Source organism: Chiloscyllium plagiosum, unplaced genomic scaffold, assembly GCF_037043375.1.
Source record: "Chiloscyllium plagiosum isolate Xiang-an unplaced genomic scaffold, Cpla_swu_hap1 HiC_scaffold_45, whole genome shotgun sequence".
NCBI classification, from domain to species: domain Eukaryota; kingdom Metazoa; phylum Chordata; class Chondrichthyes; order Orectolobiformes; family Hemiscylliidae; genus Chiloscyllium; species Chiloscyllium plagiosum.
In genome coordinates, this window is record NW_028270183.1 from 41,203,838 (window position 1) to 41,492,195 (window position 288,358).

Here is a 288,358-nt window from a genome sequence, read left to right on the forward strand (position 1 = left end):
AAATCGACTACATTGTTAAATTAATTCCATTTCATATTATGGCGTATTCAACCTTTTCATTTATCAGCCACTTGCCCCGTAATTGGTCGCCAAGTCGCAGGTACTTTAATTGCTTTATCCCGTTCTAATACGGCACTTTAAACTACTCCCTAACGCTATACTGACTCTCGCCGACACAGAGCACTCTGTGCCAGACAGAAATGTCTAGCTTTGAATATAATGCATTGTAACAATCAGAAATCTTTGTCCAGACAGAGTCTTGATGAATTTTTGAACGTTAAGCTTGCCAAGGCAAACGGTGTTGGCAAAGAATGCAGTAATATCATTGATGAAGCTTGTCTTATATTGATTGATTCGATAGAACGAGTTCGTATCAATTAGATTAAAATTAACTGTGAATGAATGATGTGACAAAACCTATATACTTGTCAAACTCATAAATGCGTTGCACGTACCATGTTTTAATTTAAATACTGATAGAAAACTCATACAATAATAGAGTCAGTGAGTCATAGAGTCCGACAACACATAGACAAGAACTTAAGCCCAAACTGATCTAAGCCAAACAAAATGTCCATCTACGGTAACTTCTAAACCTTTCCCATCCATATATTTCTTCAAAAATATTCGAAATATTATTAACATACCTGCCTTAAGCACATCTGCTGGCAGGTGACTCCGTACGCTTACCACCCTCTGTGTTAAAAGTTGTCCGTCAGGTTCTTTTATTTTTACAGAATCCCGACAGTGTGGAAACAGGATCTTCGGTCCAACAAGTCCACACCAACCCTCCAAATAGCAAACCACCCAGACCCATTCCCACACCATATTAATTTACATCTACCCAACCAACCCTGAAAAAACAAGGCCAATTGACCTAACCTGAACATGTTTAGATTGTGGAAGAAAACCCCCGCAGACAGGGGGAGAATGTGCACACTACACAGAGACAGTCGACAGAGGTTAGAATCGAATGCGGGTCCCTGGCGTTGTGAGGCAGCAATGCTAACCACTGGGGCACTGTGCTGCACCTTCTGCATTATACAGTTACCCTCAAATTCTCAATTCCCGTCCCTGGGAACAGGACGGAGTGCATTCACCTTCTGCATGCCACTCATGACCTTATACACTTCTATAAGATCCGCACTCAGGCTCCGACTGTCTGCAGACAAAGTTCCTAGCTTGTCCAATCTGTCCCAACAAATCAAATCCTTTAGACCCAGCCGCATTCTTGCAAATTTCGCCTGAATTTGTTCCAGTTTAAAAATATCTTTGCTATTGTTAAGTTGCCAAAACTGAATGCTTTATTCCAAGTGTGTCCTCACCCATGTCCTGTTTAACTGCAACATAACTTCCCAATTTGTATATTGAGTACGCTGGCTGATGAAGACCAGTGTGCAAAAGGGTTCTTCATTGCTCTGTCCAGCAGTACTTCCACTTCCAGAGAATCATGCATTTGAACCCCAACGTCCCTTTGTTGTACTCCACTCCTTAAGGACCATTCGCCTTTAAATTTCAAATTGATTTCAGTTTCCAAAATGCGAGACATTACACTTATTGTATTAAATACCATTTCACAGTCCATTTCTTCAGCAGATTGAGGTCTTGCTGCAAGTTTTGAATACTTTCGTCACTCTCTACGATACTGTCGATTGGAATATTATCTGCAAACTTATTAATCGTACCTTGTATATTTTCATCCAAATCACTGATATAGATAACAAATATCAAGCCGCCCAGCACAGAACGGTAAGCATCAAAATTACTGTAAGCAATTTTATTTGCTGTATCTAAGGAAGTATATACTGTCATTGGATGGAGCCCCAAGAGGTTTTACCTGTTTGATTACGGGTACAGAGGGAATTTCTAATGAAGAAATGATGAATAGTTTTGGGTATCCTTGTTACAAAATAGAACAGTGACATGAGGCAGTTTTAAATTTGTAGAAATCTTAGGGGACTTGATTGGACAGATACAGAAATATTGTTTACTTTCTGGAAGTATGTAAGGCAACACGGCATAAGTTTAGAGTAAGAGTGCATCCATTTATGATGTAGATGAGGGAGATTTTTGTTTTCTTTCGAAGTGTAGTTGATCTGCAAAGTTCTGTACGATAGAAACGTAGAGACAGATTGTTAATCATCAAGGGAATCAAAACTTACGGGGAAAAGGCATGAAAAACTAATTCGGCTTTATCAGATCAGCTATGACTCCATTGAATGGCTGAGTAAATTTGATGAGATGATAACTGATTTTGCAAATTAAGATCCCATAGTTCAATCTCAATATTCTTTTTTGTGAAAACTTTTGTGGCATCGGAAATGGATTGAGCTCATATTTTCTTCAGTTGTCTGAATGACACTGATGTAATAAGATTCCTTTCAGAATTCTGGGCCTTAGTTCTATGATCACCCGTTCTCCAGGTGATTTACACAAGGGAGCATCATCTTTTTCATGGCAATTTAATACCAGAAATGAAGTTAGTTCAGTGTAAGTTGCAATGCAACAATTAACTGGGAATTGAACTTCAATAAATGTACCAGCTCGAAATAAATTGAACTCTTCAAATAGACATGGAGATTCATAATACCTGCCTTGAACATGATGACCGTGAGCCTGACACGACACCACCTTAACTGCAAGATGGTATGAGACCTTCACAACACCAGAAAATTATTATCACATTTTCTTTTTTGTCAATGAGATTCTGTGGATAATTAAGCACTTTCTTTTTGCACTACTTTTCAGCCTCCAGATGAATTAACTGGTTGGTGCTAGAATTTAAAAACTGATGCATAATTCCAAGGTAGTCCCACATGAAATGTTGTTACTTTGAAGTTGACAATTAACTGTCTCGCACGATTTTGACAGGAAAGTTTTCAGTAAATAAATTGTTAAAAAAGTGAAACTGCCCAAGGTATTAAAGAAAATCAATAGGAAGGATTTTCTCTGGTTTTCCTTTTCTAGACCACCATGATTCTCGCTCATTCTCTGCCTCTCGAGGCTCCCGCATACTTTACTGGCCATTCGAATGAGTATGACAGTCAGAACATTGAATAGTAAAATGAAAATCAGTGAAAACATTTTGGGAATGCTCAGATAGTCAGGCCGTTTGTTCACCATGGAGATCTGTCTGAAAAAGTATAGTCAGATTTCATTATTCAGCGGTTCATACGCAAAATGCAGATAGGAAAATACAAAACAGCAGACGTTACAGATCCCTACAACATTTTGCACCGTTAATTTAACAGTTTTGCTCAGTTTCTGAAAAGAAATGGCTGTAAATCTATCAAACATAAAAGAAGCTATAAACTGCACAGATCTAGAGAATGATGCAAAATTGAGCACAATACAGACACTATAAAATAGTGTAAGGTTTGAAATAAACATCAGCAATCCAGTTCAATATTAGGCAAGTAATAATTACCAGAACATCTGTGAATGCCTCAGAGAAAAGATACTGACTGATGTATCTAGGAAGTCAACATGCTTCTCGGCTCAGAAGTACAATGATCACCAAGTTTGTCATAAAGCAACGGAGGTCAGGGCATCATTGAAAAATTGAAACTAAGTTTTGGATCTGGATTACGGGAATAGAAATGTTGCAGATATGCTGTTGAATGGATTTAATCATTCTGCAGGATTTGAACAGGCACTTTCAGCTTTATATGCCATCCCAAGTATGCATATCTTTCATATTCCCTTTTATTTGCTGTGTTTAACGTATTATTAAATGTAAGCTGCATCAATGACATCAGTACATAAGATAATAAAATAAATTGGAATGTGATACCAAATATCAGACATTAGTTGTCCCAAAAGAATTAAAATATTTTGCTACATTTTAAAAATCTCAGTAATTAACAAAAGTGATGTCGCTCATTGAAATATTTTAGAATTATACAATCCCTGTAAATACAGCGATGATCGAAAATCAAGTTGACAGCAAACATTTGCTGATTTCTCAAGAAAATAGTCGCTGATAACAAAACCTTCCTATTTTCGCACGTGTTGAGTCGCCTGGCATATTCAGCAACGATCGTAATCACAGGAAATGACAGATAATGATGTCTGAAATTTACTTTGACCTCAGTTCTGTCGTCCATTATCATTAATCACCTTAAACAGATACAAATGTAAAAAATAAAAATTAATCCGTTCATGTGCAGGAGCTGGCAACATGGCTGTGACCTCAGATGATGTAGACCTGACTGAAGGCAAGAAGTGACGCAAACCTTTCCAGGGTGAGGAACAAAAGAAAAATCTGACCATTGCATGATCGCTGTGATGAATACAGCGAGAGTGGAGTTCAAACAAAATGACTGTGTCTGTGATGTTGAGTATTTTTCTCAATCATTTTCCATGTTGCTGATATTTCATCTCATCATTCGACATTGATTGATTTCTCTTCAATAATCGTACTCTTCAAAGCTATTTGAAATCTCTTAATATCTATAAGGTTTTAGTTAGTGTGAATTAATCTTTGCCAAGCAAATGAGAAGGTGAAACTTCTCTTTCCTTTTATTAAAATTCCCTTGTCATAAGTGAGGCGCAATATTATTGTCAATACCGTATAATATGTACGTCAAGACAGAGTTAGTAATGTGATCACTCCCCCTAAAAGTAACCCCTCCGCTATCCCATATATTCAAATCCAGTAAGACAATGCAACTATATTGTATTTCACTAACGAATGATAATTCACCTTCAGTGATAGTTATAATAACATATTAGAATTATATTTCCGTTTTAATAACAGGGTGAAACATCAGCAATAACAGTACTATCAGTAAGACACCACAAATATTTTTTGTTTCATGATAGTCACAAATAAATCCAATACGAAATTTGGACGGACCATGTTTTGCAACAGAACGCACAACTCGTTTGGTCCATTGATAAGAATTCCAGCTGCTAACTTCTCTTGCATAGCTGTATCACTGTAAAATTCGAGTAAATCTTCTCTGTACACTCACTAAGTTATTCACATTCTAAAGTGTGCCGCCTTTAATTGTGCACAATACTCCAGTTGATTTCAAATCATTGGTTTGTAAAGATTAATATGATGTCCCAGTTCTTGTACTCAGTTCAACTATTTATATGCCATAACATTTTTCAAAATGCCTTAACAACTAATCGTTCTCCCTTCCCAGATTTGTGAACTCCTTTCTGGTTTCGTATGCTTTCTTAACATTGTCCCGTTTATATTTTCTTTCTATGTTGTTCATCTCAATATATGTTACTCCTTATTTTTCCATACAAATTGCATCAGCAGTGGTCTGCCTATTTCACCTGACCCTCTATGTTCTCTTGATGACTGGTGTAATTCTACTCTGTATTTCTGATGTTCGTAAGTTTAGTATCATCTACACTCTATTAAATCTTGGTTCTTACAGCAAGTCCTGGTATTTATAGCGAGAAAACCAATTCCGCAAAGGGAACGAACTGCATTGTTATCATGAAGAAGAAAGGAATGGAGGAATGAGCGGATAGAGTTGCAACATAGAGAGTAAGATGAAACCCGTTTAGAGACATTGCGTGGGCCAAATGGGGCAATGGGCCTGTATCTATACTGTCAGTTCTATCTGATTTCAAGATAATTAGAATGATTAAAACGTGTAAGTGGCTTGTTTCCGTATCCTGATATCCCTGTTATAAAAGTTTAGTACTTAGAATATTTCAGTTTTCACTTACATCACTTCACAATAAAAGAAATAAAGCAAATAATCTTGGAACATGGCTATTTTAAATAAGTTGTAATAAACTCCATGGCCAAATACTAAGTTTACACTTGCATGTCGAAATTAATTTTATATATCTCAACAGACAACTTGTGCAGTGTGGTGAGGCTCATGCAATTCGAAAACCTGAGGTTGCCTGAATATAATTCTGGATGGTATAATACTAGTCTAAACATTGCATTACTTCCACAGCTACAGAATACAGCCTGGCTTTCATTCGCATTGTAAATATTGAATTATGGAGGTTTTTGATCATTAATTTTTACAAAAGAGGATTTTCACTTTCTGTATCATCGAGCATGTGGAGTTCTTCCAGCAGGAAAAAAATGAAGTCTCATCAGATGTCACTTGCTTAAACATACTCGTGTAGCAAATTAAACCTATCCGTTCTGACTTGTACAAAATAACTTTTTCCCGACGCCTTGCACAAGGAAGCATTACTGCCTCAGAGCGCCAGGGACACGCAGGTTCCACTGCACCGTCAGATGACTTATCTGTGTGAAGATTGCACATTCTCCTTCTGTCTACATGGGTTTCCTCCGGCTGCTCCAGTTTCTGCCCACAGTCCAAAGATGTGCAGGCCAGGTATATTGGTTATGTTAAATTGTTCATGGTCTAAGGTGAATTATTCAGAAGGAAATGGGTTGGTGTGAACTGGTTGGGCCGAAAGATCTGTTTACACATTGTAGGCAATCTAATCTTAACTCGAGAAATTAAGACATTTATGAGAAGAATTTAATTCTGAACATTGAAAGCATATCTGCTTGAAAATAAAAGGAAAATGGAGATACGTGCACAATAGAAATAAAGCAGCAAAATATTGAGGTTAGAAAGTATAAATTATCTCTTGGTTGGCGAGAAAAGGCGATTGGTACATCTGGTAGTGATGCAAGAAAATTATTATTCTATCAATAAGTAACTCACTACTGTACTTTGAATGGAAAGCTTATAGCCACAAGGGTGGACTGGTCAATGTTTTTTTAAAAAATTGCACGTATATCACAAGCTTTAAGGCAGTTCTGCACAACTTGGTAAGACTGCGGTATTTAAATCGGTTGTCAGACTCAAAGTCTTTAATTAACAGGTTAGTGCGTTTTTAACAGGGAATGAATTCATTCAAACGGACAGAATAATGAAAATGTCAGGTTCATTTTTTCCGCTCTGACTTTACTCGCAATTTTTGAAGAGATTTCACCATTCTCTGAAACAAAGTATCCTAGGTGCACTGTACTTTCATTTCGGTTTCCCACAAGTTACTTTGAAGTTGGAACCGAGATTAAAATGACTGAAGTGAGTTTTGTACATTATTAGAATCGCAATCCTGAAGTGTGGGTGCAATGCAAGAAAGAAAAACTGTCTCATATACGAAGGGTGGACTGGGTTCCTGTTGTCCTGTGATAGTTATTGTTTCGAGGTTCAGATTGTCTGCGACATTTTACGTCTATCTGTGTGATTCAATTTCCAGAGAACAAGATTTTGAAATGCAGCTTTGGTACAGTTTATTATGCGAGGCAGATTTTTATGTGATCGCTCATGCAGCACTGTGTTTCTGCAGTTTCACTGTCGCTTTGTGTTTGAACAACTTCTGCTTTGAAGCAGAATTGAAATATTTTACGAATTAAGTAAATTCAATCAGTAGGATTGATAAATATCAGCAATACACTTTATTTTAGGTGCATTTGATTGCCACCTTCGCTCTTCACATCCATAGGTCTCTCACAATTCATCTCGTCTCACACTCTTCCACTTATCTCTGTTTCAAGCTCCCCGGTCAGAAAATTCTTTGCAATCCTGTGTAATCCAACTGCTTGATATTCATTTGGAGAAGATAATTAACGACTCCTTCTGTACTCCCTCCGTTAATAACAGACGCGGAATGAACCCACAAATCACAGTCTCTTCCTCAGTTCACATGGAATAAGACAGAACAAGCAGCGGAATTTGACCGCGCTCTCTCCAATCCCCTGCTGCTAGTAGAACCTTGGCACTGCAGGCTCGATCAGAGGCATTATGCCCAGCCTTGGGATTCAATGTCGTCTGATCCCAAAGAAAAACTCTCAAACCACTGAGCACAGGCGCAAGGAAACGCAGGGAAATTTCACTCTGCTCAACAAACACAAAATAACATTGACACAATTCTCGAATAAGTGAAAATTTCTCTTAACCTCAAGACCAGAATGGATTATATCAGCTAAATTACAGAAAATAAATGTTTCCCCACGTTGGCTTTCACCGTTCTGTACAAAAGTTTCCCTCAAGCTCGAAGAGTTCACTGTTGGTGCCTAAATAGAAACATATCCACACGGATATAAAATCCTGTCTTAAGCGTCACAAACTGATCAAATTTAAATATTATGAATATCCATGAGGGTTAATGTTGGCCACTGAATCTGTCGAACACTTCAGTCTTCAAAAACGTCTTCGTTTTTGTGCAAGTCAGAGATTTCCACTTAGTTGACTTTATCACATGGTTATTCTTCAGCGATTTTAATTTAACATAAGATACGTTGTTCATTCAGCTTTGTGCAATTTTATCATCCCCATTCAGAGATTAATTCTCCAGCCAAAACACATTGGAAAACAGCAGCAGCCAACACAAAAAACAAAATCTGATTTCTGTTTCTTTCTCAAGACAAAGACTCATGCGTGAAAAAACTCTTACTTCGATACATGGAAGAGAAAAAGTTTATCTTGTTTCTTCATGGTCAAGTACGAGCTCTGTGGAAATCCTTTCCTATTTTTGGGTAGACTGCATTTACTGACAGTAAAAATATTTAAAAGATTACCGATACTTGAGAGAATACGTCGAATAAAAGTAATACACCAGCGTGCTTTGAAGTGATGAAGGGAAATTGATTCTGCTGAACATTCAAGTAATCAAGCTTTCATCACTATTTACAAGCTTAACTTTTTTTTCAGGCACTAAGTTCAATCAAAAAACCGCTTTCATGCATGTTATTGTGCCTGCCATCTGACAAGCAATTTTTAACATATGGTGACATCTATTATTTAAAGAAACTGTATAGGCGTCACTGGTGAGGTGAACATTTATTGCCAAACCTTTATTGTCTACAGGGCAGTTAAGACTCAATCATATTGATGGAGGCCTTGAATCAGTATTAGGACACAATATGTAGTTAAGACAGTTAACTTCACGACAGAATGTCAATCAATCAGTCCGTGTCTGCCTGGAAAATCAGCGAAACTTCCACAAGCATCGTTAAATTCTTCACTTCAGAAATTTATTCAATTCAAATTTCAGCACTTGTCATGACGGAAAACAGATACCCAGAATCTCACTGAGATTTCCAGATTAACAATCTAATGACCATACCTCTAGACCATCATGTCTCATGATAATTAATTTTACAATTGCTGCTGGAATTCCATTCATGTTCAGTCAAGACAATGCTTCCTCTCGAGATTCTATTTGAGGATGGAGACGTAAACCGCGGCTCACCTTCAACATACTGTCGACCTGGAAATTGGTGCCTCGTTCCAAAAAGGCACCAATGCCCAGTGCGACAGTGTGTTGAATGAACGACAGATATAGAACAACATTCTCCCAATGCTGGTTCAGAATAGCTAAAATAATTCATGCTAATCTAACATTTACTATTAGCAACCTGAAGAAAAGGACAGAAGCATAGTGGCTCTGGATATGGCACAATACTGAGAGACAGCAAAGCTTACGATCATAGATCTGGGTCACTCCATAATCACAGCTCCTGCATGTGAATCTCCTCTTCTCGCGCAGTCAGGAATCTATCTACATCTGTTAAGAAACCACTTCGAACTCACTTTTTTAACTATTGTATTTCTGTGAACATCTTGAATTTATATTTGTACAGAATAATTGACAGTGAATTAGGAATGTCACTAACTATTGAACAATTCAATTCCTATCACGCACCCGAAGATCAGTGTCCAATTTGAATTTATTTCTCGTTCAGAAGTTTATCCAAGATTAACCCAGATGTATACACAGGTGATACTGCCAAATCGTTTAAGTGCTTCACTCTTTGTGTGTTATAATATTCTTCCATGGCCTCCATGGTGCAATGTCACATCACACAATGTGAATCACGTTTGGATAAATGAAAGGACAATGCCTCTGACTGCTTTACAAAGATTACTTTGTCATCACCATGGCCAAGGCTGCTTATATACACTGGAGTCTGTCACGGATTAAACAACATTGTCAATATGATGCAAACTTTATTCACAGTATTCAGACTCCCTAGTCACTCTTCCAGAATAAACCTCGAAGCCATGAGCCACTGACCCCGTGCCAGACTTGCTGCAGTTTACCAGTGACTGACAACACTGCTCCATCAACTTGTTACCCTTACACAGTGAAAAAGCACAACCGCATCTGACAGGACCAATCATGGACTTCATCACCTTGCCGAACAATGTAACAAATTGAAGAACATCACTCCATTTTTTTCTTTAAAAGATCAAAAACTGGAGTTGGGTTCTGCTGGCACAGCCATTATTCAAATATACCCTAAATGCAATTGACAAGGAGTGGGATTTTGTCTTCTTGCTCCTATGTCGGCTCCGGCGCATCAGGACACAGATAAAGCTGTTGGGAGTGGTGTTCTATCAATTTACCATAGTGACAGACAATTTTGAAGAATTTCTTAGTCAGGTTGGTTTCAACTCATGGGGAAATTTAAGATGGCGTTATACTCATGAGTCTGATGCACGTATGGACATTTCGAAGGTGCCAATGGTTACGATGAGGAGAATTAATGCATTGAATCATACAGACTGCACACACAGCTGTACCTAAAAATCGGAGGCAAATAGAGTACATGCTGAAGTTGGTTGCCAATAATGAATTGTAACGGCCTGCTTTATCCTTCATAGTGTCAAAGTTCTTCAGTATTGGAATTCCAGTCGTTCACTTAAGTGGTAATCATTCCATTACCTATCTATCTGTGGCGTGTAGTTTTTGGGGGACATTGTTAAAATAGGATACAATTTTATTGTGGAAGATTTCTTAGCCTGTGGTTTGCACAGTCAGTGCATAATTCTGTTATACTTGCTACTTCTCGGGTCCGAGTCGGGAACCTGACTTCTCCCATCAGCTTCAGATTTCAAAACTGTTGCCTTCTCCCTCCAGCAAAGTGGATCAATGCTTCATGTCTTGAATTCCCGAATGAACCATTTATTTATTCTGGATCTCGGAGCTACTGTACAGATGAGGTATTTAATGCAATTAAGTATACATTGGGTCCATTTGTTAAACAATGTAAAATTTGAAAATACGAAATTCGACCTTTATATTCCCAAAACTTGTCTTTGCGTTCATATCACATTACGCTTTGCCACATGCGTTTAATTTAAGTCTTGCATTTTCATGTCACATTACACACAGCCGAAATTGCTGATGAACGATGAATGCTCGATTTCCAATATAAATTACAATTCGTGAGAGATACAAATTGGTGAAAATAGAAATATACATGGAGTGACAGGAAAGTGTGTTGGTGAAAATAATAAGGATTGCTTATGACAGGTTAAAAAGAAAACTCATGAGGGGTAAAGAGAAGTTAGAATGCTCAGATGTTTTCACTGAAATAATATGGGCCACATGAAATCAAAGCAGGGGGAAAAAAGGACATGGAAGACCGCTCTACAAAAACAGGAGAAACCAGTGAATTTTGTTAAAGTGTTCAAGGAAAGCACAGTGGCAATTCTAAAGCTGCACCACATTGGTACTGCCTGATCAAAGGTTGGTTCAGAAGGAAGGGCCAAATCTTCTGAAAAAAAAAAAATTTCGAAGCTATGGCTTACTCGCAGAAGCCAAGACCATCATGTAAAGAAGATACAACATTAACAGATACGGTATCATGTCAGTATTTGAATATGAGAGATGAGGATAAATGTAACGCAGAAGGACTACTACCAGAAAAAAAACAATGCAGGTTGGTAAAATCCATAGTGAGACCACAAGTGCTCCAATATGGAGAGTGATATTGCAGTATCTGGTGATCAGTGGAGTAGTGGTGGTAGAAGAAACTATCTGCTCCAGGAATACAAGTGACATTTATAACAATATATCTGAATCAAAGGGAGCAGTGCTGCGTACTATGCTTGAATATTCAGTGGAAAAGTAGGGCAACTGAGTTATTATACGAAACACACCCTGCGAGGTACTTTGATAACAAATTTACCAAAATCAATCGAAACATAAGGAGATTTCAAAGAGTACAGGTAAGGGGTTGATGCAAAATTATCAGAGATCACATTTGATCGGAATTTGAGACAATACAAGAACAGATGGAGGAGAAAGTGGATATATTTAGTACAGTGAAATTAATTGAGGTACTGCAGAAAGATGCATTTTGAACAACTGAAGGACATGTACTAAAACGCGTAAACAGATGAGAAATCTGAGTGCATTCTGCAATGTTGATATTTTTAAAATAATGTCGTGTTGAGGAAATTAGCACCACCAGATATTCCAGACAATGAGAAATGGGCAGAAGTTCATGCAGGTGTCTACTAGAAAAGAAGTCTGAGGGTTCACGTGAATTAGCACCATGAATTCACATCGCGGTAATACATCTCTAGAAAAACGCAATTTTTTTATTGAACTGGACTGTATAAGGATGCTATTGAATCTTACCAGACATGCCATACATGTCAGGCAATGGGAATTTTACATCGAAGCAATTCAGGGAAGTAACTGATTGCATAGGATTAAAACAATTCAAATTAACTTCATACCATGGACAATCACAGCGACCGTCAGAAAGGTGGATCAAACTTTGAAAAAAAAAACATGATGATGGTGTATTGTCATGAATATCCAGACTACTCGGAGAAAGGGATTCCAGTCGTACCTTTTGCCATAAGGGGCTCATCAAATTAATCGAACTTCACTCCATTTGAATGTGTTTTGTGCATGTGGTGAGAGTACCACAGAAATTAATTACGGATAAATTAGTGAGTAAGAATTTAAAGACCACATATTTGGACTATATAGCCAATTTTACAGAAAGATGATAGAGAATCGGGGAGTTGGGTTTAAAATATTTTTTAAAACCATTGCTTCAGAGGAAATAGGGGCTGCACGGTGGCTCAGTGGTTAGCACTGCTGCCTCACAGCACCAAAGACCCGAGTTCAATTCCGGCCTTCCCCCTGTGACTGCGTGGGTTTCCTCCCATAATCCAAAGATGTGCAAGTTCGGTAAATTGGCCATAGACTTAGGTGTAGGGGAATGGGTCTGGGTGGATTGCTCGTCGGTGTGGACTTGTTGGGCCGAAAGGTAGGTGATATAAGCTAACTGAATCAGGAAACAGACAAAAAAATCAGAACCTCGGAATTTTGCGAACGGAGATAAAATGTCAAATTTACTTCCAGCGATAAGTAGCCATTAAAACAAGTTTTACTGGACTTCAGCAAGCCGAAAGGAGAGTGAGTTGAATTAAATGATGAGGACTCCCGATTAAAAGAAATTTTACAGCGTGTCAAGTGAATGGCTCAACCGAAATTTTAACATGGACTGAAACAAAAAAGAGAATGTGTGACTGATTACAACCCAGAGTGGAGAAGCAAGTTCAGAGAATTCTAAATTGGACATTCCTCAAATTTAATTGAAAAATGAGGAAGATTTCAAAAACCGAAATTAGTAATTGAGTTAACTTCCAGAGGAAAATCGAACTGACCAGAAAGAGTTATTACTATCTTTCGGGGAGATATATGGGAACACGCGGAGCAATACTAATGTTGTTCCAATTATGTTACATCCTTAACCTTGTACAGTTGCCACAGTTTCAAAAGAGTTTGAATGCGTCTTCGAATACAATATCGTCGAAGTTGATTGCAGCGACTGGACCTCACCCTTGGAAATAGTAAAAAAAAGTACCCTTCGGTTATGTGGACACTATCGCAAAGTCGATGCAGTTACAAAGTTTGATTCAAATCTGATTCCTTATTGGAAAGTCAGTCATACCATCAAAGAAGAGAACTGTATGACAATTTCTGAAATTGAGTGGGGTTATCAAAATCATACCGAATTTTGGCAGTGTGGTTGATTAACTGCACTACTCATTGAAGAAGCGCAGAACATTTCAGTAAATGGCACTCAGTCAGAAGACATTTGACAGCCTGAAAGGTATGTTAACAACCACTCCAGTGATAGATAATTATGCAAAGTAATCAAGTTGTCTATCAGTGCAAGTGATGTGGTTGTCGGTGCTGCACTCTTGCAAGATGACAGAGAGAACATTGGAAGATTTATTGGATGTTTTTACAGGAAGTGTAATATTCTTAAACAGAAATATTCACCGATGAGAACAAGTCCTCGAGATTGGTGTTGGCGCTAAATTTCAAAATTTTTATTCCCAGCAATATAACTGAGACAATTGACGTACTCATCATGACCAACTAAAATCGTTTTCAGTCATTCTACTTCAAAATGTCTTGCCTGCTTCCAAGGAATTTGCCACTGTGGTTATTAATTTCCCACTGATACACATGTCAGGATGAGAACATTTCATTTGTCAAAGTGTTATGGAGGCACGGATGAAGAAAAATAAAGGTGCTTATTGCTTGAAGTCAACAGATTGCAGTATAATATTTTGGCAATTGTTTTCATGCTTGTAATCATGTAATGGTAGTACACAAATAGAGTAAGCCTAAAGGTTTTGAAATGAAGCCATTTTTTAACTGTTGAAGTTTCTTATTTTTAAGGGGGAAGGTGTGAAGATGGTGTCACTTCAAAAAGGTTATTTTGTTCTTGCTTTTTAAGGGACGTTGCAAGGGGAGATGTGTCAAAGAATCTCGGGTGTTTACCAGTTTCACAATGAAAGAGGAGTAACCATTCTTCACAGTCCAGGGTTTTTAGTTTTATTTTCGCAGTAGCCGTTATAAGACGTTTGAGTGGTGGAAATTCAATAAAGGATTCCACTGACTTTCTCTGAAATGGATGTTGTTCCTCCCTACTGAAACACTGTGTGATTGAGTTTACCTTTTTGCCAAAGGGTGGGGGTGGGGCGTGGGTTGTTTCTGAGATATTACTGCATTGGAACAGTTAATTAGTAATACTTACTGCATCGATTCGGTTATGTTTTCCAATTGTTAAGCTATTTAAATATTGCTTTCTTTTGCTTGCGTTTCAAATATAGTGCTTAAATAAATTTTCTTTTGCTTTAAGCAGAGTGCTTTGAACAGTTGTGTTACACCTGAAGTACCCACGTCAATATGCCTTTAATATAATAAAATGTTTGGCTCCAGGCTACTTTCTTGTGATACTTTGTGAGACGTCTCTCCTGTTCCTTAACAGATTGGGATGATTCTATAATTCCAATTTGGATTTTGCGTTGTTGGACTCAAAGTCGTAGATGTTAGTATATTTTGTTTCAGGTGTTGAATTTGGTTAATTTAACCAGTGCTTTGCGTAGTAATACCTCATTCAGTCACTTACTGCGTTTGGAAGCTGTTACTTCGGGCTTTTAAAAGAAGTAATTAAGGAAACGCTGTTGCAATTGGCAGGTGACCTGGAGTTGAGGTTGCGCTTATCTATGAAACAAAGCCTGGGATTTGCAGAAATAAGTCGACGTTTGTTTTTTTTCTGAAAATGCCAATAGAATCTTTACAAATGGCTGGAATTCAACTGCAAACATGAAAATGTCGGACTACGCAAACTTCTTAACATATTTTGAGTGATCTGGCATGATCGATAACATACTCTTACTAACTATTTTTATCCAATAGGAGACGGTCGTTTTCATTAGTAAGACTAAAACTCAAACACTTTCACAGATCAGATAACATGTCTGATCTCTTACATGTTTAGGTGCCATAATCACACCCTTATTATCATTTTTACTGATCGAATAAGTCTGATCAATTCAGTTTGCAATTGGACAATGGTGAACAGGTACCAGAGTGTGTAAGGGATTTGAAGATTTGAAGTTAATGGCCTTAAAATGCAATAAGGCCATTTTGGAGACACGGTTTCTCAAGAGATCAAATCTGGGAACTGAAAATGTCAAAGCATGTGACCTTTCAAATAGAAAGCTTTTAAGTGAGGGTTACTGCAAAAGCTTAGTACATAAAAGTTGGAAAAAGTATTAGAACAATATCCAATATTGGATTGAATGATTTCGAAGGAATCTTGGTGAAGGAAGGAAAGAATAACGGGAGAAGACGCTTAGAGAGGCGCGCCTTTGGACCTAACAGTAGTTGTCCTTTCGAACTGAGATTAAATATCATTAAATATTAATGCGTGACAAAGGACGTTCATGAACTGTGGGGTTTTAGTATTCATTTAGATTGTGGAATCAAATTAGAAAATGATAGCTAAAATGAACACTTGCCAGACCGTAGCCTGCTAGAATGGGTGTCATTCAAGTAAGATAGACAGATTTTTAATCAATCGGAGAATCAAGTGTAAAGTGTATTAGGCAGATGATTGAATTTGAGGAAAAGCTAACCGCCACAATTTTATTGAGTACTGCATCAGACTAGGTGGGCTGCGTCTCTTAACTGCTCTACACCTTCGTGTCTTGTGAACTGATTGAACTGTGCTGATGTTTACAGAACAGCAAATTATCCCTAATGCTACCGACTTTCACCAAAATTGTCAGCAACTGGCACAAATTCGACGAGATTAATAAAACAGAAGAAAGCAACATCAATACCTTGCATTTGAAATCAAACTCCTGTTTTGAAATTTCATTTACCAGTTGCCTGCACTCATTTTTAAGTTTTCTTTCTGTCTATGATTTCCACACAACAAGTAACATTTCCCAAAATAAAAGTGGAAAGAACTACGAATGTGAATCAGAAACAAAAACGGAAATTGATGCAAAAGCTCAGCAGGTCGGAGTGAGTGTCAGCGGACCTGTAATATTATCTTTGATTTGTCTTCAGATGCTGCAAGACCTGCTGAGCTTTTCCAGCAAAGTCTGTTTTTGTTAGTGAATAAAATTTAACTACATCCGTTCCCTTTACAGTAGAAGGCAAAATTCTCATTAATTTCCAAATCCCCTGATCGATCTATAACCTTTTGATATTCTTGCACCAGAATGCATAGTTAGTTCCCTACCACGTTTTCATAAAGAATAGTTATATACATTAATCCCAACACCTCCCCCGTCATTAAAGTTAACAAATGCACATTGTCTGAAGTTACACTGCACATGAAAATATTGTGCCCGTTCAACTGATCTACCGTTGGTAATTTGCAGACTCTCTGAATCTTATTCATAATTTAGAAATTCCATTGTCTTATTAATGTGATCTATAAAATTAGTTGACATACCATTGGCTTCAGAGCCGGTTCAAGTATTTAAGTGACCGAACTCTCATCGTTGTAGCAACTCACTGTTGAAAGGTTGCCAACATGAAAAAGAATGATTTATCTCTCATTTCTGCATCTTCTCTGCTCGTCAATCACCAGGCATGAAGACGTCGTTCTTTGAACTTTTCTGTTATAAACCACAGCTTTTATGAGACCTTGAGCTTCATGTCTATAAACAGTCTTTGATTGTGACGATGAGAAGAAGTTAACTTGTTCGTAACTGCTTTCTCAATTTTCAAAATCGTTGGCAATTATCTAATGATAAGCTAATCCGTCCTCGGAATGGTTTACTGAATAGTATTATTCCGAGAAATGCATATAAACAAACGCATTTCAAGTAATAATTCAAGCCAACAGTTTAGTACAGTTCTTTGCGGCATGTTTGACCACTGTAAGATTTCTTCCAATATCGAGAATACGTAGATTTGAATTCTTTGCCAAAAGCATTTAAGGTGCACCATAGCTGTTGACAATCACTAAATCTCCAAAATTGAAAACATTTCTCGAATTCCTATGAACAAATTACTTGTTCAAGTCTGACTCGAGAGTTTTGGTAACTATGCTCATTCTTCGAAGAAATTAATGGATGGAAAACGTATTTCAACATAATAAATGTTATGAACCTTAACATTGAACACACAATTGAACATTAGTCACAAGGAACGCAAAGACGGAAACGCTGGCAGTTGAGTTAACCGGTTAACCGAGCATTTTACGAACGTTTCTTGAGTCATAGTTTCCTGGAGCTGTGTGCCATAGGGCTAATAAGGAAGCAGGCAATCTTGATCCGATAATTTGCAATGAGGCACGTTTAACAAATGACGTTGGAGTAAAATATCATGAAGTAGTCTTCATCATAACATGATAGAATTCAATTAGAAAGAGAGTGAGTAGCTCGAGCTGAAAACAACTGGTTTTTAATTTAAAAAACTTTAATGAAGGGAATTACAATCAAATGATGACAATTTACCGAAAGTGAAATGGGGAAATAGATTGGGAGGAACTACACTAAACAAGCTGTAACAATCATTTAAAAAGTTAATCAGATAAAATATATTTCGGTAAGGTGAGCAATTTTAAGAGAGAAATAAATTAACAATTTTTGGCCAAGTACGTTAGGAGAGTATTTTGGTGAAAAGGAAAGCAGAGAAGGAGGCCTTATGACAAGTACTGAGAAGATTGGAATTAATTAAAAATCAGCAAAGTAGCACTAAAAACAAAACAAAAGACAGACAAAATAAGCTGCACGGGTAAAGTGATGAGGAAGATAAGAACTGATAATAAGATCTTTTTAAAGACATGAGCAAGTGAAGCGAGGTATTAAAATTAACGTAGCCACCCACCAACGCCTGAACTGAATCTGGAAGATTGTTTTCAGCAACAGTGGAAGAGAAGCTGAACAGACATTTTTCATCAGTCATTAAGGTGGAATATTCTTCAAACAAGCCATTAATGCTTAAGAATTTGTGGGAGGAATTAAGGATCATTAATAAAGAAGTGCTACGAGAAAAACTAATATGGTTAAGGACAAAACTTTCTCGTGGCACTGAGAGTGACTCGGATAGAGGAAAGCTTGCCAAACTACGAAGTCGCAGAGCAGACGTTTTGTACTTATTATCCTGAAATAAATGAATGACGATTAAGATGGGAGAAATTGGTTTCAATGGATAATTCTGCTGGTATGCTGAACACACTTTTTCATGTGGAATGTTAATAGATTAAAATTGCGTAGGGATCAAATGTACTTTCCAAAACATATTATTTTGTGTTTCCCACAGATCAGTTCTGCCTCCGAATGAAGAATGGTCGGAATAAATCTTTCTTGCTCAATAGTCTTTCTCTCTCAAACGACATAATCAATAACCAGTGAGATACTGAGTTTGTGCAACTAATGTCAGAGGAGATATAACAGTTTTCCGATATCTGACACCAAACAAATTCTAGCAAAACAACTTCCACTGATGTTGATTGAATCTTCTTTTGTCCATGGTGGAATCAGTGGAGCAAATAACCTCCTAAAAGAGGAAAGTCTAAATAGACTCAAGGTCAATAAAGTACTTTATCTATATTTGCTACAATACACAACGGTAAGGAGAAAAGCTTCTCCGAGAGTGATAAATGAACAATGGATAACCAAGGAAGTTAAGGAGACAACAAATTCATAGCAGGTGTTCTTTGCTTGAGGAGCTCCAGCTCAGATTGATGACTTGGAGTCTAAGCAACAAACAGTGCCACACATCAGGGTGGGGAAGATTTAGATGTTTCAAGAGGCAGTCAGATCCCTTAGATTTGTTATCTAAAACTCAGGCAGTGATCAGGGACAGGAGAGTGTGACTAAGAGAGAGGCAGGTACAGGGAACTGGGCGAAGCACTAAATGACGCTCAGCTCTTTAGCTTGGTGAACAGGTTTGAGATTCTTGTTCTTTGCGTGGATGAGCAAGCTGACCACTGCATTTTAATAGAGGCAGTAATTTAAGAGGGAAAGAAAAGATAAATGCAGGTGTAATCTGTAAATGTGAAGTCAGGAAAATAGAGCTCTTCGCTGTTGCCAGAATGGAGTGTCCAGGATACTGTGTTGCTTGCCTCGAGCCCAGCTTTAGAATACAGATGAACTTGGAGTGGGAGAGGAACAATCCAGTTGTTGTTAAATGTAGAAAGAGGAAAGAGGAAAGCTAAATTGAATGAATTTAGCTTGCGGCTAAATAAGAAAACAGAATCAAAAAGGGAATAATCCCTATATTACTACCTGGTCCATACGCATATTGGCACAAGGTCAGCAAGATTAACGAGTGAAAAGTTCGCCATAAATACTAGTATTGAAGAAATCAGTTCTACTTCATGGGATACTGGGGTCAAAACGTGAGGAGGATGGAATTGTTGCAATAAAATAAGATCCACCTGAATACTGTTGGAACTGAAATGCTAGAGAATCTGACGACCGTGGTCTGTAGGTACTGATTTCAACTAGATCGCGGGGGTTGGTTTCTAATGCAGTGAAAATCATGGACAAAGTTAAAGTATCGGAGGGCTCCGAAAAGATTCAAGTTTGCACAATATGTAACAGGACAGAAAGTATGTAAAAGCTCATGAGACTACTTCAGTCACAGCAGATAAAGAGGGCAGTCACCGCAGGACTGAGGGTGTTGTACCTAAATATATGCAGTCTACGAAACAAGTTAAATTAGCTTGTAGGACAGATGTCAATTGGCAGGTACGTTATTGTGTGTATCACAGAGCCGTGCCTGCAAGGAGATCAGGGCTGGGAACTAAATATACAAGGATACACGGTCTTCAAAAAGACAGGCAGATGTGCAAAGAGTGCGGGGTTGGCTTGATAGAGAAAAAATAACAAGGAATTGACAGCAACAAGCGTATTGATTCGGAAGATTTAGAAGCACTGTGGTTAGAGTAAATTCTTAGTTTCGCAAAGTGTAATGAGGCAGACTTGATTAAGATGTGTATGGTGAAGAAACAACGAGAAGGCAGAAGGCCATAATATAAGACAGGTCACCCTGCAGTTTGAGAGGGAGATGAATGCACAGATGTGACGGGATTAAAATAGAGTAACGTTTGACGACTAAGGCATGTGGATGGAGCTGGTTGGAGTTGAGTAGACGTGGGAACCTGGAAGGGAAGACAATAGAGCAGCAATGGCAAGAGTTTTCATGGTTAATTCAGGAGATACTGCAGAAATTTAGCACAAAGAATATGAAGTATACTAAAAGAAGGATGATGCAGGCATGGTTGACAAGGAAAGTCAGGAAGATAACAAAAGCAAAAGAAGAAGCCGAGCATGTGGTGAAGTTCAATGGAAGCCAGAAGATTGGGAGGTTTATATAAACAGCACTGGATAAAATTAGAACAGGAGAAAAGGCTGGGGAAGCTGAATGTGGCTATATCACCAGGATCGGATAGACGATGTAACATATTTCTGAAGGAGATGCCCAGGCAATTGTTAATGCATTGCTCCTTCATAAATCACTGGTGACAGATGGCAGGGAAATGGATGACGTGATAGTCCTGCTATAAAATGGAGAAAGGTAAAAACAGAAAATTATAGAGCGATTCACCGAACCTACATTGTGGGTATGTTCTCGGCATTCCTTGTGAAAGTGGAGATTTCTGAACAGCTGGAAGTACATGGTCAAGTAGGACAGAATCAGGACAGCTCGATAAGGTGGCGGGGGGGGGGGGGGGGGGGGCGGGGGGGCGACGGTGGTTATGCCTGATAAATCTGTTATATTCCCTTGAAGAGGTAACAATTAAGTGATACAATGTAGAGCCAGTGGGTGCGATGTATTTGGATTTCTGGAAAGCCTGTAATATGATAAGTAGGCTGCTAAATAAGATAAGAACATTGTATTCCAGGCACAGTAGAGGATTGGCTGTCTGGCCGAAGGCAGAGTGTCACGATAAAACGGTACTTTACAGAATGTCAGGTGGTGACTCCTGGAATTCCACAGTGGCCAGCATTAGGACCATAAAATTGACACCATGCTTTAACTATTTGGACAAAAGAACTGAGAGTATTATTGCCTCCTTTGCAGATGGCACAAAAGTAAGTGGAGTGACAGGTGGGGCTGAGGAAGTGGGGAGGGTGCAGAAGCACTTGTACAGGCTGGGAGAGTGGACAAAGAAGTGACAGATGGAATACAATGTCGGAAAATGTGCAGTTAAGCACTTTGGTAGAAAGAATCACGACGTAGATTATATTCATAGAGACAAACAAAAATGCAGATGCTGGAATCAAAACTACAGGCATTTGGCTCGAAGAGCATGGCAGGCCAGGCAGCATCAGAAGGCGTAGAGTTCGACATTTCAGGATTAATCCATACTGAGGTCTGGCTGCATGTGTGGGAGTCGCTGCAGACAAAATGAGTGATGGGGGCAGGGTAGTGATGTGGGGATAGGTGAAGACAGGTAGAGTATACGATGTGGTTGATCAGTGGGAAGAATGATTCTGGTTGATGGTAGGGAGAAATGGAAGGAATGGGGAGCGGCTGGGGAAGGAGTCGAGGTAAGGGAGGGGAGGTTATTTGAAACTGTATAACTCAACGTTGAGTCCTCCCTGTTGTCGATTTCCCAGATGGAATATGGAAATGCTTCTGAAGGGCAAAATGCCTTAGAGAGTCGTAGTTCAAGAATGCTATTCAGGTTAACATGCAGGTTCAGTTGGAAATACAGAAGACAAATGCCTTTTTTTTCAGGGGGCCTATAGCAGAAGAGTAGTAGTGTACTGCTGAGGCTGTACCAGCTCAGAACAGACTGCATTCAGAATATTGTGAGCATTTTCAGAGCTTGTATCTTTTCTTTTCACTTTTTCATAACGAGGTTTGTTTTGCATTTGGAATGAACTGTCAGCACAAGTGGTAGATTCATCTATTGTTGCAACATTTGAAAGACATTTGGACAGCTACATGAACTGGAGGGGTTTAGAGGAAGACACACGAAATCAAGCAGGATGGAGAAGTTCAGTTTGGAACGTCAGGTTGGCAAGGATATGATGGACTGAGAATGCTGTAGACCTCATGGAAATAAATACTGATGTTTTGAAAACAGCTCACATTACAGGAGAAGAAGTCTTGGAGCACTTAAAAAATATAAAAAGTTGGTAATCTCCAGATCGTGAACTGTTGAATCCCAGGGCATTCTGGGAAGTAAGCGGAGAAATCGAAGTGCCCCATGAAAAAATAATGTGTGATGTTTAGAATGTCCCGACCGTGAATAATGCTCTGCCTTTGTTGAAGAATGGATGTAGGGACAAAACCGGGAACGACAGACTTGGAAGTCTGAATTTGATATTGTGCAGGTTGTTGGACATGATTCTGAAGAATAACATTTGAAGAGGAAAGGAAGGATTAAGGTTCGACAGCATGGTTTTGTGAGATGGAAGCCGTGCCTCACAAATATAGTTGAGTTTTTTGATCAAGAAACCAAGTTTCTTGATGAGGCAAGAGTAATATTCATGCTTCCTTGGGCTTTAGTAAAGCCTTTGACAATGTTCTGCATAGTAGACTAATGAATAAAGTTAGATTACTAGTGTTCATTGTCAGCTTGCCAGCTGTTTACAAATTGCACTTAACAACTGGGGAAAGTGTGTGATGGTGGAGGGTTTTTTTTCGGGCTGCAGGCCTGTGACAAGCGTTGTTCCACAAGCACCAGTATTTGCTCTCTTGTTTGTCATTCATATAACTGATTTAGATGAGAAGATAGAAGGGAGGGCTGGTCAGTCAGACGATGGTACTCAAATTGGTGGTACACATATGGAATGCTATGTCAGCGGAAGACGTTTAGGTGTAGACATAAATAATATTTACAAGGCATTTGGACACTTACATGGACAGAAAGAGATTCGTAAAACATCTGCTAAGTTCAGGAAAATGCAGTTATTGAGTACAGGCATTGAAGTCGGAATGAATCAGTTTCGGCCAAAGTGCGTGTCTCTGTGCTGTTCGACTCTGTGACACGACATGTTCGTGCAGTAGATGGCGAAGACGATTACTGAAGAGTAAAAGAGAGATTGATCATTTGGAACTGTGGGCTGAGGAGTGGCAGATCGAGTTCAACCTGGACAAAGTTTGGGAGCCCTAAATGAGTTTTATTGCTTCGTTTTTCACGATTTTCAATGTGAATGAGAATTTTGAGGAGCTGGTTTACAGGCTTGAATACATCAAGATTGACGACGCTCTTTTGGTGGAAATTTGGGCAAACATTAAGATTGATAACCGATGGGTTAGTAAATTTGCAGATGATATCAAGGTTGGAGCTGCCGTTGATAGTATCGAAAGTTATTGCAGGCTGCAGTGCGACATATACAGGGTGCTGAGCTGGGCTTAAAAATGGCAGATGAAGTTCAACCTGGATAAATGTGAAGCGATGCATTTGGGAAGGTCGAACTCGAATGTTGAATATAGGTTTAAAGACAGGATTCTTGACAGTGTGGAAGAAAAGGGGGCACAGTGGCTAGCACTGTTGCCTCACAGCGCCTGAGACCCGGGTTCAATTCCCGCCTCAGGCGACTGACTGTGTGGAGTTTGCACGTTCTCCCTGTGTCTAAGTGGGTTTCCTCCGGGTGCTCCGGTTTCCTCCCACAGTCCAAAGATGTGCAGGTCAGGTGAATTGGCCATGCTAAATTGCCCGTAGTGTTAGGTAAGGGGTAAATGTAGGGGCATGGATGGGTTGCGCTTCGGCGGGTCGGTGTGGACTTGTTGGGCCGATGGGCCTGTTTCCACGTGGTAATGTAATCTAATCTAATCTAAAAAAAAGAGGGATCTTGGTTTTCAAGTACATAGATCCCTCAAAGTTGCTACGCAAGTAGATAGGGTTGTTAAGAAAGTATATGCTGTTTTGGCTTTCATTAACAGGGGGATCGAGTTTAAGAACCGCGAGGTTTTGCTACCGCTCTACAAGTCCCACGTGAGAACACACTTGGATTATTGTGTCCGATTTTATTCACCCTACTATAGGAAACATACGGAGGCTTTGGAGAGTATGCAAAGAAAGTGTACTAGGATGCTGCCTGGACTGGAGGGTTTGCCTTATGAAGAAAGGTTGACTCACCTCGGACTTTTCTCTCCACAGGGAACGGGGAAGAGAGGTGATCTGATTGAGCGACGCAAGTAATGAGAGACATGAATAGAGTCAATAGCCAGAGACTGTTCCCCAGAGCAGGATTGACTGGCACGAGGGGTTTTGTTTTACAATATTCGGAGAAAGATATAGAGGAAACATCAGAGGAAGGTTCTTTATGCAGAGAGTTGTGAATGCATGGAATGCGTTGCCAGCGGTGCTGGTGGAAGCAGAGTCATTAGGGACATTTAAGCGTCTGCTAGACATGTACAAAAACAGCAGTGAACTGAGGGTTGCGTCGGTTAAGTTACTTTATTTTACATTAGGATTATTTCTCGGTACAGCATTGTTGGTCAAAGGGCTTGTTCTGTGTTGTACCTTTCTTTGTTCTATGTTCTGGAACGTTTGTGTTGCATTTTGGACGTCATGTTGAGTCTATACAGGATGTTGGCGTGGCATCGTCAGGAGTAATTTGTCCATTTCTAGTTTTTTTTTTAGATTAGATTATATTACAGTGTGGAAACAGGCCCTTCGGCCCAACAAGTCCACACCGACCCGCCGAAGCGAAACCCACCCATACCCCTACATTTACCCCTTATCTAACACTACGGGCAATTTAGTTTGGCCAATTCACCTGACCCTGCACATCTTTGTGACTGTGGGAGGAAACCGGAGCACCCGGAGGACACCCACGCAGACACGGGGAGAACGTGCAAACTCCACATAGTTCCCTATTATCTGACGATTGTTATTAAGCTGGAGACGGTTCACCAATAATTATCGGGATTTTGCAAGGAATGGAGGACTTTAAAAGCAGAGACAGGATTGGCTGGAACTTTTTTTCACAGCAACGTGGGAGGTTAAAGTTCACCCCATCCGGGATTATAAAATCGTGAGGGGTATCGATTAGGTCAACTGCAAATATCCTTTCCCTCGGGTTGTGGATTTCAAGACCAAGGATATATCTTTAAAGTGAGTGGAGGAAGATTTAAGAAATACATGAGAGGCATTTTTTTTTCTTCTTTCCACAGAGTAAGCGTGTGGAAAGGAATTCCAGAGGAAGTAATGAATGGGGAAACAGTTGCAAAGTTTAAAACTTCTGCGTAAGTGCATGAAGCGGAAAGCTTTGGCGGAACATAGGGCAAGTACAGGCAAGTGGAACTCCTTTGGGTTTGGAACATGGCCAGCATCGACAGCTTGGAACACGCAGTCTATTTCCGTGTTGTCTGACTCAATACCTCAATGACATTGAAAAACACACAATACTGAGAGGCGTGTATGGAGTGAACATGGAGAAGACGTTCCGAATACTATGAGATATTAGAATCGAAGGGCACAGCCTCAGGCGGAAAGGACAACCCTATTGAACGAGATGAAGCGCAATTCTTCAGCCAGATGGTGGTGAGTCTTTGGAGCTCATTGCTGTAGAGGGTTGTGAACTCCACGACAGTGAGTATATTTATAACAGAAATGAAGAGGTTCTTGATTGGAGAGTGCATCAATATTTACAGGGGAAGATAGAATGCAGGAGAATGGGGTCGAAGAACGTATCAGTCATGAACGAATGATGAAAGCGACGCGATCAAATCAAATCAGTACTAATACAAAGGACATTCCTTAAGTGTTGATGAGATGTCTTTTAAATCGGTACACTAAGGACCCAAATGGAGGAAGGCCAATGGAGACTGCATATAATGCAATGGCCGGGAGAGTGTTAAGTTAGTGGTGTGGACGACCGATTTGTGACGCAGAGTGACACCAACAGCATGGTCTCGGTCCGTATACCGGCTGAGTTCAACATGAAGGTGCCACCTATCAACCTCGCCCTAACCTGAGGCACAGTGACCCACATGTGAAAGCACCATCAGTCATCTCTCTCTCATGAGACAGCAGTCCTATGATCTTCTGGAACTATGGCAACTTTAATTTCGAAATTACTATATGTTATGAGTAGGGAATTTATGGCAATCTAACTCTGTGATGCCACTTATGGGAGAGTGAAGACATCTGAATGATGGTGAGAGGCAGAGTTGATGCTGAGGCTGGGGTTCAGTATCTAAATGTACAAAATTATGATGGCATGAGACACAAGCACGCTCCAATGATTTGGGGATCATCAGTTGAAGGGATAACAAGCATTTAAGCAGCATTTGCAGGACCCTGCGACTTTTGCTCGTTCCTGACACTAAATAAGACCGGAAGGGAGGCCCTGCTATGGCTCACAACGGATATTGTGGATAGAAATCCATCCAAGGAAGCTGAATAGCAAATCACTTAAATAAGCAGCAGAATGGAAGACTGGGAGCAGTTCAAGATTCACCAAAAGCGGTCTAATGGATTAATTAAGAGGGAAAATTAAAATCTAAGGGTAACTTTCAGAGGAACATACAAACTTAATGTAAAAGCTACTAAAGGCATATAAAGAGAGAGAAAAAATGGAAACAGATCCCTCATTGTCAAACAGGAAAAGATATAACGTGGAATAAGGAAATGTCACACCAATTAATTATATTTCTTGGTTCGATCATCCCAAATGATGACACAAATGATACCCCTAAAATCTTATGGAAAACCTGACAGGGGGAACGGAAGGAAATCGGTAAAGCAGGGAAATGGAGTTGATGAAACTACTGGGATTAAAATCCAAAACGTTAATACTCCTCAATGAGCACAACATTGATTTCATCAAAAACCTGTTTTTAGCCCCATTTATATTAAAATAAGATAAATAAATAGTAATGTCATAATGTAAAAGAATAAAAAAAAGGAAACAAGAATAGTGACCGTTGATCGGTGCCTTTTTCTGTTAAGAAGCCTGACGCTGCATGCATGTGAATTCGGGGCCGTGGGCCCCCATGTTTCGGGGCTAGAGCCCCATACTGACCAACGATGAAACCTTATTAACGTTGTTAATCTTTCATTTACATAGTTCTTAGTCACTCGAATGATTACAGATTACTGATGGGATACATCTTCTCGGTGTTGCTGGTTTTAAATCAAGCAGGACAGGTTACCCCGTGTTGTAATAGATTGGCGGGCTCGGGTCCGTGATCTGAACTGGTTGAGACAGATTTGAAGAGATCTGGGGATTCGAAAAATCCCAGCAGATTTAAACTTGTAGGTTAGTGTCCAAGGTCTGTAAATAAAATGCAGGTGAGAAAATTTGCTGAATTTTGGTGACTTGTCGTTGAATAAATTAAAAGTGAGCGATAGATCTCTGAAATTTACTATGCAGTTTCTGGGACATAAAGATCATTCTAGAAATTTCCATGAAAGTTTAGAAAGGAACAAAAAGGCCATACTTCTGTAATTAGCAAACAAGTCAAATTAGGGTTTAACCAAGGCCAAAAGCAAATTTTAATTTGGAAAGGGGTGACTCAAAAACTTGCGTGTGACAGAGAAACAGGCAAGTGCATACAAGTTAGAAAATCTTAAATTACAATTAGAAAAATAGAGCCAGATAAATAAAAATGGATAAAAAGGAAAAGAGAGTAAAAGAAAGAGAAAGGGAGATATGAGAGAGAGAAGAGAGAGAGAAAAAAGAGAGAGGAGGTTTTGGTTGAGCAAAGAGAGAGAGAAGAAAGGGAGAGAGGAAGAGAGAAAATTTGCACTTAAGAAGTAGCAACTTAATCAGCAAATCAAGTTAACCGGATGGAGATTTAAAGAGAAGGCATACACACACACACACACACACACACATATATATATATATATATATATGTATGTATGTGTGTGTGCATATGTGTGTGTGTATATACACACACCATATTTTCAGGAGAAAGACGATGAAGCATTCTTGATTTCATTCATTTTAGCAAAGTACATGAAGTTGTCCGAGGATTTATGGGTAATGCTAGTCCAGACTGGATTGGTAGGCAGAGCTAGTGAGGTATTTGCCACACTGTCAGATGAGGTTTCACGAGATTATGAAACGGTTAAGCAGGCTATTTTAAGTGCTTATGAATTGGGACCAGAAGCATATAGATAACTGTTCAGCAACACAAGGAGGAACCAGGTCAAGCTAATGTTGAATTTGAAAGAATTAAACATAGTCACTTTGATCGATGGGTACGTGCTTTGAAACTAGGTAGGACATCTGACGCTGTCAGAGATCATTCTGCTTGTCGAGTTTAAACGCTCACTTCAAGAGATGGTAAGATATCACGTCGAGGAACTAAATGTTAACGAAGGGAGAATGGCAGCAGAATTTCCAGACGAGTACACACTGATTGATAAAACAAGCTTCCGGCCAGAATTATTTCTGGTGAGGGATAGAAGTTTGGAGAAGGGGACAAAAAGACCAAGCGGAGAGAGCACTGGCCAGAATTTACAACAGAATGAAAATAAAAAGAAGCCCAAGAAGGTGAACAGGACGTGGAAGGTCTCATGTGTTTTCACTGTAATGGAGCGGGATACAGAAAATTACAGTGCTCGTGGTTTCAAAACGGAACTGGGAAAAGGTGTTTACACTGCCAGAATGTGGGACCCGCAAAGAAGGTACTGTGAGAAAAGATGTGGTGCAAGAAGCTGAGCCAGTGGCATTGGTGAAGTTAGTAAAGGAGACACTAGAAAGAGCTGAAGATGTGCAGGAGAGTGCACAGCTTACGCAGGGTTTGCTTATGGAGTTAGTATCTGATCTCGACAAAGAATCCACCTCTGTCCATATCGTTTACTCAGAAAGAACAGGGGGAAAAACGCAAGAATTGTAAATTTAAGAGATACAGGATCTAACCAGCCGGTGATAGTAAGGGAGGAGCTAAAATGCACTCCTTCTGATCTGTAACCCGAGAGTATCATAATTTGTCGGATAGATGGACAGAAATGTAACGTTTTCCTATGTAATATCAGGTTGGAGTACACTGGGGAAATTACAGTAGGAGTAACTGACAGAATGTCAGTTCCAGGAATTCACTTTGTTGTTGGGAATGATTTCGGAGGATGCAAATTGGGAGTGACAATACTTGTTGTGGAAAAATCCAAGGAACTACAAGAAACTAAGGAATTGAACCAGCAATATCCAGATTTGGAGATGCCGGTATTGGATTGGTTGTACAAAGTAAAAAATAACACAACACCAGGTTTAGTCCAGCAGGTTTAATTGGAAGCCAGTGTGCTTCCAATTAAACCTGTTGGACTATAACCTGGTGTTGTGTGACGTTTAACAGAAATATCCTGGTATTTTCCCACACTGTATGGCAACCAGATCCCACTATCAGAAATCACAACATCAAGCGGAAATTAAAGATAAAGATAATGGAGTTGAGTTTCAATTAGCAGATACCCTGTTTGATGTCATAGTGCAGGAGACACCTGAACACGCACAGGATCAGACATAAATGTTTAGTCCTAAAAGGCAAAGAAACGTGAACAGTAAGACAAGATGATAAAAGATATGTGAGTGGATGCGTTCTCTGAAGAGGAGGCAAAGAATACATTGGAGTGTTGTTACCTGAAAGATAGAATCATGAGACGGAATTGGAGACCACGGCAGGTTAGTGCAGAGGAAATATAGGACGAAGTGCACCAGATTCTGTTGTCAGTAGCATACAGACAGCAAGTGCGATGGGTCCACGTGAACTACCTATAGGAGGTCAGCTTGGGGTAAGAGATACTCAGGCTAAGGTACAAAAAATATTTTAATGACATAGCGGCCAAAGCAAGGATGTGGTTAGATTTTGCTGTACGTGTCACACATGCCAAATGGTCGGTAAACCACAGGTGGTAATAAAACCAGCACCTTTGTTGTCAATTCCTGCATCGGAAGAACCTTTTACACATGTCATCATTGATTGTGTAGGTCCCCTCCCGAGAACTAAACGTGCGAATCATTATATTATTGTCATTTACCACAAATGACGTTCCTACCAGATTTCTGGAGGCAATTCCATCAAGGAGTATCAAGGCAAAAAAGGTGATAGAGGAGTTAGTTGTTTTTTTGACGTGGTATGGGCAATCAAAAGAGATTCAGTCGGACCAACACTGCTATGTTGTTTAAGGTGTTTATGGATTGGCTTGTTATACAGCACTTTACATCCAGTGCGTACAATCGTGAATTCCAGGGAGTTATCGAAAGATGATATCAGACCTTGAAGACCATGCTGACGGAAGAGTGTCTGGATTACCCGAATGATTGGATAAAGGTAACCCATTCGCATTGTTTACCGTCATAAATGCCCCAAAGGAATCTACTCAGTTCACACCATTTGCGTCACTATTTGTTCATGATGTGAGAGGCATTTGAAATTAATTAAAGAAAAATTGAAAGGACCAATATCAGAAATCTCACAACTCGATTATTCATTGGAGGTGACGGAGAGATTAAACCATACTAGTGAGTTAGTTAAACAGAACCTGAAGAGGGCATTGTGTAGAATAAAGCAGCTGGCAGATAAAAACTCTGAGATTCCGACGTTTTTTCCAGGGGATGTTACCAATGATAGAAGACTCGGATCAAAGCCAGGTTTAGTGGTCCCCATCAAATCGAGGAAAATTTGAGTCAGGTGAACTAATTAGTAATGTTGCCAGTTAGAAAAAAAAGTATCGGGCATGTCATGTGAACACGTTGAATCCAAGAGAGAAAGAATGGAGAAACAGAGGTTCGTTATTGTCACGCAGAGTGAGGAATGAAATAAAAATGATATGGATTTTGAGGCACCCAAATAAGTGAAGACGTCGTTGAGGAGTTGGATAAGTTAGGAAGCTATCTATCTCAAGAGCATAGAACGAAGTTGGAAGATTTGTTACTAGAGTATAAGGATGTACATAAGAATCAGATAGGGAGGTCTAACGCTATCTTATACGTCGTAAACGTAGGGAATATTGCTCCGAAAAAAAAGAATCACACCTCTGTCGGCTTAATTCTCTCAAAGCCGGACAGATCCAGGTTGAGGTGGAGGCCAAGATCATCATCGAGCCAAGCCAGAGTGAGTGGACTTTGTTGATCATCTTCGTTCCCAAACCGAATGGGACTCAATGATTCTGCGTGGGTTAAAGGAATGTCAACACTTTGACATAATCGGGCTCACGTCCACTTCCTCGATTGGAGGACTGGATCGAGAAATTCGGACAAGACAGTCACGTCACCAACTTCGACTTAATGCGTGGTTACTGACAGCTATCTTTGTGAGAGATGTCGAAAAACATTCTGTGTTTGTAACCCCAAATGGGCTATATTAGTTCAACATGGTACCATTTGGAATGAAGAACGCGCCCGCCACATTCCAAAGACTCATGAACAAAATTGTGGCTGGGTAAACAAACTGTGCAGTCTACTTGGACGCTTTAGTCACCTTTAGTAAATAAGATCATAAGACCATAAGGCATAGGAATGGAAGCAAGGCCATTCGGCCCATCGAGTCCACTCCGCCATTCAATCATGGCTGATCGGCATTTCAACTCCACTTACCCGCATTCTCCCCGTAGCCCTTATTTCCTTGTGACATCAAGAATTTATCAATCTCTGCCATGAAGACATTTAGCGTCGCGGCCTCCACTGCACTTTGCGGCAATGAATTCCACAGGCCCATCTGGCTGAAGAAATGCCTCCGCATTTCTGTTCTGAATTTACCCCCTCTAAGTCTATGGCTGTGTCCACGGGTCCTAGTATCCTCGCCTAACGAAATCAATTTCCTACCGTCCACCGTTTCCAAGCCATGTATTACCTTGTAAGTTTCTATTATATCTCCCCTTAATCTTCTGAACTCCAATGAATACAATCCCAGGATCCTCAGCCGTTCCTCATATGTTAGACCTTACCATCCCAGGGATCATCCGTGTGAATCTCTGATGGACACGCTCCAGTGCCAGTATGTCCCTCCTGAGGTGTGGGGACCAAAACTGGACACAGTACTCCAAATGGGGCCTAACCAGAGCTTTATAAAGTCTCAGTAGTACAACGGTGCTTTTATATTCCAACCCTCTTGAGATAAATGACAACATTGCATTCGCTTTCTTAATCACGGACTCAACCTGCATGTTCACCTTCAGAGAATTCTCGACTAGCACTCCCAGATCCTTTTGTACTTTGGCTTTATGAATTTTCTCACCGTTTAGAAAGTAGTCCATGCTTGTATTCTTTTTTTCCAAAGTGCAAGACCTCACCTTTGCTCACATTGAATTCCATCAGCCATTTCCTGGACCACTCTCCCAAGCTGTCTAGATCCTTATGCAGCCTCCCACTTCCTCAGTACTACCTGCCTATCCACCTAACTTCGTATCATTGGCAAACTTCGCTAGAATGCCCCGAGTCCCTTCATCCAGATCATTATTATATAACGTGAACAGCTGCGGCCCCAACACTGAATCCTGCGGGACACTGCTTGTCACCGGCTGCCATTCCAATAAAGAATCTTTTATCCCAATTTCTCTGCCTTCTGTTAGGCAGCCAATCCTCAATCCATACCAGTAGCTCACCTCGAACACTATGGGCCCTCACCTTACTCAGCAGCCTCCCGCGTGGAATCTTATCAAAGGCCTTTTGGAAGTCTAGATGGACCACATCCACTGTGTTTCCGTGGTCGAATACTGGAAAGATCATATGGTACAGGTGGCTGAGGTCTTTGAACGACGATGAGAGGCAAACCTGGTGATAAAATTAAATCGAATGGAATTCACGAAAGCAGAGGTGACCTCCTTGGGTCAGAACATCAGTCATTGAAGGTTTACCCCAAGGAGCGCGAAGACGAACGCTGTTGAGGAATTTCCATGACCAACATCAAAGAAAGAAGTGTTCGATTCTTTCGACTCAGTGGATTCTATTGGAAGAATGTTTCAAACTTCAGCAGTATAGTGGCACCTTTAACCGAATTGCTGAAGAAGAACACAACATGTATTAAAAGTCAAGGAGGCATTCTACCATTTGAAATGGATATTAACCAACAAAACAGTTTTAGCTGCACGTAGTTTATCAAGACCTTTTCATGTCGTCATCGATGCTAGTGACATTGGAGTTCGAGTTATACTCCGACAGGAAAATTAAGATAGGATTCAAATACCAAATTGTTACTTTCTGAAGACTGTGTTGCTGGAAAAGCGCAGCAGGTCCACACCGCCCCGCCGAAGTGCAACCCACCCACAAAATTGCAATCCAGTCTGAATTGAGTATATTGACAATTTTAAAAGATAATGTTACAATCAGATGCTCCGGGGTACAATAAGGGGAAAATTGAACAGTTGAGAGCAGAACTGCCAAGTCCAAACATGCAATACACTACATTTAAAAAACTCTCTTCAAAGTACGTTTTCGATCAGTAACCTGAGACGCAGATATTCCTAACAAGCAAGAAAGAAGACACGAGAATATCCGAAGACAAGAATTGACAGTTGCCGGGTTTTGAGATGTTGTTTTGTAAATCTTAATGGGAAGGTTATCGGACTAGTAGTCATGAAGGGAAGGTAAAAGATGGATGAGAGAAATAAATTGTAAATAGCGATTAGTTAAATATTCTCTGATATACTTTAAGAAGCAAAGTTATTTATTTTTAATTTACATAGTTGTTGGCCACTCGACGTTTTACAGATTACGGCATGGGTAAATCTTTTCTATGTTACTGATTTTAAATTAAGCTTGAGAAGTTACCTCATATTGTAACACTTCAAATTGGATTGTTGTAGCAGGTTCTCTCTAATCACTTTGATTCCATCGCTTTCTGTGAGTTCTGTTCACTACAACGATTTCAATATGCCCCGTGTTATCGAGCGACCGTCGAATATTATATTGTCGGCACAGTGTTCTGCCAGGTTTGCATTCATAACGTGTCACCGCGAATCAGACACAATCAAACCACACCTTCTCTGCCTCAGCAATTCGGGCAGCTGGCTTGCTGACCGTTTTGACATTCTCGTCAGCCTTTATGAATTGGACCTGATAAGGCTATAGATCAAATCAGTCAGATCTGGATGATGACTGGCTGCGATATAGAGATCATATCTAATAGCAGGAACCCTTCATCATGGAACGAGTACAGATTGCAGTAGATGACGTGCTTGACAAAGCAAGAACTCCCCCCAAAGATAATGTGCACTTACCAGAATACCTGAAAACAAAATGCTCACGGAACACTGGTCATTAACTCAGTTTCTCTCCCTCTCGCCGCAGGTCTGTCAGACCTGCTGAATTTCTCCACTGTTTTTTTTTCATACTGCTGTTTTTGCACTGCTTTGAATTGGCGAAGGAGTGTTTGTGCATTTCAAGAAATAAGGACGCTCGGCCTAGGTCAGTTGTCCTACAAGGGCGGTGGGAATGATTGAAGGAAGAGCTTTTGAACAGTCTCCAATCAGACAGAATAGCGAACGTGCGGAAACTGTGTTGCTGGAAAAGCGCAGCAGGTCAGACAGCATCCAAGGAGCAGGAGAATTGACGTTTTGGCCATGAGCCCTTCTTCAGGAATAGCGAACGTGACAACTACAAAGCGGACAGATCAATGGAATCTCCAAAGAATCATAAAGGGTTTCTGAATATTTCATCTTCTCCTGCCATGTTTCAAAAACTTGCATTGAATGCGTACTAATATGTGCTTGACAACCCGGTCCCTCTGGTCTAGCCCAAATGCCCCCATGCATGGAAATGCCAACAAAATGCCCAATTGTTCGGCGAGGTTGATTGGAATTCCACCATGGCACTCCACTGGAAATGTCGTCTGGCACGTCACACTCTCATTCCCCCAAACCAGTGGATGACTGCCCTTGGCAAAATCGTCATCATTTCAATGACGACTGATTGAGATTGCCGTTCTTTCTCCACATATTGAAGGATCGGATAACCTTTCTCCCACAAAAAGACACAGTCATCCAACACAGCCACTTTCCAATTTAAAAATAGAAACGATAGTTCTGAGAAGAGTGACTGGATCCTAAATGTTGACTCTGCCTCTCTCGCGCGCGCACAAGTCTTTCTTTCTCTCTCCACAGACATAGATAGAACATAGAACATAGAAGAATACAGCGCAGTACAGGCCCTTGGGCCCTCGATGTTGCGCCGATCCAAGCCCACCTAAACTACACTAACCCACTATCCTCCATATACCTATCCAATGCCCTCTTAAATGCCCATAAAGAGGGAGAGTCCACCACTGTTACTGGCAGGGCATTCCATGAACTAACGACTCGCTGAGTGAAGAACCTACCCCTAACATCAGTCCTATATCTACCCCCCCTTAATTTAAAGCTATGCCCCCTTGTAATACCCGACTCAATACGCGGGAAAAGGTTCATACTGTCGACCCTATCTAACCCCCTAATCATCTTGTACACCTCAATCAAGTCACCCCTAAACCTTCTTTTCTCTAGTGAAAACAGCCCCAAGTGCCTCAGTCTTTCCTCATACGATTTTCCTTCCATACCAGGCAACATCCTGGTAAACCTCCTCTGCACCCGTTCCAATGCCTCCACATCCTTCCTATAGTATGGCGACCAAAACTGCACACAATATTCCAGATGCGGCCGTACCAGAGTCTTATACAACTGCATCATGACCTCAGGACTCCGGAACTCAATTCCTCTACCAATAAAAGCCAGTACGCCATATGCCTTCCTCACCGCACTATTTACCTGGGTGGCAACTTTCAGAGATCTGTGTACATGGACACCAAGATCCCTCTGCTCATCCACACTACCAAGTATCCGACCATTAGCCCAGTACCCCATCTTTTTGTTATTCTTCCCAAAGTGAATCACCTCGCACTTAGCTACATTGAATTCCATCTGCCACCTTTCTGCCCAGCTCTGCAGCTTCTCTATATCCTGCTGTAACCTGCCACATGCTTCCTCACTGTCAACAACTCCTCCGACTTTCGTGTCATCCGCAAACTTGCTCACCCAACCTTCTAACCCCTCTTCCAGGTCATTTATAAAAATGACAAACAGCAATGGTCCCAAAACAGATCCTTGCGGAACACCGCTAGTGACGGCACTCCATGAAGAAACTTTGCCATCAACTACTACCCTCTGTCTTCTTCCATCCAGCCAATTCCTAATCCAAACCTCCAACTCACCCTCAATGCCATATCTCCGTATTTTCTGCAGTAGCCTACCATGGGGAACCTTATCAAACGCCTTACTAAAATCCATATATACCACATCTACCGCTTTCCCCTCATCAACCTCCTTCGTCACCTTTTCAAAGAATTCAATAAGGTTTGTGAGGCACGACTTGCCCTTCACAAAACCATGCTGACTATCCTTGATCACATTATTCCTATCTAGATGTGCATAAATCCTATCCCTTACAATTCTCTCTAAGACTTTGCCCACAACAGAAGTGAGACTCACCGGCCTATAGTTACTAGGGCTATCCCTACTCCCCTTTTTGAACAAGGGAACCACATTTGCTATCCTCCAGTCTTCTGGGACTACTCCTGTAGACAAAGAGGACATAAAAATCAAGGCCAATGGCTCTGCAATCTCCTCCCTTGCTTCCCAGAGAATCCTAGGATAAATGCCATCAGGCCCAGGGGACTTATCTATTTTCACCTTTTCCAGGATTTCCAACACCTCTTCTCTACATACCTCAAAGCCATCCATTCTACTTATTTGTGCCTCAGTATTCTCATCGACAACAATGCCCTGTTCCTGAGTGAATACTGAAGAAAAGTATTCATTCAGTGTCTCCCCAATCTCTTCCGCCTCCACACGCAACTTCCCCCTACTATCCTTGACTGGACCTATTCCTACCCTAGTCATTCTTTTATTCCTAACATACCTATAGAAAGCCTTAGGGTTTTCCCTAATCCTATCTACTAAGGACCTTTCATGTCCCCTCCTTGCTGCTTTTAGCTCTCTCTTCAGGACCTTCCTGGCTACCCTATAACTCTCAATCGCCCCAATTGAACCTTCACGTCTCATCTTGAGATAGGCCGCCCTCTTCCATTTAACAAGGGATTCCAATTCCTTATTAAACCACGGCTCCCTCGCACGACCCTTTCCTACCTGCCTGACAGGCACATAATTATCAAGGACACTCAATAGTTGCCCCTTGAACAAGTTCCACATATCATTTACACTCTTGCCTTGGAGTCTACTTTTCCAAGCCACACATCCTAAGTCATGCCTCACCGCATCATAATTTCCCTGACCCCAGCTATAATTCTTGCCCTGTAGTACACACTTATCCCTCTCCATCACGAGTGTAAAAATCACCGAATTATGGTCACTATCCCCAAAGTGCTCACCTACCTCTAATTCTAACACCTGGCCTGGTTCGTTACCCAGAACCAAATCCAGTATGGCCTCACCTCTTGTTGGCCTGTCTACATATTGTGTCAGGAAACTCTCCTGCACACATTGAACAAACACTGACCCATCTAACGAACTTGAGCTATAGCTTTCCCAATCAATATCAGGAAAGTTAAAGTCCCCCATAACCACCACCCTATTACTGTCACTCATCTCCTGAATCACCTTCCCAATCCTTTCTTCAATGATTCTAGGACTATTAGGAGGCCTGTAAAAGACTCCTAACAGGGTGACCTCACCTTTCCTATTCCTAACCTCAGCCCAAACTACCTCAGATGGCAAGTCCTCATCCATCGTCCTTTCCACCGCTGTAATACTATCTTTGACAAGCAATGTTGCTGAATGTTCTCAGACGTGCTGAATGTTCTCAGCCGTTTCAGATTTCCAGCATCCAGCCTTCCCATTTTCTATCCAATCACCTCCTGGCTCACTCAAAATTACAGACTGGGCCCCTTCCCCATCTGCCTGGGGACGGGCTGCCTCAGAAATTGGATACCTGTATTCCTCTCAGTTGTTGGATGCAGTAAGCAAAGAACAATGTCGACAAAGGGCAGAGGAACAGGTATTCACGGCCAAGTGAAAGAGATAGAGGTTGGGGTGGGGAAAGCTTTGGTGCTGAGTGGACTCCCAGTGTAACTGAGATTTTTATTTCCAAGAGCCGATTGCCATGACCAGCGCTGACTCCTTCCTGCTGCCATCTTCATTTTGGTTGTACAACACATGATATCGGGGAGCCATACAAACGACCACCTCATGCATTATTGAGGAGAAGCTGCGGATGGAGAACAGATGGAGAACAGAACAACTTGCTGTGGATCCAAGACCCCAGCCCCAACCCGGAAATCTCAAGGCAGGAACCCAGGGTCAAAGCGGGGAAGCATTCAAGTATTCAGCTCTGACCTCAACCTATTACGTCATTCAGTCAGATTGTTATCTATCACCCTTCAGCATCCTGAACCTCAGGGTTAATTTCTGGATACTTTTTCGGTGGCACTCAAAGGGAGACAGTTTTGCAAACAGGCGCCCTCCCCCACAACCCTCTCGTGCTTCCTGCAGAACGACTGAAATCCAGTTTTCTGCCCCAACATTTATTACTTGAATCAATTTGGGTAAATCGATGGGGGTGGGAGGATGGGAGGATGGTGGAAAGGTCAGTCAAAGTTTCCACGACACGGGATCAAATCCAAACGCAGCCCTCAGAATGGAATGTGAAACTAGTTAAGACATCTGGAAAACGAACTGAATCTGAGTAATGATTGTTAAACTGATCATCAATTGGTGTAAAAACCGAATCGGAGTCACTCACGTATTCTGAGGAAAGAAAATCTGCTGTCTTTACCTGGTCGGGCCGATATGTGACTCCAGACGTACGATTCTGGGTGGAGGGGTGATGTTTCTCTTAATCCAGCGATACGTGTCTGTAGAATACCTTTCCCCAGACAGGGCTAAGGAAGTGTACCAAATGAAGATAAACAACTCGGCAAACATTGTGATCGAGATCCATAATCACAAAAAAAGACTGGACGGCCCATCAATTCTGTGCCAACCACCTCGCTCTTCTAATACACATTTCCCCAACCATTGGCCCACAGCCTAGGTATGGCGAGTGCCTATGTCAATCAACCTTCAATTTGGTAAGGGCTGCTGTACATGCACACCAGTCCATGCCACCCTGACTCTCTCACACTGACTAATACATTTCACTCTGACGCCCGCAAACTCACTCTGTCAGCATAATCCCATAACACTCACTCCGTCACCATCACATTGACCACGTCACACTCAAAGTTGTCCTGAACCCTTCACTCGCATACCATCACTATTAACCTGACAACCACACACGGACTCCGTCACTGTCAATCTGACTCTCTCAGCTACATCCCGTCACCATGACCATTCACACTCACTCCATCGAAATCAGCGGAATCGCCTTGCACTCATTGCATCAGCATTATCCTGATCTCACACACTCACTCGATCACTGTCAACCTGCCCCAACTCATGCTCACTTTTGACACCCACACACTCATACCATCACTCTGATCCCCACACACTCACTCCTTCAAAGGGAACCTGACCCACTCACGCACACCACGTTACTTTCACCCTCACTCTCTGACATTCACGTTATCACCGGTCTCCTGCACGCTCTGCTCTCAATCCTCCACCATCACAGTCACTGACTCGACCATTTCCCAAACTGCGCAGTCACCTATGAACCCCTCCACAGCGAATCCCCTATAAATAGTCTTTGACTCCATTCCCAATCGATTCCCCAAGTAACAGACATTGGGTCTCACCCAATCCATTCCTCGTGTAATAGATTGTTATCCCACCCCCGCTCTTCAGCCCTTCGCAGGGATTAAAATGTTCCCTTCCCCACATTTGCCCTCTCGTAACTGTCAGTTTTATCACATACCACACCGTGTCCCGTAGCAATGGCAATTGAGCCAAGCACCGTAATGCTACCTTACCAATGCCTGAAGCTTCACACCACAGTCTGCTCCCTTCGCAATGGTAGGTGAGAGATGAATTGAGGTGTAAATGGTTGGATAGAGGGAAATTCGAAGGTACGGAGTGCAAGATAGCGATAGAGTGAAAGGGGATGGGGAATGGAGGGACGGTGAAATCGAGACTGTAAATGGGAAGAGGAGAGAGGGAGAGCTACATGGTGAAAATGAGAGAGCGATGAGAAGGGAAAGGGAAGAAGGGAGAGAGATGAATTGTATCGAGGCTGAGTCAGAGTGGGTGACCCAGAAGTAAAAGCAAGGACAGCCGACTTACACCATAAGCCTGTGCTCACGCCCAGTCGCCTCCCCTTCCCTGAGGACCAAGACTTGGGGCTGAGTCTGTCTCTCTCCAGGTCAGCTTGTTCAACACAAAAACAAACAACAAGATAGTTCACACTGCTGCTTGGTACTTTAATTAACATTTTTATTGTTTCCAAATTGAAGATACAGATACAGTCAGTGGTATTGTACCTTTTATCACTGGTCTCTGAGTTTGGAGAAACACTGAAATGTGCCCCATAACCCACTGTTGCATTCGGTTGGACAACTCAGTATCTGTTTCAATAGCGGCTGACTGGTTCATTGCTGAGACTTTGAACTGAAAAAAAACTGAGTAAAATGATTAATGAGTGAATTTGATTGATTGATGAATTTGGATAAAGGGATGTTTCAGCACATTCTTCAGCTGCTGTCTGAACTTAGTCTGGGTCATGACATAAATCGCGGTGTTTGTGCAGCAACCAAGGAGCTGTAGCATGAAGCCCAATCCCTGCACAAACTTCGGTAGATGCAAAGGTGTATCCACAATATACATCATCCGTCTCCATATGGAATACACCATTAATGTTCACCATAAAAGGATGAAATTGGCTGAGATCATAAATAGCAAAATAATGGATTTTTTTCGATTTCTCATTTCTGTGTCACACTGAGCGTCCCCATTGTTGTGGGACCTGAGTCTCCTGCGGGCTCTGCTCGTCACTAAAATGTGTCTGACAGTGAAAACGTTAAGCAGCAGAATCAGGAGTAATGGGATACCCAGTGTTAAAATGTGCTGGATGAACTCGATTGCAACCCAGACACGGGATGATCGAACATCGAATGTTACCTGACAAAACCAGGGATCGTTCAACCACCAATAACGAGTAGTGAGCATAAAATGCCAGGAAATGTTCTTTAAGCAGCTCAACACAGTCACTGTTCCCAAAACCACAGCCGCCATTTTCATACTGCAGTATTTACTTTTCATCTTTCTGGCAACAAATGGCCACAAATCGATCAAAAGTGAAAGTGACAGTGAATCAGACAGTATAGTCAGTGGCTGTATAAAGCAGAATGGCATGGATATTACACGCGGGAATAGACTCCAGGAAAGAAAACTGTTACTGATAAACAATGGGCATGTGTCTCAATATCAGGTCGTGGATAATGACCAGGAGATCCGTCACTGCCATGGCCCCCAGGTAACGACCAACACATGGAGACAATCCACAATCTTTATGAAGCAGGATGTAGATCGTCACTACGTTCACTGTCAGGAAGGAAAACAAACAAATTATACATCAGTCTGGAGGCAAAGTTACCAGTTTGATTGAGGACCAAGTGAGATTTTTAAATGTGACACGTGATTCAGAGATTTATTTACATAATTGGAGATGCAATAACAAATGGCAAGATGTGAATTACTGTTAAAATTGTGACATAAAACACAAGAAACCCTCCTTCCCCAAACACTCAGACAGACAGCCATAACGCCAGATGGTTTCTGCAATGCTCACACACAGTCGATCACTATAGGGCAGACACCAATCACATCTTTCCAGTTGAGAATACGGGAGGGAGAAAGTTTTGCTGTGCAAAAGGAAACCTTCCCATTTCCTTTAAGATAAACGGAGAAGAATTATTTTTGTCTTCTGTTCTAAATTGCAATCAATCCTCTGTCGTAAAGCAATGTAAATGCAGAGAAAATACATTTAAACATTTTGCTGCCTGAGGGGACTTCAAAACAGTGTATGCTTCGCCCTGGAAAACCGACCTTCCCTCTGGGTGTATTTCCTTGTTCAGTTCACTGACTTATGGACGTTTATATATAATGTCAGGGATAGTATGTTCCAGGAAATTGGTTGAGAATGTTTTGTTCAATGTCTGTACGCAGTTTTCCGTGGACTGTCGGGTACAAATGCTCCCGAGAATGTCGGGCATAGACTGTTCTGGGGAATATCAGGGATAGAATATTCCCTGGAATGTCGGATATAGAATGCTCCAGGGAATGTTGGGTATACAGTGATATCGAGAATGTCAGGTACAAAATGTTCTGCAGAATGTCGTGTAACAAACGACTCTGGGACAGTCACGTATGGCTTTTTGCAGAGAATATTTGTTTCAGAATATGCTGGCACTGGTCAGCGATAGAATTTTCGCGGAAGATCGGGTGTAACACGTTCTGGGTACAGAACCTTCGGGGAATGTCGTGTACAGAATGTTCCAAGGGTATCAGCTACAGAATGTTCTGTGGAACGTCGGGTATAGAACGTTGCAGCAAATGTCGCTTTTCTAATAGTTGGGGTAGAGGCACGTGTCTGCGAAATACCAGCTATCGAGCATTCCAGGGAATGTTTTGGATGCAATGTTACGGAGAATATGGGTATTAGAAAGTTCTGACGAGTGTAGGATATTGAATGTTTCAAGGAATGTTGGGTACAGAATGTCCCAGTGAATGTTAGGCATGGCCAATTGCAGACAAAGTCACTTTTAGAACATTACGTGGGAGTCAATTGTAGAATGTTCTAAGCAATGTCGTGTATCGATTGTTCTGGTGATTGTTAGGCATAGAAGGTTCCGCGTAACATCAGTTACAACAGGTTCCAGAGAAAGTCGGGAATTGAATGTTCCAGGGATCATCGGCCTTAGAATGTTCCAGGGAAAGTCGGGTTCAGAATGTTCGGTGGAATGTAAGTTATACAATGCTCCCGAGAATGTTAGTTACAGACTATTCCAGGAATTGACGGTTACACAGTGTTTCAGAAAATGTTATGTGTAGAATGTTCTGGGCTACATCATGTGAAAGGTACTGGGGTGTGTTGGTTGCGGAGTGTGTCGGGGAATGTCAGGTGCACACGGTTGTGGGGAATGTCGCCGAGTGAATAGTACAGACAATGTCAGTTTTACAATGTTCCAGGTAGCGTCAGGTACAGAAAGGTCTGGGAAGTATCGAATATAGAATATTCCATGGAATGTCAGTTGCAGATTGTTCTGAAGAAGGTCTGGTATAAATTGTTGCGATTAATTTCAGGTACAGAATGTTCTGGGGAATCACGAGCATAGAAATTTCTGAGTAATGTTGGGTGAAGAATTTTCTGTAGAATATCAGGCACAGAATGTTATTGGGAATGCAGGGAATGTAAGATTGCATGGAATGTCGGTAACACAATGTTCCAGGAATGTCAGTCACGAGCGTCCTGGAAATGTCGGTATATCATGTTCTGTAGAATGTTGTTTATAGAATACTCTAGGGATGTCGGATAAATGATATTCTTGGAAATGCTCGTTTCAGAATATTCCGAGAAATGATGGGTTTCGATGTTTCCGTGGAATATCAGTTGCATTATGTTACGAAGAATGTTGTGTATAGAATGTTTTGGGTGAATGTCGAGCATACATTTTTCCAGGGAATGTTGTACATCGAATGTTCTGGGGATTGTCGGTTGTCGAATGCTGCAGGGAATGTCGATTTGAGAATGTTCAGGCTCGTGCCAGGTATCAAGTGTTTGGGGAATGTCAACTATAGAATGTCCAGGGAATGTCAAGAATAAAATGTTGAGGGAATGTTGGGTACAGAATGTTCCAAGGAATTTCATTCAGAAAATGTTCTGGGTAATGTCATGTCTCGAACATCATAGGAATGTCAGTTACAGGAAGTCATGGGGTGTGCCGGATGTAGCATGTTGCACAAAATGTTAGTTTACGAAGGTTCCTTTGAGAGACATATACAGCATGTTCTAGTTAAAGTCGGGTATCGAATACTCTGCAGAATATGGATTGTAGTACAGAATGATGCAGGCTATGTCAGTTAAACAATGTTCCAGGGAATATCAGGTAGAGAACATTCAGAATGCCGGGTTTAGAATGTTCCTGGGAATGTCGGGTGCTGAATCTTCTCGGGAATGCGTATTAAAGCATATTCTGTAGAATGTCCCGAAGAATGGCGGGTACTGAATGTTCCGAGGACAGTCTTGCAAACGATGTTCTGAGGAGTGTTTAAGATTGCATGTTCCTGGGGAAGTTGGGTGCAGATTGTTGCAGAGATGATAGGACATAGAATGTCTTGCGGAATGTCTGGTATGGAATGTTCCAAGGAATGTCATTTTTACAATCTTCTGTGAAATGTTGGGAGGAGAATAATCTGGGGAATGTTGGGTATGGAATGTTGCAGAGATTGCTAGTTTTAGAATCTTTTGGAGAGAATCAGATATGGAATGTTCCTGGGATTGTCTGTTCTAGAATGGTCTCGATAATTTCTGTATTAAAAGTTCCACAGTCCAAAAATGTGCAGGTTAGGTGAATTGACCATGCATAATTGCCCGCAGTGTTAGGTGCAGTGGTAAATGTAGGGGAATGGGTCTGGGTGGGTTGCTGTTCGGCGGGTCGATGTGGACCTATTGGGCCGAAGGGCCTGTTTCCACGCTGAAAGTAATTTTAAAAAATCGGGGATAGAAGATTTCAGGGAAGGTCCACTGCAGCATGTTCTGGGAAATGCCAGTTATAAAATATTATTGGTAATTTCCAGTGAAGAATGTTCTGGGGAATGTCTTTCTGGAGAGGTTCTGGAGAAAGTTGGGTATTGAAGGTCCCAATGAACATCGGTTATCGTACTTTCCAGGGAATATGGATACTAGAATGTTCTGGAGTATGTTGGGTAGAGAATATTCTGTGGAATGTTGGACACTGAATGGCCCGGCAAAGGTCAGTTCCAGCATATTGCAGAGAATGTCTGTTTCGAAGGTTGCATGCAGAGTCAAGTACACAGCGTTCCGGGGAATGTCGGCTGTACAATGTTCTCGGGAAAGTTCGTTGTATAATGTTCTGGAAAATGCCACGAATACGATGTTTCATGGCGTGGGGTGTACAGAATATTCCGTGGAATGTTAGGTACAGAAATATCATATGAATTTTCCCGGGGAGCGCCTCGTATAGAATGTTCCAAGGAACGTTTGTTAATGAATATTCTGGGGATTGTCAGTTTGTAGCATGGTTCGGGAAATATCAGGTTTAGATTGCGCCAGAGAATAGCGAGTACACAAAGTTCCACGAAATTTCATATGCATAATGTTCTGGGGAATTGTGGATATAGAATATTTTTAGGGACTTTCGGTTACAAAAGGTTGCAGGAAAGATCAAACATGCACTGTTCATCTGAAGATATTTCCACACCACCAGGGATATATTTCGCTCAATACCCATATCCGCTTTCCGCAAAGACCGTTCCCTCCGTGATTACCTGGTCAGGTACACGCCCCCAACCTCCCTTAATGACGTCCCCCCCCGCCACCAGCAGGAATTGAAAAACCTGCGCCCACATCTCCTCCCACACCTCTATCGAAAACGGCAAAGGAGCCTTCCACATCCATCAATGTTTTACCTGCACATCCACCAATACCATTTATTATATCCGTTGCTCCCGATGCGGTCTCCTCTACATTGGGGAGACTGGACGCCTCCTAGCAGAGCGCTTTAGGGAACATCTCCGGGGCACCCGCACCAATCAACCCCACCGCTCTGTGGCCCAACATTTCAACTCCCCCTCCCACTCTGCCGAGGTCCTGGGCCTCCTCTACCACCGCTCTCTCACCTCCTGAGTCCTGGAGGAAGAACGTGTCATCTTCCGCCCCAGAACAGTTCAACCCCATGGCATCAATATGGATTTCAACAGCTTCCTTATTTCCCCTTTCCCCACCTCACCCCAGTTCCAACCTTCCAGCTCAGCACCGCCCTCATGACCTGTACTATCTGTCTATCTTCCCTTCCCCCTATTCACTCCACACTCCTCTCTAACATATCACCTCCAACCCCAAACCCCATTCGCCTATTGTACTCTATGCTACTTTCTCCCCACACCCATCCCTCTCTCATTTATCTCTCCACTCTGCAGGCACCTTGCCTCTATTACCGATGAAGGGCTTTTGCCCTAAACGTCGATTTTCCTGTTCCTTCGATGCTGCCTGACCTGCTGCGCTTTTCCAGCACCACTCTAATCTATACACTGTTTTTTGTTAATGCTTGGTATAGAATGTTAAGGGGAGTGTAGTGCATAGAATGCTGAATGTAATGTCATATATACAAGGTTCTGTGAATGTGAGGTTTCGAATGTTCTTTGGAATATTGGTTATAGCATATTACTGAGCATGTTGGTTACAAAATACTTTAGATAAGGTCAGATATGGAGGTTTCTGGGGAATTTTGTGACACAATGTTCTGGAAAACTTGGTTGCAGAATGTTCCGGGGACTATCATGTATAGAAGCCTCCAGTGAATGTCAGATGTCAAGTGTTCCAGTGAGTGTCAGTGTAAGCAAGTTCTGGGGATTGTCGAGAACACAGTGTTTCAGATAATGGCAGATTTAGAATGTTCTGTCAAGTGTCAGGTCCAGAATGTTCTGAGGAATTGTCGGATGCAGAATATTGGAGGGAATATCAAATGCCAAATATATTTGGAAATTTCGCATACACAGGAAACGCGCAAACATGGGCACAGAATATTTTGGATTGTGTGGAGAATAGAATGTTCCACTGAATGTCGGTAATACAATGTTGTAGGGAAGGTTGCGTAAGAACATTCTGAAGAATATCGGGGGTCAAATATTCCGAAGAATGTTGATTATGTATTATACTGGGGAACGTCGTACAAGGAATGTTCTGGGGAATGTTGACATAGAATGTTCCAGGAAATGGTCTGTGCAGAATCTTCCATGAAATGACTGGTTAGAATACTGGCAGAGAAAGCCAGTTTTGGGATGATCCCGCGATTGCCAAGGGGAGGGTCCGTACTGAATGTTCTGTGGATAGTCTCTGACGGAAAGTTCTGGGGAATAATTGGTATAAAATATTCGAAGGAGGGTTGATTACAGAATGTTTCAAGGAATGTTGGGTGCAGAAGGTTCTGGTGCATATTGGGTTTAGAATTTTGAGCAGAATGAAGTGTGTAGAATGTGCAGGAAAATGCAGTTAACCAATGATCCGTGGAATTCACAGATTGCAATATTCTGGGGAGCGATGCATATAGAACGTTCTGAGGATTGCCGTATATAAATTTACCCAATATACTCAGGGAGTATTGGGTACAGAATCCTCAGGAAAATGTACGGTACTGAAACAACTAGTGAATATCGTGTGCAGTCTTTTCTGTGGAATATCAACTACAGAGTATTCTCGGTAATGTCAGGTATAGAAGTTCCGGAGACTATCCGGGATAGAATATTCCGGGAAATGTCCGGTGTGCCATGATATGGAGAATGTCGTTTATAGAATTTTCTGTTGAATGTCGTGTAGAGAATGTTCTCGGGAAGGTCGGTAGAAAACGTGCCAGGGAGTGTTGAGAAAGAATTTTCTGGACAATATTGGATAGAGAAGGTTTTGGAGAATATCAGGTATAGAATGTTCTGTGAAATGTCAGGTCTACAGTGTTCCAGTGACGCTCAGCTACAGATTATTTCAGGGAGTAACTGGCATGACATTTTCATACCTCATGAAGGTATTAAATGCTCTGTGAATGTTGATTAGAGCATTTTCCAAAAAGATTGGGAATGGAACGTTCTGGGGAATGTTGGGTTTAGAATGATGAATAGAGGCTGCTTTACAGATAATAAGTCATGCAATATTCTAGGAATGTTGAGAATAGAATATTCTGAGGAATATTAGGTACAAACCTTTCTCAGTCACGTCGGATGCAGAATGCTCCAGAGAACATCGAATCCAGAATGTTCTGACGAAAGTTTGGTGGAGAATTTCTGGGCACATGCCGTGTGCAGAACGTGGAAACGTCTCTTGGGAATGACGGTTGCAGAATATTCCAGAGAAAGTAGGCAGTGGAATGTTTTAGACAAGTATGGTTCGATAATATTCTGGGGAATGTCTGTTCCAGAATGTTCCATGAAATGTTAGTTACAGAATGTGCCAGGGACTTTTGAGCACGGCATATACAGGGGAATGCTGCAATTAGCACGTTCGAGGGAATGTCAGTTACAGAATACTCTGAGTTATGCCGTGTAAAGAAGGTTCTAGGAATGTCGGTTACAAAATGTTGACAGGAAGTTCTATTATCAAATGTTGAAGTAAATATCAGTTTCAGAATGTTCAGTGAGAGACAGATAAGCAATGTTCTATGGAACGGGTGAGTTGTCGGGTATCGAATATTCGAGAGAACAAGGGTAATAGAATGTTCTGTAGAGAGTTTCACATGTACTTCAGCAAATGTTGGTTATGGAATTAATGGAGAATGTCGGTTTAGAATGATCCACGAGGTTTAGGGAATCGAATGTTCTGGGGATTTTTTTTAGGATGTTCCATGTATGTCATTCCAAGAATCTTTAAAGGAATATCATATAGAATGTTCTGGGAAATGTTGGGTACAGCATGTTACGTGCAGTATTGGTAAAAAAAATCGCAGGCAAGGTTGGTTACAGAATGTTCCAGGGAATGTCTGTACAGAATATTCAAGCGAATAATGTTCCTGGGAATATCAGGTATGGAATGTCCCAGGCAATGACGACTCTAGATCTTTCTGGAGAGTCCTGGTATTAGATTCTCTTGGGAATGTCGTTTACAGAATGTTCCAGGGAGTGTCAGGTGTAAAATGTTCCGTGAATGACGGTTGAACAGTGTTCGGGGAATGTCAGGTGTAGAATGTTTAGGAGACTGTCGGTTAATGAATGTTCCAGGAAATGTCAGGTGTAGAATGTTCCCTGGAATCGCGGGTACTGAATGTTGTGGGGAACGTCGTGTCGAGAATATATTGGGTACAGCAAATTATCCATCATGTCGATTGTACAATGTCACAGGGAATGTCAGTTATAGAATGTTCTGGTGAGTTCCTTATTTTGAAGGTTCTTGGGAATGGCGGTTACAGAATGTTCTGGGGAATGTTGGTTAGTGAATATTATTGGTAATGTAGAGTGTAGAAATTTCCAGTGAATGTCGATTACGAAATGTTCCAGAAAATGTTTGGTATAGAAAGTTTCAAGGAATGTTGGGTATAGAATGCGATGCGAAATTCCGTTAGCAGATTCTTTCGTAGTATGACAGGCACAGAATGCTTTGGGGAATGTCTAGTGTGGAATGATCCAGGGAATGTTGGCATGAGTATCTGTGGGCAAGGTCGGGTAAAGAAAATTCCAGAGAACACGGGTTCACAATGTTCCAGAGAAGGTCACATATAGAATAGTCGAGGGAATGTTAGGATAAAATGTTCTACGGAATGTCGGCTTTAGAATGTTCCACTCAGTGTCAGGTGGTGAGAGTCCTGGGGAGTGTTGAGGATAGAATGTTCAGAAGAATTTTGGCATAGAATGTTTTGGTGAATACTGCATGCACTATTTTCGTGTTAGGGATAGAATGTTCAGGGAAATGTTTTAGTGAATGGCGGGTGGAGAATGTTGTGGGGCTGTCGTGTCTAGGCCGCACTGGAGAATGTTCTGTAATGTTTCGGGAATGCAATGTTCCGTGATGAGTGACGTATACATTTACGCACAGTGTCAGCTATATATGTACTGGGCAATGTCGGCCACAGAATGTTCCAGGTAATGTCAGGTGTGGAATTTTCGAGGAAATATTAGCAATTAATGCATTGGGGAATGCCAGGGATGGGATCTTCTGGTGAATGTCAGGTATAGCATGTTCCAGAGAATCTTGCAGACAGAATGGGAATGTTGTGTACACAATGTTCTGGGTAACGGATCTTCCAGTGAATGTCGAGTAGAGAATGTTCCAGGGAATGCCGTTTTTGGGAATATTCGAGGATACAGTGTTCCAGTGAATATCAAATGCAGACCGTTCCAGAGACTATCGCCTCCCGATTATTCCGGGAAGTCTTGTGATGAGAATGTTCAGGAAAATTCCGTTTAGAAAGTTCAAGGGAGTGTCAGGTCTAAACTATTCTGGAGAATGTCGAATTTAGAATGTTTCTGGGGATTATCACGTGTAGAATATTTCGTAGAGGGAACATTTGATGTATAATATTCAGTGACATGTCGGGTACAGATTGTTCTGCAGAACATTGGACGGAGAATCATCTAGAGAATGTTGGGGATAGAATATTCCGGGGGATGGCAGGAAAGGAAATTTCAGTGAAGTTCGAGTATAGCATGGTCTGGAGAATGATGGCATGTTCTGGGAAAAGTCGGGGATAGAATAGTCTGAAGAATGTCATTCCCACAATGCTTCCAGGATATATCACCGAAAGCACTTTCGGAGAATGAGAGGTGTAGAATGTCATGGGGAATGTTGTGTCCACAATGTATCGGCGAATATCGGGAATAAAATGTTCTGGCAAATGTCGAATATCAAATGTTCAGGAGAATGTCGGGTATGGAATGCTCCATGCAATTTCGAGTAAAGTATGTTTCGAGAAATGTTAGATACAGCAAGTTACCCACAGTGTCGATGGCAGAATGTTGCAGGAAATGTCCAGTGGAGAATATTCCAGAGCCTGCCGGGAATGATAGATCCTGGTCGGTTCAGGTTTTGTTGGGGCTGGAATATTCCGTGGAATTCTATTTATAGAATGTTCCAGGCAATGTCAGGTGTAAAATGTTCTGGGCAGTGTGGACTATAGAATATGCTGCGGAATGTCATGTGTGGAAAGTTTCGGATAGTATCGGTTAATGTGTGTTTCAGGCAATATTGGAAGATAGAATGTTCCATAGAATATCGGGTACAGAATATTCGCGGGACCGTTGTAGACAAAATGATCCGTGGACTGTCGGGAACAGAATGTTCTGGGGTGCGTCACATCGAGAATATTTCGGCTGGTCGTTATGCGATATTCGGGGAAAATGTGAGCTAGAATGTTCCAGAGACTGCTGAGTATAGAATGTTCTGGGGGATTTATGTTAGAATATGTTCTTGGGAACGTCGTGTGTAGAATGCAAGGGAGAATTTCATGTGCAGAATGTTACGGGAATTTCGGAAACAGAATGTTCTTAGGTGTGTCACGATTAAAGTTTTCCAGGGAGTATCAGATCTGTCATATTCTGGGCATTGTCTGCTACAGAATGTTCCTGGAACTGACGTGCACAGCATATTCCGGGGTGTGTCAGCTTTGGAATGTTCCGGGGGATTGTCAAGTATGTCATGCTCTGACCAATGTTGTCTTGAAAAGAATCCAGGGAATCTCAGCTACAGAAGGTTCTGGAGAATGCTAGATGATGTAGAATGATCCGAGGAACAATAGGAATGGAATGGCCCAAAAGCTGATGTGGATAGAACATTCTGGAGAATAACTGGTACAGAATGTCTTAGAGAATGTCGGATAAAGCATGTTCCAGGGACTGTCGGCCATCGAACGCTCCAACACTACTGGGTTTGGAATGGTTCCAGGTAATGTGGTGTATTAAATGCTCCCTAAACTGTCGGATACAGAAAGGTATCTGAAGTGTCGGTTATAGAATGCGCCAGGGAATGCCTGGTATGGAATGTTTCAGGCAATGTATATTCAGCGTCATACCACAGACAGAATGTTGCAGCAAATGTCCGATATAGTGCATTCCGGGAATGTCGCTTGTTGGAAAATTCCGGTTAATGTAAGGTATAGAAAGTTCTGGAGAAATTCTTTTTTAGAAGGTTCCAGAAAATCTTGAGTGTAGACCCTTCCTGGTAATATCATGTAGAGGTTTACAGTGAATGCCGGGCATCGAGTTTTCTGGGGAATTTCGAGTACTGAATGTTCTGGGGGACGTCGGTATTGGAATGTTCTGGGGCATTCAGTGTTTCGAAATTGAAAATGCTGTTTAGAATGTGTTCCAACAATGCCAATTGCAGGACGTTCTGGAGAATGTTAGGTACCGAATGGTAGGTGGAAAGTCATGTAAAGAATGTTCTGGGAAATTTCTAGTTTGGAGTGTTCCAGGGACTGTCAGTGATACATTGTTTCCGTTAATGTCTTATACATAAACTTTCAGGGAATGACGGGGATAAATCATTTCCGGGAGTGTTAAGATCAGAACATTCAGGGGACTGTCGTTTGAAGAAAGTTGCAGAAAGTCTCAGGTGTAGAATGTAGGTTACAGTATGGCCTGGAGAATGATGAGTATAGAACTTTCCAGAGATTGTGCGGGACAACATTTTATCTGTAGTACCAATGTTCTGATGACAGTCGACTGCAGAATGTTTTGAGGATTGTCGGATCTAGAATATTTCCGACAATATTGGTTGAAGAATGTTCCAATGAATATCTGTTTCAGAACGTAGCGGGAAATTATGGTTATACCATGTTCTGGGGAACGGCCAATATAGCATGTTCCTGAAAATGCCAGGTACAGAATGTTCTGGAGAACGGCGAGTGTAAAATGTTCCGGACAATTTTGAGTATGGAAGTATCGTGGAATGTCCTGTATTGTAGGTTTCAGGCAGTGTCGAGTACCGAATGCTCGGCAGAATATTCGTGATAGAATGTTCTGGGAAATGTCTGGCATAGACACTTGCAGGGAAAGCCACTTCTGGAATGTTCTGGGAATGTCAGTTATTGAAGTTTCTGGGAATGTCAGTTGTAGAAAGTTCCTGCGAATTTTGGGTATAGATTATTAGGGGAAATCGAGTATAGAAGATTCGAGGGATTGTCGTATATAGAATGTTCTGGCGCATGCGGAGTACCGATTTTTTTCAGACAATTTTTCAGACTCGATTGGGAACTGCCAGGTATAGAATGTTTGGGGAATGTCGGGTGCAGAATTTTCCTGGCAACTTCTGGTATAAAATTTTCAGGGGAATGTCACGGAAAGGATGGATTGGGGGTATATTAATCTAGAATATTCAGGGAAACATCGGACATAGATTGCTCTGATGAACGTCTGGAACAGAATGTTACGTGGAGTGTCAGGGAGAGAATGCTGTTGGCTGCGGCAGATAAAGAATGTTTCAGTTAATGTCGTGTACACAATTTGTGCCCGAATGTTGATCATTACATGTTCCAGAGAAATTCAGGAACAGAAATTTTCGGGGAATATCGGCCATAAAGTATCTCCGGAAATGTCGGGAGTAGAACATTTCTGGGAATGTTGGGACAGAATGTTAAAGAAAATATCGATTTTAGTATGCGCAAGCACTGTAGGTATAGAATGCTCCACGTACTGCTGGATGTAGAATCTTCTGGGGAATGTCGGACACAGAATGTTCTGGTGAGTGTCAGGTACACAATATTCCTGCTATACACAGGTACAGAATTCTCCGGGAACGTCGAGTATAAATAGTCCGGGGAGTATTGGTGATACAATATTACGGTGAATGGTTGGTACAGAATGCACCGGAAATGGTTGGTTATTGAAAGTTCCGGCGAATGTTGGGTCCAGCGATCCTGAAGAATGTTGGGTAAGTAATATTCCAAAGGAACGTCGGGCTTCGAACTTGCTGTGGAACGGTGAGTAGCGACTGTTCCAGGTAATGTCGGGGATACAATATTTAGTAGAGTGTTGGGATTAATCTGTTCAAGGGTTTGTCAATTTCAGAATGTTCCAGGGAATGTCAGGTGTAGAATGTTCTTTGGCGTGTTGGTGACAGAATGTTCCAGCGAATGAAGTGTACAGAATGTTCCAAAGTATGTCTCCTTCAAAACGTTGCAGGAAGTGTTGGAACTGAACTATCTGTGGAATATCGGGTATTTTCTGGGTCTGCAGATTGGAAGAAACAAAAACAGCCCCTAGTAGAATGTTATGCTCTTTCTGTCGGATGTGGGAATTTAGCGAGAGTTTGCATGTTACTGCTGAGTATATCTGCAATAAATGCCATTGGTTGCTAATCCCATCAGATCCAATGGAACGACTGAGCGACAATTAGAGAAAATGAGGAATTTCCAGGAGCAAGGGAGTGTCATGGATAGCAGTTATTGTAAGGGAGAAAAGTCGCAAATGCAGTCACATAGATGGGATAAGTCTAGGAAAGTTAGGAGAGGTTGGCAGGTAGTGTAGATTTTTTCAGCAGCTAATCCGATTTCAAACAAGTTTACTGTTCTGGAAAAGGTTGGGGTGATGGATGCTCGGGGAATGCAGCATGAACAGCCACGTTTCGGGTATTGAAACTGTTTCTATTGCAATGAGGGGTAAGTCGGTTTGCAAGTGATCAATTATGATATGGGACACTCTAGTCCGAGGCTCTGCCAGACGTTTCTGTGGCTAGCAGCGAAAAATCAGAATTGTGTATTCCTTTCCTGGTGTCAGGATCAAGGATGCCACAGAGAGAAGTCGGAATGCTCTCAAGGGCGAGAGGGACCAGCAGGATGTCACTGTACACATTGGAACCAGCAACATAGGAAGCGAAAAGTTCGAGATTCTGATGGTAGCATACAGATAGTTAGTTAGGCACTTAAAAATGAGTGGAGTAATATCTGGATTCCTGCCGGTGCCACGAATATTGAGGGTAGGAATATGAGAATAGAATAGATAAATGAATGGTTGAGGATCTGGTGTACGGGAGAAGGATTCACATTTTTGGATCTTTGGAAACTCGTCTGGAGTACACAAGAAGAACGGTTTGCAACTGAATTCGAAGGGGACGGATATACTGGCAGGGGGATTTGTTAGATCTGTTCGGCTGGATTTAAACTAGTAAGATTGGGGGGGGGGGATGGTGTGTGAGTTGGGTGGGACCCAATGAGAGATGATGAAAGAGTTCAATCTGAGACCAGTACAGTTGAGAAAAAAGTGAGCGAAACAGACAAGACAGGCAGGCACAAAGCAGACACCACGTCGGTCTGAAAACGTAAACTGCATTTATTTCAATGCAGAGAAGGCAGATGAACTCAAGGCAGGGTAAAGAACTTGGGACTGGGACATTATAGCAATTACAGAAAAATGGCTCAGGGATGGACAGGGTTGGCAGCTTAATGTTCTAGGATACAAATAGAACATAGAAGAATACAGCGCAGTACAGGCCCTTTGGCCCTCGATGTTGCGCCGATCCAAGCCCACCTAACCTATACTAACCCACTATCCTCCATATACCTATTCAATGCCCGCTTAAAGGCCCATAAAGAGGGAGAGTCCACCACTGCTACTGGCAGGGCATTCCATGAACTTACGACTCGCTGAGTGAAGAACCTACCCCTAACTTCAGTCCTATATCTACCCCCCTTAATTTAAAGCTATGCCCCCTTGTAATACCCGACTCCATACGCGGGAAAAGGTTCACACTGTCAACCCTATCTAACCCCCTAATCATCTTGTACACCTCAATCAAGTCACCCCTAAACCTTCTTTTCTCTAATGAAAACAGCCCCAAGTGTCTCAGTCTTTCCTCATACGATCTTCCTTCCATACCAGGCAACATCCTGGTAAACCTCCTCTGCACCCGTTCCAGTGCCTCCACATCCTTCCTATAGTATGGCGACCAAAACTGCACACAATATTCCAGATGCGGCCGCACCAGAGTCTTATACAACTGCATCATGACCTCAGGACTCCGGAACTCAATTCCTCTACCAATAAAAGCCAGTACGCCATATGCCTTCCTCACCGCACTATTTACCTGGGTGGCAACTTTCAGAGATCTGTGTACATGGACACCAAGATCCCTCTGCTCATCCACACTACCAAGTATCCGACCATTAGCCCAGTACCCCATCTTTTTGTTATTCTTCCCAAAGTGAATCACCTCACACTTAGCTATATTGAATTCCATTTGCCACCTTTCTGCCCAGCTCTGCAGCTTCTCTATATCCTGCTGTAACCTGCCACATCCTTCCTCACTGTCAACAACTCCTCCTCCAAATGCGACAGGAAGGACAGAAAGAGAGGCAAGGAAGAAAAGGGAGTGTTGATAAGGGATAGCATCACAGCTGTACTGAGGCAGGATATTCCTGAAAATACATCCCGGGAAGCTATTTGCTTGGAATAGAGAAATACGAAATGGATGATCACATTTCTCGGACTGAGTACTCGAAACCCGAATAGTCAGAGGAAATTTGAGAAACCAATTGTCAGGCGATCTCAGTTTTTTGTAAGAATAATGGGGTGATTATGGTAGGGGACATTAACTTTCCGATCAAAGACTGGAACTGTCATGATGTTAATGGATGAGATGGAGAGGAATTTGTTAAACATGTGCAAGAAAATTTTCTGATTCAATGTGTGCATCAACCTACATACGAAGGTGCAAAATATGAACTACTCTTGGGAAATAAGACAGGGCAGGTGACTGAGGTGTCAGTGGAGAGCATTTTGGGGACAGCCACCATCATTCTATTAGTTTTGAAATAGAGGTGGAGAAAAATAGACCAGATCTAAAAGTTGAAGTTCTAAACTGGAGAAAAGCCAATTTTGACAATATTAGGCAGAACTTTCAAAACCTGATTGGGAGCAGATATTCTCAGGCAAAGGATCTACTGGAAAATGGGAAGCAGTCAGAAATGATATAACAAGAGTGCAGAGGCAGTATATTCCTGTCAGGGAGAAATAAAAGGTTGGTAGCTAAAGAGGATGCTGAATGGCGAAAGAAATTGAGGGTTTGGTTAAGAAAAAGAAGGAAGCAAATGTCAGGTATAGACAGATAGATCCATTGAATTCTGAGAAGAGCATGCATGCATTAGGTGTATACTTAGGAGGGAAATAAGGGTGTCAAAAAGTGGCATGCGATAGCTTAAGCAAATACAGCTAAGGAGAATCCAAATGACTTTTACAAATACGTTAAGGACAATAGGGTAAAGAGGAAGAGAATAGGGCCCCTCAAAGAGCAGTAAGGCAAACTTTGTGTGGAGCCGCAGCAAATGGGGGAGATGTGGAAAGAGTATTTTGCATCAGTGGAAATAAGACGTAGAAGATATAGCATGTGAGGAAATAGATGGTGACATCTTGAAAAATGTCCATATTACAGAGGAGGAAGTCCTGGATGTCTTGAAATGCGTAAAATTCGATAAATTCCCAGGATCTGATCAGATGTACCCTAGAGCTCTGTGGGGCGCGAGGGAAGTGTTTGCTGGACCTCTTGCTGAGATAATTGAATCATCGATAGTCACGGGTAAGTTGCTGGAAAACTGGTGCCATTATTTCAGAAAAATTATAAGGACAAGTAACGGAACTATAGACTATTGAGCCTGAAGTCAGAGTGGGAAAATTGTTGGAGGAAATCCTGAGGGACAGGATATACGTGTATTTTGAAAGGTAGGGTCTGATTAGAGAATGCCAACATGGCTTTTTGCGCTGTAAATCATGTCTTTATTTGCAGAAGTGACCAAGATGATTGGTGAGGCAGATCGTCAGACGGGATCTATATGGACTTCAGTAAGGCAACCCACAAGGTTCCCCGTAGGAGACTAGTTAACAAAGCTAGATCACATGGAATACAGGGAGAACTAGCCATTTTGGCAAATAACTGGCTCGAAGGTAGAAGACAGAGGGTGGTGGTGGATGGTTGCTTTTCAGACGGGAGGCCAGTTACAATTGTAGTGCCACAAAGCTGTGTCCACTACTTTTCGTCATTTATTATTTGGATTTATATGTGAGCATAAGAGGCATAATTTATAAGTTTGCAGATGACACCAAAATTGGAGGTTCAGTGAACAGGGAAGAAGGTGATCTCGGATTACAAAGGATCTTGATTAGCTAAACAAATTGGATGAGGCATGGCCGATGGAATTTAATTTAAATAAATGTGAGGTTCTGCATTTTGGGAAAGCAAATATTAGCAGGACTTGGGAGTGTTACTGAACAAAGACACCTTGCAGTGCAGGTTCATAGCTCATTGAAAGTAGTCTCGCAGTTAGATAGGATAGCGAAAGTGGAGTTTGGTATGCTTTCCTTTATTATTCAGAGTATTGAGTACAGGAGTTGGGAGGTCATGTTGCGGTGGCATAGTGCATTGGTTGGGTCACTTTTGGATATTGCGTGCAATTCTGCTCTCCTTCCTATCGAAAAGATGTTGTGATACTTGAAACGGTTCAGGAAAGATTGACCAGGATGTGGCCAGGGTTGGAGGGTTTTAGCTACTGGGTGAATTTGAATTGGCTCGGTGTGTTTTCCCTGGAACGTCGGGGGCTGAGGGGTGAACTTATGGAGGGTTATAAAATCACGAAGGTCAAGGACAGGGTAATAGCTATGTCTTTTCCTGGGTGGGGGAGACCAGAACTTGAGTACATAGGCTTAGGATCAGATGGTCAAGATATAACAGAGACCTAAGGGGTAATCTTTTTATGCCGAAGGTGGTGCGTGTCTGGAAGATCCTGTTTGACGAAGTAATGGAGGCAAGTATAATTGCAACATTTTAAAGGCGTCTGGGTGGGTATAAGAATATGAATGGTTTGGAGCCATATGGGCTGGGTGCTGGCAGGTGGGAATACATTGGCTTGGGACTTCTTGTTGGCATGAACGAGTTGGAACGAAGGTTCTGTTTCCATGCTGTACATGTCTCTGACTCTATGACTCTAAGTGTCAGGTATAAAATGTTTTGGAAAAGGCGAGTAGAGTACATTTTGGGTAATGTCGATGACAGAATATTCCAGCAGCATAAATGGTTCTTGAAAGGTCAATTGGAAGATGTGTGAGGTATTGCCGAGTATAGAATGTTCAGGGGAATGTCCTTTATAGATTGTGCCAGACACTGCTGAATATAAAATAAGTAAATAATATTAGAACATAGAACATAGGGCAATACAGCACAGAACAGGCCCTTCGGCCCACGATGTTGTGCCGATCATTTGTCCTAGCTTAAGCACACATCCATGTACTTATCCAATTGCCGCTTAAAGGTCACCAATGATTCTGACGCTGCCACTCTCACAGGCAGCGGATTCCATGCCCCCACCACTCTCTGGGTAAAGAACCTACCCCTGACATCCCCCCGATACCTTCCACCCTTCACCTTAAATTTATGTCCCCTTGTAACACCCTGTTGTACCCGGGGAAAAAGTTTCTGACTGTCTACTCTATCTATTCCTCTGATCATCTTATAAACCTCTATCAAGTCACCCCTCATCCTTCGCCGTTCCAATGAGAAAAGGCCTAGCACTCTCAACCTATCCTCGTACGACCTATTCTCCATTCCAGGCAACATCCTGGTAAATCTTTTCTGCACCCTCTCCAAATCTTCCACATCTTTCCTAAAATGAGGCGACCAGAACTGCACACATTACTCCAAATGTGGCCTAACCAAGGTCCTGTACAGCTGCAACATCACTTCACGACTCTTGAATTCAATCCCTCTGCTAATGAACGCTAATACGCCATAGGCCTTCTTACAAGCTCTATCCACCTGAGTGGCAACTTTCAAAGATCTATGAAGATAGACCCCAAGATCCCTCTGCTTCTCCACCTTTCTAAGAACCCTACCGTTAACTCTGTATTCCGTATTCTTATTTGTCCTTCCAAAATGGACAACCTCACACTTGACAGGATTGAACTCCATCTGCCACTCCTCAGTCCAGCTCCATATCGAAGTCCCTTTGCAGCCGACAACAGCCCTTCTCACTATCCACTACTCCACCAATCTTCGTATCATCTGCAAATTTACTGACCCACCCTTCGACTCCCTCTTCCAAGTCATTAATAAAAATTACAAACAGCAGAGGACCCAGAACTGATCCCTGCGGAACTCCACTTGTAACTGGGCTCCAGGCTGAATATTTACCATCTACCACCACTCTCTGACTTCGACAAGTTAGCCAGTTTTCTATCTAACTGGCCAAATTTCCCTCTATCACAGAATGTTCTTGAACAATTTGGTTAATGAGTGTTCTGGTGAATGTCGGTACAGAATGTTCCTGGGATTGCAGGTTAAAGAATATTCCGAAGACTGTTGCTGATATACTGAGCCGAGGAATAGTGTGGAGAAAATCGGGAAAGACATTTCCAACAATGTCCGATACAAAATGTTTCCCGGATGATCGGGAGCACATTATCCTGCGGCATGTCGAGGTACAGAATATGCTGGAATCTAATATATAGAATGATCTAGTGAATGTCGGGTACACAGTGTGCCGGGAAAGTAGGTTATGGAATTTTCTGTCAATGTTGGGTATATAATGTTCCATGTCGTGTCAAGTATAAAATGTTCTACAGAATGACGGGTACAGAATGTTCCGGGAAATGTTAGGGACAGAATGTTCCAGGGAATGTCAGGTACACAAAGTACTGATGGAATGTCGGTCGAGCATATTCTCGGGAATGTTGGGTATAGAATGCTCCAGGGAATACCACGCACTGAATATTCCATGGAATATCGTGTGTGGAATTTTCCAGGGAAAGTCTTTCATAGAATATTCCAGTGAATTTCAGCTATTGAAAATTCCAGTATATGTCGGTGATAACATGTTCTGGGAATGTCGGTTATAGAAAGCTCTGGGGAATGTCAGTTACAGAATGGTCCAGAAAATGTAGGGAATATAATGTTCTATGTAATGTCGTGCAGAAAAGATTTTCGGGAACGTACACTATAGTGACTTCTCGGGTACATATGACTCTAAATTATGTGGTGAATGTAAGGTTACAATGTCGCATTGAACGTCGTTTATGCAAAGTTTCTGCAGAATATCGGTTATAGAATGTTCTGGCAATATTGGGAAAGCCGAGCATTGAGGTCTGGGTGGAATGTACGCTATAAAATGTTCTGACAATGTCAGTTGCAGAATGTTCCAGGGAACGTCAGGTAAAGAATGTTCAGGGGAATGTCATTTGTAGAAAGTTCTGGGCAATGTCTGGTATAGAATGTTCTGGAGAATGTCGGGTATAGAACGTTTTGTGGATTGTTGGGATAATACGGTTCAGGGGAATGTTGCAAATAAAATGTTCCAGGGAGCATCAGTGCAGAATGTTCTGGGGAATGTCAGGTAAAGAACGTTCCATGCAACGTGTCTTACAGAGTGTTGCAGTGAATGTCACCGGAGTATTTTGGTTCTGGAATGTTCTGTGCAATTTCGTGCATCGAATGTTCCAGAGAAGATAGAGTGTAAAATATTTCGAGGAATGTCGGCTCCACAGTGTCTGGGGATTGTTGGCTTCAGAATGTTCCTTGGAGTGTCAGGAACAGAATGTTCCGGGATGTACCAGGTATAGAACGCTCTGGAAAATGTCGGCGTAGAATATTCTGGCATAGTCCGTTCCAGAATTTTCCCGCAAATGTCTGTTGAAGAATGCTCCGTTAAATTTTGTGCACAGACTTGTCTGCAGAAGGTCAGGTACAGAACTTTTCAGGAATGTCCGGTCCAGAATGTTTCTTGGCATGTCGATTACAGAATGTTATGGGAAATGTTGGGTAGCGAAAGTTTCGGGTTGTATCAATTACAGAATGTTCCCAGGAGTTTTGGGTGCATACATTTCAGGGAATGTCGTCCAAAGAATGTTCCGTTGAATATCGGAGTGGTATGGAAAACACCGGGTGTAGAAAATGCCAGAACTCTTCCGTGCAGAATGTCCCGGGGAATGTCGAATGTAGAATATTTCTGGAATGTCACGAGTAGAATGATCCAAAGAAATTCCGGTTCAGAATGCGACGGGAAATGTAATGTGTAGAATACTTGTGGGAATGTTGTGTAAATGAATATCGGGAAATGTCAGTGATTGCATGCTCTGCCGAATGTCGGGTATGAAATGTTCTGGAGAATGTCCAGTTTAGAATGTCTGGGAGAAGGTTGGGTCCGAAATGTTCTGGGGATTGTCAGGTACAAAATGTCCCAAGGAATGTGGAATATGGTATTGTACAGAGAATGTCGAGCAAAGAATGTTCTGGGACATGACAGTTCGCAAACCCTCCAGGTTGGGTCAGTTTAGAGGTTTCTCGGGTGTGTTGGGTACAGAAAGGTACAGGTAATGTCGGTGAAAGTATGCTTTGGCGTATGTTGTGTATAAAGTTGCCTGGGGAACGTCGGGTACAGAAATTCCCAGGAATGTCCGCAACATAAATCTTCGAGGCATGACACCAATAGAAGGTTCCGTGGAATGTTGGGTGTAGAAATTTTGATAATGAAACAGGCAATGTAGGGTATGGAATGGTCCGGGAAATGTCAGGGATAGCATGTTCCCGGCAATGCAGGGTATGTAGTGTTTCAGGGAATGTCAGGCGTTGAACGTTCTGGGGAATTTCTGATATCGAATGTTCTGGAAGATATCTGGTACGGAATATGCCCGAGAACGTCACTTACAGAATGCTGCAGCGAATGTCATGGATAGAATGTTCCTGAGTACGTTTGGGTATATAATGTTCCGGGAAATTTCGGGTATACGAGTTCTGGCGAAGATAGGGTGCAAAATGTTCTGGGATGTGTGACCAGAATCTTCTAGAGTATGTCGGGTACTGATGTCGCGGTGAATGTCAGCTATATTACGTTCTGGGGAATGTCAAGTGTAGAAGATTTGGGTAATTTTTTAAGTAAAATGTTCCAGAGAAGATAGGGTACAGAATGTGGGAGATTTTAATATGCAGAATTTTCCATCACATGTAGAGTACAGAAAGTTCCAGGATGTGCCAAGGATGCAGTGTTATTGAGAGTATCGTTTGTTGAATATTCTGTGGAAATTCAGATACAGAATGCTCCAGGAAATGTTGTTTACGTTGGGTTCCAGCTAATGCTGGGTACGGAATGTTCAAGGGAGTGTCAGTTAAAAAATGCTCTATTGAATGTCCAGATTTCGTACTGACTTGAGAATTTGAGGACGGGTAGCACCAATGGATTGGGTCCGGGATATCTATGAAGGTTGTGCCCCGCTAGCACCGAGAGCTGTCCATGTTATCAAAGTGGTTGAGCAATGTTTCACTGTGGGATGTGCTTCCTTTTGGGAAGGGAGCGATGTCATGTGGTCATACGATTTTGAGCCTTAGATGTCGGGTAACACTGTTGGAATGGGTCCACGGAGATGCAAACAGTGTGCCCAGCTAAACTTAAGGGCCGTCCGTGCTGTCACCCAGTATCAGTGATTTTCTGTGCCATTTTGGCAGGGAAATGTTTCAGCGATTTCACAGCGACTTTGCGAATTTGAGGTCAGAGGGCGCCACCAAATTCAGTGCGGGGTATCTGGAAAACATGCGCCGTACTGGCACCGAGTGCGGGCCATGTTGTCAGGGAGTTTTAATGACTTTCCACTGTGAGAACTGCTACATTTTGGCAAGCGAATCGGGGCTTCGTACCGACTTAGATAATTTATAGCTCGTCAGCGGAGTGGAATTAGGTCACGGGCCTCTTCAAAGGATGTACCCCACTAGCACCGAATGAGGACCGTGTTATGACCGGGTCTCAGCGATTATTCACGGTGGGAAGTCGTCTATTTTCACAAGGAAGCGAGTCTGGAATTGCACACAGACTTTGTTAATTCCAGGCATTTTAGCGTTGCTGCATTCAGTCCATGTGGTGTGAAAGGAGGGTGATACACTCGACTCGGGTGTGGACCATGTTTTAATCTGGTGTCAGGGATTTCCCACGATGGGAAAACTTCAATTTTTTCATTGGCACATTGCGAATCCGCCACCTTGCAGGGCATCAGTGAATTCCAGGCCGGATAGTTTCGCCAGATTCGGTTAGAGTGACCTGCAACTGATATGAACGGTTTGTGCTAAAGGTCAGCCGTATTCAGAGGTTATGCGCGGTGGAAAATGCACCTCATTCGGAAAGGATTGAATCTGGAACCTCATGCCGAGATTGTGACTTCCAGGCGAGGAAGCATTGTGGTATAGTCGCTGTGTTCTGTAACCGGTGGCTACTTCAGGGCTGAGCTGCGCTCCATGCTCTGACCGATTTCCCACAGTGGGATGTGCTCCACCTTTACAAGGCAGCAAATCCGGTACCTTACACTGCCTGGGAGAATTCCAGGCGAGCGAGCAGCCCCATATACCGTCCAGTCGGGAGTAAAATGGTGTGCGCAGCCAGCACTGAGTGCGGACCATGATTGACTGACTTTCAGCAATTTTCCACGGTGAGAGTTGGTCCGGTTCTGCAAGGTAATAAAAGTCTTAAGGTACGAAGTGATTAACCTGCAAAGCTAGGAAAGTGCCCAAAAGTGTTTAAACTTGTTAAACCGGTAACCAGAAAACTTAGAAAAGTATGTCAAAAAGCCAAATCTGTAGCCTGAAATACTTGAAAAAATGCCCGAGAAACGTTAGAAGTGTGAAATAAGTAACCAGAAAACATTAGGAATTTGTGCGAAAATGCCAAATGAGTAACCTGATAAACTTAGAAAAATGCCTGAAAACATTGAAACACGTCAAATCAATAATCTGAAAAACATCGAAAACTGTACAAACGTGCCACATATGTAACCACAGACACTGAGCAAAATGCCAGGAAATGTTTAAAATTGTCACATCAGTAACCAGAAATTCTTAGAAAAGTGTCAGAAAGTGCCAAATGAGTCACCAGAAACACTTAGAAAAATGCGCGAAAATGTTTTAAATGTGCCAAATCAATAACCAGAAAAAAAATTAGAAGATCGTCTGAAAATTTTCTGGTAGTGTCATGTATGGAAGGTTTTGGGAAATATCCGATACAGAAGGTTCCCGGGAATGTTGTGTTCTGAATTTTCTCCGAGTGTCGGGTTATGCAAGTATCTGGTGAAACTGAGTGTAGAAATTTGCGGGCAATTTAAGATATTAAAATGTTCTGGCAATGCCGGTTTCTGAATGTGTAGTTGCATTTCGGGTGCAGAATGTTCAGAGGAATTTCAGGTACGGAATATTTCGGAGAATATCATTCACATAATGCTCTGTTTAATATCTGTTATATAATATTCTGCGCAGAATCTGGAAGAGAATGTTTTGGGTAATGTCGTGCACAGACTATTTTGAGGAATGTCAGGTAATGATTGATCTGGCACGTCGGATATCGCACTGTCAGGAGAATGTTGTTTATGGAATTTTCAAGGTTATGTCTGCGTACAGGTGGTTGTCATGAACAGAAGGTTTTGATGGATGCCCAGTGTAGAATGTTCCCGGTTAACGTCGTGTTCAGAACTTTTTGGGGAATTTCGACTATGGAATGTTGTAGTGAAAGCCTAGTGTCGAAGATTGCAGGAATTTCGTTAACTGAATGTTCGGGCAGAAAGTAATTTTAATGCAGAAATGGGTTAATTGACTTACTTTGGAAGGAACAACAGGAATGCAGACTGCTGGATTAATGTTAATATTCTTGGCAGTGTAGCTGTGCAGAGGGGTTTCGATGTCCATGTGAATAATTCCTTCAAAATTGCCGCAAAAGTTCATCGGCTTGTTAATAAGGCCTATGGTGTGTTAGGTTTTCTTATTAGAAGGATGAAGTTTCAGAACCATGAGGACATGCTGCAGCTGTACAAAATACTGGTGCGGTCTCACTTGGAATATTGTGTCCAGTTCTGGTCACCGCATTTTACAAAGGATGTGGAAATTTTGGAAATGGTCAGAGGAGATTTACTACAATCGTGCCTGGTCTGGAGGGCAGTTATGAGAAGGAAAGTCTGAGGGCCTTGAGGCTGTTTTCCGTGGTGAGAAGAAGGTTGAGAGGTGACTCAAGTTAAACACCACAGATAATCAAAGACATGAATAGAGTGGAGAGTGAGAACACTTTCCCTCAGTTGGTGATATACAGCACGAGCCGGCATAGCTTTAAATCGAGGTATGATACATATAGAACAAATGTCGGAGGTAGTTTCTTTACACTGAGAGTAGTAGGGAAGTGGAATACGCTGCCTGCAACAGTAGCAGACTCGCTAATATTTTGTAAGGCCATTTAAGTGGTGTTTGGAATAAGTAAATGGAATTGTGTAGTTTAGATAGATTTCAGGTATGCAGACAGGTCAGCGCAACATCGAGGGCAGAAGGGCCTGTACTGCGTTCTATGTCGTGCACAGAATATTTGGGAGATTGTCATGGAAATAATATCCTGGGGAATTTAGGTTACAGAATGATCCGTGGAATGTCAGGAAGAAAAGGATGTGAAAATTGTCGGGTATACAATATGTGGGGACCGTCGGTTAGAGAATTTTGGAGGCAATGTCAGGTATATAATGTTCTGGGGAATGATGTGTGTAGTGTAATCCGGAGAATGTCGGGTATCAAATGCGCTGGAGAATGTTGGCACAGATTTCTCCAGGGAATGTCGGGTACAGAATGTTCTGGGCAATGCTGTGTACACAGTATTCTGGGAAATGTCGAGTTTAGATTGTTCCTGGCAATATCAGGAGTAAAATGTCCTTGGCAATGACGCACATTGAATGTTCTGAGAAATGTCATGTCCAGCATCTTCCAGAGATTATCTGGTATAGAATGCATCAAGAGTGGCAGGATTAGAATGATCCCGGGGAGTATCGAATATACAATGTTCTGGGGAATGTCGGTAATAGGATTTTTCAGTTAAAAATCACACAACACCAGGTTATAATCCAACAGGTTTAATTGGAAGCACACTAGCTTTCGGAGCGACGCTCCTTCATCAGGTGATTGTGGAGGGCTCGATCGTAACACAGAATTTATAGCAAAAATTTGCAGTGTGACGTAACTGAAATTATACATTGAAGAATTGATTGTCTGTTCAGCCTTTCATCCGAATCAGGATTTTTCAGGTGTGCTTAAGTACAAAACGTTCAATAGAATTTTGGACACGGAATGTTTTGTTGTGTGTGAGCATGGAATATTATAGGAAATGCTGTTACAGATTGTGCCAAGGTATGTCGGTTAAAGAATATTGACAAAACTGTCGGGTATGGATTGATCCAGGGAAAGTCGGTACTCGCGGTTTCTGGGAAATGTCACGTTTAAAATGTTCTGGAGAACGTCGAGTACAGAATGTTGCGAGTCATGTCAGAATGTTCCCAGCAGTGTCTGGGGAATTTCAGTTGCAGAATATTCCAGGCAGTGACGGTTCCTGAATATTCGAATCAATGTTGGGTATAGATTGTTTTGGGGCAATTTCAGGCGTAGAATATACCAGAGACTGCCAAGGAAAGAATGTCTGGGGGATTGTCGGTTACAGAATGATTCGTGGAATGGTAGGAACAGACCGTTCAGGAGAATGTTGGTTATGGAATATGCCAGGGAATGACGGTTAGAGAACTTTGCAGGGAATGTCAGGTAAGCATTGTCCTGGGTAATGTTGGGTATCGCATGTTCCGGTGAATGTCAGTTGTCAAATGTTCTGGGGCAGGTTGGGTATACAAAGTTGTGGGCAGTGTCTGTCAAATCCTCCAGGGAAATTCACCTACAGAATGTTCGGGGAAATGTCAGGTGCACAATTTTCCAGTAAGTGACAGGTATAGCAAACTGTAGAGAATGTTGGGTACAGAATGTTTTGGGAAATGTTGGGTACGAAATGTTCCAAATAATGTCATGTCCACATTGTCTTGGGGAAGGACGGGTATAGCATCTTCCGGAAAATGTTGCATATCGAATTGTCTGTAGAATATCGTGTACAGAATGTGTCATGTAATGTTGGGTTTGGATTTTTGGGGAACGAAGAAGTACAGAAAGTTCCCGGGCGTGTCAGGTATAGATTGTTTCATGTAAAGTCGGATGAAAATATTACGGGTAAAGTCACTGATAGAATAATCTTTGGAATGTCAGATATTGCATTTTACAGTGCACATCAGGTGTAGCATGTTCCGGGAAAAATCGTTTCTGGAATATACTGGGTAATGTCGAGTATGGAAAGGTCTGGGCAACATCGGTTACAGAACGTTCTAAAAATATTTGGTATAGATATTTCCTGGTATTGTCGTGTGGAGACGATTTTGGGAAATGTCCAGTATGGCAGGTTCGCAGCAATGCTGTGTTCAGAATTTTCTAGGGAATTTCAGCAATGAAATGGTCTGGTGAACGTCTGTCTCAAAAGTGTCCAGTGAATGAGCGCGATAGAAAATAATGGGGTGGTCGGTTTCCAAGTATCCAGGTATTGTCGGTATCGCAGCTACCAGAGAAAGTAGGTTATGAAATAACCTGGGGAATCCTGGGTCGAGAATATGCTTGGCAATGTCACGTTGAGAAGATTCCGGGAAATGTAATGTGCAGAATGTTCTGGCAATGTCAGTTTCACAGTATTCTCGTAATGTCAGATATAGCAGATTGGAGAGAATACCAATTTTGGTATGTTCCAAGCACTGGCAGGTATGCAATGTTTGGGGAACGTCGGTCATAGAATGTTGTGGGGAATTTTGGTTACAGGCTGGTCCAGGGAGTACTTGGGTATAGAATATTCCTGTGACTGTCGGATATAGAATGCTGCCTTGAATGTCGGATATACAATGTTACACATAATGTTAGGTACAGACTGTTCTGGAGAAAGTGACCTATAGAAGATTCTGAGAAATGTCGGATATAGAATTTATTGGGAAATGTCAGGTACACAATGTCCAGGGGAGATTTGGTTGTAGCCTGTTCCAGAGAATGTCTAGAATAGAATTTTCTAGGGCATGTTAGGTGCAACATGTTGTGGGGAATGTCGTTATAGATGTTTCTGGAGAACATTGACTATAGAATGCTCGAGGAATGTCTAGTAAAGAATATACTGGGAAATGTCTGGTACATGTTTGCGAATGTTGTTGAAAAATATTGCAGAGAATATCCGTTTCAGAATATTCCAGAGCGGGTCAGTTATGGAAAATTCTATGGCATGCTGTATCTACTACTTTCCATGAAATGTCAGGTATACAATTTTCGAGGGAATGTCGGGTATAGAATTTTCTGGGGAATGTCGTGTATTGAATGTTCCAGGAATGCCGGTTATAGGAGTTTGCGTGGATAGTTCCTACTGAATATTCCGGCAAACGTCAGTTTTAGAATGTACCGGGAAATGTACGGGATAAAATCTATGTGGGAATATGCAGCATGGAATTTTCAGAATATAATCAGAGGTAGGCTGGGTGTGTCGGATATAGAATGTTCCAGGAAGAATGCTGTCTGGAATGCAGGATACACAATGTTCTGATGTATGTTGGTCGCAGAATGTTCACAGGAAGCTCCGATGGGCCAGTAGGATAAGGAGTGGCAGATGAAGTTTAAATCAGATAAATATGAGGTGATGCATTTTGGTAAAGCAAATAAGAACAGAACTTATACACATAATGGCAGGGTTCGAGGGAGTGTTGCTAAACAAAGACACCTTGGGGTGCATGCTCATAGTTATTTGGAATCGAGACGGAAATAGTTAGTATAGTTAAGAAGGCATTTGTTATGCTTTCCTTTATTCTTCAGAGCATTGAGTATAGCAGTGGGAGGTCATATTGGGGCTCTACAGAACATTGTTTAGGTCACTTTTTGAACATTTTATAAATGTAGTCTCGTTCCAATCGGAAGGACATTGTGAAACTTGAAAGGGGTCAGAAACGATTTGCAGCCATGTTGCTAGGATCGCAGGATTTGATTTATACACAGAGATGAAGAGTGTTGGATTTATTTCCCTGGAGCGTTGGAGGTTGAGGGCTGACTTTATAGAGGTTTACAGAATCATGAGGGGCATTGATAGGAAAAGCAGACAACGTATTTTCACGAGGGTGGAGGAGTCTTGAAGTCGAGGCAGATGTTCAGGTTGAGAAAGTGCAAGACATAAAAGGGACATAATTGGTAACTTTATCTTTCAGAGGGTACTGAGCATATGGAATAAGGTAACTGAACAAGTGATAGAGGTGGGTAGAATTACATCATTGAAAAGGCATTTGGATGAGAATATGGATCGAAATGGTGTCGTTGGATACAGGCAAATGAGACTGGATTACGTCAGGGTATCTTGTTGCATGGGCAAGTTGGACTAACGGTTCTGTTTCCGTCCTGTACATTTCTCTGTCTGTACGAATCTACATCGCTTATAGAACGTTCTGGCGGATTTCAGGTATGGAAGTATCCAGGAAAGTTTGGGTGTAGAGAATACCGATTTTAGAATGTTCCATTCAGTGCAATGTACAAAATATTCAAGGTACAGAATCTTCCAGGGAATGGTTACTGCAGAATGTTGCATAGAATGTTGGGTAAAGAATATTCTGGGCAATGTCGGGCATGGGGATGGACTGTTCAGGGGAGCATCGCTTACAGAATGTATCGGGGACTATTGGGTATCGAGTCTTCTGGGGAATGTGTGGTATAGTATGTTCTGATGAAAATCAGTTACAAAATATTCTGGGCAACATCGCGTATAGAAGGTTTTGGGGAATGTCAGTAACAGAATGCTCCAGAAATGCTGGACATAGAATGTTCTAGTGGATGACATTCATCGAAGGTGCCAGGGAATATCTGGCACGCATTGCTCCTCGGAGTGCCCAGGACACAATGTTCTGAGAAATGTCTGGTATGCTGTGGTCCTGTTCGCCGAGCTGGAAGTTTTTGTTGCAAACGTTTCATCCCCTGTCTAGGTGACTTGGGAGTCTCATGTGAAGCGCTTCTGTGGTGTTTCCTCCGGCATTTATAGTGGCCTGTCCCTGCTGCTTCCAGTTGTCAGTTTCAGCTGTCCGTTGTAGTGGCCGGTATATTGGGTCCAGGTCTATGTGTTTGTTGATGGAGTTTGTGGATGAGTGCCAAGCTTCTAGGAATTCCCTGGCTGTTCTTTGTTTCGCTTGCCCTATAATGGTAGTGTTGTTCCAGTCAAATTCATGTTGCTTGTCGGCTGCGTGTGTGGCTACTAGGGATAGCTGGTCGTGTCGTTTCGTGGCTAGTTGATGTTCGTGAATGCGGATTGTTAGCTGTCTTCCTGTTTGTCCTATATAGTGTTTTGTGCTATATGTGCTATAGTGTTTTGCACCATGGTCTCATTCGACGTAACAGTACTGTTCACATCTATTGACAAAGCCCTAGCCAGAGAAACAATAGCCAACCTGCTGATCAGACATAACAGACAACAGGACGTTGAACCCATCAACAAAGACGGCATACTTAAACTACTGGACTTGTGCCTCACAACACACTTCACATTCAACAACCAGATATAAGAACAAATCAACGGAACACCCATTGGCTCACCGATCTCGGGACTCATAGCAGAAGCAGTAATGGAAAGGTTAGAACAAACAGTCTTACCCAAACTCTGGGTCAGATACGTTGATGACACCTTGGTAATCATTAAAAACACGGAAATAGAGAATACACACCGGATCATCAACTCCACACTCACAGGAATCCGATTCACGAGAGAGGAAGAAAAGGACAACCAACTCCCATTCTTAGACGTGAGCGTACAGAGAACACCAAACGGAGAATTCACCACTACGGTACACAGGAAAGCCAACATACAGACCAAGTCCTGAACTATGAAAGCAACCACCCCAATACACACAAACGAAGTTGCATCAAGATACTGTTCAAAAGGGCCACAACACACTGCAGCACACCAGAACTGCAAAAAGAGGAAGAGGAACACCTATACAAGGTATTCGCCATAAATGGATATCCCCGCAATTTCATCAACAGATGCCTAAGGGAGAGACAACAGAACGAGGACATGCCACAACCCAAAGGACTAGCCACACTACCATACATCAAGAACATCTCTGAAAACATCCTCCTGCGACCACTAGGACTTATAACAGCACACAAACCAACAGCCACTCTCAGACAACAACTCACCAAAACGAAGGACCCGATACCCAGCATGAGCAAAACTAACGTAGTGTACAAAATCCCATGCAAGGACTGCACAAAACACTATATAGGACAAACAGGGAGACAGCTAACGATCCGCATCCACGAACATCAACTAGCCACGAAACGACACGACCCAGTAGCCACACACGCAGACGACAAGCAACATGAACTTGACTGGGACAACACTACCATTATAGGGGAAGCGAAACAAAGAACAGCCAGGGAATTCCTAGAAGCTTGGCACTCATCCACAAGCTCCATCAACAAACATATAGACCTGGACCCAATATACCGGCCACTACAGCGGACATCTGAAACTGACAACCGGAAGCGGCAGGGACAGGCCACTATAAATGTCGGAGGAAACACCACAGAAGCGCTTCACAGGAGGCTCTCAAGCACTGAGGATGTCTCCTAGACAGGGGACGAAACGTTTGCAACAAAAACCTCCAGCTCGGCGAACAGAACCACAGCAACGAGCACCCGAGCTACAAATCTTCTCACAAACTTTGAAAATGTCTGGTATACAATGGTACCGAGAATGTGGTGTATCGAACGTTCCTGGAAATGTCGGGAACAGAATGTTTGGGGAAATGTTTTGTTTAGAACATATTGGGGTATGTAATGTAGAAGCTGTTCTGGCCAATGTCGACTATAAAATGATCTGAGGATTGTCAGGTTTGGAATGTTCCGGGAAATGTCGGGTAGTTTATGTTCCGGCAATTGCCAAGTCAATTAAATCTGCACAATTAAAGAAATCTGTTCGACCTGATCTGAATGTCTTGTGAAACGTCAGCTATAGCATTTTACTGGGAATGTTGGTTACAGAATGTTTCCAGGAATGTCGTGAATAGAATTTCCTGTGGAACATTAGGGATAGAATATTTCATAGAACGTTGTTTTTCGAAGTTTCGGCTGAGTGTCGGAAACAGAAGGTTCCCGGGGTTTTGCCGAATATATGCTTGTCTTACTCACGGAATTTACCTCACAAGAAAACAAAAAAAAATAATGAAATTCTGCACAATTAAAGAAACATGATCGACCTGATCTGAATTCAAAAGCAGCTTTAATGAGTCTTTGTCTTTATCCAAATTCTCTGATCTTTCTGGAAAACTATGGAACAACCACAAGTTGTTTTTTTTTTCCCATGGTTTGTTATAAAAACACATTTTGACGTTGTGGTTATAACTCTGAAAAAGTGAGACTTTATGGCCACAAGAATGCTGACATTATTTTTCATCTTGGAAATACCATAGAAACGTAGAAACAAAGATCAGAAGAAAGTGATTGGACAACTTGAACCAATTCCTCCAAGCGACAAAACCAGGACGATCTGACTGTGGCCCTAAAAACACTATAACCATCTTTCAACTAGGATGCTCTCTTGTTTTGCAGTCCATGCACTCGTGTAAATCTCTCGTGCAATTTGAAATATTGTTTCAGCAATCGACTTGAACAGACTGCACAGAATATTGAGGTTTAAACTCGGTAATTTGCCTGAACCCCAGCAGATCCAGGTTCAGTCTGGAAAAGATTTCCTCCTGAGAGAAACGTGTCTCACAGTAATTAGCTGAGTGAATCTTCTCTGGTCTGCTTTTCACGTCACTACGCCACAGCTCTCTCGATGTGATCTCAGCATTACGCCTTAAATCTGTGGAAATTGTTTCCTGATAAAACTTCGTCATGGTCATTGGACTGGACGTTCAGATCGTCTTTTTCACTTCTACCTACTGGTCTTTTTTCTGACCTGCCGCTTTGCTTCCTACCTGACTGATATATTAGTTTAAATCCACCTACCTTGCACTAGAAAACAACCCACAATGATAAGGTTGTTTCTGTAGTTAAGACTCCAACTGTCCTCTTTCCACAGGTACCACCTATTCACGAAGAAATCCGAATTGGAAAAAATATGTGAAACACTCAACCTTGATCTCGCTCTTTTACCACATATTAATGTATGCTACCTCCCTTATCCTGACTTCTTTTCCACGTGGCGCCGGGAGTAATCCAGGGATTACAAACAACTGTTTTTTCTCTCTCTCACTGCCCTCCCTCCCTCTTTTTCTCACATACACACACACACAGAAAGAAAGAGAGAGAGCAGGAGAGAGAGAGAAAGTGATACCACATTACTTTGTCGAAGTATACTAATAACCTTTTAAGTCCGGAGGATTTAGTTAAAGGAAGGATGCTACAAATTGTGCTTACTTTTTCCAGAAGCTGAAAAGACAAATATGTGAACTTATTGTGGTGTACAACATGATGTCAAAAAATGCAGGATAAAACACGAATGATCTGTTTCCATTAATTGCCATTACAGCATCTACGAGTCAGCAAAACCACTAGAAGAGACATGAGGAACAACGTCTTTGTTGAGCGAATTGTTAGGATTTGGAAAGGTCTGCCGAGGAGAGTTGTGGATGAATATTCAAAAGACAACTGGATATATATTTGAAAGATATGAATTTAATAGTCTTCAGAGATAGGTCTGGCAAATGACCCAATGACATCCTTCTATATGGTAAAGTATTACGAAGTTCAGTTCGTGTAATATACATCAAGATAGAAATTGTGGTGATCTGTCATGTGGCTGACGAGCAGTCTCAGAGTATACTGGAGAGTTGAAAGATTGAATGCTCGGCTCTGAAATAAGGACCGAGGTTTTTGTAGCCGTTTTCACAAAATTTCAAATTTAACCAATCAATTCAAGTTATTCACCAGGAGCTAAAACCTCATCGAATTCGAAATTATTGTTCTTGGTCGCCTCGAACCAATGAGATGATGCAAAGTTAGAGATATAAAGAAACAGACACTTTTTAAGTAAGTCAGTGAGATCAAGTGCCATCGCGAGAATCACAGACTGTGATACATTCTGTATCAATGGTACCACTCCATATAAAACATCATTGCAGCAAAAGACTGAATATGACCCAGGGACATATTCCCCTGAAAGGAGGACATCATAGGCGACAACCGCTATGTGGTTTTGAACGTATGTTGATGTAATTTTAATATAACATTTTATGGAAACAGTATAATTTATTCAGTGTGAGGCAGTCAATAATAATTTTTTTTAAAAAAAGAGGCTTAGAATTGAAAATAGTTGGTGTTTAATGTTCACTTTTAGAGTTAAAGAATACTTTTTTTAAAACAGTGGTATTTGGAGTTCTTTATCACTCATACTTTAACAGATTACGAGTTGAGATGAGCTTTTCTTGGTGGTTGGTTTAATTATCAGAAGTGCTCACTGCCGTGTTGTACCAGTTTGCGCGCTCGGGTCAAGGATTTGGACGCGTTTAGACAGATCCGGTCTGACGTATGCACAGATTTGAAGAGATTTGTGTATGAAAGATTCCAGAAAATTCAAACATTTGCATATGAAAGTCCTAGATCTGTAAATAAAATGTAGGCAAGACAATGTGCTTAATTTCGGTTGCTTGTGGTTGGTTAAATTAGAAATGAGAGAAATGGCTCTTAAATTTGGGAACGAAGTTCTGCGATTTGAAGTTGATTCTCAACTTTTCGAAGAAGGTTTGGAATGACAGAATACGCCCATGCTTTTAGAATAGCAAAGTGTATAGAATTGGATTCAAACGGGGACCAAAGTAAGATTGAACTTATCGAGGAGGTGTTCAAACACTTAAATATGTCAGAGAAACAGACACGTACAGGAGAGAAAGAAAAACTTAAATTGCCTTTGAGGAAAATTGAGTTAAACGATAAAGAAAGAAAGAGAGGCGGTATAACAAAGAGAGAAAGGAAAAAGGAGAGGAAAAACACAAAGAGAGCGAGAGAAGAAAGAGAGGGAAAGGATAAAAGACAGATAGAGAGAGAAAAGAAAGAGAGAGAAGATTGTGCAACGAGAGAGGGAGAAGAATGTGAGAGAAATGTGGGAGAAAAAGGAAAAGTAGAGGGAATCTCAAGTTCAGTCGTTCCGAATTTATTTAGGAAAGTCAAGTAACACGAAGAAAATGATGAGAGAAGGTCGTGATATATACAAATATGTTAAAACACTGACACATTTTGATGACAAAGATGTCGAAGCCTCCTTTATTTCATTCGAAACATTGGCAAGGCACATGTTATTTAAAAATGTGGTAATAGAAAAGTACAGCCAGTCAGGCAGCATCGAAAGACCATTTATCCTATTCATTCCTGATTAATAGCTAATGCTCAAACCGGTGACTCTTCTGCTCCATGGATGCTGCCTGACTGACTGTACTTTTACAGCATCAAAGTTTTTGACTCTGATTTCCAGCAACGGTTTTCCTAACTTTCTACTTAGTACATGGAATGGCCGGCGGATAATGGGGATAATGCTATTTTAGACTATACTGGAAGACAAAGTTAGTGATACATATGCAGCGCTATCAGTTGCGGGGTCAGGAGATTATAGAGAGGTCAACAAGACCATTTTCAGTTATTTTGAATTGGTAACTGAAGTGTAAGACAATGGTTAAAAAAACATAAATAAGGAACCAGGTCAGATTGATGTTGAGTTTGAAAGAATTAAACATAGTAATTTTGATGGATGGGTGGGGGACATAAAAGGAGAGAAGATTGATGTGTCTTTAAGAGAGATGATTCTGCTGGAGAAGTTTAAAAACTCACTTACTGAGATGATAGGAATTTATGTGGATGAATCAAATTTCAAGAGGTGGTACATATATATACATTGATTCATATTGCAAAGTGTAACTATCGGCAGGATTTTTTTTCCTGTGCGGGATAGAAACTGGAAGACTGGGAAATATTAAATACAATATAAAGGCAAGAGAACACGGTCATTCTTTACCACAGGTTCAAACGAAGCCCAAGAGGATTAAAATGACGCGAAAAATCTGAGGTGTTTCCACTATGGTAAAGTTGGACACGTATAATCTCAATGCTGATCGTTAAAGAACGGCACTAGGAAAATGCCTGGTAAAAAGTCTAAGGCAGTGGCATTAGTGAAATTAGTCAAGGAAGCCACGAGAATAGTCGAGGAGCTGCAGAACAGTGCAGAGCCAAAGCAGGGTCTGGGTATGGAATTCGTTTCTGATCTCTACAATGAAATCACCTCTACGGGTAAAGTTTATTCAGAAAGGACAGGGGGAGAAGGGAAAGAAGTTACAGTTTTTAGACTGACAGGATCCTAATAGTTCCTAATAGTAATAGATGATCATATTTGCACTCTATCTCACCTGTTACCCGAGAGAGTGTTAATTGTGGAATAGATGGACAGCAATTTCGCTTTCCCCTCAGTCAGGTTGGTGTGGCAACTCCAGTTTGGCGAAGGAACAGTGGGAGTGATTGACGGATTGTTAGTTCTAGGAATGCAGTTTCTTCCTGAGAACGATTTGACAGGATCCAAGGTGGGAGCGATATCCCTTGTTGTGGAGAAGCCAAACGAAGACTGGGGAACTGAGTAGTTAAATGCAAAATAAATGGAATTTTCCCAAACGGTTTAGAGTCAATATCCCACCATCATATGTCACAGCACGAAGAAGAAAACTAACGAGAAAGTGAAAGGAGTTTACGTTCACTTAGCAGACGCCCTGTTTGACAAAATGATGCAGGGAAAATTTGAAGGCAGAGGATTAGGCAAAAGTATTTCATCTATAAGAGAATGGACTTACAATAGAAAGTCGAAGCAATAACAGATGCATATGTTGATGCATATTCAGAGAAGAAGTCGGAGAATATTCCTGACGATATTTATCTCTAGCATAAAATTGTAAAACGGAAATCGGGCCCACAGCAGGTGAGAGCAGTGTAGTCATGGGACGAAGTGCACTAAATGGCGTCGCCTGCAGCATACAGGCAGCAGGTAACATATGAATAACCAGTACAGGTCACCTTGGTGTACGGAATACTTAGGCTAGGGTACAAAAAATATTTCTATTGGCCTGGAATGCACAAGGACGTCATTACGTTTTGCCGTACATAGCATACATACCAAACAGTAGGTAAGCCACAGGCAGTAATACAACCAACACGTCTGTTGACAATTAGTGCATTTGAAGTACGTTACATGCGGGTTCAGATTGACTGTGCAGCTCCCCTCATGATAACTAAAGGTGGAAACCAGCATTTGCTAACCATAATGGATGCGTCAGCCAGATTTCTGGAAAAATTCCATTCCAGTGATTTACGGAGAAAAGGGTGTTCGGGGCTTTACTGGCTTTCTTCACACAGTATGGGCTAGTTGGAGGGGTTCAATCGGATAAACGGCTTAGCTTTACTGCTCAGTGGTTTAAGGAAGTCTTGGATAGCTTAGGCATCAATCAAGTGTTCATTCTAAATCTCACGGAGCTTTGGAAAGGGTGCATCAAACATTCAAGACCATGTTAAGAATGTAAAGTCATGAATTACCCTAATGCTTGAGAAAAATGTATTCCACTCGTATTGTTTGGCATTAAATCCACCCAGTTTACTCCATTTGAATGAGTATTCGGATAAGAAGTGAGAGGCTCCTTCGGGTATAATTAAAGAGAGAAAAAAATAATTACAGGACCGAAGTCAGAGATCTCAAACTTGGATTATCTATCAGAGGTGACGGTGAGATGAAATTGGGTAGGTGAGTTAGCTGAATAGCAACTCAGGAGGGCACACCTGAAGAAAATGAAGCAGATGTCAGATAAAATCTCTGAAATTCCGACGTATTCCCATGGGGATGACGTATTAGTATAGTTACCAGTTGTAGGAGTTCGGTTTTGTGGTCCCTATGAAATTTAGAAAAAAGTTGATTCAGGTAAAAAAAACTGGTAAAGATGCTGGATAGAAAAAAGTACTCTGTCGGGTACGTCACGTGATCATGTTGTAACTTTCTTATAGTGGAGGGAGGGAACTGGCGAAACAGGTTTGCTTTATTGCTCTGCAGATTGAGGAATCAAATCCAGATGTCGAGAACTTTAATGTAACTCAAAATACGTTCAATAATGAGAATATCCTTGAAGAATGGGATAGGATAGTGAAGTATCCGTCTCAGGAGCTTATAGCTCTATTGTAAGTTTGATGCAGAAGCGTGAGGACGTATGCTGGAATATGATGGGGAGGACGAGTTCTGTTATAAATGATGTAGAAGTTGGAAATGCTGTTCCAATAAAGCAACACCCGTACAAGCTTAATCCGTTGAAAGCCAAATAGGTACAGAAGGAAGTGGATGCAATGCTCAACAAGGACATCATTGAACTGCGTCAGAGCGATTGGATTTCGCGAAATGCGTTGTTTCCCAAACCTGACGGGACTCATCGATTTTGTGTGGGCCAACGGAACGTCAATGCTGCATACCAAGTTTGGAGTTCTGTACAGAAAACGTTAGACAAGCCAGTTACAGTACAAACTTGTACTTACTGTGTGGTTATTGGCGGGTAAATTACCAGAGGATGCAAATGTGATTCTGCGTTTGTAACCCCAAATGGGCTGATTCAGTTCAAGATGATGTATTTTATGATTAAGAGCGCACTAGCCACATTACATAGACTTATGAACAGAATTGTGGCTGGTTCATCAAACTGTGCAGTCTAATTTGTTGATGTAGTGATCTTTAGTGAGACATGGAAAGATCACATGTTACAGTTGGGAGAGCGCTTTTATGATTAAGAGTAATTTAAAACAAACTTAAAGAAAACAGAATTCGCGAAAACATTGGTACATAGAAAGTAAGTTGACCCAAGAAATGCAAAGTCGAATGCCATTCAGGAAATCCAGCTGTCAACCTCGAAGGAAGAGGTGCTGGCTTTTTGGGAAAACTGATTCTACCGGAAGTTTATTCCCAATTGCAGCATTGTCGTCACACAGCCAACAGATTTATTGAAGAAGAATAAAATTCCGGTGCACAGTTCAATGTCAAGAGGCATTTGACATTTTAAAATCAGTATGAACAATTTCGCCAGTTTGAGCTGCACCATTTTTTTTAAGAATCTTTCAAAGTTGCAATCGATGCTAGCGACATAAGAGTTGGAAACATACTGCCACAGGAAGATAATGATGGAATTGAAAGGTCAGTTGGTTCTTTTCAACGAAACTCAACACCTACGAGAAAAAAATATTCTTCCAACGAGTAGAAATTATTGGCTTTGGTACTGGCATTAAAGCATTTTAATGCTAATGTGACGAACAATGCATTGGATACGCTTGTGTGCACGGATGACAATCCTCTGACACTGTTGAAACAACATAAAGACAAGAATATTTAGCTATTTCATTGCAGCTTTTAGTTACAGTCTTTTGATTTACAATTTAGACATATTGCGGGTCGTAAGAATGTGATAGCAGATGCGTTATCGCCAAATTAACGGATAACATATGGATAAGAGTGAACATATACAAACGTTATTTGTATGTGTGTTTGTGTGCGCCTTTGCATGCATGCAAAAATGATTATAAATATAGATTCATGTCTTATGAATTTCATTGTAATGGGTTTCGAAATTAGGAAGAAATGAAGTTCTTTACATTTTTATGCTTCAGTTTTTCTTGAGGGGGGTATGTTATGGAGTTGAAGGCGTGTGTTTTGACTTTAAGGTACAGTGAAAGCTGTTTTTCACTGAGGGTTTTCAGGTACCTGTCATATGACCGACTAGCAGACTCAGAATGTCCTGGAAAAATGAAAATCTATAGGAAATGGCTGTGAAACAAAGACCTGAGTTTTGATTGTTGTTTTGGCAACGGTTCGAATTTAACAAAAAAGTTCAGTTCTACCCCAGGAAACTTATACCCAATCAAATTTGAATTTCTTGTTTTTTTTCCCAACCTCGAACAAATGAGACAATCTGTTGTTAGGGGTATAAACAAACAGATATTTTAAAGTTAGTCAGTAAGCTCAAATCTCATTGCATAGTAATTGCCAAAAAAACACTCTGTTTCAAATGTACGTTTTTCATTTGAAACATCTTCGAAACTAAAGGCCGAAAAATGATCCAGGCAGACACCGTAGATGGCAACCACTGTTTGGTTTTGAACTTAAGTTGATGAAAGTTCAATGTAGACTTTTATGGAACAGCACAATGTTGTGAGAAGGAGGCACATAAAAAGCAATGTGGTTTCGAGTTGTAAACACTTCTTGTTTAATTTACACTTTTAGAGTTAAATAATAAATTAATATTTTTCTCCATAAATAGTGAAATGTGGAAGTTCTCTATCATTCATATCTTACCCGATCACGAGGTGAGGTGAGCTTTTCTCAGTGTTTGGTTTAATTAGCAGAAGGGTTCACCGCCATGTCATAACAAAAGATTTACTCTATCTTGTGAAGAAGCTAATAAAACCCAGCATCCAATTATATTTGGTCATATTTTCTACAACATAACCATTTGAAAAACAAATGTTGCACGATCAGCCTCATTATGATTACTCGGAAAATGAATATTTCAAATGTTGTGCCCCAATTACTAAAGCATATATTTGATTGCTTTGGCACAAAACTCTTCGAACAGGTCTGACTCTTCACTCACATGAGTTTATGTTCATCGTTTTTTTGTATTCTCATTCACCACATTTCACATTAAATATCAATATTTCTACAAAGCACAAGTTTCTGAATTATTTTTCACTGCAACTTAATAACACAACCGTTTATTGATATTAATATTTTAGCGCATGTTGAATTATTGTCATTTAGACATTGTCAGGAAATTACAGATTACAGATTACAGATTACATTACAGTGTGGAAACAGGCCCTTCGGCCCAACAAGTCCACACCGACCCGCCGAAGCGAACCCACCCATACCCCTACATTTACCCCTTACCGAACACTACGGGCAATTTAGTATGGCCAATTCACCTGACCCTGCACATCTTTGGACTGTGGGAGGAAACCGGAGCACCCGGAAGAAACCCACGCAGACACGGGGAGAACGTGCAAATTGTTGAAGCTCGTGCATTTCAGCGAGAAATTTAACTGATAAATTATAATTAAATACACAAGAGCACAAATTACAATTGTTTGTTCAATCGTTTGCACAGTTTGAATACATAATCTCTCAGAGGCCAACCACTTTCCAGATGTGACTCCGAAGATATATTCATTTGGATCCTGAAACTGAATATGTAATTGGGAACACCGCAATCGTCAGAACGTATGTACTTTGTTCAATGTAGAAAAAAAGTATTTTTTTTTTGTTCTATAAAATGTGGACGGAATTTCTATTTTCGTTCCATAAATATTCAATCAAGGTAATTGTTTTCAGAAATGATAGAGTTAACGTTCAGTTGACTAATCATATTTCACATCTTATTTTTAGCCAACTTATGAGACAACAAATATTAAAATATTGTTCGGGTCAATAAATTCATCACATTGCAATCATGACCCACGTTGAAAATATATGATGAAGATCTGACGAAAGGCACAAGGTACTAAACCTCACAGCTGCCTGTTATGAGCTACGATGATCTATAAATCACTCGGTCCCACGATCGGTAATTAGCAAACGTGTAAACGACTCTTTGTCCAACATGCAAACAATCATTTATTGTATGCTACAGTACTGGGTTGGCAGCATCTGATTCGCACAGATGTATGAAACGTTCTTGGCAATCAAAAGGATCCAACAACCTTACAGAGTTGGTATTAGGTTTATATTCATTTATCATCATCACACATGGAGCATGATCGCAAAGTTAGAAGCAATGAATAATTATAATTACTTCATGGGTAGTAATTTGAACCAATGATATTGATAAAGTTGTAATGGTTTATGTAACGTTTTCACTGCTTGCAAAATGTGGTTTAGTATTTCCTCATCTCGCAGCTTGCGAGCGTGGTTAGCTTCAAGGACTAACTGTAGAATTTCAACGGAGGGAACTATTCTGCCCTACCTCCGTTGTTATTTTTGTTTTTATTAATCTGAATGATATCAGTCTGCGGTTTCTTATTTCTGACTGGTTCAGAACTAATTTTAATTTTGTAATGCAGAAGTTCTTTTGTGCACTTTTATGAACCATTTTGTCCTACCTTCCAGAAGCCAATATCCTGCCATTTTGTGCTAACGCTCAGAGGCCCATATCCTCATATGGGATCACTAAAAGAGAAGGTTAATCCAAACGAATGTCTTTCAAGGGATCCCAAGGTTAATCCAAACGAATGTCTTTCAAGGGATTCCAAACGTCAACACCCTCTTTGCTGTTCACCTGGTCACATTTATCATCGTTATAAACACATGGGGGTGAGCCTTCAGATCGCAAAAGGAGGATGTTCTGGGGCGAGCCTACATCATGAAGGGACCTCATATGTTTAGTAATTTAACACACTTAACAATAGTAATGCCTGCAAACAGACAGAGGAGAATGATTCCGATATATATAGCAAAATTGATAAGCCAATTGTACCATGAGCACTATCCACAGTTTCCCCAAATGGTCCCTTCCGTCATCTCATCAAGGAAGACATGGATCTCGTTTTGTGTCTTGGTAATATTATCAGTTCGGTCGGGAACGCCCATAATGCATTTGTCTTGGACAATTGTGCAGAACCCACCTTCTTGTGATGCTACATAGTCTAAGGCGTACCGATTCTGCACAGAGTAAAGATGCAGGTCTGATCATCCCAGTGTAATTTGTTCCAGAGCCTTATTGGTCTTATTTCCTAGAATGGTCAGGCTGCAGGTGAGGTAGTTGCAGTTCTTTTGACTTGATTCCCCTGCCAATCCTCCCAAACTCAAGGCACCCAGGATTCCCCAGCCTATCAAGTGCTCTGAATTGATCCCAAGTCCCCTGGGATACTTCCACTGAGACCGACCACTGCGTCCTACTTAGATGAAGGTTCCATCAACTTGTCCACTGGCCAGGTCAAGGTACTGTTATGGGAACAAGGGTTCCAAAAGCAACCTAATGGGTAACATCTTCGCCATCAAAGACAAGAAAATTGGTAGGTTTACCTTGCCTCAAGAAATAATAGCCCGTTTTTATGCAAACGAGAGAGGGTTTGTTACTATAGTTATTGAAAGGTTTCAGCAGGGGTTCTGGTCAGGCCTTCAGGAGTAAAAGACCGATATTTTGCAAGATGCATCGTTTGAGCACCAGAAGAAATATGCCAAGTGATTGTTGAGTGCTCGCACTGTTTGATGGGCAATGGTTTGAGCTCCAGGGAACAGACACAAACATTCAACCAATAAAAACAATATTAATTCAAAAAACAAACAAACATAAGTTAAATCTTCTACAGGCTGGAGGGAAACAAACTACTCTCTCTCTCTTAGAACGACACACACCCACGCATATTCGACAACAATCTCCTCCTTCATCATTCTACTGTGGACAAGTTTTTAATGCCATATTACTAGTTTTCAACGCAGGAATATATACACATATATATATCCTCGCAACCCACAACTTCCACATTATAGTCCTATTTGTCCAAGTAACTCAGTCCCTACAAATGTTTCTCTCATCAATCTGCTTTAATAAACAAAATTCACAACTTCTTAATAATTTCATTTTTTTTGGCTGATTGATCAGAGTCAGTGTCCCATCAGAATTCCGTTTCAGAATCTAAACTACTGAGTGGTGGCCCATCGGAGTTTATTTTGGAAACCGAACCACCTTTGTCTCTTCTCTCAATTTTCCATTTTTTAACCTGAACCACCTTTCGTATAATACTTTTTGTATAATCTCTCAGTTTATCATACCATTACGATATATCGTGATATTTCTTGACATCTGTCTTCTCAGGGTCAGTGGCCCATCAGCATTCCGTTCTGGAATCTAAACAACTCACTGGTGTCCCATTGGACGTCCGTTTTTGAAATCCGACACACATTTCAATCATGTCTCAATTTATCACTGAGACAGTGTCCCATCAGCATTTCGCTTTGGAATCTAAACCACTGACCGCTGGCCCATCAAACTTCCGTTTTGGAACCCGAACCACCTTTTTGTCTTCTCTCAATGTCGACACTATTTATGAGTCAGTTTCCCATCAGCATTCCGTTTCGGAATTTAACAATTGACCGGTGTCCCATCAGATTTCCGTTTTGGAATCCGAACCGCCTTTTTCTCTTCTCTCAATTTAGTCGCTATGCGTACTTCCAAAACTTATCATCTTTAAAGACTTTTTTCTTAAACATTTGCCTCAACTAAATCGCAAATTTATGTATATAATTCTAAAACCAGTATTCAATGTCAAAACTTCTTAAAATGTAAATTTCTGTGACCACTACTTTGTTGGGTTGTATCAGGACCAAAGTCAGTGAAGGGTCGCGCTCACCCTAAAATAAGTGAGAGGAAAACTAAACGGAGGAGGAAATACTCACGTCTGGGTGGCCAATTCCACTTCACCTAATCGTGGTCGACTCAAGGCACTTACGTCGCTGCCGATGGTCTGTCCATAACGATTTGAGTCAAGAGACCAAATGATGATCTGTGATGATATATATAAATCTCTTCGGTTCCACGATCGGTCAATTAACTCAGCTGTAAACGACTCTCCATCCAACATGCAGACAATTGTTTATTGTATGTTACAGCACTGGGTTGGCAGCATCTGATTCGCACAGAAGTATGAAATGTTCTTGGCAATCAAAAGAATCCAACAAACTTACAGTGTTTGCATAAGGTTTATATACATTTGTCATCATCAGATATGGAGCATGATCGTACAGTTAGAACCAATGAATAATTATAATTCCTTCATGGGTAGGAATTTGAACCAATGATATTGATGAAGGTGTAATTGTTTATATCACCTTTTCAAAGCTTGCAAAATGTGGTTTAGTATTTCCTCATCTTGCAGCTTGCAAATGTGGTTATTTATTTACACAGCTTTAAGGACTAATTGTAGGATTTCCATATAGGTAACCATTCTGTCCTACCTCCGTTGCTATTTCTGTTTTATTTGTCAGAATTATATTAGATTACGGTTTCTTGTTTCTGACTGGTTCAGAGCAATTTCAATTTAGCAATGCAGAAGTTCTTTTGTGCACTTTGCAGATGCCATTTTGTCCTACCTCCCAAAGGCCATGCCCTGCCATTTTGTGCAACCTCCCAGATGCCCATATCTTCATCTGTGATGGGGCTTCCATTCTGGTTCAGGGAAGAAATTCAGTCATTTTTTGACAATAAATAATTTGTAATTCACCTTAGGCAGGGTGGAGTCTTTCCAACAGGTTATCACTATCGTCTGTGTAGGTAGAAGTGCCTTCCAAATTGGGTGGCAATGAATGACCAGCAACCCTGTCTTACGCATTCATCGTCAGTCTATGTCTAGTCCAGGAATCAGATATTTCGACATAGAGTGCCAGAATCACAACGCACAAGTTACTTATGTTGATGACATCTGTTATGCTACCCAAAATCCTCAACCTGCATGCTGGACCAGGCACTGACTGAAGTCGTTGACATTTGGACAGTCTTCTGCAGCACCTTGCGTCTCACAGTGAACCATCTGAAATCATATCTAATAACTGTCACCATCACATTCGCCAATATCAACATGAAGTTTCACATTGTGTAGATGTCCACAGATTAATACATGTGTTACCAACGAAATAGATCAGAAGAACACCGGAGCAAAACTCAAGCAATGAATCACTTTCACAACTGAACGTGTTGGAAAGTATCTGGTGTAGGTCAGCACATACATATTGGACGGACACTCAGTTGAATGTAACAATATGCAACACAACTGGAAGTGTTTTTCTAACTCATCTCCCCAGCGTCCTGATATTACACACCTCACTCACTCACACGTTCACCACTTGATGTGAATCTGCAAGCTGTGTGAAAAAGTCTATGCTTCACGTCAACTTGTTTACTCTATAACGCTTATTCAACGAAATGATTGACTTTCAGTGTTAAAAACGGTGGTGCCTTCTTGAATAAATGCCGGTTGGAATATCCTGTGAATCAAGGAATGGAAAACATGGGAAGGCACCAGTGCATTCCTCATGAAGGTCTTACGCCTGAAATGTTGGTTCTCTTGATGCTCGGATGATGCCTGACCTGCTGTGCATTTTCAGCGCCACACGTTTCGATTTTGACTCTGCAGCATCTGCAGCCTTCACCTTCTCCATTACTGAGGGCTGTCCCCTCTGCTCAATGTGCAGGGAATTAATCATGAGAAACTCCTTGTACGGGAATTGTCTGCTCAGTTTTGGAAAGTTGCTTTTGATAAATACTTGCTTTTTCATAGAACTTACAATTAAACAAATATTCATTCAGTCCCAGAGTTGCATTATTGTTTCATTGATTGGGCAGCCTGATAACAAAAAGTGCATGATTGAAAAGTCGAGGTACAAAGTATTACGGTTGTTACATTCCAGGCTGAATGTGATTTACCTTCATTCTGGGAATATTATCGGACAGACATGTGGAAGTGTGAGGTTTTTGTCAACATACTGACTTAAAAGAGGGAGGTCGGAACTGGTGACTCAATATTTTGTAGTACATTAACTATAAGCAGGACAGGACAGGAGTAAAAGAGGCGGTGGCGTTGCATTATTAATTATGGAGTGAGTTATTGCAGTAAGGACGGATGATATCTTGGGAAGGTCTTTACATGTGTCTTTGTGAGTGAAGGTTAAGATCAAAACAATGAAAGACAGACCATTTGGGATACATTATAGAGCAGGCGAAAGTGAGGACTGCAGATGCTGGAGATCAGAGCTGAAAAATGTGTTGCTGGAAAAGCGCAGCAGGTCAGGAAGCATCCAAGGACCTGGAGAATCGACGTTTCGGGCATAAGCCCTGAAGAAGGCCTTATGCCCGAAACGTCGATTCTCCTGCTCCTTGGATACTGCCTGAACTACTGCGCTTTTCCAGCAACACATTTTTCAGCTCATATATTATAGAGCCCCAGGTAAAACAAAATACAGGAACAGATAGATAACCAAGTCACTGTTCTCATTACAAAAACAATAATGGATAATTATTTTCACGGATTTCACTTCCCAGCCTTTATTGGGGCCGGAAGAGTTTTTATTAAGAGAGGACAGATGTACCGAAATTTATTCCAGACAGCTTCTTATATTAACACTTGGAAGATGCAACAATTTAGTCAGGTTTTCTCGGCAGGATTGGGAGAGCATTCCCAGACCAGTGAGCATAACGTCATATATTTTACATTTGTTCAGTGAGAGAAAAAAAAATCTGAAATTAAAGTTTTCTGGGATGCGGGCCATCGTCGATTCAAAGTAAGGCAGGATCTGAACAAAATGCAGTTACTTGTGTGTAAAACAGCAGCAGAACAGAATCGGGGTGTGGGGTGGAGTTGGGAGAAGAGGGAGGCCCCAGGCACAAAACTGAATTGATGAAAGTGTCGACTCAACATGTTACAATGCACATGAAATTTAGGGAAACAAGCCAATAGAACCTTGGTTGTCTATTAATATTCAGAACGGTTCGAAACCGGAAAGAGAACATTAAACCAGATACAAAATGAGCATTCCAATGTAATTACTCAAATAGTAAAGAAGTTGCCGTGCTAAACTTAAGAAAGTTAGATGAAGAGCAAAGAGACGGCATGATAAACCATTAGCGGGTGAGGTTAGCAAAAATCGCAAGATGTTCCATCAGTTTTTAAGAGGAAGACAATAATAAGGAAAAAATGATGGGCATTAGGGACTAAGGAGGCAACCTGAACATGGAGCAGGAGAACTTGTTAAAAGAGGACTTCATATCGGTCTTAATATTGGAGAAGAAGTCACTAGAATCAGGGACAGGGATCATTTGAAACTAAGCAGTTTTATACCGAGGACAAGGAAGACCTGGATCTTTAGGAAGAATAAACAAATTCTCATATCTAGATCAGTTTTATCTTAGGCTTATGTGGGTGGTGAGGAGATTACATTCTATGAACAGTTTTATTTTCTATTTATTTTGCATCTTGCCAGAGAGCAGGTGTTAGAGTTCTGCATAGCATCAAACACAGGTTCAACTTTCACACAGAGTACCATAAGTAAGCCACGGAATTATGGACCACCAGGTCTTACATCAGTGGGAGGGAAACAATTTTAGAATATGTTGAAGTTTGTTGATTCTGGATCATTAAATAAGTTCAAGTCTGAGGCAGATATCTATTTCAATCAAGAGTTACGGAGTAAATGCAGGTAAGTGGAATGGAGAATTATTAGAACAAATTGAATGGCAAGGCGGATAGAATAATGTTGCTCCCCAGTCTTAAGGTATTCGTTTCTCTAATACCATTGTATTCATGGGAGTATCAACCTCTGCCCGGCTGGAGTAAGTCATGCTTTGGAATACAATCAACGGATTTAAGGAATACATGAACGCAATACTAATCAGTCGGAAGGACCAGCAGAGGAGTGCTTCAACACTGATTGGCTCTCCGGTGAAGATTTGCATCAACACAGTCGCGACTACCCGAAGGAAAACCTCAGCAAAACTCACTTCCAGTCCAAGTAGTTACTTGCATTGAAGAGCAGGTCCTCGTGAACCTGGTTTCAGAAAGAGCTGAGCACCCAAATGTTACATCACTGTCGTGTCTTTCTCCTTTCGTTACCAAAGCAAAAAGCGAGATGTGCTGATGCAAAATTTGTTGGTCGCAGTGTCATCAAGAAGGGTCTGACCAGAGAGGCTTTGGAGAGCACCAGCACAGCGATTAGTACATGGAAGCATACGTAAAGTCGTTTTAAATTGTCTCTTTAATCTTCTCCCTGTTGACATGTCAGTTAGGGCAACAGCATATTTTTCCTGCAGGTTGTGGGAGCTCAGGGTAAAGTCCATCATCCTTGATGACGACACATGTGGGATGTGGACACAGATTCAGCCGATAGAAGACCGAGTTAGGGAATTGCTTCTGGATCTGGATGCACTCAAAATCACTCGAGATGCTGAGCACTTCATAGATTTGAGATTGAGTGAGGTGGCCACACCTAAGTACCTACCTTAGCCATGTTTCTGTAACAACTAAAATATCGTCGGCCCACGGAACAGTACACGGCCTGAGATTATTGACCTTACCTGTTCACCTCTTGCACTGAAATACATGTAATTTAATCCAAAAAACATTGATAGAGTCATAGAGATGTGCAGCATGGAAACAGACCCTTCAGTCCAACCCGTCCATACCGACCTGATATCCTAATCCAATCTTGTCCCACCAGCCAGCACCAGGCCATTTCTGGCCAAACCCTTGCTATTCATATACCCATCCAAATGCCTCATAAATATTGCAATTGAATCTGCCTCTACCACTTTCTCTGGCAGCTTATTCCATATACGTACTACTCTCTGTGTGAAAAAAATTCCCCTTCAGTCCCATGTAAATCTTTCCATTCTCACCATAAATCTATGCACTCTAGTTCTGTACTACACGAACCTAGGGACAAGACTTTGTCGATTTTATCCGACCAATGCCCCTCATGATTTTATAAAGCTCCATAAGGTCACCCCTCAACCTCCGACCCTCCAGGGAAACCGGCCCCAGCCTGTTCACTGTCTCGCTATAGCTCATATCCTTCAACTCTTTCAACGTCCTTGTAAATATTTTGTGAACCTTTTCAAGTTGTACAACATCTTTCCGATAGGGAGGAGACTGGAATTGCACACGATATTCCAACAGTGGTCTAACCAATGTCCTGTACAGCCGCAACATGTCCTCCCAACTCTGGCACTCAATACTCTGACCAATAAAAGAAAGCATACAAAACGCCTTCTTCACTACCCTATAAAGGAGCTATGAACCTGCACTGTTCAGCAACATTCCCCAGGACTTTAACATTAAGCGTATAAGTCCTTGCTGCCTGACGCATTCCAGGCATATGGTAGCTGGGTTACCAGCACGAAAGGCAAAACGAGTAGGCAGAGAGTGCCCGAATCCCCTGTGTCCGTTCCCCTGCAAAGCAAATATACCATATTTGGTAATGTGGGCGGGGCGGGGCTAACAGAGTATTAGCATTCCAAAGAAAGCAGCAGGAGCTGTGTTGATGGCACTGCTACTTTTTCTGGGGCACAGCGAGACGTGGTAGTGTTTAAGAGAGCCTTAGAAGTTGGAGACTCGATACTTAAGGGGGCACGAAGGAAATTATGTGGCCACAAACGGGAATCCAGGGTGATGCTTTTCTACGAAATGATATGAGAGAGTGAAGAAAAATATCAAAAAACAGGACCTTGACGGAGGTAACCTTCGGACTACTCCCAGTGTCATGTGCTAGTGAATCTAAGAACAGGAGAATGTCGCTGCGGAATGCACAGCTGAAGATTTGGTGCATGGGCAGGCATTGTGATGTTTCAATCATTAGGATCGTTGTGGGGCAGATTAGATTACTTACAGTGTGGAAACAGGCACTTCAGCCCCAAAAACTCCACACCGACCCGCCACCCACCCATACATTTACCCCTTTTAACCTAACACTACGGGCAATTTAGCATGGCTAATTCACCTAACCTGCCCATCTTTGTGATTGTGGGAGGAAACCGGAGCACCCGGAGAAAACCCACGCAGACATGGGGAGAATGTGCAAACTCCACACAGTCAGTCGCCTGAGTCCAGAATTGAACCCGGGTCTCTGGCGATGTGAGGCAGCAGTGCTAACCATTGTGCCACCGTGCCGCCCCCAAGGATCGAGGTTGTGGGGTTGTGGGGTTGTGGGATCCTCAACAGTCGGGAGACATGTGCGAATCTGGAATGAGATGCAGTATTCAGAAATAGTCAGTTGGAGAGACAGGCCAGTTGGAACAGGAAGAGAAAAAGAAATGTCTGTTCCATTAAATTGCATGTATTTAAATACAAAAGGAGTGGCAGGTAATGCCATTGAACTCAGGGCAAGGGTAGGGACTTGGGACTGCGATATCATGGTTAATACAGAAATATACGTTTGGGAGGGACACAACTGGCACCTAAATGTGCAAAAGTGCAGGTAGTTTAGGTGGGACAGCGGTGGTGGAAGGGAAGAGGAAGTTATATTTTTGATTAAGGTGTGTATCAGAACAGTAATCCGAGATGAAATAACTGAAAAATCATTGAGTCAAGCTTTGTGGGTGGAGCTAAAAATAAGAAAGGGACTGACATGTTATTGGGTTGTACTATGTACCCCAAATAGCCAACAGAAATTAGTGGAATGAATATGCAATGAAATAGGAGAAACTTGGAGGAACAATAGTGTTGCCATAGCAGGAGATTTTAATTTTCTTAACATAAACTGGGATTGTAAGAACGTTAAACACTGAGATGGGATGGGATATGTTAAGTCATTGAGGGAAGATTCATCAAACAGGAAGCGGAAAAAACTCGACTTTCGCTTGGGAAATTGGGCAGGACATGTGATGGATGTGACAGCGGAGGAGTGCTTTGGAACCAGTGACCACAGTTCTAGTAATTGCAAAGTATTTATGGGAAGGAACAAAACACAGGTTCAAGTTCTAAATTTGTGAAAGACGATTTTGTATGGAAATAAACAGGAGCTTGCATGGTTTAATTAGAGTGGCTTGTTTGCAGGCAAGTGGATGTCCTTTAAAGATGAGACAGCTAGAGTTCAAATTCTGAGTGTTCCTGTGAGGGTGAAGGGCAGGTTTGGCAGGGATAAGGAACGCTGGATTACAGCAGTATTAAGTTTTTGGCCGGCAAAGGAAGAGGCGTGGCTCCGGTAAAGGAGGCCGGGATGCAGGTAGTGACTGGAGTAATATAGGAATAGAGAAATTTATTGAAGAAAGAAAGCAGGAGGGAGAAAAGATGGCAGGAAATGGCTAAGGAAATTAGGTTGAATCCAAAGAGGTGTTTTACTTTTATTAAAGGGAGCAATATAATAACTCGAGAGAGAATAGGGCTCCCACATGCCCAAAATGGACATGTATGTGCTGAACCAAAAGAGTTGGACGACGACTTCAGTGAATAGGTAGGAAGAGAGATGGGGACTTGAGGCAGAAATTCAGGGAGCTAGGGTGGAAGGTTAGAGCTAGGACAAACAGAGTTGTTTTCTCTGGTTTGCTACCCGTGTCACGTGCTACTGAGGTGAGGAATAGGGAGAGAAAAGGAGTTGAACACGTGGCTACAGGGATGGTGCAGGAGGGAGGGTTTCGGGTTTTTGGATAATTGGAGCACTTTCTGGGGTAGGTGGGACCTCTACAAGCAGGATGGTCGTCTTCATCTAAACCAGAGCGGTACCAATATCCTGGGTGGGAAATTCACGAAAGCTATTAAGGTGAATTTAAATTAATGCGGCAGGGGGAGGGGGACCAAAATTGTAGGACAGGTACAGAAGAGGATGAGAGTATGGAGTTCCCAAATCAAGTGCCTGACACTGGCAAACGAGAACCTGGTTTGAAGTGTGTGTGCTTCAACGCGAGGGGAATCCGAAATAAAGTGGGTGCACTGGCAGAGTGGGTTGGTACCTGGGCTTCGATGTTGTGGCCATTACGGAGACGTGGATAGAGAAGGGACAGGAATGGCTGTTGCAGGTTCCGGGATTCAGATGTTTCAGTAAGAACAGAGAAGATAGCAAAAGAGGGTGTGGAATTGTGGATCAGGGAAAATATTGCAATTGCAGAAAGGATGTTTGGGGACTCGTTAACTGAGGTAGTATGGGCTGAGGTTAGAAACAGGAAAGGAGAAGTCACCATGCTGGGAGTTTTCTCCAGGCCTCCGAATAGTCCCAGAGATGTTGATTCTCGATAGGAGCGAGAGAGGCAGGGTAGTTGTCATGGGGGACTTCAACTATCCAAATATTGACTGAGATCACTACAGTACGGGTACTATAGATGGGTTACTGTTTGTCCAGTGTGTGCAGGAGGGCTTCCTGACACAGTATGTAGACAGGTCTACATGGGGTGAAGTCACTTTAGATTTAGTACTGGGTAACGAGCCTGCCCAGGTTTTATATTTGGAAGAAGTTGAGCACTTTGGAGACAGCGATCACAATTCTGTCAGGTTTACTTTAGTGACAGAAATGGATAGGTGTACTCCACAGAGCAAGAGTTATAGCTGGGGTAAGGGAAATTACGATGCAATTAGGAAAGATTTAGGAAGCGTAGAATGGGGAAGGAAACTGCAGGGGATGAGCACATTAAAAATGTGGAGCTTATCAAGGAAAAGCTCCTGTGTCTCTTAGATTAGATTAGATTACTTACAGTGTGGAAACAGGCACTTCGGACGAACAAGTCCACACCGACCCGCCGAAGCGCAATCCACCCAGAACCATTACCCCCAAAATGATGGACAATTTAGCCTTGCCCATTCATCTAACCGGCACATTTTTGGATTGTGGAACGAAACCGGAGCATACCCACGCAGACACGGGGAGAATGTCCAAACTCCACACATAGAATCGCCTGAGGCAGGAATTGAACCAATGTTTCTAGCACTGCGAAGCAGCTGCGCTAACCACTGTGCCACCAGGCCTCCCACGAACGCCTAACTGCCGTCCCAGATAAGTATGTACGTGTCAGACAGGGAGGAAGAGAGAGAACGCGTGAGCTGTGGTTTACTAAGGGAGTGGAATCCCTGGTCAAGAAGAAGAAGAAGACTGATGTTAGCACAAAATGTGAAAACTCAGTGAGGGCGCTTGAGGGTGACAAGGAAGTGAAGAAAGACCTACAAAGAGTGTTCAGAAAAAAAGTTGTTGGAGGATAGGATCAGGGTTAACCCTAAGGCTTTCCGTAGCTATGTCAGGAATGACAGAATGACGAGAGTTAAATTAGGGCCAATTAAGGATAATAGTGGGAAGTTGTGTGTGGAGTCAGAGGAGAAAGGGGAAGCACTAAATAAATATTTTTCGACAGTATTCACTATAGAAAATGAAAATGTTGGAGAGGAAGATACAGAGATACTTGCATCTAGACTAGAAGAGATTGAAGTTCACAACGAAGAGGTATTAGAAATACTGCAGAGTTTGAAAATAGACAAGTCCCCTGGGCCGGATGGAATCTATCCTAGGAACCTTTGGGAAGCAAGGGAATAGATTGCCGAGCCTTTGACATTGATCTTCAAATCATCATTGTCTACAGGAATAGTGCCTGAGGACTGGACAATACAAATGTGTTCCCTTGATCAAAAAGGGTAGTAGAGACAAACCTGTTAATTACCGACCAGTGAGTCTCTATTCAGTTGTTGGTAAAGTGTTGGAAAAGGTTATGAGAGATAGGATTTATAAGCATCTAGAAAAGAATAATCTGATCAGGGACAGTCAGCACAGTTTTGTGAAGGGTACGTCGTGCCTAACCAATCTTATTGAGTTTTTTTGACAAAGTAACCAAACAGGTAGATGAGAGTAAACTGGTTGATGTAATGTATGTGGATTTGAACAAGGCTTTCGATAAGGTTCCCCACAATAGGCTATTATACAAAAGTGGAGGAATGGGATTGTGGGAGACAGAGCAGTTTGGGTCAGTAATTGGCTTGCTGAAAGAAAACACAGGGTCGCAGTTGATGTAACATGTTCATCTTGGTGTCCAGTTAGTAGCGGCATACCGCAAGGGTCGGTGTTGGGTCCACTGCTGTTCCTCATTTGTGTAAATGACCTGGATGAGGGCTTAGAAGGGTGGGTTAGTAAATTTGCGGATGACCACTAAAGTCGGTGGAGTTTTGGACAGTGACGAAGGATGTAGTAGGTTGCAGAGAGACATAGATGGGATGCAGAGCTGGGTTGAGAGGTGGCAAATGGAGTTTAATGTAGACAAGTGAAAGGTGATACACTTTGGCCGGAGTAATCGGAAAGCAAAGTACTGAGCAAATGGTAGGATTCTTGGGAGTGCAGCTGAGCAGATAGATCTCGTGTCCATGTACACAGATCCCTGAAAGTTGCCACCCAGATTGACAGGGTTGTTAAGAAGGCATACAGTGTTTTGGCCTTTATTAATAGAAGGGTTGTGGTCCGGAACCAGGAGGCTATGTTGCAGCTGTGCAAAGCTCAGGTACGGCCACACTGGGAGTATTGTGTACAGTTCTGTTCACCACATTATAAGAAGGACGTGGAAGCTTTGGAAAGGGTGCCTTGTTTTTACTCGGATGTTGCCTGGTATGGAAGGAATGTCTTACGTGGAAAGGCTGGCGGCCTTGAGGCTGTTCTCGTTAGAAAGAAGAATGTTGAGTGGTGACTTAATAGAGACATACGTGATAATCTGAGGGTTAGATAGGGTAGACAGAGAGAGCCTTTTTCCAAGTATTGGAAGGGCAAACACGAGGGGACACAACTTTAAAATGAGGGGGGATAGGTATAAGACAGATGTCAGTGGTAGTTTCTTTACTCAGAGAGTAGTAAGGGTATGGAATGCTTTGCCTGCATCGAAAGTAGATTCGCCAAATTTAAATGCATTTCAGTCGTCATTGGACAGGCAAATGGACGTACGTGGAATAGTGTATTTGGGATGGGCTTCAGATTAGTATGAAAATGTGTTGCTGGAAAAGCGCAGCAGGTCAGGCAGCATCCAGGGAACAGGAGAATCGACGTTTCGGGCAACCCGACAACTGATGTGGATGATTTCATACTTAAGTATTATGGTCACTTAGTATTTCTGAGAAATTTTCGGGATCTTCCTCCATGAAGGCAGATACGTAGTAACTATTTACTTTCCCCGTAATTTGTCTATTCTCTACAATAAATTATGATTTCGCCCATTCACTGCTCTAAATTTGATATTGATTGTAACTTCCTTTCAGATATTGTTGCCAGCTTCCGTCAGAATTTATGATTCTTGTTAGTTTGCATGCATGATCTTTTTTTTTATTCCCTTATCAAGGCCTTGGTCCTCTTTTGTGCATTAACAAATTGCACTGAATTCATGACTTACCACAACACTGGCATTTTGAAAAGTGTGCCCTTTGATCTCATGCAATATCTAACTTGCTTTCTTCAGACTTGTCGAATCACGTCTTCCTTTTGCTGTTTCCATCGTGAGGGACACAAATCCATCTCAGATTGATTCTATAATTAACACATATTGCCTGTCCTCCATTAAATTTTAATACGTTTTTACAAGCCGCTGAGATCATCTTCCTGCATCTTATTCATTCTTCTCAAGCGTTATTTTGAAAGTTTAACCAGATCTACTGGTGCAGATGAGAATGACAAAGATTTTTCAACAACGATGTACATTCCTACAGACAGCTGGCGCTGCCTGAACCTGGGTGGCAACCTTCCAGCAGGCTCGCGAAGTATTGCTGAAGCTGTACAGGATCTTCGTGCAATCAAATCTGGAGTCGAATTTACCGATGTGGTCTCCCACTGAAGAATGGTTATTCTTTCATTCGAAGCAGATCAGAGATGGTTCCCTGAAGCATCTCTAGTTGAGGGATAGTGCAGGATAGATCGGCTTCAGATTGATTCAACAGGTGGGCGCAATATCGAGGGCTAAAGGGCCTCTACTGCACTGTGATATTTTCTGTTCCATGTTTTAACTGATTCCTCATTAATGATGTTCACGTATAAGGAATGGATGGTCAGGTTGCTCCAATATATATTGGAGTTTACAAGAATGAAAGATGATCTTATCATTATACAGAACACGAGGGAGTCAGGAACGGAAGCCAAGTACACAGAAAATGGAGGAAACCATTCCATCTCTCCAACCTGTCACACAGGCACAGCAGAAGTATATTTAGGTTTCCACCCTGTTACACCAGAACAGGACGAGGCTATTCAGCCTTTGCAGTACGATACACATTTACATTAGGAGAAAATCAACCCGCGAGCCTCTCACACTGGACGCAGAGTAGGCCATGCAGCACCAGTATCCTGTTACACAGCGACTGAATCAGTTGCTTCCGCCTCCTCACGTCTGTAAAATAGGAAATGGAGAGGCCACAATGTATTTCGAGTTGTTACACTTGAAGAAGAGTAGCAGAATTCGCAATCGAACTTGCTTCACGAGAATTGGAGAAGGACACAAAACGATTTCAGACTTTGATGTGGAAAGAAGGAGGTAAATCAATCACAAAAGACCAATCACTCCCTCAATCCCATTTCAGGGATGCAAGAGGACACGAGTCGGCGTATCGAGCCCATTATGTAATAAAATGTGGAAAGGCTTCAGCCCCTCACACAGTTCCACTGAAACACAAAGCATCCCTAAGCCCTCAAACGTTTTACACGTCAACAGGAGGAGGACAATCAGACCATGAGCTACTTACTCAGGAGCAAGTGCAGGACATTTCTGTCAATGAAACGACAATTTCGGTAAACGGGGAGAACATTCAGCCAATCGAGTTTGCATAACAGTAAGAGAAAGAGTCCATTCAACCATTTATGCCATTTGCAAAGCAGTCAGAGCTGATCACTTCTTATGCCCATTGCACAGGAATTACAAATGAACGTAAAGGTTATAGAAAGGGAAGGACGTCGAATAATCATCGTCACTAGGGAATAAAAAACAGCGAGCAAGCTGTTGGGATATAAGGAAAATTACAGTTTTTATTGTTTGAATCCTTAAAATTGCATTATAACACGTCAAAGTGATCTTCTGCGGAATCATAACGATTTAATGAAGGAATAATCGTATTTGGATAATTTGTTTGAGTGTTTTAAATATGATAACGGCAATCCAAGCGATATAATATTTCTGGATTTCGAGAATGCACATAATAATGTGCTGAATGTAAGGTTAACCCGTGCAACAAGAGCACGTGGGGTTAAGATTAAATCATTTCATTGCAGACCGGATTGGTTATCCAAAATAAAAAATGCATATGATGGATAGATGCACTGCTTTTCCCATTCGCAACATTGGGTGCCATAGAGTACAGTTCTCAGGGTCCAACAATATTTCAGTTTTTATGTGCGATTACAATGACTGGATCGATTGTAAAACTGAGGAACATCTCAGTTATGAAGATGGTCATTTCCTCCACCATCTCAAAGGCTTGTGTCATTCCGGAACTCTCGTCCCCAAGAGAGATGGAAGAAAATACATTGTATATTCCTAAGGCAGAGGTAGGCAGATTCTTGACTGACGTTGTAAGCGCAAAAGAGGAACGCGTGATTGAAGCCACAGTCAGATCATCCACGATTTTGTCGCATGATGGAGCTGTTTGGAACACTTACAAGTGGTCCTCGTTTCTGCATTTCGGATGTCTTTACACACTGTTGCGACGCGGGTAAAACCCTCCTGCACAACCTAACCTAACAGCACAGAAATTATTTATGCCTTGCAGTGACCGGTGAAACTTTACGAGGCCAATAACTTGTTAAAGTAAATCTTAACAACTTTATTTCTTACAGTTTAACAGCGAACAATTAACTAACAGTTATTTACAACTCCTTCCTCGAACCTATCTTTTCCCTTCCCTTTCTACAATACTAGTAAGATAAAAACACCAATTAAGATGTACAAAACAAAACTTCTTGTCTCAAATCCAGGGAGCTTTTTATTCTTCACTGTATTCTTGTATTTTCTCCCCTTTTTTGGAGATTCTGCTTCAGTGTTTACTGATGGATAAATGTACCTTCGAGAAAGTTATTGACTGGGCAGGTTGCGATGACGTTGGCTTGCCAGTTCTCCTCCGAACTGTTCATTTTTTACCCCGGTCTAATACTCTCACAGCATTGGACTGGGTCCATGGCTTTGAGCATTGCCAATACACTGAATGAAAATTGGATTAGTGTTTGTTTTTTTTTGGTTATAATTCAAACCGATTGGCGTAATTCGAATCTCTTTTTGTCTCCAGGCAAGGAGCTATCTTTAGCTGGACCAAATGTTACATTATATCTTATCGAAGACACTTGGTGCTGTCAATGCTAGATTTTTACTGCCTTAAAGATACAGTACACCCAAATCTTCAGATCACGTCCCTCTTCAGAAAATATGGACCAACATAATGAAAATATGGCTTCATAGTTTACATTATTTTAAAACACATCATGTGAGCATAAAGATAAGTTTAATATAAGTTTACCTGAACTGCTTCTCATATATATATATAACATTAAATAAATACAAATCTCATCTAAACTCTCAGTTAAGTCCGCGATAATACATTTGCGATTACATTCTTACGACCCACAACATGTACTCTTTTTAAATTAAAAGTCTGTAACATAAGACTTCAACGAAATACTCACTTGCCCTTGTCGTTTAACTGTAAGGACATTGTGTAACGTGTGCACAATCGTGTCCAACACATTGTTTATAAAATACACATGAAAATGTTTTAAGGTCAGTACCAAACGCAATCATTCTTTTTCGACCTTGGGGTAATTCCTTTGGTGAATGCTAACCTTCTTCGAAAAATAACTGACTGGAATTTCAATCACATACTCATCTTCCTGTAGGAGTACACCTCCAACTCCTCTGTCACTAGCATTGATGGCTAATTTAAAAGGTTTTGAAACATTTTGAGTAGCTAAGACTGCTTTGGTGGTTAAGATGGCTTTTAAATAGTCGATTACCTCCTGGCATGGTTCTGTCCACCGAAACGTATTATTCTTCTGCAGCAAATCAGTAAACGTTGCCTCTATATTGCTGACGTTTGGAACAAACTTCCGATAAAGTCTTCCAGACCAACGAATCGAGGTCCCTCTTTCTGCGAGGTTGGTCGTGGAAATTCCTCGATGGCCATCGTCTTTGCATTCCATGTGGTCAACATGACCGATATTCTGTCCAAGAACTTCACCTCTGCTTTTGCGAATTCAATTATTTACGCTTATCACCAGAATTGCTTCTCGTAGTCGTTCAAAGAGTTCTGTCAACTGTACCATTTGATCTTTCCAGCACTTAATAAAGATCACTACATTGTCCAAATAGACTGTATAGTTTGCGAACACAGCCATAATCTATTCTTGAGTCCTTGGAATGTGCCAGCGGCGTTCTTCATTCCAAAGGGCATCATAACTTTAAATTGATATAGTCCCTGTGAGGATACGAACGCAATCATTCATTTTTTCATCTCAGATAAAGGTTCCTGCAAGTCACCATGCATTCAGTCCACCTTGGTGAAGTAATTGGCTTATCCGACTTCCTCCAGACAGTCCTTCAGTCTAGGAATGGGATTTTTCATAGCATTGATGTTCTGATCATTCAAGCAGAATTGTTGAGCTCCATTCGGTTTGGGAACTCAGACGACCAGCGAACTCCACATGCTCTGGTTTGGTTCAATGATGTCCTCGTCGAGCATGTCCTCTTACTCCATCTGGACTTACCTGGCTTTGAAAGGATTAAGCTGATAGAGGTGATGTTTTACCGGACCAGTATTCATTGCATCTACTTTGTGTACAACAGCATTTGTCCTCCGCATCTGATTCTTAAATATGTCCTCATACTGCAGTGAGACATCTCTCAACTGAGTTCTATGTTCCTCAGACAGATAGCTGAATAACCTATCCCACTCACTTACGATTTCTTCAATTTTAATCTATTTTTAGGAACATCAAAATTCACATCATCTGGATTTGATTTGTCACCATGCTGGGGCAGTAAGTAACATCTGTTTCTCCAGTTCTTTCTCTCTAGCATAATAGTGTCATGACATGTTGACATGGCATACTGGATACATATTTTTCTATCTTGCATTTTTACTGGATAGCTCACCTGAATGAACCTTTTCACAAATTGACAGGGGCTAATAATCCTAACTTTGAAGTGATCTCCTACCGCTGGTGACAGTACTAACACGGTGTCCCCTTGGGAAATCGTCCGAGATCCTGATCTTTTATCTGACACCCGCTTAATCCTACACTGTGCACTCTTTAAGTGCCGTTTAGCTAACTCACCATACTACTGAATCTCTCTCTCACTTTCCATACATAATCGGAGTGTGAGAGTTCTGACTTTTGTCTTGTCACTTTTTCTTTAATTAAATTCAAAACGGCCTCTCATTTCATGACCGAATATTATCTCAAAGGGAGTTAACTGAGTAGATTCGTTTGTTGCACCTCTAATTGCAAACAATACGAATGGGATAGCTTTATCCAATCATTCGGGTAGTTCCTAACAATATCTTGCAATTCGGATGCCACCTTTCAATGCTCCCTGGTATTCAGAATGATATGCACTGGATTTAATGTCCTGTAAAGCTAAGCTATCCATAACCTCCTTAAACAGATTAGCAGTATTATTTGACTTGGTTCAACTGAGTCTTTCTGCGTAGCTCAAACCGATGAAAAAAACTACTAAATTCCTCAGCAAAATGTTTGCCTTGACGCTCTATAAAGGAATTGCCTCTGGAAATCTGATAGTTTCATCCATTATGGTTAACAAGTACTGATTTCGCGGCAGCGTACTACACAATCAATGTTCGCCTGCGAGCAATGTTGTTCAGATGTGGAAATTGGCAACAAAGTTGCTGGTTCATCCGCATGTGGCTTACCTATCATTTGGCATGTATGACAGATACAGCAAAAGTTAACCACATCCATTTGCATTTCAGGTCAATTTCCACCTTAGTCTGTGTCTTTCGTATCCCAAGGTGACCTCTGACAGCTGGTTCATGTGCTAACCTTACACCTCCTGTCTGTATGCTACAGGCAAAAAACACCTGGTGCATCTCGGCCATTTCTCGTCTGAATTAACCTGCCGCGGTTTTCATTTTCGCCTTATGTTTTAGATAATGACCATTTGGAATACTCTATGCCACCTTTTCAGAGATCTCATCCACATAAGTATTTTTATTGTCATGTCTTGCTATTGTACGTCCCTTCACCTGTCAGGACAAAATCCTCTGTCTAACTCTCTGCCTGTTCAGGTTTTTCCTCCACCATTGCGTCAAACAGGGTATCCACGAAGTGAACCTCAACTCCTTCATTTTTCTCTTTACTTTTCGCTTCGTGCTGTGACTTATGATAGTGCGATCTGGTTAACACACAGTCTGGATCTTTCTGTTTTAACTCCTCAGTTTCTTGGTCGCCCTTGGGTTTATCCACAAAGAGGGGTGTCACCGTCACCTTGGATCCAGCACATTCATTCCCAACAACAAACTGAATTCCTGAAACTAACACTCTGTCAACTACTCCCACTGTAACTTCACCAGTCTTACGTTGGCACTCCAACCTTATCTGACGTTGAGGCAATGTACATTTTGGCCGATCGCTCCCACAAGTTGCCAGGCTGCCGGGTAGCAGATCAGAAATAGTGCATATTCGCTCATCTCTTACTATTAACGACTGAAGAGATCCTGTGTCTCCCAAAATTATAATTCCTTGTCCGTCTCCTTCCGTTTCTTTCTGAGTAAACTTTACCTAGAGAGGCGAATTGTTTGTAGAGATCAGGTGCTTATTCCATTAAACAACCTGGCCAGGCTATGCACTTGCCTGCAGGTCCTCAGCTCTTCTTGGGGGCTACTTTATTCCGTTCACTAATACCACCGGGTTAACTTCTTTAAACACATCTTATCCCATAAAACCTTTCTTTACCAAACAGCACTGTGAATTTACGCGCCGACCTGGGGCAGTGAAAACAACTTTTCCCAGTAAACTTCTGAAATCACTGTCACTGTAATTTCCTGCGTCCCACTCCATTACAGAGAAAGACCTGGGGTTTTCATCTCCTGTCTAAACTCTTGGGATTCTTTTGTTATCCTAAATTCTTAAAAGTGCTCTCTTCTCATGGTTTAGGAGTGTAGGATCTCCCCTTCTTTCAACTTCTATCCCTGACAGGACGAAATTCTGGCCGGAATTATAAGCGCACACATTAGCCTATTTAACGTCTTCATCACCTCTTGACACCTCACCTGACAGTGCAGCGAATTCCCCACTAGCTCTGCTTACCGTTTTAGTCTGAACTAGTTTAACTCACAAATCATCGGACCACTCTATCTGCCTAGCCTGGCAACTTGTGGGAGCGATCTACCTCTTTCTCATGACTACATCATCTTTTAAACTCCATCCTGTTAACTTGTCTTCGTGGAATGAGTCGCAACTTCTCAAGTTCAAATTCTCTCTCTTTTTGTTCAGCTAAGAACTTTATTTCTCTATTTTTCCTCTCTCTCTCTCTCTCTCTCTATCTCTCTCTCTCTCTCTCTCTCTCTCTGTCTTCTCTCTTCTCTTCTTCTCTCTCTTCCATTGGTTTCCCAACAACTCATCTTTCTCATGTCTAACTGACGTTTTTGTTTTACATCTACTGCACTTGTCTGTTTCTCTGATACACCAAAGTGTTTGAATACCTCCCTTACAATTTCAACCTTTCTTTTGTGGTTTTTTTCAACGCAATGCTAACTCACTTGCTAATTAGAAAAGTATGGCTTTTTTCTATCTTTGCACACTTCCTTGGCAAATTTGGGAATCATATTCAAATCCCAGAACCTCTCTTGCAATTTTAAGAGCCATATCTCTCACCTTTAAATTAATCAACATAAGTCACTGACATTAAACACATTGCCTCATCTACGTTTTATTTCAAGATCTAGGACACTAACCAGCAAATGTTTATATCTGCAGGATTTTTCGTACCCCCCAAATCTATTCTACTTTGTCTGAAGCAGTTTGAATCCAGATGACGAGCACTTACGCTGTTCCTAAACGGAATAAACCATCTGGCACAATTTGACCCATCTGCACAAAGAAGATTTACTTTGTGCAGTAATCAGTAGATATTTGATAGGCCAAGAACTAGTCAAAGTAAAAATTAGCATCTTTATTTCTTAACGTATAACAGAGAATAATTAACTGCGACTATTTACAAGTCCTTCCTCCAATCTATCTTTGACTTTCCCTTTCAACAATACTCGTCCAATAAAACCGCCAATTAACATTTGAAAACAAAACTTGCTACCTGAAAAGAAGACAGCTTTCTACTCTTCGCTGTTTTACTGCCGTGTTTTCTTCTTCTTAAAGGATCTACTTCACAGGTTACTAATCGATAAAGATACCTTCAAATCTCTGGGCAGTTTGCAGATATCGTTAGCTTGGCAGTTCTCCTCCCAACTGTTCAGTTTTTCACGGTCTCAAAAGTCATTGGCTTTTAAGATTGTCAATCTACTAAATTCAAAATGGATTGCAGATTTGTATTTTAGGGGATATAATTTAAACTGATTGTCCTTAGTCGAATTTGGTTTTGTCTCCAGTCAAGCAGCTACCCTGGCTACTCCAGTAGCTGGACCAGATGTTGCATTGTCTCTTATTGAGAAGACATGGTGCTGTCAGTGCCAGCTTTTAACTCTCTTAAAGATACATTGCACACACATCCTAGTGACATTATTGAACAATTTCAAGACCATTCTGACGAACATGCAGACGTTTCCTGTCAGGTTGATGGGCATAACTTTCCAAATGTCACTTTTACACAGTTCTGGGAAATCATTTGGGAAAGTTTTATGGTTTTGCTGAAAGATCAGGCGAATAGAACAAAGTGAAAGTCTCCCTTGAAACTGCTTCAGATATCAGCTCGTGCCACATAGACATCTTTAACTGGGCAGCTTCATTTCTGTTGTTCTTGTGAGGTGAGTTTCTTTAGCAAGGGCAGCATCCTGTTGGATATATTAATTTCAATTCAGAATTTGGTCGTGAACACCAATGATCCTCGTTGTGCAAGGTCACTTTAACATGTATGTTTCAAACAGAGTTACGCGATTCTGAACAGGCAACAATGAAGTGACAATGGCATAGATTAATGTTCGGATGCAATGTGCGCTTGGAAATTGCAGTCCTTATCATTTCATGCTCACAAGGTATAGAAATGGTGAGATTACATTTTCAGTTTTCAAAAGAATAAGTGATAGAGTTATACAGCATACAATCAGGCCCTTCAGCTCAACATGTCCATGCCAGCCAGAAAACACCAAACTACATTAATATCTGTTGCCTCAATAATCATAGCCTATTATGGCCTGGTATTTTTTGTATTCATCCAGCTACTGCTTAAGTACTGTGTTATCGTGTGTTATCCATCACTTGAGTTGTCAGTTGGTTTTTTATTACAATGTCTGTATGACATGGTATCTGCAATTGGATCGCACAGCTTCAGAAACAGCGACGATCTCATCAAATCAGTTAAAATATCTACATTGTTTAATGATGAATAGAAAATCGGAATTTCTTTTTAATTGATTTAGGATTTCAACGGACCTAGACCAGTTTTAATTGTCCTTGAGAAGTTCCAGTGCAGTTCATGTTGGACCATCAAAGTGCTGTGGGAGGGAGTGCCAGCCGTGCATGTCATATTATGGTTTGACTGACAGTAAATGTTACTGGTGTTGACTGGAGTATTAAACAAGGTTGTGATGAGAAGTTGGCAGGAAAATACAGGAAAGTTGACTCTTTGTTAAAGCGAATGTATGGGAAGGAAATTATTATTCTTCAGACAAATAACAACATTACAGCGAGACGTCTTGTAATAATCAAGGAAATTGTGTTTATATATTGTTGATGATTTTAAAATAATTTTGTCAACAGCTGGAAAAAATGTTCGTGCTGTTATTGGTGGATACTTGAACTGAGCATGTGAATTATCCAGGATATTTTGGATATGGCTGACCTGTCCAAGGTCCTGATGCTCCATGGGATGATACTTATTTGTGATCTCGCCAATTACTGAGCCCAGTTCGACTGAACAAATCAAGAAGTACAATTGGCTGGTGTTTCAGAACTTTTCAGAGCTTTCCTGGTTGGCAACACATTCAATCATGTATCAAAGAAGATACCAAGCAAACCTGCGCAATCAAGCGCTGACACAAGTGTTTTGTCAAGTTTGTAGGGTTAACTTCCTCAACCAACCTCCCAGGCAATACGTTCTAGACACATACTACCATCTGGATTCAAAACATATTCCATAAATCTTCTCTCAATCCCTTGGCATTCACTTGAAGCTGGTGGCCACATGTTTTTGACTCTGACAGCTGCTGTCTGCTCACTTTGCCCAACCTCAACGGTCTTTGCTCCACAAGCAAATCGACCCTATCTTCGTGGTTTGTGTACTCTCTTGTGTAGTTACTCCCTCCGAAGACATTCACCTCACATACTTCAGTGTTAAATTTTATCGTTCAGTTGATCTGGACGTCTGAACAATCTGTCTATTCTCTCCTGTAATCTAACACTTTCCTCCTCACCGTTAACCACCGGTTAATCATTGAGTCATAGAGTCATAGAATCATAGAGACGAACAGCAAGGAAACAGACCATTCGGTACAACCCCGCCATGTCGACCACATACCCAACCCAAACTAGTACCACCGGCCAGCAACCGGCCCATATCCCTCCAAATGCTTCCTATTCATACATCTATCCAAAAGTCTTTTAATTGTACCAGCATCCACCACTTCCTCTGGCACCACTTTCCATGCATGTACTACACTCTGTGTGAAAACGTTGCCCCTGAAATCTCTTTTACAGCTTTCCCACTCACCCTTACCTATGCCCTCTGGTTCTGGACTCCCTGACACGTTCAAAAGTCTTTGTCTATTTATCCTATGCATGCCCCTCATGATTTTGTAAACCTCTATAAGGTCACCCCTCTGACTCTGACGCTTCAGGGAAAACAGCCATAGCCTGTTCAGCCTCTCCCCAAAGCTCAAATCCTCCAATATTTCAACATCCTTGTAAATCTTTTCAGAACCGATTCAACGTTTGCAAAATCTTTCCGAAAAGAAGAAGACCAGAATTGCACGCAATATTCCAACAGTGGCCAAACCAATGTCCTGTACAGCCGCAACATGATCTCTGCAACATGCCTGTACTCAGTATTTTGACCAATAAAATAAAGCATACCAAACGCCTTCCTCGCTATCCTATCTGCCTGCGACTTCACTTTCAAAAAGCGATGCACCTGCACTTCAAGGTCTCTTTGCTCAGCAATACTCCCGAGGACCTTAGCATTAAGTGTATAAGTCATACTAAGATTTGATTTCCCAAAATGCAGCGCGTCGCAATTATCTGAATCAAAGTCCATCTACCACATCTCAACCCAAGTAGTCAAGATCCTGTTGAAATCTGAAGTAACCTTTTTCGCTGTCTACTACACCTCCAATCTTGGTGTCATCTGCAAACTTACTAACTGTACCTCTTGTGCTTGCATAAAAATAATTTATGTAAATGACTAAAAGTCGAGGATCCAGCACAGATCCTTGTGGCACGCCACTGGTCACAGGCCTCCAGTCTGAAAAATAACCCTCCACCATCATCCTCTGTCTTCTACCTTTGAGCCGGTTCTGTATCCAAACGGTTGTTCTCCTGTATACTGTGTCATTCAGAATATTATTTATTATTTTCCAACGCCCATCCCCCAATGCATCTTCCACAATTTTACCATCAAGATTTATGAAAAAAATCACTTGATTTTCTTTCTATTCTACAGTTGTTGTTGCAGAAGAAGAATTCAGAATCCCAGCATCTTGATTTTTCTTATTTTTGTGAAATTACAGAGTGATGCCGTTCAGGTCATTCATGAGGGACCCACACATAATATTTTGGACATAGAGCTGAATTCTGCTTTTACAAGTTACCTCTCTGCTTGTATTATTCATAAGGCTTGTACGTCATTAATTTTGGACTCGGTTTTGATGTTTTGCAAAGCAACGATTCCATTTGATGTGGGTTTGCAGCATATTCATTATAATATTCACTGCAATAATTAGAGCTGAATGATCTATTTCATCTAAAGGGTGGACACAGACTCATTTATTAAGTTCAAAGTTTGTGAGAAGATTTGTAGCTCGGGTGCTCGTTGCTGTGGTTCTGTTCGCCGAGCTGGAAGTTTTTGTTGCAAACGTTTCGTCCCCTGTCTAGGTGACATCCTCAATGCTTGGGATGTTCTAGAAGGTTAGAACAAACAGTCTTACCACAAATTCAACCCGAATTCTGGGTCAGATACATTGATGACACCTTTGTAATAATTAAAAACACGGAAATAGAGAATACACACCGGATCATCAACTCCACACTCACAGGAATCCGATTCACGAGAGAGGAAGAAAAGGACAACCAACTCCCATTCCTAGACGTGATGGTACAGAGAACACCAAACGGAGTATTCACCACTAAGGTACACAGGAAAGCCACACACACAGACCAAGTCCTGAACTATGAAAGCAACCACTCCATCACACACAAACGAAGTTGCATCAAGACACTGTTCAAAAGGGCCACAACACACTGCAGCACACCAGAACTGCAAAAAGAGGAAGAGGAACACCTATACAAGGTATTCGCAAAAAACGGATATCCTCGCAATTTCATCAACAGATACCTAATGGAAAGACAACAGAACGAGGACATGCCGCAACCCAAAGGACCAGCCACACTACCATACGTCAAGAACATCTCTGAAATGACAGCCAGACTACTGCGACCACTGGGACTTATAACAGCACACAAACCAACAGCCACTCTCAGACAACAATTCACCAAAACGAAGGACCCGATACCCAGCATGAGCAAAACTAACGTAGTGTACAAAATCCCATGCAAGGACTGCATAAACAGGAAGACAGCTAACGATCCGCATCCACGAACATCAACTAGCCACGAAACGACACGACCAGCTATCCCTAGTAGCCACACACACAGACGACAAGCAACATGAATTTGACTGGGACAACACTACAATTATAGGGCAAGCGAAACAAAGAACAGCCAGGGAATTCCTAGAAGCTTGGCACTCATCCACAAACTCCATCAACAAACACATAGACCTGGACCCAATATACCGGCCACTACAGCGGACAGCTGAAACTGACAACCGGAAGCGGCAGGGACAGGCCACTATAAATGCCGGAGGAAACACCACAGAAGCGCTTCACAGGAGGCTCCCAAGCACTGAGGATGTCACCTAGACAGTGGATGAAACGTTTGCAACAAAAACTTCCAGCTCGGCGAACAGAATCATTTATTAAGTTTGTTGGAAAGAGTTAGAATGATGAGGATGATGATTCGATTAAATTCTGCTTTGTAAACACACGGATCAATTAGCATTCTCATGCCGACGTTGAATTGGAAACAAGTTAATAGAACAAACATCCACTCTTCTAAATGTTTTTTTGAAAAAGTGACTTAATAGTGAAACATTCATTAGGGGAGAAAATAAGATGTCTACAGAAGATGGAGATATGGAATGCAGAGTGATTGAACAATATAAACAAGAATCAAGTGTTCATTAATAAAATACATTATTCTTTACTTTCAACAAAAACTGGATCCCAATTTTCCTGAATAGTGAGTTTGATTGTCAGTCAATCTGTTCAAATGCATGATTTTCCCTGCGATCGTTTGTCCTACTGCCACACTTCATCCTCCCCCTTCTCTGAAAGAAATTCTAGCTTATCTTCTTGGTTTGTGTACTCGCTTGTCTACTTTTTCAAACTCTTTCCTTTTCACTCTTACTTCGCTTGCATTGCCCCTTCTGCTGCTATCTACCCTTCCACAGACCAGCTCCCTTCAGCCTTCTCACACTGTATGCCGCAATTTCCCCTGTTACTCCGACTTTCCGTGACCATCAGGATCCCTTTTTGCTCTGCAACTAGACGCTGGAAGCTTCTGGTTTTTGTGCTTCTACTGGTCATCACTGAATGATGAGATTGGAATAATCAATATCCAATAGCAGCAGTCAATAGTACAATTGTCACTTTTCGATGCACTATGAACAAAATGGTTTTGTTCACTATGGCACGGACTGGAGATTCTTCCTGTCCCTCTGTCACAGCGCATAACCAAACGGCCTCATCACCAATAGGACAAACATTTTTTGCCAGAATCGGAAGTCCATGTATCAATTTTCTTCTAAATATTGTGAGGACATTGCTCAAACAAACAGTCTTCTTTTTATTGTATTTGTATTTTGCTCTTTTTTATTACATGATCTTCCAAAGTAATTTGGGGTGGGATCAGACTGACTTCCCTTTCAATCGAAGATGTACTTGACTGAGTGCGGCATCAAGGACCCTGAGCAAAACCCGGATTAATGTGAATCTGAGAGGATATTGCATTGATAAAGGGAACAACGGAGAAAAATAAATCTCCGTAAGTTATCTTCCAAGTTACATATCACCCTGACTAGGTACTAATTTGCTGTTGCTTCACTATGACTTGCTAAAAATATTGCAATTCTCATTCAAACCGCTCCGTATATATCTGCATCGCTTTGATAGAAGAGGTTCAAGTAGGCTCATCTCTGTCCCCTTCTTCAGAGTGACTGGTTTTGACAAACTCTGCCCATGCCGGTGCCTTCGAAAACCCATGGATGTCCTGTTTTAAGATAAAATATATTTTATGATTCCACGGCTTTATCAAAAGTTTCGCAAAGGGAAGATCTTGCTGGACGTGCATGAACCCAGTGAAATTACGACCATGATATGACATTGAGGTAACGATAGGATCGTTACTTCAATCGGTTACTTTCACAGGATTGATTGTGTGATGACATTGCCACTGTTTAGAAAATTCAATGGCGAAGTTTGACAGTGAAACACGTTATCGATATTGAGCAATATGTCAAAGACTAAGTTTTTAATTTGTCATTCAACGACTACAACTAAATACTTGAGAGGCAACTGAAAAGGCAGCTTCACTGTCCCCTTTCAGATCAGATGTATATCCACTGTCCAAAAGAAAAAGAACGTTTAAAGCGCGGGAAAACGTTCGCCCGTCTGGCAGCATCTGAGCAGAGAGATGTTTTAAGTCCAATATGACTTTTACAGAACAGGGTTATATCAGACTCAATATGCTAACTCTGTTTCACTCTCCAGATCCTGATTCAACTGTTGTGTTTCGCCATCAAATTGCGTTTGCATTTCAGATTTCCTTGTTCCCTCGTATTCCCTGGCACAGTGACACAATGGGAAGGGGGTCACGGTGGCTCCGTGGTTAGCACTGCTTGCTCACAGCGACAGGAACCAGGGTTCAATTCCATTCCTGGGCCACTGCCTGTACTGAGCTTCTGAGTTCTTCACGTGTCTGCAAGTGTTTCCTCCATGTGCCCGTGATTCCTCCTCCAGTCCAAACATATAATGTATGAGTGCATTAACCATGCTCAACTGCTTGGGATAGCTATGGGATATACAGGGAGTCAGGTCAACTATGGGAAATAACCGTGATAGGATCGGAGGCAGTTTCACTAAGACAGATGCAGTCATAAGGTAGGAAGCAAGTTAGCAATGGGAGTTAAAGGGATCGGGTAGGAAGGAGGTTAGCTTTCCCTTACAGGATAGTGTACGAGTCAGGTTAGCTTTGGGAGATACAGGATTAGGGTAGGAGGCGGGTCTTGGTGCAATACACTTCAGATGGTCATGTAAGCTCTATGGGCCGAATAGTTTACTTTAACCCTGTGCGATTCTGTGTAGTTAATACAACAAAGGTGGTGGTTACTGAGAGGATACTCTCTCAGCTATGAATGAGATATTTCCACTTTTGTTGCCCTGGGCTCTGCCCCGGCCCTGCGTATTGTGTTATCTGTGTCGCCGTTTTTAATTCTGAAAATCCTGTAAATATGTGCACAATCATATCGAACTGTATATGCTGTGATTAAAATGTAGATACAAAATAATATTCTCTCCGTTTTAATTTATCCTGCTCTGTTCACATTGTCCATTTCCATTCCATATTTTACATTGCCCTGTATTGCATTTCTTTCCGTCTGTCAGAAAGAGTGATCGTGACTTTGGGAATGTTGTTGTATTCCCCTGAAATCTGCACAAACACTGCTCCCATTTCTTTCTGTGCCCTAGCTAATGTTGCATTTATTCTGTCACTGACTCATTAATGCATGGGTTTTAATGAACAAGGTATCTGTGCATGCAATGCATGGCTTTGGACTGAAGACAAAAATATAAATGTTACTGTTTAAAGTGAATAAATTAGCAATAAGATATTTGTCTTTTTTTAATCCTGAAGCACATAATGCATTGACATTACAACGTTGTCTTCTGAGAGAAGTGAGAGGAAAGTCCAGACAAATTCATGTTCGTCTTTAAAGCCAGGGAACCTCTGCCCAGTAACAATCTATTATGTGACAGTTGTTCTAGCGGAGGGGAGAACAAAACTTACTTGTGTGGCTTTTTGGGGAGGTATGCGTTACAACATTGTACATGGGCACAAGGCAGAATCAACCAGCCTGCGAAAAGAAAATATCCATTACCCCCCCCCCCCCCCATCACCACTGACTTCGCTCGCGCAATTAATGATGGGAGATGAGGCCAATAGTTAGAAATGCTGACATCCATTCTCGTCCAGTTTTTGATATGAGGCTGGAAGAGTGAAAGGGGTTAACTGGAACTGTTTGTTCAGTGACTGTGGTGGATGACAGTTTCCATGGAGGCTTGCAGTGTCGCGAGAGTGTTTCCCTCCCATATTAGCAAGGGACGTATTTCAAAGAATTATCCCATTGTAGCACCAGATGCATCGCCTCTATAACTAACAGAAATGCGCAGCGACAGACAGAGAAAGAGGAGAGATCAGAATCTGAGAACAATAGACTGGATTTTTCAGACAATGGTTCAGAATCTGAGAACATTTGACTGGAATGTTCCAACAATGGACCAGAATCTGAGAACAATGGACTGGATTGTTCCAACGCTGCACAGAGATTTAACCGATGGTCTTTTATGATTTTTCTGGTCTTGGTCAACATTAGCAAGGCATACATATGGAGCATTGATTATTATTCAGACAGGTTATTATCCCCTCCTCGCTATTGTTGGTGTTCCTGGTTTGATAGATTAGATTCTCTACAGTATGGAAACAGGCTCTTCGGCTCAACAGGTCCACAACAACCGTCTGAAGAGTAACTCACCCAGAACCATTCCCGTTCCCTATATTTGCCCCTGACTAATGCACCGAACACTATGGAAATTTAGCATTGCCAATTCACCTGACCTGGACATCTTTTGGATTGTGGGAGGAAACCGGAGCACCCAGAGAAAACCCACGCAGACACGGGGAGAATGTGCATTCCGCCACTGATGGCCCAGTTCAGCTCCTGGTCAATGGTAACCCCAAGATATTGACAGTTGAGGATTTAGCAACAATAACCACATTGAATATCAAAAGACAACGGTTTGAATCTCTATTTTTAGAGATGATCATTGTCTGGCATTTTTGCATGAGAATGCTATTTGTCAATTGTCTCCCATGCCTGGATATTAGCTAACATCCCCATGTCTGACCACGTGATGAGGTAAAGTCCATTGAATAAACTACTGAAGATGCTTGTGTCGAAGACACTCACTTGAGGAACTCCTCCAGTGATTTCCTGCGTCTATGATGACTGACCTCTCATCAACCACAAATTCCTTTCTGTCTCCAACAAGCGGAGAGTTCCTCTCGATTTACATTGGCTCTAGTTGCACAGCTCCTTAATTACCACTCTAGGTCAATTACAGCCTAAACGATAAGAACAGTCAGACTCTCTCCACTTCTAGAATTCATCTCTCTTTGGTCCACACTCGAACCAAAACTGTGATGAGGTCAGTGGCTGAGTGGCCTTGCCAGAACCCAGACTGGGCCACACTGAGCAGGTTGTTGTTAAGCAGGTGCTGTTTCATAGCACTATTGATGAAACGGTCCTTTCCATTTTCATGATCAATACCATATTACTCGGTGGTAATTCACCAGCTTGGCTTTGTCCAGCAATCTGATACACAGCACATACCTGGGCAGATGTCCACTCTCTCAAGTAGAAGCCAGTTTTGTAACTCAGCAGGCACAGCTTGACTTAGTGTGCGGCATGTTCTGGAGCACATGTCATCTGTCCCATTATTGGAATGTTGTCAGGGCACCAGCCTTTACTTGCCAGAGGAGGCAACGATGGACCAACCCCTCAGCATTTGCTGTTTGGAAACTGGATTTAGCCTTAACTTTGCCCTGATACATTGGGCTCGCCCATTGTTGATAATAGTACAGTAATGTGGCACCTCCTCCTGCAAATAGGTGTTTAATTGGTCACTGTCCTTCATGACTGGATGTGGCAGGACTGCAGGGTTTAAATCTAGTTTGTTGGTTGTAGAATTACTTAGTTCTGTCCATCACATTGTGCTCATACATGTGGTCATTCTGTTGGTGAAGAGCATGGTTAGGATGTCAGTGTGAAGCAGGTGGAAATTGGTGACAGAAGTGTGTGAGCGTCCAAATTTGAGGAAGATATTCCATAATCCCTCATAGTTGAGATGGGTGAGATTGAAGAAGGGCATGTACAGAGGTTGCTGTTGTTCCCTGCACTGAGCTTGGATTTGTCACACACTGAAACACACATTCTGTCTCTGGACAGGTGAAAGCTACGCTGAGACGCCGGGAGGAGCTCTCCAGCTAATGGGAGGTGGCGAATGAGGAGGATTCTTGCGATGATCTTTCCCATGTTAGATATTGGGAAGGTCTCTCTTTGTGGTCGGAACTGTCTCCTTTATTGAAAATGGCCACAATTACATCATCACTGAGGTTTCCCAGCAAGCTCCCATCATTCCAGAGAATGGTGATGAGGTCATGGTGTCATGTCAAAAATGGCTCTGCCAAAATTAATTCCTTTACTGGGGATTTTGTCTCTGCTGGAGGCCTTATTGTTGTTCAGCTGTCGGAGTTTATTTTGCCCTCACGGTGGGTTGGAGGTTTGCTGAGGGGGTGATGAATAATGTGTTGTGGGATGATGTCAGGAGCACTTGTGGCTCCAAGAGGCTGTGAATTGGTAGGGGAGGCCCTCAAAGTGATCTCTTCAGCGAGTGCAGACTGCCTATTGGTCTTTGATGAATGACTCTCTGTTTTCGGCTGTCATTGGGGTCATTCCTTGGGTACTCGGGCTGTGGATGGCTTTGATCGCACTGAGGAAACTGTGCATATTGTGGCTGTTAGTGAGTCTCTGACCCTCCTGATGACTTTCTCCATCCACCATCTATTCTTTAGCTCCTTTTTTGAACATGTCATTGATCACCTTAATTGTGAGCATATTTTTGGATTTTTGCCAGATGTGAAAATGAATAAGAATGTTTCTTTATATTTGTATCCCATGTCATAAGCAGATGTGTTGGAAATCGTTGAAAATATCAAAGTTGCTTTTCATTATTTATTTGGTTCCAGCTGTTGAATAAATAAAATGTTCAACAAATTTTATAAAAAATTCCCACATTAGGATATTATACAAAATGCGGAGGAATTGGATTGTGGGAGACATAGCAGTTTGGATTCGTAATTGGCCTTCTGAAAGAAAACTAGGGTTGTAGTTGATGGAAAATGTTCATCTTGGTGTTCAGTTACTAGCGGTGTACCACAAGGGTCAGTGTTAGGTCCACTGCTGTTCATCATTTTTATAAATGATGTGGATGAGGGCATAGAAGGGTGGGTTAGCAAATTTGCGGATAACACTAAGGTAGGTGGAGTTGTGGATAGTGATGAAGGATGTAGTAGGTTGCAGAGAGACGGAAAAAGGATGCAGAGCTGGGCTGAGAGGTGGCAAATGGAATTTAACGTGGACAAGTGTAAGGTGATACACTTTGGACGGAGTAATCAGAATGCAGAGTACTGGGCTAATGGTAGGATTCTAGGGAGTGTGGATGAGCAGAGGGCTCTCGGTGTCCATGTACACAGATCGCTGAAAGTTGACACCCAGATTGACAGGGTTGTTACGAAAGCATACAGTGTTTTGGCCTTTATTAATAGAGGGATTGTGTTCCGGAACACGGAGCTTATGCTGCAGTTGTACAAAGCTCTGGTACGGCCACACTTGGAATATTGTGTACAGTTCTGGTCACCACATTTTAAGAAGGACGTTGAAGTTTTGGAGAGGGTGCAGAGGAGATTTACTAGGATGTTGCCTGGTATGGAGGGAATGTCTTACGAGGAAAGGCTGAGGGCCTTGATGCTGTTCTCGCTACAGAGAAGAAGGTTGAGAGGTGACTTAATAGAGATGTACAAGATAATCAGAGGGTTAGATAGGGTGGACAGGGAGAGCCTTTGTCCAAGCATGGTGAAGGGAAAGACGAGGGGGGCACAGCTTTAAAGTGAGGGGAGATAGATATAAGACAGATGTCAGAGGTAGTTTCTTTACTCACAGAGTAGTAAGAATATGGAATGCATTGCCTGCAATGGTGGTAGGTTCGCCAAGTTTAAGTTCATTTAAGTCTTCATTGGACAGGCATATGGATGTAAATCGAATAGTGTCGATGGATGGGCTTCAGATTAGTAAGACGGGGCGGCGCAACATCGAGGGCCGAAGGGCCGTACTGCGCTGTAATGATCTATGTTGTTCTATGTTCTCTGTTCACAAATCGAAGCATACATTCTGTAACTAAAGATCACTCATTACAATGTATGTAAAAGCATTGGAAGAAATTTTTAAGTCACAGAAGCTGTGAGGGAAACTTGTTTCAGACAACGTGGTTATAACAGACAAACGGCATGGATTTGTGAGCCAACACTTGTACCTGACAAACCGCAATCCCGATGTTTATTCCAGGTTCAGACAGGGCAGACGAGGGGCATGCTGTTGAGGCTATCGACATCAATGAACTGTGATGAAGTATTACTTCCTGGACGTCAATTAAAGTCTGATTATGATGTTGGGAAAGAAGACATTAAAAAGAGAGAACTGGGGACATGGCTAATTAGACTGGAACGAGGGACAATAATTGGACATCAGTATTGGACCGTTATTCTTTACAAGTCATATGAAGGGCAGATTGAAGAATACAGTGAGGAATGATGAGAGACAATATTAATGAAATGCGTTTATTCGATAGGAAATTAAATGACAAAATGTGTTTCTGAACGTTCAAAATTGCAGAAAGTACAAATAGGTAAAAATGCTAAAATGCACTCATAACATTGATCTGCATAAATTGAAATGTGGATTACAAATCTAAGGAAATGGAAGGAAGCAGATGCCAGGTATAGACAGGAGAGATCAAATGAAACCGTACAAAATTATAAAGGCAGAAAGAATATACTTAAGTGGGAAGTAATGAGGGCAAAAAGGAGACATGAGATAGCTTCGGCAAGTATAGTTAAGGAGAATCCAAAGGGATTTTATAAATGCAGTAAGGACAAATATTAGCAAGGCAGCCTATGTGTGGTGCCACAGGAGATGGGGAGATACAAAATGAATAGTTTCCAACAGAGTTGACGATGGAGAAGGACGTGGAAGATATCGAATGTGAGTAAATAGATGGTGACAACTTGAAAAATATCCGTATTATAGCGGAACAAATGCTCGATGTCTAGAAAAGAATAAAAGTCGATAAATCACCGGGACTTGATCAAGTGTACCCTCCAACTTTATGGAAAGCTAGGGGAGTGTTTGTTCTGCCCCTTGCTGAGATATTTGTATCATAGGTAGTCATAGGTTAGGTGCATAAATCTAGAGGTTGTGTCACTATTTAAGTAAAATGCTAAGGTAAAGCTAGGAAACTATAGACTGGTGAGACTGACATCAGTTGTGGGTAGGTTTTTCGATGGGGGGTGCAGGTTTCACATGTTTTGAGTTAGGCATGGACTGATTCGGAAAATTCAGCATGGCTTTGTGCGTGAGAAATCGTGTCTCACGAACTTGACTGATTATTTTGAAGAATTAACAAGGAGTATTTATATGGGCAGAGCGGTAGATGCCATCTATATGTACGTCAGTAAGGCGTTCGACAGAGCTCCTCATGGGACACTATGTAGAAATGTTAAATCTCATTGGATCCAGTGAGAACTGGCCTTATGCATACAGAAATCGCTCGAAGGTGGAAGATAGATTGTGGGGGTTGAGCGTTGTTTCAGATTTAAGTTGGTGGCAATTGCGATGCCAATAGGATCAGTGCAGGGTCCTCTGCTTTGTGCCTATCAGAAAAGGATTTGGATGTGTTTCAGTTCGAACGAGCTGTCATTGTGCACAATTCACTGAAAGTCGCAGGGAAGAGTACCAGGGGCTGGGAAGGGAAATGGTACGTTGGCCATCACAGTGAGAGTATTCAGGTACAGGAGCAGGGATTACTTTCTGCAATTACGCAGGGTATTGATGAGAGCATCACTGGATATTTTGTGCAAATTTGGTTTCTTTCATCTAAGGAAGGATGTTCTGGCTACAGTGGTAGTGTAACAAAGGTTTACCAGTCTAATTACTGGAATGGTAGGAATGAGGTATGAAGAGAGATTAGATTCAGTAGGACGATATTCAGTGGAGGAGAGAAGAATCAAGGGGAATCTCAGAATCTACAAAATTCTAACAAGGATGAGACAAGGTAAATATACCAAGGATGTTCCTGCTGACTAGGCAGTCCAGAAACAAGGGTCAGAGTCTAAGGATTAAGTCTGGCTCATGCAGAACTGAGATGAAGAGAAGCCTCCGCACCCAGAGAGTGCTGAGTCTGGGGAATTCACTGCCAAAGGAAGGAGCTGAAGCCAATGCATTGAATGTCTCAAGGAAGGAGACAGATACAGTTCTTGAGGTAAAAAACAACAAACTTTATGGGAAGTAAACAGGAACAGGAGAATGAGCTGGATAATTAAGGAGGATTAAATTGAATGACTGAGCAATTTTGAGGGACGGAATGACCTTCTCCTCTTGCTGTGTATACAGTTTCATTATTGATCAGGTTAGATACCCTCCAGTGTGGAAACAGGCCCTTCGCCCAACAGGTCCACACCGACACTCCGAAGAGTAATGCACACAGACCCATTTCCCTCTGACCAATGCGCCTAACACTATGGGCAATTCAGCATGGCCAATTCACCACCCTGCACATCTTTGGACTGTGGAGGAAACCGGAGCACCCAGAAAAAAACCCCACGTGGACACGGGGAGAACGTGCAAACTCCACACAGACAATTGCCGAGGCTGGAATTCAACCTGGGATGCTGTTGCTGTGAGGCAGCAGTGCTAACCACTGAGCCACCGTGACTCCATCAGGATAACCTGTCGATATTGCTGCATCCACTCTGTGACCCTTGTAGGTAATGTTGCATCACATCTGGGACACCCTACAAGTACTGCTGTTTCTCCTCTGGGACAAACTATAGATACCTCTGCGTTCGCCTTGCATCAGGCTGCAGGTTCTGCTGCATCCCCCCACGCCCCTCACCCCCCACCCGCGGGACACCCAATAGATGCTGATGCCTTATATGTGGGACAAGCTGTAATTGCCATCGAATCCACACAATGTAGGAGCAGGCCATTCGGCCCATCGGAGACACACCGACTTCCTTCAGAGCATCCATCCCGGGCACACCCTACTCCTATAAAACTACATTTACCATGAATAATCAATCTAGACAGCACATAGTCGAACTGTGGGAGGGAACTGGGGCACGTGGGTATAACCAATCAACAGAATATGCAACGTCCACACAGTCAGCCGAAGGTGGATCGAAGTTTGGTCCCTCGCACTGTGAACGAGAAGTACTAGCCAGCATGCCACTCCTCATTGTCACAATTCCTTGGGATTCCCTATTGACATTGATAAACTGTCCAGGGACCCACAGATTTCTGAAATATTTTGCAAGGATTCGCTGTAATAATTGACCCACTCCCCAGCCCATACTGTAAAGGCTGAAACATTACCTGAATTATTGCCTATAAATATTGACACATGCCCCTGCCATTCCCTGGAGAATTCTGTCACGCTCCAGAGGAAGATCCTTGAAATATTGCCACCCTACCCAGAAAAGTAACACTTTAAATGCTGATACTCTGCCCACAGCATCATGCTATAAACACTGATGCATCCCATTTGCAAACCCGGGAATGTCATTAAATGTGCCTTGGAATCCCTGTGGATGCATGCCTCGCAGCTCCACATTACTGGGTTCAATTCCAGACTCGATTGACTGTGCGTATGGAATTTGCACAATCTCCTCATATCCATTTGGGTTTCCTCCCAAACTCCAATGTACGTGGACTAGCGATGGAAAATGCTGGATTTTAGTTTAGGGAGGTGGGATGCTTTCCAGCGGATTGGTATAGACTTGATAGGTTGAATCGTCTGCTTCCAGAGTGGAGGGATTCCAAGGTACTACATTCCTGCCAAGAATCCTTGAAAATGCTGACATACATTGCAGTGATTCCCTGTAAACGCGTCCACACTGTTCAGGGACGCCATCTTAAAACTGGCAGTTTCACTGAATACCCACTGTAAGTAATAATACTCTACAAGGGTCCCCAAGAAAATACTCCCACCGTTCCACCAGACACACTGCAAATTCTGAATCAATTTTCCAAAATCTTTGTGAATGCTGTCACATGCTCCTAGGACACCTAAAATAAAATTCACTCGCTGACGACGCTCAGGACCTGCCACCCTCCCTCGCTCTGTAAGGGAGGATGAACTCCCCATTAGACTCCTTGGAGGAACTGAGGAACAGGAGAATTCACCTTTCGGGAAGGTCTTATGCCTGAAACGTCGATTCTCCTGTTCCTTGGATGCTGCCTGACCTACTGCGCTTTTCCAGCAACACATGTTCAGCTCTGATCTCCAGCATCTGCAGTCCTCACTTTCTCCTTGGAGACTGAAACAGTTCCAGGTGATCAACCTGTAAATAGGACTGTATTTATTCCTCATTCCTGAAGAAGGGCTTATGCCCGAAACGTCGATTTTCCTGTTCCCTGGATGCTGCCTGACCTGCTGTGCTTTTCCAACAACACTTTTTCAGCTCTGTATTTATGTTTACACTGTTGAATGATGCGCACAGTTCACGCGGACACACAGTGAATGCTCTCGCAGTTACTGAGGACTCTCTATAAGTATTGACTCATTCTGCGAAGACACCCTGGAAATTCTGTGACATCTCTTGTAAATATAAATACGCCCCAATGACCCTCCATACTGACTGTGTCCTTGGGCACAGCTTCAAATCCTGCGATGATCACTGGGAGACTCTCTATGGTCCCTCTCGTTTATGCAATTTAAATACTGACCATTTGATCATGCACATGACACTGTGTGAATGATGACACTCTCTAGGCGGTCTCCTGTTATATACCTCCTCTGAGACATCCAGTTAGAGCTCTCAAATTCTTTTGTAGATCCTCTAATAAATTGACACACACCCTGGAGAATGCCTGTAAATAAAGGAATACTAAATTGTGAGACCCTGTACATACAGACATACTCCCCCTGGGAACACTCCTTGTTTATGGGCCCTTTCTTAATCCCCTGTAAATATTGACACACACCTATTTGTGTCACTGTAGGTACTGATATACTGTTCTAAATAAGAGTCACATCAGATGCAAAATGTTAACTCTATTTCTCCTGCCACAGGCACTGTCAGACTGGTTAGACTACCACTGCATTTTCTATTTTCTTTCAAATTTTCAGCACGTGCAGTAGTTGAATTTTATCTTGATGTTTCAGCACTGATCCATTCTCTGCCATATTATTTGATGTCCTTAGTATTGCAAACATTGTGAATCGTTTTCTGGAATACAGTAAGCTATTCAGTCCTTGAGGTGGAAATGATCACAGATTCAGACGTATTTGCGTAAAGCCATTTCTCCTTATCTCAGTCACTCAGGTTGTTCTACATTTCAGAGATTGTGGCCGATGGTTCCAGATTCCTATCAGCAGAGACAGCTGCCAACATGACTCCTGTCAATCTCTTTTTAACAATCTGCAGTTCAATGAGAACACCTCTTATTGACATGCAAGACAGGACATCTAAATCTAACCCATTTAGTTGCAATTCATAAACAATCTCCAGTCCTAGGAATATGTCTCGTGCCCTTCGATTTTAATCACTCCAATGCCAATGTGTGCCTCCTTAAGTGAGGGAAACAAGTCTGGACACATCTGTGTCTCTCTGGCGTCAGAAAGGTTCCACGAAGTAATTTGTTGGAAATCAATTTGCAATGGATGCATCCCTATTCCAGGTGTTTAAGTCACTTCATGTGTAATTTGCAGACAAAGGAAATCTATGTTCTCAAAATATTATCCTATAAGTGACAGACTGTTACACACAGTGCCTGACCCTCTCACAATCGCAAACCATTGTCTTAGTTAATATTAAGCAGAAACGATCATGTAAACCACCCACTCATTGTCGCTTTAATAATATAATTTGCTGATAATGTGCTGTTTAAAGAAATGAAATACAGTGAGATAACTAAGCGAGTGTGGCTAACTGATGAAACTGACTCACGTTAACTTTTGACTTCTTGACATCAGAACATCAAACATCAAACTCACAAACAGCATTTAATGACAGATTTGCAGACAAAGACCGGAAGTATGCCGGAAGAAAAAGACTTATCAGATATACTGGTTGGTGGTGTGTTCGAGAAACATTCTCAATCAAATAACTTTGTGATCTGTCAATAGTTCGATGAGAAATGACCCTTTGCTTCACTGACAAAAAGCAGGAATGTAGTTCACTGGCTGCCTGATTTGCAAACAAAGGAGACATTTTCGGGGACATTCAGGTAAACTACTTTATTCGTAACAAAACAGGCACACAACACCAGTCTCTGATTCTGAGAAGAGAATAGATTTTAGTCAAACAGACAAGCATTCCAAAATGACAATCTGGCCCCTTTGCCAAACATGCAGCCTGCTGGAAAATCATGAACAGATATCCAGTATAGTAAAGCTTTTAAATTATCCAACATAACTACTGAGTTTTTCTCAATTCAATGGTCACTGTTTCTAAATATTCTTCAAGTGATTATGAACTGTGTATGTATAATTAGTCAATGAAGAAAATCTCTTGTATTTTGTTGAATAAACACAGTAATAACCTGCGTGTTGCTTAGGCCAATTATTTCAGTAAAATGTAAAAATTGTTAGTCAATCACAGTTATTATCTTTTAAATGGTCGATCCATAATAACAATTAATTTCCAATTACTCTGAATAAAGAACACCTGGCAAGCCAAATTGTTTTTCACATCAGCGCTGACATTAGAAATCTGTCAGTTTCCAGTGCATTAATCCAAATTTTCTGTCCAAGTGCTATTTATTTCCATTCTCGTTATAAAGCTAAAATTTACATCTGTATTTTTTCCTCACACATTTCGTTATTTCATTCTTGAATTAGATTGAACAGCATATTTTTCAAGCATTAAACCAGACTGAATTTTCAATGCATAAATTGTATTTAGTTTTAAATGCCTTTTTCACTGTATAGTCACTAATTTCACTTGACACAACTACAGTGCACTTTTCATGGCAAAAATGGGATCAAAGGCAAAGATGATGCGTATGTGCAATGAGCTGTCAGAAGAAATGGTCGAGGCTGGTACAAGTAGAACATTTGAAAGACATCAGGGAGAGAATATGATCAGGAGGAGCTTATCGGGATATGGGACAAATGCTGGCAAAAGCGGCCAGAATAGTTTAGAATCTCTGCTCAGTGTGCACGAGGTAGATGGAAGTGTATGTTTCAGTGCTGTACATCTCTGTGACAACTAGCAAAAACCAGCATTTACCCCAGGTGAATAACAACTGATGATGAATGAAATTCCATCCTTAAAAAGAAATGATAATAAAGTGCCTTATAGAGAGAAAATATACGAATTATTCGAGGCATACAATCTCACAAATGATGATGTGCATATCCTCACTGAGGCCAAGACACCAAAAGTAGCGTCCCAAGAGGTAGGGGATTGAAGGGAAGGTGCCCATAAACATTTATTGACGTGCTGTTAGTAGGGCAGCAATGCACGATGTTAATGCAGCAGCATCTACATCAGTTATTGATATGTATCTACACCTCTCCCCGTCACTTACTAAAAGGAGGGCAGTCATAATGTGAAGCAACGAAGTGAAACTGTCTCGATCGGGAATATGACAAAATATATTCAGATCGGGGTGAGTGAGGCTGAGGAACGGACCATTTTGCGAGTTACGTTTTAGAACAATTAAGAATAACTATTGATGTGGAGATACGACACATACCATTGGTTCCCCCCGGCCAGGAATGGAACAGGAAGAAAAGTAAAGTCTACATCCCCAGAGTACTACATTGTAGGGAGACGAGGGCAGATTAGGAATCTGGAGAGTTATATCTATGGCCACACAGACAGTAGTGTGTGTATGAAATGAAATGACAGAGGAAGTGTGGAGGATTGTACAATTACATTTTAAAAACATTTGGACAGGAATCGATTAGGGTGATAAAGGCCAAATAGAACTAGATTAATTTAGGATATCTGTGCAGCATGAACAAGTTGGACTGAATGATTTGGCTTCCGTGCTGTACATCAGTATGACTCTATGACCCACTCAAAATGTGGGTAACTCAGACAGGAATGTGAATTATTATCTGTTGACCCGGTAAAAGATCGAGGTATTTCTCACTCCTCACACAAACAGGATCCCATTAGAGCTGTGGTTGAGGATGCATTAAGTTTGGACTGTAACCTGGTGATGTGTTATTTTTAACTTTGTCCTTCTCGGTCCAGCACCAGCACCTCGATATTGAGACAGTAATTGTGACAGTAAGATTTCGAAAAGAAGGAAATAGTCAGACTGGAAGCATCGCAGACAAATTCACAACAGCCGGAAACAGCTTATTCCACCTCACTATTGATTATGCCTCCCTAAGTAAATCTGCCACTAAAGTGTGTCCAGCAGTAACGCAACAGGATATAAGCTCAATTCCTTATAGTTTGATTGTGTCCTCATCCATACATCGGAAACTGGAATCCCAGAATAAGCAGATGTAAACTGTTTAGAAATAACTACTCACATTTACCCAGTTCACTCAGGGATCAAAAAATGGTTCAGCCAATTTTAAGAGATGTAAGACTGATGGAGTCAGTCAAACTGTTGTCGACAACATCCCACAGCATCAGTCGCTGGAATCAAAAACAGGTAGATGGGATTAGCTTAGAATGACATCATGGTCAGAATATACATGGCGAGTCGAAGGGCTTATTTCAGTGCTGTATCGTTCTATTTACCGTGTGACAGAATATGCGGAGTGAGAGTTAGTATTTCCAGCAGGATATACTTCTTATTTGGATCACACTGTAAGTGGAGGTATATTGAGATGAGAAATGTGGAAAAGGAAGGTCTATTTCAATGAAACATATGAAAAGAGCAGGGTCAGAGGGATCAGGCATATAATGTGCATAAATCTTGAAAGGAGAGAGGAAAATAAGTACGTTTACTGAAACATATGGGATCATGGTCTACATTAATAGAGGGAATGAGAACAACCCCATGGTAAGGTTTATGATCTTCGAAATAGCCCTGGTTTAGCCATAGTCAATCATTGTATAAAATTGTTGTCACACGGTCCTGCTCACGAAGGGTATGACGGCCCTTGAGCATGAGGAATGCAGATTTACTGGAGTATCTCGTTGACAAAGAAAATGTAGTCATTTGGGTTGATTTGGAGAAGTTGTCATTTTCTTTGCAAAAAAAAATTTGAATGTATTTTTTGGTAGAGCTCTACAAGAGTTACCACCTGATGAAGGAGCAGCGCTCCGACAGCTAGTGCTTCCAAATAAACCTGGTGCACTATAACCTGGTGTTGTTTGATTTTAAACTTTGATGACCCCCATGAAAGAGTTTTGTTCAGTCCCTGATATGAAACAGTAATGCCCATCCTTCAGCACCAATCCCATTCCCATCCAACTGCACCAAACCCCATTCACCACCTTCAACTCTGTTATAAAAGAATGAATATTCTCCCATAAACTCCCGGGGCTTTGCCCGCAAGAAACATGGCGGCGGTGGCCAGGTCGACAAGCCACCTGAGGATGGTGAACCACTTTGCTGTTCAGTGCAAGATCAAAGCTGGGATGCTCAAAATCTAATATATATTGGTGCACTACTGTTCTATAAAATCACATAGACTACACTGACTTCAGCTTCATATCGATATCGGTGTCTCTTCCTCTTTATCGGCTCCTGCAGACGCTGCACTCATTCAGTCACTGCAGTACTGCGCCTGCATTCAATCACTGGCCGTAAGTTCACTCACAGGTCAACAGAGTCCAGCCCCGCCATTCCCATATCTTGGAGGTCCAAACCCTGCCGTCCGTTCCTCCAGACGCGCCCCTTCTTTCCAATTTTCCAGAACTAGCCATACACATTGTGAACTGGGGCATGCGCACTGTTTCGTGTGTCTCTGAGCTTAGGCGTGAGGGTGAGGCTTACCCTGAGGAGGGAAAGTAAAGTGTCAAACCACTTTCCTCCATGGTTCACACATGTGGTCCTCGACCCAGAAAACAATCTGCACTAGAACTGGTTTAAGTGAACCGGAACAAGGAGGGATACTGCAAACAGCTGGCACCATTAAGACCCAATGTGAAAATGTCTGACCTTTCAGAGGAAGGGTCAATCGACCCGAATTGCGAACTCTGATTTCACTTCACAGATGCTGCCGGACGTGTTGAGTTATTACAGCAATTTCCTTTTTTTTGTTTCTGAATAAATATCGTGCCTGTGTTCTTATAAAATGTCACTGACCTCCACCAACTGGTCTGCAGCAGAATTGGGCAATGATGTGACTCTCGTCCAGGGGAGGCTTGACAGAGAACACCGGGAATGTAGGTTTCTCCACCAGCAAACTAGTAAGCACGAAAACATTACTTTGACCTCTCCCCACACCATCCTGCCCCGTGGGAGCGGCGTTTTACCCTCTGAAGGTAGCAGTCAAACAGTCATTGCAGAAACCCCCAGGGTTCTGACACTCTGAGAGGATCCATGAGTGTAGGGATTTGAGCAGTCTGTCTGTAACCTGCGGTGGAAGCTTAAGGCTGGACCGATAGAAGGAAAAGGAAACACCTGGATGACAAATTGGAAAAGGCAATGAGGGCGAGGATGGGGTTGAACTACACGTTCAGTTTTATCTTTAAAATTGCAGCAAAATGTAAATATTGGCGCAAGTAACAATTAGTGGACATTGGAATATCGCGAGATTAAACCTTTCACTGGTTTAACATTGTAATTTTGTTATGTCACCAAAATAATTTTTTATATCGTTACGGGGTGTCATTCTCGCTGACTGCTCAACATTTAATATGCTTCACCTGTTACCCATGAGAAGGTGGTGGTGAGCTATTTTCTTACAACGCTGCAGTCTCTGTGCTGTAGTTTGACCCACAATGCTCTAAGAGAGGGAATTCCAGACATTTGACCCAGCACATTTGAGGAACTGCAATGTGTTTCCAAGACGGGATGCTGAGTAGCTCGGAGGGGAACTTTCAAGGGATGGTGTTCTCGTGCAGCAGCTGCTCTTGCCCTTCTGAGTGGAAGTGTTCTTGTATTTAGAAGGTACTGCCTGAAGATCTTTGGTCAATTCCTGCAATGTAATTGTTTTTATTATTAGATGCTAACGTTAAATGTGAGTAGAACTTCGTCTTTGAAATATAAGGAAAGATAATTCTGAAAATGGGAAGCTGTCATGTTACAGAGGAAAGTTGTCAAATTTTAGAAATCCTTGGCATTTTGTTGATTTAGAGAAGGCATCCTGTTGCAAAAACCGATAGATCGATTAGGAAGCTTCATATCAATGGATCGAGGGAAATTGCTGCAATCAATACACTACTGAATTTGTAGAACAGAACATGGTTAAATGAAGTGAGCTTTGTTTTAATGAAATATGTCTGCATGTCATTTGACCACTCCAATATCAGGAAAAAGTGAGGACTGTAGATGCTGGAAATCAGAGTGGAAAAGCGTGGTGCTGGAAAAGCACAGTAAATCAGGCAAAATCGAAGAGCAGGAGAATCGACATTTCAGGCATAAGCCTCGAAGGGTTTGAGCTAACCCGCTGTGTTTTTTCTAACAGCCCCATACTTTTCAGCTGCGAAGTATCAGCCAATTCTGAATGGCAGCCCAGACTGGGAATGATTAGGTAGGTATGCAATGGGTGAAGTCAATGTGCAATGAGTGGCCGAAGCAATGACAGTAAACAGGGCGGGGAGGTTCCCCTAGTTATAGGAAGATTTCAGTCTGAAGCAAACTCTCCCAAATCAAGGAGCTTTAATTTATCATTTGGCCATGATCAGGTATCAGTTATGCATTTCCTATTTATTTTGGATTTCTCGTTTTAAACTCTGGGCCTTTGTTTTCAGATTTTGATGAATTTGTAAAACGGCTCCAATTTAGGAAGGAATTTAAACTTCAGAAAGAGCACAAACTTTGTTCTCGTTATTTAATCTTCACATCCTTGTTACCTATTCCAGCAGAATGACAGAATGATGGAATAGTTCAACGTCAGGATCGTGTGCAACATGGAATGGAAGTTTGCAGACGTTACCTCTGTAGTACTGCTGCCATTGTCCTTCCAGGTTATAAAAATTATTCGGTGGCACGATGACTCAATGGAAGGCACTACTGTTTCAATGCGCCAGGGAAACGGGATTTATTGCTGTCTTGGGAGACTGTCGTGTGGATTTTGTGCGTTTACTCTGTGTCTTTATTGGTTTACTCTGTTTGCTTCAGTTTCCTCCTACAGTCCAAAACGTACGGGTTAGTTCCAATTGCCCATTCCTAATTGCCTGTAGTGTCCAGGGATATGCAGTTCAGGTCGTTAGTTCAGGGAACTGTAATGTGGGTCTGGGTCAGGTACACTTCGTAAGGTCAGTGTGGACTTGTTTGGCCAGGATTGTATGATTATAATTTTGTGAAATACGTTTTAAATCATCCTGGGGAAGTTGTTGAAATACATCAGACTGTTCATACAAACTACTGCCACTGTGCAGCAATGGTGAAATGGGTAAATTTTGAAAAGAGGCTGATGGAGTTAGAATCGCAGAATTGATGCAGTTCAGAAGGAAGCTATTTAACCATTCTCTCTACACCGGCACTAAGAATGAGAATCTCACTCAGTGTCAGTTTGCTGTCTTCTACCTCTGACCATGCACATTGTTTCTTTGCAGTAAACAAACTGATTCCCTGAGTGAATATCTTGATTTATACCCGGATTACAGGGTATGCTTTGTTCTGGATGTCTATTTCAAATCACACGTTTCCTGTTTCTGTGTGCTTCCATCCACTACACCTGATGTGGAAACAACGCAAAGAAAGTTCGTGGTTTCAAATAAACTATTGGACAATAACCTGGTGTCGTGTGACTTCTGACGTTGTCCAGCCCAGTCCAACACTGGCACGTGCACATCAGGCTTTGTGAAGTCACTGCAGATATCCAAACCTCTCCGCTCTTGTAGTCACAAGAGATTAATGGTGGGCCCAGTTCAGGATCTGGATGATGTACCTATGAACTTGCTTATCATCGTCAAATCAGTGCCGAAAATGCCCTTGAATGTCAATGGAGGACGACTAGATTTTGTGCTGTTGTAGATGAACATTGCCTGGCAATTGTCTGTAATCAGTGCAAGACTGAATCTTGTCAAGGTATTGCACCACGTTAATATGGACAATTTCAGTAACTGGAAAACAGTGAATTTTGCTGAGCATTGTACAATCATCAGGGAGTTTGCCAATTTCTGAATTTATGATGTCGTCAAGTTCACTGATGAAGCAGGTGAACGTGTTTGAGCAGAAGACGCCATCCGCAGGAATGCTTGCCGTGATATTACAGGGCTGAGATGGTTGCACTCCAGCAAGCACAACTACCATTCTTTGTGTTAAGGATGTCTCCAACGTTTCACACTGTATCGAAATTTGTTCCTTGATCAATATTCCATCCAATGCTCTCTTGATATCACAGACAGTCACTTCCCAGCTCTCTCCCAGTGCGAAAAACTTGTGCAGTGAGTTGAGATGACTGCTTGATCACAGTCTAACAAGAACTTTTTTGTAGATGAGATTACTTCCCAGCTCTCTCCCAGTGCGAAAACACCGTTGTGCAGTGAGTTGAGATGAGTCCTTGATCGCAGTCTAACAACAACAGTACATGATTAGCACTTCTCAGAGTGAAACTGCTGGAATGTCAGAAGATTGGTTATGTTTTGGCATCCTTTCATGCAGTCAGAGTAGTAGATGTCTCTCTCTGCTGCTACTATGTCAGGGTATATCGAAATGAGATTGGAAGGCATATCTATTCCCCAAATACTCACATTTCCAAACCAAACAGCAGAGTAGAATCATGACAGTCAGCCACTTTATAACAGCCTGAATTTTGAACATGCAAGGAAAAATCCCGTCGAGTTAAGCTATTCATATGTTCTACACGTCGACAGCAATTCAGTGGATCGACAGGGGTCTCATAACATAAATGCATTGATAAAGGTGGGAAATCCTGGTTTCCCAGTTAAATTAACGCATAGAATCCCGACAGTGCATAAGGAGGTCAAAATAAAGTTTGCACTGACCCACAGAACAGCATGTCAAACAGACTGCTGTCCTCCCACACTTCCCATAACCTTACGATTCACCATGTGTAATCCATCTAACCTCCACAGCTGTGCACTGTGGGAGGAAACCAACGCAGACACGGGGAGAAAGTGCAAACTTCACACAGACAGTGGCGCTGAGATAGCATTGCAAACTGCTGAATCACGGTACTGTCTGTAAATCCTGTAAATATTCCGTGTGGCTGGTTCATCAGAAATCTGAAACATAATTTTAAAAAGAGTTCAGAAGAACACACAAATACCAAAAGGTTGGTTGTAAAATGGAGATGAATGAAATTGGAAATGTTTGGGTTTGATTGGAAAGCTCTCATGAACGCTGTGGCATTGTCATTATATCCCCGCCCCATTCGCTCCCATTGGCTGGAGGACCAGTTCTCTCCCACTCTGCCCGGCAGGCCCGTCTATCATTCATTCCGATTGGCTTGGCAACCTACCGCTCCAGTCCCACCCCTCACTCACTCTCATTGGATGCATTACTTCATTGTTGGGAAAAATGTTGAGGAGCTGGTGTTGCACTGGGTGGGCAAAGTTCATAATTACACACCAGGTTACTGTTCAGAAAGTTTATTTTGAAGTCTAAGATTTCAGAGCTCTGCTTCTTCTTTAGGTAGCTATCAAAATCTTGTAATTCCAAATAAACCTGTTGGGCTATAACCTGGTGCGGTGTCATTGATTCATGGCCTTCCCAGCTGCTCCAACAGCAACGATCCCAAGGTCGCTTCAGGCATTTACTGGTCACCCAGAAAGCCTGTGACAGCAGACAGAGCGGTTTCCCCCTCCCCAGAAACTGTAGGTATGTCAGCAGCCATGAAAGACAAAGCCACAGAATCCCATATCCAATCTCGAGAGAATGTGCAAAATTCTTCAGACGGATGTCTCTCTCCAAACAGCAGCACTCTAACTCACAACGTTGCAGGTAAACGTTCAATAAAAGAGCAAACATTTGTCTGTGACAGAAAAAAATAAATTGCCCGAGAAACTCAGGAGATGTTGCAGCATTTGGATTGAGAAATCATTCACAATTTTAAATTCAGTGTCTCTTTGTTAGAACTGCGTTAATTACGATTGTCATTCGGCTATAGTTCATACTTTGATCAGATATTGATAGTAACGGATAATTCGCCACACTGGCTCAGTGAGGGCGTCACAGTGGATTAGTGGTCAGCTCCCAGTTCGATTTCATCCCTCAAGCGACTGCCTGTGTGGCGTTTACGCATTCGCCTTCTGTCTGCGTGGGTTTCTTCCCGCAATCAAAAGATGTGCTGGCTAGCTGGTTGACTTGCCCATGCTAAATTGTGCATAGTGTTCATGGATATGTATGTGAGGTGCATTAGTCAGGGGTACACGTAGGATAATGGAGTAGGGGAATGGTGCGGGTCGATTACTTTTCGGAGAGCTGGTATACACTTGCTCAGCCAAAGTACCCGTTTTTACACGAAGGTAGATACAGACCCTCCGAAGAGTGACCCAACCAAACCAATTTCCCCGTACATACATTCACCCAAGACGAATGCGCCGAAACTTCACATTCTGAATTACACACTAGGCAAAGCAAGATCTATGTTCAAAAGTGTGGTGCTGGAAACGTGCAGCATCTGATGAGCTGGAGAGCCGACTTTTCGGGTGTAAACCCTTCATATTTTTACATAGAACATAGAACATAGAAGAATACAGCGCAGTACAGGCCCTTTGGCCCTCGATGTTGCGCCGATCCAAGCCCACCTAACCTATACTAACCCACTATCCTCCATATACCTATCCAATGCCCGCTTAAGTGCCCATAAAGAGGTAGAGTCCACCACTGCTACTGGCAGGGCATTCCATGAACTTACGACTCGCTGTGTGAAGAACCTACCCCTAACTTCAGTCCTATATCTACCCCCCCCCCTTAATTTAAAGCTATGCCCCCTTGTAATACCCGACTCCATACGCGGGAAAAGGTTCACACTGTCAACCCTATCTAACCCCCTAATCATCTTGTACACCTCAATCAAGTCACCCCTAAACCTTCTTTTCTCTAATGAAAACAGCCCCAAGTGTCTCAGTCTTTCCTCATACGATCTTCCTTCCATACCAGGCAACATCCTGGTAAACCTCCTCTGCACCCGTTCCAGTGCCTCCACATCCTTCCTATAGTATGGCGACCAAAACTGCACACAATATTCCAGATGCGGCCGCACCAGAGTCTTATACAACTGCATCATGACCTCAGGACTCCGGAACTCAATTCCTTTACCAATAAAAGCCAGTACGCCATATGCCTTCCTCACCGCACTATTTACCTGGGTGGCAACTTTCAGAGATCTGTGTACATGGACACCAAGATCCCTCTGCTCATCCACACTACCAAGTATCCGACCATTAGCCCAGTACCCCATCTTTTTGTTATTCTTCCCAAAGTGAATCACCTCACACTTAGCTACATTGAATTCCATTTGCCACCTTTCTGCCCAGCTCTGCAGCTTCTCTATATCCTGCTGTAACCTGCCACATCCTTCCTCACTGTCAACAACTCCTCCGACTTTCGTATCATCCGCAAACTTGCTCACCCAACCTTCTAACCCCTCTTCCAGGTCATTTATAAAAATGACAAACAGCAATGGTCCCAAAACAGATCCTTGCGGAACACCGCAAGTGACGGCACTCCATGAAGAAACTTTGCCATCAACTACTACCCTCTGTCTTCTTCCATCCAGCCAATTCCTAATCCAAACCTCCAACTCACCCTCAATGCCATATCTCCGTATTTTGTGCAGTAGCCTACCATGGGGAACCTTATCAAACGTCTTACTAAAATCCATATATACCACATCTACCGCTTTCCCCTCATCAACCTCCTTCGTCACCTTTTCAAAGAATTCAATAAAGTTTGTGAGGCACGACCTGCCCTTGATCACATTATTCCTATCCAGATGTGCATAAATCCTATCCCTTACAATTCTCTCTAAGACTTTGCCCACAACAGAAGGGAGACTCACCGGCCTATAGTTACTAGGGTTATCCCTACTCCCCTTTTTGAACAAGGGAACCACATTTGCTATCCTCCAGTCTTCTGGCACTACTCCTGTAGACAAAGAGGACATAAAAATCAAGGCCAATGGCTCTGCAATCTCCTCCCTTGCTTCCCAGAGAATCCTAGGATAAATGCCATCAGGCCCAGGGGACTTATCTATTTTCACCTTTTCCAGGATTTCCAACACCTCTTCTCTACATACCTCAAAGCCATCCATTCTACTTATTTGTGACTCAGTATTCACATCGACGACAATGCCCTGTTCCTGAGTAAATACTGAAGAAAAGTATTCATTCAGTGTCTCCCCAATCTCTTCCGCCTCCACACGCAACTTTCCACTACTATCCTTGACTGGACCTATTCCTACCCTAGTCATTCTTTTATTCCTAACATACCTATAGAAAGCCTTAGGGTTTTCCCTAATCCTACCGACTAAGGACCTTTCATGTCCCCTCCTTGCTGCTCTTAGCTCTCTCTTCAGGTCCTTCCTGGCTACCCTATAACTCTCAATCGCACCAATTGAACCTTCACGTTTCATCTTGAGATAGGCCGCCCTCTTCCATTTAGCAAGGGATTCCAATTCCTTATTAAACCACGGCTCCCTCGCACGACCCTTTCCTCCCTGCCTGACAGGTACATAATTATCAAGGACACTCAATAGTTGCTCCTTGAACAAGCTCCACATATCATTTACACTCTTGCCTTGGAGTCTACTTTTCCAAGCCACACATCCTAAGTCATGCCTCACCGCATCATAATTTCCCTGACCCCAGCTATAACTCTTGCCCTGTAGTACACACTTATCCCTCTCCATCACGAGAGTAAAAATCACCGAATTATGGTCACTATCCCCAAAGTGCTCACCTACCTCTAATTCTAACACCTGGCCTGGTTCGTTACCCAGAACCAAATCCAGTATGGCCTCACCTCTTGTTGGCCTGTCTACATATTGTGTCAGGAAACTCTCCTGCACACATTGAACAAACACTGACCCATCTAACGAACTTGAGCTATAGCTTTCCCAATCAATATCAGGAAAGTTAAAGTCCCCCATAACAACCACCCTATTACTGTCACTCATCTCCTGAATCACCTTCCCTATCCTTTCTTCAATGATTCTAGGACTATTAGGAGGCCTGTAAAAGACTCCTAACAGGGTGACCTCACCTTTCCTATTCCTAACCTCAGCCCAAACTACCTCAGATGGCAAGTCCTCATCCATCGTCCTTTCCACCACTGTAATACTATCTTTTTCATGTGTGACTTTCCAGCATCTGCAGTCTTCACTTTTTCTGAGAACATAATGTGTGCCTATAAGCAGGGTCCGAACCCGCGCTGATTCTTAACCATTTTGCGCGAGATTTTCTGTCTCGCTGTGTTGTCTGCCAGTCTTATTTCATCTCTCTCTCTCATTTCCTGCCACTTTGTCACTTTATAATCTCAACTTCTCAACATTGAAATCTGCAAGACAAAAAAGGACGTAATTATGCAATAAATGGTAGGGCCTTGGAGACTGTTGTAGAACAGAGGGTTGTCGGGTTCAGTTACATAATTCTTTGAAGTTTGCTTCACAGGGTGGTAGAAAAAGATTTCCAGCACGGCAAACTTCATTGCTCAGTCCTTTGAGAGTAGAAGATGAGAAGTCATTGTGAGGTTGTACTGGATATTGGTGAGGCCTATTTTTTCACTAGAGTATAGGAGGATGAAATATTAAAGAAATTTATAAATAATGAGACATATAAAAGTGTTAATGATATTATCGTTTCCCAAGGCTGGAGAATTTGGAGACTAGAGGGGTACAATTTTAAGGCGAGAGGAGATAGATTTTTAAAAGACATGAGGGGCATTTTTAATATAGAGGTGGTTTACATGTAGAATAAAATTCTGAGGAACTTGTTGTGGTTATGTTCGCCGAGCTGGGAATTTGTGTTGCAAACACTTCGTCCCCTGCCTTGGTGACATCTTCAGTGCTTGGGAACCTCCCATGAAGCGCTTCTGTGGTTTGTCTCTGCCGCTTTCGGTTGTCAGTTCCAGCTGTCCGTTGCAGTGGTCGGTATATTGGGTCCAGGTCGATGTGTTTATTGATTGAATCTGTGGATGAGTACCATGCTTCTAGGAATTCCATGGCTGTTCTCTGTTTGGCTTGTCCTATAATAGTAGTGTTGTCTCAGTCGAACTCATGCTGCTTGTCATCTGCGTATGTGGCTACTAAGGATAGCTGGTCGTGTCGTTTCGTGCCTAGTTGGTGTTCATGGATGCGGATCGTTAGCTGTCTTCCTGTTTGTCCTATGTAGTGTTTTGTGCAGTCCTTGCATGGGATTTTGTACACTACATTAGTTTTGCTCATGCTGGGTATCGGGGCCTTCGTTCTGGTGAGTTGTTGTCTGAAAGTGGCTGTTGGTTTGTGTGCTGTTATGAGTCCTAGTGGTCGCAGTAGTCTGGCTGTCAGTTCGGAAATGCTCTTGATGTATGATAGTGTCCTTTTTCTAGCCAAACAGAGAACAGCCAGGAAATTCCTAGAGGCATGGCACTCATCCACAGATTCAATCAATAAGCACATCGACCTGCACCCAATATACCGACCACTGCAACGGACAGCTAGAACTGACAACCGGAAGCGGCAGAGACAAACCACTACAAATGCCAGAGGAAAAATCACAGAAGCGCTTCACAGGAGGCTCCCAAGCACTGAGGAAGTCGTGCAGACAGTGGACGAAACGTCTGCAACACAAATACCAGCTCGGCGAACAGAACCACAACTAGCACCCGAGGTACAAATCTTCTCACAAACTTTGAATTATGAGGAAGTGGCAGATATGGGTACAATTGAAAAGTTTCAAAGACATTTAAATAAGTACAGGATAGGAAAGATTTGGAGTTACATGGTCCAGGAGCAGACAGGTAACACTCGTTGAGTTCGGCTTGGACTGGTTGGACGGAAGGGTCTGTTTCTGTGGTGTATGACTCTATGATTCTATAAACTGAGAAACTGACCGAATTGTATCTCTTCTCCATCTGTCTTCCCACTTCCACGCACCATCCATTGATGTTTATTTAGGATTTCATAATACTACCAGGAACTGTGCAAGAATCGGGGGAACTGTTACATTTCAAATACTTTGGTGCTCTCTCCCAACTGAGAAAAGGCTTCAAAATTAGTCATAATTTCAGGTGAAAATATGAAACAGAAGTCGAGCGATGAATTGAAATATTGGTTTCGTTTAGGCCGTTTTTTTGGACTACAGAACTGAAGTTGAGATTGCAATGCAATATTTCCAAATATTTTGGTGGAACACAGCTGGTATTATGAGTGGCTGAGGACGATGTTAAAAAAGCTCTAAAGTGATTGAGAAAAGTAGAGTGAATGGGCAGATAAAGAACAATGGAGTTAGCTGTGAATGTGCATTTTTTGGAAAAGAAATAGATCGGCAGCCTAACATTTGAAAAATGAATTGGTGGGAAATTTTGATCTATAATGGGACCTACGTACCCGATTTTTTTTTTGCTTCCTTCTGTGCAGGCATCTGAAGTACATGCAAGGAAGCGAGCTCTGAATCCAGAAGTCAATACTGAGAATGCCATTGGCACACTGACGAGTATACATAGACCACCAAGTGGGTCGCTTTTAAACTGAATACCATGTGGATCTCCTTGTACACCAGTCACTGATCACAATATTACAGGAACAAAAAGCAGTTAGGAAAATAGTTAGTGTGTTGTCCTTCATTTAAAGGGGAATTGATTAGAGGAATAAGAATGTCTTACTGCAGCTATACAAGCCCTTGGTGAGACCTCAACTCGAACGTTGTGCAGTATTGTGTGCAGTTATGGTCTCCGTACGCCCCCCAAAAAGACATATCTGGCATTGAGAGAGTGCAGTGAAGGATGGCCAGATTGGATCTTCGGGATGAGAGATTTGTTGTGGGAGCAGTGTTTGGGTCGACTGGGAATATAGTCCATGGGCGCCACGGTGGCTCAGTGGTTAGCACTGCTGCCTCACAGCGCCAGAGTCCCGGGTTCAATTCCCGTCCTAAGGCGACTGTCTGTGTGGAGTTTGCACATTCTCGTCCTGTCTGCATGGGTTTCTTCCGGATGCTCTGCTTCATTCTCACAGTCCAAAAATGTGCAGGTTAGGTGAATTGACCATGCTAAATTGCCCGTAGTGTTAGGTGAACGGGGAAAAGTATGGGAATCAGTCTGGGTGGGTTGAGCTTCGGCAGGTCTGTGTGGGGTTGTTGGGCCAAAGGGCTTGTTTCCACACTGTAAGTAAGTCATCTAATCAAAATGAGTCGGTCATGCAGATTGGAAGCAGGGGTGATAATTCCCCAGGCTGGGACGTCGAAAACAACTGGTCATGACATTAGGTACAGCAGGTTAAACTGCGTTGAGATGAGAATAAATGTCTTCACTCAGAGACTGGGGAACCTAGATAATTCTCTGCAACGTAAGGCTGTCGAATGGAAGGCACTGAATATAAATAAAGATTTCTAAACACTACAGGGATTGGAGTGAGCAGGGCTATAGTGATTAGATTAGATTAGATTAGATTACTTACAGTGGGGAAACAGGCCCTTTGGCCCAACAAGTCCACACCAACCCGCCGAAGCGCAACCCACCCATACCCCTACATTTACCCCTTACCTAACACTATAGGCAATTTAGCATGGCCAATTCACCTGACCTGCACATCTTTGGACTGTGGGAGGAAAGCGGAGCACCCAGATGAAACCCACGCAGACACGGGGAGAACGTGCAAACTCCACACAGTTAGTCACCTGAGGCGGGAATTGAACCCGGGTCTCTGGCTCTGTGAGACAGCGGTGCTAACCACTGTGCCACCGTGCCGCCCACAATAGTGTTCATCATATTATTGGACATGTACGTTTTGTGCGAAAAGTCCATTGAGGAGTTGATCAACCATGAACTATAAATTGGTGGCTTAATATGTTGAATAGCTTTATACTTAGCGATTTTGCTGTGTTGTCTGTGGGAAATTTCTGCAAATGTTGTCACAAGCCGTCAGATGTTAGGGAGGAGGTCTCTGCAGTGTCGACAGGACTGTGTTTCCTATTCCCTTTTGTGACACTGAGGCTAGTGCCAGTTCAGTGTCTTTTTTGGCCGTTTCAGAGACCATTGAAGAGTTTATTAATGTCTGTCTGCCTTGCCTCACTTTTTGGTCAGACTAGGAAAGCACTGGAGATTTGCTACCTGAAAATACATTGCTGAGTCAAATTGGTGTTCTCAATCGATATTAGTTTTAAAATCAATATGACTGACACCAGATTTTTGATCACAGAATCTGATTCGCCTGGTCTGGATGAGGACTCCAGTGACATTTCGACATCTATAGGTAAAAACAATGACTGCAGATGCTGGAAACCAGAGTTTCGATTAGAGTGATACTGGAAAAGCACGGCAGTACAGGAAGCATCCGAGTAACAGTAAAGTCGACGTTTCGGGCAAAAGCCCTTCATCAGGAATACAGGCAGAGTGCCTAAAGGGTGGAGAGATAAATGAGAGGAGGGTGGGGGTGGGGAGAAAGTAGCATAGAGTACAATAGCTGAGTCGGGGAGGGGATGAAGGTGATAGGTCAGGGGGAAGGGGGAGTGGATAGGTGGAAAGGAAGATAGGCATGCAAGACAAATCACTGGGACAGTGCTGAGCTGGAACTTTGGAGCTGGGGTGAGGTGGGGCTGGGCCATCTCCACATTGAGACATGTCGGAAACAACACTGAGCACGTTATTTCTGTGCTGCTTCACAGCTCTGTCAAAAAGAACTCCCACCAACTTGCCTGTCAGGATCGAACTGACGGAGTGGGAGTTGGTCCAATTGTAATTGTTCTCATCTTAGGGGACTGGACATAGCTGACCACTTTTCCAATTACCGGTAGATGTCAAAGTTGGAGCTGGAATGAAACAACATCCCCAAGGGACACGAATTGCTGAGCAACATAATTCTTCAGTCCTAATGCAGGAATGGTGTCAGGGCCTATTATATTGTCGTATCTATTGTGTTGAACTGTTTTGTTATGTCATGTGCAGTGAATTGATTTGGGTGAAGATTGGAGTCTGTGATTCTGTGGACATCATGACAGGGGTGAGGTGGATCATTCACTCAACACTTGGGAATATTTGTGCAGCCCTCTTCTCGAGTGAGTTTTTTTAAAAAACTTCCAGCATTATTGACGACTGGATGTGGCACAACAGCGAGCTTCGAGCTGATCTGTTAGTTTTGGAAACGTTTTGTCCTCTCTGTCAGATGTTAGTTCTGCTGTTTGGAATTTAAGCATTTCAACGCAGTCGCATTAACGGGTTGTCATCAGCTTCAGGTTACCATAGTCCTGACCTTGGCATGTTTACTCACACTTATCACTGAACCATAGATCGACTTGATGCTAATGGTAGACTGATGGATTATCCCAGGCAAAAAGTTACAGGATCTGATCGAACACAATTCTGCTTCTGCTGCGGCTGTTGTGGACAGCACCACATGAATACCCAATTTGAGGTTCATTCTCCGCAGTGCAATTCTGCTGCCTGTCGTTAATTTACACTGAGATCCGTTCACCCATCAGCTCTGTACTCAGTGATATACTTTGATTTCAGATGCAGCCACACTTCCATTTTAATATTTTCATTCCGCTGAGGTTCTCTGCATAGTAACACTACCAATTTATATCATTCCACAAAACACTTAAACGTAATTTTCTGATTATTATGCTTTATAGAAGTGCTGTTTTCGTTGTTGACAGTGAATGTGTTTCCCTATGTTTCTGTGACTATGATTAAAAATTCGGTAGTGTCAGTGATGCCAGTCTTATGTAGTTTCAGAACCAATGTATTTGTGCACCTTGTGGTATTTTTCCCTTCCCGATGAATGGCGCTCATGTTGGACTGGTCGTTTGAGCAGCTTTGACGCATACATTTGGAACTTGTTCAAAAACAGAAATTGCTAGAGAAACTAAGCAGGCCAGGCATCGAGTGTGGAGTGAAAACAGATTTAATTTTTCCTTCGATTGACCCTTATTCAAATCTCCCACTTTCTCTAGCACGTTTAGCTTTTGTTTCAGATTTATAGGATCCGGATTTCATTGTTTGAATTGAAAATGTCTCCTAGGCGATCATTTTCTAGAGAAACTCAGCAGGTCTGACATCATCTGTGAAGACAGGAAGTAGACTTAACATTTCAAGTCCAGCGTGATACTTCTTCTGAACTGAAAAGGAATGGACAAATTGGCTTGTTAATACCTTTCGTGGGGGAAGAATGACAGGAAGCAAATGGCGTGGAGGCCGAGTGCACATTACAAATGGGCTTTTATTTGAGGTGAAAGAGAAACATATGTATACAGGGTATAAATTCAGTTGTCTATAGGGCAAGTGAAATGTTGCTTCATCCGAAATGTCGTTTTTGGGTTGCGAAGAAATGAAGCATGAGTCAAATATCTGGCGTTTCGACTTCTTAACAACAGTTTTAAATTTCCTAGACACCTATAACATGCTGTTTTCTGCGTCCCTCTTTCCTTAATCGGGCTGAGGTATTTGGTTAAATTTTCCGTCCTCTGGAACTCTCCATGACTCCAGTGATTCCTGAATAATCACGAACAATGCCTCCACCATCTCCTCAGATTTCTCCTTAGAACTCGAGCGTTTCGTCATCTGGTCTGGGTGATTTATCTGCCTTCAGGACTTTGTGCTTCCTCAACACCTTCTCTTTAGTGATGGTCACAACACTCACCTCTGCATCCTGACGCTCTCGAAGATCTGTCAGGCTGCTGGTGTCTTGGACCATGAAGACTGATTCAAAAGTATCTATTGAAAAAACTCCTTTTACTTCACTCTCTTCTCTGTTATTTATCTAAATCCCCCTTGCAAATCTCTGTTATATTATTAACAGGCTAGCGGTCCTATTTATTCTTCTCCTTCCCATTGCTTTCATTTATTATTGTCCGCTGGTATTGAACGTTTTGCTCATTCTCTGGAATGGTCATAATCGTCACCACATTGTATGCTTTTGCGATTGGTTAATTTCTGTCTCTGACTTCACTCCATGTTACCTTGTCTTCTGCTGAATATGTTTTCTCTCCTTGGATGAATTTCAGCTGTGCGTCTGATTTATCTCGAGAAACTCCTGCCATTTCTGTTTCACCGTCTACCCTCCTCTGCTCCCCTTTTCCAGTTAACTCTGGCCAGCTCCCTTTTGTGTTTGTCGATAAGTTGCTCATGTATAATCACTTCTCATCCAAGAGTTATCAATAAGTATGAACTGAGAGATGTAGTTTTCAGAGCTGGGATACGGAGAACGATTAGAAGATTAATTAACTATGTACAAAGAGAGAAAGAAAGAGTCAGAATATACATGAGGAAACAAATAAATAAAATAACAAAAATCTAGGTTATTGACAGAAGGCGACAGACGTCCTATTCCCTTTGGCAATGCCCATGTACTGTGATACTTTGTAAAGTGGATGCGCAACAGAGTAATATGTTCAAGTGTTGTGCCTGAAGCATCAACATTTATCTGGAATAATATGACAAACAGCAGTTGCTGAGGGATCCCACCAGGACAATTTGTTTATTTCCAGGTAAAAGGTGGATTAACTGAAATCGTTTCGGTTATCAGAAGTAGGAATTTGCAAGACACATCCTGATAATAATATGAATTTCGAGCATTAAATCCCATAATAGGTGAACGTTAAGATGTCAACATAGAATTAAATGATGTTTTCATGTTTTATAAATATTGGAAATCTCAGGGATCATGTTTTATTAACTATATCTCCGTTGATCATTCTCAAGGTCTTGTGCACGAATGCACAAACGTACCTACCTGCGCAAACGCTGGTTTAACAGTGTGTATTAAATCATTAACAGGGGTATTGAGTTTAAGAGTCGTGAGAACTTGTTGCAGCTCTATAAAACTTTGGTTAGACCGCACTTGGAATACAGCGTCCAGTTCTGGTCGCCCTATTATAAGAAAGATGTGGATGCTTTGAAGCGGGTTCAGAGGAGGTTTACCAGGATGCTGCCTGGACCGGAGGGCTTATCTTATAAGGAGAGGTTGACTGAGCTCGGACTTTTTTCATTGGAGAAAAGGAGGAGAAGAAGGGACCTAATTGAGGTATACAAGGTAATGAGAGGCAGAGACTATTTCCCAGGGCAGAAATGACTAACACGAGGGGTCATAGTTTTAAGCTGGTTGGAGGAAAGTATAGAGGGGATGTCAGAGGCGGGTTCTTTACACAGAGAGTTGTGAGAGCATGGAATGCGTTGCCTGCAGCAGTTGTGGAGGCAGGGTCATTGAGGACATTTAAAAGACTCCTCGACATACATATGGTCACAGAAATTTGAGGGTGCATACATGAGGATCAGTGGTCGGCACAACAACGTGGGCTGAAGGGCCTGTTCTGTGCTGTACTGTTCTATGTTCTATTTTCCGACATTCTTATTCAAATTAATCTGATTTGTTTACATTGCCACGCGCCATTCCTTGTTCCAAATTTGTTCTCTTCTCTCCCTGTACTTTATTTTATTCTGCCTCTCAAAAAGATATTGGTGTCTGGGAGAAGACATTTTATCACTCTCCATTCTCCACAGCCACTGTCTCCTATTCCTTCATGTTCCTTCACCAATGACACCCACATTCTGTCTCTGACATTTAAATCCCAATGAATTAGGCAATTGTAAATGTAACTTTTACTTCTGGGCTCAGGCCAGAAAATCTGAGCAAAGTATATACAAACTGTGCAATAGAACGTTTACAGCTTTATAAGCAAATAATTAAAATTTGCTGTGTTAAAGCGACAATATTGCCTCATTAAAGTAGTAGGAGGGAAGTTCAGAGAAATACCTGCGTATATCGGTGTGTGTTCAGGGCAGTTGTGCCAAGAGGCAGTTTTTAGATTGACCGCTGTTGTGATAATGGAGATTTCAGTGTAGTGACAGCATTTGAATTGACTTATACAAAAGCATTTACATGGATCATTGCATGTGGATCACGCAGCAGATTAATTCAGCCTGTGAAGAGAAAGCTTCACCTTTATCCTTTCGATTTAACATTGTTTAAGTAAATGAATATGGTCAGTAAGAACAATAGCAGGCGATGTCAACATGCCACTCAGACCAGGTATGATGGTTATGTTAAAAGTGTTATTGTGAAAAGGGTTAACTGGAACTGTTTTTTCAATGACTATGATTGATGTCAGTCTCCATGGATCCGAAATATGTCACTAGAGTACTTGCTATTTTTATAAAGAGGTGGCTTCTTTAATGTGTTATCCCATTGCATCTGGCAACATTCGACTGGAATGTTCCAGCCATGGTCAGGAGTTTATCCTGGGGTCTTTACTATATTTCTAAGGATTGGTTATGGTTATCATTTCGGATAGAATGTGTACTGATGATTATTCAGGCAGGATACTATCCCATCCTCGCTATTGTTGGTGTTCCTGGTAAGTCTATCTCTGTGCATTTAATAATTCTGTAAACCATTTTGAACGCCATCGCTATTTCTATTATCTGTATTTGCCAAAAAGTAAGCTATTTATTACCTTTGAATCACAAGGTCAATGCCAATTCCATGTAATGCATATTCTTCACTTACAAGCACCTGGGGAGGAACAAAAATGTTCACAACCAGCGTGGCCAATTTGGATCTGCGATTTTACTCCATATTCCCTGCATCACTAAACCTGTCCACTACTACCTTCACAATATTCCCAGTCTTCACTTCTGCTTCAGTGCTGTTTGTAAATAAACCATCATCTCATCCCTGCCAGTTGCAGTTCTCTTCTGGTCACTCTCCCAGTTATAAATAGTTTGATTACAAACGTATTCACGTCTCTTCCTGGAACTCCACCAGTTGGAAACTGTGAAGCTTTTGGATTCTAAAATGAGGTGAACACAGCTTTATGTCTTCTCTTTCAGCATAAACTGTGACCTCAGACGAGGCAGACGACTGTGCTGTCAGCGACCACGAAGGTGACAGTTTCATTCAACTGTTGTGATCTTAGGACTTTCCGATCCGGAGTGGATATCATGGACGTTACCTTCTGGATGCAGTGCTTTGATGTATTCACACAGTCACGGAGTCTATTCTGCCGCTCACTGAGCGGAATATAATAGTTCTATCTCCACAAAGGAAGATACAGAAAATGTGCCAGAAATTGTTCCCGACAGAGTAAGTGGTGAATATGAGAAACTTTGAGATTAAAAATAATAAAGAAAATCTGTCCAAAACCTAATAATTAAAGCTTGGTTAAGATGCTGCACTGGATGCACCCCATCACCGAGTGTTCATGGAGGTGGCAATAGTTAACAGCAGAGCAATAGTCACACAGCGCTGAAGCAGGCCCTTTAATCCAATCAGTCTATAATAACCTATTCCCACCTGCCTGCGCTGGCCCATATCCTTCCAAACCTTTCCGATTCATGTACTTATCCATTTTTTTAATGTTATAAGAAGAACTATGGAACATCCTTCAAATTTCTTTAGGTTTTGGAAATGCTGACTCCTGAAAACTGTAAAGCAGCTATTGCATTTTATAATATTTAAAACGGGAGTGGGTGGGAAAAATGAACAAAATTAAATATTGGACAACTTGATGTTAATTGTGAGGAAAGTATTAGAATATTTTTGAAGCAATATGAAAAGCAGACACGTGGGTTATCAGGATATGATTTGGCAGAGTCAGCTTAACTTCACGAAAGGATCATCATCTTCCAGAAACCTGTGGAGTTTGTCGTAGTTGTGTCATCAACAAATGAAAAGAAATGGGAGTGTTCTATTTGATTTTACAGAATACTTTCCCATGGTTGCTGACAGGTGCGTGAAAGTCAATCGATAAGGCGGAATATACAAAATGAATTGAGAATTATTTAGTTGAGAAAATACAGAGAACAGCACCCTCGTCAGGACTGAAGTCAGTTACTCATGGGATATCACATGTATCAGTGTTTGACCCACAGCAATTTGAACGGCAGATGAATGAATTGGTTGTGCGCTGCAAAAAGTATCTATCTCATTCCGTATAGATTAAATGGTGTGAGGTTCGGATGTGTTGTTCAAAAGGACCTTCAAGTCCTTGATCATGAGTCACCAAAAGACAGTACATATCGGAGTATAAGTAGTTATTGCAGTGTTTGGTGTATTGTCCTTCATTATAAATGATTGAAGTACACACGTAAAGCGATCTTCCTCCAATAGTCGGAACTTGAGCGTTTATTTTGGGCACTGTGCGCAGATTTGACTTCAAGGCTTGTGCAAAGATTTGTCGCTCGGGTGCCGGTTACCATGGTAGTGCATATGTTTGTCGAGCTGAGGAATTTATTTGCAGACGTTTCCACCCCTGTCTGGGTGACACTTTCAGTGTTTTACCACCGCCGTGAAGCGCTGCTGTATTGTCTCTTCTGGAAATTATTTGGTTAAGTTACTGCTGCTTCCGGTTTCCTGTTCAATTTGTTCGTTGTAGTTGCCAGTGAAATGGGTATGGGTCTCTGTTTATTGATGGAGCCCGTGGATGAGCGCCGTGATTGTCGGAATTCTCTGGGTGTCCTCGGTTTAGATTGTCCTGCCATTGCTGCACAATTCTAGTCTAATTTTCAGTTCTTGTCATCTGAATATATGGCGACGAGAGACAGCTGGTCGGTGCGTTTAGTCGCTCTTCCTTATTGTGGATGCGGATTGCTTATTGTCTCCCTGTTTGACCTGTATAGTGTTCCGCGTATTCTTTGTCTGGTGTCTTTTAAATAGTCTTCCACATGATGTATTTCAGGTCTTTTGTTCGGGAGAGTTGTTGTCCGAGCGTAGCTGTCGCTTTATAGTCTGTCATGAATCCCAGGTGTCGAATGCTTTAGGTTTGATTTTTTTTGAGGAAATGATCCCCTTTCCACCGACGCAGATATTATTACCATGAGGAGAGAGTGAAGAAACTGAGTGCTTAATCTGTCGCCCTGTTAAAGAAGAAGAGATGGTTATTTCGAAATTTCTGTGTTGGTGAGGATCATGTATTTCCAAAAGAGATATTGGTAAGGTGAGAAATTCAATACGATACGGAGGATTGATTGGTTTGATTTATTTTCATGTGGGCCCGAGTTCCGAGAAAAAAAAATGCTTGTGTGCAAGATAGGCAGATTATAGTAAGCAAAAATATATAGGTCATAGGGTGAATAAACATTTGAACAGAGTAAGGCACACAGGTTACACTGCACAGGACGTGCACGAGACAAAATCAACATGTACAATGCCATCATTATTTTAAGTTATGGACCCATTGATTAGTCTAATTCGGATTTCCTAATATTACATGGCACTGTAAACTCCATGGGTTAGATTAGAGTGGTGCTGGAAAAGCACAGCATTTCAGGCAGCATCCGAGGAGCAGTAAAATCAACGTTTCGGGCAAAAGCCCTTCATCAGGAATAAAGACAGAGAGCCTGAAGGGTGGAGAGGCCTCTGTGAGCTCCATGGCTTTTGAAAGAGAGGTAGAGTCTCTGAATGAACTCTCCCAACATTAATTTGCAGTCGGTGTATGTCAACCTACAATGAGCGTCATGTTTTATCACCGTCCTAATAACAGCTAAAATAGCTTCCTTCTCAAACAGTTAGCCATTCCCACTGGTTTCTGATCGACATTGAGAGCACCAGTCTGTTTTCTCAACGATGCAAGATGCCTCCTTGCAGATTCACAAAACATATTTCTTCCCTCCTTATAGCCAGCAAGGCACGTTAAAGATCTCGAGTGTACCACGAGCACTGGAGGCGCAAGGAAGAACGTGGAACAGTATGTCTCCCTAGCCTCTGCTCCCTTATCTGTGAATGCCTACTGGCTGCTACTCACTCTGAATTCACTTTGCTTTTTTCCCCCTCCGGGATTGCAGAACAGTTTGTGAGAAAACGAGTCTGAGTTTTCCTTTTGGACAAGGGGTGTGTGTATGGGAGATTTCTTAATTGGAATTGTTAATTCGTGATAGTCACTGTATCTATTATTGTTATGTTTTCCAATCGAGTGAAGCTATTCCAAACTACTATTTATTTATTTGTATTTTATCTATAACACTTAAATAAATGGTGTTTTGCTTAACACTGTGTAGTTTGACAAGTCACATTGCATTTTAAAGCCACTTCACGTTTAGATTTAAAATACGAAAAATTTAGGTTCTAGACTACCGTCATAAAATATTTTTGAGAGACTCGAGTCTATAACAATAGAACTTTTCTTTCCCTGTGTAATGGGCTGGAGGGACTGAATGGACTATCACTCATTTTTGTCGAAAAGTCTCAGTGGATTGAAGGCGTCCTCATGTTCCTTTGAAGTGAGCATGAGGTGCTGATTAAACTCTACATTTTTTAACTGTGGAATTGTACGGTGTTTAGCAGAACTGTTACATGTATGTTAAGCGCACTTGAAGAGCAGAAGCTTTAATATTGCCAGGTCGTGCTGCACGTGCACTCAGAGAGCTCCAGGAGTGCAACGATAAAACATTGATCGAAACATTGTGCGACCTTCAGTGACCAGCCCCACTTCTGATCTTACGGTTAAGGAAAGACGTTGATGAAGTGGTCGAAGATGTTTCTGCCGAGAATGCTACAGTGAGGTTTCCTGCAGAGATGTCCTGGAACTGGGAGGATTGACATCCACAACCATAGACACCTTTCTTTGTGCCACAATTGACTCCAACAATTGGGGAGTTTACACTAATTCCCATTCATTCCAATTTTGTTTCGCTCTTTGACGTCATATTTAGTCGACCACTTCCTTGTTGTCAGGGCCTGTCACTCTTACTTGAAACCTTGTGTCGACCTTTTTGTTCATAGAAGTAGGGCATGCTATAGGGGTAGGGAGTACTTTCTTCAAATACAGAGAGTGGTGATTGTCAGGAATTCTCTATTCCACAGTGTTAGGGGAGCTAGATCACTGAAACTATGTAAAGCGGATGGAAGTGGATGTTGACTTGTCAGAGAGTCGAGCGTCATAAAGAATGGGACATTAGAAGTAATTTGAGATCTGGAGCGGATCAGCCAATATCTTATTAACGGGCAAGACAGGCTTGGGGACATAAGACCTGCTCCTGTTTCTGATGTTCTCGCATTCTGTTTTTGTTAATTATGTGGCCGCTGTTAACCTGGAAGTTCTGTTATTGAATGTTGCAATCAGGGAGACCAGAACATTTTATGAGCCATCCGTTGGCGAGGTATGACGGCTGTAATTGTAGTGAATCAGGATCTACAACATGACCAACAAATGAACTGCAAGTTGCAGACAAGGCAGTGAGAGATAAGAGTGGGTTTTCCAAATACATTCTCTAAATGATCCTGGACGGTTTGTAACAGTCTTCAGGAGCCCAATGGTCTGTTTCTGTGCATCAGACTGTCGGAGTGGCCTCTGACTGCTCCTGTCCAACAGGATTCAGCAGCTGAATGGAACCAGGAACATAGAATCGAGGAGCAGGAGTGTGTCAGTTGACACTTTGAGCCTTTTCGACTTTGAACTTAGATTGTGGCTGATCAGGTTGTGGGCTCAGTCCAACTTTCTTGTGTGAATCCCATTTTCCATGTATCACTTGCATAACTTACGCAGCTTTGAATCAATGTTAGCATAGAGGCAAGACAAACATCTAGGCAAAAGAATTACATTCCTAAGGTTATTTTTGATTTTCGCCATATCTCTCTTATATAATCAGAACTGTATACAATACGAAAACAGACCCTTGCGTCCAACCTGTCCACGGCGAATAGATAGAAGAAAGTGAAGATGCTGGTGATCAGAGTCGAGAGTGCGGTGTTGAAAAAAGCACAGCAGGCCAGGCAACATCCGAGGAACAGGAGAATCGACGTTTCGGTCATACACCGTTCATCAGGAATGAGCCTTGTGCGCAGGGATGTTGAGAGATAAGTAACAGCAGTGTGGGGCATTTGTCCTAATCATTTTCCCACATTCACTATTTCCTCTGAAAGCACTTTCCTTACAAGCGCAACTCTCTACGTGAAAAAGTTGTCCCTAATATATTTTCTAAATCTTTCCCTTCTTAGCTTCAACCTATGCCATGCGGTTGTGGACTTCACTGTCTTGGGAAACAGGCTGTTGTCATGCTTTATAAACCTTTTTAATGTCACTCCTCTACCTTCGATACTCCAGGGGCCAAGCCTCTGCCTACTCAGCCTCTCACTGTCGTGCAAACCCTCCAGTCCTTGAACGTCCTTGTCAGTCTTTTCTGCACCCTGTCAAGTATAACAACATTCTTCTTTTAGTCGAGCCAACGTAATTGTGTGCAGTATTCTTCAAGTGGCCTCACTAACATCCTGCACATGTGCAATATGCCACAGCAACTCCTATAGTCAGTACTCTGATCTATTAGAGCCAGTGTGCCAAATGCGTTCATCACTACTCTCTCTACCTGCGGCTCTACTTGCAAGGAACTAAACACCTGCCGCGCTCTTCTCTTTATTGAGCAACACTAATCACGGCCTTAGAATTCACCATATAATTGCTGCTCTAATTTGCATTCCAATCTACAAAACCCCGTGTTTATCGAAATTAAACTTCAACTGCCACTCCATGTCTCAATGGTCCATGTGATTATCGTTCAATTCTACTCTGAGGTAATCAACTTCACTGTCCGCTTCAGCACCATTTCGATGTAATCTGTAAACGTACTAACCATGCCTCTGATATTCACGTTCAAGTAGTATATATGAATTATGAAATACAATGATATCTATACTGATTCATGCTGCACACCGCTGGTCACAGGCCTCTAGTCTGAAGAACAACACTCCACATTGAAGACAATTTTGAATCCAATCGGCTCACTCCCTCTGGACCCTATATGACCTACCGTTACGAATTTGTGTACCAATCTAAACATTAAGAACACTTTGCTGAAGTTCATCCAGAAAATGTCTGCCACAGTGCCTTCATCAATATTCATTGTCATCGCTTCAAAAAACCCAATCAAGTTAATGACATACCCTTTCCACAGCCCAACCCATGTTGACTGTCCCTAATCAGTCCTTGCTTTTCGAAATGCATATAAATCCTAGCACTTCGAATCCCCTCCGATAACTTAGCCACCACTGACCTCGTTCCCTGATTGGTTGTGTCACTGTTTCCCTTTCTCGCCCCACCCCTCTACTGATCACAGCAACAGGTGTGACAAAGGTCTCAGACGGTCTCAGGGTCAATGGTAGGAACAAGTCAACACGTCTCATTAATCTTCTTTATTTAACGAGTTGATAACCAAAACAAAATTAATCAAACTATATGGAAAGATGAATGACAAACAGTGTGGATATTTATGATTTGGAGGTGTTAGTGTTAGATTGGGGTGGACAACGTTAAAAAAAATCACATAACACCACGATACAGTCCAACAGGTTGATTTGGAAGCACTAGTTTTCTAAGCGCTGCTTCTACATCAGGATGCTGTGGAGCAGAATCATAAGAAACAGACTTTAGAACAGCAGCATTGCAGTGTCATGAAATGTAATATCAAACAAATATGGATTAACACTTTCAAGTTTTAGAATAACCATGGTAGTTTCTGTTCCTGCAAACTCCTTATCGGATGTGAAAGTTTCTTGAGCATTTAGGGGTTACTGAGGATCATATTTGCAAGAAATGTCGTTGGTTGAGAATCCTGAAAGATCAAATGAATCGGTTGGAGCGACGTTCAGATGCAACGTGGTATTTTCAAGACCTAGTGTGTGTGACTGATGGTAGTTATAGAAAGGGAAAAAGCCGCATATGTAGTCAGGCAGATGGTGAGCTCCAAGAAAGGTAGGAGAGGTAGGTGGCAGTGGTCTTCTATGGTTATCGCCATTTCAACCAAGTAAGCTGTTTTGCAACATATAGAGTGTGATGTGCTTTTAGGGGCATGTACCAACTGTCTGGAATTAAGCCAGGCTCTAATGCAACGAGTGGTATGCCAGGTACTAAGGATTGATTGTGTTAGGGGAACTGTCTAGGCAGAGGCACAGACAGGCGTTCCTGCGGCCAGCGGCGAAAATTCGGAATGACGTGCTGCCTGCCTGCTGTCAGGATCAAGTATTTCTCAGATAGGATGTGGAATATTCTCAAAGTGGAGAGGGACCAGGAGTAGGTCAATGAACACATTAGTACCAATGACCTCGGAAGGGAATAGAATGAGATTCTGAACAGAGAACATACAAAGTTAGGCAGGAGTTTAAATAGAGGTCCCAGAGTCGTGATACCGTGTCTCTCCCGGTTCTACGAGCTAGTGAGGTTTGGAGTATGATGATAAAGCAGATGAATGCGTAGCTCAAGAAATGTTGTATGTTAGAAGCATTCCCATTTTTTGGATTATTGCAATCTCTGCAAGAGTACAAGTGACCTTTACAAGAAGGATGGATTGCACCTGAATTAGGAAGGAACTAATATACTGGCAGGGAGATTGGCTACAGCTATTTAGGAGGATTTAAACTAGAAAGGGAGGGGGGTGTCGTAGTGGGAGTCAGGGAAATACTGACGAAAGAGATTAATCTGAGACTGGTGCAGGTATGAAACGAAGCGAGTCAAACAGTCGGGGAAGGCAGGAACAAAGCAGAGAAGACGGTAGGATTGATGAATTAATCCGTCTTTATTTCAATGCAAGAGGCTTAACTGGGAAGCCAGATGATCTCAGGGCATGGATAGGAACATGGGACTGGGATTTCATAGCAATTACAGAAACGTGGCACAGGTATGGACACGACGGGCACCTTAATGCTCCAGGATACAAATGCGATTGAAAGGATATGAAGGGAGATAGGAAAGGATGGGGAGTGGCGTATTTGACAAGGTTTAACATTACATCTGTATTGAGGTAATATATCCAGTGAAGTTATTTAGGTAGAACTGAGCAATAAGAAAGTGATGAACACCTTATTGGGATTGCATTATCGGTCCCCTAATAGACAGCGGGAAATTGAGAAACAAATTTGTAAGGAGATTTCAGTTATTTGTCAGAATAATAGCGTTGTTATGGAAAAGATTGTAACTTTGCAAACATAGACTGGCACTGCACAGTGTAAGGGTTCAGACGGACAAGAATTTGGTAAGAGTGTAAAAGTGAATTTTCTGAGTCAGTATTTGGATGTACCTGCTGGAGAATGGGCAAAACTTGACCTATTCTCGAGATAAAAGGCAGGGCAGTTGACTGAGGTCTGAGTAGGTGATTACTTGTAACCGTAAATCTAAAATTGTTGTGGAAAAGGATAGACCAGATCTCACAGTTGATGTTCTAAATTGTAGGAAGGCTAGTTTTGACAGTGTTAGGCAATATTGAGTGCAAATGTTCGCAGGTAAAGAGACGGCTGGAAAATGGGAAGCATTCAGAAATGAGACAACGAGAGTCCAGAGACAGTTTATTCTTGTTCGGGTGAAACGAACAAGTGGTAGGTGAAGAGAATGCTGGATGACTGGAGAAATCGAGGGTTTGGTTAAGAAAAAGAAGGAAACATTTGTCAGGTATAGGCAGTAGAGATCGAGTGAATACTTAGAAGAGTATGAAGAAAGAAGGAGAACTCGAAAAGGGGAAAGCAGGAGGGAAGAAAAGGACGGAGATACTTTTGGTAAGTAGAGTTCAGGAGAATCCAAGGAGTGTTTACAAATACATTCAGGGCAAAAGGATAACAAGGGAGTGAATGGGGACGCTCAAAGATTAACAAGGCAGCCTTTGTGTGGTGCCGCAGCAGATGGGGAAGATACCAAACGAGTATTTTGCATCAGTGTTTACTGGGAGAAGGACAAGGAAGATACAGAGTGTGGAGAAATAGATGCTGACACCTTGGAAAAAAATGTCCATATTACAGAGAAGAAAGTGATGGATGTCTTGAAACGCATAAAGTAAGATAACTCCCCGGGACCGGATCAGGTCTAGCCTAGAACTCTTTGGGAACACAGGGAAGTGATTGTTGCGACCCTTAGTGAGATATGTGTATCATCGATAGTCACAGGTGAGGTGGCAGAAGACTGGAGGTTGGCAAACGTCGTACCATTATTTAAGAAAGTTAGTAAGGAAAGTCAGAGAACTATAGACGGGTGGGCCTGACGTCGGTGGTGGACAAGCTGTTGGAGGGAATCCTGAGGGCCAGGAGCTACAGGTATTTGGAAAGGCAAGGACTCAATAGGGAATAGTCAACATGCCCTTGAGCGTAAAATATCCTGTCTGACGAAGTGGAGTGAGGTTTTTCGGATAAAAGGAACAATGACGATTCATGTGAACAGTGTGGCAGACGTGATTGAAATGAAATTAGTAAGACGTTCGAGTAGTTCCCATGGGAGACTGGTTGGCAAGGTTAGATCACTTGGAATGCAGGGAAAACAAGCGAATTGGATACAGAACTGGTTGGAAGGTCGAAGACAGAGATTGCAGTGGACCAATTTTTTTTAGAGTGAAGGGATATGACGAATGGAGTGCCATAAGTCTCGCTGATGGGTCCAATTCTTTTCGTCATTTATATAAATGACTTGCATATTAACGTAGGAGGTTTAGTTAGCAAGTTTACCAATTATACCGAAGGTTACAACACATTATAACTGGATCAGGATCAGATGGGCCATTGGGCTGAGGAGCGGCAGATGGAGTTCAATGTCGATAAATGCGAGGTGTTACGTTTCGGGAAAGCAAATCTTGTCGGGATTTATACACTTAATGGTAAGGTCCGAGGCAGTGTTGCTGAACAAAGAGACCTTGGCGATCAGGTTATTATTTACTTGAAAGTAGAGTCACAGGAATATAGGATAGTGAAGAAGGAGTTTGGTATGCTTTCCTTTATTGGTCAGAGTGTTGAGTATAGGATTTGAAAGGACATGTTTCGGCTGTGTAGGAAATGAGAGGACATGTTTGGTTCAGCCACTTTTGCCATATTGCGTGAAATTGTGGTCTCCTTCATTTGGAAGAATGTTGTGAAACTTGAAATGGTTCAGGAAAGACTTACAAGGATGTTGTCAGTGTTGGAGCATTTGAGGTATATTCAAAGGCTAAATAGACTGGGGTTGTTTCCCGGAGCTTTGAAGGTTGAGGGTGACCTTACAGAGGGTTATAAAAAAGCATAAAGTGCATGTTTAGGATAAATAGAAAACGTTTTTCCACTGGAATCGGGGAGTCCAGAACGAGAGGTCATGCGTTTAGGGCGAGAGGGGAATAAAAGAGGAGGAATCTAAGGAGAAACTTCTTCACACAGAGTGTGATGCATGTATGGAATGAGCTGCCACAAAAAGAGGCGGGGCCGGGTACAATTGCAACATTTAAAATGCATCTGGATGGTTTTACGAACAGGAAAGTTTTGAAAGGCTATGCGCCACGTGCTGGCAAATGGGACTAGATTATGTTCGGATATCTGGTCAGCATGGACTGAAAGGTTTGTTTCCAAACTCTACATCTCTATGACTCCATGACTTTAGGTAGATCCCAGAACGTTTTGAAAGTTGCAATCTCACGATAACTTTTAAGATCTCAGCTCGCACAATGTATTCAAGGTGTGAAGTTAAAATTGTTCTTTGTCATGATATTAGGTCAGACTGATTCCATTTCTAAAGTGAAAGTAATGGAATCTTGCATGGAATCATACAGTTCTTCAAGTTCAAATTCACCCCACAAACTGCTATGTGTGCATGTGCGTCTGAGTGTGAGTGTGGGGTTGGGTGTATATGTGAGAAAGTGGGTGCCTGTGTGTGAATGTAATGCGGTATAAGTCTACGAGGAGGTGTGTGCGTGCGAGTTCAGGAAGTTATGTGTGAGCATATGAGACAGAGCCTGTGTGTGAGAGAGGGCCTGTGTGAGTGTGTTTGCGTGTGTGTGCGCGCGCGTTCATGTGTGTGTGTGTGTGTGTGTGTATATATATATATATATATATATATATATATATATATATATACAGTGCAGTGGGGGTCACCTGTAGTGTGACATGAACGCAAGGTTCTGTTTGAGTTGATCCCCATGGGAACTGAACTTCGCAATCAGACACTACTCAACCACTTTGCGTTTTGGATGTCCCGAAGTCCCCCTTGGACGGAAGTCACCCGAAGATCCGAGGCCAAATGTCCCTTCCTGCAAAGGTGTTCCCCGATTGGGAGGGAACACTCCTAACTATTGATCCTTGTGCGGTGTACATTCATTCTTTGCTGCAGTCTCTGCTCAGTCCCACAAATGTACCATGCTCAGGTATCCTTGCATGCAGTGGATGAGATAGACCATGTTGATCGAGTCACAGGCGTACATGTCGCTTACAAGGTGAATTGTGTGCCCAAGTGTAATGGCGGCATCTGTATCGACACTCTGACACTATGGCAACAAATGAATGGACTGACATTCCTCAGAACATCCTATACACAACATTCTGTTGCTGCAATTCCACAGAATATTCTGGACCCAACATTCTCATATTCACCAGAACATTCCATCCTCATCATTTCATTTCCGACATTCCCCAGAACATTTAATCACCAACATTCTCTGGAATATTCTACACCCAGCATTCCACAGAAAATTCTAGAACTGACATTTCCCAGAACATTCTATACCAAACATTCTCCACCCGACCTTCCCCTGAATATTCTAAGACTGACATTTCCCGGAACATTTTATACCAAAATTATCAACTTGGCATTCCCTTGAACATGCTGTAACCAACATTTTCCAGAACATTCAAAACCGGACATTTTCCAGAACATTTTATAAGTGACATTCACTGGAACTTTCTATGCCCAACTTGCCCTGGAACATTCTGTGTCAGACATTCTCTGGAACATTCCATAACTGACATTCTCCGAAACATTCTATAACTGACATTCTCCAGAATATTCAATTCCTGACATTATTTGTGAAGGACCGGACGCCAGTGAACTGAACAAGGGATAAGATCCCGAAGGAAACGATCCCGTTCCAAGGAGAAGGAAACGTTGTTCTGAATTCCCCTCATGTAGTTAAACGGATGAAAACTGTATCCTTTCGTTTACATATGTTCACGACATCGTATCGCCTACAATTCAGAGAAAAAGACAGAAATTTCCAACGTTCATTTGTCCTCAAGGAAGTCGGAGAGAATTCTTCAGGACAGCAACGTTTTCACCCCCCGTATTAGTAACAAGGAAGATTGACCCGTATCTGTGCTTGAGTGATTAAGTGTGTGCAATTTTTTGAGAAAGCATCTGTTCTTATGGCTTGGATCTCTGTAACGTTAAAGGAGCGATAGTTTCCTGTGTTTTAGAAACATTTTTGTCAGTAATTCAGACCTTCCCATTTGTTGTTTTTTTGCTGCTCAATTTGTTTTAATAAATCTCTGAGTAAAGGGACACATTTCAAAGGCTCACCGGATCCTCAATGAAACTGTTCCCTTTGCCTCCAGGCTGATGCATAATGTGTTGGTTTTCCTTTCTTACAGTTAACGTACTGACGATCTACGTCCTGCTTTATAAAGATTGTGGATTGTCTCCATGTGTCAGACGCTACCTGGGAGCGATGGCAGTAGCGGACCTACTGGTCATTATCCTCGACCTGATATTGCGACACATTCCTATTGTGTATGAGGAACATTTCTATTTCCTGTCCTCTATCGAAGTGTGTAATATCCACGCTGTTCTGCTTCATGCAGCCACTGACTGTTCTGTCTGGTTCACTGTCACTTTTACCCTTGATCGGTTCGTGGCTATTTGTTTCCTGAAGCTGAAAAGTAAATATTGCAGTGAAAAAACGGCGGCTGTGGTTCTAGGAGCAGTGACTGTGCTGAGCTGTTTAAAGAACATTTTCTGGTATTTTATGTTCACAGGTCGGTATCAGCTTGGCAACCTCCCCTGGTTTTGTGATGTACCATTCGCTGTTCGATTCTCCCCTGTCTGGATCACAATCGAGTTCCTACACCACATTCTAACCCCGGCTCTCCCATTTGTCCTGATTCTGCTGCTCAATATTTTCACTGTCAGACACATTTTAGTGACCAGCAGAGCCCGCAGGAGACTCCGCGCTCACACCAGTGGGGACGCTCAGTCTGACACTGAAATGAGAAACCGAAGAAAATCCATCATTTTACTGTTTGTGATCTCGGCCAATTTCATACTGTTGTGGTCAACGTTAATGATGTATTCTATATGGAAGCGGATGTATGAATTTGGGTTTAGGTCTGTGTCTCTCGATTTCTTTGTACAGGAATTGGGCTTCATGCTGCAGCTCCTCAGTTGCTGCACAAACACCGCAATTTATGCTGTGGCCCAGACAAAGTTCAGATGGCAGCTGAAAACTGTGCTGAAATATCCCCTTAACCAAATTCTTCAATAAATCAAATTCACTTATTCATCAATCCACCCGGGATCTTCTTATTTCAGTTCAATGTTGCAGCAATAAAGTCGCCTGTCGGTATGGTAACAACCTAAGGATAGTCCTGGTTTGGCCAACCTTATCCCACAACGGGGTTGCAGGGACACAGTTCAATGTTTCTCTCAAATCAGGGTCGGGTGAGAAACGACACCTTCCCACTGAATGTATTGATTACGTCAATTTGTAAACAATAGAAACAATCACTTAAACGAGCCGAGCAGAAGAGTGAACTATGTGATTCTTTGCGATTCTGTTGAAGAAACTGAGCTGGAGAGAGAGAGAGAGAGAGAGAGAGAGAGAGAGACTCAGCCCCAAGCCCTGGTCATCAGGGAAGGGGAGGATACCGGGGACTGAGCGAGACACTGCGTTCAAATCACTGTCCTTGCTTTTACCTCTGAGATCTAGCCTTCAGCAGAAATCATCTCTCGTTTCCATTCCACCAACGCCACGCAACTACATCCGTCTCTCTATCTCTTTCTCTTTCTCTATCCCTCACTCTTCCTCCTCCCTCCTCATCCCCTCTCTTGCACTCTCTCTCCCTGTTTTGTCTCGTTCCGTTTCTCCTCGATTCTCTCACTCTCTCACTGCAGGCTCTCTCTTTCTCTGCCTCTCTCCCTTTCATTGTCTCTGCCCTCCCCTTTCTCACATCCCATCACTGCACTCGCTTCCACGCTTCTCATTCTCCCTCACCATTTCCATCACTCTCCGGCTGCCTTGTCTCGTTCTTGTCTTTGTTCCTCTCGCTCATCCTTCGCTCCTCCCACCACTCATAACTTTCTATTCTCTCTCCACAACAGTCCAGCCTCTCTGGATACCACCTGTCTCTAGGTCAGAGAAAGAGTGAAGTTCAAGCGAGAGAGAATGTGTTAGATAGAGAGGGAGGGAGAGCAATTTTTTCAGATGGAAATTGAGGGTCGGGAGAGAGAAAAGGTCAGACAGAAGGAGAGAGAGGAAACGAGAGAGGGAGAAGGTGAGAGAGTCAGAGACAGGGAGAGCGTTTTAGAGTGAGTCAGAGGAGGGGAGAGAGAGAGAGGGAGTCAAACAGAGGGACAGTGAGGGGTCGAGATTCAGACGGAGAGAAATCAGAGACAGAGACGGGATGGGGTGAGAGGAAGTCGAAGGGAGGGAAAGACAAATGGAAAGGGAGAGTTAGAGAGGGAGGGAAGATTGATATAGAGAGGTGTGAGAGAGAGAGGGAGTGATTGAGTGGGCAGGCGTGCGAGAGAGAAGGACGGGAGCGAGAGACAGTGGGTGGATAGAGAGTGAGAGCGGGTGACAGGGGGAGGCAGGGTGAATACAGAGAGAGGGAGGGTGGAGAGAGTGTAGGGGGAGACACAGAGTGGGAGTGTTTGCTGAGAGACAGAGCGTGGGAGTGTGCAAAGAGACATAGAAGAAAGGAGCGAGAGGCGGAAGAGAGGAGATGAGAGAAAGAGAGGATTAGATTACATTACAATGTGGAAACAGGCCCTTCGACCCAACAAGTCCACACCGACCCACCGAAGCATTACCCACCCATTCCCCTACATTTACCCCTTACCTAACACTATGGCCAATTCACCTGACCTGCACATCTTTTGACTGTGGGAGGAAACCCGAGCACCCGGAGGAAAACCACGCAGACACGGGGAGAACGTGCAAACTCCACACAGTCAGTCGCCTGAGGCGGGAATTGAACCCCAATCTCTGGCGCTGTGAGGCAGCAGTGCTTACCACTGTGCCACCGTGCCGCCCACGGAGGAGGAGAGAGAGAGAAAAGTTAAGAGAGTAGGGGAGAGAGGGAAGTGGAGAGAGAGGGGAGGATAGAGGGGTGAGAGCGCGGGAGCAGGTCGAGATATTGAGAGAAGGGAGTGAGTGAGAGAGGAGCAGAGATAGAGGAGGAGGGGTATAGAGAGAAGGAGGGGAGAGAAACACAGATGGAGGTGGAGTGAGAAGGTCAGGGGAACAGATATAGAGGGAGGGTGTAGAGAGACGGGTAGAGACGGGAGAGAGAGGGCGAGCGGAGAGAGACGAAGGGGCAGTACAGAGTGTGTGAGACGGTCGAGAGAGTGAGAGGCAAGCTGGGGAAGAGAAAGAGGAAGGGGAGAGAGAGGAGGATGGGAAAAGATACCAAAAATGAGGGAGTGGAGTTGCAGAGGGTGGACAGAGAGAAAGTGGATAGAGAGAGTAAAGAAAAAGGCGATAGTGAAAGTAGTAGAGTGAGAAGGAGGGGTATAGAGAGAAGCAGTGGAGCGAAAGGGGAGGGGACAGATACAGAAGGAATGGAGAGAGGGAGTCGAGGAGATAGGGGGAGGGAGGATGCGAGGGACAGCAAACAGCTGAGGAGAGAGATTGGGAGAGGAAAAGTAAAAGTGTGAGAGCGGGTGAGAGATAATCGGTAGAGAGAGGGTACAGGGAGTGCACGGAGAGATAGAGCGAGTTAAGTACGGAGGGAGAGACAGAGGGAGACGGAAAGAGTGTGGGCGAAACTCGAGAGAAAGGGGAAGAAAAGGGGAGGGAGAGTGGGGGACAGAGTGAAAGGGTGGAGTGAATGAAAGGGAGGGAAGAGCAAGAGAGTGTGAGTGGGAATGGGAAAAGAGAGTGGGCGGGATGGAGACAGAGGGATAGGAAGAGAGAGACTGGGAGAAGCAGAGACATAGAGAGAGAATGGGGAGATAGAGAGTGTGGGAGCGGAGACAGAGAGAGGAAGTTGCAGAGGGGAAGAGAGAGAGTGAGCAGTGATAGAGAATGGCAGAAGGGGAGAGAAAGGGACAGAGATAAAGAGAGAGTGGTAACTGGTAAGAGGGTGGGAAAGAAAGAAGAGGGATTGTGTAAGTGCGAGAGAGGCAACAGAGAGAGAACGAAGTAGAGAGATGGTGGATTGAGCGAGAAAGAGACCAAGTCTGAGGGGGAGTCAGAGACAGTGGGAGGGGGACTGAAAGAGAGTGGGCGGAGGAGTCTGACATAGAGAGGAGGAGTGAGATTGAGATAGGATGGGGAGAGAGAAGGACAGCGACAGAGAGTTGTAGAGAGGAAGAGAGATAGACAGAGGGAAAGGTGGAAGCGGGAGATGGGGAGGGGGGAGATTGCGGAGTAGACAGTGACGGGAGAGGCAGAAAGAGCGAAAGGTGCGAGAAAGAGGCGGAGTGGATGAGAGAAATTGGGATAGAAGAACAGAGAGTGGGGTGTGTAAAAGAGAGAAAGGGAGAAAGTAGAAGGGAGAGAGGTGAGACAGAGAGCGAGGGCGAGAGAGAGGGGTGACACAAAAAGTGGAGGAGAGAGAGAGGGTGGCAGAGGAAGAGAGAGGGAGGGAGATGGAGAGAGTGTCAAGGGGAGAGAGAGTGAGATCGACGAGAGAGGGGGAGGAATGAGAGAGATATTGGGGAGAGTAGCGATCAGAGAGAGGGTGAGGTATAGAGAGAGGGATGCGAAGAGAGGAGGGTAGGGTGGAGAGGGAGAGAAAGGAATGGGGAGAGAGAAAGAGAGATGGAGGGAGAGTAAGAGGGTTCGAGAGATGGAGACATAGGGAAAGAGCGAGGGGTGGTGCACAGTGAAAGAAAGAGATGGAGAGCTGAGAGACAGAGTCGGGGGAGAGAGACAAAGACCTGAGTCGGAGATACAGAGAGAGAGAGGGAGCAGACAGAGAGAGAGGGAGCAGGAGAGAGTGGTTCAGAGAGAGACACGGACGGAGCACAGAGAGGGAGTTAGGGAAAAAGGAGTGAGGGATGCAGGGGAAGAACGGGAGAGGGGAGAGAGACATGGATATAGTGAGAAACCTGGGGAATATGGAAGGGTGGGGGATGAGATTGCGAGGAAAGTAGAAACTTCAGGATGAGAGCAAGACCGAATATGATGGAGATTGCTCAAGGAAGAGAGAGTGGAGAGGGAGTCGGGGCAGAGGGAGAGTGGGGGACGAGACAGAAAGTGAGGTGGGAGAAGGAGAGAGTCGGTGAATGGTGAAGAGAGACTCGCAGGGATCAGCGAGATAGAGTGGGTGGAGAATGCCTGAGAGAGGGGCGAGAGGGAGAAGGAGTTAGACGGAGGAGAGATAGGAAAGGGTTGGAGAGACTAAGCAGATGATGGGCGGGGCAGAGAGAGACGGTGTGATTTTAAGAATGACACAGGGAGCCGGAGAGAGGGAGGGTGGGAGATAAAGTCAACGGGGCGAGAGACAGGAGAGAGAGAGAGGGACGGGAAGAGACAGATTCGGATGGTTAGAGTGACGGAGGAAGTGTGGCAACGAGAGATGGAGGGGGAAGTGTTTGAGAAATGGGGAGAGAGAGCGGTAGAGTGGTGGGAATGGAGAGTGAGAGATCGCGAAGTACGTCAGAGAGTGGGGAAAACAGAGTGGGTTGATAGAGATAGTGGAGAGGTACAGTGAGAGACAAATGGGAAGAGAGTGAAGGAGAGACAGATTTAGAGAGAAAGAGATTGGGGAGAGAGCGTGGAAAGAGAGAGAGAGACAAGGGGAGAGAGAGGGTGACGGGCGATAGAGAGAGGGCGGAGGAGAGAGGGAATGGGATTAGGGAGCGGATATAGAGAAAGCGGGGGAGAGAGAGAGGCATGGGAAGAGAGGACGGAGTGGTGGACAGACAGAGAGAGGACTGGGGAGACACAGAGAAAGAGAGAGAGATTGAAAGTGGGAGTTGCAGAGAGGGAGAAGGGAGGTTAAGAGGGAAGAGAGAGGGAGAGGCAGAGAGAGGGAAAGAAGGTCGGGAGAGAGAGAGGAGATCGAGAGAAGGTCGTCAGAGATAGTGAGAGGTGAGAGAGAGTGCGGGGTGAGCGTGAAAATGTTATGGAAGTGGAGAGACACAGTACATTTCAGAAATGGGGAGGAGAATGGAGTGAGTTGGGGAAGAGGGAGAGAGGAATGAGACAGAGAAAGAGGGCGAGAGAGATAAAGGAGTCGAAAGAGAATATGAGAGGTGAGAGAGTGGGGAAAGAGAGGTGGAGCGAAAGCTCGATGGGCAAGATAGAGATGGGGAGAGACAGAATGGGGAGGTATGTCAGTGTGGGAGAGAGAGAATGGGTGAGAGAGTATGGAGAGATACAGAGCTGGTGCGAGAGAGAAAGGAGAGCGTAAAAGGGAGAGAGAGAGACTGGGAAGTGGTGTGGGAGACGGTAAAATAGAGAGAGAAGAGACAGAGATAGCGAAGGAGAGAGGGGTAGGCAGAGAGAAGGGAGAGGGCGGAAGAGATTGTGAAAGAGAGAGGGTAAAAGGAAGAGAAAGAGGGAAGGAGGGATGGGGGTGCAGAGTGGTGAGAGAGAGTGGTGTGGATTCAGAATGGGAGGGTCGAGCAAGGGAGTGAGGGGGAGGGGACGTTATCGAGGGGGAGAAAGAGGGAGATGCTGAGATACTGAAAGTTGGGTGAAGAGTGAGAGTTTCAGGGAGGAAAAACACTATTGGGATTGAGAGAGGAGAGTGGGCGTGTTATGAAGATGTTAGGATAGTGTATCTTCCAGTGAGTTGAAAAGCTAGCAAGGACTGGCAAATCAGCGAGAGTCCCGAATAAAGTAAAAATGCAACACTTTATTGAAACAAATACCTGCAGCTGAGTTGCTATGAAACAAAAACAAATTCAAATTCGGCAAATCGGTTCGAATTATGTCCCAAGATACGAAAATCCAATCAAATTTGAATTTAACATTTTGGTAATAGTGAAAGCAATGAAACGATCCGATGTTTTGGGCTATAAAACAGGACATATTGAAACGCTTGAACGAGAACTGTCAAAAGATCAACACATGCAGACTCCTGGTTGACGAGCTCTCGGAAACGTAACTGTGTGTGGAAGGAGTTTGCACAGGAGAACAACGAAAACGACCTTATAGTGGAAAATCTATACAGAGGAGCTGACAAAGCTGACTGGTTTTGAAACTTGATTTTTTTTTTGTAAATTTCATTTAATATGTTTTATATCCGACTCGTATTGTAGAGTGGGAGGGAGAAGATTAGATTAAGCAAAAGGCCTTGGAAGTAGTTGGTGGCTTTAACATTCTCCGTTGGACTTAGAGAATAATGTTGTTATTTTTTAATTTAAATGGTGACCTCTGGGATAGTTCTTTGCTTCTCAAATTTAACAGATTACAGCATGGGGTGCATCTTTTCTGTTTAAAATGGTTTAAATTAGCAGGCGGGTTTAACCGGATGCCTTAACACCAACAGTAACTATATATGTCTTGCCCTCGTTTGTTTTACCAAAATGCAACATCTTACATTGATCTGCTTTCGGCTAATGAGCCTAAATACTCAAGGTCTCTTTATATCTTCGATAATATTCTTAAATGCCACATTTACCCGAATTGATGTCATCTGCAAACTGGTTAGACATGCCTCCTCAATTCTCACCCACATGGTTGATATAAATACGGATCAAAACTCCTCTCCCTGTGTAATCGCTCCTCCCAAACCTCAAGTCCGCAGAACAACCCTCCACACCATCTCGCTCTGCTACTTTCAAGCCAACTTTGTACCAAATCTGCTCCGGAAGCCTAAATGATCTCACTTTACTAAGCAATCTACAATTGCAGACCCATGTCAAAGGTTACACTAGAGTCAATGTAGACAACGGCCACCACCCTATCCTCAAGAATCGTTTTATTTCTGTCCTTAACAAAATCCTATCAAATTTTGACACCTAATTTATAGAGTCATAGAGTCATAGAGATGTACAGCGTGGAAACAGACCCTTCGGTCCAACGCGTCCATGCCGACCAGATATCCCAACCCAATCTAGTCCCACCTGCCAGCACACGGCCCATATCACTCCAAACCCTTCCAATTCATATACCCATCCACATTCCTCTTAAATGTTGCAATTGTACCAGCCTCCACCACATTATCTGGCAGCTCATTCCATACATTTCCCACGATCAGTCATGCTAACTATACCTGAACCATCTTTAACTCTCCAATTGCATGCAAATACTTTGATAAATCCCTGAAATAAATTGACCACGACTGATGTCAGGCTCAGTCATCTATAGTTCCGAGGATTTTCTTTACACACACTTTTTAATAAATTCAGTAAGTTAGCAACCCTGACCTTTTCAGGCATGTCACCTGTTGGTCTTCTTTTGAATAAACGCAACATTGGCCACCCTGAACATTTCAGGCATGTCGTCTCTGGCTGTAAGTGGTGCAGGTTCCTCTGCCAGGGCACCATAATTTCTTCCGGAATTCGAGCAACATTCCATGATACACCTAACCAGTTCCTGGAAGTTTATTTATTTCCATGCTTGTTTAAAGATTTCTAGAAGCCCATGGTCTGTAATGTGAACTATTTCCAGGATATAAATATGTATTTGCCTTGACTCGTTAGACACCCTTTCTTTGTCCACTGTTAAAATTCCTGATGAAAAGCGAAATATTCGTTCAGTGTGTCCCCCATCTCCTGTGATTACAATCATGCACTATCTCGTTGATGTTTAAGGGACGCTAATCTCTCCAATGTTGATCATTTGCTCTTGATGTACTTGTATAATTTATTCGCATTATTCTTAAGTTTATTTGCTAAGGTAATCTCATATTTACTTCTGCCATTCCAATTTCCCTCTTAACAATGCTTTGATACTCTTGAAGAGATTCATTTGATTTTAGTTGACTGCACCTGCTATATATCTCCTCATTAAAATTGATTCGAGTCACGATTTCGTTATTCACCCATTGGTTGCACTTTCCTTATTGTTTAGCCTCACAGAAACATAACGCCTTCAACTCTCGGTGTCTCACGTTTGGAAAGCCTCCCATTTACCAGGCGTCCCTTTACATATTAATCATCTCTAATTAGGAAATGTAACTTTCATGCGATTCCTCTCCGTTGCCAAAATGATTTTAGTTCATTTTGTATTCGTTCAACTGATATGGGTGTCTCTGGCTAGGTCAGCATGTATTGCCTATCACTAATCTTCCAGTGGGCAGTGAAGAATCAACAACAATGCTGTAGGGGTGGAGTCACATTTCGGACAGACTAGGTGTGCCAGCATTTACCTTCCCACCGTTCATTTGTAAATGTTTCCAGCAATTAAGAATGGATTATGTTGATGAGCTGAGGCTTCATTCCAGACGGTTATTCAATTTAAATTTTACAACCCAGCATGGAGAATATGAACCCGAGACCACCTTGGTCTCTCTCTCTCTCTCTCTCTCTCTCTCTCTCTCTCTCTCTCTCTCTCTCTCTCTCTATATATATATATATATATATATATATATATATTTATATAGTCTCGTGATATTACCACCAGGCCATCTCCTCGAACGGAATTAAAGGAATTATGATCACTGTTTTCAACGTCATCCACCATTAACACGTCAGTCAGTTGCACAGCTTTCGATTATTGGAATAAAATGAAGAGACAAATTGGAAAATGGGAAAAGTAGCATTGTCGCTATTATTCGGCAGTACATCTGAAGAAAATATAGCTGCATTATTGGACATATCAGCTCTTTATCTTTGGAACGATTTGGACTTTGAAGACAGCGAATGATTCATTTCGGCTCTCATGCCCATCCATTAATGATATCGTTTTGTGCGTTTATTACACAAAATAAAAACAATGTTTTGATCAACCATTCAATATTGAGTATACTTTCCAAAATTTCTCAGTTAAAGCAGCAGTTGCGCGCGTATGAAGTACAAAATTCTGAACAGGATAACTGATACATTATCTACTGTTGATTACCTGTTCCAATTCAGTAACATCCCATCAGCACATTTTTGGCAATGTCAAATTCACGAAAAGAGATAGCCTCGTACATTATTTAAACGGACAGGAATAGAGCCCCAACTTTTACCTGAAACACAGCAAAGAATAATTGCTTCCACATCCAGCTTCAAGACCCCAATAACTATGATTGCCTGGCTCTGTCTGGGCTTGACCTCAAGCAATCAGACTCTTTCCATTGTTCGAACGTTTTGTAAATAACAAGTGCCTCATGACCTCCCAAGTTCTGTACTCTCTTGGCATTGAGCAGACAGTTCGTAACCTCTGTATGAAGCTTTCATAATTATCAAAAAGTCTGAATTCTTAAAGCCATATTACCGTCGAATTCCCCATTGAATAAAAATGAACAATCAATATACAAATATGACTTTATGTGACTCGAAGTATGCAAACATTCACTCTTACAGTCTTTTCAGTACACGTCTCCCCAGCAACAAACGCCTACATTTTTGACATAAATTGCGTTGTCTCATCCAGATACGTTTATTAATTTCAAATTCAATAGCTGCAATAATTAGTTCCATCTTTAAAGATTGGGATTTTCATACCTAACTTTTTTTCCATATGTTTTAACGACTTATGATCAGAAAATACAAATGTCTTGGACGCATTATTGCCAACAGTCTTGATGAAATTGGTTCAATACGAACACTAAACACAATATCTTCTTTTCAGCTGTGGAATATTTCTGCGGATAATTATTCAATTTTCAGGAAAAAAAAACAAAAGACCTTTCAGTTTTCTCCACTTCTTCTTGAGACAGTGGATTAGCGAAATCCACATCAGTTACATCAAACTTAATTTACAATTTTGTTGTGGAGACAGTGTTGGATAACACAGTTTTCAGGATGCCTTATGCTTTAATACAAATCTTAGACCACTGAAATGTTCTGCACCTCTTCAGCAGCTTAGTCAATGGAGCAAACACACTCTGAAAATTTGGCGTATACTTCCAGTAAAAAAAAACACTCAAGCCCAGGAATTGTAGACCTTCCCTCTTTGTTGATGACATAGGAAACTCCCGAATTGCTGTTCTTTTTGACATCCCGTTTGCACATATGTCCATGTCAAAAATCATGACGTGGGAAAGTATAGTTTGGGAGATTAAAAATTTATTCTCTGTCAGATTTATCACAAAGTTTCACAATTGTGATAGTTGCTCCAAATATTTCTTGCGTGTGTGACTAAAAATCACTGCAAATATGCACCATATAATGGAGTAGTCCAGTAATAACTGTACTGATTAGCCTTTGAAACGTGGCTAGCGATTCATACTAAATATTGTCGCTTTAAATTGGTACAGTCCATTCTGTTTCCCAACGCCGAATTTACCTTTATCCCTTCAGAAAAGAAGTACTTACCTATATCCTCTGAGTAAATCCAACTTGCAATAAAGCCAAGTGTTTTATCTACTCAATGTAGTCTTCAAAACTTGGTGCTGTATAGTAATCATATATTATAATTGCATTTACTTTGTGATGGTCCACACATAATCGTTAGACACCACCTTTTGGATTTGATTTTAGACCCATGAATCTGGTGAGTTCCAGCTGCTGCGACTAACTTCCATTTTGCTGACTTTTCGCAAGTTTTCACTGTCTTTATGAACCACTGAAAACTTTAGAGAGTTAAATCTATTCGGGTTCGAATTAATTGGAAAAGCTTTTCCTATATGCAGGTATAAACCTATTGCTTTGTCAGATTATTCCCTCATATCTCGTAATGCAATTGATGTAACTGTTTCAGGTAATTTTGAAGTTCCTCTGGAAGTTAGCTCAAGATGTTTCCCATTTATTGGCAACTTCTTTCTTATCTAATTTAATTTGTGGAGGGATATGGGCTGGGTACTGGCCATATCCCTCCACAGATCTAGAGGTACACCTGATCAGGTCCTGGTGCTGGACCCGTCATCTGAAACATGCTAGAATTCGCGAAACTAAAACAAGTAAAACACGACATCTTTGAGCTCGCCTGCCGTGAATTACTTCTGTAAATTAAATATTTGGAAAGTGCTTAATATCGAATAAAATAGCGTTATTTCATTTCCATCTTTCCTGCTCTTTCTTCGTGCCGTATACTGTCCTCAGAAACTGTGTAACCCATATTTGTTTCAAATTAGTTGAGTATTTAAGGAGGAAGGTAAAGAAGAGAGTTAGATTTTATTTCGAGCTTAAAGGAAGAACAGAATTAGAAAGCGTTCCGTTTTTTTCTTTGTTTATCCAGCATTCTGCGACTAAATTATTTTTGGGGATCTTGCCCTTGTAAAACTATATCTGTGCAGAAATGTCCAAAGTTTATGTTAATGACTAAGATCTAAGATCAGTGTTATCCATCAGTGGCTGTCCGCGTCACAGGAAAATCAGCATTTCTGAGAAGTATTCGACACCATGGTCAGTAATGAGACAAGATCATAATACAGACTTTGTCTAAACTTTAACAGAGGAATTCTTTTCAAGAAATGAGGAGCAAGTGACTATTTCCAGAAGCCATTCAGAAATTAACATAACATGACCAAGAGATTCGAACTTTGATGAAAGCTATCCAACGGTTTGGGTCTCTCATCGGGAGTAAAATGACGTCATGGCTGCTGAACTGGTTTGTGTCCATGTAGAAATTCAAAAAGGTTCTTCCTCGAGAAGTCAGGTTATTAGCATTTGTCGGTGGAGGAGGCCCAGGACCTGCACGTCCTGGGCAGAGTGGGAGGAGGAGTTGAAGTGCTCAGCCACAGGACGGTGGGGTTGGTTGGTGTGGGTATCCCAGAGGTTTATTGGAAATGGTCTGCAAGTTGGCATCAGTCTCCCTGATATAGCGTAGACAACATCGGGTGCAATGGATATGGTAGATGGCATTGGAAAAGTTGCAAGTAAATGTCTGCTATATGTCGAAAGTGCTTTGTGCCCCTGGACTTGAGTGAAGGGGAGGTGTGAGTGCAGGTTTTAAACTTCCTGCAGTGGCAGGGGAAGTGCCAGGTGTGGAGTTTGGGCTGGTAGTTAGCGTGAATCTGAAGATTTATTCGCAGAGAGAATGGTTTCCCTGGAACGCTGATAGGCGTGGGGAGGAACATCCATTCCAAGTGGCGTGGTCTGTTGTTAGGTTGTGGAAGTCGCAGAAAATGATGCGATGTATCCAAAGGTTGGTGTGGTGGAATTTGAGGACTGTAGAGTCCTATCCTTGCTGCGTTGACAAGGATCGGATTCAAGGGATGAGGTACCAGAAGTGGTTGAAATTCGCTGGATCACATTGCTGAACACGTGAGAGAGGAAATTGCGATCTTTGAGAAGGTCATCTGGGAATTTCTAAGGTGAAATTGGTCATCCTGAGAATCGGTGTGGCGGGGGCAGAGGGATTGGTAATAACGAATGGCGGTTTCGCAAAAGGCAGGGTGCGAGAATGTGTTGTCGACGTAGCTGTGTGAGTCAATGGTTTTCTCCTATATGTCTGTCGTTAGTCGGTCGCCAGAGATGGCGATTGACAGGTCCAGGAATGGTAGGGAGGTGTCCGAGATGGTCCAGGGCAAGTTGAGGCTGGCGTGAAACTTGTTTGTGAATTCGAAATCGGTTGAAACGTGTTTGTGAGCTTGATCAACTGTTTAACCTCCTCGTGGGAGCACGTGGTGGTGCCGATACCGTCATCGATGTATTGGAGGAAACGGTGGGAGATTGTGCTGGTGCAGCTGAAGTAGGTGCACTGTTATACGTACTCGACAGAAAGACAGGTATACCTGGGGCCTATGTGGTTCCCACGGCTAACTCTTCGGTTTAGAGGAATAAGAGTTTTGGTACGAAATATTGTTAAGGGTAAGAACGAGTTCAGCCAGACGGATGAGGGTGTAAGTGGAAGGGCACTGGTTGCGACGGCGTGAGAGGAAGAAACAGAGGGCATCGTAGCCGTTGTCGTCGCAGGTAGACGTGCACAGGGACTGGATGTCCATGCTGAAGATGAAGCTTAGGCGGCTGGGGAAACAGAAGTATTGGGCGAGTTGAAGAGCATGTTTGGTGTACAGAATTGAAATGGTGATTTCCTAGACTGAGTGTGAAAGGACAGTGTCAATTTATGCAGAGATGAGTCCAGCGGGACAGGAGTAGGCTGAGACTATGTGTCGATCAGTGAAGACAGGTTTGTGGATCTTTAGTAGGAGGTAGGATTGGTCAGTGTGGAGTTCGCAGAAGATGAGCTTGGAGGCTGTGAATGGGAGGTCCCAGAGCTGGTCGAGGAGATAATGGTTTTGTGATGGGGGTTAGGGACGAATCGAACAGGTAGTCGGGGATTGCTATGAGTTGGCGTCAAGTTTCAGTGGTGCACAAGTCAGTGCGCCAAAGTATCACCGCTCCCTCTTGTTTGTGATTTGATGGTGATGTTAGGCTTGGAGCAGACGGAGTGGAGGGCTGTGTGTTGTGAGTTCGGGAGATTGGAGAGCGTGAGCGGCGTGGACGGTGGCGGGCAATGTCATGGACGCATTTAGAAATGAAGAGTTCTTGGGCGGAAAACAGTCCAGTACGGGGTAACAAAGTAAATGATGTTTGTTGGAGGCGGGAGAAGGCATCGTTGGTGGGTGGGCGAGAGTCTTGATTGAAAACGTGGGCCCGGAGGTGGAGGTGGCAGAAGAAAAGTTCAACCCCGTGACCACAACCCCCACCTCCGTCCAAGGTTGGAAAGGATCCTTCCATGTCTGACAGATATTTACTTGCACGTCCGCCAATGTCATTTACTGTATCTGTTGCACCCGATGCGATCTCCTGTACATTGGGGAGACTGGACGCCAACTTTCGGATCATTTCAGAGAACACCTCCAGGAAACTCGCAACAAGCAACATCACTGGCCCGTGGCTGAACACTTTTACGCCCGCTCCCACTCCACCAAGGACATGAAGGCCATGGACCTCCTCCATCGACAAACTTCAACCATCCAACTAATGGAGGAAGAACGCCTCATCTTGCGCCCTGGGACACTGCAAGCACACGGGATTAATGTCTGGGACACAGCAACCACACGGGATTAATGTGGATGTCACTAGTTTCCTCAGTTCTCATCGCCCCCACATTATCATAGTCCCAAGCCTCAAAGTCGGCGAAACCCGTCTTGACCCCTCCATTACCTTTCCCATCTCTCCACTTTACCTTGCTCTCTGGCCAACCACTTTCTCTCCCACCTTAATCTACCTGTTGCACCCCCAGCTGAAGTACCACTCGTCCCATCTCCTCCAATTTATCGCTCAATTTCCGGCACAAAAATTGTTCCTGTCTATAGTGTTGTGTATTCCTTCGAAGAATAGAAAGTCCAACATGACACTGGAGATGGTATAACCTCAAACTGATTTGTTCAGACAGATATTTTTTGGACTAGGCTAAATGTTCTCAAATGACAATAGTTAAATCTGCCGAAGATCTTCGCGTTTCTTATTTTACAGGCAAATGTTTGCTGTTAGATTCCAGATGCAATCTGATACGTCAAGCTGTCAATCTTGAGTCAAAGCACATTCTATTCATACATAATGCTTAAAATGCAACAAAAGGGGAAGAAATTAAATACCTTAACCCTATTGGAAACTTTGGAAAAAAGGACATTACATTATGAAACTGCTCAACGTTAATTTTTCGAATGCAATACAATCCCCGAAATATACACTTCGCAAAAGTGAATTCAGTATTTCATGCCTCATAAGCAATTAGCCTGTCCTGTAGGAAAATATGAATAGAAAACTCTGACAAATAGAGAGGAAGGGGGGAGGGGTTAGAGAGAGAGAGAGATGCAGAGATAGAGACAGAGACAGGAAGATAGAGATAATGGTGCGTGAGATATAGGGAAGCTTCCAGCTACACATTTGAATATCCAGCAACTGTTCCGAAAAAAAACAAAAGAAAACAAACATCCTGTCGCTGGTGGAGCTTGTCTCCATCCATTATAGTCTGCTTGTCCAAGGTTTCAATTAAAAGAAAATCGTACAGATCTTTTAACTTCATTGAAGTCGAATAGAGAGTTCGCACCTCAAGAAAGAAAGACCGAATACACCTCTGAAAAACACACCGTCACATATCCCTCTTTAAAAATGCACCATCAATATGCAACGGTGGCGACATCTAAAAGAAATAGTATTATGCAATTGTTACAATACAATAGATGAAAATTACATTGGATGAAATCATGAAAACTTGCACTGCCAATGTTCATTTCACTCAATTTTTCCACGCCACCGAACACCTCTCTATTTCATCATAAATTCGCAAACACACCTCAGCAAGAATTATTTCTCTTCCTGCGATGTTTATAATTTAAAAACTGAATGGCTGCAATCATAATCGCTATCTAAACAATCTGGAAGTCTGGTCCTCAAATCTCAACAAGCATGTAAAGGAGTTATGGTAAGTATCGAAACTGTCTCAGGCACGATAACTGATAAAATGTTGCAACGCCAAAACAAAACTGAAGGATTCCTTCTCAAATTTAGAATAATGTGGTTGATTTATGTTCTACAATCTGGAAAATATAGCAATTTGAATGGTCTAAGTTCTCATCGTCTTCTTGCAAAAGCACAGAATGATATCCACATCACTCGCTTTCTCCTGATAAGTATTGGCGACCACAAAACATGTACAACTGATGGATATACTGCATGCACTGGAAGTACTGACTGTATTCTCTTCCTATTCCAAACGATTCATGCATATTTTTGATGACGACCAGTGAACATTTTTATGTAAAGTTGACAATCGGTGATGTTTATTGGGTCAAAAAAGATATAATCATGCAAGTTGCAAAGGAAATGTAAACAACAATGGTGTTTACGAAAGAAAAATGGATAACATTTCCAAAGGCAACGAACAAGAGAAGGCTGCATGCACACTGGAATCCCTTCCACGAATCCAGGAGGTTATACGTGAAATGATTTTGAAGTCAATTCTACCTGACTGCTTGTCACGAAGAATCTTCATGTCATTTGCGAGTCAAGGATCGCACTACCAGAGAGTAATGTTTCGATTTGACTGTTCAGCAGCTATTGCCATTTTAAGGGGGAATTGCAAAGTATTATAATTGTACGAAGTGGCTATTAATTTCCCCATCTGTGTTTTCAATGGGCCACATTTTTTCAGTGTTCAGGGATCAATATTGAGACCACAATTATTTATAATTTACATAGATGAATTGACGTTGGCGCCCACGCGTACTGTGTCGAGGTTTTCAGTTCACACTAACACAGGTGACAGCGCAAAGTGTGTAAAACTTTGCAGAGAAACATAGATGCTTTACGTGTAAGTACTAAGGACTGGCAGCTAGAATATTATGACAATAAATGGAACTTCTGTATTTTTGATAAGAACGACAGTAAAAACGACAACTATTTAAATGGTAAAACGTTGCAGCATGCCGCTGCACAGTGGGACCTGTGTGGAATTATGCATGAATCACAGAAATTTGGTCTGCACGTACAATAGTTAATTAGGAAGGGAAATAGAATGTTGTCCTTCGTTGCTACAGGGTTCGAGTATAAAAACAGGGAGGTTACGATCTACCTGTATGAGACGCTGGGAAGGCGACACGTGGAATACTGGGTGAAATTTTGATTAGCTTACTTGAGTAAGGATGCACGGTAGGGGATGCAGTGGAGGTTCACTCGACTGATGCAAAAAATTGAGGTTTATGATGGGTGACTGAATCAGCTGGGATTTTATTCATTGTAATTTAAAAGAATGAGGTGTGATCTTAGAGGAACATATAAAATGAAAAAGAGAAAATATTAGAGAGACGGAAAGAGGTGGTTCCACTGGCAGGTAAAACTCGAAACTTCTTCACCCAGAGGATTGTGAATTTATGGAAATCCCTGCCCAGTGATGTCGTCGACGCTATTTAAGTAAATGGTTTTTAAGATAAGATACATATTTTTGAACAATAAAGCAATTAAAGATTTCAGAGAGATGGTGTGTAAGAGGAGCTGAGGCCAGGGATGATCAACCATGATCTTACTGAATGGCAGAGTTGCCTTGAAGGGTCACATGACCTATTCCTGCTCATAGGTCTCATGTTCTTAACTTCTTTGAGAAATGAAGGACATAATCTCTGGACTCTCCCACGACAGGAAAATCATTCACAAATTTTGCCGCTTGTCACTCCTTAGGGTAGTTTAGTTTACAATGAATCACCCTTGACATTTCGAAATACCCGAAGGATGCAGGCTGAGGTCAACAAACTTTCACAAAAAAGCAGTCACCTTATTGCCATTATTAGTCTTATAAATCGCGTTGAAATCCTTCCAAAGAATCAACATCCGACAGTAAGTATGCTGGCCAATCCGGCTGCAGTGCTCCAGTTTGGATCTAAAACAAAAGAATAATTCCCCAAATGCCTTGAATTTTACATATTCGTTTTTCACTACTCACTTTCCGACCAATCACACGATAATAAATTCCGTTCATTCTTTCAAAACTTTTTCCGCAGTTGAAAACCTTTGAAACCCAAGTGCTGATCCCTGTTGGCACAACGCGCCTGATGTCCCGCCAGATTCATATAAATGCAAATTTATTCTTCTCCTCGCTTTCGTGTAAACAAGTCAATCTTCCTTCGTTGACATTATTTTACCCGCAAAACCAATAATGTTTCCTGCTGCAACAGCTTTAGATGTGAAGATTTTTTTGACGTGATTTTTCTTTGGAAATCTAAGTAAATTATATAATCTGACCCCCCTTTCGTGTTTAATTCTTCAACTTAGTCCAATGAATGAGTTGATTATAATTTAACGTTAACAAAACCATATTGGTTCCGCCTGGAAACCTGGAACATCTTTGCGAAGGAAGAGCAAAGGACTGCTGGGAATTGCGTTGGGAGAACACTTTGGTTACAGTGATTTCAACTGCCTCACATTTGCCATAGCCTTGAAGAAGGAAAGGAACAGTTCCCGAGGGAAGATATTTAATTGTGGAAAGGAAAGTATTACGCTGTCAGACAGATGTTGGAATTACAGACTGGGAGCAATTGTTCCACAGAAAGGGCACAGCAGACATCTGAAGACTATTTAAGGAGCAGTTACTGCGAGTGATGCACGCATTTGTTCCTCTAGGATAGGTACGAAGGATATGTTAAAGGAATCTTGAATGTCGAGAACAGAGGGGTTTCCGTCGAATGGAAAAAGGCAGCATATGTAAGATGAAGGAAGCAAGGATCTAGCACAGCTTTAGAGGATTACAGGGATTGCTAGAAAGGAGCTCATAAATGGAGTTACGACAGCAAGGACAGTGCACGAAAAAGGATTGACAAAAAGGATTAGGGAGAACCCAATGGAATTTTGCTCATACGTGAGGAATAAGATAATGATCAGGGAGAAGGCAGGGCCGATCAGGGTCAGGGGAGGCAACGTGTGCGTGGATCTGAGCAGATAGGGAAGCCCTAAATGATCCTTTGCATCGGTGTCACGACGGAAAGAGACCTTGTTGTGAACGAAAATTTTGTGGATCTCGGATACAGGCTTGACCGGATCAAGATTCATGAAGTTGATGTGCCGGAAATTTTGGAAAACATGAAGTTTACTAAGTTCCCAGAGCCAGACCAGATTTATCCTGGACTGCTCCGGGAAGAGAGAAAGCAGGTTGCTCAGCTGCTGGCGAGGATCTTTGCCTCCTCACTCACCACGGCAGTCATACCGGAGGATTGGAAGGAGGCGAATGTTTTTCGTCTTTTCAGGAAGGCTAATAGGGAAATCCCTGGCTATTACAGAGCAGTCACTCTTACGTCTGTGGTCAGCAAAGTTTCGAAAACATTCTGAGGGATGTGATTTATGACTATTTGGAAAAGCATAGTCAGAATAAAGGCAGTCAGCACGGCTTTGTGAGGGGCAGGTCATGCCTCACACATCTTACTGAGTTCTTTGAGGAGGTGACAAGACAGGTCGACGATGGTCGAGCCGTGAATGTGGTGAATGTGGACTTCAGCAAGTCATTTGGAAAGGTTCCCCATGGTACACTCATTCATAAAGTATGGGATAGAGGGAGATGTGGCTATCTGGATTCAGAATTGGTTGGTTGACAGAAGGCCAAGAATGGTTGTAGGTGGAAAGTACTCTGCCTGGAAGTCAATGTTGACTGGTGTCCCGCAGGGCTGTATTCTTGTATCTCTTCTCTTTGTAGTTATTGTAAATGACTTGGATGAGGAGGCTGAGGAGTGAGTTAGTAAAATTGCAGTTGACACAAAGGTTGGAGGGGCCATTGATAGTATAGATAGATCTTTCAGGGTGCAGACCTGGGCTGAGAAATGGCAGATGGAGTTCAACATGCATTTTGGAATGTAGAACTCGGAAGCTGAATATAGGATTAAAGACAGGATTCTTGGCAGTGAGGAGGAACAGAGGGATCTGGGAGTGCAAGCACATAGATCCCTCAAAGTTGCCACCCAAGCGGACTTAGTTGTTAAGAAAGCATCTGGTGTTTTGGATTTCTTTAAAAGGGCGATCGAGTTTATGTGCTGCGAGGTTTCGCTACAGCTCTACAAGTCATTGGTGAGATCACACTTCAAACATTATGTCCAGTTCTTGTCGCCCCACTATAGGAAAAATACAGAGGCTTTGGAGAGGGTGCAAATGTTTGCCAGGATGCTGTCTGGACTGGAGGGCTTGCCTTCTGAAGACAGGTTGAATAAGCACAGACGTTTTTCTCTGGAGAGAAAGAGGAAGAGAGGCGACCTGATCGAGGTATACACAATAATGAGAAGAATAGATACAATCAAAAGCCAGAAACTTTTCTGTAGGGCAGAATTGACGGGTGCGAATGGTCATAGATTTAAGGTAGTTGGCGAAAGTTATAGAGGAAACATCAGAGATAGGTTCTTTACATAGACAGTTGTGAATGTACGGAAAGCATTGCAAGTCGTAGTAGTTTGAAGGAGAGTCATTAGGGACATTTAAATGACCACTGGCCATGCACATGGGCAGTAGTGAGTTGAGGGATGCGTAGGTTAAGGTATTATATTTTACATTAGGATGAAGACTCGGCACAACAGCGTTGGCCAAAGGGCCTGTTCTGTGCTGTACTTTTCTATGTTCTATGTTCTAAGCTCGGACATTTCTCTCTGGACAGAAGGGGGAATAGAGGTGACCTGATCAAGGTATACAAGATAATGAGAGGAGTGGATAGTGTCAATAGCCAGAGACCTTTCCCAGGGCAGGGTTGATTGGTCATAGTTTTACGATATTTGGGGAAAGGTATACAGGGGCGTCAGAGGAATGTTCTTTATGCAGAGACTTATGAATACATGGAATGTGTTGCCAGCGGTGATGGTGGAAGCAGATAGATTAAGGGTATTTCGGCGACTGCTGGACGTGCACATCGATAGCAGTGAATTGAGGGATGTGTAGGATTTCGTTATTTTATTTTACATCAGGATTAATCCTCGCAACAACATCGTGTACCAAAGGGCCTGTTCTGTGTTGTATTTTTCTATGTACTATGGTCGAAGACAAATGTGAAATTCTCAGAGGACTGTCCAAGTAACAAATCCCTTACTCAGACGTCTTGATGCCTGGGTACTTGCATTGATTCAAAGTTGAGGTTGTTATGTTTTGACAGACAAGTGAACGTAGGTAATGTATACAGACAGAAAAGTGCTTCTGAAACCACAAAAAGATCAGTCACGATCTTTGTGACTGGTGGAGTAGTGACAAAGTGTCTCTTGTCCCGCTCCTGCTCGTCAGTCCTAAACTCCTGTAATCTATTCAGCCTCTCAAACGTTCTGCACAGCCACAGCTGGAGGCCACGTGCTCCACATACCTGGTCCACATTAACACAGGATATCATTCAGTCCCTCAAGACAGTCACACACAGTTTGGTGTGCGTTGGCAAAGTTTTTGTGAATCCAGACTGGGTTGTAAAGATGCCTCTGATGTCTTTGCAGGGTGCCTCTTCTCTTCAACCTCTATTTCATTCGTTGGTCTTGCTATAGACCCAAATTCACTTTGAATACAGCCCCCAGAACTCACCCAGAGATGATCATTAAAATGTTTTTTTCTCTCTCATTGCAGCATTCAATAACAGAACGTTCAGGAAATTTGGAATCATTAACTTTCAACTTACACAATATGAGAACAGGAGGAATAGGATTGGTCTTGTCGAATGGTCTTGTCTGACATGCCATTGTATCAGATGATGGCTGATCTACCGTTGGCATCAACTCAAATTTTCATGCCGATTTTTTTACAGCCCTCTAATCACTTACTGGTCAAAAATCTATCTAACTCCTTTTTAAATAATTTCAGGGATCCACCTCCACGAACTTTCTCGACCATTTAATTACTGACATTCCCTACCGTCTGTGAGAAGACAATTCTCCCCAAATATGCATCATAATGTACTGATCTGTTCAAAGGAGGTGAAAACAGGAGCTCGGGAAAGAGTGACAGATCCTGACGTCAAGTTCGGCGTTGACTCAGGATGTTAACAAGAAAATTTGACAAATTGAATTTACTTGGAAATCATGCACATTCTAACCTCCAGTCAGAATTTGCTCGTGATTGGTGCCATGAATCCTCCAAGTTCCGGGACAACTCTGTGGGAGATGCTGAGGGTAGCTTCAACCGCAGAAACATCTTCAGCAGCTTTATCAATGTCTTTCCCCATCATAAGATCAGAAGTGGGAATGGTGACTGAAGATCACATTATGTTCAGAACAATTTGTCCTCCTTCAGTTCATGAAGGAATCTCTGTCCATGTGTAGCAAAAAAAAATCTAGAGAACATTTCGGCTTGTGCGGTTGAAGTGTCGGTAAGATACGTGGAACAGCACTGTCAGTCACTGCACATATGGATAAGTGGAAACAATTCAACTCATCGAAACTACTGAACACGAACAATCTATTCAATTCTCCTGTCTGTTACACAGGAAGATCGAGTCTGGTCAGAATATCTAACTCTTAAACAGGAACAGGCCGAGTCTAATCGGGACTTTGACACTGTTCCATGTGACCAGGAAGATACCATTCAGCCGCTCAAGGGCTTTTGGAGGAACAGGAGCATGTTACTGATGCTTTGACATGACAAACCAATGGAGCAGAGACAGCTTTGATAGAACGCTCCATGATGTTCCTCGTGGCTGCATTGCCTGTGGAACACATGATTCATTCATATCGTTTTGCTGATAGTGAAGAAGGAAGCCAAAAGTTTTGTGGGAAATCTCAACGAGACATATTGTATCTGCCAGAAGACACCCCCATGTTCTTCATGTAGGTCAGAAAGCGGTGGGAACAGTCAAATGCTTTAGAATGAAGGTAATTTGGTTGCTGTCGAGATTGTGGATAACGTGATCTTCAGTGCAGGAGCACACAGCAAATGCATTGTATTTATGAGAGAAGAGTTTATTGAAAGTCTGAACCTTGGTCTCCCAATCGCTTTAGGATAGTGGGTTGGGGTTGGGGAATCAGCATGAGATGCGATTAAACTACCGAGATTCATGTTACCCGAGTAAGGCAAAAATTATGGAAATAATCAACTTCTCAGTGTCCGTGTAGAAGTAATGTCCATTCCTCTCAGGGTTGAATGCAATCACCTCTTATTCTCTCACAGCTCAACAGAGTAATTTTCACTCACTCCTCATGATAGCATTATCCCAGGGAGTAGTCTGGTGAAAATGCTTTGCACTCTCTCTGTGGCAACGAGATCATTCCTTAAAAAGGAGAGAAAGTCTGTATGCAATACCTCAAATGCTGCCTCAAAAACACTCTCACGGTTGATCACAAGAATTGTTTTCCTCACTTAGCTGTGTGCGTTTATTCATCTATCACAAAAAGCCACTCCTTCTAACTGCACTACGACTGACGTGGAATTTCCAATTCCTTTCATCTGTTCATCAGCGTCAATGACGTCAGCACCAGAGGTACCTCTGGAGATGACCATCACTCTCGGGAAGATCTCTAGATGTAGTGTTAGGTTAAGGGGTAAATGTAGAGAATGGGTCTGCGTGCGTTGTTCTTCGGAGGGTCGTTGTGGACTTGTTGGGCTGAAGGGCCTGTTTCCACACTGTTAGTAATCTAATCTAATCTAATCTAATCTAATCTAATCTAATCTAAAACAGCTAAAATAGAGATTGGTCACCAATCTGAATGGAAATAAACTGGAGTAATACGGGAAGCAGACAGAGGAAGAGAGCCTTTTGTTTTTCTTTCATGGGATGTGTGCAGTCTTGGTCAGACCAGCACGTTATGCCGATCTTGAACTACGTGCCTGCTTCAGTTTTGCACAGGATAATAAAGAGTCAAACACATTCCTTAGGGCTTACACTCATGTGGAGATCTGACCAGGGAACGATAACACACTGCCTTCTCTAAAGGACATGAACCTACCAGATGGGTTTCTTAGAACAAATGATAAGGGTTTCATTTAAATTTTCACAATTTCCTTCATGGGATATCAACAGGTTATTATTCTGTGTGTCTGCAGTATCAGTCAATGACTTGACCACCATTCACTGCCTTCCTATCTGTCAAATTCGGTGCAGAGAATAAATTAAACATCTCAAGGGCAATTACTTTGAAACCGCCACATGTTCAGAAGGGAAATTAAACAGTTGTATCCGGATTTCACAAAGGAACAAATTCTCGTTTATTCCGAAATTGCACTGCGGCTGAGCAGGAAACTATAATACATTATAGTGATCTTGGACAGGATTGATGAATGTAGAAGGTACGGGGATGCAATTCTCGACAGGACATATGCTAGAGATCAGAGTCAAAATGTACAGCCTCTCAGGCAGCTTCTGAGGAGCAGGAGATTCGACATTTTGTCCATTAGTTCTTCATGAGGAATGAGCGTGTTGGCGGAAGTGGGATGAGAGATAAGTGGGAGTGGAGCTCGGGGAAATGTAGCTCACCAGACGATAGGTAGATGAAGGTAGGTGGTGAGTTGAAAGTGTCTGTTTCCTTCTTGGATTTCAGTGAATAATTTGTCAATAGTAATCTGCTAGTTGTCATTTATAAGAAAAGGAATTTATAATAATGGCTTATTAGGAACACCAAACACAGCGACGATGGGATAGTAACCGACCTTAATAACCCAAATGTTTAAAATTTACACTTTGTCGGTGATCTGCCTTGTATATGGGAGGAATGTTAGTAAAAACGTTCTCGGAACTTCAGCAGCTTTCTCCTTTTATAAATGGAAACATAGAACCTGTAACTACTGATCAGTGGAGGGAGCAAACATGATTTTGCCCAGGCATCAGTATTGGAACGTTACTCTTGATAAATCATATAAAGATCAGATTCCAGAGTACATCTGCAATGATGAATGAGGGGAACGAATATTATCCATAAGACTGGAAAACAAAGAAGCAGAAATTAGGGAATTCAGCGCATTGAGTCTGCTCCACCATTCAAACATAAGTGATGTGCTTCTCAAACCAATTCTCACACGTTCTCCCCGTAAACGTTGACACACTTTAGAATCAGTAAACTGTCTATCTCAGTCTTACATACACTCAATGATCGTCCTCTGCAGTCTTCTGTTGCAAAGAGTTCCATAGAACCATCGCTGCCTGCCTGAAGAAGATTCTCCTTATCAATGTTTATCTTATCACACTTCACTCTGTATCCTCAGTTCCTCGTCTCTCCTACAAATAGAAACATCTTCCCAACATCCATTCTGTCTAGGTCATTCAATATTGTGTAAATTTCAATTAGATCCCCCCACATCATGCAACCTCCTTGATATATAATCCTACAGCTCTCAAATTTTCCTTATACCGTTAAGCATTTCATTCCTGGCATATTCTCGTGAATCTCCTCTGAGCACATTCCAGGAGGCCTGCGTCCTTCCTGCGATATCGGGCCCAAATCTGCGCACAATATTCCAAATGTGGTCAAACCAGAGTCTTATGGAGCTTCCGAGGTACAACCCTGCTTTTATATTCAAGCCCTCTTGAATTAAAAGCCAACATTGTATTTGCCTTCCCAACTACTGACAATCTGCAAGCTTACCTTGAGAAACTCATGGACTATAACTCCCAATTCTCTTTGAACTTCACGTTTCTGAATTTACTCCCCATTTAGAAAATCGTCCATGCATCGATTCTGCCTGCCAAACTGCATAGCCTTACACTTGCCCGTGTTTTTATACTTCTCCCATTGTTTTGCTTACTCTCCCATTGCTCTCCCATTTGCTTACTCTCGCATTCTGCCTGCCAAAGTGCATGGCATCACACTTCCCCATGTACTTTTTCATCTCCCATTGTTTTGCTTAAATTGTCCAAATCCAACTGGAGGGGAAAGTGAGGACTGCATATGCTAGAGATCAGAGTCAAAATGTACAGCCTCTCAGGCAGCTTCTGAGGAGCAGGAGATTCGACATTTTGTCCATTAGTTCTTCATGAGGAATGAGCGTGTTGGCGGAAGTGGGATGAGAGATAAGTGGGAGTGGAGCTCGGGGAAATGTAGCTCACCAGACGATAGGTAGATGAAGGTAGGTGGTGAGTTTGACAGGTCAGAGCGGAAGGTAGAATGGATAGATGGGAAATTAAATGGACAGCTCAAGAGGGCGGTACGCAGTGAATACTTAAATCTGGGATAAAGTGGGGGAGGGCAGATAAGGAAACAGGTTCAATTTACCTTGATATCACGTGGTTGGAAGGTATCATGTTTACGATGACGCATTCTTTCTCCAGGGGTCAGTTGGCTGGAATTTGGCAGTGGAGTGGCCAAGAACTTGCATGTCCTTGACGGAGTGGGTGGGGAAGTTGAAGTGTTCGGCCACAGCATGTGTGTGGTGGATGTGTGTGGGCCAGAGCGTTCCATGAACCGTTCCACAAATTGACGTTCTGTCTCTGCAATATACAGGAGACTGGGAGCAACGGACAGTTGCCTGGATGCACAGAAACATCTCTGCAGATTGCGAAAACAGCCTCAGTTCCCTCAGCCTTCCCTCTTAAGAACTTCCTTCCATACCAGGCAACATCGTAGTAATTGTACTCTGAATCGTTTCCAAAGCTTCCACATCCTCCCGATAATGTGGTGATCAGAACTGCGTGCAATACACCAGGTCCGGCCTTACCAGTGTTTAGTTCAGCTGAAGCATGACCTCGTGGTTCCGAAACTAATCCCCAACCAATAAAAGGCAGCAAATCATATGTCTTCTTAATTACCATCACCCTGATACGCAACTTTCAGGGATTATATCTGTGAACACTCTGTTCATTTACATTGCCAAGAATTTTACCATTAGCCCAAAACTCCGCATTCTTGTTACTTCTTTCGAAGTGAACGAACTCACATATGCTTCGCATGAAACTCCATTTGTCACTTCTCAGCCAGTCTCTGCATCTTATCTGGGTCAAGATTACAGTAGTTCTTGGAAAAAGAAACACAGCAGGACGGGCAGCATCCGAGTAGCAGGAAAGTTCTGCTATTCAAATGGTGCCTGATCTGCTATGCATTTCTAATCTTGACTCTAATTAATACCTATCTTATATATGCCCTTCTGTAAACCACAACATCACTCGGCACTATCTACAACTCTGCCTACCTTAGTCCCATTTGTAAATTTGCTAACTCATCCTTCCAGTGCCATCTCATAACATTGATAAAAATGGTAAACAGCAGTGGGTCCAAAACAGATCCTTGCAGCTCACGGTGAAACTGAGTTTCCCATCAACCGCCAACCCCTATCTTCTTTCATTTTACCAATTTCTAATCCAAACCGTTCAATCACCTTCAAGCTAGAAACTCCGTATTTTTTGCAATAGCCTACCACGTGAAACATTATCAAACGCTTGACTGAAGTACACATTCACCATATCAGCTGACTTACATTCATCCATCTGTTTTGTCACCTTTTCGAAGAACTCAGTAAGGTTACTGAGGCAGACCTACCGTTCCCAAACCCGTGTTACATATCCCTAATCAAATTAGTCATTTCCAGATGATTCTAAACCCTATCACTTATCAGTTTTTTCCAACATCCCAGTTGCAAGCGAAGTTAGGCTCACTGTCCTAAAATTACCAAGTTTCTCCCAACTCCCCTTCTTGAAAAAGGGAACAATATTTGCTATCCTCCAGTCTTCTGGTACGACTTCTATCGACAATGATAACATAAAGATCGAATCCAAATGCGCTACAATCTCCACCTCCCCCCCCCCCCCCCCCATCCCCACACCCCGCTTCCCAGACAATCCGAGGATAAATCTCGTCCGCCGAGGGATCTTATCTATTTTCAGATCTTACAAAATTGCTAAAACTTCGTCTTTGGCAACTTCAGTTCCATTTACCTGTACTTCCGTGTTCTCACTAATATGACACATTGTCTTCCCAATTCCATGCATCCTAAATCTTGCCTAATGGCATCATAATTGCCGTTCCATCATTTGTGTCTTTTTCCCTGCGGTATATATTTAATCCTCCCTATTGCTATTGTAAACATAACTGAATTGTGGTCACTATCACCAAAGTGCTCACCTAACTCGAAATCAAACACCTGGCTGTGTTCATTCACCAGTACCAAATGCAATATGGCATCTCCTCTTCTTGGCCGGTCTACATACTGTGTCAGAAAACCCTCCTGCACACATTGAACACAAACTGACACACCTAAACTACTTGAACTGTAGTATTCTAAGACAATTTTGTGGAAGTCAAAGACCCCCATAACAACCATTCTGTAACTCTCGTTCCTATCGTGAATCATCTTTTCCATCCTTCCCTCCACATTCCTATAACTATTCGGAGGCCTACAGAAAACTCCGAACAGAGTGCGTCTCCTTTCCTGTATCTAACTCTTCCCACAGCACCGCATTGGATGAGTCCTCAAACGTTATCTCAGCTGATGTAGTACTTCGTTTGATTATTAATGCCACCCCCACCTCTTTTACCATCTTCTCCGTTCTTCTTGAAACATGTAAATTCCGGAATCTGCAACAATCAATTCTGTCCCTCCTTAAGCCATGTCTCTGAAATGACCACACATCTTGTGCCAATACAGGCTTGCTGGGCTGTCGGGCCTGTTCCTGTATTACTCTGTTCTCTCAGACAAGGTTTTTCGCAAGCAAGTGGCGAGATGCTGACTGAATAATTACTGATGATCAACAGCCATATTAATGTAGGTCTACCTTTGTCATTTATCGCCTTTCTATCCTCCCTCTCACTGTGGGGAATCTCAATATGGAGAATTTGACATGAAAGTCAGATTTGAAAACTGGTGATGCCATCTCGTCCCTCGCACCTGTGAACTTCTATCGTGCACGCCAACGTCTTTTGAAACGCTCCACGGACAGAAGATGCATGCACTCCACACCCACCAGTGGTGGCATCAATCGCATAGGGGAAAGTGAGGACTGGCAATGCTGGAGACCAGAGTTGAAAAATGTGATGCTGGAAAAACACAGAAGGCCAGGCAGCATCCGAAGAGCAGGAAAATCGACGTTTCGGGCATAAACCCTTCTTCAGGAATGGCATTCCTGAAGAAGGGCTTTTGTCCGAAACATCGATTTTCCTGCTCCTCGGATGCTGCCTGGCCTGCTGTGTTTTTACAACATCACATTTTTCAACTCTGGCATCAATCGCATACCAGCCTCAATTAGCCCAGCTTGCCAGGCACACTTATATTACAGTTTTGTATTTCAATGGTGTAGCTCAGGGTGCACCGACAACTCTCGTTGAAATGCTGCTGCAAGGACGCTGCGCTCAGCGACATATACCCAGCTTATGTACTGCCCCTCTCGGCTGCTCACTGGGTGTGGGTGTGTCTTCACATTCACTTTGAGCTAAATTGAACACTCACAGGATTAGTCCCTTGCCGTACCTTGCCCTTTCTGCCTTTGGGAGTATTTGCCCTCAGCCAAAGCTGCCAGGGTTACACGAATAGTATATTGTCTTGTTACTTACAGCATACACAAAACCAAGAAGGTTGACATCATTGTCCAAAATCAGTCACGGTGCCCAGCACAGTGAGCCAAGGAGAGTCTCAGGCAACGAGATCTTGTACACACTTTCAGTCAGCCTGTCGTGATTGTTAGGGTAAGGACCCTTCCCCTGTTATGGGTGAGGAGCTGACTGCTGGGGAGACCCCATCCCACTTGCTTCTTTCTGCCCTATTGTAGGATGGTTCCTTTGGGAATGTGAGAATTACCAGGAGGTATGAGGCAGATGCAAGTCGTTTATACAGCTGATAGCACTGGTACAGCTGGAGCAAAGGTAGGTAGATGTCCTGAGTGAGTGAATAGGCAGCACAGACAGACAGCAGAGTTGGGAAGATGGGGAGAGAATTGGTTAGAGGGAGACCCAGAGAAGATGTTGCATTCAATGAGAGTGGAGAACATGAACCGTAAGTGAGAGTAGGAGGGTGGTGTGCAGTAACAGAGAAAGAGTGATTGCGAGGTCACAAAGTGTAGATGGTAACACCTAACGTGATAGAATGGAGATGGTCACTGACCTCCATCCTACATGCAGGGCATTCACCTAAAGGCCGACATCTCACTGACCCAAGGGGTAACCCTCAGACCAGGTTGGAAGGGACTGGATTCATGGCCTCCACTGTCACTCTTGGAGGAAGGTAATGGCCCTTCCCTGCACAATACCATCCACCAGAACGTCAAGGCTTTGTCCAGAAAATGGGACCACAGTTTATTTCCCCTTTGCCATGTCCAGGGAGTTTCGGATTGACAATTCAAGAGTTTAATGACATTTCAAATGTGGCAACTGTAACAGGGAGGCTGCTCCATTTTGGGATATCCGGTCAGTGGGCTGTTGTTGTGACGAAGGGGAAAATCATCGTGTTAGTCTCAGATGAGAGGAAGAACATAGCCGCAGGGAAAATAATTAATGAGGAAGATTGGGCATGATATTATGAGGAAATGCATTTATGCTTGTAGAGAGAATCCTTTCATTAACCTCGACTAAACTGAGACTTGACAAAATCATACAATGCATTCAGCCTCTGTCTGTCTCGAACAAAATCGGAAGTGCTCCAAATATGGTGTGAATATATTGGGAGTGAGAAACTTATGGAGAGCGGAATGATAGAGGAGATTTTATTCTTTAAAATGAACTAACACAATGTTTATGGCCGTTAAAAGAAGCCGGGAAAAATTCCCCTGCCATTTACTGACTACCGTTAACCAGTCCATACTGGATAAAGGGATGGCGACCGGGGAACGGGATAACTGCTAACACTGCAGATTGTTTAATATGGAAAGGGGCTAACTGAATGGTTCGAGGCTGGAATTCTGTGATCCAGGAAAACAGTCAACGAGGAAATCCCAGGGTGTCCAGGAGAGTCGACTTGTATTTCTTCGAGGAACATCGTGTGTAATTATCAGGGAGGGATTTAGTACGTAGAGGCTGTCGAGAGCTGGAAGTGCGTAGGGGTAGAAGGTGGTTACACCATCGGAAATCTGTCAGGACTAGTGGATGTAACACAGCTGGTTAGTCATTGGAGATGGTAACATAGGAGGGAAAATTGTTGGGTTTGGAGGAAGGTAAAAATATGGAGAGTTCTAGGTGCTGGAGGAAGTCGCAGACATCGTTAGCACTCTAGTGGCTGACAAATTATGGAGGTAATGATTTTTGTCAGGTCAGGAGGGTGTTACCGATATTGATGGCTGTGTTGACTGGAGGAGATTACAAAGATCTGGAGGCTTGTTTGGATTGGGCTAAATGCAGAGAAAGAGAGATGTGTAAGAGCTTGACTGTTATTATGTGAAGAGGAATGAATTTACAGTCTCATGGAGATTCCAGTGAAAGGAAGTTTACAGGGCCTGTATGAGTTACAGAGATATCAGGGCTGCATTGACAGATATAAAGTGTAGATATAAAGTGAAGAAGATACACAGTTAGGATATTATAAGCGCTGAGTAACGCGACTACATTAACAATATCGCACTGAAACACACAGAAGTCTTATAACACACAAGGATGTCATTCAGCCGATTATATTCAACTCCCAATTGCACATGTTGCTGATTAGATTACTTACAGTGTGGAAACAGGCCCTTCAGCCCAACATGTCCACACCGACCCGCCGAAGCACAACTCTTCCCAACCCATTCCCCTACATTTACCCCTTCACCTTACACTATGGGCAATTTAGTGTGGCCAATTCACCTGCAGGAGGAAACCGGAGCACCCGGAGAAAACCCACGCAGACAAGGGGAGAATGTGAAAACCCCACACAGTCAGTTGCCTGAGATGGGAATTGAACCGAAGTCACCGTGCAGCCCATTTGTGCTGAGTAATGATCTTCCGCTTTCCTCCACATCTTAACACGTCATTTCAGTTCCAATAATCATCTAATTTCATCTTGAATATTTCAGTCGAACATGCAGTTACAAAATATCCAAATGTATCCGAACAAATCCCAGAGAAATTCTTCACGTTATATAATGCCTTTCTCATCTCAACCAGCTGAATTCCTCTGTTGACAACAGAGGATTGTGGGAGAGCTCCATGTTGTCATTCAGTTTTCTAATAATTCCGCCTGTTCTTACCAACTGCCCTGTTCACTCAGAGTTCCTTCTGCTTCGCAATTCGATTCTCTATCTGATGTCGATTCTATCGTTCTTCTCCGTCATCCAGGGAACGTTGCATTTGTTTATCCTGGTCCTTTTGATGAACTATTGCTCGACTGGACGCGAGCAATCTTCTCTTTCAAGGGATCCCATTGGTCAGTATTTTTTTTCGTTTTCTCACAAAGTTGGTGTTCCAGTCAAACATTCCCAGCTTTATTCTTTCCCCATTGAAGACAGCTCTCAGTCAACTCATTTTTTTCACTCTCAATTATTGAATATCATTCTCGACCATAATCTTGACATTTACAGCGAAATTAGCGCTATGCAAAAAAAAAGTTCCCCCACTGACATTGGGTCTGCTTGCCCCACCTTTTTTCCAACGATCAGGTCCAAAAGTACATGCCCTCTCGGGCTGGACACAGACTCCTGTAGTATGCTTTCCTCCATGTAATCCAGGAACACTCATGACCTGCACGACCACTACCCCAGTGTATATCTGGATAATTTAAATTTCTCAACTTTACTACTCTACCATGATGCCATCTCTCTGGGAATGTATTGTGGATTTGTTCTCGAAATCCTTTCAACTAGGTGGTGGCCTACAGACTATACATCACAGAATTATTGTGTACCTCCAGCCAAATGCATTCTTCCGTTGGAGGAATCCTTTTTCTCTCGGACACTTTCCCCAATCTTATTTACTCTACTACAAGTATTCGCATAGATGCAAGATCACTGTGATTCAGGATTTCTTTCTGACTCCATCTTCTACCGTTAAACTTGCTGTTAGAAACTGTTACCAGCTACATGTCCAAGTATGTTGTGAATCCAAGTAGTTTCCTCTACTATTCCGTTTTGTTATCATAGCCCTGCCAAATTAATTTAAATCCCTCCCAATTGCACTAGACAATCGCTGCATCAGGATCTCAGTCCCAGCTCTCTCACTTGTAACCCACCCAGCCTGTACATTTGTTGCCTTACCCAGAACCAGTCTCAATGTCCCAGGAATCTGAAGCCCTTTCTTCTGCAAAATCAACCTAATGATCCTAATGTTGCAATGCTTTGCACACGACACAGTGAGTATTCCAAGGATTGCTCCATTTGTTGTCCTGTTTGCTAAAGTTCTATATAATTCGCTACCTTCTGATTACCAGACCACGTCACACTTCCTACCCAAGTCACTGAGACCGACACGGACCATGGTCTGTGGCTGTTCGACTTCTCACAGAGTAGTATGCAGCAGACACTGATATTCTTGACCTCACCATCCTTGGAGACACACCAACAGTCACAGAAATGCTTGCATTGTCCGCAATTGACTGAATCCCCTCTGACGATTCCTCCTTCTTTTTTCTCCTTTCGCTCCTGTACAGACCAGTTGCTTGTGGTGCCAGAAAGACGGCACTGACTGCACTCCTCTGAGCAGACAGTACCTTCAACAGATTCCAAAAGATAATCTGATTTGTGGGTGAGATGTTAGGCTATTCCTGTGTTCCCTGGCTGTTTTTCTTGGATTGACTAGACGCCCATTCCCTTCCTTCTTCCAGGTCGCCATTTGTGCAGGGTGATTCCCTCTCTGTATGTTCTATCCCCTTAACTCTCTGCACCACAGATATTCCATAGCATCAACAGTCACTGTTCGAACTCCAAGTTCCAGTATTCATCTGGAACATCAACAGTGGCTACGATTTTCCAGTGTATCAGAAAGTGTTTCTATTTAACGGACCGTGTTGCCATATCTTAAAGTGAGAGGTTTTACTTCGTGAACTATTTAGCGTAAAGTTAACAGGAAGGAAATACATTTGAGCTTCGTTGCCTTATCCAAATGTGGTTTAATAAATCACTTTACTATACTCCCTCAGATTTTCAGTTACTCCTCATATTTCTGGGTTCCACACTTCTTTTCGAAGAATAAATTTGTTAACTTTAAGCAATATACAGACAGTCAAAAATACTGGTGTATTATCATCCAATGAACTTGCCGGTTTTTCTGTGATGTCCCTTGTGCTATTTTCAAACTTGGTACAGGCAGGGCCCAGCAGTAGAAACTTCTCTCTGTGACTCCCAGCAACGTTTAATCCTCGAGCTCCCAACTCAACTCTGCTGCATCATAGGGAGAGTCTCTTTGACTCTCAGGTAAATGTAACCCTCCAGCTCCCACTCCACTCTGCTCCCTCACAGGTCAACGCCTCTGTGACTCCCAGGTATGTGTAATCCTCCAGCTCTCACTCCACTCTACGTCTTCACAAGTTCGTCAGAGATGTGACTCAAGGTATGACGAGGTCTCGATTCTCAGTGCTGCTTTATCGTCTCCCAGTTTGCTGCCTCTATAATTCCATGGTGTGAGTTAGTCTCAAGATCCTGCTCTATGTTTGTCCCTAACATGTTCACTCCCTTGGTACTGATTGAGAGCCTCCTGTTCTCCAGCTTCTCCAACTCCGAGTCCCAAAAGCCCTCGATCCGCGCTGCTAATTTATATTGTCTCCCTCTTTGTTGCTCACACTAAAGTCCTCTGCTGTTGTGACTCAACGGTAATGATACGCCTGAAATCTCAACTGCAAATTATAACATCCTATTCGGGACCTCTTGCTCACAGGATTGTGTCTGGAACATTGCAGTGAAACAATAAAAAGGGTTTAGAGGGGACAGAGTTTGATCGAGCTGTCAGGGTTGGAGCAATTTATCGGGTCAGGTAGGCAGACCGGCAGCGCCTAAAACAGTTTACTGGAAGCTTCAGGGAGGTTTGAAAGTACTGAAGAAGGCAAAAAGAAGAGACAGGTGGTGACCTTTTACGTCATGGAGCTGTGTAGAGTGAAAAGGGCTTTTTGTGAGCTTCTGAAAGAGATATGAAGCCATCATCGAAATTTAAAATGACAGCGAGGGGCGTTGCCCGTACTGGAAACTGTTGGATTTCACAGAGTTAGAAGACTTGTAATAACTGGGGAGAATACAGATTTTTGGAGCAGTTTTTGGTGTTCAAGGACAGGCAGGACATGAGAAAATGCTGAGAATACGAGCATTCCAAAATAGTAGGATTGCCAGGGCTGGAAGAACTGAGATGTATAACGAGGGTGAAAAGTGCCAATTTAACTCATCTAGCCAGTGTAATTCATAGAGATTTAAGGAAGGGAACCTGTGCTGTAATTGGTGACAGTTATGTGGATACGTACTGTTGAATTATAAATTTAGAAATGAAGAGATTGTACGTGACCAGAAGTTTAAGTAAGAATTAAGAAATTTTAGGGATCCAAAGCGCATGGAATTGGAGATGAGATGAGATGTTGTAAGTAGCTATAAGACTTCTAAGTAGCGGAAGACGTCACATATAAAAGGGAGAGCTGCATTGTCTGTATGCAGTTACAGACTTGGGAAGTGCTATAGCGCCTGCTGGAGAGTACAGAGATAACAACAGTTCAAAACGTTGGTGCAGTGCCTCAAGATGTTCATGCACCAACACCTTCTCAGAAGCAACGGAAAATCAACAACAGATGCTGACCCATCCAGTAACATTCACGTCTTATGAAAAAAATGAATGAAGTAAGTAAGGAATGAAGGCAAAATTAATAAATGAATGAGTGAATAAGTTTTACAAATTGACAACCAGCACTGAGGTCACTCAAGAAGTCCCTTTCAGCAGAACCTCACAAACGCAGACCTTTAACCTGGAAGGACAGGCGTTAAACGTGCACGGAAACACTGCCCTGCCCAAGTTCCCCTCCAAACCAAGATCCATCCTATCAGCACTTTGTCTAACATCACACTCATAAGATTGCAATGGTGTAGCAAAGTAGCTCGCCACTAAGTTCTCAAGGTAATTACATATCGCAAAGAAATTATGGCCGAGTCAGTGATGGCTGCATTCCATCAATGAATTTATATAAACAGAAACTCACAAAATGGCCATGTCTCCTCTTCTTCCTTCATACAACACCCAGTCACATATTTTTAGTGATATCGGCAACCGTGTAAACATTAGATTTCTCCGTTCGTTTCATTTATCCAATCCTTTTTGTGGATAGTTAGTGATGAAGTAATAAGCATTTTGATCCCACTTAGTTTGCTGTCCGTAGGTGAATTTTCAATCCATACCAGTACAATCCCTCCAATTCCACATGTACCAATTTTCCATATCAAACTCTTCAATGGGACCTTTTTTAAAGATTGATGAAAATCGCAATGAACTATATATTCTGCTGCCTGTAGCCAGACGAAACACAATCGAATTCAAAAGGATTTGCGAAATGAAATTTCACTTTCAGAACAGTTTGCTTGGTATGGCTTGAGAATTGATAGATGGAGAAGACAGAGATTTGGTATAAAGGGGTCTTTTCTCAGGATGGCAGCTGGTGACGAGGACAGGTGTGCAGGCGTCAGTGTTGGGCCCACAACTGCACATAGAATACATCAATATTCTTGAAACAGAATGTGAGGGAGTACAGGAAAGAGGGTTCCAAGAAATATCCCAGGGATGAAATGTTTACCATGTGAGGAACAGTTGAAGACTCTGCATCTGTCCTCGATGACGTTTAGAGGCGATGGAATTTCATTCAAACTTATAGAATACTGCGGAGCGTGAAATACGTGATAGTGGAGAAGAAGTTTCCACAAGTATGAGAGACTAGGGCACGAGGGCACGGCATCAGAATGAAGGAAACACCTTGATATTGCAAATGTGGACGAATTTATTCAGCGAGAGGGTGATGAAGCTATGGAACTCACTTCCTCAGAAGGCTGTGGAGGCAAAGTAATTACAGTGATAGTTTCACTTCTCGCTATCACCATTGTTAACAGCTAAGTCGAGAATGCAACTTTTAAAAAAAAGGGTTTTATGATTTACACTTGAAAGAAGTGAAACTGTCACTGTATTCTAACAGATGAAAGGCTTAACAGACAATCATTTTTTCAATGTATAATTTCAGTTACATTACACTGCAAATTCTTGCTATAAATTCTGTGTTACGATCGAGCCCTCCACAATCACCTGATGAAGGAGCGTCGCTCCGAAAGCTAGTGTGCTTCCAATTAAACCTGTTGGACTATTACTTGGTGTTGTGTGATTTTTAATCCGAAAGCATGAGTCCTATAAGCGCTGCTTCACCTGACGAAGGAACGTCACTCCGAAAGCTTGTGACTTCAAGCAAATCCGTTAGGACACAAACCGACTCTGTCAGACATCTGATCTTGTGAGGTTATTCTTTCAGCTGTTAAACTGGAAGTTTGAATTTACTTTAAGCTTAACTGATCTTTGTAGTGTCCATAAATATATCCATATCTTCCACCTCTGAGACATAGGAATACCATCACCATCAAGTTATGTTGCCAGTTACACATCACCTTCATTTGGACACATGTTACCATGCCTTTAGGTTGACAGTTTCATTTTCATTATCCCCTCAAGAACGGTGATGGTACAAGAGAGCAGCTCATTGCTACCTTACCAGGCTAATAATGAAATAATATCCGAGACAATTGCATTCATGTGCATTTTGGAAAACCCCTAAGTAGTGTTGCCGGTACTCTGACACTGTCCTGGTATCTCTACACTGTAATCTAAATGGGCGGCACGGTGGCACAGTGGTTAGCACTGCTGCCTCGCAGCGCCAGAGACCCGGGTTCAATTCCCGCCTCAGGCGACTGACTGTGTGGAGTTTGCACGTTCTCCCCGTGTCTGCGTGGGTTTCCTCCGGGTGCTCCGGTTTCCTCCCACAGTCCAAAGATGTGCAGGTCAGGTGAATTGGCCATGCTAAATTGTCTGTAGTGTTAGGTAATGGGTAAATATAGGGGTATGGGTGGTTTGCGCTTCGGCGGGGCGGTGTGGACTTGTTGGGCCGAAGGGCCTGTTTCCACACTGTGAAGTAATCTAATCTCCAAACAATGAAAAATTAATCACCTAAGTACTGCTTTGTGTTATAGGGAAGAAATCCCCCTGATTTGATTCAATTCAATTTTGTTTATTGTTGTTGGAAGTATCAAGATGCAGGGAAACGTTATTGCGATGGATGGGGATTAGTTTAGCTCAGTTGCCCAGGTTGTTGGCCTACAGGGCAGCATAATGCCAGCAGTCTGGCTTCACGTCCTATCCCTACTGTGAGGTTCCCATGAATGATTGGCCTTTGCAGCCTCTCTCCTTAAATGACGTCTGGTGTCCCTCAGAATAAATCACCACCGCTTGTTTCTCTGTAATGAGAGAACAGCCCCAGTATTCGGAATACTGCGACACAACAACAAAATTGGTTTTCTGTGTAGCACAAGCAGATGTTCCGACTGCAAAGAAGATGCACAACGAGAAGCGCCAAAATTAAACTTAAAAGTTGAGACGTTCACACAAAATTCCAATAATACTAGGGAAGAATCTCTGGTTGAATCTTTTGGCACGGATGTTTAAGCTTTTCTATCTTCGACACAACAGAAGAATTTGAAAGAGATTATAACCAGTTTGGGACGTTACAAAATATGAGAGGACGAGGATAAAACAATTGTTTGAACAAGAGTTAAGAGTCAACCAATCGGGTGATGGAGAATTTGGTCATTTAGCATTTGGTATAGAGAATCGCATGATAACTAAATCGTTGCTCTTCAGAATAGGTTAAACGACCGTTGCTTGCCTTAGTAAAGTGGCCCCATCACCCCTGACTGTTGCAAAGTGTTTCTCGGTTGAATGAAAAGACAGACAGCAGGGTCAGATGGCCTTGTATAAGAACAGGAGCAGTGTGAGAGGAGCTGTATACTGTTTACTGGCATACAGTCCGGTCCAGCACATGTACTGAATGAACCATACGAGGGAGGTACATTCGCAGATCGAAAGCAGAGTCTGACAGAAGGGGTTAGGGTCTCGTTAGCTTGGCAAAATACCCAGCAACGGACATTTTAAGGCAAATATTGAGAGATCTAAGTGGGAGAAGGGTTGTCACTGGCAGGATTTCACCTGAATTTAGCAACGTCTCCATCCCCACAGGGAAAAAATTACAATCAACACAATGGGGATAATTAAAAAGTCAGTAAATCAAAAGCTCAACAGTTGCATGAGCAAGCTATGTCTGCCAGGCAGATATTGGCGACATCCAGGGATTTAGCAGACTGATGCAAGGTGTGGGCTGGTAGAGCGGGGCAACGAGTCAGAGATACCGACGCTGGGGAAGGCGAGCAGGGCTAGTCTCGCCTACAGGGCTAGTGTCATCGTCAAGAATTGAGTGGAATTTAACAAAGGTCCCCTCCGAGGTGGATAAGGTTCTCTCCCCCGATTAACCTGGTGAGCAGTCTATTTGGCACCTTGATCCTCCATCAAGTGGTCGCAGTCTGAGGCTGGAAACGAGGGCGATAGCTGACCATTGACACAAAATCATAGAGTTCACCAGCATGGAAACAGACGATGCCCAATATACTCTCAAAGTATACTGGTCCCACCTGCCTGCTCCCGGCTCCTATCCTTCGAAATCTTTCCTGTTCATGTACCTATGCAAACGTTTTTTTATAAATTCTGCAACTTTACCCACATTCACATGGGGCAGAAAGGTCTAGTGACAGTTAAAAAAAGCAGTGGGAAATAGATATGTCACCATCCAACAGAACCGTGACATTCAAAAAGGAATTCGATTGGTACCTGAAGTGATTATGTTTTATATCACTGGGAGCTGAGGATGGTGGTAAAAAGGGTTGTAGATGGAAGAAACAGCAAGTCATTGAAGAAATCTGTCAGTAAGCACTTGAAAGCTCGAAGCAAGAAAAACCAAGTGCCGGAAATTGGAATCAGGATAGACACATGTGATCTAAACTTATTAACCAGTCTGCAGAACCTTGTCTAAGTCCTTGCTAAAGTCCATTTACACAAGGTCTACAGCTCTGTCTGGATCATTTACTTGTCTACTTCTTGACAAACTCGATCTGGTTTGTGAGGCAAGATTTTCTATACGCAAAGCTATGCTGATTATCCCTATTCAGTCCTTGCCTTTCCGCATACACGAAGATCCTATCTCTAAGAATCTCCTCCAACAACTTACCCACACCTGCCATCAGTCTCACTGTTTTTTAATGGCTGTCGATGATACAAATATCTTTGCAAGGGCCCCCACAATTTCTTCCACAGCTTCTCAAAAGATGCTGGGATACCTGCGATCAAGTCCCAAGGTTTATCAACCATTTTGCATTTTAAGAAATCCAGCACCTCCTGTTCTCCAATTTGAACTATTTTCATAACGTCACTATTTATTCTCCCAAGATCCCTAGGTTCCATAACTTTCTCCACAGTAAATCCTAACTCATCATAATTTTTAGGATCTCCGTCAATAATAGAGGCCACATGGACAACCTCATTGACCATAAGGGGCTGTTCTCTCTCCATCGCTAATCTTTAGCCTTTGTTAAAACATGACAAAACGTTTATACAACTTCAAATAGCCCCATATCGTCAATCCCCTCCTCTACCCTTACCTGTTCTGCCATCTTTGCTGATCCCAACTTATGAAATCCAACCAATTTAAAAACATTCCCCTTTTACAAAATCATGCGTCTCCCAAAGTTATTAAGGGTCCAGTTATTGTTTATTGTTATCTTCTTTGTTATACATTTCAGAACCTTCCCGACTTATTGTCAGTCTAACGCCATTTGGTTTCAAACTGACTGTACAATGGGTTCTAGGAGCCGTTATGTATCTGTCTGGAAAAGGTAGCCTACAGTTTCAGCAAGTAACAGAGTATACAATGAAATGCTCGTATTTAGTAAAAATGGAATGGAGTCTAAAAAATAAGGAGGTCTTGTGAAAACTATACAAAACACAAATCGGACTACACCCAGAATATTATGAACAGTATTAGTCTTCAAAGGAAAGATATTCTTGCATTGGTGAGGCATCAGAGAAGTTTCACTCGGCTGAGGTTGAAACCATTGATGCAAGGAATTGTATGAAAAATCCAACTGTCTGAGGGGCGTTCACACGGTAAAGGCTGGGAAGTTACAAGATAGAAGACGATACCACAGCAATAGGCCATTCGGCCCTCCATGACTGTGCTGACCGTGGTGCTATTTTAAACGAAATCCATCTGCCCACACATGGGCTATGTCACTCTATTCTCTGCCTGTTCACATTCCTGTCGAAATCCTACTTCAAAATATTGCTTACACTTCTGTTTCGATCAACTCCCAAGCAGCTTTCACCTCCATGGAAAAAAATAACTTCCCTCTGTGATCTCCTTTAAACTTTCTCACTCTCAGCTTCAACCGTAGCGCCTAGTAGTTGACTATTCAACATTGGAAAAGAGATTCCAACTATCCACACTATTCACACATCTTCTAATACGATAGACTTGTATCAGCTCGGTCCTCAGCCTTTGACACTCTAGCAAAACAATACAACTGTGTCCGACTTCTCCTTATAGTTATCTCATTCTGATCCCGGCAACATGCTAGTAAGCCTGCTTTGCATCCTCTTCAAAGCATCCACATCCTTCATGTAGTGTGGCGATGAGAACTACAAACCCCATTCCAAAAATGTCCGTTCTAAAAATACTTCTTCAGTTACAATATGACATGGAAACATCTGTACTGTGACCTATGAAGGGTAGCGTGCCATACACATTCTTTATCACCACATCCTGCTGTTATTTTCAGGAAGATTTTAATTAGCACTCGTGAATCCTCTGTGTATCAATGTTCATATGTGTCTGGTCATTTACAATATACTTTTCCCTTACATTTTCTTCCCAAAATGCATCACCTCACTCTTTACATTCAACTTTCAACTTTACATTTCTCTGTCCAGCGTTCCATTTCGTCTACATACTGCAAGATCGTTTAACATCCATCCTCATTATCCACAATTCGCCCGAATATCCCTCATTAGTTCATGCCATTGCAAATGTCATCTGCAAAATTACTAATTAGTCCGCTAACATTTTCATCTCAATCGCTGATGCTCATCACAAATAGAACTGGCAGCACTGATCCTTGTGAAACACCATTGGCCACAGACTGGCAATCAGAAAATAAACCCTTAAACACTCTTCTGTCTAGTATGACCGAGCAAATCTTGTATACGACTTAATAACCATCATGGATTGCGATTTATATTCCTGACAAACCTACCATTGTGAAATGTTATAGTAAGATCCATGTGGACAACATTTACAGCTGAATCCTCAAGAATTGGCTTTGTCAATTCCTTTATTTTCCCTTGTGCAAGAATCTGTAAACGTGGGGAGACAGACATAAAATCCCAGAAAGAGCTCACGAATTCAACATGGAGACGAATAGGAATTTCTTTACGCAGAATGTAGTGAAGCTGTGGGAGTCCTAGTTGAAGAGGGCTGTCGAGGCTCTGTCATTAAGTATATTTAGAGCAGAGATGATCAGAGTTTAATCAGTAATGGAAAAATGGGTTACTTGGATAAAACAGGAAAGTAGAAAGAAAGAACAAAGAAATTTACAGCACAGGAACAATCACTTCAGCCCACAAGCATGAGCCGATGCAGATCCTCCAACTAACCTGTATCCTATTTACTAAGTGTTTGTATTCCTTTACTTCCTGCCCATTTGTTTAACTGGCGAGGTATATCTTCAATGACGCTATTATTCCGCTCCAACAAACTCTGCTGGCCATGCGTTCAAGGAACTTATCATCATCTGCGTGAAGAATTTACCACGCGCATCTCCCTTAAACATTTCCGCTCTCACTTTGAACTCATGACACCTAGTAATTCTAATCTCCCACTCTGGGAAAAAAAAACACCTTGCTATTCACCGTCTACTACTGTCACAGTTTTATAGTCCTCATTCAGCTCCCCCTTCAACTTGCTCTTTCTACTGATCATAATCCTAATCTACTCTATCTCGCTTCAAAGCGAGAGCCCTCCATACCAGGCAGCACCCTGGTGAACGTTCCATGCCCCTCTCCAAATTAACCCACATTCATTTGATAATGTGATGACCAGAAATGTACACAGTATTCCAAATCTGGCCGAATCAAATTCTTCTACAACTGTAACATGACCTGCCAACTCTTGTACTCAATAGCCTGTCCGATGAAGGAAAGCATGCCATATGCCTTCTTGACCACTCTACTGATCTTCAAGGAGCAAGAGACATGAACACTCAAATCTCTTTGGACAACAATTTACCCCAGAATCTTTGCATTTGCTGTATTATTTTGCACTTGAATTCGATCTTCCTAAATGCACCATCTCACATTTGTCTGGATTGAAATCCATCTGCCATTTCTCTGCCCAACTCTCTATTCTACCTATATTCTGCTGTAAACCCTGACAGTTTCCTTCGTTATCTGATACTCCATCAATGTTAGTGTCATCTGCAAACGTGAAAATCAGGTAAGCTACACCTTACCCCAAATCATTTATATATATCAACAGATGACTAAGGGAAAGACACGTATCTCTGTGGAACACCATTGTTCACAGATCTACATTATGAGAAACTCCCTTCCACGACTACTCTCTGTCTCCTGCTGCCCAGCCAGTTCTCTATCCATTTTGCTCGTTACCATGGTTGACCCTACTATGGAAAATCTAATCAAACGCTTTACATATAGTTAACGTTCAAAGTTTGTGAGAAGATTTGTAGCTCGGGTGATCGTTGTTGTGGTTCTGTTCGCCGGGCTGGGAATTTGTGTTGCAGACGTTTCGTCCCTTGTCTAGGTGACATCCTCAGTGCTTGGGAGCCTCCTGTGAAGCGCTTCTGTGATCTTTCCTCCGGCATTTGTAGTGGTTTGAATCAGCCGCTTCCGGTTGTCTGTTCCAGCTGTCCGCTGCAGTGGCCGGTATATTGGGTCCAGGTCGATGTGCTTATTGATTGAATCTGTGGATGAGTGCCATGCCTCTAGGAATTCCCTGGCTGTTCTCTGTTTGGCTTCTCCTATAATAGTAGATCCCATCCCGACCTGAGGAGTTGTCGACCTTCATGTCTTTAAGAATATCGAATATTTCCACCTTCCTGATGCCGACTTGACCTAGAGTAATCAAGCAAAAGGCTTTGGGATTTGCCTTAACGTGTTTTCTAAGGATATCTCTTGATCCCTTTCAGCCTTCTTAATTCCTCGTTTCAGGCTGGTCCTCCATTCCCTACAATCTTCCAAAGATTTGTCTGCTTTCAGTCGCCTAGACCTTATGTACACTTTTTCTTTCCTCTGAGCTCGTGTCACAATTTCACATTCATCCGTGGTTCCCTAATCTTGCCATTTTAATCCCCCGTTTTCACAAAAAAAACATATCTCTCCTGAGTTCCAATCAACTCGCTTGAAACGGCTCACACATGGATTTACTTTCAACCAACTTCTCCCAATGTATATTCCCCAGATCCTGCCGACTTTGGTATAGTTGGCCATCCCCACTTCAGCTGGCCTCATTTCGGACCAGGCTCGTCTTTGTCCATGAGTCTTCCAAAACTTACGAAATTGAGATCACTATTCCCAACGTAGCCATCTACTGAAACTTCAACCACCTGCATGGCTCATTCCTCAACACCAGGTCCAGTGTGGCCGCTTCCCGAGTTGGACTATTGACATACTGCTCTCGAACAACCCTCCTGAATGCTCCTAAAATTTCTTCTCCATCTGGATGTCTAACACTAAGTTGATTCCAGTCAATGTTGGGAAAATTAAAATCTCCTTTCACCACCACCATGTTGCTCCTAAATGTTTCCATAATCTACTTACAAATTTTATACCACTATATCACGCTTGCTGTAAGTATAGCCCTAAAAGTTTGACTCACTACTCCTAATTCTGAGCTCTGCCCATCTTGGTTCACTGCTCGAGGCTTCCATAGTGATTTTCTTCAGCGCTGCTGTGATACCCTCTCTGACCAGTAATACAAGTCCTGCACCCATTTTACCTCCTCTCTATCCTGCCTGAAGCATCAGTATTCTGGCACATTTAGTTGCCAAATATGCCCTTCACTGAACCAAAAGCACAGCAGGCCAGGCAGCATCCGAGGAGCAGGAGAGTCGACGTTTCGGGCATAAGCCCTTCTTCAGGAAGTGCTTATGCCCGAAACGTCGATTCTCCTGCTCCTTGGATGCTGCCTGGTCTGCTGCACTTTTCCAGCTCCCCACTTTTCAACTCTGGTCTCCAACATCTGCAGTCCTCACTTTCTCCTCCTTCACTGAACCAAGTCTCAGTAATACAACTAATACTTAATAAGATTTGGAAAGCATGTGGCTCAATTCTCCTCTTTGCTCAAGGTTTTGGGTATAGGAGCTAGAATGTTATGATAAGGGTTTACAGGACATTGGTAATGCGTTCCTGGAGTACTGTGTGCAGTACTAGTCACCCTGTTAAATGGAGGATATTATTAAGGTGAGGAGGGCTCAGAAGAGATTTACCAGGTTGGTGCCTGGGATTGTGTTTTTGAGTTATAGCGAGAGGCTGGATTGACTGGGACTTTTTCCACTGCAGTTTAGGTGGTTGACAGGTGACCTTATAGATGTTGATTACACAAGGAGGGATATAGATAATGTCGCATGGCAGTTGGCTTTCTCCTCGAAAGGTAATTGCAAGACTGGCGGCCAGTTTTAAGAACACAGGGGAAATGTTTGTATAACACATAGACTCATAGACCTATGCAAGATGGTAACAAACTCTTCAGTTCAAGTCATCTCTGCGACATTAATGCGACATCTCTTGGCCCATAACTCTGTAAAACCTTATCATTCATGTCCCCACACAAATATCTTTGAAATGTTGTAATTGAACAGCTTCTGCGATTTCCTCTGGCAGCTCCTTCCACACGTATGACTCTCTTTGTGAAAATTTTGCCCCAAGATGTCTTAAAGTTCTGTGCTGCCTCAACTTAAACCTACACCCTCTAGTTTTCGACTGCACTATTGTGGGGAAAAAGCATTGGCTGTTCATTCTTTCTATGCCACACTTGATTTTCTAAACCTCTGGCGTCACCCCTCAATTTCTGGCGCTCCAGGGAAATTTCCGATTCAGCCTTTTCCGAAAGCTCAAATATTCCAAATCTGACAACATACTTATAAATCTTTTCTGAACCCTTTCAAGTTTCTCAATGTCATTCATAAAGAAGGTAGAACAAAATTGCACACTGTATTATACAAGAGACCGATGCAATTTCTTGTACAGCTGCAATATGATCTACCAACTCTCAAAGTCAGCGCTCTGACCAATAAAGGAAAGCATATCAAGCAACCCATTCGCTATCCTCTCTACTTGCAACTCCATTTTCAAGGAATGATGAATCTGCATTTCAAGGTCTCCTTGGTTAGTTTCGTCTTTCCTTACCATTAAATGTTAAGGTCCTACCCTGATTTGCTTTCAAAACTAGAGCACTCATCATTTATCTCAATTAGACTCCATCTGCCACTCCTTGGCTCATTTCTCAGTCTAAGGAAGATCCCATTATCATCTGAAGTAAACTTCGCTGTCCACGTCACCAACAAATTTGGTGTTATTTGTAAACTTAGTAAAAATACCTCCGTTGTTTACATTCAAAACATTTATATAAATGACGAAAATCAGTTGACATTGCACTAATCACATGCCTTCAGTCGTGTAAGCAAACCTCCACCAATCCTGCTTTGTACCTCTGAGTCAGTTCTGTATCCAACTGGTTAGTTCTCCCTGTATTTCATGTGATCTAAACGTGCTAACCTTGCGCAACCTTGACGAACCCCCTACTGAAGTCGATAGGGATTACGTCAGAGTCAGAGGGTCAGAGAGATTACAGCATGGAAACAGACCCTTCGGTCCAACCCGTCCATGCCGACCAGAGATCCCAACCCAATCTAGTCCCACCTGCCAAGATCCGGCCCATATCCCTCCAAACCCTTCCTATTTATATACCCGTCCAAATGACTCTTAAATGTTGCAATTGTTCCACTTCCTCTGGCAGCTCATTCCATACACGTATCACCCTTTGTGTGAAAAGGTTGCCCCTTAGGTCTCTTTTATATCTTTTCCCTCTCACCCGAAACCTATGCCCTCTAGTTGTGGACTCCCCGATCCCAGAGAAAAGACTTTGCCTATTTACCCTATCCATGCCCCTCATAATTTTTTAACATTCGATAAGGTCGCCCTCAGCTTTCGACGCTCTAGATAAAAGAGCCCCTCCCTGTAGCTCACATCCTCCAAGCCTGGGAACATCTCTGTCAATCTTTTCTCAACCCTTTCAAGTTTCACAACATCGTTCCGATAGGAAGGAGACCAGAATTGCACGCAATATTCCAACAATGGCCTAACCAATGTCCTGTAGAGCTGCAACATGACCTCCCAACTCCTCTACTCAATACTCTGACCAGTTACTTCTTTACAAACCTTAGTGAAGTTACTGAGACACGGTTTCACACGTAAAAAGTGATGTTGACTGTGCATAATCAGTCCTAGTCTGTCCAAATTCGTGTAAATCTTGTCACTCAGAATTCATTCTAGCAATGTGGCCACCATCGGTATCACCTTCACTCATCCATTTTCCTTATCAGTTTGTTTAATAATGGAACCACGTTAGCCAACTTCACGTCGACCAGCATCTCAGCTGTGGCTATCAATGGTTAAAATATCTCATCAAGTGGCACCCAACGATCTTTGCCCCGACTTCTCACAGAGTTTTTGGGTACAACACTTTTTTTAAAAAATATAGCATGAGGTTCATGTCTGGAATGAACTTCCTGAAGAAGTGCTGGAGGTGGGTAAGTTACAACGTTTAAAATGCATTTGATTAAGTAAAGAAAAAGAGAAAGTTGGGAAAATATGGGCGAAGCACAGGCAGGTGGGACTGGTTTAATTTTGGATTATGGTCAGCATGGGCTTCATGGACTGGTAGGTCTGTGTCCAAACTCCTTGTAAAAGTCCGTGACTCCATGTATGTCTGTTTGTCCAAGTGTGTTTCTGCATATTTCTGTCCGTGTTCGTGTATTTCTGTGCATCTATGTGTATCACTTTGTGCCTCTCCGCGTGCGTGTACATATCTGTACTAATTATGTGTGTTCCTGCATTAGTGTGTTCATATGTGCTTGCATATTTATGTATGCATTTCTGTGCAATGGGAGCTCTTTTGTTTGTGGGAGAATCATTGAAACTGGGACCAAATCTCTATTTCTCCCTCTCCGTCTGTCTGTCCCTCTCGTATTAAAAATGATGCAACACCACGCCCTCCTGCTCTTTTTTTCGACTTTTCAATTCATTCATAAATGTCGGATTACTTGTCAGGGTAAGTCACGAAACACTGCAATTTATATAAAATGCAAAAATAATTAATCTTATCTGCACAGAAAAGTGTTCACTCGGAGTAGCTTTGATATGATTGCAATGGGAATGCTCTTTAATGCGTACACTATGATTAGGAATATTGCCCAAAGACACATCATTTCCACATTGCAGAGGCAGCACAAATATTTCTCCAGATGAGCATCTTCCACTCTGAGGGCTGAAGTATAGCTACACTCTTCTCCACGCCCACTTGTGTGTGTGTGTGTGTGTGTGTGTGTGTGTGTGTGTGTTTGTGTGTGTGTGTGTGTGTGTGTGTGTGTGTGTGTGTGTGTGTGTGTGTGTGTGTTGATAGTGTCGTCAGTTTGGATAGTGCTGTTAAGTGGTGCCATTCCCTGTTTCTTACCAGACTAATCTCTCATGGTATTCACCCAAGGCTGCACCCATACAGTGGCGTGGGGAAGGCCAGCGGAGACTGATAAAAACAGAAAGCTCTGTATGTTTGGCAGCATCTGTGGAGAGAACTGAAAGTTAACGTTATGGGTCGAGTGACCCTTCGTCAGAACTAATGTCAAAGGGATATTATATTACCTTAAACACCACAGAGACCACAAGACCCACATCACAGATACACACAGACATTCACACACGAATACACAAACATATAAATACATACGGATGCACTGACACTGATGCAGACATATGCATTCTGTCAATATTTCTATTGCTCCATGGTGAGCTTGTCAATATTTCCCTCTGGTGGTGTGTGTCAGCATTTCAATTTGTCTTTGGCGAGTGTGTGATAATTGCACTTGCTCAGACCAGTGAGTGTGTCAGTCCTTCTATGTGGAATGTGACTGTAGCAATACTTATGCTTGCAGATACCAATCCTGGAAGAATTGTAAAGATTGTCGAGTGAAGTGCGAAACTCTAAAGGGCATAGACAAGTTGATGCATTGTTCAGGTATATTTCAAATGTGGTTCAATGCAGACCAGTGTGAGGTGATGGACTTTTGAAAGACAATATAAAACAGGCTGTACCGTTATAAAGGTTATGCAGTAGCAGAGGGCCCCAAGTGTATATCAGCACAGATTATTGAAGCGTCAGGATAATCGGGAGAGCAGTACATATCACAGATTGTTTTCATTACCTATTATTGGGACATGCTAGTGTTGGACGGGAGTGTACAAAGTTAAAAATCACACTAATCCACATTATAGTCCAAGAGATTTATTTGGAAGCACTAGCTTTCGGAATGTTGTTCCTTCATCAGGTGTTTGTGAACATCTGATGCAGGAGCAGTGCTCTGAAAGCTAATGGGCTATAACCTGGTGTTGCGTGACTTTTAACTTTCACTATCTGATCTGTTTACAGGACGAACTTTGGTAGGGAGACTCCGTGCTTGCTTCCTGGGAGATGTTGGAGACATTGAATTCTATTCCTACCTTCCTGCCAACCTAGTCTGTGGAGATTCCATTTGTACCAGCTCGACATAAAAGGGAGATGGCATCAAGGCGACAGGTTCTAAATTGTGCCACGAGGAGACGGCACTGACATTGGATTGAAAGTGAGAATTAATCTTCACTGACCATTGCTCCTCAGTCGGGTTTTTGAACGTGTATGTTTGATTATCTCCATACAAGTCATCCCATCCTGTCCGGCTCTTGACATGGTCCTCCTCACAAGACATGTGGAGGGAAGTGAGGGAATGATTATCGGGCATTCCACCACCTGGCTTTGCCCTTTCTGTCTTCTTACAGGCTGTTTCTCATTGTTAGGGAATAAATCTTACACCAGATATTTCACAACGGAATAATCAGGAGTCGAAAGATGGTGCAATTCACTAGTTTTTAATCATGACCACGGAGAAGTGTATCTTCGATCAGAGAAATGCTATGTATTCAAATGAATGACAGTTTGTTGCAAGTTATATAGTATATCACTAGCCCACTGCAAAGAATGACGCAACCGAGAGGCAGTTGCAAGGTGAACGGGCAGTTAGTACACCTGGTGGATACATTGCATAGATCTACATTTCACAAGTTCTACACAACTGAATGTTATAACACATTGCAGGTTTAACGAGACTGAAAGAGAAACAGTTAATTGGCCTAATAAACAATACATCATTTATGAATCAGTACTGTGTCTAAGGGGCCAGAGGAACAGAGGCGGTTTCCCGCTCCAATGTCATCTTATCCAAACCCTTAATTTCTAACAGCAGGGTTAGCAGTCTGCATTTTTCTGAAAAGATTGTTTTGCGACAAAATGGCTTACACAGACATTTTCTGTCAAATCTCATCTAATTCTATTTCACAATCCCTCCTCTGTTTTACAAAGAACAGATTGTGGATGTTAGCAATAGGGGAATACACTCAGAGTCAGGGGAACTGTTAGGTAATGTATGTTGGAGATCGTACAGATAATCTTCGGGTTCAGTCAGGAAAGAGGCAGAAGCCTGCGGGGACTGGGAAACATTATGTAGGGTTTCATCAGGATGGGGGAATCTAGGCATCTGCAGATCGCTGGAGAGGAGGGCCACTGATCACAGGATTGTCTGCAGGGTTACTTTGATTTCTAATTGAGCAGTCCCAAAGGCAGGGGAAAACAAAGCTGCAATTCGATCAAATTCCATAAGGGTTCGCTTGCTGAGAATTCAAGATGGTTGGGCATACACGGACATACCCGGAAGCTAGAATGGTTGAACTCCTTTGCATAAAAGAAAGTTTCAAACTGTAACTCCGGTTTCCCGAGTGCCTAACACTGTTTGGTAGCACTATCGGTCATTGGGACGGTTTTGATTCATCGACAAAATACAGCTACTGTTAATATACAATAATCATAACAATGTATTCAAAGTAATCATATAAAATCAAGTTGTCGAAAAGTGAAAGGCCCACCAGGCATGGAAGTGGTTTAACTGACGCAGGACATCCCTTTTCTCGAATTTGACTTTTTTAAAGAAGTTAAAAATGCTTCAGCTCTTTTCTCAGCTGCCTTCAGAAAACTCGGGTGCCATCAAGTTTGTAAGATTTTTAACTGTTCCCCCCTTTCCCAAATGTGTACAAGAAAGCACATATTCAAATGTAACAGGCAGCAGCAAAGAAGGAACAGCAGGGGTCACCGACATTATTTTCTTGAGTATCGAGGGAAAACCCCATATGAGACGATTGGTTGTGGTCTTCAGCCAGTCATTCCCCCGAAGATTTCTGTACGTTCCCAGGGTCTAGCATACTCGTCCATGTATATTGTCTTGAGCCTACTTTTGCTGGGAACCCAATGGGATCAGAAGTTTGGGGTGTTAGGCTGTCTACCCACTTATTTCCTTTGTAGACTGTATCAGTTGGCTCAGCGTCAGCAAAGCGTTTTATAAAAATGCCAGACCGGTGTGATAAAAAAACAGCAATATTAATGGGATGTCCTGTGGAGGTAAAAGTCCTCTGTGTTCCGACAAGACTCCATATTCATCGGCCACGTCAAAAGCACACCGAGAGTCAGTGTGTATTTGCAGATTTTTCTTTTGCGAGGATGTACTCATGTTGAACCCCGCATTAGCACCAAGGAAATAATAAGGACACATCATACGTGGCCATATTTCCAAAGTTAAAGCAAGGGCCCGCCATTCGTCCCTACGGGATTTTGTTGTCTTGTTCCCAGTCCCAAATTTGTCGTACTGAGGGCTGCCTGTTCCCACTTGCAGGGGCTCCTCAGAAAAGGTTTGATGAGCAGTTGTTGCTGGTATCTGCAGTACGTTCCGTCCTCACTGGGTATGCTGGTGTAATTAAGCGCGTTGGAGCTGGCCCTCTGCATGTAGGGATTCCAAGGTCACTGGTCATATTCGGTTTCACCTGTAATTTGAATCGCGGATCAGTTTCTTTCTGGCCATCCCAGGAGAACAGCAGCGCTGACCTCATTTGCCAATAGGAATTCTTGGACCAGTTCATATTGTTTGTTTGGATAATGTCCGGTCCACCAGAAGGCCTACTTTGCAAAACCATAGCGTTGGCCAAAGATGACTTCAGAGTGTAGTGCTTGAAAAGCCGAGCAGGTCAGGCAGCACGGAGGAGCAGAAAGATCGACGTTTTGGACAAAAGCTCTTCATGAAGAATGAGGCTTGGAGCTTCTGCGGTAGAGAGATACATGGGAGAAGGTCTCGGCGGTGTGGAAGGTAGCTGAGAGTACAATAGGTGGTTGGTGGCCGAGTAAAGATGATAGGTTGTAGGGGAGGGTAGCGTGGATAGGGGGAAGGAACATAGACAGATGAGAAAGGACATGACGGCTGTGCTGAGCTGGAAGGTTGGGAACTGAGATAAGATGGAGAAGCGGAAATGAGGAAACTAGTGAAATCCCCATTAATGGTTTGAAGGATCCCGAGGCGGAAGATGAAGCGTTGTTCCTCCGGGCATCGTGTGGTAAGGGAGTGGCATTGGAGGAGGCCCAGGACTTGCATCACCTCGACTGAGTTGAAGTGCTTAGCCACGGCGGATGGGGTTGGAAATGTTCTCGAAAGCGCACTGAGAGGATGCGTCCTGTCTCCCCAATTTAGGAGAAACAGCATCGAGAGCAACAAATACAGTAAATGACGGGTGGAAGTGCAGGTGACATTTTAATCGATGTGGAAGGCTCCTTTGGGGACTTGGATGGAGGTGAGAAGGAGGTGTGGGTGCGGTTTACAATTCCTGCAGTGGCAGGGGAAGGTGCCAGGAGGGGAGGGTGGTTTGGTCTGGGGCGTGGCCCTAACGAGGTCGTCGTGACGAAAGGAATATATGGAAAGATGATGGGGTGCAGAGGAAAAAATTCCTCTGGTAGTGTGATCTTCTTGTAGTTGGCGGAAATGGAGGAAGATGATATGATGTGAACAGAGGTTTTTGGTGTGAAAGCCGAGGACCAAGATGGATCTGTCCTTGTTGCGGTTGGACGGTTGAGGTTCAAGTGTGTAGGTGCGAGAAGCGCATGTGATGCGGTGCAGGGCAACAACAAACACGTGGGAGGGGATATTACTGTCTTTAAAGAAAGAAGTCATGTGAAAGCGTTCTATGGTGGAGCTGGTACTCCGGGGAGCAGATGCGGTGGTGGTGTAAGAGTTGTAAATGAGTGGAAGCATTTTTGCAGCAACCAGTGTGGGATGAAGTGTATTGCAAGTAGCTGTGTGTGTCAGTGTGTTTGTGGAAAATGTCAGTGTTGAGTCGCTCACTGTTGATGAAGATGGAAAGGTCCAAAAAGGAAGTTGAGGCGTCAGAGGTAACCCAAGTGAATTTCAGTTCAGTGTGGAATGCGTTGTTGAACTTGATGAACTGTTCAACCACCTTGTGGGAAGCACGAGGTGGCGTCTATGTGTTCATTAATGGAGCAGAGGAAAATGTGGGGAGTGGTACCAGTGTAACTGTGGAAGATAGACCGTTCCACGCAGCTGACAAAGAGTTAGACATAGTTGGGGCCCATGCGGGAGCCAATGGCTCCTCCTTTAATCTGGAACAAGTACGAGGACACGATACAGAATTTCTTGGGGGTGAGCATCAGTACAGCCAAATTCATCAGAGTGTCTGTGGTATGGTACTGGTGGGAGCGTCGGGAGAGTAAGAAACGGAGGGCTTGCAGGACCTGATCAGGGCGGATAGAGGTGTATAGGAACTGGACGTCGATGGTGAATATGAGGCTTTTGGGTCCATGGAAGCGGAGGTTTTGCAGAACGTGAGTGCGTGGGTCGTGGCCTGAACATATGTGGGGAGTTCCTTCACAGTGGGGATAGGTACAGTATCGAGGTATGTGGAGTTTAATTCAGTGGGGAAGGCGCAGACTGAGATGATTGGTGAGCCGGGGTAGTCAGGCTCGTGGATCTTCGATAGGAAGTAGGTCTAGATGGTGCAGGATTCACGAACTATGAGATTGGAAGCTGTGAGGGGGAAATCCCCTGAGATTGTGACATTGTGTACCGTCTGGAGATGATGGCTTGGTGATAGAAGGTAAGGTCGTGGTCGAGGAGACGGTAGGGGGAGGTGTCTTCAAATTGGAATCTGGCTTCTGCGGTATAGATGTCAGTGCGCCACACTACCATCGCAGCCAACTTATCCACAGGTTCGATGATGAAGTTGGGCTTGGAGCAGAGGGAGTGGAGAGTTGCGCGTTATGAGGGTGACAGGTTGGATTTGGGTGCGGGAGTCTGCATGTTGAAGCAGTCGATGTCCCAGCAGCAGTTGGAAATAATGATTTCGAGTGTGGGTAAGACACTGGCACGGCGTGTCCAGGTGGATAGACTCTGTTAGAGGCGGGCGGATGCGTCCTCAGATTGTGGGCAGAAGTCTTGATTGAAAAAGTGAGCTCGGAAGCGGAGGCGGTGGAAGAATTTTTCGATGTCAAAACGTGCGTTGGATAGATTGATGCCAATAAATGGTATTATGACAATTATGACATGCGCTGCTGTAACACGAATGTAAGGCCCAACCTGAACCATAATTCCACCCTCTCTGTTGCCACCACAATAGCCACTTACACCAGTTCCTCCACGGAACACACCAGAACCCAACTCTGGTAATTATAGACCAGTGAGCCTTACTTCAGTTGTTGAAAAGTGTTGGAAAATGTTATAATAGATAGGATTTATAATCGTCTAGGAAAGAATAATTTGATTAGGGACAGTCAGCACAGTTTTGTGAAGGTAGGTCGTGCCTCACAAACCTTATTGAGTTCTTTGAGAAGGTGACAAAACAGATAGATGAGAGTTAATCGTTTGATTTGGGTATATGGATTTCAGCAAGGCGTTCGATAAGGTTCCCCACAGTTGGCTATTTTACAAAATGTGGAGGAATAGGATTGCGATAGATATAGCAGCTTTGATCAGTAATTGGCTGGCTGAAAGAAGACAGATGGTGGTGGTTGATGGGAAATGTTCGTCCTGGAGTCCAGTAACTAGCGGTGTACCGCAAGGGTCGGTTTGGGGTCCACTACTGTTCGTCATTTTTATAAACGACCTGGATGAGGGTGTAGAAGGGTGGGTTAGTAAATTTGCAGATGACACTGAGGTCGGTGGAGTTGTGGATAGTGACGAAGGATGTTGCAGGTTCCAGAGAGACTGAGATCAACTGCAGAGCTGGACTGAGAGGTGGCAAATGGAGTTTAATGCGGACAAGTGTGAGGTGATTCACTTTGGTCGGAGTAACCGGAATGCAAAGTACGGGTCTAATGGTAAGATTCTTGGGAGTATAGATGAGCAGCGAGATCTCGGTGTCCAGGTATACAGATCCTTGAAAGTTGCCACCCATGTTGACAGGGTTGTTAAGAAAGCATGCAGAGTTTTAACTTTTATTAATAGAGGCATCGAGTTCCGGAACCATGAGGTTATGCTACAGCTATACAAAACACTAGTGCGCCTGCACTTGAAGTATTGTGTACAATTCTGGTCACCGCACTATAAGAAGGATGTGAACGCTTTGGAAGGGGTGCAGAGGAGATTTACCAAGATGTTGCGTCGTATGAAGGTCTTACGAGGAAAGGCTGAGGGGCTTGAGGCTGTTTTCATTGGAGAGAAGAAAGTTGAGAGCTGACTTAATAGAGACATATTAGATAATCAGAGGGTTAGGTAGAGTGGACAGGGAGAGCCTTTTTCCCAGAATGGTGACGGCGAGAACGAGGGGGCATAGCTTTAAATTGGGGGGTGATAGATATAGGACAGATGTCAGGGCTAGTTTCTTTACTCAGAGAGTCGTAAGGGTTTGGAATGATTTGCCTGCAACAGTAGTAGATTCGCCAACTTCAAGTGCATTTAAGTCGTCATTGGACAAGCATATGGACGTACATGGAATAGTGCAGGTTAGATGGGCGTCAGATTGGAATGACTGGTCGGCGCAACATCGAAGGCCGAAGGGCCTGTACTGCGCTGTAATGTTCTATGTTCTATGTTCTATAGATGTCTTCCTTCTTAACAGTCCGCAATTTCCCCTCCCACGAAGTTGATGATTCTCTCCATTGCATCTCTTTCGCAATCCACACCACTGGTCTCCAACTGGAACAAGGACAGATTCCGCCTTTTAATTACCTTCCAACCCCCATCCTCAGAATACATCTCATCAATCTCCGCCATTTCTGACCCCACCACCAGAGATGTATTTCCCTTCCCACCACTATCCGTATTCTTAAAGAGAAATCCATCAGCGACTAACTCGTCAGGTTCAAGCCACGCGCTTGCATACCCTCTCCTCCTGAAACCTTCCGCTGCCACCGCAGAAATTGAAAATACCTGCGTATACGCCACTCCCTCACCTCCATCCAAGCCTCCAAAGGAGCCATCCCTATCCTTCAGTTTCACCTACACTTCCACACTTCATTAACTATATCCATTGCTCCTGATGCAGTCTCCACTACATTGGACAGACAGGGCGCCTACTCGCAGAGTGCTTTAGAGAACATCTCCGGGACACATCACATCAACAAACCCCACCGCTCCGTGGCCGAACACTTCAAATCCCACTCCCACTCCGCCGAGGACATGCAGATCCTTGGCCTACTCCATCGCCACTCAGTTACCACCCGAGGCCGATAGGAAGAACGCCTCACCTTCCGCTTTGGTATCCTCCAACCGCAGGGCATCAATGTGAATTTCACCAGTTTCCTCATTTCCCCTTCTCTCACTTTATCACAGTTCCAATCACAACTCAACACCACCCTCATGACCTCTCCTACATGTCCATCTTCCTTCCCAACTATCCACTCCACCATCGCCTCCAATCTATCACCTGTACCCCCACCTCCATCCATCTATTGCCCTTTCAGCTACCTTCAGCTACATTCAACAGCCACCCCTTCCCCCGCCGGAAAACCCTCCAATTTATTCCTCCACGAATCATTCCCAGCATCATTCTTGATGAAGGGATTTTGCCCGAAACTTCGATATTCGTACACCTAGTATGCTGCCTGATGAGCTGTGTTTTTCCAGCACCACAGTCACGACTATAATGTCCAACATCTGCTGTTTTCATTTTCGATTTCGATTTCGACAAAGGTAAGGCAGCTTCTTGATTAAAACTTGATCACCTGCAAATATTCTGTAATGCTAAACAAACCTCTCCCAGTAATTATCTCCTAACACCCATAATCTGCAGCACACCCAACTGATTTTAAGCCTGCCCGTACTCTGAAAATAAAAGGTGCCATTACGGTAAACAGCTTTTTAACCAACATCATTAGCGTGAGTGGCCCCAGCCATCCTAAACCGAGACCATCCCAAAATTGTTGGTTTAGGATATTTCCGATCCATCTTCATCCTTGCATCTCAGAACGTCACCACTATTTACAAATCGTTGTACATATCCTTCTAATGACTGGACTAAGTGGTCTATCTGGTCATTATTGTTTGGGAACAAATGTTATGCCGGATAGTTTAATAACTCGTTCTCAAGTCCTCATAAATGCGGACAGGCCCTATGTGTGTCATTACATTTCATTTGTGGGATGTACGTCACGTTCGTCAAACAGCGGATGCTTATTTTAGTCTTATAACACAAGCCATGCTTTTTCAGTTCACTCGTGGAATTTTGCTTCTTTTGCATCCGCATTGTTATTCGGACATATCGAGCAAATTGAGCTCTCCTTTCGGTCAGGGCCTTGTTGGGTGTGCTGCAGATTATAAGGAGATGTTAGGGTAAAATCCCAATCCATTCCCTCAGATTGGATCAGCATGCCAAATAAATGTTCGGAATTCCTCGTAGAATGTAAGTTTTTTTTTAACAGAGCTGTTACTTTAACAGTCAGGTTTATATTCCTCGTCCTTAGTGGGTTACACTGGTTTTCCTGTTCCTTTTTATTCTCCATTTCACACTCAGATCTCAACATCTCCCAGCTTTTGTGGGCTCCATCTGCTAGGCATTTTTTTTTAGATTAGATTAGATTACAGTGTGGAAACAGGCCCTTCGGCCCAACAAGTCCACACCGACCCGCTGAAGCGCAACCCACCCATACCCATACATTTATCCCTTACCTAACACAAGGGACAATTTAGCATGGCCAATTCACCTGACCCGCACATCTTTGGACTGTGGGAGGAAACCGGAGCACACCCACGCAGACACAGGGAGAACGTGCAAACTCCACACAGTCAGTCGCCTGAGGCGGGAATTGAACCCGGGTCTCTGGCGCTGTGAGGCAGCAGTGCTAACCACTGTGCCACCGTGCCGCCCTGAAATAATATAGCCTTGCAAGTGCTAGGGGGATAACCTCTATCCCCCTAGCACTTGCATAATTCCTCCATCTGGCCAGGAAGGTATATTTGAATTTATTATCAGCATCATCCTCTCATTTTTTAAATAATGCCTAATCAAAGCAGCTATGAGATAATGGCACAGATCGCTGACAATGCATAACGGTATAAAAACCAATCGATCCTCCGAATTAAATCTGATTTCGTAATTCAGAGCTTATGCAATTTGTTTGCATTTAAAATAAGCAATATTATCATTATACCTATTAGGAGATGGAAACTGAACACGTGGCTAAGATATTTAAGAATTAGCAATGTCAACTGGAAATTCGTTTATTCGAAATCCAGTTTTATAATGTGAAATGAGAGCAATTTCCGACTCTGAAATCTATTATACTTACGTGGATCTCGTCTGTCAATGCAAAGCCCAGCATGGCTTCCTTTAGCGGTTCCGACCAGTCATTGCTAATTTATGATGTTATGGGCTGTGAAATGACTGGAGCTGCATGAAAATAGTTAGTCTACTCATGCACAAAGAATGACCTCATCCAAAGCCACAGAAGTTAACAACAGTATCTTAATGTTTATTACATGGTTTTTCACAAAATAATGTTGAACTGAAACTTCAATTCTCAGTGAGGGAGGGAAATTGATAAATAATAAAGCTACAACTGGCACTCCATAATCATCAATGAGATGTAGCAGTCTTGAAATTAAGTGGAAACAAATGAGTGCAGAAGAAAAACAAATTCTGCGAATATCGTTTTCTGAAATCAACATTGTTGGTTTAGAATATTTCCGATCCATCTTCAACCTTTCAGCTTTACAATATTTAAGTAAATTACATAAAGATCATATCATTCCTCCAGTCAATGAGCAAATTTTCATATGTGAGGTCATTGTTATCAATTTTTGGTTTGGATTATTTTAAAAAGAGGATCAGTCATCTACTGAGGCCAGGAGTTACAGTGCTACTATTCTTACTTGCTTTTGTCATTTCTTCGCTTATTTTAACACCTGGGCCTGAAAAGGGATGAAATGATCTTTGACAGTAGCATGAACGTATGGGTGATTTACTGGCGTCAAATGGTGTAAATATATGGAAAATACACTTTTTACAGATTGTAATATAACCTTCCTCCAATGTAAACTGATTCGAATTTAAATACGATTGACTTTCTTGTAAGCAAAAAACAATGATTAGTTAGAAATTGATAATTGGGATGTCATGATCTCTGAGAAGAATTGATGGATTACTTCCTCATTAATATTGACGTTTTTTTTAAAAATGCATATCATAATTATTGATATTTTCCCTAATCTGAAAAGAAATCCCCAATCTCGAGCTCCAGGGAACCAAATGCAAGCATACAATCATCAACAAGTAAATGTCCATTCAAACCAGATCACAAAGACTTCAACGTTCTACAAGCTTCAGTGAAATAATGTTGAGTTGGTCTCTCTCTCTCTCTCTCTCTCCCTCTCCCCACCTCTCTCTCTCTCACACACATACACGAACATTTTCAAACATTCTTCCTAACTCAGTTTTTAGCTTTTACTTTATTCGTTGCTTGTAAGGGGAATCAGGAATTGACTTTCCAGAACAGTCGAATAAAAGCAAATTACTGCGGATGCATATATCTGAAACCAAAAGAGAAACTGCTGGAAAATCTCAGCAGATCTGGAAGCATCTGTAAGGAGAGGAAAGAGCTAACGTTCAGAGTCTAACAAGAAATTTGTCAAACGGTCAGTTAGCCGCTCCATTTGCATATCCAACAATATTTGCAAGGCAAATTGTTAGTAACTCTGCATTAATCCGCAGGACAGTGGAAATACAACAGAGTCTTTAATAACTGTCGAATGTGTTTATTATACCAAATTCATTAAAGTCTGGATATCCTGAAGCAAATAACCATAATCACTTCAGAATTGTACGAGTCAATTAAAGTACTGAAGGGCATATGCATCGATCCAGGGCATCTTGAATAAGTAGTGGACATCAGAGTGGGTTCAGAGCTTATCAGGTGGGGTTTCTCCTGTCATAATACTGGGGGAAGCAAATTCATTACTCCTAACTTGGAAATCGTAAAGCTTTTAGCAGGTGTTTCCATTAGCATACTCGGACCCTGTTGAATACTCACACTAGTATCTTCTGGCCTAGTCCCGAAATTTGTGTCCGTATTTCTCACAGTACTTTTGTCTCTGGCCAGCTTCCCTTTATTTTGGACGGGAAAATAACCGGAAATCACACATGATATTTAATCTCTCAGACAACATCGGCCAGTGACCTGGCAGGACCAGGGTACCCAAACCTTACACCAGATTCGAATAGATTTACCACTGCGCTTCTGTGCTTTCTTCGAGACAGCAAACAGACGCTGTCCATCCTTCTTAGTTAGACAATATTTACTTGTCCCTGGGGGCCGCCTTTCTGCTAGGTGTTTGAAACTCACCAATTTGATTCGAATGTCCTCAGTCAGTACTGCACGTCTGTCACCAACAAAAGAAAAATGAATAAAACCACACAAAGAGAAATAGGTCCGGGAGCTGCTGCTAATAACACAAGGTCGAAGGAATTTAGAAATTATTCTTACCGATACTCTGTTGCCACAGAGTCTTGCCCATAAATTAGCCAGTTAACTCATTTCGAAGTCCAATGCTCATACAGCTCTATGGCTGCTGTCGTTCTGCATACCGTCTTGCCACAGCTCTTTCTTTTTTTTCCTTTAAAAAGGGATCAGCCTGTTAACTGAGGTCGTACCATTACGTTCCCTGAAGCTCTTCGATTGCGGTCTTTCTGCCACAGTCTCTTTCCTTTTTTGTTCTTAAAATGGATCAGCATGTTACATCAAATCCAGGTCACGCTGCTAAACGTTTTTAAAACTCTCTCGTTGCCCTCCTGTTTTCAAAAAAAAAACAATCACAAAAAAGTCAATCAACGTTCACAGCAGGCTCAGTGGCATTCCTCAAAAATGGGTTCAAGGGAACCATTAATCAAGCGGGTTTAACGAAGATCTCGTAAAATAGCAACAGGTTCAAGAAAACCACTAAAAAGAGAAGTAAATCTTTTGCCAAATCGTTTAAAACTAAATAGTCAGGAGAGGAGACATTGAATAATTATCTGGCTTTAATCATGGCCATGGGGAGTTATAATCTTCGTTCAGAGAAGACCGAAGCCATTCCAACGAAATACAGAATTTTACAAGTCATATAGTAAAACAGAAACCCATTACCCATTAACTATGCAACCTCAAGACAGTCGTAAGGTCCAAATACCTTGTCCACACCAACATTTGCTAATGTCTACAAAACTGAATGTTAACTTATACTGCAGGCCCAGCTCGGCATAAGCAACCAATAAGGAACATAACGAAACAATACTTGATCTGTGAAGCAGAACCTTGTCTCAGGGACCAGAGGAGCAGGGACAGCTACAGCTCCAAGGTCATAACAGAATTCTTCAGACAGGCCTCAAACAGTACTTTGGTGGCAGGCTACATTTTTTTGAAAATTTGCTTTGTGTCAAAAATGGCTTCGACACAATTTTGTGTCAATTTTGGTCATATTCACCCACACTCCTCTGTTTCTTATCAATTCTGATATTTTACCATATCGTCTTGAATTGCATATTCCAATTGAATCATTCAGGATGATGCCACAGTTGTAGATTGGCTATCTGTCACTGAAATTGCGTGAGAATAATTGGTTTGCACAGCAAGGGTTGGGAGGACTGACACCACTATGGGCCAATTATCGTCGGCCACAATCAAGATTGCTTTCACAACGCTGACAGGACTCAGTTTGCCCACTTACCACGTTACATTATGACAGTTATAACGTCCAAAGCCATCTCCAAGCCGGAATCACGAATGAACAGAGACAAGTTGCAAACGTTCCAGTGGAATGACAGAGAAATCAATCGTTTTAATTTACGTTCCCAGCATTTATTGTAAATAAATGTGTCACTGCCGAGCTCGGCCATGCACAATATCTGCTCTGCCAATATTCCGACAACTCCACCAAAACGTGTCCATTACCATTCAATACTGGTTGTGTTAGCACTTAAGACTTCAGATCAGAAACATTGGTTGTGGGATGCATCAGCTCTGTCTCACATCTGCCGCTGCATACAAGTACTCGTGCTTAGTACCTTCACCAGTTTGCTACCTAATTTACAACTCCGTTTGCTGCTGCTCCAAGCATGTGGGACAAATGCTCTCCATTGAACCATGGTTGATCTCCTGTCTGAATGAACAGGGTTTAGTGGGAGATACACTGAGCAATGACTTTGAGACTGGAGATTGCACTACAGTACATTTATGCTGTTTTTGATGGTCAATAGCACATCACGGATTCTCCGTCTTAAGTTGCCTCTTCTGTTCGAAGAGTTTTTCATTTCGTACGGTGAACATGCCATGCAATACAGTATATAGACACAGAATAAATAGAATGATTAAACACCACACACAACAATCCAGTAGGTTAAAGACGAGGACTGCAGATGCTGAAAACCCATGTCTGTATTAGAATGGTGCTGGAAAGGCACAGCAAGTCAGAGAGCATCCAAGGAGCAGGAAAATCGACGTTTCGGGCAAAAGTCCTTCATCAGGAATCGAGGCATGGAGCCTGCAGGGTGGAGAGATAAATGAGAGGGTGGTGTGGGTGGGTAGAAAGTATCATAGAGTACAATAGGTGAATGGGGGTGGAGATTTAGGTGATAGGTGAGAGAGGAGGGTGGGGGAAGGTAGCAAAGAGTACAGTGGGTGAATGGGAGTGGCGATGAAGATGATGGGTCAGAGAGGAGGTTGGAGTGGATAAGTAGAAAGGAAGATAGGTAGGTAGGACAGGTCATGGGGATGGTGATAAGCTGGAAGGTTTGAACTGGGGTAAGGTGGGTGGGAGGGGGAAATGAGAAAAATGGTGAAATCCACATTGATGTCCTGGGGTTGAAGTTCTCCGAGGCGGAAGATGATGCGTTTATCCTACAGGCATCGGGTGGTGAGGGAACGGCGGTAGAGGATGTCCAGGACCTGAATGTCCTCAGCAGAGTGGGAGGGGGAATTGAAATGTTGGGCAATGGGGTTGATTGGTGCGGTGTCACGGAGATGTTCCCTAAAGCCCTCTGCGAGGAGTCATCCAATCTCCCCAATGTAGAGGAGACCACATCGGGAGCAACGGATACAAGAATTGAAATCGGTGGATATGCAGGTAAAATTATGATTGATGTGGAAGGCTACTTTGGGGTGTTGGCTGGATTCGAGGGAGGTGGTTTTGGGTGCAGGGTTTGCAATATCTACGGTGGCAGGGGAAGGTGCCAGGTAGGAAGGGTATGTTGTTGGGGGAGCGTGAACCTGACCAGGTGGTCAAGGAGAGAAGAATCTTTGTGGAAAGTGGAAAGGGGTGGGGAAGGAAATATATCCCTGGTGGTGGGGTCCGCAGAAATTGCGTCGGATGATGAGGTTTATGCGAAGGTTGGTTGGTGGAAGGTGACCACAAGGGCGTTATATCCTTGTTACGGTTAGAGGGGTGTGGTTCGAGGGCGGAGGTGTTGGATGTGTCCGAGATGCATTGGAGGACATCTTTAACCATGTGGGAAGCGAAATTGCGGTCTCTAAAGAAGGAGGCCATCTGGTATGTTGTGTGGTGGGAATGGTCCTCCTGAGAGCAGATATGGCAGAGGCAGAGGAATTGGGAATGCGGGATGTCATTTTTGCAGGATGTAGGGTGGGAAGAGGTGTAATCCAGGTAGCTTTCGGAGTCGGTGGGTTTGTAAAAAATTGTCAGTGTCAAGTCGGTCATCATTAATGGAGATGGAGCGGTCCATGAAGGGGATGGAGGTGTCAGAGATGGTCCACGTGAATTTAAGTTCTGGGTGGAATGTGTTGGTGAAGTTGATGAATTGCTCTCCCTCCTCGTGAGAGCATGAAGTGGCGCCCCTGCATCAATGTTGGGGAGGAAGAGTGGTGAGTAGTGCCGGTGTTCGGTGGGGCAGGTGAGACAATGGGTTGGCCTGGGTGGTCAGGCTTGTGGACCTTGGAAAGGAAGTAGAATCGGGCGGTGCGGAGTTCCCGTAATTCCTCATGCACAGCACGTGACGTCACTTCCGCCAGAACATCATCCGTGATGTCACACGCTCAGTGACTTCCGCCCCCCTTTTGCCTGCTCGCCAAAACTTCCGTCCCCACCAATGCCACTCAACTGTATTCTGCCGACACGCCCCCCCCGCAGGTCAGAATGCCAACATCTCCGCTCCCCAGAACCCTGAGGGGAACATCACCCCATTCATGACACCACACCATTCCCCTTACCACCACGCCCACTCCAGTAACTGGATACGCCTCCACTCCAAGCCGCACAACCACACCAGGTCCTAACTCCGATCCTACCGAGATTCTACCCCATCAAAATCATCTCGACCGAAGTCGATTTTGTCCTATCCCCCCTTGTCTGGGAACTCCCCACATACGTTCAAGACATTCGCCCACACCCTCCACCTCCTCTAAGACTCCCGGTTCCCCGGCTCCCAACGTCTCATCTTCCCCATGGATATCCTACCCCTCTGCACATCCATCCACCATTGACCAGGGCCTCCAAGCCCTCCGTTTCTTGCTCTCCCGACGTGCCTTCCACGGACACTCTCATTTGTTTGGATGAACTGCTCCTCACCCTCAAATATTTCTCCTTCGCATCCGCACACTTCCTCCAGACCAAACGGGTAGCCATGGGCATCCGTATGAGCCCCAGCTATGCATGTCTCTTTGTTGGCTACGTATAACAGTCCATCTTCCGTAGTTACACCGGAACCACTCCCCACCTCTCCCTCCGCTGCATTGATGACTGCATCGGCGCCACCTCGTGCTCCCACGAGGAAGTTGAACAATTCATCAACTTCACTAACGTATTCCACCCGACCTGAAAGTCACCTGGACAATCTCTGACACTTCCATCCACTTCCTGGAGCTCTCCATCTCCATTAATGTCGACCGACTTGACACTGACATTTTTTACAAACTCACTGACTCCCACAGCTAACTGGATAACACCTCATCCCACCGTACCTCCTGCAAAAATGACATCCCGTATTCCCAATTCCTCCTCCTCGGCCGTATCTGCTTCCAGGAGGACCAGTTCCACCACAGAACACACCAAATGTCCTCCTTCTTTATAAACAGCCATTTCTCTTCCCACGTGGTTAAAGATGCCCTCCAAAGCATCTCGTCTACATCCGCACTTCCGCCTTCAGACCCCACCCCTCCAACCGTAACAAAGTTACAACGCCTCTGGTGTTCAGCTTCCACCCCACCAACCTTCGCATAAACCAAATCATCCGCCGACATTTCCGCCACCTCCAAACAGACCCCAATACCAGCGATATATTTCCTTTCACATTCCTTTCCGCTTTCCGCAAAGACTGTTCCCTCTGTGACCACCTGGTCAGGTCCACGCCCCCGAACAACTCATCCTTCCTACCTGCCACCTTCCCCTGAACGAATTGCAAAACCTGCGCCCACACCTCCTCCCTCACCTCCATCCAACTCTCGAAAGGAGCCTTCCGTATCAATCAAACTTTTACCTGCACATCCATTAATGTCGTTTATTTTATCCGTTGCTCCCGATGCGGTCTCTTCTACATTGGGAAGACTAGACATCTCCTCGCAGAGGGCTTTAGGGTACATCTCTGGGACACGCCAATCAACTCCACCGCCCTGTGGCCCAACATTTCAACTTCTCCTCCCACTCTGCCGAAGGCATGCAGGTCCTGGGCCTCCAACAACACCGCTCCCTCACCACCCGACGCCTTGAGGAAGATTGCCTCATCTTTCAGCTCGGAACACTTCAACCATATGCCATCAATGGTGACTTCACCAGTTTCCTCATTTTCCCTCCTCCACCTTATGTCAGTTCTGACCTCCCAGCTCAGCACCGTCCCCATGTCCAACCTGCCTCTCTTCCTTTCCACCCATCCACTCCGCCCTCCTCTCTAACCTATCACCTTCATCCCCACTCCCATTCACCCATTGTATTCGTTGCTGCCTTTACCCAATCTTGTCTATGACCTATATCCACCATCCCACTCACATATTCTACTCTCTGCTACTTTCTTCCCAGCCCCACCCCGGTCTCATTTATCTCTCGACACTGCAGTCTACCTCCCTCCATTCCTGATGAAGCACTTTTGCCCGAAACGTCGATTTCCTGCTCCTTGGATGCTGCCTGACCATCTGTGTTTATCCAGCACCACTCCAATCCACCACAAACCAATCCGTCATACTCACGATCCATTTTTCACGCCATATCTGTCGCCCTATCATAAATTTCCTGCATATTTGTCTCCTTATGTTGTCTCTTGTTGCATTTTTCTTGCTTTCGCAGTCATATTGAATCAGATAATATGTATGTCTTTCTAGTCATGTGCATCGTTTCTATTCGTTTTGATATTCCTCATTGGTGTTAAGCATCGCTGCCTCAGCCAGCAATTTCCACACGCGCTATATGCGCCTTACAAGTTGCCAACGAGCTGCCGGTTTAACTCCCCTCAATTCATGTGATTTAGACAAGCCCACGATACCTTTGGAGAGGACAATCCAGTTTTCCAATGGAAATAATACACAATTCCATACAGTCATTATCAACACGTGCTAATATTACTGGAATTACATTTTAGCAATCTCTTGACACCGTGTGGTACAATGTTTTGAAAATTAGGCCAGGGCCAACAGGAATGATATATCATTTTCAGCTACGTTATATCCGTTTGAATCATTTCACGAACTGGCTTTAAAACCTGATCCCTTACTACTAAACAAACAGTGGATTAACGGGAAATGTTTACCACAGGTGAAAAGGGAAACCCAATGAAGTGAAAGGAGATGAATGTCATCATTTATTTCCAAGTTGCTATAGTGTATCATGGAATGTAATAGTGCTAGACTTTCACGAAAGACAATAGGGAAGAAAAGATTATGAAAAATCGGCTAACCCAGTGGTAGTAGTGGAAGGTGTCAAGGAAATCCCAAGATAAGTCGGGTAGCTGCATGAGAGTGCACAGACTTTGTAGGGACTGGGTATTGAGTTAGTGCCTATTCTCTACAAATACTTCACCGCTGTGGGTAAAGTTTATTCAGGAAGATAGGGGTAGAAGGGAAAGAAGTGACAATTGTGAGAGATACTGGATCTGCTCAGTCTGTAATGTTAGAAGAAAGAATTGACACTATTTCTTACATGTTACGCGAGACGATAATAATTTATGGAATACATGATAAGAAAATTAACGTTCCCCTCCAAAAGATCAGGTTGCACTGCAAAATCAAGGCTGGGGAATTAACATTATGGAATGATTGGCTGACTATCAGTTACAGTAACACCGTTTGTCATTGGGAAGGATCTCGCAGGATTCAAGATGGGAGTGATGCTCCTTGTGATGCAGAGTCCATATGAAAATCAGGGGACTGAGTATTTCAAAGCAAAATACCATGGAATTATTCCAGGCCGTGGAGTAAGAAGATCCCACTATCATAATTTGCACCAAGACGGAATAACTAAATAGAAAGATGAAGGGTCACATCTAATGGCAAACAATATGGCTGAAATTCGTCTATTCCCTTCAATCGGGAAAGCTTGTGAGTACGCTTTTGATATTGTTTTCAGGGTCTGATGCAATGTTTCCAAGGCTCTATGGGATTCAGACACGATACACACTTGATTTAAATTGCTGTACGGCTCAACTATCCATGTCTTCCATAAATAGTTTAGCAGTACAATTAGACCATTCGACTGACTGAATCCCTCTGTGTAGCCCATACCAGCCAAACAAAGTGACAAATTTGCTACTAAACAAACTTGATATCTACCAGAGAAAACATTCTACCATCGAAAAAAGGAGTGAATGAGTTTCATACTGGCTTTACAACATTTCAAAGTTTATGTGACGAACAATGTTTCAGAGACGGCTATGTAGTCAGACAATAGCCCTCTCTCATTTTTGAAAGATATAAAGACAAACAATATGAGACTAATTCGTTAGTGTTCTCATTTACAGACACTTAATTTACAGTTGCACATCGGGTTTAGTAAAATGTGATTGACAGATACCTTCTCGCAGATTTAAGAGAAAACTTTTAGATAAAATTAGACCATATTGATTCCACTGTTATTCATATGAGCAAAATTAGTATGATAGGAAAAACTTTGATTTATGGCATATGTATTTCATAGTAATGTGATTTAGAATTTGAATGAAAATCATCTTTTCATTATGATGCTTCACTTCATTTAAAAGGATAGGTTTTAGGAAGATGAAAAGTGTATATTCATTTTGATAGAGGAAATGTTGTCTAACATTTGACGTAAATACAAATTACATTCGCAGAAGTCAAAAGAGAACAGCGAAGATTCATACTGTACCAGAAAATGTATATATAACTATTGGCTGTTAAATGAATATTTACGGTTTGGTTTCTCTTTTGTCAATTACTCAAATGTAACCAATGCATTTATATTATGCCCAAGATCCTAAAACTCCATTAAGTTTGAATTTAATGTGATCTTAATAACAAAGGATGAATAAAAGGGATCGACGTTGAGAGTATAAAAATTGTGATCATTTTGAAAACTGACCAGACTAAATATTTTAAAGCCCGGGAGTTAGCTACACACTGAACTAAAGATCAGGCATCATCTAAAAGGGAATCTCAAAAATAAATCTCTCGGCGGACACTGTCGATGAAAAGGTACGTTTTCCCGTAAAAAAAACCTCACAATAAAAATAAAGCAAACGGTGCAGGAGAAGACATACGAGTCGGGATGAAGAGGAAGGAAGCACGATGGAAGACGAAATGACCATCGCTGTGGACTTGAAACGATTAAGTGATAATTTACAGTTATTACTAAATGCATTCGTTTGTTCAACATATTAATAGAATTATGATCTTCCAACAGATTAATTTTAAAAAATGGAACCCGACATTGAGAATATATTTATTATCATTGTTGAAATTGGGAAAAATGAATTCTTCTTATTTTCTTTATACACTGGAAATTAGGAGTTCTCTGTCGCTCACTCACACTTTAAACAGATGTCACGGCGAAGCTCAGTTTTCTGGGTGTTTGTTTTCAATTAATAGACAGATTCGAAATCCGTGTCATAGCAATCGAATGAAGTGTGGCAGAACAGCAGTACAGGAAAATACTGTTGTCTAATCACACGACAGGGGACTCAAACAAACATATTATTACCTTGGCCCTATTTCATATTTTTGGAAAGTGACTAACATTCCAAATGTATATAAATATTTCTGTATTCTTCTGAAGCTGTCTGCCTCTTCCACATTTGAAGTCAGTTGAGAATTTGGCATGAATGAGATGCACTAAAATATTAGGGACTTAGACAGACGGGTAGGGGGAAATGTTTCCACTAGATGGAGGTAACAATGACAGCAAAGATCATAGATTTACCGTAAAGAAGGAAGGCTCAGGGGATGTGTCAGAAAACAAAGCTTATGATGCAGTTCGAGCTGGGAATTAAACCTCACTGCCTGTAAGAGTAACAAAGCAGAAAATCCCATAACAATTAAGGATGTATATTGGTGAGTCCTTCATAGGCCAATGTGTACAAGGCAATAACCCAATTGCTGGAAAATGGGACCGCAGGTGCTCTGCTGTTTCTTTGTTGTCTTGCAGAGTATTGATAGATGAAGAGGCTTAATTTGTGTTATCGATTTCGAAGACTCAATGATTGCATGGTAGCTGCGTCTTCTGCATGTCATTGAAGTAAAACGAGACGATTTAGTACACTGGGCAGTGGCCTGTTTTTTGATGCAGAGTTACTTCTTGTCATTGCGAACTTGAGCATGGAGGACTAATCTTCTGTAACTTCTGTTCACCTGGTCGGGAATGAATGCTAACTTATATGGTCCGCCACTGTCTCTTTCATCGAATCCAACACTACTGAAGAGAATTGTCATCCTGTTCAATGTGTACTGGATAAAAAGCGCAATGTCTGAGACTAGTTCCACACTCCCATTCTCAGCCCAGAGATTGAATGTTGTGACGTGAACGGTTTTTTTCAAGTACTTTTTCAAGATTGCAACTTTACCCGCCTCAACGTTCCTCCTAGGCAATGCAAACCATAGCCCCACCGTACTCAGTGTAAAAAAAGATGTTTATTCCTTCATAACGGGTATTAACTACATGGCTTGTACTGAAAGATGATGTCATCTTGTCATTGATACAATTGATTAAATGGAACAGTTCCTTTCCTTTCCTGATGATACAGGAATCTCAAGACCCCATTTGTCTATAGCACATTTACAACCTTTTAATCAGCAATACTGTGCAATTGTAACTGTATTGAAACATTTATATTGTGACCACTGTATGTTTCACGTTATAATTTTTTTCTAATGTGCTCATAAAAGTGCAAAACTTCACATTCCGTGACATTATATCGTAATCCCACCAATTCAGGAAACCTGAACAAATCTCCTCTTTGGCACATTCTGTCATCCCAGAGGTTTACGTGGTCATGGATCAGACCCCATTCTTCAGCCATCCTCAGTTAACCTGCACCCGACTTGATAGGCAACTCATTGTGGTCTTTGTTGCATGTACACCACTATCAAAACAAGACGATTTCCAGCAAAACTAACAACAGAAAGAGCCCACGTCCCAGGAAAGCATAACATTTCACAGAACTGCTACTGTATGCAAACAGAACATTCAGCCCAATAAGTCTGCAGCTGAAAATGTGTTGCTGGAACAGCGCAGCAGGTCAGGCAGCATCCAAGGAACAGGAGAATCGACGTTTCGGGCATACGCCCTTCTTCAGGAATCGATTTGTGAAGAAAGGCTTATGCCCGAAACGTCGATTCTCCTGTTCCCTGGCTGCTGCCTGACCTGCTGCGCTTTTCCAGCAACACATTTTCAGCTCTGATCTCCAGCATCTGCAGACCTCACTTTCTCCAATAAGTCTGCACCATACTCCGAAGTGTACCCCACTCAAACCAATTCCCCTACCGGACACTGACCCCTGACTAATGCACCTAACCCATATTATGGGCAATTTTACATTGTCAATTCACCTAACCTGCCGAGCATTAGGTTGTGGAAGGAGATCAGCACACCAGGATGAAACCCCAGCATGTACAGGGAGAATGGAAAACCCACACGGGCTGGAATCGAACATTGGTTCCTGGCGATGTGAAACAGTAGTGTTAACCACTGTGCCACCACGCTGCCCATAACACGTGTTGCTTAGGAATGTATTTATTTGGAAAGTTACTCACCAGAGTCCAAAGTTTCTTCTTTTAGGAACAAGTGTAAACAGATGAAACATTGTACGTTCTTTGGGAGCAGTTATAATAAAAGTTAGATATCGATCACATTTTATCCCAGTGAGGGGGGAATGCACAGCATAAATGTCCACTGTCGATGTTTGCTGGTAAATTTAAATCTTTTGGAGTGACAATGGGAAAAATGAAGAAATGGCCCGCAGTCATTTGCAGCCTCACTGAGGAATACAGGTTGAGCTCATGCTGTTCCTTTGAGTCTGAGTGAGTGGACTGAGTAAGTGAGTGAATGAGGTAGAATTGAAACTGTGCCTGCGAAAATGTTATATTGTCGAGTTAATGGAAGGTTAGTCACAGACTGTCGAACAAGCAGCAGAATTTGACACATAATGAAATGCATTAAATGTTTATCATCATATGAAGGAAATGATCTGTGACATCGTTACTCTTCATATCATTTCAAAAACAAAATAACACATCATTTTTTGTAGCTTGCATGCAAAGATCAGTGGAATCATAAATGATATCTTCTAAGATCAATCTAGTCTAGAAACTTGATTTATTTTGTCCTTGTGGCAAAACAGATGAAAATATAATTCTGGCCTGGCACGCTGAGCACAGGCACAGACACTGTGGAGGTTAAAGGTCATGAAATATTTTGACAACAAAGTTTTTACTGGCCTCTGAACAGAAAGAATCAGAAAATCGTATATAAACAGATCGCTCATTAATTCTGCGCTAACAGGAATGCACGAATGCACAGCACTCATCCCAATATCCCGCACTAGTCCCACAGTCGCGAACATTACAATTCAAGTCCTCATCCAAATTGTTTGCTTAAAGTTGATGAAGTGTTCTGCCTCTACGTTTTGTTTTTCACAATTCGGCCTGCAAGATAGAAATGGAATGCATTCTGCAGTGTGCCCACGTGATTAAACGAATGTCGATCACACAGTAGGGAAATACTCCTGTTTGAGGGGGATACAGCTAAATCTATTGTGTTCCCATTGAAGGAGCGAGACAGCAGTGAACAACTGCAAGACCAAATTTTCTTTTATCTAACGTGAACTCCCGACATCAAATTTCCTTCATTAACCTTTTCAGTTCACTTTTTCGAAGCTAAACGTCTTTCATTTTCTGGAAAATTACACAGAGAAGTAAAACCTCAGCTGGTGACTTCCTGAATAAACCGATCATGATCATGAAAAACTCCATTTTAGTTCGTTTATGTCAGTGCAGCAATAGAAGCTCACACAGCACTCTCAATTGAACATTTATGACAGTTGAAGTCACTGCCGGGACTGTATGAAAAACATAGACGCCTTTGTATGCAGAGTGCCACAAAATGTAAAGTTACAAAGGGATATACTTTTAAAAAATCTAAATATTCGGTCAGTGACAAACAAGCGTCCTTGTTTCCATAAGTGGTGAACTATTGAATTAAAACCAAATAAACTTTTGAACCGGCGTGTTTGTAACGCGGGCACAGCTAAAATCAATGAAAAACAAACGCGCTGATGTTTCCACTGACAGGTCATGACATATTACATAGGCGAAAATAGCAAGGACAGCCTTTTCAATTCCTTATACTTTGGCTGATTTTAAAAGATGTAATGTTCTCAATACGACAGTTTTACCACGTTTCAACGTTGTTTCTTGTAAATATAATTTGAGACCAGACCTCCATGATTGTTGCTCATTGCATTAATGGAGGCTGTCTGCATTGTAATGCCAACACATGAATCAGTCCCTTGTTAGCCCTGTCGACTAGCGGAGCAAATGTTTCAGGTGGCACGTTGCTCAGTGATTAGTTCCAATGCCTCACAAAACTCCAGGCAGTCAGGCTCGATTCCAGCCTTGGGCGAAAGACTGTGTGGAGTTTGCACATTCTTGCCGTGTCTGCATGAGTTTCCTCCAGGTGCTCCAGTTTTTTTTTAATTGTTCATGCTCAATTATCCACAGTGTTCAGGGTTCAGGGATGTGTAGGTCAGTGGTAAATGTACAGTAATAGGGAACGGTAATGGGTCTGGGTGAGATAATCTTCAGACTTGCTTGACCGAAGGGACTGTTTAAACACTGCAGGGATTGCATATAAATGAGGAATAAAATCCTCACCGTCTTTCAGATTGATACAGCGCAAATAGTAAATCACTCAACATTTCAATCTCTTGATCCATTCAGTGATAAAATATTCAATCTGTCGAAATGGAGAACAAGAATAAAAACTGTTATTTTGAATGTATGGTGAAAACGGAAGACTTTTTAACGCAGATTATTTTAAAAATTTCGAGCTTTCTTTGTAAATCATGCAATAACAACACAGTTTCGAAATTTAAAGATACCCGCCTTCCTCTGAGGTAAAGAAAGTCACAAAGGGCACAAAGTATTTCTGCAGTACATGATTGAGTGGCCGCATTCTGTCCTCCCTGCCTATCACGCACTGTGTGCGAGAAAGGATAAAGTTCTGAGAGAACACAGATATTTGCCTAGGCAAAGGAAAGGTCATACAAATGGGGAAAAAGACTTGAGTGGGATGTGTGGAAGTAAAGTTTGTTGATAATAAACACTGAGACGAGTGCAATTCTGTACTAGAGGGCAATGGTACAGAGTTTCTGTGTGGAGTGGGCTATAATGGCAGAGTGCAGTTGGGTGAAGTAACTAAAGAAAATGACATAATTTGACTGAGGATGCTGGATGCACTGACTGAGTGGAATGATATGAAGTGAATGAGGGATATGAAATGTAGTAAATGAGTAGAGTGGAATTTGGTGACTGAGTTCAGTAAGATATTCTGACTGATGATAGCAGGGTGGCATGATTAAGGAGTTGCGAGTTAAGGGAATGGCAGTAGTGAATTATACGAACTGAAGAGAATGAAATATAATGACTGAGGCAAGTCGGATGTGGTGATTGATGAGTGTGAAACCAATGACTGCGGGTAGAAAGATGGAGTGACTGAGGGAATGAGCGCGGTGACGAAGGTGAGTGGTATGGAGTTACTGACTGAAGTGGTATTCTGTCATGGAGGAATGGTTGAATTGTTGATTCACTGTAGTGAGTTGCCAAAAACTAATAGAGACAGGGAAAGCAATACAGTTATCATAGAGTGTCTGAGATGAGTAAAAGTAATCTGACTCATCATACCATGTCATGCATATCAATACTCTGATAATATTTGGACAGATTGTTTCAGTTAAGTTTCTGCCTTGAGTTCACAAACACACATCAAAATATGTTTTCAATGTCATGGACGCTTCAGCCTCCAAAACCGTAACAGGCAGTCGGATCCACAGTCTCATCACCCTCTTTGTGAAAAGACCCTGACGATACATTAGGCAAGCAATTAATGAAACGAACATATTCCCTGAAAACAATGCAGACAATGAAAACAATGCAGATACAAAAATATATAAAAGCCCTCCGATTAAGAGAGACTCGGAAGGCAAAACTTTCAAGTTATATGGGCCACAGCTGGACTATTGCATACAGTCTACAATCCGCATTGTGAGAGGAACATCTTTGAACTGGAAAGAGTATCAAAGCCATTTGCGAAGTGGCTGTCTTGGCTGGAGAGTTTCAGTAACAGAACGATTGGACAGACTGGGATTGTTTCCCGCATCGGAGAGGAAATTGAGAGTGGCACATGAATGAGATATCCAAATTTAGGAGGGACACCACCAGAGTAGAAATGAAGAAACTTTTCCCCTCGATGGAGAGATCAATGACAGAGTTGGAGCCGCGAGCGTAGGGTTTGCATGAGAGGCAGAAGGGTGTTGGTTATTTGGAACAAACTGCCTGCAAGGGTGATCAAGAGACAAAAACAATAACATTAGAGGATAAATCTCGATGTGCAACTGCGGGGGCAAACGTACAAAGCTATAGACAAATGATGTAACATGATATCAGAATTGTTGTGCTACTTATATTTTGGCTGGCAGAGGTGTGAATGTTTGCTTACATTTGTTTCCCAATAGTGTGGAATCAGGCCCTTCGGTTCACAAGCCTACACCGACACTCTGAAGTGAGTCAAACAGTCAGGGCAGGCAGGGACAAGGTTGGACTAATAAATTAAACTGCACTTATTTCAATGCAAGGGGCCTAACAGGGAAGGCAGATGAACTCAGGGTTTGGTTAGGAACATGGGACTGGGATATCATAGCAATTACGGAAACATGGCTCAAGGATGGGCAGGATTGGCAGCTTAATTCTCCAGAATACAAATGCTACAGGAAGGGTAGAAAGGGAGACAATAGAAGATGGGGACTGGCATTTTTGATAAGGGATAGCATGACAGCTGTGCTGAGGGAGGATATTCCCGGAAATACATCATGGGAAGTTATTTCGGTGGAACTGAGAAATAAGAAAGATATGATCACATTATTGGGATTGTATTATAGACCCCCCAATAATCAGAGAGAAATTGAGAAACAAACTTGTAAGGAGATCTCAGCTATCATTAAGAATAATAGCGTAGTTATCGTAGGGGATTTTAACTTTCCAAACATTGACTGGGACTGCCATAGTGTTAAAGGTTTAGATGGAGAGTAAGTTCTTATGTGTGTACAAGATAAGTTACTGATTCAGTATGTGGATGTACCTGCTAGAGAAGGTGCAAAACATGACCTACTTTTGGAAATAAAGCAGGGCAGATGACTGATGTGTCATTGGGGGAGAACTTTTTCGGCCAACGACCATAATTCTATTCGTTTTAAAATAGTGATGGAAAAGGAGAGATCAGATCTAAAAGTTGAAGTTCTAAATTGGAGAAAGACAAATTTTGACGGTATTAGGCAAGAACTTTTGAAAGCTGATTGGAGGCAGATGTTCGCAGGTAAAGGGATGGCTGGAAAATGGGAAGTCTTCAAAAAAGAGATAACAAGAATCCAGAGAAAGTATATTTCTGTCAGGGTGAAAAGGAAGGCTGGTAGGTATAGGATGACTAAAGAAGTTGAGGGTTTGGTTAAGAAAACGAAGGAAGCATATGTCAGCTATAGACAGGATAGATCGAGTGAATCTTTAGAAGAGTATAACGAAAGTAGAAATATACTTGAGGGAAATCAGGAGGGCTAAACGGGGACATGAGATAGCTTTGGAAAATAGAATTAAGGAGAAACCAAAGGGGTTTTAGAAATATATTAAGGACAAAACTGTAACTATGGAGAGAATAGGGTCCTGCAAATATCAGCAAGGCGGCCTCTGTGTGGAGCCACAGAAAATGTGGGAGATACTAAATGAATATTTTGCTCCAGTATTTACTGTGGAAAAGGATATGGAATGCATAGACTGTAGGGAAATAGATGGTAATATCTTGCAAAATGTCCAGATTACAGAGGAGGAAGTGCTGGATGTCTTGAAACGGTTAAAGGTGGACAAATCCCCAGGACCTGATCAGGTGTAAACGAGAACTCTGCAGGAAGCTAAGGAAGTGATTGATTGGCCTCTTGCTGAGATATTTGAATCATCGATAGTCACACGTGAGGTACCGGAAGACTGGAGGTTTGCAAACGTGGTGCCACTGTTTAAAGAAGGGCGGTAAAGACAAGCCAAACTGGGCAATGCCATTACTTTCGAAGTGGTTTGTCGTGTTTGATCAAAGTTTTGTCCAGTGACTGACGGGCGAACATTGCAATGCCTGTAGAGGGTGCAGCATTGACACTGAATGATTATGATATGTTGGCTTATTTGGATTGCAATGTAGTGCCAGGGTGACTTTGAATAATCTCATTGAAGGAATTGAGTTGTAGTGACCGGCTAGGATGCAGTGACTGAGGGAAATTGTATCTCATAGTTGAGTGGAGTGGTACATAATGACAGGAAAATTGGGTGCAGTGCTGTGGGAAGTTCAATGTCGTGATTGACGGGTGTGGAATCCAGTCTCTGAGGTAAGTGAGAAATTGTTTTTTCAGCTGGCTGCTCCGTAATGTTTCTGTGAAAATTGAAGCAATTACTAATGGTGCACATTTTATTTTTGGGACCTACACATTGAATTGAAATGAATTAGTTTTATTCTCATATGTACTCAAATGACAACAGTGAATTCGTCGCCACTTACAGCACCATATCAGATATAGCGGTACCTAAATACCTTCTTCAATTACAAGATTTAGAAAACAGAGAAGTATAAATGCCAATATTGTAGAATTGAAATTTCAGATCAACAGTCTTCGAGTCCAAAATACGTTCGCACCTCGCCTTCAGTACACATCAGACCTTGGTTCCAGACAACGCCGTGGTTCACCTCGTGTTTCTTGCGGCAGGGTCATTGCTCTGTAATTGCCTCGAGGCCAGGTAATCACGCGGAGTCTTTTCCAGGCCGAGGGACCATCACGAGCTCCGAGAAGACCACCACATGAATTCAGTAATTGAGGGGTGTGAAATGCACTGTGTTGCGGCAGTGTGGGTGCAGTGATTGAGGAGACTGGCTGTGCAGTGCCTGAGGTGTGCCATCTTTAGTGAATGACGAGAGGTAGATTCTGTCACTGAGCCGAGCTGGGTGCTGTGACTAAATGGATGATGGATGCTTGAATGAGGAGAGTGGCGTAAAATGAAGAAGGGGAATGGAATGTTGGGTGACATTTGGGTGTAATCCCTCAGCTGACAGGGATGCAGTAGCTGAGGGGAGGAGAATGTATTTACTGAGATGAGTGTAATGCAATGAATGAGGGAACTAGGACGCAGTCACGACTGCAGTGACTGAAAAGAGTAGAACATAATGTCTCAGGTGAGTCTGATATATTTCCAGAAGTGAGTGTGATACAATGACTGAGGGGTTTAGAATGTAGCGACTCAGTAAGTGTGAATCAGTATCTGAGTCGAGGGAGACGTGTGACTGAAGCTGTAAGATTTGTTGACTGATGGTACTATCTTATAATAACACAGTGAATTGGGTGTAAGTGAGCACCAGAGTTGAGGTACAGCAATTGATTTTTGTGTTTCAGCGTTACAGTGATATTGTTTTGGACTTTTGTCCTTTTCAAATTTCTATCACATCACATCCTGAAAAACCAGGATGAGTCTATTTCTGCACATTTAGGCTGTGCTTTCCAGAGTACAAAGAATTATTGTGTCAAATTAAAGCTGATATTATCTCTCAATTCCTATTTTACCATCGATGTGTTCACCTTGACCTCTAGTTCGAAGATTCCACATCTCTGGGAAGAGGTTATCCAGATCTACACTTCCCAGACGCATCAGAACCTTGCATAGCATTATCAAGTCTCTGCACATGTTTTGTTCTTTCACTAGGGAACTGATTTTCCAGATGGCACGGTGACGTTTCTTATTTCCAGGTCACTATGATACCTTGAGATTGTAATTGGATGGTACAGGTTTGACTGGTAACAGGGAAGGCCAAATCTCATGCAGTATTTTGGGACGGTGCTACAACATAGTAACAATGTGTAATATCATGCTCTTGACGTTTGGACAAGGATGTGGAAATACCTGGCAGCTTTAAGCGAGAACTACAATGGTTGCAGAGCAAATAGAAAGAGGACAACATGCAAAGCAGGGGAATGGGAAAAAAAACTGCAAAATATAGGAGCCTTTTAAAGTAGAAATAGGTAAGTAACGTGGTGGCCTGAAAGAAATCGAATAGAGAGTGAATGGGGGAATTGAAGGTTGAATAAAGACGAATTGTTAGCATGTATTTAAAGGAGACACAGTGTTGTGCCACATGGGAGATTGATAAAGAAAATAAACCACAGACGATCCTTGCAACTGGGCAGTTTGTATTCAAAATTTGCTTAGTGGAGTACACAAAGTATGGTTGTTGAAAATTGACAGGATCCTGTTGTGCAATGCCATCCCAGACAGATCAGCGCTGATTCATTTAGTGTTTGTGTGTTTTTTTAAAGAATCGAATCCCTATAGTTTGGAAGCAGGACGTTGGGCCCATCGAGTTCACATTGACACTCCAAATAGCATCACACCTCGACGCAAATTCCGACCTTATTTCTGTAAACTGACATTTCCCATTGTTAACATTCCTGTACACTGTGGATCAATCTAGCAATGTCCGTCCACCAAAACCGCGCATCTGCAGACTATAGGATTAAAACAGCGCATCTGGAGAAAATGAACACAGACGCCGATTTAACGAGCAGAATTCACACAGATAGTACTCCGAGGCTAAAACTGAACTTGACTTCCTGGAGCTTTGAGGCTGCAGTGCTAACCACTGCGCTACTGTGCCACCAGATTTACTGATTCAAATGTGGTGGCAGGGAGAAAGTGGGATGCATTTGGTCAGTCAGACAAATCAAGGGTTGATTAGTGATAATATTGGTAAGTGCAAAATGGAAAAGGAACATAACAAACGAATAATCAATGCCAAGATAAGAGTGATCTCGGAGAAATAAAGGGAAGAGTGATGCTGCTCTGCAGATCGCTGAAAGTGGCAAGAGAGCGCAATGAGATACCTAATGAGGCTTGAAACGTTCGAGCCTTTTTCAGTCCAGGCATTGATGATAAGAGGAAGGAATACAATTTGGAAGGCTACAGAATTTTGACTAGTCACAGCAGGAGTATTGCATGAAAATTTGTTCACCACACGAATGAAAGGAAGTGATCACATTGGATGGGGAGCAAAGGAGTTTCATTGGGTTGTTTCCTATGGTGCAGCACCTTCGCAATGAAAAATGCTGTATGGCTTTTTCTTTGAAGTACAGAAAGTTGAATGAAGACCTGATAGAAGTCTATAAGCTTATAAGAAAAATTGTCAAGATTTTCTAGAAAGTATTTGCACTGATATTAACGGGAACACTTCCCTCTCTCACCTCCGTCCCCAACATTCGCAATAAGAACGAGACAGCATTATTGTGAAGTGGTTTTGATTGGATTGAAGAAAGAACGATTTCAAACAGACCGTGAGTGGTAGTGCTTGCATGAACATTTTAAATGTCATAGCATTCAAGTCTATGGATCGACTATTGGAGGACTCGTGTAGTCATCAGTGTTTTGTTGCAGTACAGACTCAATGGCTGAAAGGCCTCTGCTCGACTGTTTTAATCCCTGATTCTACGGTTCTGGGAACTAGAGAAATAATCATCATAAGACTGGCAAGAATTTAGCAGAAACATGTTTGCTCAGACAATGGAAGCACTGTTCGCAAATAGATTACAATGGATGAAATGTGAAGTTGCTAATTTGAGAAGGAAGGACAACAAAACAGAGTACGACAATGCTGTGCATCTTTGGAAATGTTTGTTCAAAAAATTATATGGTACTCGTATTTATTTAAAGTTGTGATGACAAATCCTTAATCATGACAGAATTCAAGGATCTTGGGAAAAGGCAAGGAATTAGAAATAATGACTATCACAAGGGTCAAAATCGTAGTGAATGGCGGAGATAACTAAAGGTCCAAATAGCTGATTGCTATTCTTAATTTCTTCATGGTCCGATCGTTTTAATATCTCACTAAATAAGATATGCGGGAAAAGAATCAAACATTACTTCCCAATAAATGGGGAAAAGCCGGATTTAAACATGAAGTAAAAATAAAGAGGAGGTGTGCACTTTTCGGACAGATAAAAAGCAATACGTGAAGGCATATGTTTAAGGCAAGTGTCAGTCTATCACTGCTACATGAGCAGCTAGTATAGTTGACAATGTACATTGAAAGTACATGTCAGGAATCCCAGTCTGAGAACAGGGACAAGAGTGTTTAGGACAAACGTTAGAAAGCATTTCCATGCACATGGTGTGATAGACGTTTCGAAATGTATTCCATAACCGGCAATGTATGCTGGATCGGTTTTTCTGTTTCAATCGGTGACAGTTTTTCGTTCGTGTATGCGTTAAGTAAAGGATGAAGGAATTTGGGCTAATGGCTGGTCGGCGGATTTCGGCCACAGATCAGCCATGAGTTTGTTGTGGGCACATCACAACAAATTACCTTTAATTTGTCTAATTATTACGAAATCTCACAGACGACGAAATATTGAAACAACAATTCAGAATTTATTCCACGTAGTACAAAATATTAGACCTCTCAAGTAAGCAAGTACAAGTCTGGACCAAACCTAGCTATTATGTGATTAATGTTGAAAGCTAGACAGGACCTCAAACAACTGACATTTCCAGGGTTCTCTGCTTCTGCGGAGTTGTTCTATTGTTTGATCCATATTTAGGTTATTGTCTTTCGGTCTCGCAAGTGATAAACTGATGAGATTTTTTTCCTTAAAGTCCTTTGGCCCAAATTACTGCTCGTTTGCAACTTGCCTTCTTAGAAAAAAAAATATTGTTTGTTGTTACATTTGGCCTTAACTGCCTAATAGAAGATACAGTTGAAATTAATTCCGTAAATTCTTTTGCAGGCCAATCAATTATTCTTGTGAGGATATAGCAACCATTTGTTTTCAGATGATGTCAAAGGCTTTTGCTCATGTTATAGACAATATATAATAGGTGCAGGAGTAGGACCTTCTGCCCTTCGAGCCAGCACCACCATCATGGCTGATCATCCTCAATCAGTATCCTTATCGCTATAATCCTTGATTCCACTATCGTTAAGAGCTCTATCCAACTCTTTCTTGAAAGCATCCAGAGTCTTGGCCTCCGCAGACTTCGGGGGCATAGCATTCCATACACCCATCACTCTCTGGGTGACGAAGTTTCTCCTCAACTCTCTAAGTGGCCTAGCCTTATTTTTAAACTGTGTCCTCTGGTTCGGGACCATCCATCAGCGGAAACATGTTTCCTGCCTGCAGAGTGTCCAATCCTTTAATAATCTTATACGTCTCAATCAGATCCCCTCTCAGCCTTCTAAACTCAAGCGTATACACGCCCAGTCCCTCCAATCTTTCAGCGTAAGATAGTCCCGCGATTCTGGAATTGACCTCGTGAACCTACGCTGCACTCCCTCAATAGCCAGAAAGTCTTTCCTCAAATTTGGAAACCAAAATTCCAGGTGCGGTCTCACCAGGGCACTGTACAGCTGCAGGAGGACCTTTTTGCTTCTATACTCAATTCCTCTTGTTATGAAGGCCAGGATGCGATTAGCTTTCTTCACTGCTTGCTGGACCTGCATGCTTGCTTTCATTGACTGATGTAGAAGAACAACTAGATCTCGTTGTACTGCCCCTTTACCTAACTTGACACCATTTACGTAGTAATATGCCTTCCTGTTCTTGCCATCAAATTGGATAACCACACATTTATCCACCTTAAACTGCATCTGCCATGCATTCGTCCATTCACCCAGCCTGTCCCGGTCACCTTGTATTCTCCTTACATTCTCCTCACATTTCACCATGCCACCCAGCTTTGTATCATCAGCAAATTTGTTGATATTACTTTTAATACCTTGATCTATATCATTAATGTACATTGTAAAAAGCTGCGGTCCTGGCACTGATCCCTGCGGCACACCACTGGTCACCCGCAGCCAATTCAAAGACAGCCGTTTATCACTACTCTTTGTTTCCTGTCAGCCTACCAATTTTCAAACCATGTCAGTATTTTGCCCCTAATACCATGTGCCCTAATTTTGCTCATTAACCTCCTATGTGGGACTTTATCAAGGGCATTCTGAAAGTCCAGGTATACTACATACATTGGATCTCCCTTGTCCATCTTCGGAGTTACATCCTTAACAAATTCCAGAAGATTAGTCAAGCATCATTTCCACTTCATAATCCATGCTGACTCTGACCTATCCTGCTACTGCTACTGCTATTCAGTTGTGTCGTAATTTCGTCCTTTTCAATAGACTTCAGCACTTTTCCCACCACTGAGGTCAGACTAACTGGTCTATAATTCTCTGTTTTCTCTCTCCCTACTTTCTTAAAAAGTAGGACAACATTAGCCACCCTCCAATCCACGGGAACTGATCCTGAATCTGTAGAACATTGGAAAATGATCACCAATGCATCCACGATTTCTATAGCCAGCTCCTTCAGTAACCTGGGATGCAGATCATTAGGTCCCGGGGAGTTATCAGCCTTCAGACCTAACAGTCTCTCCAACACCATTTCCTGCCTAATATCAGTTCAGGTCCTTCAGCCACAGGAGATTGCTTTTGTCTTCCCCAAGAAAGACAGATCTAAAGTACCAATTCAACTCTTCTGCCATTTCTTTGTTCCTCGTAATAAATTCACCCGTTTCTATCTTCAAGGGCCCAATTTTAGTATTTTCTTTTCTTTTCACATACCTAAAAAGCCTTTAGGAGCAATCATGAGCGTCAGATGTTGAGCGGCAATCTGATAGTGTTGAATAATATCATGACAGGAATACATAAGGTCAATAGTCAAATTCGTTACCTCTCGATCGAGGACACCAACATTAGAAGGCATAGGTTTAACACAAAGAGTCGATTGATGTAGAATGGAGCTAAGGAGCAACTTTGTCACTCAGAAGGTGGTGTGTGTGGAACGAACTGTCCGATGAAGAAATGGAAGCAGAATTTAGAACATTTAAAACACAAATAAATTGGGTATACGAACGTAAAACGTTCAGAGGCGTATCGGTCAAATGTGGGAAATGAGGTTAGATTAGTTAAAGATATTTGGTCGGCATGGACAAGTTGGTGCGAAGGTATCTGTTTCCGTGTTGGACATTTCTATGATGATCTGACTCTCTCTGATTGTCATCTTTCCCATCCAGACACTGTATCTTTTGAACCATTTGTCAGTCACGAGTATATTAAACACAACTTAATGAAATCCAATGCGGTTGTACCATCGGCTCTCTGAAGCAGACGTTTCAAAGCCTATTACAGGCGAGGATTAGTTGGCCGATACATTTTCCAAGCCACAGCCAGAGTATTGTCTGCAGTTCAGGAAGCTGCGAAATAGAAGGATTGTACGCTGAACTGGTAGGTTTGACATGTCATTCACAGAGCTACAGATTTTCAGTGATGAAAAGAGATGGAACAAAGTTAGTCTCTTTTCCTTGAAGCAGAGTTGACTGAAGGCAACACGCTTAAGATTTATCAAAAGTCATGAAAGGCACAGATACGTTCAATAGGAATAACCTTTATTTCCCTTTGATGAAGACATGAATGGCGAGGAATCATAAAATTAGGGTACGGAGTAAATGATTTAGACAACACATGAGGAAAAAATGTTTTTGCCCAGAAGTAATGGTAATCTGACACTTAGCATCACGAACAAGAATTCAAGGAAAAATTCTGACATGACGAAAATGAATTAAGCTGGACAGTTACGACGCCAATTCAATCAAGGTTGAGGGTTAAGCGCTGGAAAATTTGGAAAAATATATAGATGGCTGTTTTTAACTGGTGCAATGCAATGCTCTACATGCTCTATATTTCGTTCAGTCTGTTACAATGACGAGTTTCCGAGTAAGGTAACCTGTTTTGGAATGGGAAGCATGATAATTTCAAGGTGCTTTAATTTGGTATGCTGTTTTGGAAGTTTACCCTTCATCATCTGTCTCTGTTATTCAGCTTCGTTACATGGAAGGTTCCAGAGATGGTTGTCCCACCATGGCACTGCTCCACACGTATCACAGCGTAGTTAGAGGGCAACTTCAAAATTGTATATGGTATATGCTCACTATCCAGCACTATTCATGTTGATTACATTGTTAAATATTTATAAATCTTATGTTATGTTCTCAACCCATCATGACCAATGCGGTAATGACCAGTAGAGTTTGTTTAAAGAGGGATAGAAAACAATGTCACTTGGTTCATGAGATAAAGATGAAGAAGTAACAGCAGTTATTTCGTTCATGAGTTTAAGGCGTTGGGTCAATATTCATGCATACTGCACAGTTACAGGCCTCTTTCTAAAGTTTTCAGAAGGGAATCTTCAGGGTGCCCCACTTCGCCAAGGACACATAATTCGAATGGCATTGGATCTCGTTTCACATTCAGATCAGTGAGTTGCTGAAAACTTTGGAATTGCAACGAACGAATGTGAGCTGATTCAGGAGTGATTGAAAAGAGAATAAGAACATAATATTGGACAAGAATCCACCGCTCTAACTCAAGACATAAACAGTCACCTGTAATCATCCTCCCCTCCGTCACTGCACCACAGACAGCTTGACATACGGAAATCCTCACGTTGTCTTATTTATGAAAGGAGACCATCCAAAGGAATAGGACCCTCATTTCTGAGCTGTAACGTCCAACTATCTTAGGTCAAAGCATTGTTCTCCGATTCGCCCCTCAGACCTCGACATTATACCAGACCTCAACTGATGCCTTAACTCACTTTGTCAACACATCTATCGCCCCTCAGTCACTGTATCATATGCACTACAATGATTGTGCCCCATTGCGATCATTAAAATATCCTTGTCACATCAGTAATATATCCCAATCCCTCAATCACTACATCCTACTGTCCTGAGTCAGTATATCCAAATGTTCAGTCATTACATTCCACGTACCTGAGTTACAATGTCCAATTACTGATTCCTAAAGAAGGGCTTATGCCCGAAACGTCGATTCTCCTTCTCCTTGGATGCTGGCTGACATGCTGCGCTTTTCCAGCAACACATTTTTAAGCTCTGATCTCCACCATCTGCAGTCCTCACTTTCTCCCAATTACTATATTCACAGCATCCGCTCCATAAACGCAAGATGGACTTGTTTTGCTGAGCGGTCCGTGGGTGTGCTGTAAAATTGGACTATAACCTGGTTTTGTGTGATTTGTAACGTTGTACAATTCAGTGCAACACTGGCATATTGAAATCATGTGTTAAGAGCAGCGATGTGTCAGTTGGTAGTTTTGCGGGACTGGTGGCAGTGGGCATGGGCCGTCCCATTAGCACCTGAAAGGGTCTGACCCCCGTCGTGCGGTCTGAAAGTCCTCTTACCGTGTACGACGCCGGTGGGAGCGGGGTGCACGGCGTCTGGCCAAGGCAGTCCTGCATCCTGAGTGATTTTGGTGAGGGTGGATTTGAAGGAGCCATTCACCGTTTCCACCATTCTTGACAACTGGTGCTGGTAGGGGGTATGGAGTCTCCCTCGGGCTTCGTTGACCGCAGTAATGAGCTTCGCTGTGAAATGGATCCCCCCTGTCTGTATCTATGGGCTATTGGACCCCAAATCTCTGAAGAACGTGCTGCAGGAGACAGTTTACCACTATTCCAGCGTCATCCTTTTTGGTGGGGAATGCCTCTATCCATTTGGAAAACATGTCCACAATAACTAGGGCAACAAGACTTCAGCAGCTGCAGCGAATCCTGATGCCTACCAGGAATGGGTGACAGCATGGATCATGTCTCTCTTGAATATGAGTCCGACACCAAGAGCCGCCAGGGCCAATAAGTGAAGGTTGGCTTTTGGGCGGATGATGCGGCCATCGGGGTGAATACGAACCTGTAAGGAGGGTAAGTGTACAGCCCCAATGCGGCCTCATGTGGTTCTCTCCACTGGTGGAGCAGCTTGCTGAACTGCTCGGACTCCATCAAGAAGGTCAGGAGACTATGGAGGTTTTGTCGCTTTCGACTTCTGCAGGACATAAGTGGCCGGGTGTAGTGAGACTTCGCAGGCTTCTGCATTAGCTGAGGCATTCAATGGGTGATAGGATTAGTGGCGGAGGTGTGGGTGGCACATTTTATAATCGGCAGAGCGGAGGCTAGGAGAGCTGCTTCTAGGAGTTTGGCGATGAGTACAGCATGTTGGACTGGTCTCCCTGCCGAGATAATGAAGCCCTTCTGTTTCCTTTATTGCAAAAGTCGTGAACGACTCCAAAGACAGACCTGGAGTCTATGTAGATGTTGGATGTACTACCGTTTGACAGGATGCAGGTTCTGGTGAGAACAAAGAGCTCTGCAGGCTGTATGGACGTCCTAACTCGTAATGTAGCTGATTCCAAGGTGTCGAAGTAGGTGCAGATGGCGTATCTTGTTAATATTCATTGGGCTGATAGCTGGAAGGAAGAGGCATCGGTGAAAAGAATGAGGTCAGGGTTTTCTAGTGGTGTCTCGGAAAGGTCAGACGTGGGTCACGACCTGCTGAACCAAATCTGGACATTCAAGTTCATTCGCAGAATCGTGCTGGGTGAGCGGGATTATGGTAATGGTGTTCAACGCTGGCCCGCACTGTCAGCAGAGGTTTGCCTGAGATAGCAACGCGATCTCGTGGCCAGTTCTCCGACTTGCAGTAAACAGTTGAGTTGTTGATGAATTAAGACTAGGGAGACCGAATGTGGGAACAAAACAATACATGGGTGATTTACACATTCGTAATGGTCTTTCCCACCGTTACTGCGGCTGCTGCCAGCGTGCGCAAACATGCAGGCATTCCCCCACAACAGGTGGTAACTGTACAGAATAAAAGGAAACAGGATGACGGAGATCCCCATGAAGCTCTGTTAAAATGCCGCAAGTGAACCCGACTGACACGGTTACATAAAGATAGAAGAGTTGTGAATAATTTGCCAGCCCCAGGGGAGGAGCGAAGATTAGTTGTTGCTTCAGTTCAGAGAATGCCCGATGTAATTCGGGTGTTTACTTCACTTTGGCTGGCTGGTTAGGGGAGGCTACCTCCCGCAAGCGTGCATCAATGGTCCGGTGATAAGGTAGCCAGCGGCTGCAGTTGTTGCACTATAGAGGCATAAACAGTGGGGATCTTTGCATACCCTTGGGGAAGCTGGGTCCATGTATACTGTCAGCCACCATATGTAAAAGGGAAAAGTTATTGACTGTCATGGGACAATGGATTCGAAATGAAGGCGGAGCATCGGTCCATTAAAGAGAAGCATTTGGCAGAGGTGGAGATACTGGTTGGGACAGCATTTGTATCCGAGACTACTGGCGATCAAGCAACAGCAGTAGCATTGACAGCCCTACAATCTAGTACAAAACGCCATTTGCCTGGTCTCCCATGTTTGGGATAGGTAAGACGGGCGTGTTACACTGGCTGGCTGTAGGCACGAGTACTTCTTGCTGCAGAAGGTCTGTTCTGTGCTGTACATCTGTATGAGTCTATGACTCTATTGAGTCTATGACTCTATGACTCGCACTGTCTTATATAACATTTCGTGTTCTGTCTCTGTGTTGCCAGATTTCCAGTGGGCGGCTGGATTTAGCAGCCTGAAACTTTTTAGCTTGTGAGAACACATTTTCTTTGAACCACATTATCTCCCCTCAGAATACCTGCCACTGCACTGATTCTTAATTGTCTTCTCTTTGTTGTTTCTAGTGCGCTTGAATTAAATCACTTCTCAGTTTCATGAAATGAGACTCTCCTACTTAATCTTCAACTCTTAGCCTACATTCGTCCTTTACATTACTTATGTTTAAATCAAATAAATTATGATCACTATTCCTTAATGTTGCCTTTTCCTTCCAGATGACCGGGGTAATGAGTGTGGATGGTGCTATATAAGGAGTTCCGTGGTACTCAAACCTGATGTTGAGTGTCGGTACTGGAGGGAGGGAATGATTGTCGAAAGTAACCTATCAAGTGTGCTGCTGAGTCCTTAACCGTGTCAAACTGTTTGAGTACTGTTGGAGCTGCTTTCATTCAGATAGGTGGAGGTTATTCCATCGTCTACCTGAATTGAACCTCGGAGATAATGGACAGTCTTTACAAGACAGGGGGAAAAGTTGATAGTTGCAGGATTCGTAACTTCTGATCTGATATTCCAACCATTGAATCTATGTAGTCTTGGATAAACCTCAGAATGATAGTGCCAATGGATTCCGCAATGGCGATATCGTTGGACATTGAGTGGCGATGGTGAGATGGTTTTTGATTGTTGTTATCTCACATTTATGTGGTGCAAATATTACTTAGAACATAGAACAGTACAGCACAGAACAGGCCCTTCGGCCCACGATGTTGTGCCGAACAGTTGTACTAGCTTAAGCACCTATCCATGTATCTATCCAATTGCCGCTTAAAGTTCACCAAAGATTCTGACTCTACCACTCCCACAGGCAGCGAATTCCATGCCCCCACCACTGTCTGGGTAAAGAACCCACCCCTGACATCTCCCCTATACCTTCCACCCTTCACCTTAAATTTATGTCCCTTTGTAACACTCTGTTGTACCTGGGGAAAATGTTTCTGACTGTCTACTCTATCTATTCCTCTGATCATCTTATAAAACTCTATCAAGTCACCCCTCATCCTTCGCCGTTCCAACGAGAAAAGGCCTAGCACTCTGACTGAACCAACAACTGGAGAAGGTAAAACTAAGAATCCAGGTTCTGTGCGAGCTTGACCATGACTCCACTGAAGAAGATCAACACCCCACAGGACCAGTATAGAACCACAAAAACCCAACTCTTCCCAAAGCCGTTAAGTGATGGTAAGGTAAATGTTTAAATTAAAAATAAATTAATTAAAATTAAAGGCGGCATTGACCTGGTGATCAGAAGCAGACGGCAGTCAAGTACTTCCTAACCTGCCAAAACACAAGTTCATCTTGTGAATAGAAAGAGTCATCTCGTTCCCACACCTGTAACGTTACGATTGCAGAAGTGTTATTAGCCCAATAATCAGCGATATCAACATCCCACCCCAACCTATTAACCTTGTGAGATATAAGAGATATAATGAAAGGAGTTAACGGGAGCTGGTTGTTCAGTGACCGTGATTGATGTCAGTCTCCATGCATACTAACAGTTTCACCGGAGAGTTTCCTCTTCTATTCAGAAGGGGTTTCTTTCAACGTGTAATCCCACAGCATCCGAAGCGGCGTCATCCTCAACACAATTGGGCTCAGCAGCTACACATCCAGGGAGAGGAAGGCAGTCTTAGAACATTAGACAGAAATGTTCCAACAATGTTGCTCCGGGTGCTCCGGGCGCTCCAGTTTCCTCCCTCCATCCAAAGATGTGCAGGGTCAGGTGAATTGGCCATACTAAATTGCCTGTAGTGTTAGGTAAGGGGTAAATGTAGGGGTATGGGTGGTTTCGCTTCGGCGGGTCGGTGTGGACTTGTTGGGCCGAAGGGCTTGTTTCCACACTGTAATCTAATCTAAATCTAATCTAAATCTAAATGTATCAGAATCTGAGAACAATAGACTGGAACTTTACAATAATAAATCAGAATTCCAGAATATTAGACTGGAATTTTCCAACAATGGACAGAAGTTTATCCTTTAGTCTTTACTATCTTTCTCAGGATTAGCAATGTTTAGAATTGCGGATACAAGCCATACTGTTCATTATTCAGGCGGGTTACTATCCGATCCTCGCTATTATTGGTGTTCCTGGTAAGCCCAATTCTATCAATTGTATAAATGATGGTGAAGGCTATTGCAATTTCGTTTATTCATGGTTAGTAAATAGATGAACTGTCATCTTCAGTTTCAGTCACCAATGCCTCTTCTTTTCTATGGATGTCAAGCTTCTCATTCATAAACATCTAAGAAGGAACAAGACTGTTCAGAACCTCGAGTCTCTCTTTTCCGCTGAACGATTTTATGCCTCAGTATTCCCTCTGTTATCAACACTTTGTGCACCCATCTCCATAATATTCCCAGTCTCCAAATCTGCCTTAGTGCTGTTGCTAAATTAGTCATCATCTTCCCCATGTTAAGTTCAGACTTTATATCTGCAATTCTCTTCTGATCACTCTTTCAGTTACAGGTATCTTGACAACAAACGTCTCCTTGTGTCGAGAGTTACTTCACAATAGGGACTTCGTATCAGGGTAACAGTGTCACTGGGCATGTAATTCAGAGGCACAAGCTTTGACTCTGAAGGCATATCTTCAAATTCTGATGACAAAACTTAAATTCGAATGGCAAACATTGCAATGAAAGTTAATTTCACTCATGGAAGCCATAAATCATCAGGGTTTCTTCTTCTATTTCACTGATAGCTTTTGATAAAGAAACTGAACATTTTTGCCAGGTCTTGAGTAAGTGTGATTTCAGACACACAAAAATATGGTTGGTTCAATATTGTTTTGACAAATGGCCTCGCAATCACGAGCATTTAGAGATGGAGAAAAAAAAAACAGACAACGTTTCGAGTCCAATGACACTTCATCAGAACTGAAAGCAACTGGGCAGTAATCTTACTTCAGTTGGTATCAAGGGTGGTTCTGTCGCGAAAGGTTTAACTGGAATGGATGGTGACATATCCAGCGAGAGAGAGAGAGAGAGAGAGAGAGAGAGAGAGAGAGAGAGAGAGAGAGAGAGAGAGAGAGAGAGAGGAGAGAGAGAGAGAAAGAGAGCAAAGGGATTACGTTTGTTGAGGGATACCCCTGCTTAAAGTGAGTTATGTTCGCACTGTGCCATTTCGCTGAGTGTGGTGACCAACTCCATTGGCTGTACTGGTACTGCTGTTATAGTTGCTGAGATATAGACAAACATAATGTTACATTGTCAACAGCTTCTTTGGAGAGAGAAACACTCCCTGTGGAAATGTGCAGAGATGTAACGGCTTCTTTCAGCCAGGAAGGGAAACTGAGGAAATGGAGGCATTTCCAACACTGAATGCTTGCACCATGTATAGGGAACTGATTTGCTCCTATCATTGCAAAGTCTTTGGCGCTGCGTGGACGTTTTAATTGGGTTTGTATTGACTGCTGCTGGGTTCATTCAGGGAAAAGTGAGAGTATCGTGACCCCACTGTGGACATTGAATTTATGGAGTTTAGAGGTCCATGAGGAAAAAATGGAGCAGAGGCTGCATAGAAGGGAAGATTTGTACAGAGGGAGGAGCATATCACTGCGCCATCCTCCCTGGAATTGCCAGGAACATTTATTCGAAGTGCACTCTTTTAGGTGTAACGAGTGAAACAGTGTGTTTCAAAAATATGGTGGTCACTGAGTTGTATTCCTTCATTCACTGTAATCTGTAGTCTCACACCAGGGACATGATTGTACTGATACCCAACATGAAGTGAACTGGATTGATTCTGAAATTTACCGGTTGTTGATATATCCATCATCTGTGGAGTGCAGTCTTCTGATGTATTCACTCGCTGACAGAATCCATTTGCCCACGGAGAGGAATACATAGAGTTTATCTCCACTGCGGAAGATACAGAGTCGAACTTCCAGAAGTACTATAGATCAGGGGACTGTTGAAAATGAGGAACTGCAGTAAGTTAGAATTAATGAAGGGTACAGTTTTGAAATTCTAATTGAATCGAAGTTTGCTCTGTTGCTGCATGTGATGAGCTACATCCCAGAGTATTGAGGAAGTGGCAATGGAGCTCATGAAATAATTGCTAAATTATTCTTAAAACCTGATTAGATTCTGTAAAGGATCCTGCACACTGGAAAACAGCTATTGTAAACCTAACTGCTTAGGACAAAGATAAAAAACAGAAAACCAAATAGCTCGATGTCAGCTGTGAGGAAAATAATGATTTTTTTATGAGGAATGTAACAACTAGACACTTCGAGAATAATGATATGATTTTGTAGAGTTGGCCTAGATTCAGGAAAGGGAAGTGATCTTTGATAAACCTGCTAAGTTTGTGGAGTTTGTCCATTGTCACAAAGACATTTGAGAACCAGTGGGAGTGAAATATTTGAATTTTCAGCAGACGTTTGACATTGTTGACTGCAGGTGAGTAGAGAAATGTTCGAGTCCATGGGTATGTAGGGGTAGAATATAAACAATGGATTAAAAATTGGATTATAGAGAGAATGAAGACATTAGTTTTATTTTTATCTGGATGGTAGGCTTGTGGAGTATCAGAAGGATCATTGCTTGGGAAATAGCTGTTCAGAAGGTATAAAATGTTCAGATATGAAAACAAATATAATTATTCTCATTTATGTTCACTAAATGGTGACGGGTTGTAGTTGAAAAGGACCGGGATATCCTTGGTTATAAGTCACTTGCATTATTCACACGCGACTGTAAGTAATTATAACTGTAAATGATGTGTAATCCTTCATACAAAATGATAAAAGTACTAGACTAAATGTATCTTACTCAGTTGTAGTGTTTTGTTGAGATAGTATTTAGAGCATTGTACACAGATTTGGTCTGCTTGATAAGTAATGATCTCCTTGTCACCGAAATGGTGCAAACGAGTTTCACCAGATTAAAGTCTGGCATGATGTTACCATGAGGAGAGAGTGTAGATACTATGTGTTAAATCTATAGCTCTGTGAGAGAATAAGAAGCTGAAGCTTGAAGTTTATGGACGGACACTAATTGTGACCAAAACAGCCATTGATAAGATGAAGCAAAATTCCATTATTTACGTAGGATGGTCGATTCCTGATAGTTTACGTGCCTGTGCAGAGCACCCATTTCGATTGACAGAGAGATACAAGATTTGAATGAACTCTGAACATTTTAATGTGCAGTCACTGTGTGATCCTGCACTCAACGTTACATTGTTCACAATCTTGTTACCAGCCACAATGTCTTCATTCTGAAACAGTTAGCTATTCCCATCAGGTTCTGACCTCCAGAGACAACATGGTTCTGCTCTCTCAGAGATGAAAGTTTCTGTTGAGACTATTTAAAAAAAAAACTTCATTCCCACTGCCGGAAAACCGTTCTAACAAAACACGTATGTACTGTGAGTGATAAAGCCACGAGAAACAACTTACAGCAGTTTATCTGTGCAGTTCCTGCTCCATTTCACTGTGATGTTGGAGCATTTCTGACACCTTCCTGTGCCTGTGTTAATGACGTGAAAAGCTAAATTACCTCTTCCTCTTCATTTGTAAGTGACTGGGAGTGAAATGGTCTCTTTCTGATCCAGTGTAAGCGATGCGTGGGACTGAGCAGATTCTGTGTCTTCCTGTGTAACACGCAGGAGGGACTGAATGGGTTACCACTCTTCTTTTCCATTAGATTTGATAAGCTGATTTATTTACCCATATTCTTGTGAACCAAGATGTCTTTGCTAGAGTAGAACAAACAGCCTTACCAACCATCAAACCAAAACTGGGTCCGCCACGTAGATGACACCTTTGTCATCACAAAACGAAACAAAATAGAAGAAACATTTAACATCATCAACAACATCCTCACAGGCATAAAGTTCACCGAGAAGGAATAAACCGACAACAAACTCGCATTCCTGGATGTCACGGTCGAAAGAAAAGACAATGGAGAACTACAAACCTGTATATACATAGAACCGACAAACACTGACCAAATACTTAACTACACCAGCAACCATCCCAACATACTAACGATGCTGTATCAGAACACTGTTCCAACGAGCCATCACACACTGCAGCACAGAGGAACTTCGGTAAACTGAGGAGAACCACCTACACAACGCATTAAAGAAGAACGGATACTGGAAAAAAAACAGTGCGCAGATTCCTCAAGAACAAACCACGACAAGCAGACCAATCACAACCAGAAACCCTAACCGCCTTACCATACATCAAAGAAGTTTCAGAAATGACAGCCAGACTACTAAGACCCCTCGGAATCCGAGTAACACACAAACCCACCAACACTCTCAAAGAAAAACTAACAAACTTAAAAGACCCAGTACAACCCATGGACAAAGCCAACGTTGTTACAAAATTCCATGCAAGGACTGCCACAAACACTAAGTAGGACAACCAGGGAGAAAGTTAGCCACCAGGATACACAAACACCAGCTAGCCACAAAAAGACACGACCCTCCTTCCCTCGTAGCCCTACACACGGATGAAAAAAAAAAACCACCAATTCGGCTGGGACAACACATCTATCCTGGGACAGGCTCAGCAAAGACATGCCAGAGAATTCCGAGATGCCTGGCACTCCAACCACGACACCATAAACAAACACAAAGATCCAGATACCATCTAGCAACCCCTCAGAAAACGAACAGGAAATGACATCACCCCAAACATCAGGAACCCCATCCTGGACAAACATATAAATAGAAAGCAGGAGACAACAGCTTCGCTGCACTTGGAGGTCGCCCCTGATGATGTTACCTAGCCAGGTAATGAAACGTCTGGATATCAAACCTACAGCTCAGCAATCAAACCTACACCCTAAACCTCAACCTGAGCTACAATCCTTCACAAACCTTGTAGGTACTGAATGAGCTACTCCATTTACTACAGAAACGTGCAGAATCGTGACATAAATGCAACATAGAACATAGAACATTACAGAGCAGTACAGGCCCTTCGCCCTCGATATTGCGCCGACCTGTGAAAACAATCTGAAGCCCTTCTAACCCTAACGATTCCAGGTCAGTCCATATACCTATCCAATGACTATTTAGATGCCCATAATGTTGGTGCGTCTGCGAATGTAGCTGGCAGAGGGTTCAATGGCCCTACTATTCCCTGAATAAAGAAAATACCTCTGAAGTCTATATCAAACACCTCTCAATTTTAAGCTGTGTACCCTCGTGTTATCCATCAACATTCAAGGAAAAGGCTGTCACACTCCACCCTATCTAAACCCATGATTAATAATCTATCTGATTAAAGTCATCTCTCAACCATCTTCACTCTGACTAAAAAAGCCCCAAGTCTCTGAACCTTTCCTGATTATAACTTCCCTTCATACAAGGCAACGTTCGATAAAGCTGTCCTGAAACCTTTCAAAACCGTCCACATCTTTCCTGTAATGCGGTTACCAGAACTGCACGCAGTACTCCAAGTGTGGGCACACCAGGATTTTGTACAGTTTTCGAAACTCAATCCCGCCTCCAATAAAATCTAACACACCGTCTGCCTTCGTAACAACCCTATCTGGACACCGAGACCTCTCTTCTCATCTACGCTACCAAAAATCTTGCCATTAGCACAACAGTCTGCATTCCTGTTATCCCTTTCAAAGTGAATCACCTCGCACTTTTCCATATTAAGCTCCATTTGCCACGTCTCAGCCAACTCCGCAGATTATCTATGTCCCACTTTAACCTACAGCATTCTTCGGCACGATGCATAACTTACTAACATCCTAGACCTTGTGACAACATTTGCAGAGCTTTCCCACAGACTTACAAAAAATATCGGGAAAGAAGTAGGTCATTCAACACATTGAACCATCCGAATTTTATTTAATGACAGAACATCTTCTCAATGAAGTCTTCCAACACAATATGTATATCATTTAATGTGATTGACCTTGAGAAAATATCAAATAGGTGCTGTGCTAATTCCTTTTCAACCCAACTTAATATGATGATGGATGATTTCTATCTCTACATCATGATCTTGCTCTTTTCCCATAGCCTTAGTGTTTGGAAAACCCTATTTAAATTCAGTGCCTTGGCTTCTGCATCTTTACGTTGCAGAGAATTCTCCAGTTTCATCAGTCTCTGAGCGTAGATGTTTAGTATGTTCTCAATGCAGAATGGCCTGGCTGTACTGCGGTCCCTTGTTTTCAACGTAAAACCATTTGAATTATCTTCCCTCCTTCCAATCTTCCAAAATTTTATTTAGGCCTCCACTCATTTGCCTAAACCCCATGTAATACACGCCCAGTCGACCCAAACTTTGCTCCCACAACAAGCCTGTCATGCCAATATTCAGTCTGGTCGTCCTTCACTGCACTCTCTCAATGTCAGGTGTACAGGGAGTACAATAGGCCGCTGAGGACAGAGCCGTGGGTTTACAGAGTGTATAGTAGGGGGCGGTGGGCACAGCCGTGCGTCTACAGGGAGTGAAGTACGGGCTGAGGACACAGCGTGAATATACAGGGAATACAATAGGTGGCTGAGGACTCAGCCATTGGAGTACAGGGAGTAAAGTCGGGGGCCAAGGTCATAGCCATGGACGTACAAGTAGTACAATATTAGGCTGAGGACACAGCAGTGTGCGTACAGGGAGTACAATATGATGCTGAGGGCACCAGCGGTGGGTGTACAAAGAGTAAAGTAAAGTAGGGGGCTGAGGGCAAAGCTGTGCATATACAGAGAGTACAGTTGGGACCCGATGACACAGTCGTGAGTGCACAGGGAATATGGTAGGGGGCTGGAGGCAAAGCCTATCGTGTACAGGGAATGCAATGGAGACGAGGGCAAAGCCGCCTGACTGCATTGCAGACAGGAGGGGGCTGAGGGCACTGCCGTGCGTATAAAGTGAGTACATTGGAGGCCTGATCTCACATCAATCAGGAGCTTCAGTATTGAGCGTTATTTTGGAGAATGCACTTTTGCCAATCTTTACTGATTGCACTCTGTGAAACAGAAAACTGGTGAACCACCTGCATAGAGTGAAGCTCAGACAAAGATTACGGAGCTTTGAGATCAGTCTGGAGGGCATAATGGTGTTGAAGGCCGAACTGTAATCAATGAACAAAGAAATGATGGCGGTGACATTGTCGTCCAGGTATTCCAACGATGAATGCAGTGTTATGGAAATGGCATACACCGTGAACCTATTATGTCGGGAGGTAAATTGGAGGGTTTTGAAGGAGGCTGGGAGACTGGCGTTGATGGAGCCATAACTAGAGTCTCAAAGCGCTTCATAATTATTGAGGTCACAGATATTGGGCAGTAATCATTTAGGAATCTTGCATGACATTTCACACTGACGGCGATGACAGTGGTCATCTTGAAGCAGTTTTGGACTTCGTCTTTTAGGAGTGAAGGGTTGAAGATTCCGGGAAGACCTCCTCCAGCTGATACACATTGGATCATGAGTGCTCGCCCAGGGACACTGTCTTGGTCTATCGCTTTCTTGGGGTGATTCCCAGGAACAATAATTTGACATTAGCCAAGCGAGGGAACTTGAAACCATGTTGTTTTTTACACAAATATTATTGAGGTTTTCGAAAGGATGACAAAACAGGTGGATGAAAGTAAGGTGGTTCATGTGTTGTATAAGGACTTCAGTAAGGCGTTTGCTAAGGTTCCACAAGATAAGCTATTGCACATAATAAAGATTTCGGAGTTGAAGGTGATTTAGCGGTTTATATCAGAACTTGGCCAGCTGAACGAAGACAGAGGGTGGTGGTTTACGGGAAATGCTCATCTTGGAGTTCAGTTGCCAGTGGTGTGCCGCAGGGATCTGTTTTGCGGCCACTACTGTTTGCAATTTTTTAAATGATCTGGAGGCGGGCGTAAAAGGATTGGTTAGTAAATTTCCAGGTAACACTAAGTTAGAGTTGTGGATTGTGCCGAAACATGTTGTGGGTTACAGAGCGATATAGATAAGATACAAAGCTGGGCTGAGAAGCAGCAAATGGAGTTCAATGCGGAAAGGTGTGAGGTAATTCACTTCCAAAGAAGTAACAGGAATCTCGAGTACTGGGCCAATGACAAAATTCTTAGTAAGTTTGCAGATGACACCAAAATTGGAGGTGTCGTGGACACTGAAGAAAGTTACCTCAAATTACAACAGGATCTGAACAAGATTGGCCAATGAACTGAGAAGTGGCAGATGAAGTTGAATTCAGATAAACGCAACGTGCTCAATTTTGGAAAAGCAAATCTTCGCTGGACTTATACACTAAACGGTAAGGTCCTACGGAGTGTTGCTGAACAAAGAAACCTTGGACTGCAGCTGCATAGGTCCTTGAAAGTGGAGTCCCAGGTGGAGAGGATAGTGAAGAAGGCGTTTGGTATGCTTTCCTTTATAGGACAGATTATTGAGCACAGGATTTGGGAGGTCATGTTGCGGCTGCACAATACTTTGTCGAGACCACTGTTGGAATATTGCGTGCAATTCTGGTCTCCTACTTGTCGGAAAGATGTGAAACTTGAAAGTGTTGAGAAAATATTTAGAAGGATGTTGCCAGGGTTGAAGGATTTGAGCTATAGGGAAAGGCTGAATACGCTGGGGCTGTTTTCCCTGGAGCATCGGAGGCTGAGTGGTGACCTTCAAAAGGTTCACAAAATTATGATAGGGACGCTGGGATAAATAGACAAAGTATTTTCCTTGATGTCGGAGAGTCCAGAACTAGAGGGCTAGGTTTAGATGAGAGGGGAAAGATATGAAAGAGACTTAAGGGGCAACTGTTTTCACACAGAGGGTGATACAGTATGGAATGAGCTGCCAGAGGAAATGATCGAGGCTGGTACAATTGCAACATTTAAAAGACGTTTGGATGGGTATATGAATAAGAAGGGTTTGGAGGGATATCAGCCGGGTGATGGCAGGTGGGAATAGACTGGATTGGGATATCCGGTCGGCATGGACTGGTTGGACTGAAGGTTCTGTTTCAATGCTGTACACCTCTATGACTCTATGACTCTAGATGAACAGAGCGAGATCAGTGTCCAAGTGCATAAATCCATAAAAAGTTGCCACACAGGTAAATAGAGATTTAAGAAGGCATACGATGCGTTGGCGTTTATTGGTAGGAGGAATGATTGTTAGAGTCACGACGTCATGCTCCATCTGTTCAACACACTGATAAGGACGCATCTGGAGTGTTGTATGATGTTCAGGTTACTGCATTCCAGGACGGATGTGGAAGCAATGGAAAGCATTCAGAGGAGATTTACAAGAATGTTGCCTGGTATGGAACGAATGTCTTCGGAGGAAAGGCTAAGGGAACTGAGGCTGCTTTCGTTGGAGAGAAGGAGATTTGAGAGTTGACTTAATCGAGACGTATAAGATAATCAGAAAGTTAGTTAGTGTGAATAGTGAGAGCCTTTTCCCTCGAATGGTGATGGCATTTAAATGGGCATTGGGCATACATACGGATAAGAGTGAAATAGACTAGGTTAGCTGGGGGGCGTCAGATTACTTTAACACGGCGGAGAAATTTCGAGAGCTGAAGGGACTGTCCTGCAGTGTAACATTCTATGGTCAATGTTTCAGGTTACAGAGGAAATTGGATAAGCTACAGGAATGGTCTGAACAATGGAAAATGGAGTTTAATGCGGCAAAGTGTGGAGTGATTCACTTTGGAAGAAGTAATCGGAATGCAGAGTTCTGGGCTATTGGTTAAATTCTTGTTTGTGTTGATGAGCAAAGAGACCTCAGTGTCCATGTACATAGATCACTGAGATAACACTGAGGTTGGTAGAGTTCGAATAAGGTGAACAATGTGATAGTTTTTATTTGTAAAGTGATTGAGGTTTAGAGCCATGATGTCACGGTGCAGCTGAACAAGTCTCTCGTGCATCGGCACTTGAAGTATTCTGGTCGTGCTCTTTATAGGAAGGACGTGGAAGAATTGGAAAGGGTGCAGAGGAGATTTAGCAAGATGTTGCCTGTTATGGAGGGATGGGCTTATGAGTAAAGGCTGAGGGAATTCGAAAGGAGAATAGAAGGCTGAGAGGTAACTTAACAAAGACGTGCAAGAAGATCAGAGTACTCGACAGAGTGGACAGTGATGGCCTACCTCCGTGAATGATGATGGCTTGTACGAGGGGAGTTGGCTTTTAATTTAGTTGTGATTGATGTTGGACAGATGTCACACGGAAATTCTTTACTCAGTGGGTAGTAAGTGTGTGGACTGCCCTGTCTACAACAATAATAGCCACGTCAAATTTAAAGAGCATGTGATTGGTCATTAGAAAAACATACGAATCATAATGTAATACAGTAGATTACATGGTCTTCAGATTGGTTTTTCAGGTCGGCACAACATTTAAGGCTGAAGGGCCTGTACTCTGCTGTAATGTTCTATTTTCTATGTTCTCAAGGTTGTGTCTCTGTGGGTCTGGGCCTTCTTGGGGTTATGACTCTGCGGGTCCGGAACTTCTAAGATTGTGCTTCTTTTGTCAAGGTCTTCCCTGGATTGCATTTCTTTGTGTCTGGGCCTTCTCAGGACAGTGTGAATCTGCGTCAAGACATTCTCAGGATTGTTTCTCTGTGACTCCTTGGCCTCTCAGGGTTGAGTCTGTGTGGATCCGGGCCTTCTCAGTTTTGTGACTCTGTGTGTTCAGGGCGTCTCAGGAGGTTGTATCTATGTTGCTTCCTGCCTTCTCCATCTTGAATCTGCGTGGGGCTGGCTGTTCTCAGGATTGAGTCTCTGAGAGTTCGTGACGTCTCAGGGTTGCGTCTGTGTGTTTGTCCGGACCTTCTCAGCTTTGAGTCTCTGTGTGGGTCCAGGCCTTCTCAGGGTTGTGTCTCTGCGCGTGGGGCCTTCTCAGGTTTGTGTCTCTGACAGTCTGCACATTCTCATTGTAGTGTCTCTGCTTGTACGGGCATTCTCAGCATTGAGTGTTTGTCGGTCCAGGCCATCTCAGGGTTGTGTCTCTGTGGGTTGGGGCCTTCTTCGGGCTGTATCGTTGTGTGTCCAGAGCTACTCAAGTTGTGTTTCTGTGGGTCTGGTACTTCTGGGGATTTTATCTCTGTAAGTCGGAGCCTGATCAAGATTGTGTTTTTGTGGGCCTGGTACGTCTTAGGATTGTGTCTCTGTGTGTGCAGGTCTTCTCAGGATTGTGTTCTAGTGGGTCCACGCTTATCAGGATTGCGTCTCTGTGGATCCGGTCCTTCAAATATTTGTATCTCTGCTGGTCTGATCCTTCTCAGGATTGTGTCGTTCTGGATCCAGGCTTTATACAGATTGTTTCCCTGTGTTTCTGGGCCTTCTCATGGTTGTGTCTCTGTGGGTCCAGTCCTTCTCAGAGTTGTGTCTGTCTTGGTCTGGCCTTCGTGGGTTTGTTTCAATGTGGCTCACTGTCTTCTCAGGGATGTGTGTCTGGGCCTCATCAGGTTTGTGTTTCTGCAGCTATGGGCCTTCTCGGTGTTGTATTTCTCTGGGGGCGCTGAGGTCTGTAGACTCTTGGACAGAGCTGACGGATGTTGCAGGTTACAGTTGGGCAGACATAAACTGCAGAGCAGGCTGAGCGCTGTCAAATAGTGTTTAATGCGAAAATGTCTAGGGTGATTAACATTGGAGGGAGTAACAGGAATAGGAAGTACTGGGTGCATAATAAGATTCCTTGTAGTGTGGATGAGCAGAGAGATTTCGGTGTCCATAATAGATCCCTGTAATTTCTCACCCATGTTGATAGGGTTGCTGAGAAAACATACGGTGTGTTAGCTTTTAGTTGGAGAGGGATTGAGTTTGTGAGCCATGAAATCATGCTGCAGCTTGACAAAACTCCGGTCCAGCCGCATTTGCAGTACTTTGTACAGTTCTGGTTGCTGCATTATGCGAAGCATGTGTAAGCATTGGAAAACATTCGGAGGTGATTTACGAGGGCGTTGACTGCTATGGAGGGAAAGTCTTACGAGGAAAGGCTGAGGGACTTGAGGCTGCATTTGTTAGAGAGAAGGAGTTAGTAGAGTGACTTAATACAGACTGAATACAAGATGATGAGAGGATTTGATCGGGTGGGCAGTGAGAGGCCTTTTATTTGGATGGTGACGGCTAGCACGAAGAAACACAGCATTAAATTCAGGGGTGATTGATATAGGACAGATGTCATAGATAGCTACTTTACTCAGAGAGTATTAGGGGCATGGAACGCACTGCCTGTAACAGTCATAGACTCAGAAACTATAAGGGTATTTATCTGGTCGTTACAGAAATATATCGATCATAATGCAATAGCGTGGTTTGATGGTCTTCAGATTTATTTTAAGAGATCAGCACAAAATCAATAGCTGCAATGTCCTATGTTCTATGCTCTACGTTCTGAGAGTTGAGTTTCTGTAATTCTGTATCTTCTCAGGGTGATATCTGTGGATACAGGCTTTCTCAGGATTGAATGGCTGTGAGTCTGGGCCTTTTCAGGATTGTGTTTCTGTGGATCTTGGAATTCTCAGGTTTCAGTCTCTGTGTGTCTCTGCTTTCTCAGTTGTGTGTCTCTGTTGGTCCAGGTGTCCTCAGGGTTGTGTCTCAGTAAATCCGGGCTTTCACAGGATTGTGTCTCTCTGGGACCGTACCTTTTCAGGGTTGTGTCTCTGTGGGTTCGAACATTTTCCAGTTTGTGCTTCAGTGGGTTTGGGCTTTCTCAACGCTATCTCTCAGTGGGTCTGGGCCTTCTCAGGTTTTTGTCTCTGTGGATCCGGGCCTTCTCAGTTTTGTGACTCTGTGTGTTCAGGGCGTCTCAGGAGGTTGTATCTATGTTGCTTCCTGCCTTCTCCATCTTGAATCTGCGTGGGGCTGGCTGTTCTCAGGATTGAGTCTCTGAGAGTTCGTGACGTCTCAGGGTTGCGTCTGTGTGTTTGTCCGGACCTTCTCAGCTTTGAGTCTCTGTGTGGGTCCAGGCCTTCTCAGGGTTGTGTCTCTGCGCGTGGGGCCTTCTCAGGTTTGTGTCTCTGACAGTCTGCACATTCTCATTGTAGTGTCTCTGCTTGTACGGGCATTCTCAGCATTGAGTGTTTGTCGGTCCAGGCCATCTCAGGGTTGTGTCTCTGTGGGTTGGGGCCTTCTTCGGGCTGTATCGTTGTGTGTCCAGAGCTACTCAAGTTGTGTTTCTGTGGGTCTGGTACTTCTGGGGATTTTATCTCTGTAAGTCGGAGCCTGATCAAGATTGTGTTTTTGTGGGCCTGGTACGTCTTAGGATTGTGTCTCTGTGTGTGCAGGTCTTCTCAGGATTGTGTTCTAGTGGGTCCACGCTTATCAGGATTGCGTCTCTGTGGATCCGGTCCTTCAAATATTTGTATCTCTGCTGGTCTGATCCTTCTCAGGATTGTGTCGTTCTGGATCCAGGCTTTATACAGATTGTTTCCCTGTGTTTCTGGGCCTTCTCATGGTTGTGTCTCTGTGGGTCCAGTCCTTCTCAGAGTTGTGTCTGTCTTGGTCTGGCCTTCGTGGGTTTGTTTCAATGTGGCTCACTGTCTTCTCAGGGATGTGTGTCTGGGCCTCATCAGGTTTGTGTTTCTGCAGCTATGGGCCTTCTCGGTGTTGTATTTCTCTGGGGGCGCTGAGGTCTGTAGACTCTTGGACAGAGCTGACGGATGTTGCAGGTTACAGTTGGGCAGACATAAACTGCAGAGCAGGCTGAGCGCTGTCAAATAGTGTTTAATGCGAAAATGTCTAGGGTGATTAACATTGGAGGGAGTAACAGGAATAGGAAGTACTGGGTGCATAATAAGATTCCTTGTAGTGTGGATGAGCAGAGAGATTTCGGTGTCCATAATAGATCCCTGTAATTTCTCACCCATGTTGATAGGGTTGCTGAGAAAACATACGGTGTGTTAGCTTTTAGTTGGAGAGGGATTGAGTTTGTGAGCCATGAAATCATGCTGCAGCTTGACAAAACTCCGGTCCAGCCGCATTTGCAGTACTTTGTACAGTTCTGGTTGCTGCATTATGCGAAGCATGTGTAAGCATTGGAAAACATTCGGAGGTGATTTACGAGGGCGTTGACTGCTATGGAGGGAAAGTCTTACGAGGAAAGGCTGAGGGACTTGAGGCTGCATTTGTTAGAGAGAAGGAGTTAGTAGAGTGACTTAATACAGACTGAATACAAGATGATGAGAGGATTTGATCGGGTGGGCAGTGAGAGGCCTTTTATTTGGATGGTGACGGCTAGCACGAAGAAACACAGCATTAAATTCAGGGGTGATTGATATAGGACAGATGTCATAGATAGCTACTTTACTCAGAGAGTATTAGGGGCATGGAACGCACTGCCTGTAACAGTCATAGACTCAGAAACTATAAGGGTATTTATCTGGTCGTTACAGAAATATATCGATCATAATGCAATAGCGTGGTTTGATGGTCTTCAGATTTATTTTAAGAGATCAGCACAAAATCAATAGCTGCAATGTCCTATGTTCTATGCTCTACGTTCTGAGAGTTGAGTTTCTGTAATTCTGTATCTTCTCAGGGTGATATCTGTGGATACAGGCTTTCTCAGGATTGAATGGCTGTGAGTCTGGGCCTTTTCAGGATTGTGTTTCTGTGGATCTTGGAATTCTCAGGTTTCAGTCTCTGTGTGTCTCTGCTTTCTCAGTTGTGTGTCTCTGTTGGTCCAGGTGTCCTCAGGGTTGTGTCTCAGTAAATCCGGGCTTTCACAGGATTGTGTCTCTCTGGGACCGTACCTTTTCAGGGTTGTGTCTCTGTGGGTTCGAACATTTTCCAGTTTGTGCTTCAGTGGGTTTGGGCTTTCTCAACGCTATCTCTCAGTGGGTCTGGGCCTTCTCAGGTTTTTGTCTCTGTGGATCCGGGCCTTCTCAGTTTTGTGCTTCTTGGGGCTTCCCTTCTCAGTGTTGTGTCTCTGTCGAAACATTGTGAAGAGTTTGTATCTCTCTTTGTTATGACTTCTTGTTGTCGTGACACTGTCAGGGTCATTTATGTTCTGATTCGGGCAATCGTAGTGTGTGTGTGTATGTGTGTGCTGGGGGTTGGGGTGGAGCTGTTAGTATGAATCCGCACCCTGATTTTCGTTGTTGTCCATCCTGCGAGATGTCAGTAGTTTTCCTCAGAGATGGCAAATCCAGTATCATTACCTCCACAGTCTGGACGCATATAGGATCGATAGCCCCGTATTAAATAAAAAAAAAACATCAGTAGTAATTTTTACACAGTCAGAGTTTCAGTTTAAAAACATGGAATGGCAATAAAGAAATGTGAGAATGTGATTAGCTGAAGAGAACATGCCAGGAGACGACTAGGTCGATATCTTCTGGAGTCTATGTTGGAATTGTTCATATTTAAACTAATTGTGACCATTCGTGTTACCTCTCAAACAATGATGCCATCATCAACCACCCAAACACAGTCACCCCGCCTACATACACAGCCCCCATATAAAGCCACCACTTGACACAGACTCTGACCCCCTGACCCACCTGACCCCCACACAGATATAACCACATATGCACACACAAACGCAAAGAAAACCCCACACTTGCAGAGCCTCTAACACACACAACCCCTACCACCACACACAGACCCCCACACACAGATCCCACCACACAGGCCCCACACACAAATGCCCCCACACACAGAACCCAATCCTCACGCACACTGAGACCCTAAACACATAGCTGACATACACGCAAGCACAGACTCCCCACACACAGTTCCCCCAACACACAGCACCCACACACACAGTGACCTCCACACACACCCCATCCACACATACTCCACCCAAACAAATTCCCCCACAACAGAGATTCTCTACAGACAGCCACCCCAACACCGACATGCCCCCCCACACACACAACTTCTTCTGCCACAAATGCAGAGCCCATCCATACGCATGCCCCAAACATACAGAGACAACTCAAACACACAGGCCCCAGCACACCAGACACAAAACACCTACAGAAGTCCCCACAAGCATAGAGCCCCTCACACAATCAGTGAACACTCAAACACACAGCCCATGGCCCTCACACTGATGCTCCCTCACACAGCGTATACACAGACAGAGCCCCTCTCACACACACAGCTTTCCAAAGACGCACAGCTCCCACACACAACCTTCCGCCCACACACAGATCCCCACGCACAGCATCCCCTCACAGACACCCACCACACAAGTAGAACCCCACACACACAAAACCCACTCCAAGTGCACATCTGCCAAACACAGCACCTCCCTATACAGCTCCCTCTCACAAAGCCCCCTCACAGATACAACACCTCCAAATGCAGTCACCCCCAAACACAGACTCCCAATACACAGCTCTCTCCCTCAAACACAGACACCCAGCATACGTATACCCCCACAGACATAGCCCCCACCAGACATACATCTCCCCCTCACTCTCTCTCCCCATAGACACAGCCCCTATAAATGCAGTCAACCCAAAGACAGATTCCCCAAACACATCTCCCTCCCCCCCACACAGAGCCACCGCCGACAGAGCAACGCCCACACATCATCCCCTTCACAGGCATTTCCCCCCACAAGCACAGGCCCCCAACACAGTTCACCACCCCCACACAAACAGCCCGCCAAATACCTATCCCCCAACTTACAGTCCCCTCAGAGTCACAGCCCACAACACACAGATCACCCCCACACACAGAAACACTCCCATACTCACAGACACCCAACATGCATGCACCCCCACACGCCGCGCCACACAGCAGCCACAGAGTCACAGCCCATCCCACACACACAGCTGCTCACATCCCCACAAAGCACCCCCACATACACAGCCCCCACACATATGCTGACCCCGACACGGAGCCCCCACAGATACACACACAGCACTCCACATAAGCACTGTTCCCCCACGCATGTAGACACTCAGTCACGCACAAAGCCCACACACGGCCCACCCTTCTCCCAGAGCCTCACCACACACAGCGCCCAACACCCAGCTCCCCATACATTCACAGACATCCCCACAAAGATGCCCCACTCACAGTCCACCACATACAGCCCACCTCATGCATATACAACCTACACACACCCAAGACACCCCCACATACGGCCCCCAAAAACACTCAGCCACCTATACCCACAGCTCCCCCACACATGCAGTGCACCCCCCACATAGCCAGCACTCCCACACACTACCACACCCACACACAGAGCCCAACTATACTCACCTCCCCCAAATGCACAACTCCACCGATCCACAAAGATCTGCACAGACACACAGGTTCCACACAAACAGCTCCCTTCCACATACACAGCTCCCCCACACGCAGCGACCACATGCAAACACAGCTCCCTCACACACGTCGTTCCCCCACACACAAATTCCCAAACAGACACTCAGAACCCCCCCACACAGCCCACCTCCCACACAAAGACCCCCTTAAACACACAGCACCCACTCACAGACATCCCCATACACAGTCCCCCCTCATAAAGACAATCCCTTATATGCTCAGGCACCACATGCGCTCTGCACCCTCACACACAAATAATGCCATCTCACACACACACAGGACACAGCCATTTCGCAGACACAGCTCCACCACACGCAGACACCCCCATACACAGTCGCCCCACATAGAGATCACCCCATACATAAAAAGACACCTCACGCACTGCACCCACACACACAAACACTGCCACCCAAAACACACAACTGCCCGACACGAATAACACACCCACACATTGTCGCAGACACACACATCTCCCCGACACCAACAATAGACCCACACACACAGCCTCACACACCCACACACACAGCTCCCCCACAAACAGACCCATAATACATTTAGCTTCCCTTACAGAGACAGCTCGTCCACACACTGTCCACAACACACAGACCACCACACCCAGTCCCCAACATGCACAGCCCTCCACATACACAGCTCCCCAACATAAACACAGCTACCACCCGCACAGATATCCACCCACACGCAGAGCACCCCAACAGGCAATGCTCCCCCATACGCACATAGCTCTCCCACCCACGCACAACGCCATCACACACACAGCCCTACCCTACACGCAGTTCCCCAACTTATAGACCCCCTCAAACAAAGAACCCCATCACACACAGACCTCACCCATCACACACACTTGGTTCGCAAACACACAACTGCCTACACACACAGCCCCACCACAACACCTGCCCACACTCACTCAGTCTCCAATACCCAGAGAACCCCACAAATGCAGCCTCCCCACACCCGCACAATTCCTCCAATACTCACAGCCTTCCTTACACCTCGCCCCACCAAACACACAGAAATCCCGACCAATCCTTCCAACACACAGAGCCATCCCCACTCATAAGCCACCTATCATACATACAGCCCGCCTACACATACTGCTCCTAAACACAAACACAGAGCCCCCCAAACACAGAGCGCCCAATGCACACACCAACACGAGACATAAAGTCCCCGACAAGAAGGCAGCCTGCCCCGAACACACACGTAGCCAGCCTCACACACGCACACAGCTGCAACTCATGTATCCCCTACACAAACGGATCCACCACACAGTCATGCCCCCGACACATCGCCCCAGCAAACGCATAGCTGTCGCCACACGTACAGCAACCCCACTCAAACATTTACCCCCACACATACCGCTTCCCCACACAAACACAGCCATCCACGCACACTGCCCCACTGTTACACAGCACACCCTCACACAGCGACCACAACACACCGAAACTGCCCCCATACACACAGCTCGCTCCACACAGCCCTCCCACACAATGACCCCCACCCAGACACATTCACCCAAACAGAAATCTCCCGCACACACACGGTACCCACAGATACACACACTGACTCCCACACCCATGGCCCTTGCCCATCACAAAGGCCCGACACAGAGCCTCCCACACACATACACACCCACACACGCGACCGCACCACACAACCCGTAAACAGCTACCCAATCTTCCACAGCCCCTCCACACACACACAGACCACGCACAGCCCCTATACACATAGATCCCCCACACACAGCTCACGCATATGCACACAGCACACTACACGCACAGCCCCTCGCACACAGATACACACACACAGGCACTCCACACTCACAGCGCCCCGACGCGCAGCCCCACACACTCATTGCCCCAACACATGGCCAGCCGACTCACATAGACGCCACACACAGCCCGCAACACGCACAGCCGCTTACACACACAGCCAACCCCACACCCATCCCCAAGCACGCACAGCCTGCGCCACACACAACACCCCACACACAGATCCCCCATACACACCTCTGCACACAAACAGGCCCCAAGCACATCACGCAAAACACGCATGCACAGCCCCACTAGAAGAACACAGAACATAGAAAAATACAGCGCAGTACAGGCCCTTTGGCCCTCGATGTTGCGCCGATCCAAGTCCACCTAAACTGCACTCGCCCACTATCCTCCATATGCCTATCCAATGCCCGTTTAAATGTCCATAAAGAGGGAGAGTCCACCACTGCTACTGGCACGGCATTCCATGAACTCACGACTCACTGAGTAAAGCATCTACCCCTAACATCTGTCCTATACCTACTACCCCTTAATTTAAAGCTATGCCCCCTCGTAATAGCTGACTCCATACGTGGAAAAAGGTTGTTATGGTAAACCCTATCTAAACCCCAAATCATCTTGTACACCTCTATCAAGTTACCACTAAACCTTCTTTTTTCCAATGAAAACAGCCCCAAGTGCCTCAGCCTTTCCTCATACGATCTTCCTACCATACCAGGCAACAACCTGGTAAACCTCCTCTGCACCTATTCCAGTGCCTCCACATCCTTCCTATAGTATGGCGACCAAAATTGCACACAATACTCCAGATGCGGCCGCACCAGAGTCTTATACAACTGCAACATGACCTCAGATCTCCGGAACTCAATTCCTCTACCAATATAAGCCAGTACGCTATATGCCTTCTTCACCGCACTATTTACCTGGGTGGCAACTTTCAGAGATCTGTGTACATGGACACCAAGATCCCTTTGCTCATCCAAACTACCAAGTATTCGACCATTAGCCCAGTACCCCATCTTTTTGTTAATCATACCAAAGTGAATCACCTCACACTTACCGATATTGAACTCCATTTTCCACCTTTCTGCCCAGCTCTGCAGCTTATCTATATCCCGCTGTAACTGACACATCCTTCCTCACTGTCAACAACTCCTCCGACTTTCGTATAATCCACAAACTTGCTTACCCAACCTTCTAGTCCCTCCTCCAGGTCATTTATAATAATGACAAACAGGAATGGTCCCAAAACAGATCCTTGCGGAACACCACTAGTAACTGCACTCCAAGATGAACCTGCACCATCAACTACTACCCTCTGTCTTCTTCCAGCCAGCCAATTCCGAATCCAACTCTCCAACTCACCCTCAATGCCATACCTCAGTATTTTGTGCAGTAGCCTACCATGGGGAACCTTATCAAACGCCTTACTAAAATCCAGATACACCACATCTACCGCTTTACCCTCGTCTACCTCCTTCGTCACCTTCTCAAAGAATTCAATAAGGTTTGTGAGGCATGACCTGCCCTTCACAAAACCATGCTGACTATCCTCGATCTCATTATTCCTATCCAGATGTTCATAAATCCTATCCCTTACAATTCTCTCTAAGACTTTGCCCACAACAGAAAGAGACTCACCGGCCTGTAGTTACTAGGGTTATCCCTACTCCCATTCTTGAACAAGGAAACCACATTTGCTATCCTCCAGTCTTCTGGCACTATTCCTGTAGACAACGAGGACATAAAAATCAAGGCCAATGGCTCTGCAATCTCCTCCCTTGCTTCCCAGAGAATCCTAGGATAAATGTCAACAGGCCCAGGGTCTTACCTATTTTCACCCTTTCCAGAATTTCGAACACCTCTTCCCTACATAACTCAAAGCTGTCCATTCTAAATAATTGTGACTCAGTATTCACATCGGTAACAATGTCCTGTTCCTGAGTGAATACTGACGAAACGTATTCATTCAGTGTCTCCCCAATCTCTTCCGCCTCCACACGCAACTTCCCACTACTATCCTTGACTGGACCTATTCCTACCCTCGTCATTCTTTAATTCCTGACATACCTATAGAAAGCCTCAGGGTTTTCCCTAATCCTACTAACCAAGGACCTTTCATGTCCCCTCCTTGCTGCTCTTAGCACTCTCTTCAGATCCTTCCTGACTACCTTATAACTCTCAATCGCCCCAATTGAATCTTTTAGATTAGATTACATTACAGTGTGGAAACTGTAATGTAATCTAACAAGTCCACACCGACCCGCCGAAGCGCAACCCACCCATACCCCTACATTTACCCCTTACCTAACACTACGGGCAATTTAGCATGGCCAATTCACCTGACCTGCACATCTTTGGACTGTGGGAGGAAACCGGAGTACCCGGAGGAAACCCACGCAGACACGGGGAGAACGTGCAAACTCCACACAGTCACCTGAGGCGGGAATTGAACCCAGGTCTCCGGCGCTGTGAGGCAGCAGTGCTAACCACTGTGCCACCGTGCCGCCCACAAATCTTCACGCCTCATCTTTACATAGGTCGTTCTATTCTCTTTAACAAGGGATTCCAATTCCTAATTAAATCCCGGCTCCCTCACACGACCCTTTCCTCCCTGCTTGACAGGTACATACTTATCAAGGACACAAAATAGTTGCTCCTTGAACAAGCTCCACATATCAATTGCGCCATTCCCTTGAAGCCTACTTTTCCAAGCCACACATCCTAAGTCGTGCCTCACCGCATCATAATTTCCCTGCCCCCAGCTATAACTATTGCCCTGCAGTGCACACTTATCCCTCTCCATCACTAGAGTAGAAGTCACCGAATTGTGGTCACTGTCCCCAAAGTGCTCACCTACCTCTTCTGCGCGCTTTTATCGGGAAAAAAGAACTACTCAGGTAAGCTTGTGCTACACAAGCTTCCGGGTCCGCTCCGCGCTTTTTAAAAAAAAAATTCCAAATTTAAAACGTTAAACAAACGTCACCGATCCTTCAAGCAGCCACTGCCAAACATCCCTTACCTGCTCCACTGAGAGAGTGAGGCCTCGGCCTAGGAGCTGCGCGCTTTTATAGGGAATAAAGCCTAACCAGATAAGCTTGCGCTACACCAGCTTTCGGGTCCGCTCCGCGCTTTTTTAAAAAATCTTTCAAATTTAAACCGTTAAACAAACGTCACCGAGCCTTCAAAAAGATTTCGTTTGTTTCAATCGCACTTACAAATCAGCCCTTTGCAATAGCAGCTGCAAATTTACCCCTTCTTATGTTGTAACTTAATCATACAATTTTCAATATACTCCACAACTTCCTTCTTTTATAATGTACACCTCTTTCCATGAACACAGTTATCCACGAATCTTGCTTACCAACAGTTCGAGCTTGTCTGGCCACCTATAATCTCCTGTCTTCTGCGTCCATCTCTATTTCAGGAGTAGGTCTATATTTGCCAGTCCTTTGGGAAACTCCTTGACTCTAGTGACTCCGGAAAGATCACAAACAATGCCTTCACAATCTCCTCAGCTATCCCGTTAGCAATGGGGCTGGTGGTGTGAGGAGGGGACGCATCTGGTTGGGAGACCTATCCACCGACAGTCCTTTCAGTTTCTCCAGCATCTTCTCTTTAATGATGGCCATTACATTAACCTTTGCCCTCTGATTCCCTTCAAGTTCTGAAAGGCTGCTGGTGTGTTTCAGCGTGAAGACTGATCTGAAGTCACTGACCAATTTCTCTGCCATTTTGTTATTTCCCATACAGTTCCAACCTCACTTTGCAGCAGTTCAAATGTTGCTCTTGCATCCCTCTCTTCCCTGTCTTATATCGAAAAATTTCTTGTAATCTTCTTTTCTATTATTAACCAGCTTGCCATAATATTACGTTTTATCCTCCCTCGTGCTTTTGGAACTTATCATTTAAAGGCTTCTCAATCGCGTGGATTCCCAATAATCTTCCTCACATTGATTTGTTTTGTTTTGTTTATATGCTGTCCTTGACATCCCTTATCTGCCACTCTTACCGTCTCTTCCTCTGAGAATGTTTGTCCTTCCATAGGATGAATGATCGCCAGAAACGCCTGTCATTGCTACTTCACTATCTTTCCTGCTCAGCTCCACTTCCAACCAACTCTGGCCAGATCGTCATTGCAGTGACATTGATCAATTATATCCACGTCACATCCAAAGGTGAGCAAAGATATAAACTGAAAGAGTCAGTTTGAGAGATCGGACATAGAGACCGAATGGAGGATTTATTAAAGAGATATAAAGAGAGAGAGAGAGAGAGAGAGAGAGAGAGAGAGAATATAGATGAGGATATGTAAAGATTAGGAATCAAGATTATTGAGAGAAGTTTACGTACTTCCCATTTGTATTCACAATTCCCAAGTGCAGTGGTCCATTTTAGAGAGTAAATCAACAGAGTAAAATGCTCACTTGTTGGGTCTGAAAGAAGAAAGTTTATATCCAATAATATGACGGACACCAGTTGTTGACAGAAACAAGCGGGCAACATATTTATTTCCCAGTAGAAAGTTGATTAACTGAAATAAGGTAGGACACCAGAAACATGAACTTATAACACTGTTCCTGATAAGATTGAGAATCTGGAGCAGGATATCCTAGAAAAGGGAAGATCGTTGAGAGAAGCGGAACATAACCATTCAGCTAAGGATCAAATAATGTTTGAATTTTTAATAAATCTCATGCATTGTAATGCTCACATTTTGCAAACTTTGTCTCTGTCGTTCATTCTGCATACATGAACAATCGTGTCTATGTGCACACAGCCAGAGTATGTATTGTATACAAAAGCATTTTTCCTCCATTCCAATTCAAATAATCTGCTTTGTTTGCATTGTCTCTTTCCATTTCTTCTTCCAAATGAATTCAGTTTCTTTCTCGGCACTGTACTCTACTTCGTCTGACAAGAAATTTTGGTAACTGAGAAATATCACTTTATTTCTATCCAGTCTCCACAGTAATTTTCTCCTAATCCGTTCTGTTTCTCAACCAATGAGACATACGTGCAGTGATTGATTCTTTAATCTCATTAAACAATGCAATTGTAAATTTTCTACTGAGACCAAGAAATCTAAGAGAAAAAAAGAAAAAAAGTATAAACTGTTCAGTACGAGGCTAGCAGCTTTATTGTCAATATATTGAAGTGCATTGTTTGAAGAGTAATCCTTCTTGGGCGGCATGGTGCCTCGTTGGTTAGCACTGTTGTTTCACAGCCCCGAGACCCGCGCTCAGTTTCAGGCTTGGGCGACTGTTTGCACGGACTTTTCACATTCACCTTTTGTATGCGTGTGCTTCTTTTGGGTGCTCCAGTTTCCTTCCACAGTCCAAAATATGCAATGTGGGTAAATTGGCTGTGCGAAATTGCCCGAAGAGTTTTGAGATTAATAGGTTTGTTGCATTAGTCAGGGGCATAGGTCTGCCTGATTACTCTGAACAGGATCGGTGTGGACTTCATGTGCCAAACGGCCTGTTTCCACGCTGCAGAGATCCTCTGACTCTTATTGTCTTTTTGGAGCTGTGAGGGAAAGTCCAAAAAAATGGGAACTTCCTGTGTATGTGCTCAAAACTGTTGTACACAAAGACAGTTTTTTAAGATTGGCAGTTGCAATGGTGTCAGCTGAACAACAACATATTACTTGCCTTTTCAGAAGCTGGTAACAGAGAGGATTGTATATACATAACAGCAGAGCCAATGAGCCTATGAAGAGAAAGCATCACATTGCGGCATAAGGCACGAGAGTACCTCAGTAGTTAGTACTGCTGCGTCATAGCGCTAGGGACCCGGATTCGAATGTAGTCTGGGTGACTGCCTGTGCAGAGTTTGCAGATTCTGCCCGTGGATTTATTCTGCATGCTCCCACGTTCAAACAATTTGTAGGTTAGGTCAATTATTCATGTTAAATTGCGCATAGGGATTTGTACATTATCTTCATTAGTAAGGTGCAAATATCGGGTCCGGTAATGGGTCTGGGTGCTTTACTTTTTTAAGGTGGTTGTGGAATTGTTGGGATGATGGGCCTGCTTCCGCAATGTCGAGATTCTAATACCCACACTTTAACAACAGTTGGAAATAAGCAACAACAGTCAGTGTCCACCTCCTAATAAGATGACATATTGTTGGTATGTTAAAATAGTTGGAGTGAAAGGGTTAATTGAAACTGTTCAGTGACTGTGATTGATGTGAATCTCCATGGATTCGAACTGTGTCACTGATGGTTTTTCACCTTTTATTAATAAGGAACTTATTTTAACGTGTTATCCTTTAGATTCTGCATCAGCCTCATAATCAACACGATTGGGATCAGCAGCTCGAGAGAGAGAGGAAGACATCAGAACCTGATGACAATATGCAAGAATGGTCCAACAACCGACCAGAACCTGAGAACAATATACTGGAATATTCCAACAATGGATCAGAATCTAAGAACATTAGACTGGAACCTTAGTGCAAAAGGCAGGGTTTTATCCTTTGGTCTTAACTGGATTTCTCAGGATGGAATATCGTTGACATGGCGGATAGAATGTGTGCTGGTGATTATTCGGGCGGGTTACTATCCAATCCTCGCAATTTTTGGTGTTCCCGGTGAGTCTATTTCTGTCCAGTTATTAATTCTGTAATCAAAATGAAAGCCATCGCTTTCCCTGTTATCTATATTTTATAAGCATGTAAATTATTGTATCCATTTTTCAATCACAAATTCTTTTACTATTCTATGGACTTCATACTCTTCATTTGCAAACATCGGAAGAGGAACAGAAATGTTCATAACCACGATTGCCACATTTTATCCTGTGCCCTTTGTACTCTTGATCACGAAACCTGTGCATTACCATCTCCATATTATATCCAGTCATCACTTCCGAGTCAGTGGTGTTTTAAAATAAATCATCATATACATCTTTCTAGCCACTCTTCTAGTTACAAATATTGTGATCGCAAACTTATCCCTGTCTCTACCTCGACTTATGCCAAGTGCAAGGTTGAGAGCCAGTTTGATTCCAAAATGAATTGCACACAGATCTGAGTCACCTGTTTCAGCACAGGCGGTAACCTCAGACGAGTGAGAGGACTGTGGAGTAACTGGCCATGAAGTGACAGTTTCATTCAACTGTTTTCATTCTGTAACTTTCTGAGCAGAAGTGGGTTTCATGTACATTACCTCCCAAATGTAAAGTTTGGCAGCACGGTGGCTCAATGATGCCGCACAGCGAATGGGACCCGGCCACTATTTGTGTGAAGTTTGCACGTGCTCCCTGTATCTGCTTCGGTTTCTTCTCGGTGCGCCGGTTTCCTCCCAAAGTCCAAAGTTGTGCAATTTAGGTGAATTGGCTGTGATGAGTTGCACATAGTTTCCAGGGTGTGTATATTAAGTACATTAGTCGGGCGTAAATATCGGGTAGGTGTAATGGGTCTGGGGTAGTAATTCTTCAGGGGTCAGAGTGGACTTGTTGTTACGAATCATGATTCTAAGTATTCACTCAGTGACAGAGATAATCTCTGCTCCCTGATGAGGGGAATAGGTTAGCCGTGTCTGCACAGCGAAAGATACAGAAAAAAACTTCCAGAAATACAATGGACAGACTGACGAGTGAAAGCAAGAAACTGGCTGATGGGAATTAATAAAGTGTAATTACTCAAAACAAAACTGGAGCTTGTTATGTTTCTGCACCAGATTAGTTCCATGACAGTGTATTTATGAGATGGCAATAGACCCAGTGAAAGAGTTATAGAGTTATACAGCACAGAAGCAGTCATTTTCACCCAACTATTCCATGCAGACGATAACCACAAACACACATTGTCCCACTTGTCTTTGCTTAGCCCATATACCTCCAAACGTTTCCTATTCCTATAAGTATCCAAAAGTCTTTCAAACATGATTACTACAAAAAGCAACTTAATTTTTTATACTTAAAAAGTTTTTAGATTTTGAGTGTTCACGTTCCTGCAGCGTTGGAATTACCGATAGCAACTTTAAATATTTAATGCGGGACTTGGAGGTAAAACGAAAAAAAAGCTTAGTACTGGACAACTTGATGTCAGGTCTGAGGACAATATTAGAATTTTTCACAAAGAATGTGATAAACAGACACACAGAGAATGATGATGCGACTTAGCAGTGTCAGCTCCGATTCAGGAAAGACAAATCATATTTGATAAACCTGAGGAGTTTGTGATCGTTAACGCATCCATAAATGAGAACCAGTGCGAGTGATGCATTCGAATTCACAGAATAAGCTTGACATAATTGCTGACAAGTAAATAAAGAAAGTTAGAGTCCATGGGTAAGCAGTAATATTCTAAATGGATTGTGAATCGATCAGTTCAGACAATCCACAGAGCAGTACCCTTTTCTGGAATAAAGGACATTACACAGGGCTGTCACATCTTATAGTATTTGGAACACAGAAATGTGGAAGGCATACAAACGATAGGTTTGTGAGTTACAAAGAGCGCATATCTCATTTTGCATTGATGAAATGGAGTGAGATTGGGGAATGTTCATATGCAAAATGACCTGCATTTCCTTGATCATGAGCCACCAAAATAATAATGTGGCAATAAAGGTAGGTTGCCCTTAATTTTAATTCAACTACATAAGTAAAGCCATTTATCTGCACCTTCAGAACATTAATGAGAGAGTATTTGGGCACTGTGTAAAGATTGATCTCCATTGTTAGGAGTGGTCTTCTTCCCATAAGCACAGCACAAAGATTATCAGCAGTCTACTCCCTGAGATATTGATATCATGTGGAGAGAGTAAAGAAACTGCGTGTTGAACCTGAAGTGCTGTGACAGAAAAACAATGCTTGCGTTGAAAGTTATGAGTTGGAGACGATCAACATGGTGGCTCAGTGGTTAACACTGCTATCTCTCAGCGTTAGGGTCCCAAATTCAATTCTCGCCTTGGGCAACTATCTGTGAGGAGTTTGCACATTCTCCCTGTGTCTGCGTGGGTTTCTTCTGGGTACTCCGGTTTCCTCCCACAGTCCAAAGATGTGCAGGAAAGGTGAATTGGCCATGTAAATTGCCCGTCGTGCTTGGTGCATTAGTCAGAAGGAAACGGGTCTGGGTGGGTTTCTCTTCGGAGGGTTGGTGTTGATTGATTGGGCCGAAAGGCCTGTTTCCACACTGCAGTGAATCTAATCTGAAACGTATTATCAAATACATTTGGATAGGGTGAGAAATTCCATAGGTTAAAAAGGAACAAAGCATTTAATTTAAGGTCACGTTTACCTCAGTGCACTGAGAAACTTATTTTGTGCGCTCTCCAGTCAGATCATAGTAGGCAAAAAAAATTACAGATCATCGTATAATAATAAACTTGGACAGAATAATGCATGCAGGTTATGCCGCACATGCCATGCAGGAGACACGATCCACATGAGGAAGATCAAAATTATTTGAAGTTCGAGAGTGCATTTGTCAATCTAAAAGGGTATTCCTACCAGTGCACGTGCCTCTCTGGAAATCGATAGCTATTCAGAGAAAGGCCCAGACTCTGTAAGGGCTCTACTCAAATTAATGTGCTGTCAGTGTGTGATCGTGCACTAACGTCATGTGGTTCACATTTCCATCAGCAGGCACAATGCATTCCATTGGAACACTTAGTAGTTCCCAAACGTTTCTGACCTCCATAGAGAACAGTAGGCTGCCTTCTTGGAGATGGAGAATGCTTCCTTAAACCTTCACAGAAAGCATTTGCCTTCCCTCCTCACTGCTAGAGAACCATTTAATATACCACTTGTATTCCAGGAGCAATGGGGCACGAGAAAAAAACTTGGAACAGTCCGTCTTTGCGTCCTTTCCTATATTTATTTTTTTCAAGTTGGCGCATCAATTACTTCATCCTCTCCCTGTGTAAGTGATCCTAGAACCAAATGGCTTCTTCCTCGTCAAATTGGACAGAAATCAAGAAATTAGTTTGACTCCCCGATTTCTGTTTAACAGCCCGATGCACGAACTCGTGTCATGATGATGTGGCTATAAGAGGTTATTTTGTGCTAGTTTTTTTCGAAGAGAATGATAGAATGACAGATGACAAGTCGACTAATTAAAACCACTCGAGTTCGGACGCCTTGGGTTTGTTTTAATGCAGCCTGAATTGGTGTGGTCAGCTCTCACAGATGGGGACTTTTAGATTTTCGTTCCTCAGTAATGTTGAAAGCTACTTGGGTCTCAACAAAGTTAGCAGCTTTAGTGAATGTCTCTTGGCTGCTACTTTCTCTGAATTTTACTCTTGATGGTGTTTTTCCTCCTTGATTTGAAATATATATGTGAGAATCTGTGTTGTATTTTCCTTTTTGCCAATGGATGTGTTTATGGGATGTTATTGCGTTGGAACAAGTAATTAGAAAAATTACTGTAACTACTACTCGGTCTATTCGTTCACTCGAGTTAAGGTATTCTAAACTCGCCTTTCAATGTTTGCATTTTAACTACAGCGATTGTTTTCGTTTTGTTGCCTAACTTTGAGTAGCGTGACCAGTCACATAGCATCTGGATCATAACATTTTGCTTACGTATTTTAAGTAAGAAAGTAGACAGGATCGAGACTTTTCCTTAAAAATGTTTTAAGGGGGGTCTGGCCTGACTCTTAATACGATATTTGCGCTCTTCCTGTGTGATTGTCTGGATGGACTAATTGAGCCATCTCTCCTCTTATCCAATGGTTTCGTTGGGCTGAATGGTCGACTCTTATTCCTGTTAGGAGAGCTTGAGCTGCGAAATGAGCTCTTCCTTCTAATGTGGAAGTAAGTACTATCTAGGAATACGGTTACATTAATGTTGCCAACACTTTAGTAGCACAATATTGAATGTTATCCAGGCCATGCTGGATACAGACTGCTTCAGGATCTGAGGTGAACATAGTGTTTTGCACATTGTGTAATTCTCAGTAAACATGCCCACTTCTGATAGTATGATGGCAAAAATATATTGTTGAAGCAGTTGAAAATGTTTGCATTACGGAAGCGACCCTGATGTTCTCCAGCAGAAATGTCCCGCGATTGAGGTGATCAATGTCATTGAAACATAGAATTGAACATGACAGGGCAGTTCAGGCCCTTCGGCCCTCGATGATGCGCCGCCCTGTCATACTAATCTGAAGCCCCTCCCACCTACACTACTCCATGTACATCCATATGCCTGTCCAATGACGACTCAAATGCACTTAAACTTGACGAATCTACTACCGTTACAGGTAAAGCATTCCATGCCCTTCCTACTCTCTGAGTAAAGGATCTACCTCTGACATCTGTCTTATTTTTTAGATTAGATTAGATTACTTACAGTGTGGAAATAGGCGCTTCGACCCAACAAGTCCACACCGCCCCGCCGAAGCGCAACGCATCCATACCCCTACATTTACCCCTGACCTAACACTACGGGCAATTTAGCATGGCCAATCCACCTAACCTGCACATCTTTGGACTGTGGGAGGAAACCGGAGCACCCGGAGGAAACCCACGCACACCCGGGGAGAATGTGCAAACTCCACACAGTCAGTCGCCTGAGGCGGGTATTGAACCCGGGTCTCTGGTGCTGTGAGGCAGCAGTGCCATCGTGCCGCCTATCGCCCCTCACTTTAAAGTTGTGTCCCCTCGTGTTTGCCATTCCCATACTTGGAAAAAGTCTCTCCCTGTCCACCCTATCTAACCCTCTGATTATCGTGTATGTCTTTTATGTCACCTCTCAACCTTCTTCTCTCTAACGAGAACAGCCTCAAGGCCCTCAGCCTTTCCTCGTTTGACATTCTTTCTATACCAGGCAACATCATAGTAAATGTCCACTGCACCGTTTCCGAAGCCTCCACATCCTTCTCATAATGCGGTGACCACAATACTCCAAGTGTGGCCATACCAGAGCTTTGTACAGCTGCAGCATAACCTCTTGGTTTCGGAACTCAATCCTTCTGTTAATAAAGGCCAAAACACTATATGCCTTCTTAACAACCCTGTCAATCTTGGTGCTGACTTTCAGAGATCTGTGTACATGGACACCGAGATCTCTCTGCTCATCTGCACTCCCAAGAATCCTACCATTAGCACAGTACTTTGCATTCTGATTACTCCGTTCAAAGTTTATCACCTCACACTTGTCCACATTAAACTCCATTTGCCACCTCTCAGCCCAGCTCTGCATCTTATCTATGTCTCTCTGCAACCTACTACATTCTTAGCCATTATCCACAACTCCACCGACTTTAGTGTCGTCCGCAAATTTACCCACCTTCCCTTCTGAGCCCTCATCCAGGTCATTTATAAAACTGTCGAACAACAGTGGACCCAACACCGAGCCTTGCGGTACGCCGCTACTAACTGGTCACTAAGATGAACATGTTCCATCAACTACAACCCTCTGTTTTCTTTCAGCAAGCCAATTACTGGTCCTAACTGCTATGTCTCCCACAATCCCATTACTCCGCATGTTGTATAATAGCTTACTGTAGGGAACCTTATCGAACACATTACTGAAATCCATATACACCACATCAACCGGTTTATTCTCATCTACGTGTTTGGTCACTTTGTCAAAAAAGTCAATAAGATTCGTTCAGCACGACCAACCCTTCACAAAACCGTGCTGACTGTCCCTGATCAGATTATTCTTTTCCAGATGGTTATAAATCTTATCTCTTATAACCTTTTTCAACACGTTACCAACAACTGAAGTGAGACTTACTGGTCTGTAATTACCAGGGTTGTCTCTGCTACTCTTTTTGAACAAGGGAACCACACTTGCTAACCTCCAGTCCTCAGGCACTATTCCTGGGGACAATGATGATTTGAAGATCAATTCCAAGGGCTCGGCAACCCCAGAGGATCCAAGGATAGATACCATCCGGCCCAGGGAACATGTCTATTTTCACACTCTGCAGTATTTCTAATACCTCACCCTTGTGAACCTCAATCTCTTCTACTCTGGATGCAAGTATCTCTGAATCTTCCTCGCCAACATTTTCATTTTCTGTAGTGAAGACTGTCGATAAATATTTATTTAGTGCTTCCCCTGTCTCCTCTGACTCCACACACAACTTCCCACTATTATCCTTGATTGGCCCTAATTGAACTGTTGTCATTCTTTTATTCCTGACATACCTATGTTAAGCGTTAGGGTTAACCCTGATCCTATCGGCAACAACTTCTCATGTCTCTTCCTGGCCCTTCTGAGCTCTCTTTTTAGGTCTTTTCTGACTTCCTTGTAACCCTCAAGCGCCCTAACTGAATTTTCACCTTTTGTCCTAACATAAGCCTTCTTCTTCTTCTTTACCAGGGATTCCACTTCCTTAGTAAACCACGGCTCACACGTTCGATATCTTCCTCCCTGCCTGACAGGTACATACTTATCTAGGACACACAGGAGTTTTTCCTTCAATAAGCTCAACATTTTTAACGTGCTCATCCCCTGCAGTTTCCTTCCCCATTCTACGCTTCCTTAATGTTTCCGAAATGCATCGTAATTTCCCTTCACCGACCTGTAACTCTTGCTCGGCTGAGCACACCTATCCCTTTTCATCACTAAAGTAAATCTGACAGAATTTTGATCGCTGTCTCCAAAGTGCTCACCTACTTCCAAATCTAACACCTGGCCAGGCTAGTTACCCAGTACGAAATCTAAAGTGGCTTCGCCCCTTGTAGGCCTGTCTACATACAGTGTCAGGAAGCCATCCTGCACACACTGGACAAAAACTGACCCATCTATTGTACTCGTACTGTAGTGATCCCAGTCAATATTTGGATGGTTAAACTGCCCCATGACAACTACCCTGCCTCTCTCACTCCTATCGAGAATCATCTTTGTTATCCTTTCCTCTACATCTCTGGGCCTATTCGGAGGCCTATAGAAAACTCCCAACAGGGTGACTTCTCCTTTCCTGTTTCTAACCGCAGCCCATACTACCTCAGTTAATGAGTCCCCAAACATCCTTTCTACAACTGTAATATTGTCCATGATCAACAATGATGCACATCCCCCTCTTTTACCATCTTCTCTCTTATTACTAAAACATCTGAATCCCGGAACCTGCAACAGCCATTCCTGTACCTGCTCTATCCTTATCTCCGTAATGACCACAACATCGAAGTCCCAAGTACCAACCCACCCTGCCAGTTCACCCACTTTATTGCGGATTCTTCTCCTGTTGAAGTACACACACTTTTAATCCAGGTTGTCGCTTGCCAGTGTCAGATACTTGATTTTGGAACTCCCTCCTCTCATCCTCTTCTGTTCCTGTCCTACAATTTTGCTTCCCATCCCCCTGCTGTATTAGTTTAAATCTACCTTAATAGCTTTAGCGAATTTCCAACCCAGGATGTTGGTGCCCGTCTGGTTTAGATGAAGGACATCCTGCTTGTAGAGGTCCCAACTGCCCCAGAAAGATCTCCAATTATCCAAAAACCCGAAACACCCCCTCCAGCACCATCCCTGTAGCGACGTGTTCAACTCATTTCTCTCCCTATTTCTCACCTCACTAGCACGTGGCATGGGAAGCAATCCAGAAAAAAACAACTCTGTCCTAGTTCTCAGCTTCCATCCTAGCTCCCTGAATTTCTGCCTCAAGTCCCCATCTCTCTTCCGACCAATGTCGTTGGTGCCAAAGTGGACCACAAGTTGGGGCTGCTCTCCCTCCCCCCGAAGGATCCGAAAAACACGATCAGAGACATCACGGACCCTGGCACCCGGTAGGCAACACACCAACCATGAGTCTCTCTCGTCCCTACAGAACCTCCTGTCTGTCCGGGTAACTATCGAGTCCCCAGTGACTACTGCTCTTCTCCTCTTCCCCTTCCCTTCTGAGCAGCAGGTGCCCCACTGCTTTCCCCTGTTAAGTCATCCCCCCAACAGTATCCAAAACGGTATACTTATTGTTGAGGGGAATGACCACAGGGGATCCCTGCACTGCCTGCTGGTTCCCTTTCTGTCCACTAACTGTCACCCATCTGTCTTTTCCTTTTAACTGGGGAGTGACTACCTCTCTGTAAGTCTTGTCAATAACCCCCTCTGCCTCCCGAATGATCCGAAGTTCATCCAACTCCAGCTCAAGAAGCATCTTCAGAGACAATGGAGTGTTTTCCTCCAACAGAGATTAATGACTGTCAGAAATTCTCTATTTCAGAGAGTTAGAGGAGCTAGCCCACTGAAAGTATTCAAAGTGGATGTAGATGGATTTCAAATCTGTCTGACAGTTGAGGGCTCTGAAGATTTGAGCATGAAAGTGGATTTTGGAACTGGGGCAGATCAGCCATGATCTCAGAGAATGGGGAAGGCGCATGGAGGGAATTAACGAACCGCTCCTGTTTCTGATGTTCTCATATTCTGTTATTGGAAATTAAGTGTTTGTGGTTTTCCTGGACGTTCTGGTATTGAACGTTGCATGCAGGGAGGCCAGAGGATTTTGTGCGCCGTCTCTGGCTGAGGTGTGGGGCCTCTTTTCAAAGTTAACCTGGGTCTACAACATGATGACAAATGAAGTACAAGCTGCAATGAGCAGAAACTCTGTAAATTGAGATGAGTGGCTTCTTTTATACTCGGAATTGCTTTTCTAATTCCATTTTCAAAACTACCGCAAACTGTTTGTGGCAGTCTTAAGGACTGAATGAACTCCTCTGTTGCTGTTCACCAGGTTATAGGAGTAAGTGGCCTCCGGCTGCTCCTGTATAGCAGTCTTAGAGGTTAAATGGGAAAAAAAAGGAAGATGGGACTGCAAGCAGGATTGTAAATTAGACACTTTAAGTTGATAGTATGTTTCTGGAAAAGCATAGCAGGTCAGGCAACATCCGAGGCTGTGCTTTTCCAAGCAACACTACCAACTCTGATCTCCAGCATCTGCAGACCTCACTGCCTCTTATTAGACACTTTGAGCCTTTTCCAACAGGCACTAAGATCGTGGCTGATCAGGAGTAGTCTCAGCCCCACTCGCCTGTCCAAAGCCGATTATTCGTAACTCACTCCTCTGTCAAATATTTAACGAACTCAATTTGGAATAAATGTACACAGAGAGGCACCACAATCTTCTGAGGAAAATATTTCCTACTCCAAATGCCCTTTCAGAGTTTCTCTTCATCCCTCTTTTCGAAGCAGAGTATCACACAGCGTGGAAACAGACCTTGTACTCCAACCTGTCCACACAAACCAGAGAACCACACTGATGCTGTCCCATTTTCCTCCATTTGACCAATATCCCTCTAAAATATTCCTATAATGTACCTCTCCAGATATGTTTTAAAGACGGAATTCTACCAGCATCCACCACTACCTCTAACATCACTTGCTATTGGACGCACCACCGTCTGTGTAAACAAGTTACCTCCAATCCGTTCTAAATCTTTTCCCTAAACAAAAACCTATGCCCTCTCATTCTGTACATGCTTGTCCTGGGCAAAAAAGACCTTGGCGAATCGGTCTATCCATGTCCTTCATGACTGAATAAACCCGTTTCATGTTACCACTCAGCCTTTGACTCTCCAGGGGAAAATTCCACAAACTAGTCATCTTCTTCCTGTATCTCAAAACTTGCCGTTCTGGAAAAGCCTTGTCAATGTTTACTGCACTCTCTCAAGTTTAACAGCATCCCTCCTTTCGAAGAATCAACAGTGTTGTACACAGCATTTTTCAAGTGGCCTCAACAACGTTCAGCACAGGCGCAACATGCTACTCCAACTGTTCTATTCAATGCTCTGACATATTAAGACAAGTGTGACAAACACATTCTTCACCATGCTGTTTATCTGTGACTACACTTTAAAGGAAACATGAACCTGCACCGCTCTGTCTCTTTGATCCAGAGCATTCCCTTAGGATCTGCACTGCCTTTTTTTGTCAAAATATAAAACCTCACAATTATCGAAATTAAACTCCATCTATGACTCCTTGACCCATTGGGAGTTTAGGGTCCGTGGTGGTCTGAGATAATATTCACGGTCCACTGCACCAGTTTTTTTTAACTACTATCTATCAACTTACTAATCATGCCTCCATAATTCGCACACAAATCATTTACATACATCGTGAAAAGCAGTGTGCTCAGCATTAATCTGGTCAGCACGCCGCTGGCCACAGGCCTCCAGTCGGAAAACAATAGCTTTCCTTCATGCCAATTTTGTATCCGATTGGGTGGCTTCTCCTGAATCCCATGTGACCTAACCTTAGTAATCTGTCTATAATGTGCACCATGAGCGAACACCTCATAAACAATTTCTACCACACTGCCTTCATCAATCTTCTTCGTCATCTCCTCAAAATACTCAATCAATTTAAAGAGACATGATTTCAACCGCATAAAGCCTTGTTGACGATTCCTAATCAGTCCTTGCCTTAACAAATTCATGTAAATCATATCACTCTGAAACACCTTCAACAACTTACACATCATAGACCTTAGGCTCACTAAGTCTATAGTTTCTTGAGTTTTCGGTTCACTGTTCCCTTCCTTTGTCCCACGCCTACACTGTTCAAAACAACTTTTAAATGCAGCCAGGCAGGTGATGTGACATAGACCTCAGAATGGGTCAGAGTTCGGAACAGGTTAGGCTGGTTTCTCAAACTATGATGGAAAGATGAATGACGATGTTGATTTCGGAAATATGTGCATTGATATTTCCCTTTCAAAAAAATTAAAAAACGATTACACAAGAACACAAATAACACACACACACACACACGGACAGACGTGAAAACACAATTGCTGCAATGTTAACTTGAAAGAACTTAGTCCACACATTTGCTGAACTAATGACAAAAGGAACAAATGAAAGTTTGGCCCAAATATCATTCTCGTCGTGAAGTTACACGGCTCACACAACCTGCTCGCAATGGGTTTATCTCTTGAAATAGTGATATTTAGTTGAATTACCTTTGCTTCAAGCAGTGGGGAGATTCTGATTAATCCTCATCTGAAATTCTCAGTGAGTAGTAAAGACGACTTGTGTTATTTTTTTTGTTGGCTCACATACGTTCCTATGATGATGAACAAGGAAAGAGAGTGTGAGAAATATGCGGTTTCTTCTCATGAAGGTCACGCAAGTTTATCTTCCCAGTAATGCTATCGGACTTCAAATTGGACCATGTGTGGTATTCCTGAACATTATCAGAACTGTAGGACTTCAGCATATTCCCTGCTTCATGTCGGTGCATTATTGCTGTTGTCGTACACATAATCATTTCCTAAAAAAACTCGACCGAATGGATTTTCATATGTGCTGCTATGTGTTTGCAAAATTTTAGAATAAAATTTTTGGTGTTTTCACCACATCTGTGTTAAAATGAATGCATTTCACTATTAAACAAATGCAGAAATGGCTGGAAAGGCTCAGCAGGTCTGTCAGCAACAATGAAGAGGAATCAAAATCACGTTTTGTGGCAAATGACCCATCCTCAGAATCTGTATTAAGCTTATACTATTCCTAGTTTTAGTCTCCGGACAAGCATAAGTGTTGTGTCGAAGATGCTCCACAGCAAGGCTATGCTTTCCTTATTTTCTTTTCAGAGAAAACGTAACAAACAGACACAGAAATGTCTGAGATTGGAGAGAAATAGCTGAGTTAGGTTGTCGCTAACAAATGCATTCTCAACAACAGGCTTTCCAGTTTTAAGAAAAGCACCTGCACAATGAAAATGGAGTGTCCAGTTCCCCTCGCTCAGCTGTTCTCTGGTTTGCTTTGGTTTGCAAATCGTACTTTGTGAAGCTGGTACTTCTCTCCTGTCGGAAGTTGAATCTGGTTTTGATTGTTGTGCCAAGGGTTGTTAATGAGGATTCTTTCCACTGTTGTGATCAGCATCATTGTGTTGGGATAGTCTGTTAGGTTTTCAGATAAATTCATCTATTCGGTATTCTGGTCTCTTTTGTTTATATTTCTTTCAGTAATTTCTCCGTTTTTTTCTTTTTTAACACTAAGTGGCCTGCCAAGTTGCATGACTCCTGGAATATCCATTTTGCACCTGCTTAAAACAATTAGCAATTGTAATGTCAGTGGTACTTTATTGAAATGTTTTGAGGAGATCTAACCTGATCCATTACAGATGTGGGATGAGTTCCTTTGTTCCAATTTGCGATTAGGTTTGTCGGAGTCGAAGGCAACAAGTTGGAGGTGCTAATGACCTTTGTTCTGGTTGGAGAATGGGTCGGGACAGCAATGACTCCTTCAGGCACGAAGCGATTTTTGCGGTTCGAAGAAGTGACTTTGGTGGGTTCACAAAAGATAAATAACTGGAATTAGCAGAAAATCTGGTGTTCGAGTTGCCTCCACTTATTTTTCGGAATGAAGATATTGTTACATTAGCTCAGCATTTAAATTTGCTGGTAATGCCACCAGAGTCTTTAGAGATGTATAAAATTCAACTGAAAATGTAACAACTTAAGTTAGAGGCAAGAGGCAATGAATTACGAATGAAAATTGAAAGAGAGCGAGCGACAGAAGAGAGGCAAAGAGAGATAGCAGAGAGAAAGAGAGAAAGAAGAAAGAGAGGGAGTCTGAACTTCAGAAATTGTCTCTGAGACAGGAGTTCAAAAATTCACTTTCTGAAATAGTGAGAACTCATATGGAAGAGCAGAGTTTCAAAACGGCAAGATTAACAGCTGAATTGGCTGGGTGACACGGTGAATCAGTGTTGAGCAATGCTGCCTTGCAGCGCTAGGTACACGAGTTTGTTTCCAGCCTCGGGCGACTCGCTGTGTGGGGTTTGCAGATTTCCCAGTTGTCTGCGTGGCTTCCCTCCAGCTGCTCCCGTTTATTCCCACAACTCAAACATGTCGAATTGGCCACATTAAATTGCCTAAATTGTTCCTGGATGAGTAGATTTCGTGCATTAGCCAGGGGTAAATTGGTAAAATTGGTCAGGGTAGGTTAGTCTTCTGAGTGTTGGTGTGGACTTGTTGGGCCGAAGGACCTGTTTTCGCTCTGTGGGGACTCTTACGATTATCAGCTGGTTCATAATTCAAAGTTTCGATTCGAAAATCAATGTCAATCAATGAGAGATAAAAATAGGTAAAAAGGGAAATTCTTGCGTGCAAAGTGGAAGGTAGGTCTCAGTGAAGATGATAAGGATGACTTAGCATAGCGTAAAAGGGAAACTCTGGAAGTGGAAAGAGAATTGAAAGAGCTCCGGTGTTTTCACTGCAATAAATTAGGCCACATGAAATCACAGTGTTGCTGGATTAGGAAATGTGCTGGGAAGCCACATGTCGAAAAAGAGGATAAGTCAATGGATTTTGTTGGTGTGGTAATGAAAAGAGCAGTAGAAGCTGGAAAGCTGCAACAGATCGTATAGGCTGGTCGGAGGCTGATTAATTACGAAGTTCCAGTTCGTTTTAAACCGTTTAACTACGAACGTTACTTTCACTAGCACAGACAAGGAGCAGCAGATAAAGAGGTTACAATTAGATTCCCTACAGTGTGGAAACAGGCGCTTCGGCCCAACAAGTCCACACCAACCCTCCGAGGAGTAACCCACCCAGACCCATTTCCCTCTTTCTAATACACCTAACACTATGGGCAATTTAACATGGCCAATTAACCTGACCTGCACATCCTTGTACTGTGGGAGGAAATCGGAGCACCCAGAGAAAACCGAAGCAAACACGGGGAGAATGTGCAAACTCCACACAGACAGTCACCTGTGGCTGTAATGCTGGTGCTGTGAGGCAACAGTGCAAACCACTGAGCCACTGTGGCGCCCTTTGAAAGTCTGATGCTCTACCGATTCAGTTATCCGGGCATACAGAATACTCTCAATCTGTGATGTTGTAAGACGAGGAGATAAAAACCGCTGAAGGGCTATTGCCAGAAAAGTCACTCACCAACTTGACTTGGAAACGTAACACCATTCCTTCATAGTTGTTGGATCGAAATCCTGGAATTTTCGCAAAACCAGCATAGTGGTTCAACCAACAGCAAGTGGACTACAGCGATTCAAGAAGGCACTTCACCATCACGTTCTGAAGGGCAAATACCGATGGGTTGTCAATGCTTGCTAGCCAGTGACGCCGATCTCCCACAAATGAATAATGAAAAAACAGAAAAAGTGTTCGGAGCACATTGTTATGTCTGGTGAGGATAGTGTGTCCAGTGATGACTGGATAAGTCGTGGTTGGAATACTGGACAAACTCTCAGCTTCATGATTACGAATTATGC

At 42.8% G+C, this 288,358-nt stretch overlaps 1 pseudogene; it reads left to right on the forward strand.

The window, feature by feature from the left end:
* Positions 1-28,829: 28,829 nt before the first annotated feature.
* LOC148136492 (uncharacterized) lies at positions 28,830-158,148 on the forward strand (annotated as a pseudogene).
* The last annotated feature ends 130,210 nt before the right edge of the window (positions 158,149-288,358 follow it).